Source organism: Phaenicophaeus curvirostris, chromosome 9 (assembly GCF_032191515.1).
Source record: "Phaenicophaeus curvirostris isolate KB17595 chromosome 9, BPBGC_Pcur_1.0, whole genome shotgun sequence".
Classification (NCBI taxonomy): Eukaryota; Metazoa; Chordata; class Aves; order Cuculiformes; family Cuculidae; genus Phaenicophaeus; species Phaenicophaeus curvirostris.
In genome coordinates, this window is record NC_091400.1 from 23523163 (window position 1) to 23811520 (window position 288358).

At 41.5% G+C, this 288358-nt stretch overlaps 7 protein-coding genes and 1 long non-coding RNA gene across 13 annotated transcripts; 5 read left to right on the plus strand and 3 right to left on the minus strand.

Annotated features, from left to right (window-relative positions):
• Window positions 1-8101: 8101 nt before the first annotated feature.
• ZCCHC24 (zinc finger CCHC-type containing 24) lies at window positions 8102-120368 on the minus strand. Its single transcript, XM_069863887.1, has 4 exons — window positions 120091-120368; window positions 102246-102446; window positions 23159-23323; window positions 8102-14601 (listed from the first exon to the last, which is right to left on the minus strand). The coding sequence occupies exons 1-4, from the start codon at window positions 120328-120330 to the stop codon at window positions 14488-14490; spliced, it is 720 nt and encodes a 239-aa protein (XP_069719988.1). The 5' UTR covers window positions 120331-120368; the 3' UTR covers window positions 8102-14487.
• Window positions 120369-144835: 24467 nt separating this feature from the next.
• LOC138724284 (uncharacterized) lies at window positions 144836-147869 on the plus strand. Its single transcript, XR_011338000.1, has 3 exons — window positions 144836-144964; window positions 146345-146439; window positions 147765-147869. It is a non-coding gene; the product is annotated as an uncharacterized lncRNA (long non-coding RNA).
• Window positions 147870-153290: 5421 nt separating this feature from the next.
• ANXA11 (annexin A11) lies at window positions 153291-178356 on the plus strand. The gene is made up of 15 exons (XM_069864249.1): window positions 153291-153424; window positions 165237-165297; window positions 166716-166840; window positions 168025-168402; window positions 168912-168999; window positions 169373-169467; window positions 169896-170009; window positions 170633-170723; window positions 170847-170926; window positions 171035-171091; window positions 171974-172067; window positions 173042-173137; window positions 175699-175757; window positions 176317-176439; window positions 177599-178356. The coding sequence occupies exons 2-15, from the start codon at window positions 165246-165248 to the stop codon at window positions 177656-177658; spliced, it is 1512 nt and encodes a 503-aa protein (XP_069720350.1). The 5' UTR covers window positions 153291-153424; window positions 165237-165245; the 3' UTR covers window positions 177659-178356.
• Window positions 178357-178481: 125 nt separating this feature from the next.
• On the minus strand, window positions 178482-190125 carry PLAC9 (placenta associated 9). 2 transcript variants are annotated; one of them, XR_011338007.1, is made up of 5 exons: window positions 189781-190125; window positions 181927-182027; window positions 180320-180440; window positions 179330-179498; window positions 178482-178883 (listed from the first exon to the last, which is right to left on the minus strand). XR_011338007.1 is itself a non-coding variant. In XM_069864250.1 (4 exons), the coding sequence occupies exons 1-4, from the start codon at window positions 189902-189904 to the stop codon at window positions 179488-179490; spliced, it is 357 nt and encodes a 118-aa protein (XP_069720351.1). In that variant the 5' UTR covers window positions 189905-190125; the 3' UTR covers window positions 179315-179487. The 2 variants fall into 2 exon arrangements, 1 of the variants encoding a protein (XP_069720351.1); XM_069864250.1 differs by lacking the exon at window positions 178482-178883 and having other exon boundaries at window positions 179315-179498.
• Window positions 190126-202286: 12161 nt separating this feature from the next.
• On the plus strand, window positions 202287-229823 carry LOC138723829 (L-threonine ammonia-lyase-like). 5 transcript variants are annotated; one of them, XM_069863199.1, is made up of 12 exons: window positions 202287-202541; window positions 205713-205739; window positions 207451-207793; window positions 210649-210765; window positions 211651-211892; window positions 216349-216514; window positions 217426-217522; window positions 218427-218502; window positions 219177-219302; window positions 220523-220690; window positions 220899-220956; window positions 226440-229821. In XM_069863199.1, the coding sequence occupies exons 1-12, from the start codon at window positions 202441-202443 to the stop codon at window positions 226536-226538; spliced, it is 1620 nt and encodes a 539-aa protein (XP_069719300.1). In that variant the 5' UTR covers window positions 202287-202440; the 3' UTR covers window positions 226539-229821. The 5 variants fall into 5 exon arrangements, with proteins under 5 accessions (XP_069719300.1, XP_069719301.1, XP_069719297.1 ...); XM_069863196.1 differs by having other exon boundaries at window positions 202390-202736; window positions 217426-217519; window positions 226440-229823; XM_069863195.1 differs by having other exon boundaries at window positions 202390-202736.
• Window positions 229824-235085: 5262 nt separating this feature from the next.
• TMEM254 (transmembrane protein 254) lies at window positions 235086-241550 on the minus strand. The gene is made up of 4 exons (XM_069863951.1): window positions 241396-241550; window positions 239585-239688; window positions 238340-238399; window positions 235086-236642 (listed from the first exon to the last, which is right to left on the minus strand). Exons 1-4 carry the CDS (start codon window positions 241498-241500, stop codon window positions 236522-236524), a joined length of 390 nt encoding a protein of 129 aa, XP_069720052.1. The 5' UTR covers window positions 241501-241550; the 3' UTR covers window positions 235086-236521.
• Window positions 241551-255513: 13963 nt separating this feature from the next.
• On the plus strand, window positions 255514-257440 carry LOC138724264 (uncharacterized). Its single transcript, XM_069864147.1, has 3 exons — window positions 255514-255643; window positions 256288-256472; window positions 256556-257440. The coding sequence occupies exons 1-3, from the start codon at window positions 255514-255516 to the stop codon at window positions 257438-257440; spliced, it is 1200 nt and encodes a 399-aa protein (XP_069720248.1).
• A 4543-nt stretch (window positions 257441-261983) lies between these two features.
• On the plus strand, window positions 261984-286440 carry BMS1 (BMS1 ribosome biogenesis factor). The gene is made up of 23 exons (XM_069863878.1): window positions 261984-262042; window positions 263321-263543; window positions 264196-264386; window positions 265667-265746; window positions 267223-267411; window positions 267912-268054; window positions 268864-268985; window positions 269908-270104; window positions 270882-271018; window positions 271575-272428; window positions 273252-273353; window positions 274443-274600; window positions 275111-275192; window positions 276110-276186; window positions 277217-277399; window positions 278291-278479; window positions 279076-279256; window positions 279782-279840; window positions 280822-280944; window positions 281924-282071; window positions 284413-284588; window positions 285059-285220; window positions 285927-286440. The coding sequence occupies exons 2-23, from the start codon at window positions 263368-263370 to the stop codon at window positions 286161-286163; spliced, it is 3966 nt and encodes a 1321-aa protein (XP_069719979.1). The 5' UTR covers window positions 261984-262042; window positions 263321-263367; the 3' UTR covers window positions 286164-286440.
• Window positions 286441-288358: the final 1918 nt, after the last annotated feature.

Consider the following 288358-nt stretch of genomic DNA (forward strand, 5'->3'; position numbering starts at 1 on the left):
AGAGCTATTGAGCTATCTAGGGAGTGACAGAAGGAGGTCTGGGAAGAAGAAAATGTAGTGACTATTTGGTTGCAATGCAGCTGCAGGTGGCCAGGTGTGGGAACTAACAGGGCAACAAAGAACTCAGCTCCTGCCCCAAAGAAAGTAAGTGCTGTCTGTCTTATAAGTGGCATTTGTCAGTTCTCTGCTGCACCAGTGACTGTGTGAGAAAAACCAGAAACCACAATCATGACTTGATTACAGAGTCCTCACTTGGCTTCTCACAAGGGCAGTGAAATAGCTGTGGTCCCACACCTGCTTCCTTCTGATCTGGAGGTGGCCAAGGTTTGGTGCTAGCTGAAGCCTGAGCAGCTGGCCTGGCTGTTTCTCCATGTCCTTCTAACAGACTTAAAGCCTTTTCAGTGCTTCCTAAATAACCACCAAAAAAACCTAAATAACTACTTAAAAAATTAAATAACATAAATTACTCAATACTCACAGAATCATAGAATGGTTTGGGTTGGAAGGGACCTTTACAAATCATCCAGTCCAGCCCTCCTGCAGGAGTAAGAACATCTTCCAACTCAATTAGGTTGCTCAGAGCACCATCCAGCCTGACCCTGAATTATTCCAGGCATGGTATCTGAACTACCCCCTTGGGCAACCTGTGCCAATATTTCACTACTCTCATTGTAAAAAAATTATTTATATCCAGTCTAAATCCACCCTCCCATGGTTTAAAACCATAACTCCTTGCCCTGCTACAACAGGCCTTGCTAAAATGTCTGTCTCCAGCTTTCCTGCAGCCCCTTTCAGTACTGCGAGGCTGCTCTAAGGTCTCCCCAGAGCCCTCTCTCCTCCAGGTTGTTCAGCCAAACTCTCAGCCTGTCCTCATATGGGAGGTGCTCCAGCCCTCAGGTCATCTGGACTTGCTCCAACAGATCCATGTCCTTGCTGTGGTGAGGACTCCAGAACTGGATGCAGGGCTGCAGGGAAGGTCTCACAGGAACAGAGAGGAGGGGCAGAATCCCCTCCCTCACCCTGCTGGCCGTGCTCCCTCTGGTGCAGCCCAGGAGGCAGCCGGCCTTCTAGGCTGTGAGAACAAGTAATTTTCTCACAAGTACCACCAGCAGCACAGAGCACCAAGCGTTCGCCTGCGCCTCAGGCAGTGCCAGGCAGGGGCTGGTTGGGGTGGGTGTGAGAAGGCTGTTGGGGATTTAGGGAGGGGACAGCATGTTATTGTAACACAAAATACTGCTTTGGAAAAACCAGGAGTGGTGCAGAGCACACAGTATAACTTGAGGCTACAAAAGACCAGCAATGGTGAATTACAGGCAATAGAGAGGACTTGAGAGAGGCAAGAGAAACTGAGGAACTAGAAGGCATCTAGGGACTTGATGGTTACAGTTCCAGTTATTTTATGCACAACCATGTACAAACTAAGTCTTTTGGTGATGGAGCCTGTGCTGAAGTTGATTAATTTTACAATCTAAACATACATGTCTCATTGCAGTTCCTGCCAAGATGGTAACCAGATATATATTTTTTAAAGATTTTATTTTATTTTATTTTATTTTATTTTATTTTACACCTGGGTGATGGAGCACAGCTTTCACATGAAAAAATAGCAGGTATACACACACAGACCCTACTCACTCACTCACTCACTCACTATCCTTAGATATTCCTGAAAAGGGTTGGTAACGTGCTAGAGACCAGGCAGTACCTGAGTTAAAAGAAAAGCAGTTTTTGACTCTTAAGAAGAGAAGAATACCTGCCAGTGGTGAAAATTAGGTTTATATGCCCATTACTGTAAAGTTAAACACTGCCAGCTGTATTGTCTACCTTTACAAAAAGAACTCAGGTGACTGATTTTCCCTACTTTTCATATTTAGAAAGCTGTTTGAAATCTGCCAGGTTTGCTGGTGAGGTGTTGAAAAGAAGATCAGGTTTATGAAGTGTATTAAATTCTCATTTTAAAAAATAATCTAAGCTATATTTCACATGTACAGCCCTTGAGGGAGCAAATCACACATACCTTAGGCTGAACTTCACCCTTCCTGGAACTGTAAAGCTTTATTTGAGCCTCTATTTCTTCTCCTGTTGTGTTAAATTCTTGTGGGGAGGTGCATAGGGTTCAATGTAGGAAGGAAATCAGAGGAGAGAAAGTTCACTTTCTTCCCTTGGCTACATTCATTCCACAAAAGCCTCCAGATGTAAGTCCTTTGGTCTGAGATTTTCTGTCTGCTTCAGACTGACATTTCCTCCCTCGTAGAGAGATGGGCAAAAACATTAATTGTAAATTATTTCTCAGTCCAATTCTGCTTGTCTCGTGCTTTCCCCGCAGCTCCTGTGTGGTTTTACACAGACAAGAGCACCTCAGGTCTCCAGACACCTTGAGGGAATGTCTTGGTGTGAAGCTGTACCCCTGCAGTTAAAGATATCATATAAGATCAGCAGATGGGGGAACATGGGTGCAGGCTAACCAACTGCCGCATTAATTTGGGATGTCTTTGGCTGTGGCTCGGTGTTGGGCAGAAAGGCAGAGCGTAGCACGGCTGAAACCCATCACGCAAGCCCACCGTGACTTGGCTGCCTCCCACCACAGCACAGCATGTGGCTCAGCCAGAGCCTCTGACTTCATCCTAGTGAGCCCCATTTACTGGACCTTTAGGATGGTAGGAGTTGTTTAAACATCTCTTAGAAATTTTAGGTGACTCAGTAAATTCCTTTGTGACCTTAGAAAACCATATGGTGAGGCTGAGCGAGGGCTAAACCCTGTCCTGCTACTCAGAGAGCCAGAGCGGGTGGTGCAGCCCAGCAAGCAGGAATACAGTGTGTGGATGTGTTTAAAATAACTTTACACAGCTAATTAGGAGCAGCTTTTCAAACAAAAATATCTGCAATGAATCAAAGAAAAACACCGAACTAGCTACAATAGTGCAAGATTCAGTTGTAGGCTGCAAATTACAGTGGTGTTTCAGTTGTTTCCCTGCCAGTTAGCCCAACTAAGCATAAGTATGGGTAAATTGAAAGGTTTTCTTCCAAAATATGAATGCTGGGGGCTGGTGAGCATTTCCCTGGGCTTGTCTGTCTGAGCCTGCCCTGACAGCCATCAGGTGACTGATGGATGCTGTGTGTTTCCTTACATACAGGGCTAAATGTATGTTTGTGTTCATATATTGTTGCACAAAAGTAATCCTCTCAGACCAGCCCAACACCCGCTATGGTGTCTTCTTTCCTACAAGAGCTTACTGAGGGAAAAGAGATTAAACACAGGTAATCGGCCTTCTGTCAGTGGCGTCTCTTGCCTCTGGCTGCTTCTGTGCTCTGGGAATTCCTGAGCCAGGGTTGCAGCTTCGTGGTTAATAACCTTTACAGGATTTTTAGTGGGTTTTTTTTCATGTGGTTTTGTAGCTGGTTTTGATGACATTTATTCTTTTGACAGCTGGAATATCCCATGACTGTGAATTTCTGTCTGCTGTGTGAAATTTTTGTTTTAATTTTGTTACCTCATATAATTTTATCCCGAGTTCCTTGCTTCTAGGATTGAAAGCATTGTAGAAGCACTGAATGTTTCTTCCTTTCTTCATGTCATTTATTATGTTATAGGCCACTATCACATCCACTCTCACAGATCTCTTTTTGAAGAGAAGGAGGCCCAGAGCATTGAGTCTCTTTTTACAGGGACACTGCTTACTTTCATAATTCCCTGTTTTTTTACTCTATTTTATCCTTTTAGAGTGATAAGGATTGTGTAATGTTTTCTCCTCTATTTCCTGTCCCTAATTTCAAATTCTCTATTTGCCTCTTTTTGCTTTTTTCAAACTGTTATCACTGACTTACATTATCCAGAATAACACCATGAGGTTGTTCCAGACTGCTAATTAAACATTTATTATTGAATGTGCAGCATTTGGGGTGTCTTTCTGAATGTGCAGTATTTGCAGCCGCCAACTTATCAGCCCATCAGAGCACACCAGGGACTCTGTCAGCCACTGCTCCTGTTTGGTTTTTGTTTTAGTGCTCTGAATCAGGGAATTGCTGCTCACTTCCCTGCAGAAGACCACCTTGATCAAGTTGGTTCAGTTCTTTCAAATCCTGAAAGATGTTGGTGCAAGCAAGTACTAGTTGTCTTTATTTAACTCAGGCACTTCTACATCAGCTTAATCATAGAATCAAAGAATTATTAATGTTGGAAAAGACCTCTAAGATTATCCAGTCCAACACCACCGTGCCTACTAACCCATGTCCCAAAGTGCCACATCTACGCATTCTTTGAACACTTCAGGGACAGGGTCTCCGCCGCTTCCCTGCACAGCCTGTTCCAGTGCTTCACCACTCTTACAGCAAAGAAGCGTTTCCCAATATACAGTCTAAACCTCCCCAGCCACAACTTGAAGCCATTTTCTCTCCTCCTATCACATATTACTTGGGAGAAGAGAGCAGCACCCAATTTAAAGCAATACAAACACCTGGGGCAGGCAAACATTAGACCAAATAGCTGAGCAAGGTATTAGTTGACACGTGCAGTCACTCTGCGTTCAAAAATTGTCCAGCACATTCAGAAACAGTAGCAGGGCATGTTGGAAAGCAGTTTGCATTGGTTCATGACAATGTGCATTATTCAAGATTCTATCCACCAACGCTTACTTCTGTGTATTTCCTTGGCAAAATTTCCACAGCTGCCCAAGACTTAACCATGCTTAGATTTCAATTACTGTGTATGTTAAAATGAGAGTTCTTTATCTCTTTTAGATGTGAACTGTCCTTAGCCTCCCTGCTGTCCATGAGGATTCCTGTTGGTGGCACTGATGTCTTTGTGCTGGGCATTCCCAAAGAAGTCTGTTGGGTTTTGTGCTGCAGCCGGCACAGGGGGAAGCACCTGCACCTGGGGAGGAACTGGTGCCCCACAGCTGGTCAGCACAGCTGGAAACCCTCAGCAATCAGGCTCAGCAGTCAATTTAAGGGAGGTGGAGGGGAACAGAACCCTTTCTAGGAGGCTTTGGTGGTAGTTCTTTGAATTTCTACCTGAAGGTACTCAAAATTTGTATTTTTTTCTTAAATGAAGGCTGGGTTTTTTTGTCTTTATTGCTGTATTATATACAAACTGTGAGTTTTGAGGTCTTCATTCCTATCACTTCACTAGTGTTTTTCTGTGTTGTTATCTCTTCTCTAAGTTTTGCTGGCTGAAACCAAATGAAACATAAGTGTGTCCTTGAAAGCCTCTTGAGTTGTACCTTCTTGTTCAGCTGCAAAACTGTTTGGAAACCTTACGAAAAAATGGTTGGAGTTAGATTTCCTGTCCCTGCTGCTTAGATGTGCTCAGTAATTGTATAAGTGAAAGCTTCCTTATGGCATTCTGGTGTTCCTGCTCTCAGATGGTGAGAGTGCAAAATGCAATAATATCTTTGGCTTGTGCTCTGCTCCACTGAAAGCATCCATAGCAATTTTGGATATGATTTGTTTTCCCTGTAGGCATGGGTTTTGGTTGGATTACCTGGGCACGCAAGCTCCATTTATACCTGGGACAAGTCAACGATTACTGTGTTTTCTTTAGCTAAGTTTGTGGCATAGAAACAAAGTTTGCAAGAGTGTCCAGAGCTGCTGCTGCTTCTGTGGTCTCCTCACTGGCCACAGAGCCGTGTGCCTGGGCGGTGTGTTTAAGGAGAGACGGCTTGACGGTGTTCTGCTCTTTTGCAGAGCAGCATTGGCTCTCTCTGCCTGCTTGGGCTGCAAACCAGGGAAGCTTCAACTCCTCGTGAATGCGATTGCCACACTTTCAGCCCTTTGGTAAATGCTGACTGAGGTAGATGCTTCTCAGTGCATTCTGTTACTAAAAATGTCTCTTAAAGCTTTTAAAAGGATTGTGTGAGGTATTTACTAATATCTGAATGAAGTTTTGCAGTTTTGGTAGGCTGTGTTGAGACAGGTTTTCTGTGTTTTGTTATTGTCCGAAGCATTTTTGAGATTGGGATGGTGAGGAAGAGCAATTGCATTACTTTCAGTAAAACAAATGTTTGGGTGAGCAGGTGTGGGCCCAACAGCTGGTGTTAATGAGACAGGAGTTTGCAAATGATCTGTTTCTCTAAGTTCATGAGGTTAATGATAGAGAAAAGCAAAGCTGAACATTGTATTCTACTTTTTCAGGTTCCTTGGCAATGTGCTTCTCCTTTTATATGTTTCTCCAGTCAGGAAGTTTCTTTAGTTCTTGCTTTCTTATGTCTTGCACAAAGGACCTGATTGTCAGCATTTAGCCCTCAGTGTTTTGGGTTCCTCTCTTTCCAATGTCTCTTGTGTCCATCCCTCTTGGAGGGATATGGAGAAGAAGGAGCCTTTTTAACTTATTTGCCTTGTGTTAGGTGGGTGTGTATGGCCTATATGTGGGGGTCCTGAGCAAGACTTACACAAGCGTAACATGCAGGCTGTTTGTCCTCCCTAGATGGGAATTAAAGTCTGGTTTGTGTGTCTGTTAATGTAGTTGGAGGATCTGGGATGGGGGTTTTGATATGATGCGCCTAACTTTAAAAATAGTAATCTTGGTGTGCTGTTTAACTTGTTTTTCCATGAAGAATAATGGAACAGCTTTTAATTTCAAGGTATCAATGTTATACGAAATTCCTGTTATGAAATCATTATTTTTTTCAAGTGGGAATTACTTGACCCTTCTGTTAAGAGCAGGGTGTTGCATTGTCTCTATCTTGTTTATGTTGAGTGGGAAGACAAAGTGCTGGGCAATGAAAAAAGGGAAATGTATTTTGTTCATTATTTTTGATGCCGTATTGTTCTTTCTAATTTATTTTAAACATGAAAAAGTTATTTCTTTGAGGAATCATAGAAAATGTTGTAATAGGCAATTAGGACTTTGCAGTTGATCTACTCAGCGTGCTTTCTGGTCTCAGTGAAGCATTAAACCTGAGGTGTTGGTGTCTGGGGAGTCTCCCGTTCCTCTTGTGGAAAGAGGTATTTCAGCTCTGAGCTTGGCTTTGTGGCTCGCGTTTGTTATGGGAACAGTGCTGTTGGCAAGATTTATATAAAAGAGCAGTGTGTTTTGTTCTTCAAATAATTTATCAACTAGCTCTGAATATGTGCTTTTCCTTTCTATGGGGCTCAGCTGGGAGGATGCCTTTCATCATTTGATGAAGTAGTAGCTTTTTTCAAGCCTGCAAAATTGCACCATGATTCCTTGGCCAGCCTCTCTTCCCCCTCTGCATACTCATGTAAACACTTGTGCATGTGTTCTTGCTCTCTTATGCAGACTCAAAGAGAAGAGCACTCAAATCTTCCCAGAAATCAGACTTTCTATGTGATATAAATAGTGTCACTGTGGTAAAGAATTCAAGGGTCAGATATGCACCATGTTTGTAGGGGTGATCAGGCACAGAACTGTGTGCTTTAAATATGCCTATTAAAATTTATCTATTTGTTTTAAATGAAGGGAATCTTTCATTTTAGAGGCAGGGTACCAGAAGTCCAGAGTTAATTTCACAACACCCTTATTTGAACTTCTAATTGCAATGGAATTGGCAGTCTCAACAGAAAAATTGCTTGCCATTGATCTTTGGGGATGTGAGAAGCACATTTCTAATAAGCAACAAGCACTTAGCAGGTGTCATTCTTGGCAACTTCTAGTGTTCACAAAGAATTAATTAGGTCCAATCCTCTACATTTAACGTGTTATAACTTAATGATACTTAGAAATGATGACAGTTATTTTTTATTATAGCAACTTTCTGGCACCCAAGCTTCCCTATCCAACTATTAAGGACAAAAATGTACGTTCTCCTATTACAGGAGGCTTTTCTTCATACAGGAGTATGCTAGATAATACCAGGCTGTTTAAAACTAACAGCTGGCACTGTTAACCCAAGTTGCTCCACCAGCAGAGGAAACTTCGGATGAAACTCTCTCACCCAGGATGAAACCAGGCTCCCTGCAGCTTAGGGACTCATCTGCAATGGAGAAAATCTTTTTCACGTGGTCTGGGTCATGGTTATGCTGAGGCAGGCTGGCACAGCGAACACCAGGCTGCAGCTGGCCAGTCCGTGACCAGTAACATATCGCAGCTAGTAGGAAAGCTTCAAAGAAAGGGTCGCTCCAGAAAACCATACCACTCTCTTGCTGTTTTTTTGCAGTACTTTAATACAGCATTAAAATGCTAGAATACTAGAGGAAAGCTGTATACTACCCAGCAAATAAGGCACATGTCGGAATGCCATTTTATGGACAATCCACAACAGAGGGTTTACAGTCTTTTTAGCAACACAGTCATCAGATGAGCAAGCTGTCATCTTGATTGCTGAAGTAGAACTGGTACCTCTGAGGCCTTTGTCCATAGGTTTTGTTTGTTTTAGCTGTACAAGTTTATTAACAGTTACAGAAAAAGAAATTATACAAATTGCCAACTGAATCTGACAAGGTCAGTGGGTACAGCTAAACAAATGCAATAATAATTAGGTTAATCTTTCTACAGCTGAAGAAATTCATAAGATACAGTGTTAGTTTTAGCACTAGTATACAAGGCAGTGAGTGCTGTACTAAATAACCTTTTAAAGGAAACAAGAATCCAGTACAGGGTTGGACAGACCTTCCATTTTAGCATGGTAAAATATCAAACTAAAACCCCAATCCTTCATAATATAATCAAGCTACATGAAATGTAAAGTGTAAAAATGCTTCAAATACGTGCACATGCATATCTATATTGCTATGAGTTCTAATTAAAATAAACATAACTCCCTAGAATAATCTATTTCAATCCTTTTCTCTTGCATCTTTTGATTGATATTATTGCTGTAGCCGATACTGCATAGCTGAGCTCACAGTCTGCAAAGAGGTGTGAAAGTCAAGTTGTCAAATAGTGTCCCAACCAGCTCTCTTCCCCTCTGCTTACAGGAAAGGAAAGAACCACCATTTGAAACCTAACGCTTGTGCTTCAGAGTTTCTGAAAGCCGAGTCTCTATGGTGCTTTCAGCATCTTCTGTGTCTCTCACGAGGCTATAAAGTGACACAGTTTACTGTTATTTGCTCCTCACTTGCTGTATGTCTAGTGATAGCTTTTCCTAGCAATCCTTCCCCAAATACACATAAATAAACTGTATAAGCATTTTCATATAAGTCTAAGCACTTGAATAATATATTGGTTACTTAATACTGATATTTTCATCCAAGGATAACAAAAACAATATGGCTTAAAGAATTGCAAGGTTTTTTTGTCAGAATTATGTACCAACTTTCATATAATATTTTATGTAGACAATATTTCCTTCTTAATGTAGTTCTGTTGCATACTTTATACAGACAAAAGCATTGTAAAAAAAAAAGTAAATTACTTCCATAAATATTTTCTTGAGGATACATCCTTAGTTCTGCAAAATACTTAAGAAACCTCTTACCTGTTAGTATCCTAGTTGAGAGGAAGGCCCTTCTGAAAGCTTCCAAATTGTAAAAACTTTTCCCCAAAAAACAAACAATACTTTTTTAAAAAGGCCCTCAAATATATACAAAAAAGTTACTGCAAAGAGTTCCCAGGTAACAATTCAGTATTACAAGAAATATTTGTAACCATTCAAAAATTTTAACATCTAAAAAGGTTTCCAAAATACACACATAGTATTAAAAAAAAAATTGAAAGAAACTCTATGTCAAGTATAACTCAAGATAAATACACATCTGCAAGTAAAACTGTAAAATACTTCATACAGGGGTAAACATTTATATCAATCATCTATAGCTAGTAACTGCACACGATTGTCCCTTTGAAATTCATCCTAGAAACACAAACCATCATCCCTATATCTAAGATCTCAACCAGCCCTCTGAGCACTTCAGCAATGTAGCAAACTGAATGGACAGCAGTGGTTTTGGAGATAGGAAAGGGAGATGTGTGGAAGCCCTATGGGAGTGGAGTGATAGCTTAATGATTTGTGTATGGGGATAGTTCCATCACAGTTTAAAATATGTTGGCAAAGGCAAGTGGAAAATGTATGTCAATTAACTTAACTTGAAAAACAAATGATGATTTATTGCATACTTTGTCCACATTGTTCAGTGGACAAATCTTAAGGTCCATACTAGGGAAAAAAGATAGTCTACGTGACCGCAGGACAAAGAATCCATCTAGGAAGTCTGGCATTTCCAAAAGCTCTCACCTTTTAATGTTTGAAGTAGTTTTGGTTTTGGAATAACTGCTAGTGTCACAGGTATGCAACCCATGTATAATCTAAATCTCGTGGTATACAAAAAGGTATAATGTAGATAATACTTCTTGGTATAAGGCTTCTCTCAGACATACGTAACTTCACATTTTTAGTTTACAAACTAAGTCCCATATAATGGGGAACTTCAAAATACACCTATTTTCAGAAACAATATATACTCTTGTGTATTTATCTGAAATTAAAAAAGCAATTTTGAGACAAAAATGCCTCAAACTTTGCTTGTGTGGCATAATTTTACATCTGTGGTAGCAGCAGTAGAAACTGGCTAAAATGGGGCCATTCTTTGAAGTACAGGGATTTTTCTTCATTACCATTGAATGAAGTATTTGTAACAACTTCATTGGAGCTGCACCAAGTTAAAGCAGCTAAAAGCCTCTGCCACACATTTCAAATCACTGGTACTTCTCTCCAGAGCAGCGCCAATGCCAAGGACAAATCCCATGTGAAATGTTCTGACCAACTCAGGGCACTAATTGTGCTTAGTGTTTTTTTTTAAAAGAAATAACTGAAGGTTTAAAAAAATCTCCAAAGAAGGGTGGGGAAAGGGGAAAATAAGTGTGCTGGCTGGATTGGTAGGCAGGCAACAGCAGGCACCTGAGGTTAAAAGTCCAGTTTGCCAAATAAATGCACAGAGCCAAATTTCTCTCCGTACGCCCCTAAAGAATACTCAGTTGAGGGAGGCCTGTATTGATTTAAAACTCTTTTTACTGACACTTGCCTCACTTCTGCTAAAACTGTCTCAAAATACCTTGAAGGTTACTAGCTGATGTTTTAAATGCAGAGCTGGTTAAAAAGGACATCAGAAAGCATTCAGAAAAATCTAAGAGGGAAATTAACTCATCTTTGTAGTAAAAAAAAATGGAATTTGTAAGGTTTTTCCAATTTGGAGAGAGTTAGGTCTATGGGTGAATCACCTTTGCAGAGCGAAGAGAAGAAATTTACATTTTATAATCAAATTTGAAACAAAATTTAAGAATTTTCCCTTCTGTGCCATTAACCAAAAGCCCGTGGTCATAAGCTGTTGTGCATTACTTCTGAGGGTATGTTTTTCCAGTTAACCCACCAACTATCTGCAGCCCAGCATGAAGCAAGTGCCAAGGGCTGGATGCTACAAACATCACACATGGAGGCACAGAGTCCCTTTACACAAACTTGCCACCTTCCCCAGGTGCCGACTCCTTAGGGAGACAAGGTTTCAGGCCTGTAGAGCAAGGACAGAAAACTTGAGGCTGCTCCCCAGGGACCACTGGGCACTCTCCCTCCCTCCCCAGCTTTTGGCAGGGATGGCAAGGTGAGCAGGCTGCTTCCAGCCATGAGGTACCAAGGGCCTAAGCGCATCTACATACCACCCAGGATGAATCTCTGGCTTACGCAGTACAAACTATGGCAGTGTCACTTCTTGCTTTCCTGTGTATTTTGTTCTTTATCTGCTTTTTCCCTACATAAATGTAGGGGAAAATATATTCTTGTTAATTCAAATATGCTAAATAATATTTAAATACTTAGTTTGCTGCTTAGGAAAGAATCACCGAGATAAATATTGAACTGTCATAAGGATGCTTTCAAGAATTATTATTCTATACCTACAGCCATTAATAGTTTAAGTCATTTGTATATTTTTAGGAACCTTATTTTAAAGGAAATTCATAAGCTAAAGGCATTGCCGTGCAGTGTTGAATATCGGTAAACAATTTTTAACATTAAAATAGCAACAGTTGCATGTAATGGTGTCTTTAAATGGGTCTTTGTTCAGAACCTGGTGGTTGGTAGCTATATCAACAGATGTGCTATTTTACTGATCTAGTGGTTATCATAAGATAGAAATTATTTCAACACAGAAAAAAATGGCTGATAGCAACGTCTTGGTCTCAGGGAGAAAATAAAATAACATTTTCCCTTATCTTAGTCTAAGGGTTTTTCTCTACATGTCCTTTAGCTGGCTGTGAAGCGCAAGGTGACTTTTGTTCATGTACTACTAAGTGCTCAGGAAGACAAAATAGATCTGGTTTAGTATGTATCTCTTGCAATATTATTTGTGCTTAAAACAAAATAGCAATATTAATGTTAGAGGTCAGGCTTTGAAAATCCACCTCTAGATCTGCCTGTGTATTTTCTTATTCTTATTTGTATGGGCAGATTAGCATCTTTGTTTAGAGAACTTGTCTCTAAGGTGATTTATGAGTCTGTGCAAAAGAATGTTTCCATCTGAAAATGCTAAAACTGTGTGTCTTCACTGAGGCAACCAACCTGTTATTAGCCTTAACTTTCAATAATGTTATTTTCAGCTATTTTAGTTGATAGAATTGCCAGCTGGGCAAAAGTTGCTTCAAAGTGATTAACTTCAACGTTACACAGCACTTTTCATCCAGTGATGGCAAAACACTGACAGATATTAAGTAAGCCTCACAAGTCTCCTGTGAGGTAGGTGCGCTAAAGTATTATTATCCCCATTTTGCAGCTGGGGAAACTGAGGTCCAGAAGGATCTTGTGACTTGCCCCAGATAGGGAGCTAATGGAAGAACTGTGGTCGGAAGCCAGGAGTCTCCAGGTTTATCCATTGCTCTGACCAGTAGGCTGGGTCACTTGGGCTACCCATAAATAATGAAGTTGGTGAGATAGGTACATGACACCACCAGAATAAGCAGAAACAATTTTGCCCTGCTGATGGCAAAGAAATGGCAAAAGTTTCACCCTAGAGCAAATTTGTTAGAGTACTTGACATTTTCTATACAAATACTCCCTGTAAGTTCTCAATTTGCTTTAAAGAGCTTCACTGTACATATCAGTAACATCCTGCTATAACTTGGCATACAAAAGCCTCCTCTGTCTTAGCATTATGCAATGAATCCTTAAAACAAAGCTAATTCACATCAAGTTGTGTAGGATTTAAAGTATTTCCACTAAGTCTCACTCACACAAATCAATATCTCTAAAGGCGACTTAATAAAAATAGAAATTGTTAATTTACAAACCCGAACAAACATCCCTGTAATTTTTTTGAGTGAATAATGCATGTAAATTGCTTGTTGTGTCCTTTTGCCAACGTATTCTGATGTAGACATACAAACATGACACTGTCTTGAGGTACTTTCAGTTCATGGTATTTCCCAATCCCTGACGAGATACTTCTTTGCAGCAGGATGACCCTGCACAAAGTTCTACCTGAAATGGGACAACAAAATCGAAATCTTACATTTCTCCTCAAATATGTAGGTGTTTCAAGAAGACATGAAGAGGGAAGGTTACCTAGTGCTCTCCATGCCTCAAAACACCCCCATGGCTAACGAGTTTTATATTGGAACAAATTTGTACAGTAGAAAAGAGGACATAAAAATACTTCCAGAAAGTGGCTTTAAAACTCTCATAAATAGTAAGTTTGGCTAATCTTTCAACTAAGAGTTTTGGGGACAGTTTTAATTATTCCCCTTTATTCACAGTAAATTTAGTGTGCATGTGGCCTAACAGCCCATACACATACAGGGACCATTGATTATATGACAAGAGAAGGATCTGTTAGTCACACAAGCAAGCCAATTTTGTCTCCTCCAAAATCCTCTTGGAATCCTTCCTGATGCTCTGGGTCCCATTATGGCACTCCCTTTCCACCCAACCCACACCCTCAAACAATTATTCACTTTTTTTTTTTGCCACGTCCTGCAAAAATGATTTTGCTGAAGCCCTGCCCAAGCGCTGGTAACAAAGAGAAAAAGTCCAAGAAAGCAGCAACACAAAACTCTCAGACTTTCTAAAACTGGGAAAACAATTTTCCTTCTTTTATGCAGTGGCTTGTTTCATCTTCCTTTGTCTTGTCATATAATAGGAATAATGTTCATGTTGTGGATGAGTGTTTGCAATTAGTGGCCCCACAGTTATTTAACCTCTGCAAAAGCCATACGTGTAACATTCCTTGTGAATATTATACCTTGCCTATTGAATAGTACTTCATTTCACCTGGCCATGATATAGGGTCTGTGTAAACAATCAGCAGAACCTGCAACCACAGTTCTGTCATGAACACTATCGGTAACACTTTATATATGTGTGCACATATATATATAAAAATTACATATATATGTATGTATACAAATCATAGTCCTGTGAATACCTGGTGCATGTGTGCGCATGCACAGGAAAAATGTTACATTCTATTAATTGTAAGGCATATTATTAGATAGGCGATATTGGCAATTATTTTAGCCTTTATCTTGATTTGTTGTGTTGCTGTTGATCGCATGCTGCCAGAGGATCTTTAAGGATGATGGGGACGGGAAGAGGCCACTTTGAAGGTTTATTGCACACGGCGGCAGTAGTAGCCCAAGACTTTGCACTTCTCACACAGATGCTGGGGATGTTCTTTGCTCTGATCTGAAACATCCAGGCCATCCGGCTTTTCCAGGGGTCTCTGAAACGAAGGGGGAGGAAATCAGATTAGAGCCTTTATTCTAGTAATTATAAAGGGTACTGTATTTCTTCCCTGAAGGGATTAAACCCTTTTTCATCTCTGCCTTGGTTTGTGGTGACCTCACAACTTGATGTCACTATTCTTCATAAAGGTGGTGGCAACTTGGTTGTAGACAAATTACTAAAAGACTGAACTGGGGACCATATTTATAAAAACAGCCACACAGAAGAGTTTATTCTTTTGGCTCCAGTGAGTGAGATGTCCCAAAGGCATGAATACACCTGAAGCATGCAAATCCCATTACCCTGCAATGCTGGGAGGAGTCACCAATGTTACGATTATCTGCTATGACAAGAAAAAAGTCTTAACCATGCACAGGTATTATCAAGCTAAATGAGGTTTTCCTAACACTCAGCCCATATTCCTGATGCTGAAATCTTTGCAGTAAAGCAGCTGCAAAGCTATTAAAAAATAAAGAAAAAACACCATCAAAAACATCCCCCCAAAGCCTCCCCCAAACGAAAAACCCAACCTCGCAACACAGTCCTTTACCCTGAACCTGAGTAACAAATTGACTATGTATTTTTAATAATAGTTGTGAAATCACAGGGTTGGAGGCATATTTGGCTAAATGAGGGAATAAAACTGCTCTGGTTTTAGTAGATCTTGGTTCTTTCATTTTTGATGACATGTAAAAGGTTTCACAATCATTCTGAAAATAAAGTACCGTGTTAAATATTGCAGAGAGGTGAAGTGTTTCGCAAGTCTAATAGGTGGAGAGGTGACAGATGTGAAGTAGAACACCATAAAGTGCACCCACCCTTTATTTGAAAAAACCAAACAACATGCTTTAATGCATAATTTCTCTGGCTCTGTGGAATATCTTGAAAGACTGTTTCATTGTATGGTGCTTTCCCATGAAGACAGTTGTGGTTGTATGGGACTGTGGTAGAGACTGTGTGGTGTAACATCGGAAAAAAGTCAGAAGCTGCTTATTGTTCTCACAGAGATACTAGCCTCTTACTTAATCTCTTCAAAATATGGTTCTTGGAGCATGGGGTAAATAGAAACAAAGTTATGGCCATTTATCTTTTCACACCTTTCCTACGAAGTCTTAAAGACTTTCCTGTAAAAATTTAAAGTACACCTGATCATCTGAGTTTTCTTTTATGTTCTTTCCCAGGTCACCCACCATTTGGACAGGAAGAAAGAGATATTCAAAGCTTTTTTTTTTTTTTGCTATGTAATGCTGCAAGAACAACCCTTAATCCAGGGAACATAAGGGTTTATCAGCTCTCTGAATAGCTGAAATGAGACAGAATATGTTCTATTATCCTGAACAAGGGAAGCCTGCAAATTGTTGATTGGTTGTATTGGATTGTGCGTGCTACACTTAATATATTGCACAGCTAGTATAAAAAATGTGTGGGAGTAATTCAGTGGTGATTGCCAACAGTTTGTTAATGATTCAATGCTCTTATCCATGGTATTACCTGAAGTTTTGTCTTTCTTGGGCTACGTATCATATGTCTTTGTGTTTAACTTAATTTACAATTTAATTGCAAATCCTGTACCAGGCAGGGGGTAAGAAAGGTAGATGGACCCCATCTCCTCTAAATCCTTTAACCTCCCATTGCAACCCCATTGAGCTTTGAATGCCTTGTTGGAAATTAGTACGCTAGGATTTGAGATCAGAACCAACAATCATGTTTCTAGGCTTGCAACCCAACTATGGGTGCAGGCGGTGCTTCAGCCACAACACAGACAAATTGAGGAAGTTTATTTGGTCAGAAAATCTGCCTTTGCTACCACTTACTTCACCAACATCTTCCCACAAACTTTCTTCGATAATATGCATTACATGAATGTAGTTAAAGATGATGCTCAGGTTCAGGGGTCCAGGAGTTAATTTATGCTCCTCAATGGAGAAAGTGAGAGTTTTGAAATGCTACACTTAAAACAGGCTCTTTGAGTAGGCTCTGATTGCTTCTACATGCTAGCTGGTCTCTGATTAAAGAGAAAAAATACAGCAGTTATCATGTTTATTGATATAAGCCAGACTTTTTTTTAATATACAAGGCCTTGGGAATAATTTTTCCTGGAAATAGTGCAAAGGACATTGGGAATGCCTTGAAGTGCCAAGAGTTTTTGGATGGTTTTCAGAAACAATAGCTCTCGGTGGTTTGCTTTCCCCCTGTGTTGATTGAGCTCAGCTTTTTGGCCTGCAAAGCATTTTGATTTCAGAAATGTTATTGTTACCAGTGTGTTACGACACAGAGACTGGGGAGAGAGGGGTTACAAATGCAGGGAAGCAGGTTGCCAAGGGCCAGCTGGAAGGAATGGAGCTGAGCAGAGCCTGAGCTGTTTCTAGTGAGGCAGTGGAGGGCTGAGGCTTTGAAACTGGTTGTGAGCTTGTGCGGTTTGTGTTCCAAAACCACTTCAACTTTTGCATAAAATGAAGGCCCAGCTTATCTCTGTTTGCTGTTTTCCCTTTGTGGGTTTCTTGTAAGGCAAAACCCCATTCAAACACCCTGAGGAGCAACTGTTCTGCTATTTGGCTTTTAGTAACTGTTGAGAACTTTAATAACCTTACACCCTTGCGACCTTTCTTACACCATGCTGACAGAGTAGGGTGTTAAAGAGCCAAAGAGCTGTGTCTTCATTAGGGCTGGACTTGCTTGGCACAGGCTGACCTTGGGCAATTCTCACCAGCTTTGGCGTGATGGAAGCAGGGGTTAAGGAGGAGATGCTGGTGCAAGAGGGGTGTGACATGAGGGGGTCGCCTGAATTATGCAGGAGATCTGAATAGCTGAGAAGACTGCAAGAGTTCGGTGGTGCTGCTGCTGAGATGTTGGTAGCATGACAACTCAGCCTTGTACCTGGAGAGGGTATGGAAAAGGGTGCAGGCTATTTTGCTGGAAAAATAAATCCTTTACTTAGGATGAGGTGAAATGGATCTTGTAAGATAACAGCGAAATCCTACTATGTTTCTCTAGTAAAGGTAGACTTTTTTCCATTAATTGAAGAGCTTAAATATAATGCTTCAGTTTTCATTGTCTTTTTAAAATGTAAGTAGCCAAGATTTGGCAGTTCATATTTTCAGTAAAAACTACAAGAATAGGCACTCTCACATTTTTCATTTTTGGCTTCTTTCTTTTTCTCCTAGTAGTTGCTGGGTGGAAATAATCTTGTGCAACTCCACCAGGAAAGCATTTGGTAGCAGTGACTAAAGCTGATGCCTTGGGGGAATGAAGCTGAAATAAATTTATATAGCAATTCCTGTCCTGCAAATTAACTTTTGATTGTGAACTATTACTGTCCCAGTCTACATGTACCGAATGAACTCGCATTCCCCACAAATCAAAGACCCCAAACCTTCAAAATAAAAGCTCACCCCTATGAAGTGTTAGGTGTCAGAGAAAACATCACTAAAGCATCCTTGAGGAAAATGTCTGCTAAGCAGTAGAATGGAATGTGACTGCTTATGTTTGTATTAAAGACTTGAATTTTTTTGCTGTTGAATGGAACAGTTTGATTGCACCACTGATGGATAAAGGATCACATCAAAATTGAAATGTGGAAAAAAACCCACTTAAACACTTATCTGCACTCATTACCTCAGGTCTTAATGGAGCAAATGAAATGATTAAATGACTGATTAGATATGTGAATAGAAATGGATCTACAACTATAGCTGGCAGGATAATTGTTGTTAATAGTCCTAAGGAGCTATAAGCTATGCTTTCATCAATACGTATGTGCTATCATGCATTTGTTAATTTTTAGTCCAAGAATTATGCACCAGGGAAAAACATGATGCAATGTGCGTTCTTCAGCAGTAGACCCTCTGCTATTTGTCTGCCCTGGGGGAATGGGGACGCTGGAAGCCCTCAGTTGTTGCTGCAGATCTGAGACAGTGGTAAGATGGTTACAGATCAGAGGCATGATGCTCAGAGAGCGCAATGGGCCTCTGTCAGCAATGTGTGTCTGGGAGGAGCTAGGAATGAATGGTAACTGCCTCAGTTAAATGGTCAAAACCTCTTCAGGAGTTTAGAGAAGCAGCAGTCCGGAGTGATCTGTATTCCCACTCCTGAAGCACACAAGTATGGGCACAATGAGGAGGGTTTATTAAATCTAAAGAGACAAAAGATGGTACTTGTTGGCCTGAAACTGTTAAAGTTTATTGGACTTTAGTGATCAGACCCATCTCTCTCCGTACTGAGAGAAGAGGTGGCTGTGCATGCATCTGAGTACAGGAATTGTGATGAGCCCACTGCATTGCCCATGGAAGTAATAGTTTGGATGTTCTGAAGAACTTATTTACATACCAAATTATTTCCAGTCCAACAGTAAATTCCTGACAGCTGGAAGAAAATGGTGTCCAAGAGGACAAGTCGGTCACCAGATGGCTGGTTCTGCACCAGTGCAACAGCTGTCATCACAAACAGCACTAGAGTTAGCCACAAAGTCAGAGAAGAAGCCTTGATAAGCAGCCAGCCAGGAAGCAACCACAGGTGCAGATGTTGCTGCTGTAGCAGGAAGGGGAAAAAAATGAGAATTCAAAGCTTGGCATCTGGGCTGTTATAGTGCCAAGAGTGCCGGTCAGTGGCTGTAAGGACTGGCCCTGTTGCTGGAACGGGATAGAAGGAGCATAAACAACTACAAACCCCAAATTCCTTGGAAGAATAAGTGGTGAGTTTAAGTCCCATCTGAGCCTTATGTTTAAAGCAGCTAAAGTGACTGCCCAGGAAATGGCTTTTGGAATAGCCATAGAGCAGCTTTGTCAGGGTAGTTCTTTGGCCTCTGACTCCTCAAAAAGCCTTGAGCTCAACTGGCCTCCAGTTTTTGCCCCGTGTCCTGTGGACTCCTGTTAGCACTCCCACAGGGAGGTTTACTACTTGAGGGATGTGGTGGAAATGCAAAAGAAGAAAGATGGTGGCACAAATTAATCACAAACCCAAAAATGCACACAGAGCTTCCTTGGCACAAGGAGCAGCTTTGCAGTTCAGGTGAGAGCCACCTGATTCCCCATTCTTGATAAGCTGGGGAATGAATGGCAACAGCCCTGCTATCAGGCTCTTGCGCTGTTTCTTGTAATTCATGCTGCGTCATCTCCCTTAAATGCAGGGGTTTAGAGCTGTATTTATAGAGTACTTTGAAATATATACACAGCTGTAAAATTGCTGAGAAGACTTTTCCTGCCCCAGAGAGATTAAAAGCTCGTTCTCGCAGATAGGGTATGTAGAATAAGAGCACAGGGCTGAATTGAGATGTTCCTTGTGGGGAATTGGCAAGTGATCGTTTCCTGGAGTCAAACTAGCCTCCAGGAACAAAGAGCAGGTGGCAGGGAAGTGTGGCTGCTCTCCTCTCCAGGGACCCACTAAAGGAAGGTATGCATAGGAAATTGAGATTTGAGTGTAGCTGCACAAGTTATTCACAGATGTAGCACGTGTGATTAGATGGCTCTCCCAGAACTATTCAGAGTGGAGATCATCTTCAGGATTCTGATATTATTGCCTGAATCAGTTCCATGGGAGTATTCAGGCATGGGCAAGCCCTACAAGACTGAAAAGTCTGAAGACTGAGAAAAGTAACTGGGGAAGATGAGAGACAGAGATAAGGACTGGAGAAAAGGCTATGCCTAGATAATTGAAAATAAACACCTGATTCAATATAATGAATGTCAATCCTGAAAGTAAGGTATGGTTGACTTGGTGATTTCAAAGGTCTTTTCCAACCTAGATATTCTAGTATTTCATTTCTTTCTCTCAAATTGGACAAAAGCATCCTAATATCCAGTATGCACGATGAGGTAGAAATGCATGTGGTTCTAGTTCGGCTATTGAATAGTTCATCTGTTTAGTGAGAAACTGAGGGAATGCAGAGACACTTGGTGATGCCAGAGGGTGGAAAAGTATCCATAACAGTGCTTGCTGTGTCTTGTCCTACATCCTCCCCTTCCTCTAACTGTCCTCTGCTGCCCAGAATCAGATGTGGAATAGGGAAGTTTGATGTGATCTGTTTTTTTTTTTTCATTCTGTATACACTACCATGAATGGAGATGTTTATAACATGCCCTAACCAGGGAAATGCGACATTTGCCTGGTTTTATATATGGTTTGAGTTTTTTCAGTTAAGCAGTTTCTGTAGTTTTGGAAGCTCTTGTAACTTGGCTGCTTAATGTTGAGTAACCAGCAGCAATTTGCATCTGCTCATGAAATGACCCTTCATTTTTTAAATGATCATAGGATTGTTAAGGTTAGAAAAGACCTCTAAGATCATCTGGTCCAACTGTCAATCCAACACCACTGTGCCTACTACACCATGTCCCAAAGTGCCACATCTGCACACTTTTTGAACACTTTCATGGATGGAGACTCTTACCACATCCCTGGGCAGCTTCTTCCAGTGTTTCACCTCTCTTTTGGTAAAGAATTTTTTCATAATATCCAATCTAAACCTCCCCTGGTGCAACTTGAGGCCAATCTCCTCTCATCCTATCACTTTTTGCTTAGGAGAAGAGATGCGTTCAAGATAACACTGGGGGGGGGGCAAATGCTTGCTGAAACTCAGAAGTGCATAGGAACTCAAACATAAATGAGGATTCTCCTATGGTAGATGCCAATAAAGTAACCAAAAACTGAAGAATAAATAGGAAATACATACAGAGAATGTTTAGGTGGTGTAGCAGTGCTAATTAAAAAAAATACTAAAGCAATTTTATGTGCATAATAAGATTTTTTTTTGTTTTGTGCTTTAAATCTCAAACCAGAAATATTTAACTTTTCACTAAATATCTTTCACTGTGCTTTATCAAAATCTAATTATTGGCCTAAGAGTAGTGGTGACTGGGGAGAGCGTATTTTCCAGAATAACATCACACAGATAAATGTTTAGACAGTCTGGTGTGGAGCTGGATGCTTGGACAAAAAACATGTATGGGTTAGTGAACGCTAGGCTCTGTCAAGAAGCAGCGCTGACCTCATGCAGCCTAAGTTAGTGTGTTCTCGCTGCTGGCTCTGCATGAACTGATGCTGTTTGCTTTACTGTCTGGCTATTACTGGTATGTTTAATCAGAAGCAGCACAGGATACCTCTGTAAGAATGAAAAAGAATAGAAAGAAGGATGATAGTAACTCTGAGAAATAAAACCTGATGGAAGTGAGGAAGGGATGACAAATGGGATGTAAAATCTTTCCCCTTGAGGTTTGAAGTTATTTTTAACTGCAAGCCTAGGTGAAATGTACTCGTCTTGAAGATCTCAAATACCTTCAATACCTGCTGGTGGGACATGAACCCATGGATAGATAAGAGCAAAGCTCTTCCACATCCTTAGTTATGGTGTCCTTAGGGAATGACATGGAAATGGTGATGGGTGTCAGATGTGAAAACCTGCACTGCATGCACTGTGTTAATGCCTTGGAAAACACCATGTACATGACTCTAAGGCAAGCACAGATTACAGAAGACCTGTAGTCTACAACTCTTCCGCAGTGTGTCTTTGATTTCAGTACTACTGCACAGATTAGACTTCTCTAGCTTTGGCATGAGGGGCAATGCTTGCCAAGGAATTACTTGCAAGCCTTCTCTACTGCAAAACAGGCATATTCCCAAATCTATAATGCCTCTGGTATAGTGTGGATGGGATACCTTTCAAGCTATTGCTTCTGACGCTTGGAACAGTAACATAAATGATGGAAAGAATTTAGGAGAATGAGGTAAATATTTATAAACTTGTGTTATAAATCAGTGGTCTTGTCATTTCTTTCACCCCGAACACTGTACTTCCATGCATGTGATAAATGACTTCATTGCTCAGCTTGGATTTTGGTGCAGTTGTCTACACAAGCTGTCTAAACAGAGGCAAGGAACCAGAGACCTTGGAAGCTTTGAGACTGTCTCATGTAAGCTGGGAAAAGAAAATTGCTTAGCTTTCCTTCCATATATGTGATTCCACAGAAAATGAAGTCTTTGCTGCTTCTTACTTGCAATACAGTTTCCAGTCACAGTTTTGACAAGGAAATTAGACTGTGGTTTCTAAAGATGGCTTTGTTTTCAGGTTTGGAATCAGTGTGGCATTAGCCCAGAGGAAGGGGAATGGATCAGACCATCTCAACTGGCTGAAAGAAACAAGCATATTCACTGTCTCAGCCAGGGAATTGTAGAAGTTTGTTGCAAAACTTCACTGACAACGGTGGAATGAAACACTAAATTGGTGTAAATATGAAGGGAATCAAAAGAACTAGGAGGCCTGTTGCTATTGCTGAACTTGTTTTACTCCATCTCAGATTATAAGGCCCCACACTCTGTTTCTATGACAAAGGCAAGTGAAGATTTTATTTTGGAGGCCTTTTTACTGAAAGATAGAAAGATAAGAATTTTGCAATTCTGATAACAGTAGTCTAGGTTTCTAGGACTAGAACAGCATCTCATCTGCAGAACAGTTGTGTGGTGTGTTGTGGTCTACGTCAGGTCCTGTTGAAGTCTTACCCATGCTTTACAAAGTCAGGAGTATTCCTAGTTCCAAGCCTGTATGCTAGGAGGTCTGCACCTCTTACCTGTTTGTGAGGATAAACATTAATGTGGCACTTGATACATTCTTGTCCCATATTAGCCCAGGAGTTTCCACTCATCCATTTTCTCTTGCACTTGGGGCATTTATATTCACCGAAGCAACGTTTCTTGCCCTGGTATGGAGTCAGACCTTCTCCTTTTGGACGAGCCTGCAAAACAAAGAAGTAGCAACGAATGACCAAAAAGGGGTGTGAGGGAATAGCAGGTGGTTTTTGTTTCATCTGGAAACTTTGGGCAGAAGATACTGGGGGCAGACATGGAGGAAATACCCACTTAGCAAAGAGAACATATGCTGAAGATTGAGTTGTAAGTTTGTAGAGTTACTTCTGAGAGAAGTATTCAAAAGATCACAAAGACTTGCTACGCTTGTGACACTGAACGGAGTATTTAGAAATATGGAAGTGTGCTTTCTGCAATTAATAGTTTTGATATCAATTTCACTATAAGATCATCTTTTGAGTATGTGTTGCTAGCATTACATTTAGCATCTTGAGAAGAAGCTTGCTGGTGAAGGACTGTTTCTTCACTAGAACCTATCATTAGGAGAGCTCTTTTAAAACATTAGCTTTGGACAGCCTTTAAACAATGAAACATTGGCAATCCATTAGTATGTGGATATATGGTACTATTACATATAAGAGCATAAACTGGGGCTGAGCATGAAGGGAAGGCATGTTTTTGAGTGGAAACTATTAATCTAACAAACTTCAGGTTTTTTTTGTTTTTTTTCTCTTGGTAAACAACATGTCACTGATTTCTGCCTTTTGAAGGAAATGGGAAGGGATTCCCAAATATAATGTGCAGTTGTAATGTTTCAGGAGCTTGTCCTATTTCTCAGTATGTAGGTCCAAATAACTTTCTATGTGAAAACATGGGTTGAAAAAGCAGGTGGTTGGCAGAAGACCTGAGCTTGGCAGGAGCTCTGGGACTTGAGCTCCCATGGCTGATGGAGATGGTATATGCTGTTACCACCAGGGTTATATGTGGGATTAAGTGGGAAAGGAACACTGAGTGCACTCCACTCTGTGCATGCTGGCAGGTGGAAGAGTAGCAGAAGGAACCCAAACCTACTCTATTTTTTTTTCTTCCTGTAGAGTCAATAAACAACATTCTCTTTTTCATGCTTATTCCTCAGCGTAGCACTGCCCTTAAAAGTATCAGATGCAGTAGCAATCTCTGTTGCAAACAGGCAAGCATCTGCTTCATAGAATCATAGAATGGTTTGAGTTGGAAGGGACCTTAAAGAGCATGTAATTCCAGTCCCCCTGCCATGGGCAGGGACACCTCCCACTAGATCAGGTTGCCCAACCCATTCCAGTGCCTCACCACCCTCATTGTGAAGAATTTCCTCCTTATGTCTAGTCTAAATCTTCCCCTCTCCAGTTTATAGGCATTTCCCTTTGTCCTGTCACTACGTGCCTTTATAAAAAGTTTCTCCTGAGCTTTCTTGTACACTCTGTTCAGGTACTGGAAGGTTGCTAAAAGGTCTCCTTGGAGCCTTCTCTGGGCTGAACAAGCCCAACTCTCTTAGCCTGTCCTCGTATGGGAGGTGCTCCAGACCTCTGAGCATCTTTGTAGCCCTCCTCTGGACCCATTCCAGCAGCTCCATATTTTTCTTATGTTGAGGGTTCCAGAACCAGACACAATACTCCAGATGAGGTCTCACAAGAGTGGAACAGATGGGCAGAATCACCTCCCTCAACATGCTGGTCACGCTTCTTTTGATGCAGCCCAGGATATGTTTAGCCTTCTGGGCTGCAAAGAGCGCCTTACTGGCTCATGTCAAGTTTCTCATCAACCAGCATCCCAAGTCCCTCTCAGCAGAGCTGCTCTCAATCATGTCATCCCCCATCCTGTACTGAAACTGTGGATTGCCCTGACCCAGGTGTAGGACCTTGCACTTGGCCTTGTTGAATCTCATGAGGTTCACGCAGGCCCGCTTCTCTAGCTTGTCTGGGTCCCTCTGGATGACATCCTGTCCTTCTGGTGTGACAACTGCACCATGCAGCTTAGTGTCATCTGCAAACTTGATGCTCACGCTGACAAACCACTATAAATATTCTGGTTCATAGCAGAGATGAAGCTGCCACTAGGACACACATTTATAGACGTACTGCATAGAAGATAAAAATGTTCATTTGTGTAGTGAGAAACATTTGGACTTCCATGACTAAATAAATGCTGGCAGACACCCAGAATGTAGTCCTCTGATCCATGGTGTCTCTTGATAAGGATTGGAGATAGTAATTGACTGTTGGGCAGGAAAATGTCAATTTATGGAGACATACTTATTCTGGACACTTAATTTGGCTCTGCCTCTGAGGAATTTCTATCACAACTCAAGTCAGTATGAGGAGGAGCCACCTGGTCTCTTCGTTTAGAAATTCTCATGGAACTGAATAGGAGTCCTGTGTGCTGAGAGCTCCCATGACTGAGAGATGTTTCCCCTCCTCCTGAGGTGTCAGATTGCTCTATTTGTAGCTTCGGTTTGAGCTGTGTTACTGAACAGAAGACAAGTTATTTCTGCTTCTCAGTTTCAGTGAACTTGAACTCCTTGTGCAGTCAGACCTGGAAATGCAGTTTCATTGCTTCTAGTAAGAAGCAATCCTTTCAGAAAACATGCAGGTCACAGAGTGCATTATTTCCAAAAGCAATAGCGCTGACTTTGGAGACAGAGCATGACTGAGAAGTCTTGTAAATGTTTACAAACAGTATTTCAACATAACACTCCCACAGCAATATGTTATACCAACCATAAAGAGCATTTAAACAGTGCCTTGAAGTCTTCTGCCCTCACAAATGCATGGGAGGGGATGGAGGATGCCAGTCAGTCAGTTGTCTCTGTGTACGCCTGGCATCAGAAATGGAGGCTTTCCAAATCATAAGCTACCTTGAAAATTTGGCCCTTCCAGTTTTCTCAGTAAATCGGAAGCAGAACCAGGAAAAGAATGTAGCAGCCCTGACTCCGGCAGCAATTTCCTGTTATTATTGCTAGACTAAACCTCTGATTTATTTTTATTTTAGGTTTTTGGCAGTCACAGTTCCCACCTCAGTAAGTGACTTTAATTAGTTTGATGACAATGCTACAACATTCTCAGTAGGTGTTTTGCTATTCTGCTTTATGGATGTTTATACTTTGCCCTAACAGATTTAATTTTCCTGTCTATATCTTCAGTTTCCCAAACAATGCTCCAGAGGGGGTTCAGATTCTCAAACAAGTTCATTTTCTCTAGTGAGAAAGATCATTAGGAAGCACTGACAGCAGCAAAGGCAAATCTCCAACTCCCTCCACCCTTGAGGTCCAAGCAAAACATAAATCTGACAGTATTTGGTGGAAGGTAAAAGCTCAGTGAGATAAACAAATGGCCTGAGAGGCCTGAGGCTGCATGTTTTTTGGTGGGATTTTTTTGGTGTGTTTTTTGTCTGGAGCTTCAGCAGCAGCACAGTTAAATTGCATAAACATTTCCAAGAAACAGCCTGCTCCTTGGCGCAGATGCAGCCAGCCCTGCCTGGCAGGGTGCTCAGGCGCCCAGTTCCTCTGTGACAGAGGTGTCTCAGTTTTCATTCAGCTGGAGAACTGTTTTCATCAAAGGTTTTTGTTTTTTTTTTTTTGTTTTGTTTTTGTTTTTGTTTTTTTTTTAACTAAGTGCCAAAAAAAGAGCAAGTGGGCACTTTTTGTCTTTTGGGATTAACTAAAAGACTCTCATTTTACAAAATGTGGGATTTACTTTGTTTAAACTGTTAACCTCTCATTCCCTCCTCACCCCAGCTCAATTTGAATGGTGATTAACAGCAAACCTTGGTTGGTGTTTAGGTCCTGCAGTTCCCTCATTGGGCACTATCTTTTCGTACTGTTTCTGCAGAGAGGGTTTTATGTTCCGACTTAAAATGGCAAAGTTACACACCCATTCATAGTCGCAAACCATTTTGTTGTTACATGTTAATGTACATTGTCCTGTTGCTTTCACACGCTGGTAGTCTTTGGCCTGGTTTCTACCTTTGGCTGACAAAACATGGTGGAACATCTCTCTTGCCATATTTGAAATAATAGTCAAATTAGACTACAAACCATAACATGGACAAGATATTTACACTTTCAGCTCTTTTTTTTGTCTGGGAGTTGACAATTTTATGCTTTAAATGATGATTTGACAGCTTTGTTCTGTAAAACTGAATCTCCCAGCATCTTCCTGCTATGTTATTGTTTGGCTCTCCAACAGCTATACAGATGTTCGTTCACACATTGTGAAGGTTATTTAATGCACCCAGGATGGCTAGGCCTTTGGAGAGCATCAAAAGCACACAGATTTTTCCAAAAGGAATAGAAACTAGCCATTTTCATAGAATGGTTTGGGTCAGAGTGGACCTTAAAGATCATCCAGTTCCAAACCCCCTGCCATGCACAGGGACACCTGCCATTCGATCAGGCTGCTGAAAGCTTCATCCAACCTGGCCTTGAGCACCTCCAGGGATGGGGCAGCCACAACTTCTCTGGGCAACCTGTGCCAGTGCCTCACCACCCTTCCAATGCTATGTTACTGTTTGACTTTCCAACAGCTATTTGTATGTTCATTCTAACTTTTCAAAGGTTCTGACACACCTGGACAGGTAGGTGTTTGGGGATGATTGAAGCCGAACAGACTTTTCAGGAAGGACCAGAAGCTAGGCATTACTTGAAATATGTCTCAATGTCCAGATCTGGGCCTACAAAACAGGTTCTTGGTGCTGCTTTGACTTTGGAAATCAGCAGAAGATTTGAAGAATGAAGAGCCTTCCTTTTCCCTAGGTACCCCTGGGCTGAGGGTTGTGGTGGCTCAGAGCCCTTTAATCCTTGTGGTCCTCAGGAACGAGCTGAAGCCAGCCTTGGACTGGTGGGATTAGCGCTGAGGCTGAAGGGGACTCCCTCTGGCCTTGAATTGAGGAATCAGCCCAGACTCTGCAAAAGCCCTCGCTGGCCTCTCTGTCCACTAGCAGGTAGCCAAGTGAAAGGCCCTTGCCCTCTGATTCATAAGGCAGCAGCAATACATCACTTCGGTCTTCTAGAAGAGCACTAAGACACATGAAATCATGTCAGGTTTACCTAACCAGGGCACTTGTTTGCCTCAGCTAGGTTCAACATGCATTCAAAGCCAGTATTTTTTCGTGTGGCACAGCAATGAAAATGACATCAATATTCCATCCTCCACCGACACCCAGCTGCCTCTATTTTTCATCTTCACCCTTTCTACATCCAAAACCACAAACTGGCCATCATAAGATTTTAGAAGTGTTTAAGTTGAGCTTTTCTACTGGTAACCAGCCAGCCAGGCTCTCACAACCTATTGGATTGTGCATCTCATGAAGGAATTTGCCAAATCACTTGGCAGTGACAGGCATAATAAAGGACTCTTTGCTTTCCCCAGACAATTCTCTCAAAGTATCAGTTTGCAGAGTCAGCAAAAACAAGACAATCCCTCCCCCTCCTTGTCCTACTTAAAACGAGATTTGTTATAAACAACAACAGGCAGAGAGTTCCCTTCAAGTGAAATGCAGAGAAACAGATTTAGTGCCCTTCACCTCATCTTCCCCTAAATTTGTGTTACCCAGCTGAAAAATGTAAAACACTGGGATGATGAAGTGAGCATGACACTTGTTGGTAGATTCCCTTCCTAGAAGAACTCTGGAAGGGTCTGCTTCATTAAATAAAGCAGAAAAGCAATAGTGGCAAACATCAACTTGATGTACTGACTGGCTCCTAAGTGGTTTGAGGGAGTGGGAGACCCAGAGTTGAATTTTGAAATGTAAACCTTATGACCCTCTCAACTGTAGAGACAACATAAGTAGGATATGGCATTAAAAACCCCACAATGTGCTACTCCCCCCTCCGTGCTACTCCATATGCATAGTTTTAAGAAAGACTGATATAATGATCACAAAGCATACTGCAAAAGAAAGTTTTAGGAGTGATTTGGCATACTAGGTTTCCTGGCACTTGAGTTCTGACTTTGCAGCAAGTTGTAGCGTGTTGGGAAATTCACTGAAATCCTCTGACCTTTCTCATCTGTGTATGCTGGGTAGAGAATGAGGAAGCATCTGTCATGCCAAAATGACGGATAAAAGAAAATCCTTAGTTTGGTCAACTTTTTCTCTTTATTCTTCCTGACTTTTGTATTCCTTTAAGCACAGGGTGTCCAGAGAAGTGGTGGCTGCCCTGTCCCTGAAGGAGTTCAAGGCCAGGCTGGATGAGACTTGGAGCAGCCTGATCCAGTGGGAGGTGACCCTGCCCATGGCAGGGGGGCTGGAACTGGATGATCTTTAAGGTCCCTTCTGACACAAACCTTTCTATGAAATCTGAGTATCGACACAATACATAAATATAGAAGGTTATCTGTTGAGGAAATAAGTTCTAACATAGCTGGTGTATTTTTCTTTGCCGTATGTGGTCAGTGTTGCTGGTGTGTGGTACTACTGATGTGTGATACTGGAGACTGCTAAGATATTTAAATGAGCTGTTGTTACATCTTTAATTAGTGCATGCAATATAGGAAGAACATCTAGGGGATACAGAAACCAAATTAATGCTCTGTTTCAGCCTTCTTGTCTCCTGTATAATTTGTGTGTTCATGATATGATGAGACCTCTTGATATGGGTAAGTTAAAGGAATGAGGGGGTAACTGTCAGAAAGCAGACTCTCAGTTACAGCATCACTATTAAAATACAACCTTCTGCTTGATATACTGAACAAAAGATATTGAGTTTCTAGATGCATTCTATATTCCAAACTAAGGATTTCTGACAAGCAAATTGTATCTGAGCCAGACATGGTTTGAAAAATGAAGAAAACCTGAAAACTTGTTTGCATAGCTTAACGGAGGAGGCCAGAACGTATTTAATTTGTCTGGGAGTTTAGGAGCTTTGTCTGTGACAAGGCCTAGGGCTACTTCAGCCTCTGACTGGAGAGTCTACTGCATGGCTTTTATTGCCAGGAATTCGAACCACTGCATTCGCAGAGACAGGCTCACTCCTCACTGCAGTTAAAGCCAATCAGTTGTTATTGCTCATCTGAAACCTATCGCACTTATGCCCCTAAAATCTGATTGAGGTGGGAGCTGTCATTATACCAATAATGAAACTATTACAGCCAGACATCTGGTAAGTTGGTAGGACTTCTTAGAACTTCTTCTCTAAAGTTGTGTGTGTTGTAGCCTTCCTGCTCGCTGCCATTGTGTTGGGATGGGGAAAAAGGTGACAACAAATTGCTGAAGCTGATGCCTGACCTTCCAAAGACATGCACAATTATCAGGGAGTGAGTCTTCTCTGTCTCTGTGCTCCACGGGTCACCATACACTGTGCTCTTGGTAGCTGTATATTCTACCACCTTAGGTGGACAATAATTTCACAGCAAAGCGTATACAGAAGCTTGCTTGTACATGCATTTTTCCCTTATTTCATCTTCATACAAGTAGCTCTACTGAGCATAAAGGTAGTTCTCTACTTTCTTGGTCCTGCAGCCAGTGTCTTTCTAGCAGGGTGGTGTTCAGAATGGAACACAGCTCTCCAGGAGCAGAGCATTAAGCACAACACAAGTTTGTGTAGTGCACAATGCAAAATAACAGTAGACTTCTTGTTTTGCTTGAACAGCTACCCTATATCTGCTGTTACAAAAACTTAAATTCCATAAGTCTTACTCTTTGGGAAACATTTAAAAGTATATTGGTTAAGCTGTGTCAATGAAATTTTATAGGCAAATCTTGAAATGGCAGAAGATGACAACTTTATCTTTGTCATTTCAATATATGAGTATGTATCTCTTGGTTACTTTGAAAAATCACAGTTGTCAACATATTGTGCATTAACAATAATGTTGATCTCGTTTCCACATTGGTAAAACAAAAGTAAAATTTGCCAGTATTTGTTACTAATAACCCACAGATGGTTTCTAATGATGATTAGAGCAATAGGCATGGTTGTCACTGACATGCTGATCAAAGTCTAGAAATCCAAGAAGCTGGCTTGGCAAACATTCTAACACTTACATAAAAATCTGTTTTTCCAGGTTTTTCAGAATCCTAGTCATGTTTTTTTGGAATAAAGGCTTTTCTTGTGCTACAAAATGCCTAGTTGACCTGATCATTGGAACCACGTTTGGGCCAAAGATAGATATAATACTCATTTCTGTGCTAAGTCAATTTATAGCATAATATTTGCAGAACTGCCAAATATTAATTACTATCTGTGTCAATTACTGAACACTGAATGCTCTGAGAAGTTGATAGCGTGGATTTCCTTCTTTGTGAATCCCAGTTGTCACTCCACAGCTTGTATCGAGAGAGAAAACATGTAAAAGCTCAGTACCATATGGTTTGAGAAAATAACTGTTGTTTAAATCATAATATGCTCTGTCTTCATAAAAAAAGATTTGGAGGTACTGACACAAGCCACCAGTATAACAAAAATATTTGGGTAGAAGGATAATGTCATGATGGGACTGGAGCTGAGCTTCCAACACCTGGAGTTTAGTATGTAGTCCTAACAGATTTCCCTTCAGACCTTATTCAGGTCACAGAATCAGACTGTACCTCAGCTTTTCATTTGCAGGAGAGGCCATTTTTCTGTTCCCTGACATTTCTTGGCATTCTTGTGGCAGTGTGTAGTCACTGTGGGCTACTTACGGCAATGTAGCTTGTGTAGCATAAAGGAACCTTGAACCTAATCTGAGTCATTTAGTGTTATTATAACAGACCAAGAAAATAACGCTCTCAAAACTTCTAATCAATCTTGTTCATGGAAGAAAATTTGGGTGCATAGTGTATTGCAAAGCAATGCATTCTTTTGGGATGAAGTTAGTTAGAGAAATCTTAACAGAAGGTGAAACGCCTCTTGTATTCACAATTCTTATGAACTTCAGATTTTATTTTTTCATTTTTGCTGAATGTTCATGTGAATTCTGTCTAGCTATATCATGTTATATATGGAGCAACAGGCAATGATCAAGTATTTAAGGTGTTTGGTAGACTTTCAGAACCACATTGCTCAGCTAACCCTATCCCAATCCTCTGTTAAGGAAAGCTGCAAATTTTCTTGGTTAACTGTACCTCAAAGACTGATTTTACTTGTCCGTGGCCTCAAGTTGTGCCGGGGAGGTTCAGACCAGGTATTGGGAATAATTTCTTCACTGGAAGGTTTATCAGGCACTGGCACAGGCTGCCCAGGGAAGTGGTTGAGTCACCATCCCTGGAGGTATTTAAAAGATGGGTAGATGAGGTGCTCAGGGATATAGTTTAGTAGTGGACAGGTACAGCTGGACTCTGTCTCTAAGGTGTTTTCCAACCTACCAATTCTATAATTCTCTATGATTCCATTATTTTTTTGCTTGCTAAATGACTGAAAGAACTCCCCAACTGACTACGTATACTTGTGACAAATCACAGCTTGAATGTTTGTTCCCTCAGGACTTTGAAAACAATAGAGTTACTTGAGCATATAAATAGCTGCCTAATGAATCTTATTTTAAAAATATTGCATAACTTAGCCTATCCCAGAACTGAAAATTTCAGGAACAGAGAGAGAATAGGTCCCTGCTCCTTATGCATGCAAAGATAACTGCTCAAATGTGAACCAAATGTTAACCCTTACAATGAAGGAAATGTACTGAAAAGAATTCTCTTAGGGGATTCTGCAGTGAAAACTGTTTCCAATGTGTTATTTATTGTGATATGAAGTAAAAAGGAGGATGAGGCTGGAAAGTGGGGATAGGTAGTGCATAAATGAACCTGGGTCTTAGCTGTAAAATTTAAGTATTCTATGTCATATAGGAAATAAGGATTTGCATATCAAATTTGGCATGTGGAAGAGTTAAAACTCTTGCCTGCTGGGATACAGTGAGGCACCACTTTACAGTGTTATAAGATCATATTCTTCCAAACAGCTTGAGAAAAAAGGAAGCGGTTGAAATCTTTCTTCCCTCTTCTCTGATACAAAATTGGCCATGCTGAATTAATTATGAAGAAACTAGGAATGTATTCATTTTAATAGTTTCCTGATGTGCGGACTCTTTTGTCCCTCTTAATCTGTTGCTTGAAAACATACAATGGCAATACTCTCCTCCTCTCTTCCTCTCCTTCTCGGGTACCACACTGTATTAAATATGTTGGCATTTTCTTCAGTAGTTAGAATGGGTGTTTTGGAGCAGTGAGGGTCATGCCCTTGCTATAATTGGGCATTACCTCTTCCAAGCTGAGGTCAAGACTCATATTTTTGGACCTGTTTAATTGGTCCACCTCAAATGGCTTCATGTGGGTTTTGTGTTTCTCCAAGGGCTAATGTGGCATAGCTGGGGCACTGCTCTAGTATGAGCTGACAGATCTGAAGATGACAATCTGTCTTTTAAACAGTCATGGGACCCTTCCAGAGGTGAAACAGGTAGGAATGCAGACAGATGTCACTGGAGGTCATTTTATTCCAAATCTAAGTGAGAGGCAGGTGCTGTTGAAGCCCTGTTCAAAATGTGGGATGTCGCCTTCTGCTTTATTGCTTTTCTGAGGTGTGCTTAGTAAAAGTCTCCACCTGAAAAGATGATCTGGACTGAATTATGATCAGCAGCAGATCCCCAATAGGTCCTGTGATGGCACTTCTTCCCTTATTGAGTACCCAGGCAAAGAAACTGCATGTTAAGCCTTTGTCCAGACTAGAATGGATCTGCCATTATTTGGTCAAAGCAAATTTTCAAAAGAGGATTTGGATCAGCGAATTTTCCAGTTTATGCAGTGATCATAGAGGTTGTTGCTTTTTGTTTTTGAGGATCTGAGACTTTTTTTTGCATCAAACTACACACATAATAGTTGTTGTCTCAACTACTTGTTAGTGAAAGCTGCATAGGAACTTCAATTGCAGACGTGGCAACTTGCAAAACATTAGCACTTACTCTTCATGAACTGCTGTAACTTAATCTAATGCTGGATGTAGCTTGATATAACTGTGATTTTATGGAGGGGAGTAGAGAAAGGGCCTGTATTAAATATAAAGAGGACTGTAGGCGCTGATGGGAGATAGCTTCCTCTGCTGCTCTGGAGGCTTTGTAAAATCCTGCTGTGTGACTGTCTGCGTCTTTTGGTCTCTTTATCCTTTTTCGTATCTGGCCCTGTTGTGACTTTCCTCCATGTCACATATCTGCTGGGAGAAACATCAACTTGGGTATCCGTTATTTTGTGTCATTCTTTAGAAACCAAGTCTGTTTATCTCCAGGGTTGTCAGGAGAGACAACTGCCTTATGCGAAGGTATGTTTTCCTCTGAGGCAGACTAGTTTGCAGGACTCAAATGGCATTAATGAGGCAATTAAAATAAATAATTTTATTTCAATTAGAAGCTTTGACATCATTTGTATATCTAAAAATAACAATAATTTCTCTGCCCAGTTTCCAAATGGAAATGACTTCATCTCAAAGCATTATCTGTTTTTCTTCTATCCTAACAATTTGTAGTCCACTGCATTGTTAACCTGATAGAAGAGATATTTTAATATCCTTAATTAAAAAAGACATTTTTATGAAACATACCAAGTTCTGTTGCACTTTCCTGAATGCTCTCTGCCCTGGGCTTTGATAATGGCCAAAGGACAAACGCTCTGCTCTCTGCAGGGTGGGTGAGGGAGGATGCAGAGGAAGGTGTTGCATGGGGAGGCTGAGAATACGTGGAGTGAGGTGGAGCAGGAGGCAAAGCAAAGAGTATATTAATTCAATGCAACTGCACAATGCGGCGTTACCACTCAGGAAACTGCTTGTTTTGCTCTGACTTGACTTTATGCTGCTTGTTGCACTCTCTGGACCGACACACTTTTCTTGCTCCTTTCGTATGTGTATGAATCATAATGATGGGTTTCTCTTTACCTGAAGCAGAAATGCTTTTGCTCTTATAAAGGTTTTATCTTTTCAAAACAACTTTTGGAAAGCAAAGGAAATATTGTTAAAATGATAAGGATGAGCTTCAACAGAAAGGATGTTTCTAGAAGAACTCAGCCTTCTTCCTTCCTTCTGCTCTGAAAGGGACAGGATCTCTTTCAAGTAACCACTAAATCCTTAAGGACTCAAGCCCTGGTTCAAGGCGTGTCCTGCACAATGCATGAGAATAGGTATAACTACAGTAAGAAAAATGTAAAAGGCAAGTGCAATTCCTGAGGAGAAGAATGTGCTATTGTGGTTAAAGCACTGGACTGGGTCTCCGCAAGCTTGGGCTTAGTTTCTGGCTCGTCTATAGCCTGCCTATGGGGGTTTGTGGGCAAGTTATTTGATCTCGGCTTCAGTTTTTCATCTGGAGCACAGGCATGTTTTGAGAGAGTAATGTTTGTAACTACAGAGGTTAGCAGTACGCATGAATCTTGAGTTAGATGAGTCTCAGAAAAGGTCTGGAACAAGGACTGCTCTTGATCTGCCCCAAGTGAACTTGACCTCTACTCTTGAGCCAATTTTTTTAAAGGCTCTGCTTAACAGATGTTTTCTTTTTCATAGATTGTTTTCCCTACAACCTGGTTGGTTGAAGTAGTAAAAAAAAGTCATTTTCCGTTAACTGCTTGTGACATCTCCTGTCCTAGTGTGACATCACTAAAAAAAGTAGACAAAGCCCATGTGGCAGAAGGTAGAAGTAGTACACATACAGTTGTTAAAGGGATTTTTAGCTAGGAAATTCTTCGTGCAAAAGGTACAGCATGGGCCCTTTCTAGAAATTTTTCCACTAACAAAACCAACACAAATACTGCCCGCACCCCCTTTAAGTTCCCCACCCCAAAGCAGCATAGTGGTGGATGCTCTTGGGTTGCCAGCACACGGAGCAGGCTGAGGCCTGTCCTCTTCCAAGATGAAATACCACAGCGAGAATGTCATTGCTTCTAGCTGAAATGGGCCCTTTGCTTGAACTGTTAAGAAACAGGGGAAGGAAATAAAGACCAGATGAGCAACCACCCTCCCTTTCTCCACCTCAGCCTCTGTCCCTCCACCTTCTCCCCCCGCCCCGAACCCCAGTCTCCAAGATGACAAGCAAAAACACCGAGTGAAGCAGCCTGCTTTAAATTACAGCATTCCTTCTGAGTCTGGAAAAAAGACATGCTCTGCATAGCCCAGAAATGAAACATGACTTCAGCTGCTGATATCTAAAGTGCATAAATGTTTATTGTGTTTAATAATGTGAAAGAGACTCTTGTCTCAGTATTCTTTCCTCCAGAAATAATTCTGCCAGGTCACATGAGCATGATGCATAGAAGTAAGTCTTAGAAACCTGCCCTTTCTGTTTGCTATAGCTATGCGTAAGTCCGTGCATCTGAAATCCCAACTACCTAATTTAGTTCATGTGCCTGGCATCACCTGAGAGCTCCTCATCCACTTGCTTTGGACTTCTGTGCAGGTGCCTGGGAGGAACCCCTTGCTAGAATTTTCTTCTACTGTAGGTTTAATCTCTCTGTTAAGATGTTAAAAAACTGGTCTTTCATAACTGAAGTACATCAGAAAAGTATCACTGTTTTCAGCGTAATCACTGGTTTGCAGTGAAAACGTAAGTGCGTACACTTATACTTTACCCAAAGCTGGCCATCCTTCAGTGTGAAGTTTGTGATAATACACTATGAATCTGCATCTCTGCTCTCTTCCATTCTTCCCTCCCTTCGCAGTCCATCCTGTTCTAGCTGTTGTAGTTGCATTTTCCACTGTGCTTCTTCACAGTTTTTTTTTTCCACTATGTGCCAAGCTAGCTTGAATCATCTAAAGAATCATGTGTCATGCAACCAAAGCAGCGTCAGCAGCTGCCAAACTTTGTTAACCATTCTGTGACGTTCATGGCTGATGTTTGTAACGTTACAAACACTGGGAATTTTACTGAAACTCTTACAAAAAGGAACTGAGGCAAACTGGTTCCCTCCATAATATCTTTCTTGATCATATGCAGAAACATGCTTTTCAGTGTTTCATATTCTGCCAAAATGTTAGTTAACTGATTCTATCTCTTCACTACTAATTAATGTGGTGTTCTAATCTCTGACCAAAACAAGACAGGAAAAGGACTGTTACCCAAAACGTTTTGGAAAATGGAAAGGTCATAGGTTGAATCAGACCATGGATGTTCTTGGTCCGCAACCATGGCTTTTGAGAGAAATAGTCTCTTATGTGTTGAAATAGGAAACTCATGCCTGACTCATCAGGCTGCCTGGCTGTACTGTAAGAAATTAAGTCTCTTTGGCACCTATGTTTTAAGCTTCTGCTGTACAGCTGTGTAGCAGGAACTTAAAGATTAAGATAATCGTTGCTGTTAGAAACTTTGAATGGAAACTGTTTTGACTAGAATATAGTCAGAAGCCAAATGGTAACTGTCTACACAAGTGAGTTGTAATCAACATTTCCTTTCACGCAAGTAGATGACATTTCTATTCCATTTTTTTCACTACCTCTTTGCCTATTCCTTCTTTAAAAAACAAAACTATTCAACTGTTTGCAACCTTCACAATGTGTTTGTACAGTGGCCTCAGACAGCATTTCCTATATTTAAGCATTTTATTGTCAAAGACATGCACACACAGCATTTCCTTATCATGGATACATAAAATCTCACTTCCTGAAAGTCACCACTTTCCTGCTGATGTACAGAGACGTTGCTGTCACCACAGGAGACTCATGTTGGACTACTCTGAGCTCATGATACCTGTAGTATCTCAGACCTGTTGCTACCAACTGACTCAAAACGGGGGAGTAGCTTGAGGTCAACTGTTAGTTCCACTTTCTTTGACATATACTGATCCTAAGCAACATCAGGAGATGGACTGGGAGATGAACGGGCCTTACAGAGTGAATAAACTTTCTCTCCAGAGGGAGTCATCTATTCAAGAAAAAAAAACAATCTACCACCAAAACCCACTACCAGGTCAGGGGTCTCTAATACTAATGAAGAACAAGCTGCACCAGAAAGCATGTGGGAAGGACAGCTGTGGTGTTCAGCTATTGCACGCATTCAGGAGCAGTTATTTTCTTAAGGGTACTAGGTCTATTTTAAAGATCATCCACATTGTCCTTTCAGAATATCTGATTCCACTCTTGTCCTAGCAGACAGTTTTAATACCCACAGGCAAGTAAAGTGAGAAGCTTATTATCAAACAAAAGAAAGGATGAATTCATGTTCTAATAAAAACTTCATGAGAACAGAGGATCCACCAAGGGGCCGTAGGGCACAGAAGTCATGACAAGGCTTTGTGCTATGTTCTGCAGCTTTCATGGGGAGATGTTTGTGGCCAAGGCCATCTTCAACTTTTCAAAAGTCTAAGGAACCAGGCCTCTGCAAAGTGTCTGTACTAGATGCTGTCTCTCTCTATTGTTTGCTGAAAGCTAAGAAACTGTTATTTTTTTAATGAATCTGGTATAAAATGCTTGCTGTAGTTGGCTGCAGAAGACTACTGAAGAGGTGGAATCAAGATGCAGGAAAGGGAGGCGTGCAGTTCTTTATTCATTTTGCTGCTGTTGCCCCTTTCCTGTTTTACCCTAATATTCTTTCTGTAGATATTTGAAGGATGGATTCATGCCTATGCATTGCAGAGATGCAGTAGGAGTGAATTTACCTTGAACTTAGAGGGGAGGAATAATGCCAAATAATTGAGAGAACCTTGTTGTTCATCTTAAGATACGCCTCTCTGTTGCATAGGAATATTTCAGCAGATTAACCGATTAATAAATAAAAAGGTAAAATCATTATGGAATGATAAAATGTAAGATGAACAGAAACAACTGCATCCCATCTACAGAATCACAGAATTGTTGAGGCTGGAAAAGACCTCCCAAGATGATAAGAGTCCAGCTGTCAGCCCAACACTGCTGTGCCGACTAAACCATGATTTGAAGTGCCACACCTACATCCTTTCTGACCATCTCTAAGGTTGGTGACTCCACCACTTCCCTGGGCAGCCCGTGCCAATGCTTCATCACTCTTTCAGTAAGGGAATTCTTCCTATTATCCAATCTAAACTTCCCCTGCTGCAACTTGAGGCCATTTCCTCTCATCCTCTCACTTCTTGCTTGGGAGAAGAGACTATAACCTGCCTTGTTGCAATCTCCTTTAGGGAATTGTAATGTGTGACAAGGTGTTCTCTCAGCTTCCTCTTCTCCAGGCTAAACAGCCCCAGGTCCCTCAGCTGCTTCTTATAAGACTTGTTCTCCAGACCCTTCACCAGCTTTGTCACCCTCCTCTGGACACGCTCCAGCTACTTGATATCTTTCTCATACCAGGGGGCCCAAAACTGGACAACTGTCTTACTATGAGGTCTCTGAGTTTAAGGGTGTTATTTTCCCAAATGAAGCATTACTGTCAAGACTGTGCTGTTTTGGTAAGCCACAGATTCAGCCTCCTGTGCAGAGGCTGGCACAGCGGCCAATTTCTTCTAGCTTCTTGATGTATTTTTTTTTTTTTTTTCCCCAGTCTTCCCAAGGAGCAGTTAACTTTATCCGCTCTGTGTTTCAGGGGGATGTGCAGTTCAGTGTGTGCCTGGTGAGAGGCTCATTATCCTCCGCAGGCTCAACACAAACTCTCAGTTTTTAAAAGGCGACAAAAGAGGAGGCTGGTCCCGCTTTCCGGTGTGCCCGGCCAAGCCAGCGCGATGGGCTCCTCGTCCCCGGCGCAGCTGCCTCTTTGTGTGCTCAGGCATAATGAGGGGGTCTTGGGAGGAAGCTGACACAGGTGTGCCACGGGGCCAGGGACTTGGCTGGGGACACCGCCTGGAGTGCGCGCGCGCACGTCTCCCCACACACAGATCTTGTGTTCGGTCCTGGCTGCATCCTTCAAGGGCCTCCTTGTCATGGCACAAACAAGAGCATCGCGCAGCCTCCCTTGTGTGCTGCCTCCCAGCCAGCGCTGGCCAGAATAATCCCCCTTCTCAGCCCTAATACCACAGCAGAAATGTCATCCTTATTCTCTAACGCTGGCATTTGTCAGCTTGGTGGGAACAAAGAGAGCATTCATTTAGCGGGAGACAGGCGGAGGGCCTCAGGAAAAGCCCTTTGAGAGGACAGAAAGTGTTCTTCTGTCAAACTTTCAACTCCACTGGAGCTGCTGATAGTCTACAGGTCTGAGCAGACTGGAGACAGAGGGCTGCCTTGCATTGACTGTGTCTTCAGCTGGGGTCGCAGGGCAAATTCAGGTTTATTTTTTAGGACAGCTGATTAGCAACTGATAGGCTTTCCCTGGGGTGGCCCAGCTCTAATAATTGTAGAGCTCTACTCCTCAGCTGGGTTTGCTCTTTCTTGGCGAAACTAAACTGGTAAGAAATGGATTTGTCTTCATGCTTACTTTACACACAGGTGAAGTTATTAAGACTTATCTCTCATGTCCAGCACTTAGCAATACCTGGCCAGAGTGAGGGACAGCTTGAGCTCTAAGGGCACCGGTGAGAGGCAGCAAGACTCAGCAGGGGAAGCCTGCTCTTCTTTGGACGTCCTGAGTAAGCTCTGCAGGCTGCTGAGGGATAGTAGACATTTCCACTGGAGACAAGCATGTCAACAACCAACTATGCAAGAGACTGAGCCCTTTTGACAGTTTGTTCAATGAGTCAGCAGACAACTCCTCACAAACAGCATTAGCTTCTCTTGCCCTTGCTGTTGAACTAAAGTAGATGGCTCAGGATAACGCCATGTAACCAAGAATGTCCCACTTTGTTGAAAGCAAACCCGGTGATTTTCTAAATATCACATTACCTACTAGCTAAGCACAAGCACTGAGCTCACCTAGAAATCTCTCTGCTTGGAGCAATGCACAGAGCTGGTTAACCCTAGGGTGTTTATGTTGTAAAGACTGCGGCAATTGAAATCTGGGAAGCCTTAGTTGTTTCAGACAATCTTACCTTTCAATTTCAAGTTGTCTTCTAATGAGGCTGTATTAAAATGTATCATTCTTCACTGCAGAGGTTGCTATGTTTTAGTGAAAAGTTAAATTATTTTGGGGGGTTGTTAATTACACACATTGGCCTGTTTCCCACTTGGTCCCATTCCAGAACACTCAAAAATTATTGTATAGGGTATATCTGCTGGTATGGAAATGCAGAGACTTTTGAGGTGGAGAGCAGCACCAAGCTACACTCTGTATTTTGCAAACTCCTCACAGTAATCAATCTTCTAAAAGTAATGCTCAGTTTTGAGAAGTTGAAACAATTCTATTATAATACATAATTACTCTAAATATAAGATTAATAACAGCAGCAATAAGAAAAGGATATAGCAAGATAATAATGTATTCATGGGACATTTAATTTAAATGAATAAATGGAAATGAAAGAAGAATATGACATATAAAATTAGCATGAGGTATACAATTCACTTAGTAAATGTAGGGAATTTTCCTTAAAAGGATATATGTTCCAGTTCAATTTGATATAATGTTATTGCCAGATGGATCATCAGTGGAGCTGTAGCCGAACAGCTCCATACTGAATTTTGAGAGCTGATAGGAAGTGAGAGAGAAGACTCTGGGATGGTGGGATGATGCTTTATGTGACCGCTTCCCAAAGGCTGCCATACCCAAGCCAGGTCCAGAGAAGGAATTGTGTTCTAAGCCATTCCAGTTACTTCTTGAAGATAAATAGAAGAAACGTGTGTCAAACATGTCACTGTTAATCTTGCCTGATTGCTGGGGCGAGTGCTTTGGTTGTACAAGATGCTACAGCTGTCAGACTGGCCTGTGGGCAGCACACTCGGAATTGCCAGGACAGGTTGAGGGAAATGGACAAGAAATCATCTTGGAGACTGCCCATTACTCACTTCTTTTTAACGACATGGTTCTGTACCTGAAATCAGGATATAAATAGAAAAGGATGCCTCCTCCTTCTTATCTGCATATGCAGTAGCAGTGTAATCCAGGGTGCCTTCACGTCTCCAAAGCAATCACAATTAAGTGCCTTATTTGTAAACCATCACTTAGGATGTGGGTTTAAACAGCATGAACTGAAGTCATGTCCTCAACATCAGGCAGAGAAGTCATTAAAAATCCTTTCCTGCCCTGCCTGTATTTGACACTGGATATATAGCAATGGAGTAGATATTTTCTTTTTCTGCTTAGAAATATATGAAGAATGACTAAGTAGAGCTCTTCAGAGTGCACGGACAGCACAGGTAATTTAAGGACTATAAACATAATTTGTAGTGAAGTTAAAAGCAAGAGTGGATTAAAATAGAAACATAACAATGTTATGAAGGAGAGAAACAAGAAAAACATCCCCCTTGCACAACTTGCATGAAGCTCGATTTGCTCATCAGTCAGAAGTGCAGATCCATGTGCTCTCAGCAGCCTCTCCAACAATCGGTAATGTTTCCTCCTTTCACTAATTTGTCAATAGGCTCTGTTCTTGAAAGATTATATGCAACAATAATGCCCTTTTCTAGAAGGGAAAGGGGTTGGGGGGCCATCCAGTGTTTTAAAGTGAAAGACAGTAGTTGCGATGTCTATGCATGCAGTTTTAATTCCTTGCTTTTTCTGTGCATAAGTTTGATTTGTGAAATGGCAAAAATGTCACCGTTCTATATCTTGGGATATCAGCAAACTTAATTGCATTAAAAGTTTTGTAAAGCTTTAACAAGAGACTTCAGACTTTACCACATTTACTATCACTGATAGCGTATAGGCATCAGCTTTTCCTTCCTGTAGATGTTTGAGAACATCCCAGCGCCATTAAATGCAGCAAATCCTTGTTACTCTATTTAGGTTTATGATCTAAAAGCTTATCCTACATATTAGAATGGGACAGAAGTATTTGAACAACACTCTCAGACACATGGTGAGAATTTTGGGGTTGCCCTATGCAGGGACAGGAGCTGGACTTAATGATCCCTGTGGGTCCCTTCCAACTCAGGTCATTCTATGATTCTAGCATGGCAGCATGGGGATTGGATGGAGCTTATTTCCTACCCTGTCTGTCTTTGTGCTGTTTTTCCTCAGGTTCTACCCAGGTTAACACATTGATCTCCCATATAAAACTTGTAAAGCATAAACCATATAAATATTTTCTGTAAATAGGATATGTAGGGAAATGCAAAAGAAGTTACCCAAACCTTTTAATAAAAAATTGAGACTCTAAGTCAGGACTGTCCCCCAATTAGTTTATATCTGACACCCTGCAGTTAGTGCCAGTTGAGTGATCTATTATTGCTAAATTCATCAAACTAGAGATGTTTTAAACAACAAAAAAGGGCTTTTGATGTCAGAAGACTGTAAACACACAAGGACTATCTTTCAGTTCTCTTATGAAACAGATGTTTCATTGCTTTGTTTAGAGGGAGCAGAGAGCAGCTGATTACCTCACAGGTTGGCCTGAATAAAGGGAGCATGTTGCTCGCTGTCAGTGACAGTGAGAGGTGGTTTAGAAATGCACAGTTAGATTCAGGGAAGGGGCAACAATGAATAACTAGACTCAAGTGGTGCTTGGCAAGAAAGCTGTGACAACAGTATATTTTTGAAGGCTACGTGAAACAAAGAAGTGTTCCCAAAAAAAAAAAAGATATGCACAACAAACTCCAGGGCAGGAGAACAGCTGCAAAAATCTTTTCTGCCTTTGTTTGATCTCTGATTTTAAACTGAACTGCTTTGTTCCACAATGCCTGTGAACAGCTGGAACACTCCTAATGCCACTATTTATACCTATTTGTGGAAAAGATGGAGCTATTTGCAGCCATTTTGCTATGTATGTGGATCTACATTTAACAAGATTTTGCTAACCAAGTGGGAGAGGTATTCAAAATTGTTAGTTCAGATTTTGGAGTTGTGAGCACTTCGGAATGCAAAGGGCACTGCGTCTGGGCAGCACCGTTTGGCAGGGAGAGTGTAGAAGGGCTTGTCAAAGCTGGGCGTCATCAAACTCTAAGCTTAACGTAGTGCAGAGGACACAAGATTAGGAGAGCTGATGTTGTTGGACGTCTGCCACTGTAATAGCTTGTATGTATCCATTTGTGTTGACTGCAGATCCTGTTGTGTCACTGGATAAGCCCCTGCCACGCAGGAGGGAGCTGACACCCCTGCTTTGGTGCTGCTGTCCTTAAGCCAGACCAGGCATGCACACGGCAGGAGGCACATGGCTTGTGATGCAGATACGTACAGCTCAGGTGGCCAGTGTGTGTCGTGGCAGACCTCAAGTGCCCTCATAAAAGCTGGGTGGTCTGTATTGGCTAACATGCACACAACTTCGCAGTATTTTGCACAGGACGTGACTTCGGAAAACATTCTTGCTGTATTGAAGGATACAGTCAACATAGTAAAAGGGGAGCTGTGCTGAGAATGTAAGGCAGCCCTGTTACAACAGTCAGTTTTGTAAACTTGCAGAAGAAATTGCTTTTGACCAGGACTTAGCAAGAGTCTGTTCAAGAGTGTGGGGACAACTTAGGGTTCACATTGCCCTCTCTCTTAAACAGCTCAGTTTAAGTGGGTTATATTACAAGTGTTCAACTATGATGAAAAAAGCAACACCTCTTCTATTAACTAGCATTATGGACTAAGCAAGAACAGGAGAATATCCGTACGAAGATCCTGCCTGGCAGCGACAGCTTTTCAAACTACAGTTTAAAACTTCTTCCTAGAAAAGCAGAGATCAAAATTGCCTGGATGGGAGCCTGCAGTGCCTGTGTTGTGCACAATAACAGCTGCTGGTTCCTGGCTCAGAACAGGACTGGCAGGGGCATGGGGACAGTGCAGGGCTTCCAGCAGTTGGGAGTAGGTCACTTTAGTATTTGCACTGATGAAGAGGAAGGACAAAAGGAAAGGAGCTGGGACTTACCGGTAAAAGGGCATATAAATAAAGGATGGAGAATTTTTCTTCTGTCCAGGATATAGAAACCAACTATTCACAAACTTGTTTACAACAATAAATTAAACAAAAGCCGTAGAGCACAGAGTTTTGCACTCATTTGAATATGGCAATTATCTTTAGTCTGTTCAGATAGAGGTTAATAACCCCAGGAACAAGGGATATATTCACTCCCTTAAATGGAGAGAGCTGAACAGCCCTTTACGCTGTAGACAAGACAGAGTTTGCAGAAGGAATTAAGTACCCAAGCATGCTGACTTCCTACAGCTGCTTTGAAATTCCTGGACTAATGGGGTTCTACCACGGCAAGGTAGATAATGGGAGGAAAGGGCCTGTAATCATTTTGGCCAGCATGAAGATGAACTTTCTCTTGTAGCACCTGCACTGTTTGCACATTTGCTGTCCAGAAACCAAGCACTTAGTCATGTAAATGTGTTTCCAAAATCAAACAAGCCCAGATCCTTGCTGAATCAGAGTTAACTGAAGGCTCTTCAGGTGGCACTGTCTAAACCAAGACCTTAAATACCAGTGCATTCTGGTACCTGATGACAGATGCAGCAAACTGAGCACTGTTTTCTCCCATGTGGTAGCTAGTGTGTTATTCCCTCTTTGTTTCTTTGGTCCTTTCTTACTAGAAACTGCAGTGTGGAGTATTGGATTTTGAAGGGAATGTTCTGAAACCTTTTGTTGCAAACCAAATGTCAAAAACCAGATACAAAATGTATGCTTGTTATAGACAATGGGAAACTCGGTCAGTTAACTGGGACTCTAATTTTTTTTGTACTGCAGCTGAAGAGAAAGAGCTGTCCAAAATGCTGCCTAGCATTAAAGGCAGCCACAACTTGGGTGCCCCTATACCCCCTCAGCAGAACCGGCATGAACAATACAATCAGCTTTTTCAGCCTCGCCTACATGCACATCCCTCTTGATGATCAGCTGCCTGAAATCAGTTCTCTTCCCAAAAACAGAAGAGTAAATGAAGTGAAACAACCATCAGATAATCCGTGCTTATTAGTAGTTAATTAATAGTTCTCTACTCTCATGTTTTTCCCTTTTGTGCTATGACTTTCATGCTCTTCCTTATTCTTTTCTTCCTTCCTTCTCTTTTCAGGATCAGTATTCTTAACATTTAAAAACTTCAAAACAGTTGAGGTAAAAAAAATCCTATGTAAAATCTCTAAGTCTTTCTTCTCTGCAGAAAGGCAGCAGTCAGTCATCTGAAAATCAAGCTTTCTTTCCAGTTCCACCTCTTCCCCCACAGCAGCACTGTCCTACACCCTGACTACTTGCTCCTTTCAGTCACATTATGATAAACAGACTTCTCGCTGTGGGGCCCTGGTTAGTAATAACTGTGCCCCATGAGGCACAAATATAACTTTATGGCCTGTGTGATCTATCAGAAGTGGTGATATGTAGGACTGTAAGTCGTTGCAGGAAGTGCAGCTTACAGACCTATTTATTAAAATCTATTGTAGAAACAGACACACAAACTGTACCAGTTAATGAAAAAAGTCACAGAAATCAGACTGCAGACAATTTGTGAATTATTTTTAACCATAAAATTACACCAGCAAACTGTTTTGAATTAGTGATTTACCAGTTCCATTTAAAATTGAGCAGGAGATTCCAGCTGAGTATAGCAACAGTAGTAGATAGGAAAATATTGCATGCTGGTTTTGGGTTTTTCCTGAACTTCAAACCAAAAATAAGCGTAGATGATAGTTTTGTTTATAATACTATCAACTTGCTGGGAACTTTAACATTTGTCTTTTTACCTCTCTTATAACATTAGAATCCCTTTCCCAGACCTGACTGGGGAAAAAAAATGCTCCTGACTGATGGAAAAAAGAGGTTCTATCTGACAGGGAGCAATCACAAACACAAACTCATATTAATTATTTTACTAATACGTGTAAGGTGACCATAGGAGCTGAAGTGTTCTGCATGCTATGTGGATTCAAAACCAGCAAGAAGATATGCATCCTTTAAATGCATAGACATATGGAAGGAAATATCGTAGGTACTGGCCTCAAGGTGCATTAGGGGAGGTTTAGATTGGTTATCAGGAAAAAAATTCTTCACTGAAAGAGTGGTGTGAAGCATTGGAACATGCTTTTGATAGGAATGGTTGGACTCGATGATCCGGTGGGTCTCTTCCAACCTGGTTATTCTATGATTCTATGCTGCCCAGGGAAGCAGTGGAGTCATCACTCCCAGAGGTGTTGAGAAAATGGGTAGATGTGGTGCTTTGGGTCATGGTTTAGTAGGCACGGTTGTATTGTGTTGATGGTTGGACCTGATGATCTTAGAAGTCTTTTTCAACCTTAATCATTCTATGATTCTATGTTATCCCAGGATAATCAGCACTCAGACTAAAGCACCTCTATGCCATATGTTGCATTGTAACATCATTCAGTAATCTCTTTCACTCTTCTTTTGTTCTAGACAAGACTTCTCATTTTATAATACAATGTAAACATACATACTTGCATGAAGGCAAGTTGAAAATATTCACGCCTTGTACTCAGGGAGGCTTGTGGTAGTCCTTAATTTCTAAGCATCCTTACTCTTGAAGTTAAGACTCCCCTCATTAAAAAAGAAATCGCTGCTAGTAAAATTATTAGTGATCCTAATAGGGGAACTGTGTGTACCCTTAGGTAGTTTCACTCAGTTCATCAAACAACTCGAAGATGAGGATTTTATAGACCACATATGATGATTTTATGGACCACATGATCAATGATGTTTAGAATAATCCATGAACAGTGAAGCTGTCTGTAGGATCTTGGCATGTGACCCAGCCTGTAACTTCTGTTTTGTGTGAAGGTGTAGAAGAGAAATTGACTCTTGCATTGCTAGGGAGAGATGTTGTGGTATTCTTGAATACCCTTTGCTTTGTAAGAGGTATAGGCCTCATAGGTACACAGTACTGGACTCAAGAAGAGGGGTGAGGAAGGTGCAAGTAAAGGAGGATTGATCATTTCCTGCAAAGAGGGACTAAACTGCACTATTCGGAAATGGGAAGGAAAACTTTGATTTATAATTATCACATGTTAGTCTTGGGGAGCAGTACTTTAATAGTTCTAAAACACACTAAATTTGACTTATCTTGAGGTCGGACTTGTTCTAAAACACTTCCAAAAGTTCTCTCCTCTGGCTGCAAGCATCTGCTCTTGTTCAGCTGCAAGCAGCTGGTTTTCATCCATGAATTCAATTCACCCCACTGAATGCGGGCTTGCTGTACAGCAGTGATATGGTTGCAGGCAGTAAAAACTAGCTAGTGCTGTGTGCGCCACATATATATGTCTCGTGGCATTTAAATACAAATGTCCTGTCTGGTAAATACACAGATACTGTAAGAGACCAGAGGGAAAACTGAATCTTGTAGGGTGCCACAAAACTGAGCCAGGGAAGGACAACTATTGGAAGGGCAGCTCCTGTTGAAACTACCTTAACATGTCACTCTGTCTGCCACCTCTCCTTGGTACTACAGCTGTATCTCATGGCCAGTAGTGTCAAATGCTGAAGAGGTGCAGGATGAAGAGAATGGATGTGTTCTCTCTTCATTGCCAGAACGAGGTCATCCATCAGTGCCATTATAGTGGTTTCATTTGTGTCCTGGCTTGCATCCAAGCTGTGCTGGGGCCACTTCATTAGCTAAAGCAGACTCCCTTAACTCTTTTAAGACACATATTTCTTGCCACAGGCAGAACATTCCTTCAAAGAACTGTGTTTTATCTATACTTTTGTTAATAGCTGTCAGCCGGACAAGAAGCTGTCCAAGTTGTTCACACAGGGAAGTAGTAGACTGATTTGAACTTATGCCATACAATTGACCGATTCTTTAATAATTATTAAAAGATTGAGTGTGCACTGTGCTGTTTAAGTGGCTACTGCATTGTTTTAACCCTCCCCCTACCTGCACAGGAATCAATTCTGCAGATACTAGGGATCAAAAACTTCTGGCAGAAAAGAGGAAAAAGCTTCCATGGTGTTACTGCTGAGCTATAGGCTGGATCTGCGATCTTTTAAGAGATACATTTATATTACTGGCCACAAAATGGCTTAATGCCTAGATCCTGCAGGAGGGCTTCCTTCAGCAAACCCATTTAATGATTCATCTTAATTTCTCTTAAAAGAAATATAACTAAAAAATTAAATGTAAAATACGCATCACACTTCACTGAGAGGGGAAGGGAAAGATTCTACCAATTCGAGGCAGCCATTTCTTTAGTCCTAGGCTCAGCAGCACATCTTTAACAAGCTTGCAGGTAACGTTTTAAAGCATTCCTGATCATTCAGCCGTACCCAAGTTGTCTCTTGGTTTATTTGCCTTTTTAAGTTTAAACTTGTCAGCTTTGGGTATTATGGCTGGTGTCTGCAGCTCACAGCAGCTACATGGTTTGTTTTGTTGGTTCTATTTGTATTAGTTGTGTTGTATTTTCATGTGGGATCCTTATAGTGAAAAAGTTTTGTGTATAAATCCAAGGAGAGTGAAAGAATAAAAAAGATCTCCACTGCTCGCTGGAAGGCAAATTAAATTGGCAGGACCCTAGCTTTCTACAAATTCCTGTAATCTTAATAGAAATAAAGTGCTGTAGTTCAATACAGCTCCCTGGAAGTGAATGAAGCATGCTTAGTGCTCAATGCTTAGCAAGATGTCAGCGTAAATTGCTAACCCTTAGAAAGAATCTCCTGTAGTCAGAGAGGAGGACACCTTTGTCCATCAGCCTGTGGAGATAGCTTGGGCCGGTTCAATGTGGTAGCCCTTTCACACTGGAGTACAGATTTGATCAAAATAGCTAGCCCTGTGTATCTAGTTGCCCCTAATAAGTCTCCTGACCATGCTAGTGTCAATACCCTAACCTTTACAAACTGATAGAGCTGACTGTCTTTGTTTGGCAGACAAGCAATCACCTGTTTGAGTTCAAACCTGGTGAAGTTCAGTGCCAAAACACAGGTAACACCACATCTCTGGGTGCACTGGAATGTTCAGCAACTTTCAAGGTGATTCAAAGGTGAAACTCTAAATCTTTCTCATGATTCCATTCTGTTCAGCATCCCCACTCCTTGGAGGAAATTAATGCAAGTAAAGCACATAGAATAAGATGATGTATCTAAAGGTAGTATAGAAGTCTTGGCTTGTGTGAGGAGTAACGCTTGACCATTTCACCCAGTTCAAAGATCATGTTTTGAAACAAAAGCCCGGAAAGAATGAGAACCTATCAGCCCCCCGTGACCACAAGCTTCAGTCCTGGAGCTAGTATGGTTAATCCAGACCACGGTTTATTTCACAGCACCAAAAGAGGCAGCCCCCCTGAACAGTGTTCATTTTTGAGATCACTTTAGCCCTTGCAATTGCCAGTCTAGTACCTGCACTAGGAACAAATTGTAAAAAGTAGGTCACAACTGCACATACAATTATTGATTGCACAAACCAGGTGGGCTCTGAAGCATCCTGGTGTCTCTGCTCCACTGCTGGCACACGATTTCAGGAAACCCAGAAAACAAGACCACCTGTGGAGTCCTTACTGTGGTATGATCCGGTTAAGGTAATAATCTTGAGCCTCTCTGCTGACTAATACAGGCAAGCACTGCAGCCAGCCAGGGTTTTAATAAGCGGGACACTTTTACTTAGGGCATATGCCAACCCTAAGCTTGGTATGGAAAGCAAGCATAGAAGTAAGCAAGAGGTTAAAAAAGAAAATGTCTGGGTTTTTCAACAGCTGGGTTCCATTGTGAAAGGGTCATGTGGTGCCAAGGAAAACAGAAAATAGGAAGGCACACAGATTTGTTAGTTTGAAGTAATTGACCACATGGTGTCCAATGGTTTGTGTTCTCATGTTCTCCAGAGCGAGGTCCCATGGGAGCTGAGGCAGGGGTTCCAGTTCCTAGCACTCTATTGTTTACCCTGATGGTTTCCAGATGCTGGAGACAAGGACAGTGAAATCTTTGGGATGCTGCCAAAGAATGAAAAAGACTAAAGAAAACACTGAGGGTATTTTTCAATTTTATTTTTAAAGAGACAGTACTTGTTTTAACTCAGATAATCTTCACTTACAGTTCCCCTGCTCTCTCAAATACATACATGCACACTGCTTCTCTCTTTCTGCCCTTTCCTCCCCTCCCTGTTTCTCATCTTTTTGTATTTAAACAGCTCTGTAATGTAACCAGCCAAGAGAAAGCAATGTAAGGGTTGGGGTTTTTTTCCCTTAGCATTCATAACTCATTAAGCTGTAACACAGTGGATGTGCAAAAATGGTCAGAAAACCCCAGCAAAAATTTCATTGCAGGCAGATCACCCAAGAGAGCATCAGCAGTGATGGGAAAGCCTCAGAAGGATCTGAGTTCAAGTTTGCCTTGGCACAGCTGGAAGAAGTTTGCAGAATTCTACAAAGCACTTCCAAATAGCTGAACCACAGAAATCAAGGAAGGGAAGCAAGAATGTGAGAGCAGTAGGTACATTCACCAGCAAAGCCAGAAAGTAGAGAAGGGCAAGAGACCCCAAAACCCGCCTGGTAATTAATTCTCAACTTCCAGAAGGATGAGGTCTAACAACAAGATTCTGTTTTTGGAGGCCAGTGTTCTCATCAAGTCTGGCTTCCAGTGCTCTGAGTCAGAGCAAGTTTCTACATTGCACCTACGTATGCAATTGGGGTTGGACAGAGACTGGAAATCCACGAAAGAGTTCCTGTTGTTGCCTTCAAAAGGAGGTGGGTGAGATAGCTGTCCTGTTCACACATTAGAAATATCAGGTTATACCTTTCCATCTGTTTTAATAGAAAGATATCTGATATGTGGTATTGCAGTCTTCATGTCTCCTAAAAGGGATGATAGGTGTATGGGATTGGTTGTTTTGCAGAAAAAAAACTCCTCTAAAGCAGCCTTTGTAGAGAGTTTAATTTGCTAAAACTTTAGCAAAACTCATCGTTCAAAAAGAAATAAAGTTTTGAAACAACATACAAAGTTGATTCTAAACTTACTAGTAATAATCCACTTACCACCGCTCAAACCCCATCTAAGAATACTCAAAACCTCAGCCAAACTGCTGGCCAGATTTCAGACCCCTGATACTACTGTCCTCTGCTTTTTCAGCCTCTTCCAAAGAACCTGTACAAAGTCCAAAGATAAACAGAATCATGGAATGGTCTGGGTTGGATGGGACATTAAAGCCCCTTCAGTTCCAATACCCCTGACATGGGCAGGGACACTTCCCACCACACTAGGCTCTTCAAAGCCCCATCCAGCCTGGCCTTGAACACCTCCAAAATCATAGAATCATTAAGGACCTCTAAGATCACCCAGTCTAACCGTTAGTTCAACAACACTATGGCTATTAAACCATATCCTGAAGTACCGCATCTAGATGTTTTCTGAACACCTCCAGGGATGGAGACTCCATCACTTCCCTGGGCAGCCTCTTCCAAACTTCACCACTCTTAGTGAAGAAATTTTTCCTAATATCTGACGTATCCTTGCTGCAACTTGAGGTTGTTTGGTCTTGTCTTATCACTTGTTACTTGGGAGAAGACACCAGCACTCACTTCACCTGCTGTTTTGTCCATTTTCCTACCAAATATGCCATGCTGACATGCCACAAGAGACTTAACTCTTTCTACTTTTTATTTTGGGTGGAGATAATGATCAACGTGACTGTCAAATGCTATGTGAAATTCTCTGTTCCCCATGCTTTGCCTTCTAACTTGAAAGATGCAGACAGAATTAAAACTACGGTCCGTACAGAAAAGATATTTTTGTTTTCAGGCTCGTGCTTTTTGTTGAGGCCTAAATGATATCAAATAGATTAGCAAGAATGTTTTCATAAAAGGCTCTGTTTTCTCTGTTGAAGTGTCTTGGTTTAAACACACTGCTTGTGTTGGTGACTTATCACGACACGCTTTTTAATCTGGTTCCTGAAAGACAAACTCCTGCAGACAAAAACCGCTACCAGAACTCGCTTTCCTCCTGTGGACTGACCTTACAGGGGCAGAGAGGGGACTGAAGGCAAGGCTGGGCTCGTGCTCCTCCAGCCATGTGGTCCTGCCAGAGATTGTGCAGCCTCTGCACACAAGCAACAGCTTTCCCTAGGGGCTGTGAAATGGAAACGTAAAACTTAAGCCTCAACCCATTTTTAATCTTGTTATTATGATGTAAGCCAAATAAAATATAGGCAAAATGCTTTGAAATAGAAAACATAACTCTTAAATTAATGCACTAAATTTGTTTATTCCCTTCTATTTACTTTTCTTTCAAGACTTTTCTGCAAAAGCATAGGAACAGACTTAAAGATCTGCAGAGACTGCATCACTTTCTGAATGCACCCTGCCACCTTAATAACTTTTCTGTCTTATCAGACTTGAAATGTATAGGTGCATATCTGGAATTAATTCTTAGTATATATGGAAAGAATAAAGTGTATTGGATTACAGAGGACAAAGTGGACAGAGCTTAAAAGGGCATTTAATACATGATGATTTTTCCGATGTGTTTTCATAACACTAGATTTGGTGAAGATGGTCGAGGACTGGTCCTTTGCTAGTCTAAACAGATAAAAATGGGTAAATGTGGTTCGATGGCTTTATAGTAGCTGTGGATCTCGTTCTTAGATGGAAGGGCATTTACTGCAGTTGCCTAAATACAGGTACTGCAATTTTGACTGTTTTTTAGGTACTCCCTGAGGAGCATATTACCAATTCCCTTGTACCTTCTGCTTTTTCAGTCACCTGAATAAGAGTTTCAAAAGCTTTATAGGTATTAGTACCCTTGGGGCTGCAGGTCTTTGTCAAAGCAGTATGAATATTTAGCACACTGTGTTAAAGCTTAGCAGCAAGATGGAAACCTTTCAATTCCATTGCACTTTCAACTGCTGCCAACCTGGCACTCCAACATATGAATTTTGAATCAAGCCAGGTGTATTTTTTTCCAGGCAAATTTTTTCCTTACTGTAAAAACTGACTGCTTTATTTAAAAATAGCATTTCCTTTATGGTATGTAAGAGGTGGCTTAAAGGAGCTCTAGGAAAAGCCTTTGGTAGCTTAAAAGAGAGAAATAATTTCTTCCTAAATATGATTTTTCTCTGATTACACATTTTTGTTATTGGAGAGATGAGCATCAATCCTGCACATTTATTTGCCTTTTTCTTACGTGTGCTATTGAAACAACTGCAGTGTTAAAATAATGACTATAAGAAGTGGCACCAAGTGCTTCACGTGCATCCAGTGCTTTGGGGAATCTCTGGGTTTGGATATTCAGTATGCAGCAAAGCCAGTACCTAGCGCCAAAACTGGAGGTAGTGTTTTGGTTTGTAATTTTTTTCCTATAATTACTATAGAATTCAAACATTTAAGGGTTTGAACTGTTAATCTAATGCTCTGCATCCCCATTGGAGATACAGCTCTGACAACGAAAAGATATTTTAACTGGTATATGTGGATACGTGTACTTGTTAGAGTGATGGAAAAAGAGAGATACTGTCAATGCTTATCTCTCACTCCAGTGTGGTAACAATGTTCTTGCTGCAAGCAGCTGATTCTCTTCAAGTATTTTTGACCTAGCAGATGTCTCAGGGAGCTATGACCTCAAGCACTGGCTCATGGAGAGGCTGGCTCCCAAAGAGGAGCTCCCAAAGAGACAGTAAGACAGAGAAAAAAAGAAAGGAAAATGGTTTTATTTATTACATCCAGTTAACCGGTAACAAAACAAACAGAAAAACATACACGATTATATCCTGGATTTCAAGAGCTTCAATTCCAAACTTTGTTTGACCCGGTTACTCTGGGCTGGCTTTCTAAAATGAAATGCTGTCTTTCCTCCTAGGCTCAAAAACAGTTTCCTGCCTGGGATTTATGGCTAGTGGTAGACCTCAAAGGACTGCACAATGTTTGGTATCATAGGAAGTGAAGTAGATTTAGCTGCAAACACAAACCAAAAAGAGGATTATCAGCAGATTTCTGCCGCGCTTGTGTCTCTCATGTGTAGTGGACTCCAAGCAGTTTTCTTCCTTCTTCTTTTGGCTTGTTTATAGTCAGTAAATTGCATGTCTGGGGATTGTATGCTGTGGTCAGAATGTCATCAGTTAAAATGTGAGCAGTTCTAAGCTGGTCACATTGCTCTAAAACATTCTACATTAAGATACTATCTTGTTCCCATACAAAATACAGATGTTGACTATTTCTGCTGCATGAGTTTAATGCCTCATTTTTGAGGTTCAGGCCTAACATAGTGATTTCTGTTATATGCCTTTAAGCTGTGCATTTTCTTGGCAGAATGTGTCAGCAGATTATGGCACAGGGAAATCATATCACTTATAATCCATGAGGAAATCAGATAGCAGATAACTGAATGACCTGTGTGGTTTCACGTCAGGCTTCACTGACAGCAGAAGTTGTGCTGTAGAAGTCAGTAGGAGTATGATATAGCTCCCATTGGGATGAACATAAATACAGAGGCAGTGACATTTTCTCGCTTATGACTGGTATCTTGGTTGAGGAGAACTGAATGCAAAGTGCTAAGAGATGAGGAGATTTAAAGCTTCTGCTGCTGAGAGTCTTGGAACTGGTGCAGAGTTTCTGATTGACAATAACATTTTGCATTTGTTGTTGTGCTTTCCTTGAATTACTGTGCAAATATCACCTTGAATTCCCAATTCTCCAGTGCCCTGGCACACTGTAATAATCCTGCATGGCATCATCTTACCTCACAGGCATCCTCCCCCAGGTCATTTTAGAATCATATAATGGTTTGGGTTGGAAGGGACCTTAAAGATCACCCAGTTCTAACCCTCCTGCCATGGGCAGGGACACCTCCTACTGTATCAGGTTGCTTAAAGTGTTATCCAACCTGGCCTTAAACACCTCCAAAGACAGGGCAGCCATGACAATATTTAAATGCATGTATACCAGGTCACTTCAGAGAGAAGCAATAATCACTGGGAAATCTTGGTCCCTGCACATTTTTAAGAGAGTGTCTGCTGCCAGGAGGGAGAGGATGCAGCTTCTTCATTGTGTGGAGTGCTACTGCAGTTGCTTGGGTGGTACAAACACAGAGAGAGGGTTCAAGCCCTGCAGTCCCTTCAGAAAAATCACACCTGTGGTCTTGGTACATTTTTAGCACTCTGGTGGCCTCTTTCTTTCTTTCTTTTGTATGTATTCTTTATCTTTTCTAGAAAGTCACTATTGTTTCTCAGGTTATATCATAAAAAAAAGCGCCCAAACTTCTACTTAGAAACCATTTATTCAAAATACTGAGTAGACATAATTTTCTGCTTCTCATGGTAGGCCCCTGCCTACCTACACTTTTTAGATATAAAGGACAAAATGTGGCTGAAGGGGAAGCTGTGCTAAGGAAACAAAACATTTCCAGAGCTAGAACAGGACCTGAAGGGATGAGGGTTTAATGCTACTATGGCACTTAGGACATGTCATTGGCTTTCTTATTCCTCACACTTCCCCATGGATTATTAGTTACTCTGGGAATGTGTTAAGGCAAAGCTAATAATTTTAGACTCTTCTTATTATTGTAGTGTGGGTCAAACAGAATAAAAAGTAGTGATAGGACGAGGGAGGGTGGTTTTAAGCTGAAAGAAGTGAGATTTAGATGAGATATTAGGAAGAAATATTTTCCTGGGAGGGTGGTGAGGCACTGGCACAGGTTGCCCAGGGAAGTTGTGGCTGCCTCCTCCCTGGAGGTGTTCAAGGCCAGGCTGGACAAGGCTTTGAGCAACCTGATCCAGTGGGAGGTGTCCCTGCTCATGACAGAGGAGTGAAACTGGATGATCTTTATGGTCCTTTCCAACCAAAACCATTCTAAGATTCTATGAAAATGTGAGCATAAGGGCACAGGTAAGAGGAAACATGGATTAAGTTCTGTTACTGAACAAGTAAACCTCTCTTCAAATTTAAGGATTAAGAACTGCAGGATGTGGCAAAATACCTGAGAATGTAAAGGCTGTGTCTTTGGCACTTGGTACCGAAAGCTGTGGGCATGAGAGCTGAGATTTAACTGTTTGTTTCTGTCACAAGCCTAATCACCTAGACAAGCAATTTCTTAAATACGTATTTAACTTCAAAAGCACAAGAAAAATTGTACTGAAATCAGGTAAATTTTGCTGGATTGTGGTGTTATGACTTCAATAGTTAACTTAATTTGTAGGAACCTGAACTTGAACTGATTTTTTCTTGAAATGAAAAAGAAAATATTCTTATCTCAACCCAGTTTTATTCCTCTGTGTGTTGTATATGTGGGGAAAAAAAAATCAGTGCTTTGCTAGTCTTCCTAACACTCAGACTATTTTAGAGCAGACAAAAGAGAAAAGAGCCACTGCTGAATGAGACTCTGTTCTCACTGCTTAAGATGGCTCTCGTCTTGCTGTAGAAATACGTGTGAAAGCAAAAGACACAGCTGCGCCAAAGAGCCCAGTAACCCAGAAATTTCCTGTCCCATTCTTTCCTATGGAGAATGCAGGGATTTGGGAGCTCTGAAGACAAACATGCATCTATATTCCCATATAAGACAACAGTACAGCTGCCAAGATTGCAAGATGACACAGAGTCCATAATTCTTTCTGAGACAAACTGTGCTAGGAATGGATAATCCTGCCTTTTATTTAGAATAAAAATATCTTTAAAAAAAATCCCTGCTACTTTATCCATTAAAGTCAAGTGGATGCTAGGGCAAATAAACATGAGCATGGCTAATTCCTAGGCTTTACAACTGTTTCACTGGGAATGAGGTTTGGTGACAGTTTGTCCCATAGTGCTTTATAATGCTTTCTCACATGTGCCAGAAATGCCGTGAGAGCGGTGAGGGCGAGTGTCGTCTTCTTCTTCTGGTGATGTGCATGTGGAGTTCATAAAACTGGAAGTAAGCAGTTGTTCATCCCTCAGGTAAAAGATGTTTTTTCTACTGAGCTCACATCATATGCAATTTAATCCAGAGCTGTGACACTGACTGGGATGAACAGTCAGAGGAGACCATATTACTGATGGAACATAGTCTTTCCCTATAGTGGTGGAAGTTAGAGACTTGTATACCTCAGGCTTTGCTCTCACTCAGTTTGAGAACTGACAGGCTTCCCATTATTTTCCTGTGCAGCACCCTGATGCCAACTGTGGGTTATCCCTGCTGCGGCCGCTGATCCTTGGGAGTGTTACTCTCTGGAGACAGTGCCTGCACAAAAATTGCCCAATTGACTTTTCCACTTTATCTCAGCTCTTAAGCTGCAAGAAGATAACAGCAAGTACAGAAAGTTTGTCTCAAAGCGACGTTTCCCCTTTTACTGTGGAACACTTAGGACATTGCTCTCTGGATCCTGACTAGAGATAAAACTTTATACATGGGATTGACCAGAACTCTTTGAATGTGCCTGCACTGGAAAAGTCAAGGAAATCCACTACTCCTTTCCCTTTCTTCCTCTCCCTCTTTCCCCTGCACATTTTTTTCCATTGTAAGGCAATGATGGAAAGAAGGAAAGTGAAAGAAAGGAATAAAAATAAAAGACACTAGGTGTCAATAACTTGACTTGAAGCAATCTGTAGACAGGCAGCAATGAAGTGTGGAGATTAGGAAGACTGTTATGAAGGATGAATAAACACTGGGACAGTTTAGACACTGTAAATGAATGAGTAGGTCACAGAAGTGCAGAGCAGGTAGACTGGAATTTCTCCTACCTCTTTTGCAGAGGAAGGTGACAAACCAAACTAGAAAATAACTCACTGAAAAGATTTAAAGGGAACATGTATTATACAATACATAGTTCCAATCTTTGGCACTCGGTGAGACTGAGAACTGAAGTGGATTCAAAATTAGAACCAGGGATTTACAAAGAGTGAGAACAATGAGTTAGACATGGTAAATATTTCTGCAATTAATAAAAAACCATTATTCTGCAGGACACACAGCAACTACAACTCATGAAGCATACCCTTGTCACATTGTTTTAAGATTTTACATCCACTAGAGGATTTTTTTTTCAGAATTTCATGTTCAGTCATTGTTCTTTACTAAGAATGATCCCTCTTTTGAAGCTGTTCCTGTGTACTGATCTGAGAAAAGGTGCTGGGTATCTCCAGGCTTTTGGTACTGATAGAACTTAAACAGCAGTTGTGAATCTGGTGGTCGAAGATAGTTACTCTGTGGAAAGGGTTGGAAGCATGAATCAAGAACAAGAGTGCAGCGTGACACAGGAGTATAGTTGCAAGCAAATATGGGGTTGTGGAGAACTTGGTGAAAACCAAGGTACTCACAGGAATAGGACACTGACAAAGGTGCTAGTGTTGAAGAAGGGACCAGAAGAGGATGTAATCAGAATAATAGAGATTTGAACTTAACTGAAGTAGCACTGAGCTGCAGGCATGCTGCTATTTTAGTCCATCTCCTGGAACTGCAGGGTTATTTACTGGAGATCTATCCTGAAAATGCTTTCTTTGTGTAATGCCCCAAGTAGGAAGCCACCCCAAGGGATGTGAATTACCAAATACTGTGACGCTATGATGTAGAACATACACCCAAACAAACCAGGACTCTCAAAGGCCTATAGCTTAATAGTTACTTCAGAGTCAATCTAAAAGCAAAATTTTCATCCAGCAAGAGCACACAGTAATCCTGCAGGTCTAACTTGGCTCTGCTATTTGCTCATGCTGCATTCCTGGCCCAGACAGATTTTAATGTTCAAAGACTTGGAGCTGTAGTGGGGTCAGTCCTGCCTGTGTCAGGTAACAGAGAGGGCTCTTTTCACAGTACTCAACAGCCCAACACCTATTCAACACACATTATAGAAACTCATAGTAACAATAACCTAAGTCTATTAGAAAAATGACATGGAAGAGACAGGGCTTACAATTTATACTAGATTTACATAGATGTTTAATAACTGAAATACTATTTAGTTCTTCAACTGGCCTTGAATTAATTCATCCAGTAGTAATGTGGCAAATTTAACTTTCATGAATTTGACACTCTTCCCGTAAATTAATCTGTTGCTGATAAACAGATTTTTTAAAATTTGGATTTCTGCAGGGAAGTTTGTGAACTTTCATTCCTCTCACTGAATGCTTTTTCATTCATGAATAACTGCAAGGATGCAGAAGCAATTATTTTTGGAGTATGGAGTCCTCCTAAATGAATAAATGTCTCATTGCTAATCTTCAGCTGTGGGCACCTATAAAACTGTAGGCCCTCCATTATTTCTTCATACCTTGTAGAAGCTCTGGGTGTTAAATAAAGTGCTATGACAACCTAACAGCTGAATTAAAAGTCCTCAGGTACTGAAGTAAGGAACAGCAGCACAGACTTCTATTTGTGTAATTTGGCATTTGGGCATGCAGAATTTTTGCTATAAAATGCTGATTTTTTTTTGGCATAGTAGTTCAAAATGACCAGATTTTATGAATTTAATTGTGTAAGTCTTATCAATTTTCTACACAAAAAAAAAAGAGGGGGGGAAGGAATAGTAGCACAGTCACTTTCCTAAGACTAGCTGTGAGTACCGTGCTTAATGTGTTTATGGGATGCCAAGACAAGTCAGCTGCAGGTGACGCAGTGGGGCAGATTTCAATAATTTTGATTTTAAGGAAAGCCTTTAAAAATGTATGGCTGATAGGATAGCACATGGAAAAGGTTTTCTTGATTCATCTTTTTATAATGAGCTTACACAGCCCCAGAGGCTGCTTTACAGACCTGAATGTCATGGTCCCCATTCTCCAGAGGAAAACTTGAGGTGTGGTTGGATAGAAAAGCAATGTTTTATATGAATCTGTAAAGCAGAGAGTAGAACCCAGGTGTTCTGGCTCTGAGCTCAGTTCCTGATTTCAGGCATTGCATGTTTCCTTTTAACAAGCAGACATGCAAATGATTGCCCTGACAAATTAGTTCTTACACGTATGTTGTCATTAATGCAACCCTGAGGTAGGACAATATAGTGCAAAAAATGATGTTTCTCTTAAGTCTTTTTGATTTTGGGCCTGATTTTTTTGCTATGAAGCAATTACTTTTGTCTTCCTGTTGGGACTGCTGCCACGCGGCCCCTGACACTGCGGGATCTCCCCCTCATCCTCACACACACCGGTGATATTTCATAAATGAAACACTTATGTCAACAATCAATGCTTGGCAGCCCAGAAAACATGACAGGAAATATCTTTAGTATCAAAAGGGTTGTTACACAGCAGGATACATGCACTGCTTGAAAGTAGGAGTTTATGGCTGTTTAGCTGGGTCTTTACTGATAGGCATACAGAGAAAAGACCTAGATTGTAGATAAGGGGCCAACTGGTGTGTTGACATCCCAATCTATCCTGCTTTTTTAAAGCCCTGCAGATAGTTGTAATACTCACTGGATCTACAAGGCTCAGGTATAAAATCATCAGCAACCGCAGAAACACACGCACTGTTTGGCTTACTAAAGTGGACATGTATTGCTTGAAATAAAGAATAAGAACGCAGGTATGGGGTACCCATAAGCCAAAAAAAGAACTGCAAGACAACAGTTGTGGGAAACAGTGGGACTCAAGTGTCCATTTCTCTAAGGTTGCTTAGGGAAATTTTAGCAAACTATGGGAAGTACATTGCATATAGCATCATTCTGAGACCAGCATGTCTTGAAGGCTTTGTGGGGAATAAGGGGTGCTCAGATTTTCAAAAACTAAGCTGTAGGATTTGGATCAGGATCCAGTTTTCAGTGTTGTTCTCTAGAGTTAAAAAAGAAAGGACCACAAACCGCACTACCAGACTTTAATGTGACTGTAGGTGAATTTTGTTCTGGAAGCTGTGCCCTGTGCCATTAACTAATGTGTCTTCCTGCTTAAAAGTCTTTCTTCCTAAGAAGCCACAAAGCAAAGACCAACAGCAGAGAGACAAAAGCCTATTTTAGCTACTTTAGGACTTGGGTTTCTGCTGGGGAAGTGGACTTCCCCAGAGAAAAGTTTTGTTTGAAGGGTGGAAAAAAAACCCCAACTCATTTGGAATCTCATCCCTCATATGCAAAGCTCTTCTGTTCCTGTTCCATTATGCTAAGCTTCAGTTTGTGTTTTGTAGTCCTTGAGTCATGAAGCGACCAGGCTGCAAACTCTTCCACACGTACTCACATTCTCTTCTGCTCTGTTTGCCTCCCACTTTGTTCCACTGGGATAAAGAATTATTATTTTGCTGGGAGGGAAGAATGTCAATGATAATGTGCAACACGAATTCAGAACCTGCTTACTGGAGGTGCACACCTTAAAGATAAACATCCTGTAATTGTAAATCCCAGAACAGCCTTTTTTTTTGTTGAGCCTGTGCTTGGAATCTGTGGAAGAAACCTCAAGATGCTCTGATCCAGGCTCACTACTCAGGGCTTTGCTTAGTAAGCATTAAAATATTTAATATCATCCCAAAGTTATAAGTGAACGCACATGAGGAAGAACCCAAACCAAAAGATTCAGAGATGTCTTGTTTTTAGGATTGGGCTCAGGATAAAAAAAAATTATTCCAGAAATATTAAATGCCCAGAAACTTAGGGCATCCAGGTCCATGGTTTGGATTCCATCTTTTTTATAACTACAAATTCAGAGTTGGGCTGGGTTCAGACATTGAACAGTTTGCTCAGGCGGGCTCAAAGATCCTCTGCTCTGGAACTGGCAATCCAAATTATTTCTAAGAGTAACTCTCATTTACATTTTTAACTCTTGTCCTCCAAGGGTCAAACTATATTGTTTTTGGCTTGTGTAATTATGACCTAAATTTTACAGTGAATCTTCTGGATATCACAAGCTGGCGCTCCTTGCTGCTCCATGCTGCATGAGAAGTTAAAAGAATATTGGGTTATGTTATCCATGTCTTTCTTTACCATAGTATCATAGAACGGTTTGGGTTGGCAGGGACCTTAAAGATCATCCAGTTCCATGCTCCCTGCCGTGGGCAGAGACACCTCCCACTGGATCAGGCTGCTCCAAGCCTCCTCCAGCCTGGCCCTGAACACCTCCAGGGATGGGGCAGCCATGCCTTCTCTGGGCAACCTGTGCCAGTGTCTCCCTGCCTTCACAGGAAAGTATTTTATTCTTAATATCTCATCTATATCTTTCCTCTTTCAGCATAAAAACTTTCCCTCTCATCCTATTGCTGCATTCCCTGACAAAGAGCCCCTCCCCAGCTTTCCTCTAGGCTCCCTTTCAGGACTGTGAGGCTGCTCTAGGGTCTCCCTGGAGCCTTCTCTACTCCAGGTTGAACAATTCTCTCAGCATGTTCTCACATGGGAGGTGCTCCAGCCCTCTGATCACCTTTGTGGCCTCCTCTGCACTCGGTCTAACAGATCCATGTTGTTCCTGTGCTAAGGACTCCAGAACTGGACATAGTAGTGCAGGTGAGGTCTCACATGAGTGAAGTAGGGGGGAGAATCACCTCACCTGACCTGCTGGTCAAACTCTGTCTGATGCAGCCTAGGATACAGAAATGATGATCTAACTTCTAGAGTGAATTCTCTGGATGTCAGAGGCTGGTGCTGCTTGCTGCTCCAAGCTGCATGAGAACTGAACGAACATCAGGTTATGTTATACCTATTTTTATTTACTACATTTCATGGGTTTCAAACACTATTTCCTGGAGCTAGAAATCTCACATAAAAGATGGGATTTTCTCTCAACATTCCTACACTCCTTTGTTCTTTACTCTAGTTTTTACCTCAGCTGAGGTGAGGTGATAGTGGTGTAGTGTAGCAAGACTGCAAAACTGTTTTCCTTAGCTACAACGATATGGTGGATACGCACTAAGCAGTATCTATATTCTTCTAGGCATGTCTCAAAGGACCTATATATAGAAGGGTTTAACGTGGAAACAACGACTCCCTGAGGAAAACAAAATTAGGGAGGAAAATTTCTGTCCATTTGCTAGAATTTGCTATAACCTCTGCACCAGCTTGTGTTCCAAAAGCAGATGATCTTTTTTTTTTTCTAAAATAAGACATTAGAAGCTGGGGAAAGCCACGCATTGGAAGTATACACTCCTGTGCTAACTAGGTTTTCAGCTCAACTGCAGCATGAGAACGTTCTTCTGTTAGCCTCTATCCAGTACGTCTCTACTAATCTGGAGTATCTCTCACTGAAAGAAGATATATAATGGAAGCATAAAAAAATACTGCTGTGAACATGCATTTTAGCAAATGATGCCAGCTACCTCACTGACTAAGTCAGGGCTACGCAGCTGCTTAGGGTGGTTTGCTTAGGTATACTTGCACAAGGGAGACCTCCAGGGAGTAGCATTTGGCTGCTCGTAGCCTGGACGGGTGTATTCTTTGATGAGTAAATACTGTCTGGATGACTAGGCCCAAGGAGTTCCACTGAATAGGGTTAAATCCATTTAGTGTGATGTTCCCAGGGCTCAGTGCTGGGGTCTAGTCTTGTTTAGCATCTTCATCAGTTATCTGGATGAGGGGATCACACGCACCCTCAGTAAGTTTGCAGATGACACCGAGTTGGGTGTTGATCTGTTTTGAAAGGACACTGTAGTGAGGTGGGTGTTGGTCTCTTCTCCCAAGTAATAAGTGATAGGGGAAGAGGAAATGGCCTTAAGTTGCACCGGGGGAGCTTTAGACTGTATATTAGGAACTATTACTTCACTGAAAGTGTTGTCAAGCACTGGAACAGGCTGCCCAAGGAAGTGTTGGAGTATCTATCCCTGGAGGTATTTAAAAGACATGTGGATGTTGTGCTTAGAGACATGGTTTAGTGGTGGACTTGGCAGTGTTAGCTCTACAGCTGGACTCGATGATCTTAAAGGTCTTTTCCAACCTAAATTATTCTCTGATTCTGAAAACTTATGATCCTAGTGTTGTATTTTATGCTGTGGAGAGAAAGGGGAAAAAAAGAGGGAATACCTTTTCCTTTTTTTCTTCTTTCTCTAGATGATGTGTGTAGGATGAAATAGTTCTTTCTGGAAACAGCAGGAAAGCACAGCCAGGAGCAGACTTTCCTGGGATGTTCCTGGATTTTAGGGAAATGGAAAGGCAATGGGGCATCTAATACCTCCCTATCCATATTAGTGAAATAGCCAGTAGAAGAGGAAATAAGAGATTGAGCAAAGACACATACTGGCAGAACAACACTGGCATGATAGCAGTGATAGTAATTTCAAATAGTGAGCAGCTCGATTGCAGCTCAGGAGGGTTAGATGCATTACAACAGCTGGCAGTTTAGAACATGACCTACAAAATACACTAAAATAGTGAGCCACTTCAAATTCCACTCAGACATTTTATGTGTCTATGCATACCTACGGCAGGTTGTTTGCCATGTCTTATTTCTTCCTCTGCTACAAAAAGAGCCCAGTTCAATTTAGTTGAGTAATAAATTTACATACTTTCACAACCAAAATGATGAACAAGGCTAAAAGTCTACTATAAAACAAGAATTAAACTGAGATTTCTTTCCCAAGGGCCCAATGACCATGCTGTGAACAGTGCATCTCACCGCTTTTTAGCCTGCTAATCTTCCAGTCTCTGAAACCTGAGACTTGGTAAACTACAGCGAGATTTAGAGCCTGTACTGAACACGGCTTAGCTCCAGTAGAATAAGTCACTCTCCTGAAACTGTTTTTTTCTCTTCTGGTTTTAATGCATTTTCAGATTTAATCAAGATTAGAGCTCTTTTTTCCTTCCTGTGAGGTTTTCCCCTTGACACCTTCAGTTTGGTTTTACTTCTTAAAGCCTGGGAATACACAAGCATATCTGTATCTCTAGACAGATGGAACAGAAGAGGCCTGAGTAATAAAGCCCAAATCCAACTTGAAAGCTTTACTTCAACCAAAACAGGGGTTTAGCCTTTCATGATGAGACCCTTAAGTTAGAAAATTTCAATCAAGACAAGAGCTGTTGTTCCTATTTTGTAAGAACTCACAAATAACTTGAGTGGAGGTTTCACACTTGTAGAAAGCGTTAAAAAATTTCAGGACAGTATCTTTCCTTCAAGTCCTGGTACAAAAGATAAGTGAGCCTAACCAAAACACTGGCAGGAAAGCAGTCTTTAGAGGAGAGGGATAAACTTGCTCTCAGCACAAAGAGCTGGGTACTGATTTTTTTATCTAGCTGCTAGAATCATTATAGTGAAAAAGAGAACTCAAAAACGACCTCATGATATGGAAGAAACATCGCAGAATGCTGTTTCCTGGAGCTGGCTTTAAACCAGATTCTGATGTGTGGGTGAGACTTTAAGAATTCCTTTAAGTATGAGTTGGATCGTGAGACATCTGCAGAACATTACTGCTCAGATCCCTCGACCACCAATTCGGCCTATGGATAGCTTCAATGAATATGTTGGCTTTTTGAGGGTTTTCTCTTCCCCTGATTTAATATTGTACCATCCTCTCGTCACCAAGGGAGTGGTTTCCTCATTTGTGATGTGGTAGCTTTTGCCAGTTTTGAAAATTCCAGCTTGAAAAAAAAAATGCATCAGTATCCACAACATGACATTATAATTATATCTTGAACCAAGAATCATTTGCATTATCTAATCAGAGGGAAGTTCCTACTCTGATCTGTGACTGAACTTGGCAACTTGATCTGCCTGCTTTTTTTTTGCATTGCTTTTTTATGTAAAGAGATTCTAGGGGAAAATAAAAGGGACAAGTGTTGATGGTTTTAAGCTGAAAGAGAGGAGATGTAGATTAGATATTAAGAAGAAATTTTTTGCTATGAGGGTAGTGAGAGACTGGCACAGGTTGCCCAGTGAAGTTATGACTGTTCCATCCCTGGAGATGTTCAAGGCCAGGTTGGATGGGACTTTGAGCAACCTGGTTCAGTGGGAGGTGATAGAGGGGTTGGAACTGGATGGGCTTTAATGTCTCTTCCAACCCAAACCATTCTAGGACTCTGTGGAGTTAACCGCATGTTAATGCATTTTAGCAATTTATTTAAATCCATTTTTAGACCTGACCGAGTCCCAGAAAAAAGGAGGCATTAAGCTGCCCACACCACCACGTTCATCTGCATGTTTGCAAGCAAGCTGCCTTTCCCCGGGTGGCTGCAGGAGCTATGGAAAGAATTCCCTGCCTGGCAGCAGCCTGGAAGGCAGCAGGAAAACACAGACCAGAGCCACTCTTGGCCGCGTGGCCCCTGCGAGGCCCATTCGGCACAGAGATAAAGTTCAGTGCCGCGCTGTTTCGCAACCGGGTTCACAGTGGGGACTGCTGTTGTTTACTTTAGGGAAAGATGGAGGTGTGCGAGGCAGAAGGGCGTCGCTCCACCGTGTATTGCCAACTGCTCGACACCCCGCGGCAGCCCTGCTCGTAACGATTTATGCAGCTGCTGGCCGGGCTCTGGTTTCAGGGGCCGTGAGCTGCAGGCGCAGGTGGGACTCCCAGGCAAGCACTCCAGACCCAGGACAAAACAGAAAGAGCAATCTCTCCTCTTCCCAGGATAGTGAGGGGTCTGACAAGTAAGGACTTTGTGAGCTTAACTTTCCCCCATGCCGCCAGCCCCAAGGATCCCTGCAAGGCCACCTGCTGCTTCCAGGGTAATAGGATCCAGTGCAAAATGCAGGAAAACTAGTCCAAAGTATAAGAGCAAATGTTGCTGTGCTGCTCAACACCTAAGGCAATTACTGCAGTGATTTTTCTGTGTGCTAGAAGTTCTTTGTTTGGGTCTGTGTACAGGCACATCCTTTCAACTCATCAACTCTGACACGTAGCACTTGCCAAGCCAGGATTTTATATTACCTCCCACATTAACCATGGCATAAAGAAGGACAGGATACTCTTTATTTACTGCCATCCTGGGTATTCTTCTCCAGGGCTTGCTATCAATGTTTTTACAATTTAAAGTAATTTGTAATTTAAAGCCACAATGCCCAGGCCAATGATAACGACAGTTCTGCTGTTGAGCTCTGTGGAAGTTCACATCCTCCGCTTTGTGTTCTCCCTCTCCCCTGCCTGCCCTTGATATGTTTTGCCAGGGGGCTGATATCAGATGTAATTTTCAAAGAACAGATGCTTCTATGATATTCATTCCAAATGCTGTTTTGACACTGAAGCATGTGCACAGAGGAGAGCATGCCAGGGTAAAAGCTCTGTGGTTGATGGGGCAAGGAAGGGCTGCCTTCCTGGGAGATGCCTGGGACTGAACCCAGCATCTCAGCCCGCGCTTTCCTCCCGTATGTCATTTAACATTCTGTGTCAGGGATGATGCACTGCCCACCTCAGGGAGGGGCTGCACTGGAAGTTAATGCAGATGGAAAGCCCTGTGCCTCAGTTCAGTTGGAGTTACTGGAACCTTCACACACTTTTCAGGCTTTTTGACCCTTGGCTCATAATTAAAGATTTGTTGGTATCAAGTTGATCTCTTTAAAAAAATATATATATCATTAATTTTCCAGTAAGGCTATGGACCTTTATGTATGATACATTCCTTTAAAACCTTGAGGTTTTGACTGTTTCTTTTGGAAGATGCAATGTTATTGGAAGGAAGTCTGGGCTCAGAAGGAGAAAGAGGGGAAAAAACTTTTGGACCACAATTTTTAAGTGACCTGATTAGCCCCTGTAAGTGAGCAGCTCTCCAAGTCATGGCAGTGATAGACCAGAGGACACTACTACATGTCAGGACTTTCTGGCCTCCTCTGTTCTGTATATATTTTTCCCATAGCCTGCTTTGCACTCTGGCCGAGCCAAGATTTGTGTTTGGGAAAAGTTCTCAGGACAAGTGGAGTCTCCTTTAATCCAGCTCTGAGCTCCTATTTGGTCTGTTAGATTTGCTGATGCATACACTGGAGAAAAGCTAGCGTGAAGGTTACTGAATGGAACTTCTAAAAGTAGTGAGGGACACTGAGCCTAGCTCCTTGTGTGAACAGCAGTGGTAGCTCTTGCCTGCATTCTGCGTGTCCTTCCCTACAAGGATACAGAGAAAATGGCCAGCTTTTTTTAATTCATTTTTCTCACCTATATGCATAGATAGAGGTTGATTGTACTCTTAACCGCTTCAAAGAACTGAAACTCTTTTTTTCTTAGTGGTGATGCATACCTGGTGGCCTGTCCCTTTTGCTGTTCAGGAACTGTAACGGTGTGTTGGAAAGAATTTACCATGTGTGTCTGTGTGTTATTCCGTTCCATCACTCCACGTTGGCATCCTGCCCTCTTAGCTGCTCTCTAGCAAAAGGGATGCAATGTTTCTAGTAGAGCCTATGCACAGCCCTGTTGTCTGCAGGCATCTACGTATCCCCGTCTACATCTTCTCCTGACACTTTTTCATGCTAACTATGTGTATTTTTCCTTTTCTCAAAGGAAAAGCAAATAGTAGGGGTTACCTCCTGCTTCCTCTATGTGTTTCAGTTCTGCAATTAAACTCATTCCCACCATCACTTGTTTATACCAAGATGAACAGGACAGTTTGCTACAGCTGAAGTCAAAGTACAAGAGGAATGAGTATTTCCAAGCTTCCTAAGGCTATGGTGTAAGCAATATGACAAATCAGTTCATTTCCAAAGGGGCTATTTCCCATTTTTATTGTTTTCAGTATCTTTCTTTCCTAACACAGCAGAGATCTTGTTTGCTAGGACAAGCTTCAAACAAATGCAGAGAAATAAAAATTAACCGAAGTGGTTTTATCTCAGAACTCCCATCTTGTTATTGTCAGTAGAAAGTCCAGCCGTGATGAAAAGTATGTATGCTGGTGTGAGCAGGGAGACCACAGCAGTAGTCTACAGAGGCACACACTTAAGTTCCCTTTGAATTCAAGGAGTGTTGGGACACAAACAATATGAACATGAAGAATACACACAGCAGTAAAGAACGTAGAGCACTTTAGCCAAGTTCCAAACTCAAGTCTCAACGTGTAGCAGTGCCAAACTTTGCCTCAGAAGCACAAGCCAAGGTTCAGTCACAATGTCTTAGCCTGAAAAACATGTCCTTACTCAGCTGAGGCTTCAGATCAAATTTTGAATTGAAAACATTTAGCTCTGCGTTTATACACTAGCAATTTGGCTGACACACATTAAGTGAAAGAGCTGGTACAGTTGTTCTACACTATGATGGCAAAAGAATATCTCATTCTGGATCACGAAGACTCAAAGCGTTCCGTAAGTGTTTTTTTCAAAATGTGGATTGGGGCTCTTTCAGCTCATCAGAAATGCAGTTTTGTGTACATTTAGTGGGAGAAACCAGGAGCAAGAGGGACCTGGAGAGTCACTGTTACAAAGCCAGCTTCTGCTTTATCTGCAGTATTTATGCTTTATGCTAATTGATTTCATTTGAATAAAAATTAGTGTTAAACTCAGGGATCATATCAAGGTCACATCATTCAAAGAAAAGGAAAGTATTTTTAACCTACATCAAGCTCCATAATTCCTCTTGACAATGGCAGCATAACCTTGTATTCATTTATCATCATCCATCCAGTATAGTTGTAAATATTATTGTGTAACATAACATTAAGAGGTAAACGCTCTCTAAATTTTAAAGTGTTGAAGATGATGCAATATTATTTGTATGAAGGGCATCTCTTCCATGTTTTAGTAAGTTTTGTGGATTCTCTGTGATATCTGATCTGAACATTTATGGCATTCAAGCCTTAAGGATTTTGATTCTTTTTAACATGCAAGCACAAACATGATTAATGGAAGGCATTTATGTACATAGTTCGGAGTATTTACAAATAATATTTTTATTCTTGAAACACTGTCGATTAAAGTCTGATTACATTATGAAGAGCAACTATCTAAAAATTCTATCTATTGTGTAGATTTCGTCCATCTGGGCTCATTTCAAAGCTTGCTTGAAGCCAATGGACTTCCCATTGCTTTTAGTCAAGCTTGAGATTATTCCTTACCGGCCTTTCTTAGGAGTGGTAAGAAATAACCTCCATGGGTCAGTGGGCAGCCAACCCCAACTGAGGAAACATAGCTTAGATCTATTGTCCAGAGACAGATCTCGTACACTACTAGCATGTCCTTCAGTGGAATTATAGCTAAGATAGTCAGGAGTGGAAACAGAGATGCTCTAGAGAACAGTGTCACTGCCTAATCATCAAAAATTGAAACTGTAAGTTCCTTGTGGTTTTCATCTTTGGTTCATTCTGTATATAAAGAAAAGTAGAAATATCCATACGTGATACTGAAGTTTGCAGTGTTTGAGTTCCTGATTTAAGGAGTTGCTTTGCCTGATCGCACCAGGAGAGGAAGCTTTCTCTTACTCCTTAGCTTTTTGTTATCACAAGCCACAACAATAATTTGGAAGGTAATTTGTTGAGCTATATGCGGGAAAGGACTATGATACAACAACTATGAGTGGCTGCTTTGGGCTTCATGGTTTTGGGAACTCTACAACTTGGTGTGACGATGCAAGAGCCCATCTAGCCTGCTGGCAACAGTGCTCTCAGCAGAAGTAGCCGCTTGCTAGACCTCTGGCAAACTGAAAGGCCAGACTTAGCTATGCTGTTCCTTAAAAGTGACATAGCCACAGGAATGAATTTGTGACAAGACGGCAAAGGAACAAATCCCACCATAAAAGAACAACAATGAAAGGCCGTAAGGGGGGAAAAAATTAATTCGAGAGTGGGCTGATGTGCTTACGCAAGACAATTCACACAATCACGGCATTGTACAAAGAAACAAAGATATGGCCTTGGGGAAGCCACTGCCGTTTTGTAAGTAATAGTTAAAAAATGCTTGTACCAAGAAATGCCTGTAGAGGCAGGGGCCGTAATAAGGAGCAGCAGGCAGCACCCCAGTGGGTAAACAATGAAACATGGCTCCCTGAGCAAAAGACTGGCCCCTTGTAAACACAAAAGGCTTTATGCGGAGCTGCATGCTCTGGCTGTATCTGAGCTGTGCAGCCTTGTGCTGGCCTTTGCGTAAATACTTTTGGGCTGGATATATTCTTAGAGATGCATGGGGACAAGAGGTTTCACAGCAAGAGCTTCCATCCTCACTTTATATTATTGTCTGCGTCTCCGGTGTGTTGGGAACTCTGCATGCGCAGCTGTGTTTTTAGAACAAGTTCCTCCAGCATGACTTCTTTGTTCCTGTTCTGCTCCAATCTGCTTGTATTTAGGCTTCCCCAGTAGGGTGGGAAAGCTTCACAAGTGTCAGTAAAATATTAGGGTTTGTTTCTTTTCCTTCCAACTAAGAACCTAGCAGATGATAAAAAGCTCTTTAGCAATCAAGTGTTGTGGGGAAAAGGTGTTTTTGCAGCTAGGAATATAAATTATTGGTGATTGATTTGGGAATTTGGTAGCCAATGTTTAACACAAACAGAAGCTTTCCAAGGTCACCAAAGTAGAATGCCCTGCTGGATGAGGTGGCTTTGGAGTGCTGCACTGAGTTTTCAATGGGAATCCCAGTTTGATGAGGATGGCAAGATCTGCTGTAGCACAGAATTTATTTTCTTCCTGTGTTAGCATAGATTAAGATATAAGAAAAAAAGATTTTTATAAAGTAACAAAACTTGGGAAAATGTTCCATAATATAAAAAGAAAAACAGTTACCAGGTTTTCTAAGGGGGCTTTAATGTATCAAGTACTCATCTTCATGGAACTGCAGTAGGAATTGGTGACAAAATCCCAGTCAAGATGATGTTTTGCTAGAAAACAAGTAAATATTCTGTAGATTTCAGAAGTAGAATGATACTTCTGTAGATATACCAAACACAGTTCCAGAGGAGCAAAGAATTATTGTGGGCAGGTGTAAGAGAAGAGTGTTGTTGTTGGTTGGTTATTGTTGTTATTAAGTAAGACTTCTATTTAAATGTCTAATAAGAAGATTCCTAACAGTAAGGTATAACTGTTAGGGTAGGAAATGGCAGAAATATCACTCTTTCAGATATTTGAAGTCAGGCTGCGTAGAGCACTTCAGAATATACTGCCTGAAATGTAGCAGCACCAGTTGAGGCAATGGTAAGGCTAACTCAACAGCTGTTCCATCTTGGGTTGTGCTTGTCAGTTCCTTCCAACCTGCACCAGTACTCTTCCTCCCCATTCTGCTCAGACTTCCACCTGAACACAGAACTGCAGAAGCATCTACTAGGATGAAATAGTGCGGAACTTCACGTGTGTGTCTATTGTAACCTATTCTCTGATTTCCTCACTTTCTAGTCAGAAGAGAGACAAAGACTTGCTTGAGTTGAGATGACCATCTTTCTTATGCCCTTAGTTGGACAAGATATGCAAACAGTTACACTTCAGTTTCTCAGTCAGTAGTTTCAGTATCAGAAAGCAGCAAATCATCTTGTCATGGGTGTACATGTGCAGGTTAGGTGAGGTTTATGTCTATGTGACGACATAAAAGGAATTGTTATTTTAAGTAACATTTAAGATATCTGTACTTGTGTAGTTTTAGGTGACTATGCAGTTCTCCAACAGCTCTCGGGTTAGCAGATGTCTAACTTTAAGACACCTTGTCACTGTGTCATCTTAAGAGAAGAGCTTGCTGGCATGGCACACTATGCAAGAAGAGTGCTGCTCTCCTGGTGTTCTAATCATCATCATCTTCAGCTTCTTCTGCTCTAAGAGGATAACACACTCTCTTAAATTCACAACTCAGCCAAAACCTTGGATACATTTCTTCTCCTCCACTGTGTTTTTCTAAATAATTTGGTAGACAGATATTCCTATATGTGTGTCTGTGAGATCATGCTGATTCATTACTAGCCTGACTGGTAAGATACTCCAAGTTACATTAGTGACCAATGATCATACATGGTGCTTTGTATGGTTTTTTTGGTTTTCACTTGAATGTAAATCTTCTAGGATCAAAGGGCTCTATAATCAGAAAGAGGTTATGAAAAAATGTTTCCATCTCTTCCTGCCATGTGCCTTAAGGCTACAAAAGCAGTTCTCTTTCAACCCTAAAAAGAAACAATAATAAAAAAGCAAACCATTAATTAGAATGTGGAATTGACTTTAGTGTGAAGCATGGAAGCTTCATGAAAGAGTCATTTAAAACGGGACAGCAAGAGGGGGAAAAATCCCGTGTTACTGGAAGACTGCACTAACCCAGAAGACCAAGCGGGTGTTCTAAGGGTCTGCTGCACAGCAAATTATCAATAAACCCAGGAGGCTGTTGTATCAGCTGAAACGTTAATGTGGAGCAGGAATATGTTGAAATAGATAATGTCCCTTAAAAAGAGCCTTTTTAAGCATTGTAATCGTTTGTTTGTAGTTCTGTAATAGGAGTTCCAGGTTTGGCTATAACCAATGTGAAAAGTGAACAAAGCAACACAAACTAGTATTTTATTTACTTTTGAGAAAAATCTTTTATAAAACTTGGTGTTTACATGACAGCTAGCACTGTCTTCCTGCCAGAAGATATTGAAAAGAAAGAAAATTAACTGTACTGTCACTTAACACCCCATGAAAAGACATTTGATAGCTTGGAAAGATTTCTTGGTTTTTCTAGCGACTTCTTTCTAATGTAAGCTCGCTGTCTTTATATTCTGGTCACGTACGAAGCCAAGCACAACAGCAGCACTGAAAAGAGAAAAGATAAACTGTAGGGCCAAGTCCATTCCAATGTAGCTTCATTGCATTTGGTGGCATTAAGCCAAAAGAGAATTTGTCCCAAAGACTCTGGAACAACAACAAAGTATTAAAATGAAGCTTAATAGAGCATTAGAGATGACAGGACTAACGGGAATTTATTTGCAATTAACTTTCACTCAGAATATAAAGAAAAATGGCAACAGGAAAACTTTCCGAAGCTGTAATGAGCATGCACAACCCTTGTCTTCTCTGGCAAGGAAGCTGGCCTTTCCCATATGTTTCCATAAACGTATCTCCCTATAAATATATACTGCTATCTCCAGGTTTTGATCAGCTCACTTGTTCTGTTAGGTCCAGGCAACTGCTAACTTTTAAAGCTGAGTTCTTGCCAAAGCTGGCTGTGCTCTCAGAGTAAAACAAAACATTGCACGTGATCAAGACAATGATAGAAATGACCTGCTAGGACAGATGCACACCACATCATGTAATAAATATATCCTTACTGTATATGATATGACATCACAGATGGGTCTGAACACACTTGATGATTTAGCACCTTTTGCTGTGAGATAAAGCTGAGCCAGATTAAGACAGAAAGCAATCCAAGCAGCTGAACTATGAAATGCTTTCATGAAGACCATTGGCAAATAATTTAATAAAGGGTTCCATTCTTTTCAATATTGCACATTCAGTACTAAAGGACAACAGGTGCTTCGTGATCAAAGATCTCCAATTACAACGATGTGTAGGATAGAGAAGCAACACTGGGGGTGTAGGGGTCGTGAGGTATTTTACCCTGTTTTTCTTTTTCCTTGTGTATCCTATTAAGAGGCTCTGGACATTTAGTATAATGCCTTTCCACACAATATTCCACTTTTCTGTAGTGAGGATTCAATAACTTTTTGTTTAAGCCCGTCCAGGACTAGTAGTTAACCTTCATTTTGATCTGGGCTACATTTGCAGAGGTTCAGATAAACAATCCCAGATTTAGATTCCTACCAAAAACTTTCTAGGCCTGCCAAAGTGATTGCATATATCTAGATGAAAGACTTTCAGTATCAGCTGTACCCTAGTTGTATGAAATAAATAGATAATAACTTTTCCTGTAGTACTCGGCATGCTTGTTTCCTGTCCAGCTGCAATTCAGCTTAGCAAAGGGCTACAAATATGCAGTAGGATCAGGCAAAGCCAAATATCCATAATCTTTTAGAGCTCTGTAAAAGGTTAGCTGGGATCTGGATCAACACATGCTTTTACAAATAGTAATATTTCAGCTGATTCAATTAAATTAAGTGTTCTTAATTCTTCATGAGTATTCTCACTCCTGTGACTGAAAACAGAAACCCCTTGTGCCACAGTCAGCACATGCATCAACAGGCTGTTGCTTTGGGCACTAGTCAAGTTTGAGGCGTGTAACTGCAAGATTACTTGAGCATCCCTATCTGGCCACATGATCTTTCCAAAATTCTGACTGCTGCTGTTGTCCTGCACCACTCCAATGACCCCTAAAGAGAGTAACACCAATAGTAGCTAGAGATATTTGAGGCCAAGTACAGTATTGCTACTGAAACTAAAAGTCATCTGAAATCTTAGTTTCAACATCATCTTTTGAAGGTATCACTGTGGGGTTTCTGAAACAGTACAAGAAATTCTTCAGTAGAAAGGAAAATCATCAGTACTGGAACTAACACAGTGCTGTGCAGAATATTTGCCTCTGTCTGCTCCAAGGGTAGATGACGTATTTATTCTTCAGGCTGGGTTCATTACCCTCTGCCACGTTTACCACTCTCATTACAGTATGAAATTTGCCTGTACCAAACTATGGAACTTCACCCAACTCCTTTGCAGTTCTGGTCATTATGAACCTAGCTCTGAATGCATGGAAGTTCTTTTGCTCTCACTTGGTACAATAACTGGAAAGAAGCATAGACCTTGAGAACACCACCACTTGGAACAGCACAGTGCAAGAAAAGCGACTGCTTTGGTGCGTCCATCTGAAGCCTGACACAGCGATCACTGCTTTGTGGTAACTGCTGCCTAGGCTGATGCCAGACCAGATTCCAGTCCTAGATTCCTTTGGCATATTGACAGTGACGCAGAAGCATGCACTGCTATTTTGTGCTTGTCACAGGATCAACTGTTGACTTCCCCTTGGGCTAATGCTTTTGTCATAGCGTGTATCTTCCTTCTATCAATATGTACTTAACAAATTGAGGCGCTGAGACAACAGCAGTGTAGTGTTCTACCCTTGGCAATTTGGAAACTCTAGGAAAGGCTCTAAAAAGGCTTGAAGGTTTGGGAAGTAATCATCTGTTCCTTGCTTGTTCATTTTGCTGTTCGCTTCCCCATAATTTTGCTAGAAAGAAAACTTTGTTTCACCTTTCCCTCATTCTGGGTCATATGGATCAGAACAGGATCTAGGCATGCATCTTGTTTTAATCAAAATAGGGAGAGACCAGCACAGAAGCATATTTCTATCATCTGAGAAACAGCTGTAGTTAAAGAAAGGAATAAATTGCAAACTAAATGAAATTTCGGTGGTCCAGAATATGGTTATCACCTGTCTCCAGAAAGCAGTCTGAGAACATATGTGATAGGTCCTATTATGCATACATGTGTTCTGGGGTGAGAACGATTGGGTGAGGATAACGCTCTGTGTTAGTCTGAAAAATGACTGAAAGGCTCAGCCCATTCATCTCCTATTCCCTTCTACTCCCCACTCTGGAAAAACCCACAAGGTTTCTTACTATAAATCCCCCAAACTTCAACTTTTGGTTTTGGCAAATGATTGCACTGAACAAGTGTTTGCAGATAAACAGGGTGTGAGAGAAATGAGGCAGGCCTGCTGGCACAAATACCACTGCATTTAGAGTAATGCTGCAAATAGCCATAAGCAGGTTAGATAATTTCATGGGAATGGTGCCATCAGAAAAAATGATGGGAGGGGAAATGTGATCTTAACTTTTTTTTCAGATTGCTGGCCATAGCTAAGATCGCCTCCTCTGTCAAAGGGAAACTGCAGAGGCTTTCTCTTCATCTGGGTGGAAGAAAGCTTCCTGGTAAAAGGACCAAAGACTCTTTCCTATTAACCCTTGTGTGTTCCATGAATTGCTTCGTTACATGGAGGGTAAAAGCTCCAAAGTCAAAAGGTCTGGTATTAACATTATTGTTTACTATTTGTGAGAAGCTTCCTGTCATGCTAGACTTGGTAGAAACTCACGGATAAAGACAATCCCTGCCTCAATGAGTTTATCCTCTAGATAATTACGTAGACTGAGCATCAGCAAACCATGTAGGATTACTTTTGTTTTGAGGGTCAGTGCAGTACATAGTAACAGCTCTTGTAGACACCTTACTGACTACTACGGCTACATCAAGTCCACACTAAAGTCGGACACACAGTTCTAGCATCAAGTTGGGAAGCTCTGGGGTAAAGCAGGCAGTGGTGTTAAAGGTTGGCTTTATGGACAGCACGCTTTCCTCCTTAATTTAAATTCATCTCTTTTAAGATTGAGACTTCACTTTATGCTTTTAGTTTCTTCCTGCCAAGAAGGATTAAGCTGTAAGTGAGGCTGCAAGTTTACAGCAGCAAAGGAAGGAGGCATGAGTTGAAAAACATTTAGACCTGCAAATAACAGCTGGGCACAGATGAAGTATGAGAAACAACATTGAATCTTTCAGGCTGAAGATCAAACAGATTGAAAGAAGTTGCTTTTTCTATTCGTGTTTTCACATGGCTCTGCCTCCAGGCTTCAGGCAAGACCAGAAGCAGAAGTGCCAAAATATCATGAGAAAGGCTGCTCTTGCAAAATTTCTGGCCTGACCAGTAGTAGGAAAATCTCATGAAAGCCTGTTCTCGTCTGCTTTCCAGCCCCGCTTGGCATGTCCAGGAGGCTAAACCAGGTTCTACTTGGGAGTTTTGAATCATATTCGAATTCTTCTTCGGTTTCCCATGCCTTTTGTAAATAGTACTCTGTAAACCTGTGATATGTCAGCTGTGCTAATTTGATACGCTTATCCTCAGGCCTGTGCAGAGCAGAAGTGATGAAGTTGTTTTCAACCCTGGCCTAAAACCTATTTATCATTTACTACTGAGCAGAGATCCTGAGTCTGTTGCAGTAGGAGCTGTACAAAATGACAGAAAAATACTTTGACTTTAAGAGCTTAGAATCTAATAGGCAAGATGGGATTTTACCACAGTTGTTCCCCACTTATGAAATACGGATAGACAGCCACTAACTCAAGTGCATACAACTAGTCAGCATTCAACCGAGATTTTTTTGAATCCCAGTCCAGAGCTTAAACCACAAGACCATTCTCTCACATCCCAGTGAATGTGCTACACATAACAAGAAGTCTAAATGCAAACAGAAATATCTGAAAAGCCTGTTGTGCAGGAAACTGGCTGGGATTCAGTCTGTCGCCTCAGTGAGTTCACAGTTAGCCTAACTCACTCCGACCACATAAGTTTGCATGTTCTATTGTTGTGACTGTGGTAGGCAGTAAGCAGGACTGATTTTAAAGTCAATACACACAATGTCTGTTCTTATTAAGAGACAAAACTCATTCAACTCCCACGTTCTGCAAGCAGTAAAATTAATGATGACCTGCAGAAGAAAAAGAGATATTTTTGAGAATGCGAAGTTGAGTGCTGGAACAACCAAAGAAAGGGAAGAAAGAAGATTTTGCTGACTCAGTGAGCCTCTCTGGAAGTCAAGTTCTCCAGGCATTTCTCCACAGCTTCAGTGTCAGTTACTGAGAGCAATATTATTCTGCGTACTTCAGAACTCACTATTTCAGTTGGTATAATGTAATTCAAGTAGTAATGTGATTCCCATTATGGAAGTCCCTTCCTCAATGCAGTAAGCAATAATGACTGACTTGGATGAACTAAAAACATGTAGTCCAGTTGCTCTTTGTATTAGAAATAACAAAAAAAAACACCCCAAGATGTTTCCAACCTATATTTTACAGTTATGACATATAGCCAGTAGCAACATGCTAGACTGAAGGTCTAGAGACACATGCATTTACCAAGGAGGACCTGGCTATGGTTTTGAAAATCTTAATTCCTTGGGGAGAGTGTGTGGGGTACTGCAGTGCCTCAGGGCACACTGGTAGAGCCAAGGAATATATTTCTGACTGCTAGAAAGATGCCCCATGCAAAGTCCATTAGGCAGAACAAACACAGCTCTGTTTTACGTGATGTGAATGGATTCTAAAGGCACATTACTGCCTTCTTGTAAAAAAAAGGATCTTCTTTGTGACCGAAATTCCTGAGCATACTGCACGCTGCAGCTAAACTGAGGAGGTCTGCACACAATCTCTCTGTTGTATTTCTGTGGTGAATATGTAGTACTGCAAAAGACAATAGCAGATGGGACAGTCCTCACCAAACAGTGAATGGGCTTGTCTTTCTTTAGGCTTATGATATTTTTGTAACTTACTGAGCAGAATTGAACTATCTAGACTCTAATATGTGAGGCACTCCACAATTTGGCCTAAAGATGCTGTGGCGCAGTGCTCCACACTAATGCAACACAAAGGCAAAGCATTATTTCTGGATCTTGTGTACAGGACACCCTGAGAAAGACCAGAGTCTGTCATAGAAAATCTGAGATAGTTTAGGAAAGTTTCTAACTTTTATTTTCTTTATTTCTTTTGTACAGTTTCACTGTTGACAGTCCCCATCCCTGTGGGTCTAGGGACCTTTGTGACTATGTAGAACAACGCCTAGCAGAGTGAATCCAAGACAAGTGACCATACAATAAATCAGAAATAGTCTTGCTCTTGCCCTACTTGTTGGTAAAAGAGGACAGAGGCTGCAACTCATTAAAAAAAAACCAAACCAACATGTATTAGCTTTTAGCTGACCATTGTGTTTCTCAGGGTACCACTATGTTCTTCACTTCATCTAGTTCCCGAGCATTATAGCTTTCCTCCAAAGAAGCACCAAATTAAGATCTAACTTTGATGGCAAAATAGCAAACATTGCCTTCCAGACTTTCTTTTTCTCTGTTGGTTAACCAACCCCAGGTGCTTTACGCACATATTCTCTGAACTAACAGTGCTTTGATTGAACAATATTTTCCATAGACCCATTATACTTACCTCCCAACTGTGCTGGTTTTCTTTCCAGAAATACACCATTAACTAAAGCTATATGACCGGTACCAAACCAAATGACTATGCAAACACTTACTACTATCCCAAAGAATGTAATCAATTCCTTAACGGGCAGGACTGTCACTAGTTTGAATGTCTCTGCATTTCAACATGAGATGGGGAGCTTCAGACCAATCTCTTAGAGGGACGGGACAGCATTCCTCTCACGTTTCAGCCTATGTTGTGCCATGTAAAAGCCAATCATGCTACTAAAGGGACAGGCGCACATGGAAATGATATAAAACTACTTAACTGGATTTAGTTGACTGAGATTTATTAAATTGCAAAAAATCATCAGGTATCTTATAAAACCTCTGTTTGGATACATATTGAAACATATACGGTGCACTGTATCTTGCAGATAGCTTTTGCAACACATAGCTTTTAGGTTTCAAAACCCTGCTTTTTAGGACACGAATGGTACAGTCTGTTACAGGCAAGGCTTTCTGCATCGCTCTTGCCACAACACAAAGAAAGGCATCAAGTCTGAAAGCCACATCTTGGTTGAGTATCTTGGTTGGACTAGATGATCTCCAGAGGTCCCTTCCAACCCCTACCATTCTGAGAGCTATTTTAGGAGACTGTACCAGCAGGCATGCCACAACCTATTTTGTGGACAGGGCATCGTTAGAAGAGCTGATGGGGGCCACTGTTGTTTCCATTCTTGGCCCTTCTGATGAAAGTGTGAATAATAGTGCCACAGCCACTACAACAGCATTTATTTTTTGGATGCCTGTCCACAAATAAATGGACTAATAGCATCCATATATATACTAAAGGCCATCAGTACTTGAATGCTAGTGACTCTCTTTCAAACCTAAACAATAACTTCATATATCTTCCATGTCCGCTAAGATTTTCACTGTTGAGTTTTAGCATTTTCTGGTGAGATAGGCATTCAGAAAAGTTCATTTTTTCGGCTGGCAAGTGACAGCAAAGGGAAGTTCCTTGTTAGATCAGCAAAGAAGAAGGAAGACTGCATCCCTCTGCAAAGCTTCGTGCAGCTGGCAGGAAGCTCTTCTTCATCTCGTTACTTCTGATTTCCTTTTTGGGGAAGCTGAGTGAGTGTGTTCTCTCTCCGAGCTTGCTTTTTCTTAGCGCTCCCTGTCCCCTCACAGCCAGCCACACACACATGTGTGTACACGTATGTATGTGGTCTTTCTTTGGGTGTTGTCTGCATTCCTAATTTAGATTTCACCACTTTGGCTTGTCAATGGAAGTATGAACAGAGCTGGGCTGTAGGGTAGTGCATTTGGAGGTTAAAGTTGGATGTTATGCAGCTGCTAAGTTTGTGTTTACTTGAACCATGACAGATCCTGATCCTACCAGTCTGAATCATGCAAGATTTATGTCAATTTGTGCAAAAGAGACAATCACATTTTCCTGGCAGTTACGTACTATAAGAGAAGAGTACACTTTTTGCTGTTTTCAAGTAACAAAATATGTAACAAGTAATTTAAGGCAGGTAATCAGGGCAATGATCTTCCTTTTTATTCTGTTTTCTTATGACAATATAAGCATAATAGTAACTACATAGAAATTATAGTTGGATTTGAGCTCCAGGTTTGCCAAATGCCGTGAACTGCTATGTTATGCAGAGCACCAAAGATTAAAAGGAGAAAAACATTCAGCTGGTGAAACTAATACTGAAATTCTTGCCTTCAGAGCCACGTTCCTTGATTTACATATCAGAATTATGTGAGAATTCATGAGAACAAAGTCTGAGAACCAAGCAAGCAGGAATCTCCTCAGTGATGTAAGAGGACAAGTGGCTATTTTTAAACCCCACCAATTCATTGATAACTTTAACAGACTTATAGCTCTATTTCTACTGACACAAATCAAAATAAGAAGTGAGATGTATCATACACAGAGGATTGTCCACCAGGAAGAATGCAGAGAGATGATGCATTAGAAAGATGGCTGATAAAGCCATCAAGCACCAAAAGTGATAGTGGTCAGTGCAGCTTTTCAAAGCTTCCCTAGCAAGAGTGTACAACAGAACCTGCTTCTACCTCTCTAAAAAGCTATTGAGCTATTTGAGACCATATTTCAATAGAGATATATAGTTAGTTTCTTCATGCAGGCAAGGTACCTACTTCTGATTTTTCTTGCTGTTACCTTCCCTTCTCCACCTTCTTGTTCATTGAGAAGAAGCGTTACCTTGGCTCCTCCTTCCAGGAAGAACAACTGTCAGTTGCTCGTGTTTACATGAGGTCACACTGCAGTCAGTGCTCCACATGAACAGAACACACATGCTCTGATCAATTTGGTCTCAGGAAAAGATCTGAGGAAAAAAATACTACTTTCACGATATCTCCTTTTGTGACAGGAGGAATTGAGTAGGAATTGAGTAGGAACAGCAAATTTATACAGGAGGAAGATGTGTACTGTAGCATCTTCTCAAGAGGTATGTGACAAATGTTATCACAGCATGGTAAAATGCAGGAGGTTGAGATTTAGAGGAGAAACAGAATGAGAATACTGCTGCTTCATAACAAATATCCTCTTTGTTCATTCTTCAGTCAGCACTCTGTTGTGTTGCTAAGGTCATTCTGTGTAACTAAGATGCAGTACAGAAACATAGATTATCATGTGCTTTGTCAAATGTTAACATACCCTACTCACTTTCCAGAAAAACAGAAGAAACTCACTTAGACCTCTGGGCAGATTGATGCCTGTTCTTTTGTTGACACACAGAAGGGATGTTATCTTGCAATATGTTATCCAAAATGGGAATGAGCATCTGCAAGAAGTGAATGAGGGAAACATACTTTGACACTGACTAGCATCTCTAGGCTGGAATTTTTCATAAGTGGACTTTCATCTTGAGACTGGTATCCTTAGTAACACTCCAGAGAATAATAATCCACTGAACTTTTCTGTTGAAGGTCTTCCTTGATTACGGCGGTAGTGATTGTCTTCTGAGAAGGGAAGATTGTGAGAACTGAACTTATGGTAAAATAGATGAAAACTCCAAGACAATGTTATTCCCATGGAGTAAAACAGATGGTGTGGCTGACTTTAATGAGAAGTAACTAAAAGTTCCAGGAGCAAAAGGGCACAAGAAAACTGCATTTATTCAGACTGCTGTTCAAATACACCAGCATATGCAATCTCTAATAGGTTTGTGGCAATCTTGCAGTCTATCAAGTTATTTGCTTTCCCTCAGACGTTGGGAGAACATTAGTTTAACATTCAACTTCTCTTTCTGAGGTGGCCTTCTCCAGAGTGAAACAGTGTTAGTTGAAGGTGAACATACCATAAAGACAAAAATACTCTCATAAATGCCTCTAGAAGGAATCACCACAATGATACAACTCTCACCAAAATGATAAGTGCCAAAATTAAGGATATTTAGTGTAACTGCTTCTTATTCCTCCCTGGCCTCCTGTATGTATTGACTAGCTTAAGTCACAGCTCTCGAAATACAGAGTTGAAAGGGAAATCATAGCTGGGTTGATTTAATAGTGGGAGAGAAATTACAACACTGACAACAACTTTTTTTGGCATTTAGGAACCATTAGTTTGAGTGATGATATGTACTTACGGGTGTCAAAGGTGTTAAGGATTGATTTGTAGGAGTTAAAAATGAGATCTTGGCCTTAGAATAAGCCCACAAAGTCTGATTGAAAATATAATAAGCAAATGGAGAGGGAGAAAAAAGATGTAAAAGAAACTTCTATACCAGAAGAGCATTGCAAATTCAGACATCTTTCGAGTGATCATAAAAAACAGTGAAATAGCCTTTCTCAAAAATGATTCGAATAAAAAAAAATGCTCAGAAACTAATATTTGAGTTTATTTCTAAATGTTGCATTAGTTTGATAAAACAGAAACGATTTTGTTTCAACTGCATATTTTTTTATTATTTTTGCTATTTTCATCAAAGCATCAAAATCCCATGATTTTTCATCAAATGCTACTTCAAAGTGTAAAACCTTTTTTGCAGAGGTTTACTTGGATTTTTATTTATTAGTCTTCACAGTTAAATCTTTAGTTCTTTATATTACCTGCTTGTGATTATACAATATTCCTCTAGGACAAGGGACCATAAGTGGAACTACCCTACTACAAACAATTATATAGATATGGGTCAAAGCCAAATATTCAGAATTATAAAGGCTTTTATATTTTGGAAAATACTAGAACAGCTTTGGCTCTTACTCATAGTGATGATGGGTAATTCAGTCTCACAAATTCACCATTCCCTAGATCATCTCCATAGTTGAACTGGTTGGAATGAGGTGCTTTCCGCACTGTCAAAAAGCAATTTAGGGGCAAGGTGAATCAGAAAATAAAATTAGTCACTTTTAACACTTGGGTGCAGAAGCAACATCCTTCTTTTGTTTCAGTTTGCTAATACTACATGGAGTTGTAGACAAAAAGGAGAACTAAAGTAAAACAAAGACTACTGAAGTCTGCAGAGGACAGAGTGTTTGGAGTGTAGTAAATAAAGAAGAGATCAGGTAGATAATACAGTGAACTCAGGCACTGCGTAAGTTGCATGTGACCAGGTTTTAGCATGGCCAAATGTAAAACTAGAGGGGTACAATTTGTTACAATAAGTACAGGTTTGTTCTCACAAGAGTGATTCTGAAGATGACCTGAGACCATTGCTGTTAATCAGCTAAACTTGAGTTTCCAGAGTGACACTATGAAAAAAACTAAACTTCTTTGTCACTAATGATCTTGTGTGCTACAACAGTATGGTTTGGTCTGGTACTCCTTATGGTGTCCAAATTCAGTTATTCATCCTGGCTAGAACCGCCTTAAATGCAAAGGAATCAGGAATTGGGCTTTTTTAAGATGCAGCATGGAATATGTCAATTTTACAAAGAGGCAGTGAATATTTAGTGCTGAATATTCAGCTGCTGGCTAAAAGTCTGACTCGTGGAGTCCTCCTAAAACATGGCATGGGCTTTTTCAAGAATTTCAAGTTGCTTTTCCTTAAATCTGAATGTATAGATTTAACTTCTGGGGATCATTGCACTTTGGCTACGTTTGTTGCTGTGACATAACCACTGGAAGTATGCTAAAAATATCCAGAGATGAAATCGCAGTGTCTTAACTTGTAAGATGGGCTAAGCAGATAAACATGATGTTTTATAACGTGATTAATAAAATTACAGTGATAAATGAAAAAAACAGCCACTGGAGACTAAAAGAGGAAAATACAGGAAAAAAGCATTGAGTGTGGAAAGGCTAGATAAGACATGTCTCTGAGAACTGTACACAAGGAACACAAGAGCTGTGTTTTCTGTTCCTCATTACATCTGTTTTAGTATGCCAAATATCTATTCTTCAGCCTCAATTCTCCTGCATCAATGGAAGGCAACTTGGAAAGGAGACAAAGGTCAAAATATTGATCTTAGATACTCTGGAAAAGGAATGGAGGATTTAACTGTAGCAGCTGGATAAAGAAGGGAATTGATTGGGAAAGAATCTCAAGTATGGAGATGAGATAAAGAAAAGGTATGATAGGATGCAGAACATGGGGTCAGCAGAGTCAGACCCTCTGTACGTGCTCCAATAATTCCGCTGAAGCAAAACAAGAGTCTGTTTCTAAAGCCTGACCATCCAATCTCTGTCCCCAGCTCCTACTGAAACAAGAAAGTCTTTTCCGTAGACATAGAAGGGACTTAGACTAAGTCTAACTAACCTTAGTGTGATGCTGTACACTGCCCAACATCTGGCAGTCTTCAGGCAACAGCTGTCTTCTCACTTCTCACACTTCCCTGGCTCTTATCTCTACTAGCTTCTGCTTTTGGCCCTTATCAGCCATCAAATGTATTAGGGGCTTGTAAGAGAGAAGACTATGGGATAGAGAGAAAAGACATAAGAAACGTTTATGAAGAGTGATGCTTTAATAGGATACTGTTCTTCCTTCTGAGAAAGATGGGCAAGGTCCAAGGAAGTGCAATGAGAAGGTTTGTATCCTTCATGGAAAGGATCACACAGCCTGCCCTCCTCCAGAGCTGTGGCTCTGCCACTCATCCCTGCTGTGGTTTCTGTGCATGTTGTTCCTGTTGAATCTCTGTGTACAAACTCCAGATGAATTGGTTAAAACAACACAGGCTCTAATGCAAAGTCTGCAGACTACCCTGGCTCTAACCATCCATCATCACAAGTAATCACCAACGTAAACCAGGGTTCAGATAAGCCCAGGTCATGAATAATGAACAGCTCGATAACCTGGGCCAAATACATAGTAGTGAACAAGCACTTTGAAGTGCCTGTACTACAGAGCAGTTCCCTTCATAGGAGGCAAAAATGTTCAATAGCTGTCTTCAATCTGACAGCAGATAGCTCCTGGAGCCCATGTGGATGTTCAGCTACCACTAAGCAAGCACCCACAAGTAATTCTGCCATTTCCTGATGGCTGGAAGATTTATTTCCATCACAATAGGTATAACCACAGTTCTCCACGGAAAACAGTACAATGTTCACAGATGTGAAGCTGTGGCATTTGAGAACCCCAAATCTACAGAATGCTGTATTACATCTCAACAAGTATAGTTACAGGACTTTTTTGATTAAGAGCACCCTGGGCCAGATGGCCTGGAGCAGAGGCAGAACTTGTCCAGGTCTGCAACCACCACAGTCAGATGTGTCTGTGAGAAGTGAAGTCCACTTCTACTGACTGCTCTGCTTTCTGGCACAAAGGAAAGTTCTTCCAGCATAGCAGGACTCGTTACTAGGCAAAGGGGAGCTTTCCTGGGCTATGAGCTGAGCTGAGACATTACATGTTCTCGCAGGAACTAAAGCTCAGCAGGAACCTTTTCCCATTCCAAGTGCAAGGTACATATACCTGATCTGTTTTTCTGACATTTCAGGAAAACAGTTCCTAAACAGAAAAATGACATCCCTGCCCATGGTGAGGTGTCTGTGTGGAACTGGATGATCTTTAAGGTCCCTTCCAACCCAATTTGTTCTATGATTCTATGATTACATGCATAAGACTGACCCTCAGAACAGACTAGGCAAACAAACCACAAGTGTGCATCTTGAGAAGGCTCAGATGCTAAATTATATGAAAGGGGAACAGAAGTGAACCAAGCAGACCAGAGTGACTGAGAGGGAGCTTCCCGTCACACTAAGGCCATCAACCACCACCCACAGATCAGAGAAGTGCCTGTGCAGAAGAGAAGTCTGCTGTTGTAACAAAGTTGGCAAAGCAACCTATAAAACTTTTCTCTCTTGGCAATCTAGAGGAGTGTGGCTGTGGAAACGTAGATGCAAAAGTAGCATAAAAGTAACATTGTGGCTTGGTTTAAGTCAATTATGGTTGAAATGAGGGAAGCTTGCAATGCCTCACAATCTATGCCTATGGAAACAGCCCTCGGAGTCAAAGCAAACCCTGATGTGTCCTGATGTTGTTGGAAGCACAGAAGATACCACTTTTGTTTCAATAATTCACTTGTCTGAAAATTACTGGGAACATTCCTTTGAATTAGTCACATAAAAAGCTTGAGTAAAATTGATTTTGGTTAAGTATTTCCTCTGAAAATGAAGCAAATTTCTTTTTCCAGTTGGCTACTTGGCCCAAGTCTTTTGGTACAGAAATCTCTGACTGCTTCTTCTCAGGCCTAAAGTGTAATAAATGTCAAGGATTATGATACATTCCAACAATGAAAAACAGTAGAGACAAAGAAGAAAATGTAAAGCTTCAGTTGTAGGAAGGACTGGATTGCTCTGCCTAAAGCTTAGGTTTATGGTCAGGGTTAAGGTCGAGAAAAGGGAAAAGCCTAAAGCTACAGTTGGATTTGGGCTGGAAAGAGGTTGCCAAAGAAGCTGAGGTCTGTGAAAATCTTGTTCCCTGAGGACAAGTCTTAATCTTGGAAAAGGCTTGGGCACCTTGTGTAGAGCTCAGGCTAGGACTAGGGTTAGGCTTAAAGTGAGGGTTGAAAGAGAGAAAGCCCAGGGTCACAGCTGTAAAATTCTGTGAATAATTCTCCAAAGCAAGCTGGGGACTGGTTTCTCCTCCCAGGCTTATTGAGGCTCTGGAGGGATTGTGACCCTAAAACAGCAAAGCCAAGGAATAAAATAATTAAATAATTTATGTTGCATTCCTTTCTTTTAATTTCTGACCCAGAACTATTATTTATGATGCTCAGTGTAATTTTTCAGTAGCAGCATATACTAGATCTGTTTGGCATATACTAGGTCTAAAGTTTGGTACATACTAGGTCTGTTTAGGGCTCAGAGTAACTGATAACATAACCACTCAATTTCTTCTCACTTTTCCACTAAGAATTTTGACTTGCCCTCAGTTTTACCACCCCCCTGCTGCCCTCCACTCTCTGAAAACACACTGAAATCTAAAGTTTCAGACATTCTAGGAATCTCTCCTGATTCTTTTTTTTCCCCCCAGTCTCTGAGAAATCTGATCCACCAGATGGGTGGGAGAGCTTATTGTTTTTTCGTCTGACATCTGGATTTCATTAGCAGACTCATGCATGCTGAATCAGGAATGGGAGCTCAGAAGAAAGCAGACGAGAGTTAAAGTCATGTTAATGCTAAAAAAAATTGCCCTGTTCTCCTCTCCAACTTTGTAAACAAACACAAAATGTGAGTCATATTGTGAGCTCAGCATAAACATTTCAGCCCTTATTAGCTGTACCCACTTGCACTCATTGGATATACTGTGCCTCAAGCAGCTATAAAGAACAACATTGAATTGTTTACTTATATATGTCAACATTATCTTTTTAAAAAAGCCTTTCCAATAGTTTCATATTATTTCCACCACTTTTCAAGTTTATAGTATCTCCTGTCTTCTGTTTAAATAGATTCAATACAGTATGCAAGGAAATAATTTATAACAAACCGACCATAAAATTATAGTTAAGACTCGCTGCTCAGGAGGCTGCTGTAAATGGTACTTGCAAGACAGACCATTTTTTTTAAGTTTAACAGCAGTGTTAGCAGCGGCCTGAAAGTCAGACTGTTATTAATAACCATAGCTCTCATTACGGAACAACAGAAATAGTAATACAGGCAGTAACTGCCTGTCAGCCGTGTGCATGGTTCTACACTAACAACCTCTGGGTGACTGTTGGATCTCATCTTATTTGCCACGGCTGATGACTGCAGGCATTCAACATCCATCTTTAGAGCCCACCTTATCCTTTTTCTCTCCCCCCAGCACACAAGGAGTTCTGGCTCTCAGATCACAAATGCCGTGCTAGCCAGACAAAGATCACTGTCTTCTAAGGGCACTCAGCAGGGATGAAGAGACTCAAAGTATCACAGAATATCCTAAATTGGAAAGGACCCACAGGATCATCAAGTTCAACTTCTGTCCCTGCACAGGACAACCTCAACATTCATACTGAGTGTGTCATTTATTACTGGGTCACACAAAGGAAGAGGAATTAACAAGAAGTTTTTCATAGTGTTTTTTAGAGGCCCAAAAGGGTCTAGGATAAGGAATTAAACAAAATAATGAAATGGTGAGAAGCTGAGAGGGCAGAGGGATAACAGATCCAAGAAAAAAGCTGAACATGGAAGTCAGGCCTTCACACTACCCTGCAAGGCACCTAAAGAAAACCTCATACACCACTGCAAAAGGCCTCACTCCCCTCTTCTGAGTGTCAGCCTACATATTCTATGTCCACATGACATCGTGTAACTTACTGAGATTAGCAGAAAACTGATAGAAACTTATGGTCCCCAATGAAAAATTACTAGCATGCTCCAAAATCAGAATATGGTTAGTTTAATGTGTGTAACAGCACTCACCCTCTCAGGAGATATGGGTATTGCCTAACCTGAGAGAGTCATATGCCTATGGCAGATGAAATACAGGTGAATATTTATTCCTGGCTTGATTCTCTGCTTCCCGTGTTTTGTGTAAACACTGTGACAAGTGGCAAGCACAGCACAAAAGCTTGCACGGCTATTTTGGTGCTGGTTTCTCCCCGTGTAAAGGGTAGTGAAAAATCAGGCTTGGGGACACTTGACATTACAGGAGGAATTTTTCATGAAGACAATGAAGACAGCAGTGCAGGGTCATTTAGGGTCTAATATATTAAACTTCTTAACCAGGAGTTACAGAAACCTGTTTTAAATAGGAGAGCTCTAACTTGCGTTGAGAAATACAAAATGCAGGATTGGAATGACTACTATTAAGTTTTGGGTTTTAAAACTATTTAAACCAAAGTTGCTTTCTCCTTTAACGATGAATCTCCTTCAATCTTCTTGGAAAGCCTTGTTGTTTGCCATTTTTTTGAACAGTGACTTTCTCTCTTGGACTTTTTGCTCTTCTAATTTCCTCAGCTGAGTAATCAGGCATTTAAAAGGGGTATGGTTTAGTGGTTGATAGGAATGGTTGGACTCGATGATCCTGGAGGTTTTTTCCAACCTAGTGATTCTGTAAAATTATGAGTAATGTGACTGCTACTTAAACCATCTCAGAGGTTATTTCTGCCCTCAAGTAGTCCCTAAGGGTCTCCCCTCCTCACCCACAGGGCTGTATTTGGGAGGGCTGAGTGCCCACCAGGGCTGGGTGTTCTGGGCTCCAGGTGGTGGGGTTATGCTGGCTCAGGTGGGAGTATTGATTTGCCTGTGCTGTTGCAGAGTTTTATCTATAGCTGCACACCTGCAATGTGGGTTAGAACTAGAAATGGACTTGAAACCAGTATTTCGTGTATGAAACCCCTGAACCTGGGAAACATTCAGTGTTACTTTGAGCTCATGTCCAAAATTACAGCTTGAGACCACATCTTAGTGTAGTTGAGATGTGCTTTCTTTGCAGAATGAAAAAGAAGTTGTTTGCAGGGCTCAATAACCCTGAAGATCTCAAAAGGTGCTGCTCTACTCCTATGCACACTTCTGCACAGTCAGAGAACCGGTTAGAAACAGAGTGGCACTTATCTAGTGGAAAATCAGATGCAAGTCTGAGGATGAGCTGGTCATCAAGATTATATAATTTCCAAAATGTCCGCTGTTGCTGCTAAAATCCCCAAATATTCCAGCCTAGGTGTCTGTCTATGGGCTTTATTGCCTTAGCTAACAATTTGGAACTGACTGGGATCTGAAATGAAAGGCTTATTCTTTGTTTTCTCTAATTATTATACAAGCCTTTTAGCTTTTCTGCACTATGAAGGAAGTTTGGAAGAAAAACCTTGGTTTGTTTAGGAAAAAGCCAAGTTTCTACAAACCTGGTAAATGTGTCCTTAAACAAGTCTTCTATCAGTAACATGACAGATAATGTCTAGTGTAAAATATAAAATATTGTGGCATTAAATTCACATTAAGCTTATTAGCAAATCTATTACTTTTTTTTGCAAGGTATATTTTGTTTTGAAAAATAAATTAGAAAATTTGAGGTATTTAGTATTGGTTTTGGTGAGCTGATGCAGAGAAATAGTCTAAGAGAAAAATAGGACTTGCGTCTGTGAAATGAAATTCCGTTCTCAGCTCATTCTAATAGTGGGTGAAGTTAATAGGTTTCTGAGAGTCACATTATGCATTTGTGTAACCAAAATATATTGCATTTCTGGATGTAGAGTGGAGCCAGAGCTAACGCTCCTAGAACATAAAACATGGAAAACCAAAATTATGGAAGTGACTGCTTAATGGTATTGAGTACGAAATTAACAGTTTATATAATATTGAAAGCATTAGAGATGGCCCTATGTCAAAAACTCAATTTCAAAATAAATAGAATTTGCAAGAAAATTAGCGTAGAAAGGCTCACAGGTCTTCAAAGTCTCCAGGTTTGGTGTTCCAGCAAACTTACAGATGCTGTCCTTTTACAGGACTGGGGCTGCTGCAACCAGGAACCTGCTGTCAGTTTTTATGCCATCTGCTCTAACATACCATTAATGCAAGGCTAAAAGACAAGGCTTTTACTGAACAGCAAATGGCAGCTGTATCAAAATATGCTTCTGGGAAGAGGCAGTGACTGGAGAGCTACTCCAAACATACAGGGAGAGCCTCTCTGAGATTACAAACTGAATGCTGAACAAGTGCCTGAATCTTAGCATTACCACTGAAACCAAACGGTTTATTCTCCAATGGGTGCAATAACTTCTAAACCCATTTTGATCCTCTGGTATTCCTTTGTAGCCATGGCATTGCTGAGTATAACTGAACTCAACTCAGGCAGTATATCCTGTAGGTAATAGTGCTCTGAAAAGCATCACCTGGACATCCATGCATTAATATAGCACAAAGACTTGTGTTCCCGATCCATGCAGTGCTGCCTTCTTGGTTGCTTCTGATCTAGTTGTTCAGCCAGTCTGAAGGATATACAAAATCCCACAAGGCATAGGTGGGGATTAGTTACCTGAGGAACTCTGTTCACCTCTCACAATAGACCTTTCTATAGCTCAAAAAGTGGCCATATCAAAATATATAAGGCTTATTTTACATTTATTGACCTAAGCCAGATAAAAGAGTATAGCACCCGTACTTGTGTGTGCTATACTAGGGAAATGAAAGAGGGATTAATTTTCATTTAGCATCTTAATTTCTTGAGGGAAGTGACATAACTGGAGGGGAAGGTGGAACTGACTGCTAAATCTTGACAGTAAGAAAATAAGAGAGGGGCCTGTTGGGTTGGAACTGTGTTTTTGCAATCTCTAAACTGTTCTGGGGCAATCAGAAAAGCAAGGAGAAGCTAAGCTGCAGCTGCTAGCTCTTGCCAGGAGAAACAGACTTCAGTGATTTACTCTCCTTCACCCCTGCTTTTGCTCTCTGTTTTCCAGCTTCCTCCTCAGTACAGTAAGTTAAAAGAAAAAGGGAGGGAGAGACAAGGCAGTTCACTCTCCTAACAGTCAGTTTCTCCTCAACAGCCAGAGCACGGCTCATTTATCTGACACCATCCCAACCTCTGCTCACACCTCGTAGGACTTTAATTGGGCACAGGGATCATCCAAAAATGCATTTTCATGTTTGAGAAACGAAGAAACAATATAAATGCTCATTTGAGTAAACAAAACATGAAACATTGCAAAGCAAAGAATGTTTCTTCCACCTCAGATGTCTGCTTCCATCTTTTGCTTTTTCAGCTGAACACCTTGGTGACAGACATTTTCCCAGAGAAAATTCCTTTGGAAAAAGAAGTTATTTGATTGACTTTCTAAATATAGATTAAATTAAGCTACATTTTTACAGGAAGTGTTTGTTACTGGACATTTTGACAGGTGTTATTTCCAAGGTTTAAAATTGTTTGTTGTAATAAATGCCTGTTTAGTTGAACTTTTGTGTTTTACCGATATTGTATTTTGCGAGAGTGTTCTATTTAAAAACCCAGAGAGGAAAGATTGTGGTAGATATTATTGCCGGGAGATGCACAAATCTTGAAGAACGATCTGTAACCATTTATTGCAGTGCATGAAAATTTAGTTTCTCATATAAAAGAGTCACGGTATCACTAAGTCTGGAAGACACCTCAGGAGATCACCAAATCTGATCTCTGGCTCAAAGCACGACCAACATTGAGTTCAAGTCAGGATTCCTAGGGCTTTGTCCAGTCAGATCTTGATGCTTCTAAGCATGGACAAAAATTCCACAACCTATATTCCACACTAAACCAAAACACTCTTACAAAGTTAGGAAACATGATTCACTTAAACTTCCATTACTCCTTTCTTATCAGTGCCAATGAGGAATTGATAAACCCGTGAGGTTTTGACCTGGTAGTTTTGACCTCTCCACTTTATCTATAAATCAGCTTGTGGTAGGCTGGAAACCAGACATGGTCTCTCAAGAGAGAATGCTCACAGTTTTCATTTCTAAGCTGAGCACTTAATTATGGTTTATCAGGCGTTTTACTGCAAACTAAGCAAATACCAAATTGTTGGTAAACAGAGTTCAGATTTAGGCCAATGCGACGTGCAGTCTAGTTCAAAGGAGTTTATAAATACTCCCAGTGACTTGCCAGGATTTGAATCTGTTGTGCATGGTTTTTAAATAGAAATTATGCGCTTATTTAAAATAATGAGTTGTATTATGAGTTTGCAGATATACAATAGTAGAAACATAAGGCTAGGAAGTTCTTCGGGATGTTCTGACTTGTCCCTAGACAGGATCACCAGTGAAAGTCCTGATCTACATTTATCTATAATGTTCTGAATCTTCCAATGATTGTGAGCCTTCCCATGAGCTCTATTTCAACACCTCACAGTTCAAAAGAGCAGTCTAGTTCAAGTCCAGTACTGTGGACTCAGCTGTGGATCTGGAAAATTGTGCCCTTCGTGCAAGGTTTTCTACATATTTACAACTTACTAATATGTGGTTTTGTGGGACCAAACAACAAAGGTTCTCCAGTTTTTCAACAGAAGTCATGTTTCAGAGATCCCAAATTGATTTCTTTTCTCACTGGTCTTCCCTGTACAGCACTCAACGTGGACCCAGTTAAGGCTTCACCAATGTCAAAACCTTATTCAGTTGAAATGCCAGGTATCCATAAGGATTTACATTGAAACAGCTTTCTTTTCCTGATCCCCCTCTTGTTGTCAGTGGGCAAATGACTTGAATTTATCTAGATAGTGAACAAGCAAATGAGATACAAAAATAAACAAAAAGATGCTGGAAAACCTCAATGAAACCTCTTATCCTGTGGTGAATGATCCTCCAAAATTTGTATCAGAGTTCTTCGTAACCATTGCACAGGACCTGAGATTCTACTCCAAGGTTGCCGCAAAGTCCAAGCAAGCGTGCCCTCTTAGAGATTTGCCTTTATCGTATCTTGTTTACATTGCATTTCCCACAGCCGAAAAAGCTGGAACCCGTGTCAGTAATAAAGACAGAACCACAGCAACCACGGCTCAGTGACGGTGCTGAAGGAGGCATTTGGTTTTGGCTGGTCTTCCAGACTTTGGGGAATGTAATATCAAGTCGTGCACTAGGCAAGAAAGGCACACAGACACAGGTCACAGGATATTTCTGTTTTCTTTTTCACTAACTGCTCTTATTCAGGTTTGTTAGGGTTCAGTCTCTTCTTTCCCAGCAGACAGTTTATCAAACAACTGGACGTAAATATCACATATTAGAGCCAGAGTTTTAGAACCAGTACTGGGGATGCATGCTGTTAAAGCAGGGCTGTTTGGATCCCCTCTACTCACATAAAGCTCTCCAAGTTATCTGACTTTCTGATAAATGCTTTAAAGCCATAACACGCACCGTTTACTCAGAATTTCTGAAACAGTATTTTTTATGTTTAAGACTCTTAAACAGCTTACATTTCCAAAGGTAAAATGGATGTGACAAAATTACAGTCCATGGTAGTTTTGTTATAAGATTTCTTCAAGTCTTCTTAATAAAAGTAGAAATGAGCTGAGAAAATATATCCAGCTCAACTCAGAAATTCTGAAAAAAACTTGGTAGGGCTAAGCTCAAGCATATGAGAAAAAAATAAACCAACCCTGCAATAAATTTTGTAGTGTATTTGGTATCATGAGGCTGTCAAATTGGCTGCACGTGGTAAAAAAGTAATTTAAAAAACCTTAGCCAAGTCCAAATAATCTAAAATAATTTTATGCAGGTTCAGAGTGGAAAAATATGAATAAATGAAAGTAGTATGTTGGGCATAAATGAGACTTTTTAGAGCCTCAAATTGTTCCAGTATGTCATAAGGGTAAAGTTTAGTATGCGGGTAGGTATTTACAGAATCAGCACCTAACAACTACAATTTCTTATACAGTTTTATTTAAGTGAAGAAATATGCACTATACAAAATGGGCTAATGTATCTAAATGTATTTCAGAGATAGAGAACTGAGGAGCTGGATATATAGAGATTCTTTTTTTTTTCTGGAGTGCCACTTGCAGTTTGAAGCCAGTTCCATAGAGCAGAGATAAACAGCTTTTTCCTCCCTGTAATATATAGGTTCTCTTTCAGTACTGGTCTTATGAAACTTGGTGCTACTGCACCAGAAAGGAATTTACTTTTATTATATGTCCCGTATTTTCATCTTTATCTCTGTAGGAGGAATACTAATTTTAGTGATTCAAATGCTGCTTCATTCCTATCAGGGAGTGCACAGCCAGGCCTCTAATCTAAGCCAACAGAACTGGTACATTAACAAGAGACACCTGTACAGCACCAGATCAAACACCGGCAAATACACCCAGATCAAAAACTATGGTGGAGCCTGCAAAGTTGAGCCATTCGGGGTTTCAGATTACTGAGGGACTGGAGAGCTTGTCTCCTCATCCTATAACGTAGTAATACCGATATTTCACTCAGATCAATAGAGAAAAATGCCTTTGTTTGGAAACCACCACCCGATATCTGAAAAACTACTGTAAAATTTAGCAACCATCAAAAACTACTGTTTTCAGCATGAATTTTAATATTTTTCAAAGTCTATCATCCCCTTTCACGCCAGAGGTCTCCGAGACATCATCTTCTACTTAAAAAGAAAAATAAATTTCAAGAGGTTTGTGTTTGTTCTGGGTTTTAAGTTTAAGATTTCTAAGCCCAAACCCAGAAAGGTAAAATTTTTCTGTTTCCGTAAAGATGGCAGCTTGTCCATCACTGCCATCTTAGCCAGCCTTGGGTAGCTGGAGGAAGCACAGCTGTGGACTCCTTGCATTTTACAGTCATTTGAGATCCTTGCACAACCTTAAGGCACAAGACAGATTAATTCTTAAGGCATGAGAGTCACTGCAGTCTTGCAGCCAAATAGCTGCCTGCTGAGCCAGCTCTGCCGCCAAAGATCCACTCTATCTGACCACAGGGAGGGACAGCTTCAGGGCAGCATGATCTGGCAGACCACGCCATGGACTAAGAAGAAAGGACTAAACTCAGCTTGACACTGATTTCTTCCATATCCTGCATGAAACCACAAAAGCAAATCTATGCAAACTCAAGCAGCCACAGTGATTACCTGCTACTCCCATTGACTTGAATTATGCATTCTCAAGGTACTTCAGTTTTAGAGAATCTGCTTCAAAGATCACTTGCCAGTGGAAAGACTCCCACTGTTGGCCTCATTAATTTGGATCGTGCCATACATTTCATTTACAGATTTTGAAATGCAGTGCACAGTGAGGCTAATATTGTTTCCCATTCTGTACATGCCTGTGGTAGCATGTCTGTCCTTCCCTGAGCACGTATGTCCCTCCATGACTATATTGTAAAACTGGGAAACACACTGTGTAACAGTTCAGTATTTCCCAGGGATTGGACTGAAATGTTGTGGTGCACCAGGGGTTTGACTACAAAATGGTGATATTAGCCTGTATTTTTTTCCCCACCAAGTCTCCATGATGTAAGTGTTCCTTGCCCGTGTAGAAATTTACAGGAATTACCAAAAAGGTTTTTCAGCGAGCTTGGCACTTGCACAGGGATTGGAGCAGTCTGCTTGTTCAGCGTTCAGAACAATCTGGCTGGAACCATCTATTTTTTGAGTGACTAGGCCCGCTCATATATTCACAAAATTATTTGACAGCACTTGAATAAAGTGAGGACAGAGAAACCAGAAGCTGGAACTGGTGTTTGGCAGAAACACAAGGTAGAGCAGTTTGGAAACTTTGAATACAGAGATGCTTTGCTGGCGCTCTGAGCCTGTACCTACACAAGCGCAGACTTTGTTGTGGCCTTTGCTGTTAATCCATTACTGACCAAAACAAGAGGAACAAGACTTCTAGGATCTGTGTCCACGTATTTTCTTCACAAAGAAGATTTTGAACAGTGGCAAACATACAGTCACTCAGTGACTTCTTAGAACCCAAACTAGGTGTTAATTCCCAAATGTCCATATATACTGGATCTAATATCCCATTATCCTATACTTTCTGTCTATTAAACTTATATGATAGATCTGAGTTTAGGATGACGACATCACAGTAGGGTGGTAACGTCAGTAACCTCCCTATACCATAACAGAGGAAAACTCATTTTGTGTACACTGTGTGTAGTGCAAACAATCCTACTGCAGGATTTGAAAATACAGACTACAGCAATAATGGGTAAGAAAAGACAATGTATCATTTTAAGAAAGGTCTCTATGAGTTTCTACATCTGTTAGATAAAGAAAAGTCACAAAGGATCAAATATATTAACTGTTACTGGCCCAGAGCTCTTCATTATTTGCCCTGGCGAGGTGTAGAAAACCCACAGTATTCATGCACATGCAAGATGTACACTGGCACAGTACCTTCCAGTACGAAAATAAGTAAACAAAGGTTTGACTAATCTAAACACATATATATCTATATATCATGCGAATAACCACCAGTAAATGGGACAGGAGAAGTACTCTCATTCCTAATCTTCCTTGCTATTTAAAGAGAAATATTTTGTATATTTGATGGCAATGCTAATCATAATTTAAGAGCCCTACTACATTAAGAGCATTGCTTTTAATCTTTATTCTCTTGACATTTATCAGATCATTCAAGTCAGTAAGAGTTCTGTATGTGAAAGAATACGAGAGAGCTACAAGTAAGATGCTATCATCTAAGCCACTGAAACTCAAAAATTAATTCAGAGAAATGTAGGTATGCTGTAAAGATGACACTAAAGATAAAAAGTGCTGTGTCTTTTGTAGAGAGAATAACTGTAACAAACAGCTTTTTTAAACAAAGTCAAATTGGAAATGAAGAACCGCAGTCATCATTGCTCTCATTTCTAAAACTGCAACCACACTTTCTACACTTTCTATCACTACAGATCTCACAAATTAAAATAACAGAAGTTTGCTAAATCCCATTTCTATTTCCAAACAGACAATTTTGGACAGGTTATTGGACAAACTGCAGATACCTGAAATATTAAAGTTTTTTTGTTGATAATTGTTTAACCTCCTACAATATGATCATTACTTAAGATATAAATCTGAACTAATACATTTATTTTCATCAGGATGGTATACCCTCAACTTTTACAGCAATGGAAAAAGAACACACATCTTTACATTGTTAATAATAAGCAGAATTAAGGGAGGGTATAAAGTCTGAAAGTTGTTACACAATTTCTTTGTTATGCAGGAAAAACTCCATAATACACTCCATTTCAAAATCTGTTTCATATTAGGCAGTCATATTTAAAGAAAATAAAAATAACGTATGATTTACTGATACGCATTTTGTTCAAATCAGATTAGCTTATCTCTTTTCTCTATCCAAATTTAAGAACCTTAAAAATGCAGAGCTACAGCCCTTTTTTTTGGTAGAAGTTACAGAACAAATTTCATTTTAGACAGCACTAGAAAAACTAAGCATCAAATCCTAAGCTATTAAGTAGTATATACAATGTTCCAATTAAGAAATCAGTTATTGTCGAAAACACTTTCTGACATAGGCCTTATCCTGCTTGTTGGTCCTCCCTTCTTGTGCACAAGGTTTCAAACATTTTGCACATAACTCATGCACACAGGGTCATCCCCTAGAGATTTGTCTTCAAATTTAGATAAAATAAGAGAAGTGCTTAAGTTTCTTTGAACGCTCACATCTGCCTTATTTCAAGAAGGCACTTACGTGGTGACTAGACTATAAAACACTTGCTTCTGTTAGCAATCTCCAATAAAGGAGAACTAATTTCACATCACCAGCTCCTCAAACAACATCAGCTTTGATCTCTAATATGTGCACACCTAGCAAAAGGCACCAACCAGATCTATTCTGGGATGCCACACGTACACGTAGACATGCACGCATAAGGGGACGAAAAGCACAAGAGGACAACCTGGAGAAGGACTGGGGACTCGAGACTCCATTTACTTTTTGTAAGGAGACTAAGAAAACCTGACTCAGTGAGTCCTACAGAATGAATGCTGAGAGAGGATATGATTGCAGTCTATTAATACATCCTGAGATAAACACCAGGGCGGGAGAAGAGCTATTTCAGTGGAGGACAATGTTGGCAAGAGAACAAATGTCTACAGAGTCGCCATGAGTTACACTCATCCTGGAAACTAGAAGACTTCTGACTAGGAGAGGACTGAAGTTCTTACATCAGCAGCAGTGAGAGCAAAATACTGAAATGCTTCCCAGCTAAAAACTTGATCAGTTTACTACAGGGACTGTATGATATGGCTGTCGGTAACTGAAGACCGTGTGCAGTGAGCAAGCAAACGCCTCCTGGTCCTGTGTTCCTTCACTCTTTACTTAGTAGCTCATTGGCCAGCCACACAGTACACTCTGCAGGAAGTCTCTTTCCTGTTTCACAGAGAAATTGAAGGCATTACTAGTGAAATCTTAAGGAAATTACATAGGATGTGAGATTGAAGTAAAGGAATCTAGATTTGTTTGCATCTCCTGGATTTTCTGATTTTCTGACGCACTCACTTGGGACCATCCATGTGAGCTGCACATACGGATCATCAAGGGACCTGTTGCATTCATGGGATTTCCTAAGCAGCCCAGCACAGCCATCTCCCACAGCTTAGCGCTCTATTTCTCACTGCCACATATTTAGTACTAGTGGTTCTAATACTCTTATTAAGTAATGTATGCTATTACGTGGTCCTGTCTCTGTATTCTGCTATAACATACTAAACTAAGCACATTAAATGCAGAAGTATACAAACTAGAGCATTTCTGATCTCCTAGCCAGGAAAATGTGTTTTTCTCTAAAGAAAACTGCCTTACTCAACATATATTCAAATAATATGGAGTAAAAATATTTTCAAGTGCCAAACCTATGACTGCAAATGTACTTTAATTTCACAGTTTTCATTAGAATTAATGAAAGCTCAAGTTCATGAAAAAGAACCAAACAGTTTAGTCTGTCCATAACAGCAGGAGGAATACAGTCAGCTAAAGCTTATCTGACATTAGACTCATCTGACATTAGACTTGATTTCGTGCTGACCCTGCTCAGCTGGCAGATGCTTTTCCTCCTGTGCTTTGGTTGATATGTCTGACAACCTCAACGGTGAATTAACTACAGTTAATTCTATGCAGATTAATTCTGCTGAAAGTCACACATTAAGAGGGTAGGAGGTTAAAGTCATAGCGAAGTGGATGCCAACAATGTCCACATCTGTATTTCTAGAGTATTGGCAGCACTTTAATTTCCTTGTGACTCTGCATAGAACATTGTTGGAGTTGTGAAATTTTAGGCCAGTAAGATGCCTGCATCCAGCTGAAACTTGAGAGGATGGAGAAACCTTGCATGCTGTGGCTTGGAGCCTCAGAAAAAAAATCACAGGTTGGCAAGAGGTTTTAGTGCACACTGGTTTACACCTCCTTTCTACGGAAATAAATATTGCCAGTTTTGTCACTCCAAAAACATTCTGGGAGTCCAGGACTGTCACATGTGCCAAGTATAGCAAACCTCTTCTGTGAGACAGAAGACATTTTGCACCAGATACCCTTGGAGCTTGTGTTACCGCAGCACTGATTCAAAGTCCTCATCCAGTGCAGCAATTCCTTCTCCTTGTTAACTTGTTATGTTTTAAGTGCCATTGCCAAACAGACTATACAATGTGCTGCTTGAATCTCCATGATAGAAAATTTTAAAGTAGCCATTTTTAAAGTTTCCAAAATGTACTTATCACATGCCTAGATGAATATCTTTTGTAATTCTTATTAGGCAACTGATATAGCATATTTTTTCCATCAGCAAAGTGATAAAGAATAGATTAAAAGAACACATGGCTAGCTTGGAACTTTGTCAAGATATTTCTTCAGCGCTACTCACTCTAAAGAACTATTTCAGTCAAATTCTGTGTTACTAAATCAAGGAACGGTGAAAATGTTGATTAAGATTTTTCCAGAATATTGTCTGTTCCTTACCTGTGGGCAGTCTTTGATGTAGTGTCCCTTGTTAAAGCAGAGGTGGCACAGGTAGTTAGGAGGTGGCCTCTTGCTGGGTTTTCTGGCTTCTGATGAAAGGGATAGGTCAGAGAAGTGCTCGGTGAGGGAGCTTAACCCATCCACAATGTTATTAAGAGAGCCATAAGGTGATGCGCTCTTGTACAGACTGCTGCTCAGAGCCTGCAAAAGACAAGAAAACAGTCACATGCAACACAGTACTGTATTAATGATTATTCTGAGACTGACCTCAGCAGGGGGAGGATGAAAAAAACCATGCTTTTTTTTCATTAAGTACATTTCATTAAGAACATACTTGTGGAGAACAATATACAGGTCATTAATAAAAAGACTTCCTGAAGGCGGTGTGATGGAGCTGGTCACCCCATTGCTGAGGAAACTATTGAGCTTCACATGGTCCACTTAGTCCAACCTTTCCACTAAGTAATGACTGCTTTCTTGTCTTTGATCAGACCACAGTCATGGTATAGTCAAAATATGCAGGCAAAAAGCTGGAAGAACAGCCCACAGAGGGGAATGTTTTTGTGTCCAAACTACTTACACAAACAATTCTAAAGTCAGGGAAAGGAAAAGAACACCAAGAAAAACGTAAAGTAATTTTTAATTTCCAGTCTGGTTCATGAGACAGTCAGCATGGAGACCTGTATTCAAACAATACCAAGAAACATTCAGATCTCTATCTGTCTTGGATTTTCTACAGGGAAAACTGCTGTAACTTAAACATTTCACGATAAACAGTAAATATGTAGGGTTTGAACCTCACTTCAATAGGACCTTCACTCTCTCAATCTGCAAATCAAAATCAGGAGCTCCTAATTTGCCACTCTGTAGTTTTAGCAGGAAAACCATAATTACCTAACTAAATACTCTGCCTAACAGAGATAACAAGAACTAGTTCACTTTAATCTGTTAAGGCTCAAAAGAAATGATGTAGGAGTTTAAAAAGTAAATAAAAACTTCTTAAAAAGAAATTAACATGGTAATGGGTTTTTTTGGTAATGTTAATTACCATGTTAATTACCACCTTAGAAACAGGACTGACTACTGACTGCCCTTTCCATCTGAAATGAGGGGACACACCTGACAGCAGGTCATTCTCCTGGCATCAGGAAATTACTGCTGGCTTATGGGAAAGTGAAGCAAGAAGAGGTCTGATCCATGCCTCTGTGGAGACCTTTTTTAGTGCTATTAAATCCAAATATTTCAGTGGAGTCTTTATTATGTGTCATGTATGTTTTCATATGTTTATATAATGTTATATACATATCAAAGATGCTCTGAAATTGATTTAGAGAATTTGTGAAATCAGTCTGAAATGGAATTACATTTATCTCTGAGATCTCAGACATTCGGGATGTCTACACAGTAAGGACATTTTCTGGGTAACAATCACATAACAAAAGAGTCATATTCTAGCTCTGGGCACAATGACCTGGATGAGTCCCAACTACCACTGAATCCCATCCCACTGCAGATGGTGTATACTGTAAATAAGAAATGAGCCTCAGTGGCAGGGCCATCATCATACAGTCAATTCACTTCACCCACCCTCATGATAGTCAAACACAATATGCTGAGCTCCACTGACCCCTCTTACAAAGCTGAAGCTGGTGCACAGCAGCAGGATCAATTCAAAGGGCCAGAGAGCAGTCTGATCTCCTGGGGGGCGTCACAATTGTCCTAGCTCTGAAACACCTAGATGATCTTTGAGGTCCCTTCCAACCCAAAGCATTCTATGATTTTGCCTCCAGCACATAATATTTCTGTGCTGGTGCAAGATGTTACGTCTGCTGAGAGGAGTCAGCCACTTTGATTCAGGGGTTAAACCCATACATTTTAAAAGGAAAAGCTATTTCAGAAACTAATGAAAATACTTTAGCTGCTTTAGCCATCAAGCAAACAAAAATACTTCTAATGGTCACTCGGATTTATTTTCTGGGATTTATTGGACACTATTGGAATGAGAAATTCTTGGCATCGAATTATTTAAAGGAAGGGGAAATGCTATGGATGCCAAAACAGTATTAATTAAGGGTCTTCAAGAAGTTCTTGTCTCCCTAGGAGCCACTTTCTCTTACATACTCTTGGAATAACACAAACCCTTTCTTTTCAAGAGCCTCTCTTGCCAAGAGATTGATAAAGTACTTCACATGCGCTATATCTATCAGCAACTTTGCAAATTTCATATTATCTGACTTTTATAGGAAGGTGTATGGACACACAGAATGTGTGAAATCACAAATTCTTTACCCATTGCAGAAATCTGCAACATCCCCTGGGGCTGTAGAATATAAACTCCTGCCCAGCAGGAGGCTGCTATTTCTGCCCCCAGTGACAAATGAAAACAAACCTATCTGCTGCTTTCAGTGGGTTTTAAATTGGACATATGGCTCACAGTGGTGACTATTTTCTTTTCTACATATTCTTTACACTGAGCTATTACCCCCTGTAGAAGGGAGCAGTTTGGCACCATGACTGGATGTTATGTAACGCACTCCTCCACCAAGATTTCTTGGCACCCTTCAGGTCAATGCAGAAACAGAAGGGTTGCAATACCACAGTTTTGCCCACTTCAGTAGCAAACCTTCCTTACAAACTTTTGTCTGTTTGAACCATGGCAGCCAGAAGCCTTGTCAAAGGAACCCATCAGACTCCAGGCTGTTCCGACACGACGTCGTGACCCTAGTGGGCACCAACAGTTCTGTGGCCCAAGCACGTGGCTTTGAATGTGACCGGCTAGTTCAGCTGGCAGGGCATTTGGGTGATACGTGCCAAAGCTGGACACATGAAAACATCCATTCTACATACTCCACCATAAAACACTTCCCTATAATCATCTTAAACCCTGTGTTAAAAAAGGAAAAGACACAAATATAAAATCCCAGAAGATGACAGTAGAGGAGAAGACGGACATTGCTGACATCAGTGGAGCTTTAAAGAACAATGAATTCATTAAGAAAAATTCCTAGATGATCCCAAGATGCAGCCCATCCATCCTGGTATAGAGTCAGGCAAGGCGCTTCATCAATTCCTGCTAATTTGACTGGGAATATGGTCTTAAATCACTATAACTGAGTCAATGTGAAAAACACATCAATCTGGCACTTGAAAGACGCTATAAAGAACACCAGTGCAAACTGTGCTACATCCTGTCACTAGCTGTGGAAACCTCTGCTTCCTCAGAAGGAGATGAGGAAAAAAGCCGTTCCAAAAAGCCAAGTTATATAATAAGGGTGGCGGTGGGAAAGTTCATCCCGGCCCCTGGGATCAAATAGCGAAAGTGCAGGAACATGTAATGGGATGGAAGCAAATCATGATTTAGTCCATTTTGTCTTTGTAGAAGACAAAGGGTGAATGAATATTGCTGACATACACAACCCAGTATTTTTTGTCTGGTGGCCTTAATGGTGCTAATCAGCAATTCAGCCCTTACTGTTTGCACTGCTGCAAAGGGGAGTTTTAAGGAGGGTTTTGAACAAAATCTCCAAACTAGCTTCACACTCAAAAGGGGATGAACAGAGTGACAGGAAGAATGCTGATGGTCTCATACAGATGACAGTAGAAAGGAAAATAGCAAGGAAGGGGGAAATGTGTTTTGACTCATTCTGGTCTTGAGCATGGTGGTGCACATCTGAGAGGTGGCAGGGAGACGGCTCCTCTAAGCGGTTTCACCATAAGCAATTACTGCTTTGTGTTCACAGTGTGCCACAATCAAAGGCAACCTATTTCTTTACTAATTAGACATCACTGTGAAACCAGAAATGATGCCTCTCACTTGGGAGTCTTATTTTGAACTATGACAGGATAGAAAAGATTTGGCAGAGAAAGGGTTAGTGCTCTCTCTGAGCCAAAAGACCACACTGCACATCCTAATTACAAGGCTCATCAGGCCAGCTGCAATGAATTCACAATTTCCTTATCTTGCTGTACTGGGAGGAGGGGAGAGCTGGGGGCAAAACTTTGAAACTGGCTTCGTGGGAAGTTTGAGCTGATCATGTAAGGATTGTTTGCCTTTTTTTTTTTGTCTTTTTCTTTTCCCTTTTTGTTTTCTTTCTATGAAACTTGACTTAGTTGAATGTGAACCAAACCAATAATCTGGTGTTGTGCTTTCCGAAGGTAATCTCTTTGCTCAGTAGATTTTTAAATTCTTATCTGTTCATGGTGTTGGGAAGTAAGGCTTTCTTTGTTATCTGTTTGATAAGTGTTTCTAGTTAAAGGGTACCTAATCTGTAAGGTTATAGTGTGGTCCTTTGTGAAAAAAGCAGCTATTGTCTTCTATAGCTGTTGTTACTTTGATTTCTAGTTAGGTAGCATATGTGAGTGACTCAAGAGTTCCAGCACCTAACTCCCTTCTAAGATATTCCTAGTTATGTGAATTAGTTGGAAAAGGCTTTTGATTCCCTTGGCTGGTCCCTGCCTTTCATAGGCAGCTTTGGGGACTAATGTGCCAACAGGTTGATAAGGAAACACTGAAATGCTATTTCTTTCTTCAGCTTCTTTTTTAATGGTGGTATCATGTTGAAAATAAAGACAGCGGTGCTGCAGGAGTATGCAAAGAAACATTTGAACAAATAGGTGCTAAGTTTTTCCAAATTTCCCACTGGTATGGGTGTTGCTTTAGCTGTAAAGGTATTTTTTAACAGGGTGCAGAAAGTACAGATAGCATGATAGGATCTTAACTGTGGCAACACTTAATTCTGCCCAGAGGTGATGGGTTTACCTATTTTCTAGAAGAGCTGACATTAATAAGTGATAGCAACCTGTCTCTGTGGGCATGGCACCTTGTTATTAGGCCTTAGAGGAGCTAAGACGCAAAACTTTTAGGTATGGGACTGGAAACATAGAGGCATACCTGGAAAAATCAGTTTCTGCCTTAAGTTCTGTGTGTGGCTGCTGGACCCGTCAGGCAGTGATAAAGGGTCACAAATGCATTTATTACCTGAAGCTACAATGACCTGTGCAGGTTGAAATGGTTGATGGGTTATACCTGGCCAGTACATTTGTTTGGTGCTCTTGGGGTTGTTGATTTTATTCTCATGTTAGACTCACACTTTTAAAACAACTTCACCTGCACCTTTGAATGCCTCCTTCCCCCACACCCATCCAAAATAAGGAGTGGCACTGGTACCCATACACAATACATCACCAGTTGAAATGGAGAGAAAGAAATATTTAAACCGACTGAATAAGTATGAAAAAACTTCTTGCCCTCTTTGAAATCATCTGCACTTTAGGTGCAATAGGTGAAACTGGACAGGAGGAGCCATACAATGCTTCCAAACTGCTGGATTCTGTGCATATTATACCTCATCACAGATGTCCTTCTTTGTTCCTGCTAGCTAAAGGACTTAATATTGAAGCTGGAAGAGGTGACTAATCCACCTTAGCAGGGTAATTTCCCTCGGATGTGGCATCACTGTTGTGACTGTTCCACCTGAGATGTAGTGGGTTGAGGTTAAAAAACCAAAACCATCCAGAAGTCCCATACAGAAGAATTCTTCCCTGTTTACAAGCATCTCTAAAGGACTTGTGAAAGAACCTGCTTGAGATATGTTTCTAACATTTGTGCTAGTGCTTCTCTCTCTGTTTTAATTGCACATACTGAAGAGAGGTCCTGTAGCATTTCAGTATTCCAAAACCACAGTCCAGTCATTGATTCTTTCACTCTATGAAATAACCTGAAAAGTGATGCGCAAAGAGTTTTTGATTACTTATTTTGGCTTTAGTATGCTGCCAATCTCATAAAGCAAAGAGAAATAAAGCAGTCTTAGCTCTCAGAGTTAATTTTAAGTCAGCAGGCGCCATGGCTGTTTGAAGTTCATTGGAAAAAGGAGCCGGGTTGCCCTGTCATAAGTGTGGAAAAAGAAAGGTTTTAATATACTGTAAATCATAAACATTCTCCAGTCTGTGAAGTGGGTATGATGGTAACCAGACTAGCCAGGCTAATTATTAGCCCTGAAATGTCAAAAGGTGCTGAGGTTGTTTATCAGCTTGGATTTCCATGAAGATAAGAACTGATCCTCATGCTGTGTCATGAGTGAAACAGTAGGATAGATAAGTCATTGCTCTTGCTCAGTTGCTATTTTCATGTCAGAGAAGGGGGAAGCCTGAAGCTACTCAAACAGTAATTTGGTGGCTAGTATGTGCTGATACATAAAACCTAAGGACCTATATTGGTCTTCCCTGCTAGTGCCCCAAGGCTTCAGATATGGGATTTAACTGTGGGGCTGAGACATGTGTGAAAGCAGAACAGTTGCACCTGAAGACGATTGTGTGTCAAATCTGACATCTTTCTGTGCTTCAGCTCTTTATAAGTGGTCAAAACAGTTCCCTGTTTTTGTCGTTAAAGAAAATGCCTAACGCAGAATCTATGTTTATGTCCAACTCCAAAGCCTTCTGAAAATAGATTAAATGAAAGTACTGCTATAAATTTAGTTGTATTAATTTGAGCCAGAAGAAATACAGAAGTTTAATTACAAAGGCTGAACTGAAAAACTTCAAAACCTGCTCCCTTATGGCTTATGTCTGCTTTAGCTTCTCTGATAAATTATAGATACTTCTACAGAAAACAGCTTACTCAGTAACATTTTGTCATTGGACAACTGCAAGCAGAGACTCAGGCTTCTGTTTCCTTCTTAAGTCAGTGTTGAAGTCAGCTGACAATAAACCTGGTCATTGGGCTGAATTTAGTAAAATATCAATTACTCCGGTTCCTCATCTAAAAACACAGGTAAATGTAGCTCAGCCACGTAAACCTTAATTGATGAATTCCTGGCCAGTTAGATTAGCCAGAGCTTGCTTAATACTTCCTCTGTAAAGTTTTTTAGATAAATACACTCTTATATTAAACTGCTAACACCTACTTCTAAATATCTTCATATAGATGCCACCAGGACTTTCCTTTTGCAGAAACAGTATCTTAAGGAGACAACTATGAAAGCAGCATGACTTGTCCAATGGATAGATCTACCTAATCTAGTTATTCCAGACTGGACCATTTGTCTGGCTGCAGTCTCTCAGGTCATAATTGTTCACCACTGCTGAGGCTCTGCAGAACAGCAAGTGGGTGCAACATGCTCCTCTGTGTGTGACTGGTGAACTGCAAGGTCAAAGAGCAACATATGTCACTATCTCTCCTTACTTTAAATCTGCATCTTTTGGATGCAAAGCTTTCGATGACTTTCACAGATCTTTAGGTTTTAAAAAGTGCTGCTCTCCTCTCTACAAGAAAGATGATCCAAGGGCTGGAGCACCTCTCCGATAAGGACAGGGTGAGAGAGTTGGGATTGTTCAGTCTCAAGAAGAGAAGGCTCCAGGGAGACCTTATAGCAGCCCTCCAGTACTTAAAGAGGCTACGGGAAAGCTGGGAAGGGCTCTTTATCAGGGAGGGCAGGATAGGATGAGGAGGAACTGTTTTAAGCTGAAGGAACGGAGAAGTAGATTAGATAATAGAAAGAAATGTGTTCCTGTGAGGGTGGTGAGGCACTGGCACAGGTTGCCCAGAGAAGTTATAAATGCCCCATCCTTGGAGGTGTTCAGGGCCAGGTTGGGTGGGGCTTTGAGCAACCTGATCCAGTGGATCTTGATCCCCATGGCAGGGGCTTGCAACTGTATTATCTTTAAGGTCCCTTCCAGCCTAAACCATTGTATGATTCATTCCAGGATACAATGGTATAAGAGTAACAAAACACCGATAGATAACAAGTTTCTCAGTCACTGTCATCAGGAGTGCTGAAGCTCAGGTAGGCCTGATAGCTCTCTCCTCGTAGTGTGATCATCCATATTTCAGCCTTGGGGAAAGTTTTACTGTGGACATTATTGGGAGGCACTTGTTTTACACAATATACAGAGACCTCATAGAAAGATTTTAACGGCAGGTGTGGAAAGATAGGAAAGGAGAGGATAGAGATTTCCTCTGGTCAGAGGTGTGCAGTCTTGGAGGAACTTTCTAAATCTTGCACCCAGCTCTGCAGGGACTCTTTTCATCCACTGAACGCTGAACAACTGCCCACTTATGTTAAAGAGAAGTTCTAACACATGAGCACTATATTAGGGACAAGGGAGACCATTCATGTTGTAAATTACTTTAACACATCCCCACAGGAGCTTTCATTCCTCAGCCTGTCCCTCCACTGCCTGCAGCCGAGTCTCTCCCAGGCTGCAGACTGCCAACCTCCCTGACCTTTCTGAAAAAGGGCTGTGGGGAGGGCCACTGCCAGATCCCTCGATCCCGCTGCCTCCTCCCATTGATAAAAAACAAACCTATTTTGCCAAGATGGGGTTCCCGGACAAGGAGGAGATTATGAAGGTTTTATGGCATAAAGTGAGGGGAGAAACGGATGGACACATTTTGAACCCTGCACTTTCTGTTAACATCTCTGTTTCCTGCAGGAAATCTTGTCTCAATCTGACCTGCAGCTTGAAAAACAAGAGTCAGGTTTCCTCTCATTTGGTGGGTCTTTTGACACTCCAAGCACAAGAAAAATAACACCCGGAAATAGATACGCGCCTGTTCAAGGCGCACTTAGGAAAGCGTTTACCTCCTGCGCAGCTCTTGCACGATGAAAGGTTTTTCTAAGAAATGCCCATTCTGGGTTAAATGGAACTTTAAGTTTGAGACAGTGTTGTTTATATCATTTACATTCAGTAATGCCTTCTTGGCACAGAAACCCCTGCGATGGCTGCCAAAGTTTAAAAGAGGCAAAGCTAAGGTCACTGTCAGAGGTAGAAACAATACATCATCTGCCCAGAATGGGCCCCTTACAGTGTGCTCAGGGCCTCAGTTCCTGCACTCACGGGAAGACAAAACCTTTTATTAAATTGACTATAGTGAGGAAAATAAATCATTTCCATGTACTAAATGACAGGCTGGAATGTCATTTTCTGACTCCAGCTTTTAGATAGTATTTATCTACATTTAAAACACCTTCTTTATCAGCTGTGATACAGCATTAGCTTTGAGTGTGATCTGGGCAAACAAACCTGAAACTTCCCAATTGGCTTTAGATAAATTACAAAATAACAAGTAATCTATTTTCCAAGTAGAATTCAGAATTTTTTTTCCAGGTTAGGTCTCTTAGAGGAATTAATCTGTTATCCTATCAATTTCACTTGCGATTTATGTTGGACATAGATGGTTGTAAGAACACCTCTGCATTTCAAGGACCAGCAATCCTCAGATCCTCTTACTAAATAGCTCTTGCTAATCCCCCATATTCAGGATGCAGTGACTGTACAATAGTTCCTCTGCCTTCCCTTCAGCCACAGGTATCCACAGTCTTTATGATTACACACAAAGAGTTGCCTAGCAGGCTGGCTTAGTGTTAAGAAATACAAGCGCAGGCTCCCCTGCTACAATCACAATCAGTTTTAGAAACCTGGAACCCCTAGGTTGGCAAGAGAAACCTATAGGATCAAGATGATCCTTCTGAAATGATTGCTTGGTTAGCAGTTAGCTGGATGAGATGTAAATACAGGTTTCAAGATTTGTGCTATCCTTCTAGGGTATTGCACTTGTGTTCATTCAAGAATCATAGAATCACCAGGTTGGAAAAGACCCGTCGGATCATCGAGTCCAACCATAAAGACACCAAATCCTGCCCCATGCAGGGAGTAGGTGTGGGTGGTTGTTTAATACAGCAGGAATGTATTTCTGCTTTGGATTAAGAGTCCCGAGTCATAAGGGCATTTGCCCATCTTCAAACTAAATATGTAGAAACACAACACGAGTTTCCTAAGACACGGGTCTAGAAGACCACGGAGCAGCTCTCCTGTCAGCAGCAGTTGAAAGAGCTAAGAAAAAGGGCCTACAAGAAGCTCCTTAAATTTCCTTTTTGTCAAAGTATTTGATTTGTTTAGTATTTGTTTACACATGACAGAAAGTAAGGGGCTAGTTTTGTAATATGTTAGAACTTAAAAACCATCAAAACTCCCAACAGCAGCACTGGCCTGGGTGGGCAATGAGGGATGTGGACAATGCCCAGGCTTCCTAACCCTGCATTTATTCTGCTCTCCTCAAGTGAATCTGTCTAATTTTTAGGTTCTACTTTTAGTAGATAACAGATTGTTACATTTCAAAGAATAAACACTGACCTGTAGGAAAAAAAGGTGATCTAAGTTGTGACATTTACAGAGTACTGTCTGTCTGATTCCTGTCAACATTACTGTGAGGTCTGAATAGCTTTGTAAAACTTAACTGGTTCCTTTGATCCATTAAATTCTCTGGAACATAGACAGAACCTAAGTAAACTGCCATGAAGCAAAGACTTACAATCTTCCCATTAAATTTAACCATTTCCTTGTGGCTTTCTAAAAGAGGAAGAAAGGCAATTCAGGAGAGTGGCAAAATGGGCATCAGGCTGCTGGCAATCTTTCCAGGAAAAAGCAGCTGAGTAGAGGTACAAGTGTTAAATGTTATATTTCACAAAAGCATTCGAAGCTTTCAGGTGATTCCTGGTACCACTTTTTAGGCAGCATTTATATGTATGCACCTGGTTTAGAGAACAGAACATACTTGCATTTTTTTTCCTATGCATGTTTCTATCAGTACTGTACAATTTAGCTATGTAGTATCTCTGCCTGGGCATTTCTGCAGGTGCACAGTGTCATTGTTTTTCATGCTTCTCAAAGCAGCATGGAGAACATCCTCTGGTCTCACATTTAAATATTGCTTAAATCGTGTGTCATGGGTCCTTTTACGGCCCCCTTAAACCCTGTACTAGAATTTTTTTCATTGCATAAATCCCTACCTGGTGAGTGTCATTAATGCAATCTTTATTTCTAATTATTTCTTAATAAAGTGGCAGGACCATTGATACAAGTTGTTTGCCATCTATCTGGTACAACTCTACTAAAACCTCCCAAACAAACAACAACAAAAGTGTGGGGGAGGGAGAAAAGGGGAACCAGCTTTTGGATAAAAGCAGTTTAGGACACCTTTTGGTTATCCATTCATGCCATACACTTCACAAATGAACGTATTGGTTCAAGTCAGACTTGATTTTCTGATCATTTGTGCAGTTCATTGGAGAAGTATCTGCCTTTTCTGTTCTGAATAACTGAGTCTCTGTCTGCAGAGCAAAAGAGGAAGGGATGAAAAATCATTACCCAACACAGAGTTACATCACCCCTTTGTTTGGGTGCCTTGGGATGGAAGACACTGTAAACGTGTAAAATAACTGTAACTGAAAGCTGTGTGTAAAACAGAATTATAACAAGAATTCTACTTGCTTTTGCCTCCAATTATGGGGCAGTGGGGTTTTTTTTCCTGCACGTTGCCTGGCAAGTTTTTCAAGACATGGATGTATTTGAGAGAGAGAAAACAAATGCCAGTGCTCCTCTTAGCGAGGATTTTGCATAAATACAAACTCCCAAGTGACTTAAAAGAGTTGGCAATAATTTTCAGCTAAACAGTAAGGATACATACAATTGGTCTATCTTCTATTGCTGGGGTGGGGAGGGGGTTTATCTATTAAAAAAATCGATAGTAAAGCAGAAAGTCCATATGTCTCTTCTGGGAGACTTGACTTAGGTCTACCAATTAATATTTGAGCTGTTGCTGGCTTTCCAGATATGGTTTAGGCTTTGATGTGATACTAAGTAGCTGCAGAAGACCATGATGGATAATACTTTAGTTGCCATGTGCTAAAGCCCAGCTGTAAATCACATTTGAATGAGTTAAAGCTAGAGGTAGTGCAGGTGCACTGCAGAGCTACAGCAGCATTTGCTTCAGGTGTTGGGAGGGCAAGGAAGCAACAAAAGAAGCTCTGGCTGTTGGAGTAACTTCAACACATCTTCGATTCTGTGAGCTTTCTGCTGTTCTTACTTGGGTAAGGGAGCCTGAGTGAATGCAACAGAGCTGTATTTAGCATACGTGCTCAAGGAAACCTGATTTGGCTCTTGCGCATTCCCTTCTGCAATCAAATTGCTGTTAGGTATTCAGCCTCAATGTGAAGAACAAGAAGGGTATCTACCACATGCAGTATGGTCCAGTTAAAGGAGTATCCTCTAGAGTAGAGAAATCTAAAGCCATACCTGGGGGATACAAGTAGGAGAGCGTAACTGGTATGAAAAGCTGAGTTTTCCACTTTTTATACAAAATGTAGATCTTATTTTCAGACTCAACTTCATATAGTACATTCACCTACAGTTTTGGTGGTTTTTTTCTTCCCTGCAGCCACAGGTGCAGAAATAAGAACAGGGAGCAAAAACAAAAGAATGCTGCTAGACTTAAACTAAATTATTGTGTTTTAAAGTACACATCCAACTGGAACTGGAAATGGAGTAGCTGCTAGCTCAAATACCTGTAATAGGATCTGAGGCTTTGAGTCCAGAATAGAGAGTGGGCTGTTAAAGCTGCATTTCATGTGCTGAAGTGATATCATCCAAAGGGCTCTGGAGCTGGCTGTGTGGGAGGACAGAGGAGGCTGACACTGGCAAGATCCCCGACTGCATATTGTCTCCTGACTAACAGAGATTCAGCTCCTTGGAATCTCTTACCAGAACTAATGAGAGAATTGACATTTAACTTCTTGAAAAGCATTTTGAAAGGATTTGACTAGCACTTTAAGTAGCCACAAAATATCCGTAATGCACAACCATCCTGAGTCAGGGAGTGCAAGTTCCTCCAACTCGGGTGCTGCTGAGCTATTGCCTTGTCAATGCAATTTGTAGAAGGATGAAGGCAGTAACACGTTAGTGCTCATGCGAAGAACAGTGAGAAAAATGAAGATGAGGAAATCAGTCAAACAATAAACAGTATTATTAAAGCATGCCTTTGTGTACCACAGGCAGACCTTTACGCTGTGCTACTCTGACTGTCAATAACCACACTTAAATAAAATGAGATAAAACTGTAGTTGTTTTGTCTGCAAGTGAGAAGCAAGAGTCCTGACTGCAGTGCTGAGCACACTAAGCACTCTATGGATCAAAAATATGCTCTATATTAAAATAATTAATGTTATTACACAAAAAAAGGGAGAATTACATGAAATTAGAAATGTTTTGGAGCATACAGCAATTTCTGCCAATCTACATCTCTGCTGTAATTGCCTTAGGATGGTAGTGGTTGTGAGCAGCCTCTTACAAGGTGTTCTGTACCCTCTTTTTAAATCTTTTATTCATGGCCGTTCTCAAAGAAAGGACACCTAATTTAGTGGGTCAAATGCCTTGTGTGGCAACCTCTGTTCTTACTACAAGAATGGTGAGACCTTTTTTTCAGTCTTATCATCCTACAACCTAACTCATACACTCATAAAGAACAGATCGTTCTTCAAGTATCAGGATAGTTTCTATTCCTCTAATTCTATGAAGAACAGATGGAAAACAAGTTTGATAGAAAATGTACTTTATGTAGAAGTGCCAGCTTCCTTCCATATATTTTTCTGTTCCTGCCAGCATTTCACAGAATTTTTTTTTGATGTTGTTCTTATAATATATCAATGTCACTGTCATTGATTTTATTTCTTTGGGAAACTGCCTGATAAGCAATCCCTGTCCTAGTGCTGCAGACTTGCTTCTGTTCTCTGGAGGTTGTGTGTTATATGCCACAGTACAGAAACATTAACTACTTTTTGAGAATAGTGATTATTTTCTAATCTAGCATATGCAGTTATTTGTGCTTAAATAAGATCTGCTTTGGATCTGGAAAGAGGCTGCCATAGAGGTTTCTAGAAGGAATTCCCCTTTTGAAAGGCTCCTTCTCTTGTAAACATTGGCTGGTGCTGGAATTAGCTCTCTAGGTTCAAAGAGACAAGTTTGATTATTATAATTTGGTAATTTCTAGTTACTGGTTGCTGTCTCTTTATGACCAAAGTCAGCATTGATCTGGTAGGATACCTACTGTGAGTATAGAAAAATACCATGAGTTTCACAATTACACCACTCTGACACAAAGCCACAGCTACCTGGCTGTGTCTCAAACACATTAAATCCCATGTAACCAGCCCCACAAAACAAAGCCTCAAATATTTGGCTGTGATGGATGGTATTATAATGAGGGCGGAGCTTGGTTCAATAGCCAATTTAATGCATCTTAATATACTAACATGCTTTCGTTTCATATCCAGAACAACAAACGCTGCCGTAAAGTTTTATTTAAAGCAGGTCTGTTTTGCAAAACGAGTCTTGCATATGGAACAAAATACTCATTGTCGATTTACTGTTTAAACCTTTATTATTGCTTTTTTATTCCTGGTACAATGGGCTTTTATGCACCAAACAGCTGTGTTCATCACGTTTATTTAGAAGGCGTCCATTGTAGTGGAAAAAGTCTGGAGGACAAAAATCTTGGTGAAGTGCAAGACTACCCTGTGGGTGCTGGCACTTTTATCTCTTTCTGTCCAGTTCCTTTGGTCAGCATGCAAGTCACATACACAGGCCCTGCCATGCGGACTTGCAAACGCTGTATAATAGCGACTTTTCACAAGTGCTGTCTCTTATTCCAAGCGTTCTCCTCCAAAAACTTTCAATTGCAAGGCAATGTACAGGATGGGTGACTGTTTTACACCCTATGATCCTATTGCATCTCAGCCTGTTGCTATTTTGGCCCCTCATTAGGTCACTTTCCAAATATTGTGTACAGCTATGTGTCAATCATGGTCACAGCTCGGCTCCAAGCTAAGCCAAACCAGGACAAAACTGGGAGGAAAAAAAATGCCAAACAAAGCAACCGCTGTGTAGAAAACAGTCAACAGGTTAACTGTGATAATCTATGTGTTGTTCTGAAGATAGCATAAGCCCACTTGATGCAAAAGCAGCATACGGTACTAATGTTTCCCAAAATAATTTTGCACAGTTGAAATACTCGGTGCATGCCCAAAGGCATCTGCAAATAAACAGATGTTAGAATCTCAAGAATTAAGAGCACGACATTGTAGGAAACTCTTGCGTGACTCCTGCCAAAAAAGCAGTCTAGTTTCCAGTTTCTGGAAAGAACAGAGCTTCTAACATACTGACAGGACTTTTTTTGAGCAACAGTATCTCTAACACCTTCTAAACCTTTGAATGAGAGCTGCTCTATTAGCAAGCAGCACTAGCCTGGGGAACTAAAGGGCTGCATGCTTTCTTTGGGGTATATAAAGCAGGGTAGATGATACACTCCCACACCATGAGAGGGCTGTGTCCCCTTCCTTCTTGACAGGTTACTCTATTAACATGTACTTCAGGTAAACACTGGAAAAGGAGAATTGAACTGAAATAAATGAATGTACTTAATTTTTTAAAAATACTTAAGTATCTGTATAAAAATAAGTTGTTCCTTATTTCCTGAACTGTGAATGCTCTAGGCGTTCTACAGCACTGGTGTTATCAGTTGTCATTCATGTGTTTCAGGGAACTGTAACGAAGTTAAAAAGAGCAGAATAAAGTTGCATCCACACAGCTCCTGGGTGACAGGCATCCGTGCGGGTGGCTGGGATCTGAAAGCAGCGCAGGCAGGGGGAGGCTGCGGAGAGCGGCTGACAGCTCCGAGCTGGGGCTGGAGCAGGCGTCTGGGGAAGGGCTGGCACACTGGGAAAACTCTTTTCCAGAAGAAAGGAGAAAACAGCTTGGGGGGGGGGTGGGGGGGTGGGGTGGAAACTGGGAAGAAATGTGAGCCAAGTGGAAAGGGAGAGAGTTTGACACAAGTATTAACGTCTACTTGCAAACAATATAGTAGAAACAGAAAATGAACTTTGGGAGAACTTTAAGGAAAACCGTTTCTCTAAGACTTTCAAAGGCTTCCTGGATGCAGCCTCCATGTATTTGTTTCCTCTTTTTTTCTCCCAATAAGAAAAAGGACCTGCTGTGAACAGAATGTATCCCAGTTTGGACAAACATGGACCTAAACGGAGTCTCTGCCTGGGAAGAGTCCATACGGGCCAGATCCCTGGAGTCTTGTTGTTACCTGGGCACCACAAATATCTTGAGTCCCACAGAAAGGGGTGAAATCTATAATTCAACAGGTAGGTGCCTGGAAGTTTAACTGTGCTGCCTGTTGGTCTTTGCACAAAATCAATGTGAAATTTTTAAGGAAGAAAGAATTTCTAATTAAGGAAAAACAAACGTGTATATATAATTCAGTCTCTTAACAGTTATAACACCATACTCATTAGGGAATTTAATTTGTTTTTAACTAACAACCCCATACCTTTGGTGACATAACAGAACCATGTCAGCCTAGGGAAGAGGAGCTTCCAGGAGTCCTTAGAGCAGTTTACACTACTGAAAGGGGTTCCAGGAAAGCTGGGGAGGGGCTCTTGATCAGGGACTGCAGGGATGGCATGAGGGGAAAAAGTTTTAAGCTGAAAGAGGGGAGATTGAGATGAGATCTTGGGAAGAAATGTTTTCCTAAGAGAGTGGGAAGCACCAGCACAGGTTGCCCAGAGATGTGGTGGCTGTTCCTTCCCTGGAGGTGTTCAGGGCCAGGCTGGATGGGGCTTTGAGCAACCTGATCCAGTGGGAGGTGTCCCTTTCCACAGCAGGGCGTTTGGAACTGGATGGACTCTGAGGTCCCTTCCAATCCAAACCATTCTATGATTCTGACAGAAAATACTATTCAAACCTGTGCTTTAACTTGAATGATGTTGGGAGGACTCTGAAATGTCACCCCGTGGGAACCGGTAGAGTGGGTCAGATGCATCGTTCACCTAACCCTCTTTAAATGAAGCCACCATTGAATGTCAGCTGTAAGAGCCCCATGGCAGGGAGTAATGCTTCTCTGGATCCCTTCTGGACAGGTTGTGGTGTGCTGGGTTCCACCTCCCTGCACGTCAAGACCCTCCAGTGTAGAAGTGCTTGACCTCAACAACTTCCTGTGACAGGGAGTTCCAGTGAATTGTCTTTGCATACCCTCAGTTTTTAGCTTCCTTCCCTTTGGTTTCATTTAGTCTCGCTCCCGTGTTATGAAATGTGCGTAAAACATTCTTCCCCTCTGTTTTTGTCACATTCCTGTTTGTGTCTCTTCCTCGTAAACACAGCCAGCATCTGATCTCTCTTAAGCTATATATATTATTTAGATCGAGCTCTTTAAGTACTTTTAAAGGCGGAAAAGTGGAATTTTGGCATGTGGTTGCGGTTGGAGCGCTCTTGGCGTGTCATCCCCCCCGGCAATCGTGTAACCATTGACCAGACTGTCAACATTGAGGGGGGGGACAGGACACAAGGGACAGGACACAGCGGCTTCGCCAGCCCCTCTCCAGTAGGATCGGGGGAAGAAGGGGACAGGGAAGGAGTCGTCGGGCTTGGAAAGGGGAAAGGAGGCTGCTGAAACATCATGGCGGTTGGGGACTGCGGGTGCTGCGCGGCGGGCGTGCGTTACGGAGCAATATGGTTTTTTTGAGAATAACTTTACTGAGCTGGACGTTAGAGAATGAACTTCATTCCTTTATACCACAAGACAGTGGAAACGTGCAGCAGGGTGTGCTATTGGAAGGAAGAAAGTGATGAGTGGTGGAACAAACTCTGCAACTGGAGGAAAGGATGAAAAAGGAGAAGACCAGAGGATTAAAAACGCGAGCTAGCCAGGAAAAGGAGCAAAACTTGACCTAGCGTGTGTAGTAACCAGTGGGAGGAATGAAGCTTTGAGCAACCTGATCCAGTGGGAGGTGTCCCTGCCCTTGGCAGGGGGGTTGGAACTGGATGGGCTTTACGATTCCTTCCAACCCTAATCATTCTAGGGGTCCTAGGGTTCTACGATTCTAGGATTGTAGGGTTGACTCTGGGGTTGATTCTGGGACTCTGAGGCTGACTCCAGAGACGATTCTACCGTTCTAAGGCGGATTCTAGGATCCCAGGGTCGATTCTAGGGTCCCAGGGTTCCGTGACTCACCTCGCCGCGCTGGAGCTGGAAGAAGCTGTTGAGATAGCTGGAGCTGAGCGAGGAGCCCAGCTCCGGGGTGCTCTTGGTGTAGCCGAGCTCGGGGTGCTGGGACGGGGAGGGCTCGGGTCGGAAGGCATCGAAGGCGCTGGGCTGGTGCGTGTCTTGCAGCGAGAGATAGACCCAGTTGAGGAGCTGGGCGGGCTGGTACACGCTGGCGGCGCTGGTGTCGATGGCCGACAACAGGCTCATCTTGCCGCGGGGCTCCCGCCGCTCGCCCGTCCCGCCGCCCCTACGGCCGCCGCCGCCCGCCCAGCGCCCCGCGCCCCTCGCGCATCGCGCCCCGCGCGCCCCCGGCCCCGCCGCGCGCCCGCCGCCCCGCCGCCCGCCTTTATGGGGAGGGACCGGGGGAGGGACGGGCCCGGGGACGGGCGGGCGGGCGGACGGAGGGAGGGAGGGAGGGAGCGGCTGCCGGCCCGCGGGGGGCGGTGCGGGGCGCTCCGCCCCGGGGAGGGAGCGCGTGGTGGGGGGGGAGAGGGGGGCTGTGTGTGACTCTGTGTCCGTGCGAGTGAGCGTGGGCACATCCGGGTGGGTGTGTGCACATCTGGGGGTGCCTGTGCACATCTGGGTGGGTGTGTGCACAGCGTGTGTGCCCGCATCTGGGGGTGCGCGGGCACGTCTAGGAGCGTACAGTGTGTGCGCGCATCTGGGGGTGCATGTGCGCATCTGGTTGTGTACGGTGGGTGTGCACATCTGGGCGTGCATGTACACATCTGGGTGTGTGCAGTGCATGCGTACATCTGGGGGTGCATGTGCACATCTGGATGGGTGTGTGCGCATCTGAGTGTGTACAGTGCGTGCGTCTAGGAGTGTACAGTGTGTGTGCGCATCTGGTTAGGTGTGTGCGCATCTGGTTGTGTACGGTGGGTGTGCACATCTGGGTGTGTGCAGTGCATGCGCACATCTGGTTGGGTGTGTGCACATTGGGGTGTGTACAGTGCGTGTGTGCATCTGGATGGGTGTGTGCACATCTGGGGGTGGGTGTGTACAGTGTGTGCATGCATCTAGGAGTGTACGGTGCGTGTGCACATCTGGGGGTGCATGTACACATCTGGGTGTGTGCAGTGCCCATCTGGGGGTGTGCAGTGCATGCGTACATCTGGGGGTGCATGTGCACATCTGGTTGGGTGTGTGCACATTGGGGTGTGTACAGTGCATGTGCACATCTGAATGGGTGTGTGCACATCTGGGGGTGGGTGTGCACATCTGGGTGTGTACAGTGTGTGCTTCTAGGAGTGTACAGTGTGTGTGTCCATCCGGGGGTGCATGTGCCCATCTGGTCATGTACGGTGCATGTGCACATCTAGGGGTGGGTGTGCCCATCTGGGTGTGTGCATTTCATGTGCACATCTGGTTGGGTGTGTGCACATCTGGGTGTGTACAGTGTGTGTGCACATCTGGATGGGTGGGTGTGCACATCTGGGTGTGTACAGTGCGTGTGCGCGTCTGGGTGGCTGTGTGCGCATCCGGGTGTGTGCAGTGCCTGTGCGCATCTGGGTGTGGGTGTGCACATCTGGGTGTGTACAGTGCATGTGCACACCTGGGGGAGCATGTGCTCATTTGGGTATGTGCACACATCTGCACATCTGTGTGCATCCGAGTGTGTGCACATCTATTTGTGTACATCTGGGTGTGTGCACACATTGCACGTTTGCGTGCATCCGAGTGTGTGCACACATCCGCACATGTTTGTATACATCTGTGTGTGTGCGCACATTTGTCCACATCTGTACGTGTTTGTGCATGTCTGTGCATATTTGTGTATATCTGTTCATGTTTATATACATCTGTGTGTGCACACACGTTTGCGTACATCTGAGCGTACACACATATCTGAGTATATTTATGTACATCTGAGTGTACGCACACATCTGTTTGTGTACATCTGATTGTGTACACGTGTTTGTGTGTGTGCACATCTCTGTGTGTTTGTGTGCACACACATGTGTACGTCTTTGTGCGGGGGGTGTACATGTGTTTGTGCACTGGCAGCGGTCCCGGGCTGCTGGCAGCTTGCCCCCTTTGGATTGCGCCGGCTTGCTCGCGGCCTTCCTTTTTCCTCCTTCCTGAAGATTTTTTTTCAACGCCAGACACACGCAAAGCCCTTCCCGAGGGCGGCTGGCAGGGCTGCTCTGTGGTGGTTGTTTTTAACTCTGCAAGTTTCTCTGGGAATCTCGTCGTCCCGCCTTCCCTTTTCGCTCTCGTTTCTGCTTCTTGCTCATCCTCATCGGAGGTTCCTTCTTGTTAAATCTCTGTCAGAGGTCCAGGTTTAGGAAGGCTCGCTCGGACACTGAGGTTGTGCCAAGCCTCGCAGAGTTAGGGTTTCCCAAATAAGGCAGGCGAGCAGCACGACGTTCCCTTTGAAATCCATCTAGGTAGCCCTGGCACGGGCTCTTGGGGAGCCTGGCTGTGGTGGGATACACTGAAGTTAAAGCTGAGTAGGCCTTTTAAGGAGTCAGTAGCACAAAAGAGGATGATGAATGATTCTCCTTTTAGGAAAGAGCTCTGACTGGGTAAGCTGGTAATTACAGTTCATAAACTCTTCCCCGCTGCCTTCCCTGGGATGAGCAGAGTGGAACTGGGCAGCTGTTTCTGGCTTAGGTACAAACCTTATAGCAATCAAACTAGGAGTTTTCTTTAAAAAACTAAAGGAACTCATAGGAGGTAACTTTCAAAAACTTGAGCAAAACTCGTTCTGTTCTTTCCTGAGTGACAGGAGGCTAAAAATTATTGTCTTCCCAGTATGGTCTTGGGGGAAAAAAAAATACCTTCCTTACTTAGATAACAGGAAAAAATCTGACCTTTGAAACATGAAGAGTGGCATCCAATTTGCTGTAATGAGCCATACACCTCAGCTGAGAGTAGAGAAAAAAGTCATTGTTCTGAAAAGGCATGGTTACAGGCAAGAGAAGATACATGTCAGTGTATGTGCACTAGAAAACACTGTTAAATTGTCAGCTGCAAGCACTGAAGATGGATGTGTTTTACCTTTGGGAGCAGGTAGTTAAGGCAGCACAGAGATCTGCTTGCAGGAATTGAAGCACAGGTGAGGATTTAAACTTTCCAGAACTGCAAGGAAGGAGAGGTAAAGTTTGGAACAGCTGTATCTCACTGAACTCCTTTAGTGGTGCTAATACTTTTTTAAAATTACAGAGTCCTTGCAGTATGAAGCAGTTTCCTCATTTGTAAGCTGTCTTGGTTTATAAGCCCCTTGAAGCACGTGTAAACATGTGTGTTTATGCACAAGAAGGAACAAACTACGCCAGTGTAAAGGGTTCACAGCATAGATCATAACAACAGAAGAATTAAATAAAATTGTGGCCCATACTCCAACAGTTAGATAGTGCTTTAAAGAAGCACAAGGTGAAGGAGGTTTACTGACTTAATAAATTGTGCAGGAGGATTTTCCAGGATTTGCTGGTAAGTGGAAAAGGAACAAGAAATAGAGATCACATCTGAGAAACATGCCTCCCTGGCAGATGGTGATAGTAAGGTCAGGAGATAGTAGAAAGTCTAAGAGGGAGAACTAGGCTGAAGCTGCTTGTTTTGCTGTTGTGAAGTTTATTTTTTGTAAGCATTCTCATTGCTTTCTTAAAGGCAACTTATATTTGTATCACTTCACTCTTCCACTTGATAAATTATAACAAAATACATGTATTTTTATTTGATGGCGCCACACTTCATTCTGTTTAATAAGAGGCTGAGAAGCAACTGGGAGTTTTGAACAAGCGGAAGAGATAAGAGGTTTCTTGTAGTACTGGAGGACAAAATATGGAGTGGCTGGGGTGATACAATGTTTTGGACCAAGTGGTTTTGGAATGTTTTGATACTTTTTTTCCAAACTGAAAATAATTCTCATTGTAGTGGTCTGGTAGTTGACTCTGTAGTTAGACAACAGGTTGCAGATTGCAGCAGGGCAAGGGAAGGTGGAGTTAGAGCACCTTTATTTCAGCAGTGGCATTCAGAGGTGCAGCAAGCGATGTTACGGACACCAAGCATTCCACAAGAACATTGACAGGTTTTAAATGTAATCTCCCCTTGCTAGTAGCCCTGGTGGCTTCTAGTAATCACACAGAGGAATGAGTGAATGGAATAGATGCTTTATTTAGCATATCAAGAAAGGGAAAGGTTGCAAATGTCTCAGCTATGAATAGCTTAGCTAAAGAGCACCCACACTTTGAGACTGAGCTGTCATCCTGGTCTTCTGCTTCAATTTTTTCTAGAAAACAGTGGCTAGGCAGTTCCCCTCATTTTCTGGGCTTAACACTTCTTATTTTAGCAACATGCTACTACCACATTTGCTATAGTTCAGTTATGTTTAAGATAGTGATATTTTTTCATTCTAAGTCCCCTCTTTCTTCACCTCTAGAAGTCAGGTTAGTGAGGAGGAGATTGGTACAAATGGTCCATTTAGCAGATATGTAGCAGCAGAGAAAAAAAAAAGTTGCCAAGGTCAATTGCAACTGCCGTCCTCTGAAATACTTGAGACAAAACTGTCCAATGAAACAGTGCAAGATGTTTTCAGAACATATGCATGATTCCTATTGATTATGTTGGTGTGGAATGTAAGTGACATTATATGGATTATGCCTTATGGTGCTGAAACAGTGCTCTGGCTATTTATTTATCATCCTGATTTTACCCATGAGTAGTGCTAATGAAGTGAAAAAACAACTGGAACTGTAACATGAAACTTGAAATAATCTGAATGGCTTAAGTGGCTTGGAAAATGGAAGCTTTGAGACAGGTCAAATGCATACACAGCAACAGGATCCAGCATCTTCAGCCCTATTCCCTAAGCAGTGAGTGACTATGTAATTTATTTAAAATGACCTTATAACTGCTTGCTTGGCCTGCAGTATCCCCTTAGTGAGCTGGACCTCTTGTGGCTGCTCTCTTCCCAAGGCATCTTTTTGCAAGAGTGAGGAGTGTAATTTTCCACTTCTGGCCAGGACTTGTTGTTTTGTAATCTAATGTAGTTATGTCCCTGCCTTTCAGTGTTCATTCCTTTAGCTGATGACAGCCTTTAAAACACAGATGTGTTTTTTAATTTTTTTTAATGATACCCTATATTTTAAAGATAAATGTGCAAATAGCCTTGATTATCCTTCTTTTAAGGTTATCTTGGTCTGAATTGCTGTCATCTTAGTCTAAATCTAGATTAGATTGAGCTCCAAAAGGAAGACAGAATGAATATCCAAAACTGTCAACAAGCCTAGAGAATATGCAGGGATATTGCTATGCCCACTTCACTACTGAACTATCACTGATTTCTTTTTAATGCTTTCTTTATGTACCAAAGATTAGCTGAGTGTTTGCTTTTTCTGCTTTATCCCTGCTTTCCGTTAGGCTGGATAACAGAAAGTATTTCACTTGTTTGCTAATATATCCATCTTATCCATTCTGAGTTGCAAAGCCATGTTGATTCTAGAGCAAGCATTTCCTATTTAGCACTAACTAACTAACCCTGTTGCAGGAAGGTTTGTTTCCTGGTTTCTTTGAGTTGACACATTATTTATATCAGATCTGGAGACTCTCCAATGAGGTTTTAAGCACTCGTTTACATGAAAGGAACAAACTCCAGGTTCCTGAAAACACGATCTGTTTGTTTCTTTTTTCATGTCCACAAATTCAGACGTTTTGTCTTGCATGAAGGCTCAATTTTTTTTGTTGAAGTCAGCTCACCTCACATGGCTATGAGGCTCCCTAGGTTCATCTAGAATTCATCTTGATACATCATCTTGGCTTGAGTTGTCTGATGCAGGCAATGAGGTGACAGTAAGTACTGATAAAAACCTCTACTTAAAAATGCCATCTTCCTTTTTTCACCTCAAGTAATACGACTGATGAACATAACTCTTTTTCTCACATATATATCTTGTAGTAAAACCGCTACAGTCCCGTCTCTATGTACTACAGCCCAGTCACTCACCAGGATAAAGAAAAAGTTCACGGAGAAAAGAAGTTCTATTCCAAAGCCTGTGTGAAAACAGAGTTCTCGATATATAGTTGCTTGTCCCTGATCAAAATCCAAGTTCATGTTAGCCCTGTTTGATTTGACCAAAGGCAAAACGTGAACTGGCAAGTCATGTTTTTTTTTGTTGTTGTTCTCTCTTAATACAATCCTTAATAAGAAAGATGATGTTATGGGGAGGGGACACAATATAAATGAACCAGAATTGTGCAGGTACTTACACTTTAGGGAAAAGTATATGCCGCTCTCTTAGTGTATAACTGGCATGTTTTGAACAATACCATTCTTCTGGAAATTCTTCTTGCCTGCTAGTCCAATATTTTATTTTTATTCTCTGTATTGGTTTAGAACCAGGTAGTGTTTAGGGTAGAGTCTAAGCAGACCTTACAATGCAGCTCTTAAATTAAGACTGGTACCAGCCCCCAAGTACTGACCTGACCCTTTCCCATTCGGTGAGGCAAGTCACTGCTCCTTATAGAAAGGGCTGAACAAGCCTCCTAGTGTCTCTATCTTAACCATAGCTGTTAATTTGAAGGTGTTAACATGTGCCACCTGGTCCTGGGAGGGTGGGATTATCCAAGGGTATCATTAACACTAATAACTTGTTGAATGAATAGTAAAAATGAAAGCTGAGGAAGTCTGCAACACTGTAATTGATCCAAAATTAACTTTCCAGGGTTCCTGCCTTATGGAATGTCCTATTTGCTAGGAAATGTGAAGAGCCAATGAAGAGATGATCTATTTTTTGACAAGCTAGCAAAAAAAGCGCAGAGTTCATTTCCCCACTTTTAATATTGGCTGTACCTTGTTTTCTTTCACTTGTCTTGGACCAAGCTGTAGCACTTGCAAGTGACTTTCTAGCTGAAGAAACACATTTTCCCCATGAAATGCATCCCCCCCACTGTTTCTGCCATGATATCCCTGTTACTGTAAATCTCTGAGAGAAAACCACTCATCCCCATCAATGCTGTCAGAGACACTTCTTAAAGTACACAAAAACTAAATTTCTAGGTAAATTAGGACATCATTAAATGGGTAAATATTTCAGTATAATCCTAATGCTCCCTTTACAAACCACAGCAAAACATCTTCCATGTTATTATGCTGGGAAAATACAAAGGCTAAGCATAGAAATATCACATTTAAGATCTTTTCCTGATGGCTTCCCTCTACACACTGGTTGCCTTTTATACCTCCAGGTGGAACATCTTTCAGCAAAGCAGATTCAGCTCACCAGTACTAATGCCATATTTGTGATGTCAAAGGTATTGTGTGTTCCTGACATTGCCAAATTCCAGCTTTGCTAATGGCACAGTTGTGCGGCATACACCAAAAATATTTTGCCCAACCCTGAGAAAGATTTTGAGACATAAATACTACAACAAAATTATATTTAAAAAAATTTATCCTGTTCTGAAAAGAAATACAGCAGCACTTGAGCAAGCTGAGGGTTTTTTTTTTCTGAATTCTTCTTGAATGGGTGAATGCTCTCATACAAAATACTTTCTTCATTGACAACATTGCTCAGAAACACCTAAATTAAAATCAAACATATTGAGTCTCTGGGCCCTGATAACCAGCTAGGTTTTCAAAAAAAAGTAAAGAAGTTTAAGTTTTAGTATTTGTTTAACATGTATGGAAGATGCAATTTGTTTACTACTACTTCTAATGTACATGGTGTTACTGAATCATCTCTGCAGTTTGTTCTTACTTAGTCTCTAATGTCTTTTGAACAAAGGACATGGTGATGAGTGGGAATTCAGCCACTATTAAGGGGTCTGTGTTCATCTCCCCTTTCTTGGGTTCAGAGAAAAAGAGAATTAATTTTTAAAAAGCTTAAAATGCTAGGAATGGGTTATCTATGTACTGTTTGGAGAATTAGGACATTGTCAAGCAGAGGTTACTTCCAAAGAAACAGGTGCAGATTTTGTTTGTTCTGTTCAGAAAGCTGGGGTGCAGGATGTTGTCCCCAGTTACTAAGAACCAGAGGGGTCCAGAGAAATTTTTTCCTGGACACTCTCTAGCAGCTTTATATCCTTTTTATACTGTGGTGCCCCAAACTGCACACAGTACTCAAGGTGGAGCCACACCAGTGCAGAGTAGAGGGGTATAATGTTAAACGCACCAGTCATTTTGCCTCCAGGGTAAGTGTGTGTATTTTGACTATATTTATATTGAAATGTAGCAAAGTGCGGCTGACAAATGGTAACGTCCACACTGAGGCACAGCATGGGAAGGGCTCGTGCTTTTCAGCCAGATTCCTTCTAGGTCATGAGTGACTTGAATGAAGATGTCGGTATCCTGCATCTGTTTTCCAATCTTGCCAGATGTCTTGAGGTGAGATAAGAGGATTCATGCAGCTCAAAAAACCCCCCACTTCTCCATATTGTTTGGTTTTGTGTTGGCAGAAGAATATCAGGTATCCCTTAGCAAACTGAGTGCTACCAAAAAGTTTCCCTTGGCTTAAACTTATCTATATTTAGTAATGAATATAACAATATATTAGAAATAATATCCTTTGTTTAACTTCTTTTAAACTTTTCCCCTTGATGAACTGAAAATATGATTGTGCTGCAAATGTTGCCAAAATTGTGATTCTCTTAAGAAATCTTTTGAGAAGAACTGACAGTGGCAACTAATATCCCCAGGAAAACATTGTGGTTTGGCTTTGATTTGTGGTTAGCTGTGGCTGGGGTGTTAGCTGGAGGTGCAGTTTGCAGAATTAATTCCAAAATAATAATTCATTTTCAGTTGTAGCTGCACAGTTCAATCTGGGTTCAGATTTGGTCGGAGTCTCCGTTCTAAAATACCTTTGTCTTGTACTGTTGCTGCACTTCAAAGATTGTCTTGTTCTTTCCAACACTGCAGTTATGTAATAGTAATTCTTTCATAAAGACTGGCTCTAGAAGGCAAATAAATACATAATTCATGCTATAAACCCTAAAGGTCTGTTTTCTGGATAACTTGAAGACTCTGTTAACAGGAGGCTTGGGTTATGTTGGGACACTTTTGGACTGACAGTCACACTTTAAACATGAATAATTGCTTTTGGTCATAATAGCAGTCAGTCTGCAAGGACTAATAAACTCCATGGAGTTACCCAGAGATATACCTTAGTCTTCTTGGAATCTGTAATGCATTTTTAATCAGACTATAATGGCTCCACGATACCTGCATATTACACTGGAAACTTGAAAACCATTCAGTTATAACTCAATAGAAATTGGAAAATGCTGTATGTGCTGCCTGGGTTTCTTAGTCTTTATTCTTAGTTTTAAAGGGCTTTGTTCTTTTCAATCTGCTTCTGTAATCAATCACTTTTACTTACTGAATTCTTCCTTATCCATAAATTCCTTGTTCCTTTTCTCAGCCTGTAACAATTTGGTTCCTCATTGTTTTGAAAGGCTTTCTGGGGAAGCAACAATCCATCCCATGTAGTGGGTGACGTGTAAGGTTATATCTCTATGAGTGGGTTCTGTGTCCTGATAGGAGTGAACTTTAAAGAATGATCAATGGGCCTGGTATACACACTATACTCGTTTCAGGGTTTTTCTCCTTAGGACAAGATCTTGTCTTGCTATCTCTGAATGCCCTTCAGCAGTCAGTTCCTCTAGCTTTGCTCCTTGCTCTTGAGAGATGATGTCTGTGCTGATCCAGGGACTGACGGCAAATTCCTGCCTTTTCCTCTTCCATCCATTTAGGATTATAGCATTTCTTCTTGTGTGGTTTTGTTTTTTGGTTTTGTGGGTTTGGTTGGTTTTTTTTTTGTCCATGGCTTTTTATGAGCTCTCCTCTGTGGAGCTATGAAAGAGGGCTCTCAACTGAGCACGAGGTTTAAAATGTTAAGATGTCCCTCCTGTGTCTTGAAGGGCACAGAATATTATATGAATGCATGTCACTGGCAGTTCAGTAACAGCAAAATATTTTCATGCAGTGATACCTTGAATAGTTTGTCTTCACTCATATTTTCATCTTTCTACCATTATTTAGCCTATTTATCCTTTCTGGGTGGCTTCCAGAAGGATCCATGCCATGAATAGCTTGTAGCCTAGTGTCGTTCTGATGATCACTTATTTTATTGAAATGGAATCATAGAATGGTTCGGATTGGTAGAGACTTAAAAGATCATCCAGTTCCAACCCACCTGCCATGGGCAGGGATACCTGGAGGTATAAAGTCACCCTGGAGCTTTCACTTCTCTAGGCTGAACAACCCCAACTGTCTCAGCCTGTTGAAACTGCAGATTATTTGACACAGGGCACTAAACAACCATCAAGTCAAAGTTTTGTCAGTGGTGTGGGACCATTCTCAGCCAGCCAGGGAAGAAGAAAATGTCCCTATATAATTCTCTTCAATTTCTTGAATGACTCTCAGCTGAATGGTGCTCTAGAATTATTCAGTATTTTATCAGTATTAAATAATGTTGAGCACACACAGTTGTCATGTGTTCTTAAAACCACCGGTGTATAAACTTGGACCGACTACATGGACTTAACTGTGGATAAATGTGAGTTCCCAGTGGGCAGAGCGAGCCTAAGTTGTGACCTCATATTTCTTACTCCAATCACTGACCCTCACAGCAGTGAGTCGATGTGCATGCTTTAACGGTGGGTACTCTGGAGATACATCCCTTCTGTTGAAAAAAAATCCTTCCATGTTTTGGAATGTAAAGTCCTATCCTGCCTTTACTTCTGAAACAAGGATAATTTTCAGTAAAAAGAAAAATCCTGCTCAGCTTGCCCACTTCTGAAATGTATTTGTTCCACTGAATTTTGTCATCTTTAAAGCAAGAAATCTGGACACAAGAAGAGTATTTCTCCTTTTTTTTTTTTCATCATCCTGTTTGCCTCTGAGCTAGTTTGTGCCTTCTTCTAATGAGCTGACTTGGCTGCTACAGCTGCTGGTGTCCCCTGGGGCCAAGGAGCAAGACAGTCAGCTGAACCCTTCCCTTTACCCTGCTTTGCAACACGGGTTTTAGTGGAATGGCTTCCACTGTTTATTGGAACTGAGATTGAGTGGCTGTGTTTTGAGTGACAGACACTACTGGGGAACTGTAAAAGCCTTCATTCCACTTATTTCTTTCTTTTCACACAGCCCAGACAGTGTTGTAAAGTTGCACCACTGTTAAAAGTGAGAAACCACACCATTGCCAAACAGCGACTTTAAAGAACTCGGCTGCCTTTTGGCACCAGGGGGTTCAGGCTGGGATAAACTGAGAACTTTAACCAAACTCTCTGCCTGTGGAATACTTATGGAAAACAAAAATAGTGTTTTTCCTGTTCTTCCCAGGACTGCTATGTCTGTTCTGGTCAGCTTGTTACACAATTTCATCTAACGCTGATATCCTTCCAGGCCAAATTGGTCATGGAGTGCTTGCAATGAAAACCCAAACTTTCAGCGGTGGCTTTGGATCTCTGCAGTGATTTGGGTTTGTTTGGCCACGTGTCTGTGTGTGGCTTTTAATGTCTGCCCAGACCCCGCAGTTTCAAGTATAAGCTAGTCATTTATTACAAGCATTGCACTTAAGACATTTGTTTCACTTAAAGTTCTACTGTTACTGTCCCACTTCAGCTCTTGCAGCAATATAGGTACCAGCTAAACCAGGATACTGATATTCCTGGGAGAATATTGTAAAACAAAAACCATAAAGAATCCCTAGCTTGTGACAAGTGATTTGTTTGCAAGCCATTTTGCTACATTTTAATGGGAATATGTCCAGCTCCCTTTTTTCCGCTGGCTGGTTGTGAAAGATTCCCAGAACTAATAAGCCGCCCTTTCTTCTAACAAAAGGAGGGCTCTGGGTCTGCCATAATTGCTCCTCGCATCCTGACTCTACCTGGAGTGCTTCCATCTCCTGGAGGGAGTCCAATGTGTGCTCTGCAAACCACAGTGCATAGCTTTGGTTGTTAAAAATGCCAAAGATTTACTTTCTCAAATATACCCATATAAGAGTTTGAGACTTACTGCTGTGTAAAGCAGATTTCTTTGATTTCTTTGACTTTACACTTGATATCCATTAACATTTTGATTAAGAAATAATTTCTTTCACAGTTTCTTTAATAACCTTAAGCTCTGTCTTTTTGCATAACAGCATTTTAAGTACATACGGTGTATTTCAATACAAGACAACACAGGATGTCCTTTTGCTCTTGATCCACCTTGTTCTTCTACTTCTCTTTAGTTCTAGACAGTTGATTTGTGTCTTTAGTTACCCTGACAGCTTTAAGTTCTCCTACACCTTATAGGAAGATGCTATCAAACATGCTTTCACTTTTCAAGACGCCTTTTCACCCTACCTGCTCCAGCCCTCTCTTCACATTTGGTGCACGTTGCGTTTCATGATAATTTTGTTTATTATTAACTCTGTTTCTTGCTCATCTTTTGAGGTGGCTTCAGTTTCCATGCCTCTCCGATAAGATAGTTCTCAAAAACTGATGTTTAAAGGAAGGAAATGGGCTAGACTTTTCCAAGCTTTACTGTGTTGTTCCACATGTTCCCACTTGGAAAGTTCATCTCTGCAATAATTACCCTGCTAAAAAACATAAATGGAAAGAAAGCAAGGTTGGAGATATCAAATAATGAATCTGGATATAGTGTCCTAGAATATTCAGGATATAGAATGGTGATAGAATAATGAAGAAGGATTTTTTTTTTTTGGATGATAAACTAGGAAGTACTGGCTCATATTGCAGTGAAGCAAGGTGATGTATTCAGAATAGCAAGCTAGATACTATCAGCTTCCTTTAAGGAGAGATTAAGATAAGTTATTAAGCTACACTTAATCTTTTTCAAGCATTTTTATTCTTTGTTATATAATCTTTGACACTGCTTACACATAGAATGCAACCACTTGCTGTATATGAAGAAAAATATAAAGCAAAGCCTGCCTGAAAACATTCCTGCTGCAACAGCATTCACTGCCACTAACTGCCGTAGGGTGACCATAGAAGTGTTTCCTGAGGTATGAGGGTGTGAGTTCCTCCTGTACATCCCAGCAGCCCTACTAGTGAGGTGGGTTTCAAGGAGAACCCTTGAGAGAGACTAGTTCAGATTTTGATAAGTTGTCTGAATGGATACTCATAGAAGCAGAACTTTGGCTCGTCTAACTATTGGCTTTTAGTAAATTATCTAAGGTAATATGTTGATTTTTGTTCAGCTGGTTGGGACAATACTTGAAAATGTAATGCAAGGGGGGAAAATGACACCACAACTGTGCAAACAATGCTAAGATGTTCTTCATAGCCTCTCCTCATTGATTTGCATCCCCCTCCTCCCTTGTGTGGTCAGAGAACACTAAGTTGTGTGTACTTGATGTGCAGAAAAGAAATATACTTCTAATGTGGATTATTATGGGTATAACTTATTAATGACTGTTTAAAAAGCACACTAAGTCTCATTCTGTTACAGTCCCTAGGGCATCAACAGTAGTTTGAAAGTCCAAGAGGATTCTAAGCTATGATCAGCATGACACATACCAGTAGGTGTATCTTCAACAGAGGAACTGCCAGAGGGCTATTTTTAGTGTAGCTATCAGATGTCTTAGGGTGGAAAATTGCAGAGCTCTGTTCCAAAAGGTCCTGCAAAGCCAGACAGGATGACCTCAAATGTGTAAGATTTTTAAGACTGTGTGTACTAAGCATGAATACGATATCAGAATGATGAAGGACAATTTTTGCTGGTCATGCAGGAGAAAGGGGGAGATGCCTTCCCTAAATTGAAGTAAATCATAAATTCTTTACATTTGCTTCAAGGTTTGTTTCTGTTCCTCAAAGCTTACAGGGCTCAGTCCTAACGCTTTCCTAATTTACACCTGCATCATGTAATCTCCTACCTATTTTAAGCCTTGTCTGTACAGAAAAAGCTGGTGCATCACTGTCGTGTAGAGTTCAGTCCCAGTTCCTCTGGTTTTTTTAAATAATTTATACAGTCAGTGGTAATCAAGAAATCCTTACACAGGACTCCTTTCACTAATTGTGCAAATTAATGGATGCTGGTTTTATTCTCTTATAAACACATTTCGATCTATAAAACAGCATACTATTACCCATGTGCAACTAAGGCTAAAATAAATAACTCCAGTAATAGGTATGTACAATAACTGCCATGTTTATTTGCAATGTAGAACGCATGTGTATATATAAATGAATAGACACATACTACACCAAATTGCATACTACTGAAGAAGTGTATGCTGAAGATTGTAATGAGAGAAGTAACTATGCTGCAGAGCATGGCATGTGGCTCCACGTTCTTAATTTTAGTAGTATCTAATCTCCCTGTGGCAGTAGTGCAGCAGCTCAGTTTCCACAGTCAGGTGTCGCTTCTTGTTAAAGTCAGGCCCGATTACATGAGAGGAGAAAAAACCCTAAAGATATTTCTTTGAAATTCCTTTCCAAACTCATAGAAAAGCATGTGTGAGAGTGCTTGCTTGGAATAAAGAAAAACGACAGTTGATTTGAGGACAGAATTTAAATTTTCTCTTGTCTCACCAGGACCGTGTCTTTGGTTGTATTTTCTGGAATCTTCCTGGAATACGCAGCTGTGGGTTAAAAATAAGCTTTATTTTTGAAGTCATAGTTGTAACATTTGAGTGGCTGCAGTTGCAGATCTGCACAGGAATTTTAAGAGTTTAATCTTGTTGTTTTCATGCAATGATTGACACAAATTTTATTTTAACACAGAAAGTAACGAATAAAGCCCGGATATTGGCAGCAAAATGTTACCTGAAAGTCTCTGTAGTCTGATAAGTGTGCATCACGCTTTACTGAGAAGAAGACTAAGAATTTATTTCCTGGAGTTTACAGGCGATAATCCATAAGGATGATTGCAGTTTAGCCTGGGGAGGAGGACTTGAGGGTACTGATGGATGAAAAGCTGGATGTGAGGGAACAATGTGTGCTCACCAGCCCAGAAGGCCTAAGTGTATCCTGGGCTGCATCAAAAGAAGCAATGCCAGCAGGATGAGGGAGGGGATTCTGCCTCTCTGCTCTGATGGGACCCCACCTGGAGCCCTGTGTCCAGTTCTGGGGTCCTCAGCACAGGAAGGGCTTGGACCTGTTGGAGCGAGTCCGCAGGAGGCCATGAAGACGATACAAGAGCTGCAGCACCTCCCATCTGAGGACAGGCTGAGAGAAGAGTTGAGGTTGTTCATCCTGGAGAAGAGAAGGCTCTTGGGAGACCTTACAGCAGCTTCTCGTACTGAAACAGGCTACAGGAAAGATGAGGAGGGGCTCTTGATCAGGGAGTTCAGGGACAGGAGGGAGGAGTAATGATGTTAAACTAAGGGAAGAAGGAAGACTGGATGTAAGGAAGAAAATTTTTTACAGTGAGGGTGGTGCCAACATTGGCACAAATTGCCCAAGGAGGTAGGGGAGGGCTCATCCCTGGAAACATTCAAGGTCAGGTTGGATGCGGCTCTGAGCAATCTGATCTGGTTAAAGATGCCCCAGCTCCTGCAGCATTGTTGGACTAGATGACCTGTCCAACTGAAACCATTCTATGGTTCTGCGAGTCTATGATTGCATTATTAACTCCAGTCCATAAATTGCATTTTTCACTGCTCATAGTATTAAAGGGGTTATAGAATTGGAACTGTTTTTTGGGTTTTTTTTTATTGTCTGGGCCCTCTCTGAAAATTATACATTTTGAGCAGCGGTAATGTGATCTTTCCGTTTCCTGTTCAAAGTCTTTTACCATGCTCTCCAGCTGGAATTTCTGGCTCTCTCCTGTTTCAGAATGTTCTCTGCACGGTGACTGTCAGTATTTTTAAGTTTGCTGTTCCCTACCCTAAACTGTTGTTGATAAAATATTAGCACTTTGCTGTTGCTTAATTTTCTTCCCTTTCCCTTGGCAGCTTTCCTTAGCTCTTGGCAGTTCCACTTCTCTGTCCAAGCTGTCCAGCAGGAGATATTCTCATTCGGAGTACATTTCTCAGAAAGGACAACTTTTGTTGCCTCTCACAGAAGTCTCATAGAAATCCACACAATGTTTCCTTTTAACCAATAGCCCATGGAAATCTATAAGCCCCAAAGGAGTCTTTATGCTATCAAACTGTAGCAGAAGTAGAAGTCCTCTCTCTCACCTTACCCTCAAATTTTCATTACACACCATATTAAGCAGTTAATTATCAATTTATTGCAATTACATTTATTTATTTATTTATCTATCAGTTCCTGCCAAAATTGCTGTGCCCCAGTCTGGAACTGCAGATGTGAGATGCCCTCTTGAATGGAAATCCCAATGCTTGTGGAATTAATACACTCATCAAAAGGTTTTTGTATCTGGCAGTAGATGTGTCAATATAAATTATAATTTGTTAAGGATAAGATTAGTAAGAGCTCACTTGACTTTGGGAGTCGAGTTAGAACCACCCCTCAAAATCCCACTTAAGTCCCTTATGACTTCTCTTTAGCCTGTCCTTGTTTCATTGTGCTCAGCTGGTCATTTGGCAGGGGTTAAAACTATACACTGAGTTAGAGGTTTTATTATTAAATATTTATTTAAGTATTTATTGTTATTATTAAGATAGTGCTTCCTACTCCTTTGCAGCACTGAAGTTGTCTTACAAGCAGAATTGCATCATAGTTATAATAGCAGCTGCTTTTATGTCTTGTTTTAAGCATGATTTTTCTACCATTTTATTCCTGCTCCTCTGCATATCCAGTTTTCAAGAGAGAGCTGTTAAAGGGTTATCTTGAGGGGAGATCTCCCCGTCTTCACTGGGCCTTTCCCGACTAGAAATCCAAGCGGATTCCAACTGTGAACTTCCTTTGAAACATCAGGAATTGTTTTGGGGAAATTCTGAAGCAAGTCCTCTAATTACATAACCCAGCTTGGCGTTTAAGCAGTTTGTTCACGTTCATCTATTATTACTTATTAGACATTAATATCTAATATGAATGCTAGATTGCTTGGAAAAAAAAAAAGTGAAGTGTTTTACTCCTTATATACCAATGAAGAAGGTAATTAATTCCTGTAAATAACTCACAACTAGTAACCTGGCTGGACTCTTGCTCAACTCTTCTATTTCTGATCATATAGGTAGAAGCAAGAGCCTAATTTGACACAGATGGTAAATAAATGGTTTCATAGGCTTCCACAACTAGGACTGTAGAGTTTCACTTGATAAGCTTCAAACAAATTTTAAAAGCCTGGAGTATAATGAATGTAGCGTTGAACTTGGGGTTAGAAGCAATAGATCGCAAATTCAAGGTTTAGTCGGAGATTGCACTGAACAAATGTTTATTCTGTTTTTTTAATCTTGTGTACATAGGTAAGCTACTGATATTTTTAGAAACATGAATTGGAAGTACATTGTGAACCTACTGTAAAGGAAAACAGGAACAGAATATTAGTAAAGTATTTGGATAATACCAGTTTGAAAGGAAATTCTAAATGTTAGAATGAGATGACAAATAACTATGGAAATTAGGTGCTTAAGTAAGAAATGAACAAGTTTGATTTGCCGTGGATTAGTGTTGCTGCCAGTCTTTTACAGAAGTATAGTTAGAAACTAAAAAATACAGGAAAGTGGCACTAATGTCATAGCTTGAATATGTTTGTCCAGTGTTCCAGCAATGAAATACATATGATGCAGGCTGCGGGTTGCAGATGTAGAAAGTAGTGATCAGAACTGGTTACTGAATTACTATTCAGTACCCAGTTATTGTATTTGCATAATATAGACTATAAAAATAATAGACTATAAAAATATAAGCAGAGGAAAGATTAAGTAGCCAATTAGCACTTCATGTAGTACATTAGTAGAGCCATGGATAGGGAATTTAGTTTTTTCAGACCCTCAAAGAGTTGAAGTCTCTCTGCAGAAAATTTGACGTAAATGCTGGCATACACTTGATGTCCACAAATGTTGATAAGTGAAGTAGTGATGAGAGCGATTATAAAAAAAGAGTATAAACGAGACTAAGAGGTTATAGCTAGGAAAGGGAAACTTTTCTACTTTGTTGCTGGTGAACACCTCTTAGGTTGCAGAGAGGGAGGCAGTGGAATCATTTTTTCAGCTACAACAGTAGTTTGGCTTAAGCCAAATGTACAGTTGGGATCAGTCTTGGTTTGGCATGGAATACAACCAGATGAATCCATGATATTTCTTCCCCATTTATAGCATCTATGATGTCACTCCTGTAAAAATGTTTCATTACAGAAAAATAGATAGAAATCTCTCCTTAGACATATTTCTTCAGCATACTGCAGGGGTGGAAAGACACCATGCTGAGCTGTCAGAGTCCTGGAGAGTAAAACCTTGATTTGCTATGCGTCATAGGCAATGGCTGGCCATGATATGGGCTGTGATGGTAATTAGATTTTAAAGCCTATATATCTGTGGTCTTTTTACAATCTATTGCTGGAATGTACTATTTCAAGAGGTGACCATGTGTCTGTTGAGGACTGACCTGAGCTCGCCAGCTAAAGTCTTGCACGCTATCGAACAGCTGTCAGAACACAGAATTCTGCTCCAGTCCTGTACTAAATTTCATGCAAGCAGCCCCTGCACCTTGTTTCTGAATCTGCCTGCACAGAGCTCACCGAGGGATTCAAGTCGGCATCAGGTTATTCCCTGTAGCTCTTTTTCATTGTGTGTGAAGTGAGATGTTCTGTCTTTGAAGCTGTATACAGACTTACTGATCGAATACTCTGTTGCCAGGATCTTTGGAAATGCCAGGAAGAAATCATGATGTTTCTATATATTTTCCTTATTTCCCACATGTTAAGTTCAGAGAGCAATGTTCTGCAGGTCAGCTTTGTTATGTCCTCCTTTCCCCATCACAGGAGTAGCCAGCAAGCCTGATTCCTCTAGCGCAGATCATCCTCTGGGGTGATGATAATACAGAAAAGCATGAAGAGGGAGGAGAGAGCAGCCTTTGCCCCAGTCCTTGTAGGGCTGGGGCTCCCTGCTGGCTGCCAGGGCTGCAGCTCCCACAAATGAAGGCTGCCTTGATCCCATCCTGCTGTTCTGCCCTACGTGCTGCAGATGTTTTCTCGTAGGAGAGAGCTTTGTAAATGATGAATAACCATCCCAATTTAGAGGACAATAAGATTCTATCAGCTAGTCAAAAGTCTTGCTTTATACCTCAGTTTCACATCCAGAGAGCAGTTATATTTCAAGATCGTGTCCCACACTGGGATAAACCTGACAATTTCAGACAATTTCTTTGTTTTCTTTAAGCTGCTCTAAAGATGCTCTTTGGCCAGACAATGATAGAAATGTGTACAAGCATCATCCTGGTTTGAACTGTTATTCCAGCAGTCCCTGAAAAAGTGAGACCTATGCCAAGTCTTAGGTGTAATTCCAGTGATACGTGGCTGATGTAAACCATTATAGAATTACAGCCCTCTCCTCTGCATCAGTTTCACAGATCTCAATCAGGCCTTTCAGATGGATGCATTTCTGCTTGAACTGATTAAAAAAAACCCAAAATTGTTTCTCACCAGCTGTTTCCTTTACACTTCCCTTTGTAATTTCCACGCTTTTCGTGTTGCCCTCTCTTTAAAAAGTTCCTTTTGACACACGACATATTAACGGATGATTCTTGAAGATGTTATTTCCCTTGAAAACATGACTTTATCTGCAATATAGCAGAGAAACAGACTTATAGTAAATCATTGGATACGTTTGACCTCTAAATGACTCAGAACTTTGAGAAAATTGTGTGGGGTGAGGAGCAGCCTGCTGCTTTGAGCACAGGTGAAAGATTTTGTGGAAAAGGAATAGTAATGCCAATTTTTAACAGCTGATTCAGGGACTTCTGCCTGAGTAATTCTGGGTTCATTAGAAAGGATGTATCTGAGTCTCTGGTAACTTCCTGTTAGCAGGCTTGATGAGTGCTATCAGAGCTACTCTGCCACAGTGCAAGTCTCCTTGACTAAGCAAAGGACAAGAGAGAAAACTAAAATGCTATATCTGATATTTTACATTTAGGGATTTGAAAAGCCTTTTTAAATCCTGAGGTGGTCACTCTTTGAATTTAGCTGGTTTCAGCTGTGAGTCTGAGTTCAGGTTCTGAAGGACTTGACAGAAAGATAACAGAGGTTTCAGTCAAGAGTGCTTCCCTTTGGCTCCGTGCTGTCTGACTCAGTGGCAGTAGTACAGCAGTAAAACAGCTCAGAAGGCTTGTACATACAGCTTGCATCTTTGAGAAAGCTTACTGTGTCGTCATGTGCAAAACGGGAAATGTGTATGAACCCAGAGGAGCTGATCCAGGGCAAACTTTCCTGCCGTGGTGGAAAACACATCCATCTGAACGTTGCAGTGAAATGGAAACATGCATGTTAACCACAGAAGTTAAGAAATATTCTTGTCTGCATTGTACTGCTTGAACGTGGGAAGTTGTTTACATGAGAAGCTGAGCAATGAATGATGCAGCCTGCAAGTTGATGCTGCCATACAACTCTTCATGTTGTTTTTCTTCTTCTTAGAAGAAGTATCATACCCCAGTTTGTTTTCATCTTGCAAGCAAAGTGGTGTTTTGGAGTGAATGGCATACTTGCAACTTATACACTATTCAATACTGTAGCTGTCCTCAAAGTGTAAGAAAATGTAAATACCATTCAGAAAGACATGATCCAAACCAATCTGAGTAGGCAAAAGCTAGATCATTAGTTAAAACTGAGTAGAGGTTTGATTGAGAACAAACAATTTGCTCCAGAAATTCTCTCTTCTATACCAGGCCAGTTCTCCACTCTGTGTAATTCTGTACCTGTCAGGCATTCTTAACACCAAGTAATGTTTCACTCTTGTCCTGCACAGCTGTAACAATAGGATCCAAATCCCATTCCCACTGATATCTCAGGCCACGTTCCTTAAAATACATATTAAACCAGAATTATGGGAGGAATACCCTACTTGAAACCTAAAGGCTACCTTCTATTTTTTGTAGAAGCTAATAGTTGTAATTAATTCCTTTCAAAAGGCCTGGGAATTGCGTTAAAGTTAGAAAGCATGTACGCTTTGGAGGTCTTATGTAATCCTACTATGCAGAGATGTGCTAAATATGTACTGACTAGTATTAATTTCTTCCTTTAAAAGTTTGGTTGTTTCGGTAGTGTATGTCTTCACCTACTGATTGAAACAATATTACTTTAGCAGCCTTTCTGTTAAATATAACGCTGAAGTTATTCAGTGCAACGTAAACTTAGAGTTCTGCAGTTTAGTCTGTAAACATTTAAAAGGTTGGAATGTTTATCTAAAATGGCCAGACGTCCAAAACTCGCAAAGCTGATCTGTTTGCAGTGTTAACAACGAGTATAAAATGAAGAGTTTTACTCATTTGAAAGCAAAGAAATAAAAAAACCCAACATATTTGGCTCCCAGCAACAATCAGGTTCAGTTTTGTTTCAGTTCTGAGTTTCCTTGGCACTGGTTTGAGTGTCATGAACTGATTCCATAAGATAATTGGTTGGGATGAGGCCTGTTGGTGGAATCCCAGTGTAAACCCAGGTCTCAGTGAAAAGAGGGGAGATAGATGCAGGCAATAATGCTTTTCTATTTATACATATATTAAAAGGTTCACTGTGATACATCAAGGTGAAGAAAAAGCAGAAGTTTAGAGGTTGCCTCATGAGCTCTTAACTGCCATGAAAACAGCAATTTCTGAGAGATGGGAGGAGCTGCTGTCATACAGATGTGATCATCACCTCATCTTTTTGTCCTTATGATACTGCTAGTAAGTCACCACACTTCTAGGCAAGTCAACGTTATTGCTCCTCAGTGCCTGATTACTTAATGTAACTGGCCACTTCCTATGGAGGGTAAGAAGCAGAAACAGTAATGACCAAACCATGGCTCCAAAACATCAGATGAACATCTTCACAGGTCAAAAGAAAGTTTGGTTCATGTTGTTATGAAAGAGCAGGTGAAATTGGGAAGATCTTATTGTGCACAAGGTAGTTCAGCTGTGATTAAAATTGCACAATGTTATAATTAAATGATAATGTACAAGAAAGGTGATTATTTTTCCCAAAACACAGGGATTAACTGAACAACAACTGTTTGACAAGTTCTGGCTATAGAATCAGGAACTAACTCAAACAACTTGTACATTTAAACATTGATTTGCCAACAGAGGGAAACTATATCATTATCTGACATAATTCTTCTCAATGCATGTAAAAGTAATTGCTCTCATAGACGTTTCATAGCTGTGACCATAGATACAACTGCTGTAATGACACAAAAGGCCACTCGAATTCTCTAGTGCACTTCTAATGATTAGATGGCTTATACTGCCCCATGTTTTGATCTGCTAAATACCCGGAGGTGACTTTATTTTGCAGACCTTTTTTATTCTTGCTGTTACTGCAACGATAGTTGCACAGCAGGGACACAGTCGTTATTTGAAACCTCTGAATAGTCACGTCAATAAAGTTTTAGTAGACAGTAAAAGGGCTCCCTCTATTGGCAAATCTATGTGTAACGACGAGGTAAAATGAGAACTGTATGCAATCTACCTGGAATACTGGAATTTTGTGAAATCTCAGCAATCTGATTAATATAGTTGAAATTAAACAAACAAAATGAACTAGACACAATCTACAACTCAACTGTAAACTTTGGCACCTCTGTAATTCTGGTCTGTTTACATCTGAGCTTCCATACACTATGCATAATAAATTTTGCATTCCCTGCTGTTGCGTTACATCAAAACTGAAGGACACAGGAGTGTCAGTGGCTCGTACTCGTGTGTGTTAAATATTTGTGGAGATGAAATAGCACAACTCTTTCAAGAAAAGACAAAATGTCCTTCCCTGTTTCCAGGAGGGGGCTCTGACTCGCCATGTAATGTATTTCAATAGACTGAAGTATATACTTTAAGAGACTGAATCTTACTGTTACACTGAGCTGTCGTTCCTTTGTGCTTTGAACCAGCTCAGATTATAGGTTTTGCTGATGGCAGCTGCTTTGTAAAAATCAACAAAACATTTTTTTTCCGTATTACTACTAAAAATGCAAATGCAACAAGGTTCTCTCCCTTACAGCTTCAATCAAAGGAGACACTTGAGCCTGTGTTTTGCAAACGTTTCCCTGGACCTGTGCACAGAGCTGTGGTGGAAGAACACTCTCAGAATTATGGGTGAAGCTGTGGAAAAGACCTGTGTGATGCGACATGGCCATCCAATGCTGCACGGCTGTGCTGCTCGCTTGCCACCAGGAGACTCTCGCTCACTGCGATTTAGAGGCAAGGAAAGAAGTATGTACTGATGCCAAGTATCATCTGAGCAAGCGACGTCTATTGGAAAAACACTCTAAATTTAGATCTGAATGTACCTTCTTCTTTTATAGAAATATTGCCTTCCTGCTGTCAATACTGAGAACATAAAACGGATTTTATTTGGTCTCAGTTAAATATTTTGTGCTCCAGCAACCTCCTAGTCTGTGGTTAGGGTGCTGGCTTGGGACACCTATGAAAGGCAGTCTTTCAGCACTTGCTTTTCTTAATGGTTACAGAATATTTTGAGCAGTCTTGGGTAAAAGATCATCTGTGCTAAAGATGGCTTGAATGACATGGTTTTCTCTGGATGTGGGCAAGGCTTCTGGGTGAGTCAGGGTTGAGTCATGTGAAGATTATGATCCTTTGACGTAGGAGACCTAGTTTTTTATGCTTCTAGAGTTGTGCCCCAAAGAAGTGTTATGCCGCAGTAGGACTCTGCTGCAGCTGGAGGCACGGTTTGAGGAACTGCTGACCCATACTGTTGTTGAGGAGAAGGAGACCCTCAGAGTTTGCTGTGCAGAGATGGATCCGCATAAGCTTTAGATTCAGATCAGAAGGTGTGAAAAGTTGCACTTGTAATTACAGTTTGAGCTTTGTGTTTTGGTAGCCTTGGGAATCTTTGTATTAAGCCATTCAATTTTGAATAGTAATTACAAAGAATTGCATATGTAGAATATTTATCTTTACACGGTCATCTTGGTTTTTATCCTCACATTGAAAATAGAGTGATATTTATCTCTAGTTTTAGAGAAGGAAATCTGACAGACAGGCTAAAGTCATGTACTAGACCTATAATGAGCCAAAATTACCCACAAATAAGGTAAAGGGTCATGTAGAAGGTGCAGGAATAGAAGAACAGTTCAATACAGTGTATCCTAACATAGGATTTAAAGGAAAGGAGAGAAAAGCAAAGGATATGGGAGATGGTTCTGGTCTAATAAATAGCAGAGCAAATGTGAAAAGTGATGGATGTATGTTGGCCTGACAGGAGGAGCTGTAAGGTGTCAAAGCCAGAATCAATGCCAGACATTGCTTTGTGAGTGACTCCAACTCTCATCTTCTTTTTCTATTAGAAGTGCAAAGTGCTGAGAAAGCAAGGAGGTAATCATAGAGACATTGCTAGATGACAGAAGTATGGCATAGGAGGCAAGGGAATGCAAGAATATAGATACATGTTTTACAGAAGTGCTTCCCAAACTGTATGATCTGACGGGTTCACCCACTCTGAGTTAATGTATTTTGGTTTGGGCATCACTGACAAAGAGGTCAGACTGAAGCCAGCCCTGATGTGCAAGCCTTGCAATCATGCTGAGCCGTATCTTATCTCCTCAGGAACCTAAGGAATTTAGGTTGTGTCTTACCAGGAGCTAACAGCACCAGCCCAAGCTGGGACCAGAGGAAACTAAAACTCCTATGGCTGCACAGTTGCACGTATACCAAGGGGAGTTTGACAATAAGTCTGTCGCCTTATGCTACAAATGTCTGTAGATCATGGAATTTGTTTGAGCTCTCCTGCACGGCAATGGTCTGTGGGGCGATGATCTCCCCTTGAGCAGGGATGCCTTTTAGGGCTATTCCTTGAGGTTGAGAGATCCCTTGCCTGCCATCTGATGCCTACAGTGAGGTGAGTGACATTTAATATTAGATCTAAAGCAGACTGTATGCAATCTAGCTTAATTATTAGAGGTGTAATTAGTAGTAGAGTGTTTGAACGCTGTTTAATTATTGCTTAGTCATCATTCAATCACCATTTAATCATGATTTAATAAAGCCTTCTGGTTAACGCCACAACGATGACTTCTCTTAATAATTCACCTGCGACATACAGAAATTGGGGTCAGTTGAGAGGACAAGATGTCACTTACATGAATTCACAAAACATTGGCACTTTTCCTTTTGTTAATAATTTGTTAATATTTGTGGGATAATAACCTTTTTCTTCTATGCCTCCAGAAACAAGGATCATAGTGTCTCTGCAGGTGTAGGCAGGGTAGGTGTGGGCCATCTCAGTTTGTTTCTGTGAGCTCCTTTTCTTGTTATCTAACTCTGTTATACTTGGAATTAGATGCCAATTGGAGTTCAGAATTCAGTTTTGCACAAGAAACAACCCAAAACAAAAGATGTAAACTAACTGTAGAATATCTGAGCTGCAAAGGGCTGAACTAGTGATTCCTACGGGCGTGTGTTGTGAGATGTCAGTTTGCCACTGTAAAGCCGGGTTATCTCCACTGGGCAGTAAAACACAGCATTCCAACAGTCACACTTCAAGAGTTTAATGACAAGATTGTCTTAATGAGAAATGGAACCTAAAGCACTTCCATCTGTTGCTCCTTGATGAAACTGTTTATTTCAAAACTATATTCTGCTGCATACGAGGGGTAATGTTATACATACACATGCACACTCAATACTCCATAACTTGTATAGCCTGGAGCATAGAATTAGCTCTTACCTTAATTTGAACGAATGTAGTAACAGCAGAAGGTGTTCAGATAGACAGCCCTACAGATCAAAGCTCATGGCATGCATGAGAAAAATGCAAGTTATGCACGAGAAAATTGTTTCAACAAAAATCCTGTGTACTAAAGAACTACCCAAGTCTAAGGTGCCCTTCGATAACACAATCTGTGCAGTCCATCACAAAATTTGATCCAGTTTATGAAATTCCTGTATGGTTGCATTCCTTAGCACACATCAGTGAAGCCACTGGCTGTTATCACCTGTGTTCCGGACCAAGGGGAATGCAGAGTCATTAAACATTGCTGTTTCATATTGCAACACGAATGCACTGGGAAAATGAAGTTGGACTGCGGACATCAGTTCAACTAAGCCTACCTCCAAGCAATGGATTTTAAGCAGGAAAATTTTCTCAGGAGTGCGACACAGATTGAGGGTAATACTACCTCTTAAATATCATCAAGCCCAATAGGCCTAGGGGGATACAAATAACCTGCAGAGGAACAACCAGGGGAGAATAATACAAGTCCATGATCTTGTCTTGCAGGAGTCTGATTTAACTGAAGGCCCAGTTATGAAGAAGGAAAACAGGTGCATAGAAGAGTTGCAAAAAGCATGATTTGGAAGCCACATGGGAAAAAAGTAAGTATAAACCCCAGGAAATGTTCAGGAGTAGTAACTAAACAGAAGAAGGAAAATGAATGCCTTTTGTTAGCTAAAACAGGGTGAAAGCATTTGGGATACTGTCTTTCCAAAATCAACATTAACTAACAGGACTTCCTTAACTAACAGGGTTCCAGCACAGCCCTACCAAGAATGTACCACAGGCTGGCTGGTTCCTTGACTGCCTGAAAAACAAGATTATAATATGTGCAGAATGTTTTTTGGTGTTTCTGTTTGCTTTTATTGTGCAAACTCTCAGGTATTTTATCTTTGAGGTTTTGTCAATGGAATATTTTAGTGATCGAAATGAAATACTGAAAAATTGAAACAGAAAAAGGAAGACGACAGGACCTATGAAATCGGGGTGGGGGAGATGTTGTATTGAATGGACACAGTAGTTTCCATCATTTGGTTCTGCTTTGTGTACCATTAGGGCACAAATCTGCTCGGAAAAGTATAAAGCTGGAACTGCAGTCTGGAAGAGGCACTAGGAAAATGCAGTGCTTGCAGGAAATCCTGCTGTGATTTTGAGAGTTCTCCCACAAAGGCCTCTCCATTTGAACTGGTCAATACTGGTACAATTGTCAGAGAGCAGTGTGACTGTGCTTGAGGTGACAGGCAAACTTTCACCTGTCCTGACACCAAGGATCCCAGGCCTTGTTTCCTACCGTTTTCCCCTGGCTGTGGCATCGCTGTCCATACACACTTGGTTTGAAGTCATAATCCAGAATGACAGTTGTCAATGTGAGTAAAAGCAAGCCTTGCTTCAAAATAATACAGTCTGGGGGTTCCATTCTGGCTAAATACTGGTTTGGATATAAAAAAATTAATGGCTAATAAAGAAATTAGATATTAAAACTTGCTGGTAGGCTTCCTGTTATTTTAACTGGAGAAAATATCTTTGTTTTCTTCTCTGTATTAGCTGCACACTGTGGCTTCTGTGGTTACCTTAGGAACTGGGTGCTGGAAGGGTTCTTATTCCAGGCTGAGCTCAGGTTTCCTAAATTGAGCTGATTGAAAATCAGTCTTAAAAGGTATGTACGTAAGATAACGCACATACAATAAATCTGTTTAATACAGTATGCTATCCTGCATGTTTCTGCATACTTTTCCTCTTGTAAACTCTTAAGGCAAACAGCTGCAGTTACATTTTGCTCTACAGAAGTAGCCAGTCAAAGTGTGGCATAATATTTACTTTACTTGTAAACTATTTTAATGTCCTTTTGAGATTAAATGTGTAACAAAGGTATAGAGGAGAGTCCCAGATAGAAGTCTTAAGTCTCTTCAATCTACCTTACTTGTAGAAATCCATGCTAGAGCTAAGCTGACATAACAAGGATCAAAGAAAGCCTGGCTGGAAGAGGAGGGTGGAAAGGAGAGAGTGGTCTTGTCCCTTTTTGGCAACAACTACCCTCTGAATATCACTGTGCGAGTTATCAGGTGTGATGCTGCTGACGGTGAGCAGAAGTGGGCTCTGTGTGGAGTTCTTGTTAACATCTCTTTATTTTAAGAAACTCTAAGGGTAATAACTTAACGTGTATACTTATGGAAATTAAGGCTATTGTTTTGAGCTGCCTGCATTTCCAAGCAGGCAATACTATATTGCTTACACTTGGCTCATTTTTCACAGATTTACATTTGTCTTTTTACCTAACGAGAAAAAATACTTATAAACAGGGATTTTGATGTAACAGCATAAATCCTTTAGTAAGAGGCACATGCACAGGCAAATCCAGGGAGCTGATTTCTTCCTGACTCAGTTTCACCATGATCTCTTTTGCTGTTGTAACATCTTCAGTCTTCAAAATTCTATCCTTCTCTAACAAAATTACAAGTATTCTCATAGATGTTCATGCAAATTTACAGTCTGAATCAAAATCAGCTTCTCTAATGAGAGAATTCATTTGTCTCAGGCTTTAATCTATCAGCTGCACGCGGCTCTCCTAACAGTTCCTCTTATTCCACTGAAAATGAAAGAAACTCAACCTAAGCAACCCGACCTAGGAGGTGTCCCTGCCCGTGGCAGGGGATTTGGAACTGGATGGGCTTTAAGGTCCCTTCCAACTCAAGCTATTTTATGATTCTAACAATCCACAGTGTTTCCAACATATTAAAAAGTTATATATGTATGTGTATATATACACGTGCCCCACCCCACCCCCAATAAAATACGCTGCTAAAGCTACAGCACTATTTCTTTTTCTTTTGCTGACAAGAATATTTGCTGCCCGTAACAGCTTTTTCAGGAAGAGGGATTTGCTCCAGCCTAAGCTCCTAGGGAGCGTGGGCTGGAGGTTATCATTCCTGTGGAAATATTTCCAGAAATGAAATATGTTAAGCAAATGCCTTGCTCCCTGACTGTCTGAAAATAGCAGCTAGTGAGGTTTCCATACAATGGTTTCCTTGTAAGAAAAGTATTCCATATGCCAACATAGTTAGCGCAGTTTTCTGTTTATGAATGCCGTGTCAATGGTGGGGGACTTCTATGAATCCCTCTATTTATTCAGCCTTGATGGCTAGAAGTGAGGAAAACCTGGACCTTAGTTAAACCCATAGAATGTTGCAATTGACTTCAAAGTGAGCACAACTGGGTCTGGAATAAATGCTGGGCTGGTTGCAGCAGCACAAGCTTCCTCATACATCTGCTCCAGCCTAAACGTGACACTCAAAAGGCTTTTTGACATCAGAAAGTAACAGTATTTAAGTTGCAAAATATGGGATTTTTTTCCAAATCCTGCTTGAATAGGTAACCTTTAGTAGAGGTCACAGCATCCTCATCAGACGGGTGTAGCAGCTCCTCTGACTGGCTCCTAACCAGTTTCAGCCAAAATTACTCTGGTTAACAAAACTGTCCTGTTAAAGCTCTTGTTGTCCCTGGCACAAGTGAGAGTAGTTAACTCGCAAGAGGAGCTCTACCAGCATATGGAGAGTGTGATGATCCCTGGCCACCTCTGCACGTGAGCTACTCTGTGGGCACATCTTAATTTTTCAATCTGCCTGGATAGTGAAAATACAACTAACTCTGCATCCCAACCTGTGCTGATGTGTAGCCTTGCTTACTAAATAGAAATGTCTTTATCAGTAAGGCTTAATATCAGCTGGGAATTAACTCTTAATTTATGCTAAAATCACAACAAGCCATTCTTAATTTGAAATATGTATTCACCAGCTTTGGACTACTTTCAGTTTAGCTTTTTCCCATGGGTGCCGCCTTGGCCTCTATGTTAAAAGGCCAGTTAAGATTTTGATAAGTGGAGGGAAGGGGCATTTCTTCAGTTCCATCACAGCTGTTGTATTTCAGTGATTGGCCATACTAATGTGTTGAAGCTCTTGTGGAGGAGAAAAGAACAGCTCCTGCAAGGAAAGAAGTTGGTGGGCAAACAGAACATACACTTTAAAAACTGTGAACTTATCAATCAAAATTATTTGTTCTAAATGAAATTGCCTGTTACAAAGCATGAGGGAAGCAAAGCATTGGAAGGGAAGTTCCGAGACTGTCATGAATGAGTGTCATGTCTTCAATATTTAGATAATAGTGTGACTTCACAGGGTTCAATGACAAGGTCACACTATGACTTGCCACTTGGATGAAATTGAGAGAAAATCTGGTTAGAATCAATAGGAGTGATTTACATAGGGGCTGGGGATGCAAAAAGGTAAGGGAGATCCTCCTGTCGAGTCATGACATTTAGAATGGATGCTTTCTAAACTCCTGTTCAGAGAGGAGTCTTGGTGCAGGTGGATCCAATCCTAGTCCCAGACTTGGTTGATGACTTACGGCTAAGAGATACAGAAGGTAAGGGTTATATGTGTTTATAGCTAAAGGATTATATGGGCATATCCCATCTGCTATATCACTTTGCTAGGCTTTTCACTGTGCTTCTCTGCTTCACCCACCTTCCTTCTGGGCATCCTGCTGATTTCTATCAGGCGTCAGTTTGCTCCAAATTCCAAATTCAAGGTTTCACAATACAAGCTCCGAGGCATCAGATTTCATAAAATACATAATTTAATAGAGCGGTACAGCAGCACAGTTAGCTCCAGAGAGAAAGCCAATGTGAACAAAGAAATCCCTTACAGACTATGTACCTGCCCCTCATGTGACGGTCCAGTCCAGTAGTTATATTTGGGCCTGGAGTCTTCTTGTTGCTCACTAGATCCCTTCGCTGTCTTTCAGACAGGTTGTTATCTTGCCTCGATGTAGCTCATGTTGATGATCTGTATCCTTGAAGACTGCATATCTTTTGGATTTTGTTGACTTTGTTTTGACTAAGCAGGCTGTAAGCAGGCTGGGCATTTCTAGGTTGTGGCCCAGTGCTTCAGAGCAAGTCTAAACTAAGCTAAACCAAGCAAAAAGCATGCTAAAGCACACAATATTATAACTCTAAATAGTTTATTTAAAATTTTACTTATTTAAGCTAAGCAACTAATCCCTACTAAAGAGGAGGATTGCCTGGTATGCAGTCCAGCTGCCATTGAGGGAGGATTCAGATGGGGCTTACCAGCGATCTGTTGTTGGTAAAAGATCTCATTGCTTTGAGGAGCACCTTTGAGAGGTGTCCCATTGCAAGGGGGGATAATCACCACGCAGCCACACTGCCTTGTAGGGAGAGCTCAGATAAGGTTTGCTTAGGCTGTCATATTTATGGGATAAAAGTGGTTGGCTCATTGTCAAATTGCATATGATATAGAATCATGGAATGTTTTGGGCTGGAAGGGACCTTAAAGACCATCCAGTTGCAACCCTCCCACTGGATCAGGTTGATCTAAGCGCCATCCAACCTGGCCTTGAACACCTCCAGGGATGGGGCAGCCACAACTTCTCTGGGCAACCCGTGCCAGTGCCTCCCCACCCTCACAGGAAAACATTTCTTACTAAGATCTCATCCTGATTTCCCCTCATTTAGTATAAAGCAGAGGTATGCACAAGGCTCCTTTTACCCACATCTTATTGGTGTTCAATGTGTCGTTCTGCTCTTTATGGTTTTCCTGGAGGAGTTCTTGGCCCAGCTGCAGCCTTTGCCTCCTGCAGCCTGAACCAAACTGCTGCTAGTTTGGTTAAGGGGGGAGGGAATAGAGTGCATCCGTCACAGAGACCCTGTTCACGAAAATCCCAGCTGCAAAGAAGAGTTCAAGCCCGCCCAAGTTGTATAATGCTGTGATTCAGTCAGCAATGTTATTTTGAGGAGTGCCTTGGCAAAAGAAATTTAATAGGAAAATGCTAGGCTTTTTTTTCCTCTCCATTTTTATTTTGTTTTGTCTCTCTAAATGCTTCCATGTGAGCAAACTTCACTCATCTTTAAAGAACGCACGTAGGAAAAAAAAAGACATTTATTGCAGCGTTTAACTTATACTTCTTTTACTGGGAAAGGTCAGTATGAAAAACCTTCCTCTAAAATCTCTGCAGAATTTTACTGAAGGAAATGTTTGTTATACAACAAAGCAGGGCTGTGTGTCCCACCTTGCCAGGAACACATGTTTTCTGGATGTTTTATGAATTTCTCGGGGTCAAATCTGCTGTGATGCTGAACGCTTACAGCCTTCCTTGGCTTGGTTTCACCATATCCATGTCACCCAGTCCCTCGGGAGATGACAGATGGCAGGGCAAAGTCCAGGCTGCCTTGTGACTGGTGGTGTTACTGTTTATTTTGTTGGTTATGACATGGACCTCTTGCTAGAAATTGCCTTTTGGTCCAACCCGTTCTGTGGCACAGATTTCCAGCCGGGAAAGCCAGCCATATCCTAGACTGCATAAGAAGGAATGTAGCCAGCAGGTCGAGGGAGGGGATTCTGCCCTTCAGCTTTGCTCTGGTGAGACTTCACCTGAGTCCTGTGTTCAGTTCTGGAGTCCTCAGCACACCAAGGACGTGGAACTGTTACAGTGAGTCTAGAGGAGGCTATGGAGATGATCCGAGGGCTGGAGCACCTCCCGTCTGAGGACAGGCTGAGATAGTTGGGCTTGTTCAGCCTGGAGAAGAGAAGGCTCCGGGGAGACCTCATAGCAGCTTCCAGTACTGAAAGGGGCAATAGGAATGTTGGGGTGGGTCTCTTGAGCAGGGAGTGCAGGGACAGGATGGGGGGAATGGCTTTAAGATGAAAGAGGGGAGACTGAGATGAGATCTTAGTATTGAAAGGGGCTAGTGATTCAGAGGAATCAACTCACAGAAGGACTGCCAGCCGAAGCACCTTTATTTAGCCAGCTGGGAGGCCAGGATCTGCATCCCGTAAAATGTACCCTCCCCGGGCGGGGGTTGGCCCAGTTTATATATTTTTCTACCAGACACTCCGTACATCTTGAGGCTAGTCGTGATAAGCAAGCAGTTAGGTTGTGTAACTCCTAAGCCTGGCTTCAGCCCCCTTCTTTGGGAATTGTTTCCTTCAGAAATTCCTAAACCGTAATTGACGAGTTGCAATTTCTGAGCTGTAGTCTCACCCCCTGAGGAGGAGGGTCCATGTTTGGCACAAGCCAGTCACAAAACTGATTAATTAATTAAATTGATTAATTTTATTAAGTAAGCTTATTCCCGACCTTAGTCCTTAATCCACTATGGGAAAACCGGGGAGAGGCTCTTGATCAGGGAGTGGAGGATAGAAGGAACGGTTTTAGGCTGAACGAGGGGAGGTTTAGATGAGCTTTTAGGAAGAAATCGTTTCCTGTGGGTGAGGAGGCCCTGGCATAGGTTGTCCCCGGGCTGCCCCATCCCTGGAAGAGCTCAGGGCCGGGTCGGATGGGGCTCGGAGCAACCCGATCCCGTGGGAGGTGTCCCTGCCCGTGGCGGGGGTGGAACGGGATGGAATTCAAGGTTCCTTTCGACCAATCCTCCGCGTGACTCTTCGCCGCAGCCCTGCCCGCTCCCCCCCATCGCCCTGGGGAGGGCGGAAGGAACCGCGGCCACGGCTCCTCCTCCTCCTCCTCTCGCAGCGACCGGGACTCCGGAGGGGCGGCGGCTGCCGGGGACCCGCGGTAGGACCGGGCGACGGCGGGACCTGGGCTCGGGGGGCACGGGGAGCAGCCTGGGGTGACACCGGCCCAGAGGGCTGCGGTGACATGGATTCATGGGGTGATATGGATTCATGGGGTGACAGGCAGCAGCCTGGGGTGACATGGGCTCGTGGGGGGACAGGCAGCAGCCCAGGGTGACACCAACCCAGATGGCTGGGGTGACGCTGACCTGGGGACTCAGGGTGACCGGCAGCAGCCTGGGGTGACACAGCCCGGGGTGGCGCTGGAACGGGGTCCCCAGTACAGGCAGCGACCTGGGGTGACAGCAGCCCGGGGTGACAGCAACCCAGAGGTCTGGAGTGACACTCACCTGGGGACTCAGGGTAACAGGCAGCAGCCTGAGGTGACACTGGCTTGGGGTGCCACCGCCTGGGGTGACATGGACTCACGGGGTGACAGGCAGCAGCCCAGGGTGACACCCTCCCGGAAGTCCAGAGTGACACTGACCTGAGGGTTCGGGGTGACAGGCAGCAGCCTGGGGTGACATGAGCCTGGGGGTGTGGGGTTATGGGTAGCAGCCTGAGGTGGCACAGCCTGGGATCTGGATTGACACTGGCCCAGGGTGACACAGCCTTGGGGTGACAAGCAGCAGCCTGGGGTGACACTGGCTTGGGGTGACAAGCAGCAGCCTGGGGTGACACTGGCTTGGGGTGGCAAGCAATGGCCTGGCGTGACGCTAGTCTGGGGCGACAGGCGGTGTCCCAGGGGCTGGTGCTGATGGAGGTGGTGGCTCACAGCAGCTCTGTGGTTTTAGAAAGCTGCTCTTGTTTCTCAGGCAGGTGAGGTTGTTTCAGAAGAGAATTCGTGTTTTGCACTTGCAGTCATGGCTTGGTACTTTGCCTGCATCTTCTGTTGACCTCGAACTGTTAATTTTGATGTGTATGGTTAACGAGAGAAAGAAGCCTGGGACTGTAGTCTTGTCAGGGCAGTTACACAATGCTTTTTGTTACCAAACCTCCTTTTCTACAAACTGCTCATAACATACTTTACTTATTCTTATGCGATGTGTACTTAAGTGTCCTAAGGCAGAACCTCTTCAGCTCTTGCTGTACCTCATGTAAGACAGACAACAGCATAATCATCTCAACATTCAGAAAAGCAGAGTTTCTCCCTGTCCCCAGAGGAGAGAGGTTAGGCAGTGGGGAGTTCCCTCTTGGGATGGTTTCTCCTTGTTTATCAGACCAGTGGTGGTTCCTGGAAGACTCTTCCTGATAAGGAGGAGCAGTTGAGGGAAGGGAGTGGCACAAGCAGGGAAAAGAGCCTAGCAAAAAGAGGACAGGTGCACTGAGGCAGAACTGAGGTGAAGGTGTGGAGAGAAAACAGGCTGCCGGGAAGGAAAAGCCCTGGTGCAATGTGTTTGGATGAAGGAGCTAGTTAATACGGTTTTGTGCATCTCAAAGCCTGACTGTTGTAGGAGGGGATTCATTCCCTGACACCTCATGACACACGGTAGTTTGCATTGCATGAGTCAGTGCTGTGCTGGAGTGTGTAATGTCAGAAACTGCACAGGGCCAGTCCTCGTATGTGGCTGCTGTAAGGCTTGAGTGCGCAGACGCTTTCCCTGTAGCTCAGCTGTTTCTATCATTTCCTGTTTTTAGAGGTGCTGTAAGAGTCACGTGGACTGCTCTCCTCCCACTGATGCAGCTGATAACTTGGGCTGGACACTGCATCCAGTTTTGTCTGTGGGCCAGTCCCCGCTGATTTTTTGTTTCCTGAAAGTGCCTCTGTAACTACTCTTGTGACTTCTTGCCTTCTGACTCCAAAGCGCCGCATATAATATGCTGTAACATCTATCAAACAGACTCAGCAAGATTTTGAAGGGCCTAATGATTTTTGTCTACAACAATGATATTTATGAACCTTTCTCTTGCCTGACCTTGTGGTGAGGTTCAGAACCAAAGCGTGTCTTTCATAGAATAGTTTGGATTGGAAGGGACCTTGAAGATCATCTAGTTCCAAAGTCCCTGCCATGGGCAGGGACATCCCACTAGATAAGGCTGCCCAAGGCCCCATCCAGCCTGGTCTTGAATGCCTCCAGGGATGGGGCAACACCTCCAGGGATCTGGCATACCTCCAAGGCTGGGTCTTTGAATGTGGACTTTAAAAGTTCTGGAGTAGAATAGGTCATGGAATCACAGGATGGTTTGGATTGGAAGGTACCTTAGAAGTTATCCAGTTCCAACCCCTCTGCCATGTACAGAGACACCTTCCACTGTATCAAGTTGATCAAAGCCTCATACAGCCTGGCCCTGAACACCTCCAGGGATGGGGCATCCACAGTTTCTCTGGGCAAGTTCTGCCGGTGCCTCCCCACCCTCACAGGAAAACATTTCTTCCTAATATCTCATCTAAATTTCCACTCTTTCAACTTAAAACCATTCCACCTCGTCCTGTCCCTGTACTCTCTGGTAAAGAGCCCCTCTGCAGCTTTCCTGCAGGCCACCTTTCAGTACTGGAAGCTGCTCTAAGTTCTCCATGGAGCCTTCTCCAGGCTGAACAAGCCGAACTCTCTCAGCCTGTTCTCGTCTGGGAGGTGCTCATCTCTCCGATCATCTTCGTAGCCTCCTCTTGACTCGCTCTAACAGATCCATGTCCTTCCTGTGCTGAGGACTCCAGAAGTGAACACAGGTCTCCAGGCAATTGCTGCACTCATTTGTGTGCTACATCGCTTCTTTAGTTTGTTCTCTGTAGTCCCGAGAAATTTTGAATAGAATGGAAATTCTGTGAAAGGTGAAAAGTCATGAAAAGATGTGATGAAGCCACGGTGGGATGGATACATTTACATAGTCAATACAGTATATTAAAGAAAAAGCATGGTAAAGACTGTAGTATTAGAAAACAACTTAAAATATGTCATCTGATCTACTAGAAAAAAAGTCAAGGCAAGAGAAGTCTGTCTAGTTTGAAGGCTGCAGGAGATGCTGTTTCCTAGAGCTGTAGCTAAAGTTTTGGAAGATTGAACATCTGGAAGGTTTGTTCTATAGTATTGCATTGATCGGAGTGAAGATAGACCTTGTCTTGGTCCTGTGATAGCGATATACGGATAAAACCAGGAAGCTATAGTTAAAGCAGAGATGTAATCAAAAAGAGCAGATGGTTTAGTGTTGGCTATGGAAATAGTAGGGCTTTTGAACAAATGGGAAGTTTTATTTATTTTTAGTCTGTGTAGTCATCCATAGAAACTTCTCTGTCAGCTTCAAGTTGCAGTTAGAGGCTTACCTTGAATTATGTGTACAACTGACTAACAGCAGTCCTTTTGCTATTGCTGTTGCCAGGACAGCAGGTGTATGTAGTGTAAATGCTGAATTTCCTCCAGGCAGTTCCCCAAGCTGGGAAGAATGTAATGCAGTACCGCAAGTAGTAGATAAGTAAGAATCCAAAGGGCAGCAGTGAGTATTTACAGTGTGTTACTTCTGTTGTTGCTATATGTTTGTTCCAGATTTTATCAGAGTGCACTACAAAATCTTGATAGGAGGTCAGATCGTGGCTAGTGTGAGCGTGGAGTCAGTTATGGGTCAGAGTGGGGACTTGCTGTTGGCCTTCAAAGAGAATTCTATTACATACTTATGATGACCAGGCAGCCGATCCTGCCTATGCTTAGCAGCTGGTGGGCATGTGTGTGTGTGTATGAAATTGTATCCGTACAACTCAGCTGTCACAGATGCCCAGTGTGGGTTGGTGCTTATCATTAGATTGTAGGAACTTCAACTGAACAGGTTTCACATATTTCTTGTAAAAGTAAACACAACCCCATGCAGGCCTATTCCTGTTCCCTGTACTGTTAGAATTAGAATCATTTGGTTGGAAAAGACCTTTGAGATCATTGAGTCCAACCATACCTGTCCACTACCAAACTGTATCCCTGAGCACCTTGTCTGCCTGTCTTTCAAATACATCCAGGGATGATGACTCCACCACTTCCCTAGGTAGCCTATGTGAGTGCTAGATAACTCTTTTGGAGAAGACATTTTTCCTAATATCCAATCTAAACCTCCGCTGATGTAACCTGAGGCCATTTCCTCTCATCCTATCACTTTTTACTTGGAGAAGAGACCAGCACCCACCTTGCTGCAACATCCTTTCAGGCAGTTGTAGACAGTGATAAGGTCTCCTCTCAGCCTCTTTTTCCCGAGGCTAAACAATCTGGTGTAGAGCATCACTGTCCTGTCCCATTGGTAGCAATAATCTTGTGTAAGACATTCAAAGAAATGGGAAGAAGTCCTTCTGAGTCATTGTTTTCTTTTTTTTCCTTAAGCATTGTCTGTTTGAGAGAGAAGATACTGTCTGATTTGGTAACAGGGAAGGTTAAAAGCTTTTTACTACAAAGTATGGGCAGTTTTTTTTGAGGGTATTGGGAAAGTGTCACCAATGGGTCACTCTGTTCCAGATTTAACTCAGTTGTTGTGTTCAGGAAGCACTGGTCTTCACAGTTTTCCTCCTTCTTTGGAGTCATTAATTAGTATTCATTTCATCATTAGGAGAGGTAGCCCCCCATTAAGGCTTTTGGATCCCAGCTTGTTGTAGGCTTAAGAACTGTCAACCAAATTAATCCTGTATTAAAGATCCAAATGAGTCTTAAATCACTATAGCCATTCAGTCAATATGCACATGAAGTGAACTCAGGGGCGATTCAATTACGCGTCAAATCTGTATTCCCAAAGACCTTGTTAGATTTCTAACTTTAGCTTAGCAAATTGCTCTAAATCAGTTGCTTAAGCTGCCTAAAGCAGACAGTGAGAACATCCCTTGTATTGTTGTGAGGGAGAACAACTTTAAATTTCAGAAGTTGTGCTCATTCTGTGAACGGCGCAGCTATCTGTACTCCAAATAACTGGTTATCAGCTGCACTCAACAGAGTTTTGAAAAGAATTGGCTTTCCATTAGCTAGGAGAAGAAATGTGTTTTACAAATGTTAGGATTTCGGGGTGGGGAGGTAAGGAAATACTTCATTCTCAGTACTAAGCTTTAAAGACTAAAGCTGATCTCCCACACAGACTGGATTTGAAGGCCATAGTCTTGCTTTCTTTTAATTTTGCTTGTCTCTGGTTGTTGTGAAACACCTGCCTCTATAGTTTACTCTACTAAATTGGTTCTTCCATAAATAAGTAAATTACTGTAAAGAAGTCATTGATCAACTAAAAATCAGTATTTATGTATAGTCAAGAATGAGCAAAAGGTGTCCATTTGCTCTCTGGTGAGTAGTGATTCCTGGTGTTCCTGGACAGCTGTGTGTTTAAGCTCTTTGGTGCCTAGAAAGAATGAAAGCTGTCACCTTTAAGACAAAGATAACATGCTTGTAAGCTCATATTTACCTGGTTTTCAGCTAGGGAGTCCCAAGGCTGTCAGCCTGGTACCAAGCACAAATGTTTTGTGTGCAGTATAGGGTATGTCCATACAGCTTTTTCCTAAGGTCCCACGCAAGTCCTGTAAGTGCCTTTCTTTGGGGAGTTGTCACTTGAACAACTCTGTGTTATCTGCCTGCTTCTGCAGCCCCAAACAATGTAAACGTAAGAAGTACTGGCAGAGGACCGAATGGAAACCTTCTGTCATAGTTTTGATCCTGTTGCCTCACAGGGCTGGGAAGCACTGGAGCCTTAGCTTTCACAGCAAGGACACTCCCTGGCTCTGTGCTCCAGCTAATTAGAAATTGGTGGTGTGAAACAAACAATTGGGAATTTCTCTAGTAACTCTTTTAAAAGAGTACAAATATCACACTGTTGCTTTAATTCTGTGGGATTTCCACACGGAGTGTACTTAGTGAAGTGGAGTAATTAATATTTATCTATTCTGACTTGCAGTGATGATATAAAGAAGTATTCTTGCATGGTAAAACTTAAAATAGATGAGTATAAATCCCTGAGGCATTAGTCACTTGAGAACATAATTCAGACTATTTATAGCTTGACAGTTTTTTGCAACAATTTCTTTTCTATGACAGATTCTGAGTTTGAAATAGAACAACCTTGCTCTATTATTTCTTCAAACATCTCATAAATGTATTTTGGTATTATTTCTTGCTTGTTGTGTATTTAGGAAAGCATCTTTATCTGTGTTGTCGTATATGTTTTGGCTGTCTGTATTATAAATATTACAAGAGAACATTGCAAGAGTGTGCTCAAAAGAAAACTTGATCAGGGCTGGAATTCACTCATGTTTTTGCTGCATGTGGGTCTCAACGGTCAGTGCAGCTCCGTTAATTTCTTTGGGTTTTGTTGTCTTTAGTATATATGTAAGGGCTGATACGTAAACCCAAAGAGGTCAGTGATCTTCCCAGAAGTCACAGATGTTGAATGAAACCATATGCTGGGGGAATAAATCGCTTTCTACAACTATCTGGAAGGAGGTCATAGCAAGGTGGGCGTCGGTCTCTTCTTCCGAGTAACAAGTGATAAAACAAGGGGAAATGACCTCAAGTTGCGCCAAGGAAGGTTTAGATTGGGTATTAGGAAACTTTTCTTTACCAGAAGAGTGGTGAAGCATTGGAACAGGCTCCCCAGAGAAGTGGTGGTCACCATCCCTGGAGGTGTTCAAAAAGCATGTAGATGTGGCACTTAATGATATGGTTTAGTAGGCGTGGTGGGGTTGGGCTGGCAGTTGGACTGGGTGATCTTACAAGTCTTTTCCAACCTCAATGATTTCATGATTCTGTGCTGACTGTGGCTCATCCTTGTCTTGCAAAAGCACAGTAGTGGATGCCTCAGTTCACCTCTGATAAAAATCCACACCATATTGTAAGGTGATAAATTCTGTTCTGCTGGTTTCGCAATGAGAGGTGAGTCTCAGAAGAGGTTCTGTCATTTATAGCTTTAGGCAGCCTTTTTTACTACATCCTCGTAATTAACCTGGAGGAGGAGTAAAGGTCAAAGGTTTAACTTGAGTTGGTTGGTACATTATTTTTAACAAATACAGGTTATGGTCTTCTCATCTGGTTTTGCCTTCAAAATGTTGCATCTTGATATAACTGAAGCCTGAACAGCCACCACTAAATACCAGGACTGGGCATGAATAAAGTTGTTGAGCTTATTTCTACAACACTTTGAACCAGAAATTTTCTGGCAGCCTTCAGATTCTGCTAACATTCTGTGATTTGTATTTTTTGTTATAAATATTTCCAGTTGTGGTGCTTTTCTGCTGTGCTGTGGCTTAAAGGAGGTCAGTTCCCTGTTAGCTTTGCCAAAGCAGTAGGAAAATGCTAAAGAGCCTGAGCAGTTCATGGCTTGCAGCATGAAGCAAGATGATGTCCACTGTGCGAGTAAAACCTCAGATCTTTATTTACAGTTTTGAGGTAGACCTGCAGGGTGAACAATGGGAGCCTTAACAGCATTTGTTCTGTACTTGTTTCCAGACACTCTCTCTTTCCATGTGCTGGTTAGTCATTTGGATTTTTTCTCCTCCTCATATGTACTACTTGTTTTATGGCTGAGCAAACACAGACCTTGCTGTTCCCACAGTATTTGCATAGCAGAGTGGACTTGGACATCTTCCATTCACCACTTCATTGTCAGTGCCACTCATCACTTAAAATTTTATTAAGATGTTGTGGATGCAGCAGAAGAAATTTGGGAAGATGGTCTTAGAAGGTGAAATGGCAACAAGGTTGTGGGAACAGCTGGGAAAGTTAATTTAGGGGTGTGTTTATTAAGTTAGAGAAGTGGCCAACAGAGGCTTCATGAAGTACAGAAAAACTGATGATCAGCAAAGGAGGTTGAATGTGAGAAGTCAGTGTGTTTGTGGATCTTTTTTGCCTGTGCAAAAAATTCTGCTTGGAAAAGTCCTGGATTAATGCACCAATCCAAAGAAGTGAGTGGAATGTTTCTATATAGTAACATTTATTTCAGGTTGCTGGTAAAGTTAGGCAGTATTTCTCAACTTAAGCTTTAATTGCCAAAAGATTCTTTTAATTTTTTTTTAATCTGAAAGGAACATTCTACATGGGATTAAATGAGGGGGAATGGCTGTAAATTGGAAGGGGGGAGATTTAGATTAGACATTAGGAAGAAATTATTCACTATGAGGGTGGGGAGGCCCTGGCACAGGTTGCCCGGGGAAGTTGTGGCTGCCCCCTCCCTGGAGGTGTTCAAGGCCAGGCTGGATGGGGCTTTGAGCAACCTGATCCAGTGGGAGGTGTCCCTGCCCGTGGCAGGGGGTGGAACTGTATGGGCTTTAAGGTCTCTTCCAATCCAAACCATTCTGTGATTCTAAGAAAAACAATACTGATCCATACTAAGAATCTGGATTGTGGTAGTTTTTTGGCTTTTTTTTGAGTGATGGGTAATAACCACCTACGCCATCCCAACGCCTGGTAGGGCCTGACAGCTCCTACCAGCAGCCAAACCTGCCCACGTGGGCTTTGAGAAGCATGGCGAAGTGCAGGAGAGAGGAAGCTGCCTGCTGGTTTTTTGTTTTTTTTTCCTAGCTCCGCTCAGAAATGTTGAGGTTTTTCTGTTTTGGCTTCATAAGCTTGAGGTTTTAGCAGTCCTTGTATGAGTAGCAGCAGGCATTGCCTCTAGCAGTTATGATTCCCTTGGGACAGCAATATTTTGCTATTGCTGTTTGTATGGATTTTATTACCTGAAGTTGCATCAGCTTTATTAATATGTTTGGCTTTATCATGTTCTGTAAATTTGCAGTGAAATGTGATGGCATTTGTCTGGGCTGGGACATTGTCTCTCTGGAGCATTGAAAAAAGCCCCGTGCGGTCACTGCTGTTCCTTTATGCTCTTTATGTTGGTATTTAGCATCAGTGGATATTCAAAAGTCAAAACTCATGATTCTATGATCCCTGCAGTTCAGCAATATAATAGAGTGGTTTAAGATGAAAGGGTCCTTAAAGCCTGTCCAGTTCCAAGGACCCTGCCATGGGCAGGGACACCTCCCACCAGTCCAGGCTACTCAAAGCCTTATCCAACCTGGCCTTGAACACCTTCAGGGAGGGGACACCCACAACTTCTCTGGTCTGATGGGATGACCACCAGAGCCTGTTTCTCAAGGTTTAGCTTTAGTATCAGAAAAGGACACCAACAGGAACCATATCTTAAGGTAGGATATGCATTGGGCATGCTCAGAAAAATAAACTTCCCCTCCCTGCTGGCTGCTGTGTATGGAGTTTGCACTCCCTTGTGTGTATTGCATGGTAATTGTCTTGTTTGCCAGATTTAGTGCTGTAGCAGTTGCCCACTCTGTTTGCCTATGTCATGAAAACTTGCATAAAGCTTAGTTATATAGAGGAGTGCTTGTATAATGAAAAGCTTATTGTCTTTCATGCTGTAGCAGCTGGGCTGATAAAAACACCTCTCCTCTCTGTGAGGCAGGGGAGTGGCTGTTTTGTAGGTAGTGGTGTTATTCTGAACTTTCAAGAATCCTCTTTGGGATCTGTTTGAACATGTAGATTTTTCTTAATGTGGCATGGTAGAATGTCATTTGCTCTGTGTGGATGTGGTCAAATAAATGCTAGCCACAGCCTTGATATTTAAGTTATTTCAATATGCCTAGATTGCACTTTAGTGAAAGATCTCATTGGTATCGAAGGCCAAAGGGAACGCGGAAAGAACAGTTACCATGCTATGGAGAGCATCTTGTAGGCATCTAATAGGTTGTAAAGATTCCTGTGGGCTTTTGCCCTTCAGATATAATCTGGTTATGAACAGTGCACGTTAGCTAATCCGTCGCCTGTTCTTACAGTTGAGTATGTACGATTGGGCTCTGATGGATGCGGGTGGCTTTGACTTCCCTGGATCATTATTGAGGTTTAATCATTGCTGTTTGTGATGGACAGTTTTCTAACTTAAAGCCTGATTCTGTAAGTATCAGCAAGTTTCCCATTTGTGTCTCCTGCTTGGTTTCCTTGTGTGTGAACTGGGTGAACTGTTCACTTTCTTCCACCCATCAGAAGAGAAGGGGGTGATGGTTCTACCCCACTTTGCTCTTCTTTTTGTAGGCAGGATGGAGAATGAACAAGTGGCACAATTGGGAAGGCAGGACTTAAATTTGCATGCACAGAAAAAGTTTTTTGCAAGTTAAAGGCATCTCTTATAGATTTATGGGTAAAGAGGCTTTTTCTTATGCTGAGAAACTCTCTTCACCTATTTGAGTCTGTTGGATGCTTTACATACTGGAGTAGAAGTAAGATAAGGCTATAACTTTTAATCTGCTCTGTTTATTGCAATTTCTGTTAGTTCATTTCTCTCTCTTTTAAACTTTAATGAGACAATACAATGTGTAGTCTGGTTTTTAAATAAATGGAGGCTCTCCTAATTGTATTTTCCTTTAAAAAAAATAAAAGTAGTATTTTTCCATTCCACTGTTGCTATGCAAAAAAGCCATGGAAACCAGAAAGGGAAATGAACATGATTATGCAAAAGGAAAGCAATCCCACGAAAACAGCCCCCCCCAACCCAACCCAACCCAAACTCAAAAGAAAACTCCACAACTGAAATCCAAAACACAGTACAAGAAGCCAGGTGCAAAAGGCAGTGCTTTAGGTGAAAGAAAGGAATAGTGTTTGCACAGCGGATTAAAAATAGGCTTGCAATTGACTCTAAAAATAACCTCGAAAATGTTAAGACTGATAGTGAAAGTTTTCTTTGTCTGGAACAAACTGCTTGAGTTACTTTTACCCTTCTTCCTGGTAGTTGTTGTGTTTAAAATAAGGCTTTCTGTATTCTGGAAAGTAATTTTTGTTTTGCCTGTCATTAAGCTGTCCTTCCTTTGTGACCCTCTCTTCTGCTTCGGACAGCAAAGGATTTTGTGCAGTTCTGTGCTGACAAAGGCACTGTCAGCTTTGAGACATCCACTTTGTTCCACTGATCTTATCCTTTTTAGTAAACCCTTCATGTTTTATGGAAATTGTAGAATCATAGAATTGTTTGGTTGGTACAGACCTTTGAAATCGTAGAGTCTGACCATACCTGTCCACCATATCCCTGAGCGCCTTGTCTACCCATCTTTTAAACTCCTCCAGGGATGGTGACTCCACCACCTCCCTGGGCAGCCTGTTCCAGTGCTTGGTAACCCTTTCAGTAAAGAAATGTTTGCTGGTGTCTAATCTGAACCCTCTCCTGGCACAACTTGAGGCCTTTTCTTGTCACCCTATTGCCTGTCACTTGGCAGAAGAGACCAACACCCCCCTTGCTACAACCTCCGTTCAGGTAGTTGTAGATAGTAATAAGGTCTCCCCTCAGCCTCCTTTTCTCCATTTCCCTCAGCCATCTCTCATAAGGCTTGTTCTCCAGCCCCTTCACCAGCTTCATTGCCCTTTCTCTGGACATGCTCCAGCACCTATAAATTCTGTTACAAATGAACCATATCCCTTCTGCCTCTTACTCTGACCTTGCACTTCTGCAGACATTTGCATTTAAATACCTTCTAACACTTCTCATGTAATTTTTCATTTGAAGACATGAATTGTCAGCTGATTTTCTACTTGTGGTTAATAAGACTGTTCTGTATAGGTTGCAAACTTCTTGAGACTTAAATAGCGCAATAAAGCATTCAAGTAATATGTAATAGACAAAGTGTGCAGTAAGTAGTAACAGAAATAAGTAAGAATAATAGTCTGGGGAGTAACTCTACAACTGCTCAGCTGTCTGAATGTGGTTATTGGTCCTGCAAACAGAAACGGGAAAAGGTTTCCCAGGGAAAAGCTAGTGCAGCTTGTGCAGTCTACGTCTTGAGTTTTGGTAACTGGCTACTGCAAACATCTTGCCTGTAAATTGAATGTGGTGTGGCCAGTGAAGCATTGTGGAAAATAACTCTTGTCACACATGCTTTTCAGGTCTTTGTGATGAGTTACCCTGGCTATCCCCCAGCGGGTGGATACCCACCAGCAGCCCCAGGTAAGCTGTTTGCATGAAGTAAACATTAAATGGTGGACCTCTCTGGACTGGAAAGGTGGCATGGACAAAGAACAAGACTGTGGAGGATTTTCTTGATACACCAAAACTTTCTGTGCTCTCTTGTTAAGCCCTATTAAATATTGGCTGGCGATTCTGATTTATATGAGTGCTCTACTCTGTGTTAATTTAAGGTCCATTTTAATTTATTCTAAATGAAGCACACAGCACTAAAAGATGGTGATAATTTGACCAAAATCAACAAATGCCAAGGAACAGTGTCCTGTCAGTACTGAGTCTTGAAGGCAGCTGGTGAGAAAAATGAGTATGGGGAGAAATCAGTTACATGATTTAAAACCATATCCCACAAAAAACTAGGGCTTTAATTATGACATTAGCCCTGTTCTTAGGCAGATGACTACATTAAGTTAGATTTAAACTTAGGTTAGATACTAGGAAGAAACTTTTTGCTATGAGGGTGGAGAGGCACTGGCACAGGTTGCCCAGAGAAGTCATGGCTGCCCCATCCCTGGAGATGTTCAAGGCCAGGTTGGATGGGGCTTTGAGCAACCTGATCCAGTGGGAGGTGTCCTGGCCCATGGGCAGGGGAGTGGAAGTGGATGGGCTTTAAGGCCCCTTCCAGCCCAAACCATTCTATGATTGTAGAATTCTGTGGTTGTATGTAGAAGTGAGAGGGCTGATATAAAGGGTGTTGATGATGATAATATGAAGCTTATGAAATCTGTAACTACTGCTTATTATCAGGGTGAGCTTTATAGTTGTTGGTAATGAGCTTTGTTGTCTTTAGTATTTTTGGTAGAAAGAAAGGACTGGAGTCATATGGGTATGATGAATTGTGGAGTTAGGCAGGCTGACTCAGGAAGGGGAAATAGTGAGAAGCCAGACCAGCCTGGGAGGATAAATCCTATGTCTCAGCAGAATTTTCTGGCTTAGTCAAGCTGCTGTGCAGAGGAGACTGTACTGCTGTGTGCAGCCAAGTTTTGTGACTTGGGTGTCTGTGAACGTACTGCATCGTGTGCTGTAGATATCTCTCAAATTAGCAGCCTAAAATGAATTAATATCTTTCTACTGTAATACCCAGATAAGTTTGTAGTTTAAGGGAAATTACTCTATTAGCCAAAATATATTGTTTACAGTATTGGGCCTTGAGTGTCTACCTTCAAGTATGTTTAGATTTGTTTTAAATGGGACCTTACAGATTCAATAATAACATGATTAGAAATATACAGTGAGGCTTCTCTTTATATCATAATTGCACTGCCACCCTGTACCTCTCCAGCTGATTTTTCCCTCTCCTAAACTGCTAGTGGTCAATAGACCTTACATTACAATTGTAAGTAGTAAGGAGTAAGTTTAAAATGTGTAGTTTCTTGTTTCAGCATGGCTCTGTTTGATTTCAGGTAGCAGCCCTTGGGGTGGTGCTGCCTATCCACCTTCAAATCCGCCTTCAAATCCACCTCCAATTGGTCTAGACAACGTGGCCGGCTATGCCAGTCAGTTCAATCCCAACTACATGGCTGGAATGGTGAGTTTGCTTTCACTTTATGTGTTTTACTGTGACTTCCTTAAGTGTAAAGATGTGTTTCTGGCATTGCCATTGAGAAGTTTCTCAGTTGAGTTCTGTGTCTTTGTGTCTAATCTGTTGAGGTGTTGAGCGTTCAATATCATCTGTTGAAGAAAACAGTTACTGCAAGCTGTTCCTTATTTTAGGAAAGCAGAGCACTAGTTAAATATTGATTTAGAAACCTCATTTAAAAAGTTATGGATATAAAAGTAATATAACTTGGCTTTTTCTGTGCAGAGGAATAGGGGAACAGACTATTAACAGTGAGCATCCACTGTTAGTACGTTCACATTGACAAACACAGTCCAGGTTTTGTCTTTTACTGGGTTTTGGCTGGTCTGAACAAGGCTGTGTAACTGGAGGTCCCTGAAAAGGGTATGGGACCAGCTGTCTCATATAAGCACTGATGTTTAACAGAGGGCAGTAAAAACCTTATACATCGATTGAAGAAAGTGCAGACTTTTCCAATGTGACTTTTCTTTTTTGCATAGAGTAGAAGTGAGTGACACTTCTGACAACTCGATGTTCAGAAATCTGTTATGCTGCATAACAAATGCACAGTTTGTAGGAGGGTATTTGCATTATAGATGCCTTTCTGAGGCAGCGATTAAATTAAGTGATTTGGCAAGCAGCAGTCAAAATGAACCACAAACTATCTAGGGTACACTTACCAATATCTACAGCAACTGAGTTCTGAGAACCCCAGTCAAAAAATGTCAGTTCTTCCAATTCCTTTGCAGAAGAGGGACTGATTGGTCATGGAAGGTAGCCATGGACAGAGAAGGAATAAACATAGCTTTCTGTTGCTGGGATTAATTGGAGCAAGTTTTAGATTTAAGAGTTGTGTGGCTCTTGGTGTTCTTCCATATGAGCGGTGCATAATGCTGAGTGCAGTGGCAGGTATGTGTCTGTTGATTCTGCTTCTTGATGTACAACAGCTGATGGTTATCATAAAGCAAGAGTCAACTGAATACAGGTTTTCATCCGTCTTGCTTGTAAGGCATGACTACTGCAAATTTCTCTTGCAGATGCAGAACTACCAATCTGTGCTGATGGGGAGGGAGGTTATATGATGCTAAGCACGTTGTTGAAACTCAGCTGTTGGTACACCTTCCCATTTCTTGCTTTATTGGCTGTCGTTGCAGGCATCCAACCTGGCAGGGACCTTTGGAGGGACAACTGCACCACAAGGCGTATTTCCTTCAACACCTGGGGGTTATCCTCCAGTCCCTCCAGGTGGCTTTGGGCAACCTCCAGCAGGTCAACAGCCCTCTTATGGGGGGTATCCTCCACCTGGAGGAAATCCACCATCAGGAATGCCAGCTTACCCAGGATACCCAGGTGGCCCTGTGCCAGGCCAGCCCACACCACCACCTGGCCAGCAGCCCATAGGCTATCCAGGACAACCACCAGCAGCTTACCCGGGGCAGCAACCCGTGCCAAATTATCCACCAGGCCCAGCTGTGAATCCCTCTATGCCCTCTTACCCAGGAACTGCAGGGCCTACGGTCTCTCCTATAACAGTAAGAACATTCAGTGCTTTTGTTTTGAGATGTGACTGTGTATATGTTTCTCTATATTTTTTGTGTCTACAAAGTGTAAAAGGAGTCTGAAACTGAAAAAAGTCATCAAATGAAGTTTGACTAAAGAGATGGAACCTTTCCAAATGCAAGCAGTGTAGGCTCAAACGATTTGAAACAAATGCTATTTTACCACGGTATCCAAGAAGAAAGGTTTGATATAAATTGAAATTTAATGAAATTTACCTTTCCTATGTTAAAGTGTTGCCAGGTGTATATACAGTGTATATAATATATTGGACAGCAGATTTAATACTGGCGAACCTTATTGACCTTGCATTTTCTCATAATTTGGGTTTAGATATGAACAAATTGTTTAAGGTGAGGTTCTTTTGAATTTTGTCTGTTACTTTTCTAATGAAAAGAAAAATGTTAAGCAGTCATCTTCCCTAAGCAGTAAAACACAGTCTTTTATTAACACTAATATGCAACTCAACTTGGTCTGATTTTAGCATGGAAACCGAGGCACAATCACTGATGCATCAGGATTTGACCCTCTGAAGGATGCTGAAGTCTTAAGGAAGGCCATGAAGGGATTTGGTGAGCAGTCTGTGGATTTACATTTCAGTTAAAAGCAGAATTGCAGCTTTCATTCCTCGCTGCCTTTTTCCAGTGTTATATGTGTACTAAGTGGGGTAGTTCAAATGTGGTTGTTCTTGGTTATCAGTAGAATTATCAGAGGTTCATGCAGGCATAAACAACTTCATGAGTTTGGTATTTGTTTTTTCTGTGTTTATAATTTGGAGTTGAACTTGAAGTACTGTGGTTATACACAAGAGGAGATGCTGTGGATGAATTAAAGGTGTACATGTCCTTCAGCTGGGTTTGGATGAGATGTGAACAAATGGAAAAGGAAAGCTGAGTCCTCACATTATGTGCATGCTCATTCTGTGGTGTCTGTGTGCCTGTACAGGAACTGATGAGCAGGCAATTATCGATTGTCTTGGAAGTCGTTCAAACAAGCAACGGCAGCAGATCATCCTGTCCTTCAAAACAGCTTATGGAAAGGTAAATACATCATGAGAACAGAGTAAGGACCTGCATTGCCTCACTGGAAGTCAAAAGATTTAGCGTTTGGAAGACAATATTGGAAGTTACTTCAGGGGAAGAAGGTTCACAAGCCTGTTTGAGGTTCTGTTTTTACCCGCTCTTGATTTCTTCATGTATTGTTTCAGATAAAACCTATAAAGCAGTTTCTCTGCGAAGTGGTTACTTTGACTGTTTGGTCCATGCAGTCTATTGAACTGGACCTTAATTATCTAGATATACATGTTGCGTTTTGCTGGTTTTAGTGTTGTTAAGTGGAATAGCTTTACTTTGAAGATGCATTATTGATGCTTATGCATAAAAAATTCTAATTAAACTCCTCAATTTTGGTGCTTATATTTGTCAGTTTTGGTCTTCATGCATTTTAACTTGTTTTTAATTCTCATTAGGATTTGATCAAGGATCTCAAGTCTGAGCTATCAGGTAACTTTGAGAGGACAATCTTAGCAATGATGAAGACACCTATCATGTTTGATGCTTATGAAATCAAGGAAGCTATAAAGGTTTGTGTAGGAGATAAAAAAATTATAAGATAGAGGAAATATTTGAGTTGATAAAATTTTTGGTTGGCATTTAAAAGCTTGAACTTGCATTCCCTCCTCTTTGCCCAGACATTCATCCTGCTCTTTGATTAATCTTGGAGCTATATGATAGTAAAATTGAGAAATGTTATTCACATAGGTTAAAGGTAAAGACTGTTTAATAGGTTTGTGTTCTAACAAAAAAATATTAATAGAAAAATAACCCCCAAAAAGCAGAAACTGAGTTCTAACAGTCTCTGCCATTCATCTATTACGTAGTCTTGAGTAAACCACTGAGATAACTGTCCTTTAAGCCAGCCACTGCATGAGGCACCTTTGTTTCTGGGCTTTTGCTTTGAGTTGTGGTGGAACTGATTGTCAAACTGCGCAGTGTAGAGTTCCCAGTGACTTAACTGCTCAAAAATAGTTCAGAAGACAAGGCTCGTAAAGATTTTGGGTAGTGTTCTACTTGCTTTGACATTTATAACACAATGATATTCTGATTTGTATTTTGTGGTGTAATTTTATTACCTTTCTTTTATACTAGGTTGTAGAAGTAAGATGAGAAACTGAAGAGTGTGTTTTCTCCTTATACTTTCTTTTAGGGTGTTGGCACAGATGAGAATTGTCTCATTGAAATCTTAGCTTCTCGCAGTAATGAGCATATTCGAGAACTCAACCGTGTCTATAAAACAGGTTAGATTTGCTACAGTTCCATTGAGAATGTTTGTCCTTTTCTCCCTTGCTCACTGACTGACAATGTGAATTTATGAAATGAACAGGCTTATATGGTGATTCATGACTGTTTCTCTCTTACAGAATTTAAGAAAACTCTGGAGGAAGCAATAAAAAGTGACACATCTGGACACTTTCAGAGGCTTTTAATTTCACTTGCTCAGGTACTTGCATGCTGAGATTTTGGAATTTGGTTTTTTTTTTTGTGTGTATGTTTTTAAGAAGAAAATAAGGCCCACCATTAACAATTCTGTATCTTCAAATTCCTTCAGGGAAACAGAGATGAAAGTACAAATGTTGACATGTCTCTTGTCCAAAAAGATGTGCAGGTCAGTAGAAGCTTTTCATCATGTCTAAGTATGGTCTGTACACTGAAATTTGACTGTGCGGCTTCTGCTTACTCTTAGTCTTAGTCACCTTGTGACTTCTCCTGATGAAGTGCTTATGTTTCAGGGAATGGAAGTGATATGAAAAGCTCTGACAAAGCTATGTAGCTCCGAGACAGAGAGGAAGCTCTTGGGAATAGAGCCCGTTAGCTTTTCAGTCTCTCATTCTGTCAGCGGTCTACCTTTTCCAGCTGTTGGGTGACTCTGTTGTGCTGCTTATTAAGGGAAATGGTCCAAAAAGATTTGAGGTGATATGTTTGTGGATTCCATTTTAATCTATTCAACACCTGCATTAGCTTTTGCCTGTTATTTAAGGAGCTCTGGATTTTTGCAGCAACTAGGACTCTCTAACTCTTGTCGTGTTACTTTTTGTGTTTTCCATTTCACCACATAGCAAAGAGAAAACCCTGGATCATTTCAACATACTATTATCATATAAATAGCAATGTAATTAGCTTTGTATGTAGTATACCGTAGCCAAAAGACAAGAGCATATGTAGAGGCATAAAAGAAAAGCTAGACATATGCCCTGTTAGGAAGAACCACTTTCAGGTTCTTTTTAAACAGTTTTCTCCTGTTCGATAATCTGGAACTCTTGAGTTTGCGCATTTATGCATGAGTAAGCTAGGAAGACAGCAAGCATAGGGAATTGTAGGAAAGTTAGAACTGGTTGCTATTTGTTGCTTGCTCCTGTTTTCCAGCAGTGCATAGACTAGGAAATAAGTATAAAAGGTGGAGAGGCTGTAAGGATGCAGATCTGTAACTCAGCTTTTCAGCCTGCGTGCTTTTCTGAGTAATGAACTGTGAATTCCCTCCTGTGTTTAGGACCTCTATGCAGCTGGAGAGAACCGTCTAGGAACTGATGAATCCAAGTTCAATGCCATTCTCTGTGCAAGAAGCAGGTCCCACCTCAGAGCAGGTAATGGTGTCCTTTACATAAGTGGTAACTTGGATCTGTTGCATGTAATGATAAATCTGCAGAACACCCCTCTGTGTCTGAATTTCCCCCTCTCTTAAACGGGTGTAATGGTACCTCAATAAAAAGTAGGGCGAATTCTGCTGAGGGAAAGGGTACACAAGAGCTGCACATGACCATCACCTTCTTTTGATATCAGAGCAGGTAGAGATCATGCTTGTTCAAATATTTCTCTGATAAAAGAATTGAAAAAAACTAGAACACGAATGCTTTCTTCTCAATTTTATTGACACCCAAATCTTCCCTAGAAGAATTTTCCCTATTCATTTACAGTGGTTTCTTGGCCTAGCCCTTTAAAAATAAGGGCGGAACTAGACAAGCTAAAAAGAGTATGATGGTATGTAAACAGAACAACATGATACGTGGTTGAATCATAGAATTGCAGTTGGAACCTTTGTGATTGTTGAGTCCAACCATACCTGCCCACTACTAAACCGTATCCCTGAGCACCTCATCGACCTGTCTTTTAAAGACCTCCAGGGGTGGGGAATCCACCGCTTCCCTGAGCAGTCATTCCCGTGCCTGATAAAATTTCTTCACGGAAGGGGTTTCCTAATATCGAAACTAAACCTCCCCTGGCACAACTTCAGGCCATTTACTCTTGTCCTGTCACTTGTTACTTGGGAAAAGACACTAGCACCCACCTCACCACAACCTCCCTTCAGGCAGTTGTAGGCAGTGATCAGGTCTCCTCTCAGCCTCCTTTTCTCAAGGCTAAACAACCCCAGCTCTGTCAGGCGCCTGTCATAAGGCTTGTTCTCCAGACCCTTTACCAGCATCTTTGAGATGTTAAAACTTGACTGAGAGTACTGTAGCGTCAAATTGAGAAATGCAATTGAAATGAAGCTATCTAGCATGCACCAGCGCCACCTCTCTTTGTGAGGCTGACTCCTGAAATCTTTCTCTTCTCTTAACAGTCTTCACCGAATACCAGAGGATGTGTAACCGGGACATTGAACAAAGCATATGCCGTGAAATGTCTGGAGACCTGGAAAAGGGCATGCTGGCAGTAGGTATGTGTTGTCTTAGCGAGTTCACTCCTGGTATTCCGCTACAGCTGGCTGAGATGGTGGCATCTGAGTCCACCGGAGGATATTCTTCATAGTAGTAATTCCAGTTGTCTGCTTTTTATGTTAAGCTTTTTTTGAAGTCACTTGTGGTTGGTAAGCAGGGCACTTGATTCACCTCAAATGACAGATAAAACTTCTGCTTCAGGCAGCAGGAGGATTTAAATGCCACGTGTTTAGGTGGGGAGAGGATTCTTAACTGCTACTTGGCATTGTTTTAGGAAATGATGAGAACTTGTGCCAACCGCTGAGTCAGTGAGAACAGAATATTTGGGACAGCTTTGGAAATCAAGCAAAATACAGTCATTGACACTCAATTAGTTACCTCTATCTCTACCTGTTTTTAGTAGAAAGAAAACTTAAATTTGGTTGCCAAGGTGTTACTTTTTCCATATTTCCTATGATTACAGCTTTGTTAAATATCTGTTTTTAAGTGCTTGCAGGACTTCAAATAGAAAAGACTCTTACTTGAAGTCTGCTATTGCCCCTTGGGAGGCAGTCATTAGTTTCCATGAGGTTGGGACAAGGGCTCAGGTTGTTGTGCAGGAGTTTTATTTGGAATTTTTTATTCTGGATGGAATTGTGGTCCTCTTTCTCTGTCTCTCTCTCTCGTCTTTTGTCTCTTAGACAAAACTGTTTCTTTACATCTCCATTTCTTTTTCTGTTTATTGCTGTGAATTTACTGTGGCATCTAAAGCCTTAGAAGTGGTTTTCTTTAGTTTTGAATGTGGTAATGACTAAAAAGTGATGTCACAAGAAAGAAAAAAAACCCCAAAATTTCCTAATGAAATAAATATGACAAATATACTTTACGTCATTTGAAAACAAGATGGGAGAGGTCATTTGGCAGAACTGCAACAGATATTTTCCATGGAAGTTTCTAACAAAATTGGAATCAATTTTCAAAGCCTCATATTTTCGTTCCTTTCTTCTGCATATGCAAACCATGGAACTATTGTTCTAACTCTATTTGGCCAAGCTGTCGTTGCAGCGGCCTCTTAATGATCCAGACTGGGTCCAGCTCTGTTGGTGTGAAACATTTGCAGCTCTTTTCCAGGATTCAAAATTTGTTACCTCAAAAAGTATCATTAGAAAACCAAACACAGGGAAAGAAAAGTATTTCCCAGTGTCTGTACCAGAAGATTGCCACAGTAAAGAAACTGTCCTGTCAGAATTTGGGAGTCCTTTGACTCCATGTAGGTACAGATTCAACACTAAGACTATAGCTTGCAAATAATTCAACAGCCTTTTGAACAAGAATTGTTTTTTAATATTCAGTGAATAACTCCTCTGTTGAATAGATTTTGGGTTGGTTTATTAATATGTATATGTATGCATATTCACACACACATATATATATATCTCATTCAATGATGTTAGTATAATTTGTTCTGTGAACCTTATTTTCAGAAAAAAAAGGTTTTCTAATTGAAAATATTTAATTTTGCTTTCTTTAAAGCTTTCTGGATTGTACAACTGGTAACTTACAATAACATCTTCAAACATCTTAAAGTGCATTGTTTTAAGTGAATACAGTGGCAAAGAAACATGCATTTCATTTGTCATTTGTTTTATGAATTGTATTATACGTATCATTGACAGCTGTGTGTGATGAACTGCTCTCTCTCATTTACATTTTCCTATTCAGGAAAGTATTTTTTCCTCTATAAAGTGTGTGTTGCTGTGAAACATGTATTTAGATTTACCCCTCTTGTTCTATATTGATTCTGCGTGATTGCTTTTGATACCTTTTTGTGCTATAAAAGATAAGTCAGGTGTGGTTTGTTTTGCTGGAGATTGCATGATTGTGTACTTGTAACCATCATAGGATCAATGTATAGATTTTAATTCTGATGAGTGATGGATTATCCTGATTAACATGACAATAATTTGATTTAGATTTGGCTCTTGAAGATTTCTAATGAACTGTGCTAATTAAATATCAAATCCAGTCATTACTGAATAAGCACGTCAAGAATTTTTCAGGAGTCTTGGTGAACCCTGTGGTTAAAAAAAGAAAGTGTAACTCACTTCAGTAGGGGTGAGATTTCTGTCATAGGTGGTTTGTGTTAGAGCAGGATGTGAATTTGTTGTACTTGTAGATGCATGACCTAAAAATTGTTAAATAGGGAAAACACAGGAACACCACTGTGTGTTCCTTCAAGCCTTCTTCCCCCTCCCCATCCTCTTTTTTCCCTTCTTTTCCCTTCGTAAGCAAGCATCTGGTCATTAGACTGTAAAGATTCATGATGGCTACTTCACGCTACATGGTTTCTAATGACTGAAAACTTTGCTCTGAGCTGTGAAGTGTAGAGGGTTCTTTAACTTTATGGCAGCTACTGTTTGGATTAAAAATCATTTCAGTGGCTGGCTAGAGGAGTGGGAGCTGCATTGTATCAAGCATATGTTTATGTAAAATTAAAGCATGTGAGTATCTAGGGTAAGCTCAAAAAATGACTTAGAGTTCTGATTGAGGCCAAAGACCTGATTTCTGTTTCTTTTTGCAGTGAAGTGCCTCAAGAACACACCAGCTTTTTTTGCAGAGAGATTGCAGAAGGCTATGAAGGTAGGTGCTTGTGACAAGATACATAAACTTGGAGTGTTTTATTTTTAAATGCTTGTACAGCTTGTTGGGATGAATTGTTCAGCTGAAGGTACCACTTTTTCAGTGAGCAGATGACTAACACGATGCAGTCATTATTATGAAAGGCTGGAAGAATTTAGCTAATTTAATCCACTGAACAAAGAGCTGAATACAACCACACTTTAAACAAACAAAGTCAAATATGCTTAAGACTCATTGAAAATTGTCTTTGAAGTAGGGACATCTAGCTGAAATAAATAAATAGGCCATTAAATTCGCCAAACTTTCATGACCTCCTGTCCTTCTGACAACCCCTCTCTTTTTTTTCCTAACTGTTTTTGTGCAGAAAAATAACTTAGTGTCCTGTCAGTAAATTTAATTCATTGAAGTGTGATAGACTGAAATCTGTTCAAGCTTATTGAAGTCAATGGGGTTGTGCTTGTAAATGGCTGGCTATTTGTGGGGTGATGATTTATTTTAATGCTGCATCGTTCAGGATTTCCACACACTATGTGACATATTGTTGTTTTGTTTGTTTCAGGGAGCAGGAACAAAAGATAGAACTCTGATTCGAATCATGGTATCACGCAGTGAGGTTGACCTGCTGGACATACGTACAGAATACAAGCGGATGTATGGCAAATCCCTCTACAGTGATATCACTGTAAGTCTTGGAGCTTTTATCTTCCCTGCCATGATGTCCTTTCTGCTAGTAGAACATGGATCCTTACACTCGATATCTGTGCTGACTGTAGCTGGTAGAGCAGAGCCTGAAGTGCCAGAGAACAGACAGCACTTGCTTTTGCATCAGCACTAGATGAGTGAGAGTTGGGAAAGAAACAGAAATTGGGCCAGAGGGATTTCAGAGACCTGGTTTAAGTCTGGTCTCTGTCCCAATGTCTGGATATCATCTTGTCGAAACCAAAGGATAGTGTGCACCAAGATGTCTCTATGTGAGTCCGCCACCATATTTTGCACATCGTGCTTTACACTTGCACAGGGTTTATCCTGATCTTTGAGGTATCTCTTTGTCACTACTGTAATAAGTGTGATCTAGATGAAACAGTTGTCAGTCAAGCCTGAAGATGAAGGATAAGATAAATGCAGTAGCTGAAAGTGCTCTGTGAAAAGGATTGGCAAGCCCCATCAGCTGAAAGTAGTTCATGAGCAGCTCCCAGGGAATGCTTTCTACTTATAAGAGCACCAGGCAAAATTTGGCTAGCAGGGCCTTTTGTGATTAGTTGCTGCTGTTTGTGGAATCTTTCAGTCTTTTAGGTGCGTGTTTGTGTGCGCGTCCATGTTTCACTACCTATGACACGAAAGAGATGTTCTCCAGCTGTGGAAAAATACTGCTTAGATCTCTTGATATCAGGGCTTTGTTTTTAATGTTTGAACATAATAAACTTTCACTTGCTGCCGCTGGAAAAACATCCACATTTACTGCAAGGTAAAGAACTTCTGTATTAATTTTTCTGTATTTTCATACCCTTTTCTGGAAGCCAGCTTTTCAGTAGGGAGTTTTATTGAACTGTTGCTAGGTAAGTAGTTGAACTGATACCAAATTCAGTTTGCTGAAGAAATATATTCTCTACGGACACTTTCTGGTCCAGTTGAGGGAGGAGCAGATTTCACCGTGTACTTGTATTACAGGCATTTCTAATCAGCAGACTTTTAAATTATTTTTTTAAAAGGTTAACATCTGTTTTCTTTCAGCCCTGGCTTCATCTGTTTTGGTTGTTAACGTCAGGTTTAGGGACAGACTACTTTTTCCTGTATTTCAAAGCATAAGTCTTCAACTTTTCTTTATCTGGGTTTTTTTCCAGGGTGATACGTCAGGAGACTACCGGAAAATCCTACTCAAGTTGTGTGGTGGAAATGACTAAATGGAGCATTAAGCTTTTCTTTAAAAAGCTGCTATTTTCATGTTTTTGCTTTAAAGCATCTTTTTTTTTTCTCCAAAAGTAAATATGTAACGATCTGTTTCTCCTAAAGCAGTTAAATTTTTAAAGATAATATTGCTTATATCTTTCCTTCAGTTAAAAACTAGTGGGTAATAAATGCCAAAAAAAGATAAATATCATACTTTTGTGCCACCTGCTCTAGATTCTGTGTAGTACTCTCAGCAATCCATGAATGACATGTCATTATTTCTTTTCTGCTTATATTATGCTGAAACAACATTTGTTTTATGGAACCAAAAAATCACAGTTGTATGATTTAAAGTTTTATTTTATATAAGCATTGCATGACACTGTAATGCAGGTTTTATGTATGTTGTATGCAGAGCTGATTTCATGCCAGCCTATCCCCCGGTAGGTGGAGAGAACAGCCATGAGTTTTTTGTGTCTGGTTAAGACTGTTTTAAAGAAGTTTTGTCAAGTTCTTTGTTCTTCCTTGACTGTTCTGAAGAAGGAGGTGTTTCACATTTCATTTTCGATAGGGTGACTGTCACAAGGCAGTAGTAACATTTCACAGTAGTAAAGATTATATTGTTAATGTTTTAATGTTTTGCATTGTGCCTTAAATATATGTATGTAAAAAGAGATTATGAAATTAAAGCTGTCTATCTTCTAATTCTTCACAGGACTGTGCTTTCTGAATGATTTACATGTGAGCAATGACTCTGTTTATGTAACTTAGTTTTCCCATACAAGTTCTCTGCTTGAATCCCCAGAATTATTCAGAAATGGTTGTGTTGGCAGGAGTTTGGGACTTGTGTGAGGTTGATTAGCAACTGCCTGTGCATGATAGACAAAATCTGTAGTTATTGCTCAGTATTTTCATTTTGCTCATTGCAATTTCTCTGACTCTTGGAACCTGAATTTTTATTCTCTGCTAACATGGACGATGTCTCCTCAGCCTGTCACTCTCAAAATAGAAACATGTAAAGAAAAAGTAAGTACAAGGAGCAAGAGCTTTGGAGCTAGATCAGTGAAAATAGACTGCCTGTCAAGAATGTGCAAACTCCTCTTATTTCACATACACACACACTCTCCCTCTCCCTCCATTCAGTAAAGGTCAGGCAAGGTCCTTCTTCCTTGAAGAAGTTGTGTTGCTGTGGGGATGTTACGGGGTGGATGTTGGAATCAGTTCTGGGTTGCATTGTCCCTGTGGCAAGGGAGAAGAGGGGAAAGATATCAGAGAAAGGTGGCTGTGTGTCAAAATGACGAATTCTGACTAGTCCTAGTTCTGACTGGGACATGCAGATAGGGCTCCTGTCTTACTCAGCGGCAGCAATGAGATGGTGTCCAAATCCGAACTGCTCCACAAGCTTATTTTTTTCTGGCTAATCTAAGGATATCTTGAGAGGAAATTACAGCTGGAAGTGAGTCTTCATTGATTTACACCAACAGCAAGGGTTTACTTCTTTGCTAGAGAAGACGTAAGCTTTTGAATTAAAGGCCGTTTGTTAGCTCTGCTTTAGACCCAAGATCAGAATGCCACCCGATCTTGTTTTCTTACAGAGTGCTGCACTTGGAATGCAGTTTTGATTAAGTAGGTCTGCTGAAAGGTTGAAGATATAAAGCTTTGAAACAGTTTCTAAAAGGAAATACCTTTTTATTGTAAAGCGGAGGAACACAGAGGCAAACTGCAGCTGAGGATTGTTCATCCTTGCTCCAGTTCTGGAAGGACAAGCTTATTAAATGAACAAAAGTGCAACTATTACGACAACCATCCTGTTACATTCAGCTGTTTTCTATCGTCGCAGCCCTCAGCTGATATCTATGTAGAGAAGAATTGATGTAATTATTATTGGTTATAAGATCAGGATCAATCTTTGTAGATAAACATCACTTAAAACATGAATCCTTCTACTTTAAAATGGGGAATTGTCACTTTGATTCACCAAAGTCTTGGAGCTCTGCAATTCTTGAGCCATTTGGCAGTTGTTGCAAGCTCCATGTGAGTAGTACTTATGACACCTGTGCTGCAAATGTGCAGAAGTTGACTTAGGGCTTGCATTTTAAATTCACTATAACTCTTATTAGACTACTTTTCTTTTAATTAAATTGTCATTGCAGGAAGGTAACTAAATTGTTGCCTATTAGCTGCCCTGCACAGAAAACTGGCAATTTTAATGAACAGCAAATTTGGTGAGGGTGTATCAGTCATGGTGACCAGATACATAGAGCCAACTGCAAGAATAAAAAGCCAATATAAACTACTGCTGTCTACTTCGAGCCCACCTTCTATGCTCTAAGTGCGCTTGTGGTGGTGCAGAGCCCTGCTGGGGCATCTGCTGATGCTGACAAAGGATATGGATGAAGTTGGGCTTCTGGAGACTCAGCAATTGCCCTCTGCTGAATGACAATGCATTAAAAGTAAATGATTCACTAAGCTTGAGAAAGGGAACTTTTGGCCATAGGCTAACCTCTGCATGTCTAGATTTCTGTGTATCTTTGCATTTGTGTGTGCAGTTTGATTTGTTAAACCCTGGGGTTAGTCTCATGTGAATCCTGCTATTCTCAAATCTTCAACTGATATTTGGTAATAACATATGCAAGGGTGTTCTTAACTTGGGTTATATCCCACTAGATACTTACCATCAAAGATGTCTGTAAGTGGGGTTCCTGGAGCGATGGGGATATTTGATGTTGTCTCGCTGATGATGTTGAGGAGTGATTTGACTTCTGATTCAAGGTGCTCCACAGTTTTTATTACCTTCTAATGGAAACAAGGGAGAGAAATGGTAAAAGGGAGTAGTCAAAGGGTCAAGTAGAAGTTGTATCAAGTATGTTAGAAGAAGTGTAAATTTAATGTCCTATCGTTATAGAATCATAGAATAGTTTGGTTTGGAAGGGGACTTAAAGATCATCCAGTTCCAACCCCCTGTCATGGGCAGGAACACCTCCCATTGGATAAGGTTGCTCAAAGCCTCATCCAACCTTGCCTTGAACACCTCCAGTGATGGGACATCTGTGATTTCTCTGGGAAACCTTTGCCAGTGACTCCCCCACCCTGACAGGAAAAAGAATCATCCTAATATCTAGTCTAAATCTCCCCTTTTTCAGCTCAAAACCATTCCCCTTCATCCTATCCCTGCACTCCCTGATAAAGAGCCCCTCCCCAGCTTTCCTGTAGTCCTTTTCCGTACTGGAAGGTTGCTCTAAGGTCTCCCTGGAGCCTTCTCATATCTAAGCTGAACAACCCAAACTGTGTCAGCCTGTCCTCGTATGGGAAGTCCTCCTCTGGACTTGCGGATTCATGTTCTTCCTGCGTTCAGGACTCCAGAACCGAATGTGGGGCTCCAGGTGAGGTCTCACCAGAGCAGAGGAGCAGAATTCCCACCCTTAACCAGTTCTTTGGATGCAGCTCAGTATGAGGTTGGCTTTCTGGGCTGCTAACAGCTAATTTAGTTTATGTTTGGCATTGCAGATTTAAATATTTCTTGTGTTATGCTGGTCTCTAGTGGCATGAAGTGTTAAAACATTGTTTTGCAAGAGTTAAATTACACTGCCTCTGTATAAAGAATCAACTATAATTTGACTTCTTGTAGGGAACTTTGCATTAGTTTGGTTTTAATTCTTTCTCATTTCTAAGCCAATCACACACCCAAGAAAAGAATGTGTATAGAAGATGAGAGGAATTGGTGGGGGTGGGAAGAAGAGGGCTGCGACTAGAGCAAGAGAGAGGTAGTGTTGCCATTTGAGGACCAACAGTGTGCAGTTTGACAGTTACCCAGCTGGAAGCAGTTAGCACTGGACATGGATCTTGTGAGTTCTTAAGACATCAAGGGAAAAAAAAGATTAAAACTTTGCAGCTTTCCTAGAATCCCAGTCATAGAGTTCATTTAGCTCACAAGTGTCTGCAGAAGCGAGCAGAATCAACTCTGTCAGTCTTGGAGTCATCTGCAGGATTCACATCTAGCCGTGAGCAGAGAGGAAATTTTACAAGTATCAGTTCTAATGCTTTTATGTTAAGTTATAAACATTTTAGAAAAGGCTGATATTCAATGACTGGTTAGTCGGTTGTTTGGAATTCATCATGATTATATGTTTCTGGTAATAATGACTTTAAGAATGACATCTGAAAAAAAATAGACTTTGAACAGAATAAAATTGAGAAAGGACAGTGTCTAGAAATGTCATTCTCCTTCCCCTTCTTTGGTCAAAAGGATGAAGTCTGGTAAGTTCCAGAAGCCATCTCTTACCTCTTCAATAATATCTAAGCGTTTGTGGATTGTATCCTGTTCATTACACCAGCTCCCTCTTGCCAAACTTCCAGGTAACACACTGACAGGGTCTGCAGCAACTGGAGAAACAGACACAGTTAGTTAGCAGGAGCTTTTTAATAGCAGTCCTTCCTAACTTCTGAAGTGGTATCTTGCATGCTAAAGAGCATTGTTTATGAAACCTAACACAGGAGCCCCAGGTAGAATTTGAACCCCTCTCACTGTAACTGCAGCTAACCCCACTGCTGCCAACGTCTCCTTGTCAGTACGTGCTGTCAAAGGTGGTGGGAACAAGGCATTTTCTCTTGCCAGGAGTATTTGTTTTGGTTTGGTTTTATGTGTGTTTGTTTTACACAATCTGTCTTTTTCTACCTGTGTAGAGTAAGTTTGTTGACTGTAACTCTCTCTCTACAAATAAAAACCTCAGCACCGGGAAGATCTGCCTTATCAGTTCCCCTCGAGCTTTCTTCGGAACCAGCTGGTACGGTAACGCTTTGAAAAACAGCTAAGTTTGTCCATTTATACCCTGAATGGATACAAGCTGGTGATTCCACTGTACCAGAAGCTCATCTGTGAGGTCTGAATTTGCAGTAAGAAGAGAAACAATGGAAGTGTGTGCAGTTGACAGCATTTTGCTGATCAAGCGGCTCGAATATGGTGCGATGTTCAAAGTCACTTATCTCTGTCAGTTATCTGTGTTTGCCTCTTGGTGCTCATGACCTCTTGCTGTTTGAACATTTCATTCCGCTGGCTCTGCTCCATGAAAAGGCAGTACCTGCTGGTGTCCCTACTTTAAAAGAGCCAATTTCCTTTTCATAACTTCTGTGCAACATTGAGTAGCATTTCATTTTTGACATGGGTGCATAAAACTGTAGCGGAGTATTTTAAACCCACTGAAATGATAACGTATCTTACTCCGTGTTGGAAAGTTGCTCTTGTTTGAGGCCTGCAGAAGCCAAGCTAATGAGAAACCAACCTTAACTCACTCTGTTGTCATTTGATTGAAACAGAATCAAAGAGCAAACTGTCGATTTGTGTTAAAAGAACAGCAAGAAACATAAGAAGCAACCTGTTCTCCCTTCAGATCTGTTGTGTAAGAGCAGTGATTTGCAGGCACTGCAGTGCTTCACTGTGTGTGCCAAGATTTCTGGAGCGTAGGCATCAGGTGATGGCAAACACATGTCCGTAAGGATTGTAGCCATTGGAGTTTGATGGGATGGAGGATGTACTCTGACCTGGAATGATATCCTTGAAATTGGAGGGTGGGGAGGACGAAAAGATAAAAATATAATCTGATGTACTAGGTGTGGCAATATTTAGCAATTAGTTTGGCGGAGCTTAAGAGGGACTTTTTGGTTGTTTATTCATAGCAGGGATTTGATTTGGTTGGGTTATTTTTTTTCTTTGTTGCATTGTTGCTCTCTACAACTACCTGAAAGGACGTTGTAGAGAGGAGGGTGCTGGCCTCTTCTCCCAAGTGACAGGGGACAGGACAAGAGGGAATGGCCTCAAGCTCCGCCAGGGGAGGTTTAGGCTGGACATTAGGAAAAAATTCTTTACAGAAAGGGTCATTGGGCACTGGAACAGGCTGCCCAGGGAGGTGGTTGAGTCACCTTCCCTGGAGGTGTTTAGGGCACGGGTGGATGAGGTGCTGAGGGATATGGTTTAGTGTTTGATGGGAACGGTTGGACTCGGTGATCCGGTGGGTCTCTTCCAACCTGGTTATTCTGTGATTCTGTGATTGACCAGGAGGTGGTGCTGTTAGGACAGAAACCCAACTAATAAATCTGCCTATCACAGAATATTGCTGGAATATGGCAGGTTCTTCAGCACCAGGTGCTTTGGTGTTGCCTTTTCCCCACTTTGTTGCTGCTGTTGGTATTTCAGGAATATGGTTGCCTTTTACCTTGATGCTCAAGTGAAAAATGCTACTTCTCAGAATTTTTGCTTATTTATATGGCTGAAACAATATAGAATCACAGAATTGTTAAGGTTGGGAAAGACCTCTAAGATCATCAAGTCCTACCATCAGCCCAACACCACTGTGCCTGCCAAACCATTTTGTATGAAAAAGGATCCTGTCCTGCACAAACCTCAGCATCATGCTGACTGCTGCTTTAGGTGAGTGTCCATAGATAGGGAGGTTAGATACGATAAATGGCTACAAAGCAGGGTGTGCTGGGATAGGTGTCTGTAGCCAATGTAAGGTGGTTACATCTCACTGTGAGTTCAGCAAAACACTGCACGGCTTTGTGCACACGTACGCCTCTAGAGGACTAGGTAAAGTGGTCGCTGTGAAGTGCAGGGCGTGGTAGTGTTTGGTTCTTTGGGGTGGTGGGTTCCTCTCTTCTGACACGGAGAGCGACAGCTTTCTGGCATTCGGAGCACGGCCCTAATTTACAGCCTTTATCTCTGGGATGGGCTGCTCACAGGACACATCTGGTCCCTTGTAAATAAAGCACGTAACTGGTTCACTAATGCCAGACAATTCAGCTGAAGCAATGCTTTCCACAGGCTCAAAGAGAATCACGTGTTGCTTATGAACACTGCGCTTCTCTGTATTGCAGTTGGTGAAAGACAATGATACACTCTGCCTTTGGCTCTCCAGCAGCATCTCTGCCTCACATAACAATAGGGAGTGAAGAATGGAAGGCTACATGACATGGAAGCACAGAAATAATGGCCTTTTAGAATGCTTCCAGATACTTGCTCTCCTGTTGTTGAAGAAACATTTGTAAAATGTAAATCAGAATTTTTACTTGCCTGTGTGTCAAAGCAAACGCATAAACACAGAAAACGATGATGGTAAATTGTAAAGCTAACAGCTTTCTAAAGTAAACTCTCCGTATGCTGTAGACATACTTAAAATGTGCAGGTATTTGCAACTTCTGGAGGCTTAAACAAGCGTATGGGAGATGTGTTTGAATATCTTGGCCATTTCATTTGAAAGTTAACTGAGAGTTCACATTGTGCTCAGCAGAGAGGGATTGGTAAAACAAAGCAGACCACAAGCCAAATGAAAGGCAAGTGAGGTTGAAACAGGAACCAAGTGCCAAATAAGAAAGCCTGACAGCAGGTGACACAACAAGGGAATAAAGGAGAACGTGCATAACTCTTCAAGAAAACATACTATGCTGTGTGTGCTTGTTTGTGCTGCCTTATGTTTATTTCTGGAGTGTATAGCATAAGGTGGCTGGAGAGTTTTTAATGGGAAAATGAAGGGGGTAGTAATAGATTTATGTTCAATAGGAAAAAGGTTCAAATGGTGAACCCTTTAATGAGTTTGGAAATAATGCAACAGACCTCTGAAGGCATTTGTTGATCCTTGCTTATGTTATTCATTGTCTAGATATGAGTGTTGGAATCCATTTTACGATGTGTATATAACTTTGAAATGTTAGCTCAAGAAATTACATGGTTTACAAAACTGGTTAACTTGCAGACTAATGCAGGAAAGGTTCAATTCTTTGAACCTGAACTGATACTAAAATATCGGTATTGGTGCTTTGAGATATAAGACCTTGTTAAGCCAAGACTATGTGTCAAATTTTATTTGGGGGGGGGGGGCGTTCTTCTAACTGAACTCAACAGTTGTCCTTGTGAAAAATGCAGATTCAGAAATAGGACTTGATAGAAATTGTTCCTGACTAGGAGATGGCTGCTTTGTATTTCTGTACCTCACTTTGGTATCAAAATCTATGTTGTTGTCACTTCATAAGAGAACATCAGCTCTCACTTACCCAGCAGTGGAGCCTGAGAGAGAGTGCATGAGGCCAGGGATAATTCGTGATGCCACTGGACACTCTTTTTCAGGCACAGCACAATCTGGGGCCTCTGCCACGGCTGTCTGCCAGAAGCTAAATTACTACTCGAAAAACCACTTTTCTTCTGCTGTGTTACCATATTTATGATTGTAAGAAGGACTTTAGTTTTGTGTATTTTCATTCAAAGGAAGGAAAATAACAATAAAATGCTCCTGTGAGGGAACTGTTGGCTTGAACCGTGTTTCCAGCATGCTGGTCTTCTGAATAAGCAGCCAGGGAGTATCCTCTTGTGTGTGTGGCTGTCATGGGAAATGACTACAGGGAACTGGACTGATAAGAGACACCATCTACGTCATTTGCAGGTAGGTTACTCTACGTCATGTTGTAACTCATGATGGCATACCCTGATGCTCTGGGCTGTAAACAAAAGTTTCCCTTTAGTGTATATTTATTTCTATATAAATATATATTTGTTTTGGAAGCTAAACCAAAGTATTAGGAAGATCATAACTGGTAGCTGTACAGGACATACCTGTGTGTGGAGAAGGCGATGAGCCTTTTAGGAAGAGGAGGAGCTGTGTTGTAGCATACGTAAAGAATGTAAATTGTGTAGAATGAGTGAGCTTAAGTCTGGTTTGAGAATGGAGGAGGTGAGATACTTAGCTGATGCCACCATCAGTTTAAGGATGACCACTGTCATGTGGGAATAAAGAGTTTTTCAACTTTATGAGGATGTGGCTTTTAGTTCGGGTGTGGTAATAGGAGCTACAGTCATGGGGAAAGGGTGAGGTGAGTCTGTGACTTCTTAATCAGCTTTGTGGTTGTGTAGTTTGTGGATGAGTAAGTTATGGTAGTAGAAAGAAATACGAAAGTGCAATGAAAGACTATCCTTGAGGGTTTTTCCTAGGATTTAAGCAAATCTAAATACTTTCTTGAAGATGTATTTTCCTCTGGCAGACAGTTCACGTGTTCTACAACAACTCAGGAGTCAGAATAGTGGTGCGCATATATACACACACATTTACACACATACATACATAGTAGATCCCAGCATTCATGACCAAGACTCACAACCACTTCAAACAGAGCAGCTCAGCTGTGTTTAGAAATACAGCTGCATCCTGCAGATGAATGACAGGAATCCTATATTTCTAAAAACCAGACATTTTGGAGTTTAATATTAACCTTTGCTTTAGAGATGGAGGTTGTGAAGTCTGCAGAACTTAATAAGTTTCTTCTAATTAAATGTAACAAAACTAGGGGTTTTATAGAGATACAAAAACTGTTAAAAGGCTTTCTTCTGTGCAAAGTCCCTATCTTCAGATGCCTCATGGTCTTAAGAAACACATCTCCATCTGGGTACATGTTGTGACAAACTTTCTTTCTCCTCCCATGCTGGAGCTGAGAGATAAATATTTGCAAAGACTGTAATCCTTGCACTGGACACAACAATGCCAGTAGGCTTCTAGAAGGACATAGAATACCTATGACGGGGGCATAGGTTAAAGCACTATCAGCTTATTAATAGAGAAGTACGAGTCGAGGTTAAGACGGGACATCTCTTATAGATTTTTATTGTGCATTTAATTTTACAGTGTATTAGTTTAATCTGCTGGTGGCCAAATGCTGTTCTATGAGAATGCAAGTGGTCAATTTTGGGCAAAATGAGACTATTCTGAAAGGATTTCTGGTTTTCTCTCCAGTTTCTGGGCAACGGTCTAGCTTATAGATCTTCTCAGCTTTGATATTGCATGTGGACATCAGAGGATCCAAAATCTTCTGAGAAGTCCTAATATGTTGGCTGAACGAACAAAAATGTTCTTACCCTTGGTTGACTTTAACTTGTAGTTAAAACCAAAGAAAACTTCTGCTGATTAAAACCAAATAACTCCACAGTGTGGAGTATTGAGCAGCAGTGCATCCACTGGAGCTCTCCTGTTGCTGCCTCCCTAGTACAATGCTCAGTATTTGGTTTGCTCAGCTAAATGGAGCATGTCAGTGGGGGCAGACTGCTTGCTGGGTACTTGTTTACCTGAGGGCTCCAGGTCACTTCTCTGCCATAAACACGCAGCAAAGCCTCTGCTGTTGGGGTGCTGCACTCCTCAGAACAATTTTCCCAGAGGTTTTTGTAAGAATGGAAACATGATTAAGTGGGGCAGATGCTCCAGAAGCCCAGGCTACGTCATGTGCTACATTTGAGCAGCACCTCACAAACTAACCCAGCAACGGGAGTAAAACCCAGAAACTGCAGCCACTAGGGTGGTTGCATCCAGCCTCTCTTTCTGAGCTGTGTGAAGGCTGAGCTCGATGAATATGAGATTGTTCATATTAATGGCTGAATTCAAGCATAAATTCTACCTTTGCCAACCCCGAACCATTTTTAAGAGGAACCCGTGGAGGTTGGAAGGGAGGATGTATAAGATCAAAGTTTAGACTCTCCTCCTCAAAGGCAGCAAAAGGAAAGTGGGGATGACTTTTTAAAGCCTGTCAGCCAGCCAGGGCACTCCCCTGGCCATGACAGAGCCATAATATCTCACCTTAGATAAAGTACACCATAGACACAGTGAAGACAATTCCCTGACTGAGTAGCTACCACCAGGCATGATACTGGGTGCTAGTCTCCACTGCAGTTATTATTCAAATACCGTTCCGTTTAGTTGAATTTTATCTGAGTTCACTAACAGTTTCAGCTTAAAACCCTACTTTTGGGGGCATAAATAAAAATGTTCATAGAATAATTAATGTTGGAGAAGACCTCTAAGATCATGCAGTCCAACCATCAGCCCACCACCACCAGCCTACTAAACCACAGGCAGCCTGCTCCAGTGCTTCACCACTCTTGCAGTAAAGAAATTTTCTCTAATATCCAATCTAAACCTCCCCTGGTGCAACTTGAGGCCATCTCCTCTTGTCCTATCACTTGTTGCCTGGGAGAAGAGACCAGCCGCCACCTCACTACAACCTCCTTTCAGAGAGCTGTAGAGAGTGATGAGGTCTCCCAGCATTCTTGTAGCGTTTTCCTTTTCTTCTTTAATTTCACACTTTTTTTGTGATGCTCGTAAAACTTGCAAGAGGATAACGAGTGTCTGTGGAGTGAAAACAATGCAGAGTGCCCTTGCTGAGGTATTTCTATCTCAGTTCATCACTGATAAACAAAACAAAGCCAGATATGTGGGAGAGAGGGCAAGGAAGAGTGACTGGGACTTGGGAGCAGAAGGGAGCAACATTTTTTCGGGAAATGTTTTGACTGTAATGGAAACTCACTACTCTGTCATGAAATACAAACATTGTGTGTTGTCAAGAAGTAAGAGCAGAGGGAAAATAAAGCTGGATCTCAGCTAGCAGAAATCACGTAATGCAAACAGGCTGGGAAGCCAGGCTTGTGGTTACACGGGGACTATAAACCCTTGAATTAGCCAAACTGAATAGCTTTCAGTCACTCCCAGCTACAAGGTGGTGCAGGTTATTCCAGCACTAATCTGTTGTTAATGAAACTAAAATTCAGGTGCAAGCTTATCAGATGTTACATATTTTCACTTTGTACACCCAAGGCATTTGGAGAAGGCACTATGTGCCCCAAAATCTCAGGAATAAGTAATTCAGAACAGCAGAGAAAAAAAGTGCAGTACTTTTAGCATAAAATCTAAAAAGAAGAGTTTGAATAAAGGAAAAATTTTCTCTATTCACCTTGAACTTCTATCTAATTTCTGAGTGGATTAGTCTGATGTTATTAAAGCTGCCAGAACAGTAGTTATAGAAATGCAGGGCACTCGCTGCAGCGCCTGAATGCGGTTCTAAATTTCTGAAAATACAGTGATAGAATCTCCCGTGAGAAATGAAAAATCTCTACCAAAGCGATATGCCTTCAGGATGGACTTTAATAACATAAAAAATATTTTTTCCTGTTAAAAGCAATATTCCCACAGAATTTTGACACATGCCTGTGTCACCTTCATATAAATTCCATAGAGTAAACAATTATTTACCTCCCTCTCCTGCCCCATGCAAAGGCTTCAACCATGCTTCAGTTAAGCCACAGTTTCTGCTTTGCAAGTTCAGAATCACTCACCTAAAAGGTCTTTCTCCTGCAGGACTAGAATAAACCCCAGCGCCCAAAGGAAAAGCATGGCTGCAGCTTCTCCAAGCTCTGCCGTAGTCCTAGTGCTCCACAGCCTCCCTCCCCAGATTCGCATCAACTCCTCTAGCCAGCCGTTTGTGCTGAGGTTTAGCCAGAGTTAGGAGGAAATATGCCCAGGCTGAGCCAAGATTCTTGAGCTGTTCTCTTCTGCTTCCCTCCTTTTAAAATGCACCCTTCCAGTTCCATGCGAAGTCCAGTTACTCAGGCAAGCTGGCAGTGGTCCAAGCTCCCCAAAAGGATTTTTTTTTTTTACCCTTGTATTTATTTACACAGTCTACAGCTGGAATGTGCAGAACAGCTCTAAAACCTGTAAATACAGCAAGTAGGGCAAGAAAAGGAAGGGAGAGAAGAGAAGGAAGGGGTGCTGGATGGTTGTTTCCCTGTAGGGTTTCATCTAGGGTGGGGAAAGTAGGAACACTGGAAAACACAGTTTCTTTAGATGTTGTCATCTTACGGGGCACTTTGCATTGTTTGTTTATTTTTAAGACTGCAGAAAAATATTTTTTGGGAGGCAGGTCAAAATCCCGCTGGATGAAACGTGGCAGCATTGTGGGAAGTGGCAAATGTCCGTGGTGACTTGTCAGGGCAAATACAGGCTCAGAGGAGAATGGATTGAGAGTAGCCCTCAAGAGAAGGGCTTGGGTTTGTTGTTGGATAAGAAGCTCAACATGAATCAGCAATGTGCGCTTGCAGCCCAGAAAGCCAAACATGTTGGATTTCTACTCTGCTCTTGTGAGACCCCACCTGTTTGTTCAGCTCTGGAATCCCCAGCACAGGAAGGACATGGATCTGTCAGAGTGAGTCCAGGGGAGGCCACGGAGATGATCAGAGGGCTGGAGCACCTACAATACAAGGAGAGACTGAGAGAGTTAGGGTTGTTCAGCTTGGAGAAGAGAAGGCTCCAGGGAGATCTTAGAGAGGCTTCCAGTACCGAAGGGGGCAACAGGAAAGCTGAAGAGGGGCCTCCTTATCAGGGAGTGCAGGGATAGGATGTATTCCTGTGAGGGTGGGGAGGCACTTGCACAGGTTGCCTGGAGAAGTTATGGATGCAACTTCCCTGGAGGTGTTCAAGGCCAGGTTGGATGGGGCTTTGGACAACCTGATCCAGTGGAAGGTGTCCCTGCCCATGGCAGGGGGTTGGAGCTGAATGATCTTTAAGGTCCTTTCCAACCCAAACCATTCTATGATACTGTGATTCTATGACTGTAGGAGGTGGCACCTTTCTGTGGTGCCTTGTCTTTGCTCAGTACTGCAGGAGCTGTCTGAGCTTTTGTGAGTTCGAACAGCATTTGGAATAAGTTGTTAGACTGGGTGACATGTGAAAAATAGCATTTATTCTTGCAACGTGTGATTTTAGCAGGATCTTAATTAAATGTTAACTATTTGTCTTGAGGGGATATGGGTGCTGACTGAGGGTCAGTTTTTAACCTCACTAGGCTGGTGTTCAAAGACTTAAGGTTTCTCCTTCCTGGTATTGTTCCTCATATTCATTTGTGATGAGTTACCGTTTTTCAAACTATTACAAGTATAAGGTGCAAGGCCTCTAAGGAGCCCTAATTGATCCTAAAGGCCATTATCCAGGATAAAAACTGGTCTAACTATTGATGATAAAAACCTGCATACTAGAACCGATTTCCTGAGTCTTTACCACCTCTCTAGCAGTCAGAAAATCAAGTTCTTTGAATAGGATATCCAGAAGTGAGCCTGTAGAGATGCTATCATGGAGTTTAAAGTATAATCATCCTCAATGACTTCCAAATCAAGTAGATTGTAAACTCAATACAAGGCAAAATAGCCTCAGTAATAAAGATTCTGTGATTGGAAATTATCTGGTAACTTCACTGAAACACTAAGCAAAAGATACCACAGAACCTAAATGTGTATTGGCCCATCAGGGCTGGTGCTAGTAAGCTCACGTTATGAAATAAAAAAGGAATTGGCTATGAGAACTAGAGTGGCGGTGTTTTTCTGGGTGCTTTGGCTTAAATCATTATATAGCACTACTTCACATTTTATGAATTCTTGTTTTGAGAATAGATGTGATCATTACTGCTGGAAAAGTACATGCATTTTAATTTTGTTATGAACCAGTCTTTAGAGAGGAACTGTGACAGATAACAGTGAGTCCGCTCTCTGTTTTATTCTGTTTGAATGTGAGATGCTGACATGATAGTCTATGACTTATGAAGTGAAAGATGTTCTGCATGTTGCCTGCACTCTAGAGAGAGGATGCTGAGGGGTAGAAGAAGGATATCTATGAACAGTTGGCTGCTGTTTCCCGGATGTGTTTGTCCTTTAGTTTTGTCCTTTCTTAAGCAGAATCACTTGATGCATTCTCTGTATTGCAAACAGAGCCTGTTCATGGATGCCTTTCTGCATGCTCCCTGCCGTCTTCTACACCATTCTACTAAAAAGCAATGAACATTCATTGAATCACTTTCCCCTTCAACAGATTGTAAAGTGTTAATGAAGTTTCCATTCCAGACCACCAATGCTGAGGTCACATACCCCCTTTGCAGCACATTTCCTCATGGATCGTCCTGAAATGGTCTTAGACTCTTAGAACAGTTCAGTCCCTCCAAGGAACTTGTTTCTCATTCTTGACTTTTATGTTACGTTTGACCATAGTGAGGTGCTGGTCTGACAGCTGGGAGAACTGAAAAAAAAAAAATAGTGTTTTGCCTAGTATCATACTCCCGGGGTTGTTTCTGAAGTGAGAGAGAAGGTCTTTCGGCTTCAGAGAAATGCAGGCAGAAGGAATCATAGGATCATTGAATGGTTTGGGTTGGAAGACCCGAAGGTCATCCAGTTCCACCCCCTGCCATGGGCAGGAACACCTCCCACTGGATCAGGTTGCTCAAAGCCCCATCCAGCCTGGCCTTGAACACCTCAAGGGATGGAGCAGCCACAACTTCTCTGGGCAACCTGGGCCAGGGCCTCCCCATCCTCGCAAGAACACGTATGTCTTCTGAAAAGTCACTCAGTAACTGATTACCAGCAGAGAAAGCGTTCTTCAGCCCATTCATCTTGGAATTGTCCATACATGAGAATATAGTGAGATCACATAAATATACATTTGCACAAAATCCAGCTGTTAAGATGTTCCCAAGATACCAGCAGCCAAAGAAAGCATACCAGTGAGCAGGGATGTGAATTCTCGCCAGCAGGCAGTCTGGGGAAAGGGAGAGCAAACACAAGGATTAAGTCTATTTTGGGAGTGGGATTTTTTGTACAATCCTTCTGTGTCTTTTTCTTGAGCTAGGCCAAATGCTTGGCCAAAGCAATAAATAAGTGCACAGTGATCCTTCTGAGTGCATAGGGTGAAGGTACAAAATAAACAAAGGACATGTATCTGCAGAGGACACATGTGCCATGAAAAAGATCAGATTGTTACTGGGCATGAAAGCTTGCAGCACTTACTGGCAGAGGAAATAGCTGAGCACGACCTTGGCAAAAACTGGAGCGCACTGTACCGCAGTCCCCTGGGACTTTAAGTAAGACAGAGAGCAATTAAGTGGGGATTGATTCAGGGAACAAAAATATGGTACAAAATTCATCCTTGTTGGGAGAGGAAAGCGCCTTATGCTGAAAAGGAGGGAATGAAAGAGAATAATTTCTGTTCTGGATATAACACTGGTGGATGGTGAAATCAGTGCAAGGTTCATGTGTCCTGCCTACCTGCCCCTGAGAGAAGATTTGTGTTCATTAGAGGCTGTGGGGATTCCTTGGGCTCTCGTCATAAGCTTAATACCCACTAGTTGCTCACTACCAGAAGTTCATGTTACTTGAAGGCTGTTGAACACCTTAAAAAAAGTGAGGCTTGATCCACAATCCTTTTAGAAGAGGTCAATTATTTTCATGCTTAATTTGCTCAGTTTCAGGCTGCTGGCTCAAAACAGTAGTTGGATAGATGTGGAAGCAGAGTTTTGTTACCTGGAGAGGCTGATTTCCACAGAGCAGGTATGCAGCCTTTTAAGGTCTCTTCCAACCCAAACTGTTCTATGATTCTCTGCTGCTTCCAAGGGAAGCAGAAGCTTGCTCTGCAGCAAGCACATCTGTTTGGTGAACAGATGCAAAGCCTCTTGCAGCGGGTGTCACTAGAATGAAGTAGGAACTGCTGTTTAAAGCTCTTGATAGCAGTAACTCACGGCACCACATCCCTGACAGTCTTCACTGAGACCCCATGTCTCTGTTGTTCATGGAGCAGCTTCTGTTGGGGTCTGTCACAGGTCTTGTGGGCTGCAGCCTTCAATGTGTGAATAACTCCAGGTTCTGTGCCAGTCCAAACCCCTCTCCAGTCTCTTATAGATCAACTTGTACTAGTGTTTCTTATCTTGATTTGCAAGGCACGTTGAAAAGCATGAAGTTCTTCTGCTATTGTCATAAAGCCATAATCTTTGACGCTGTTAAAAAACATCCCTACATCACATGGTTGACAGTATGAGGTGCTGTCAAGATCAGCTCTGTCTCTAATTGTAACCTCCCAGGAGGAGTTAACAAATGTATGTGTCATCCAGCAGACAACCCTGATACAGCCTTCTGCAAAACAATACATTTTGTGCTACGCCTAAAGCCAGCAGTGAGTCAGCTACAGGAATTGGCTGTCTTGTGTCATGTTGGTGTCAACACACCAGGCTGGATTCTGTTTGCCAGCATTAGGTAAGCATCCAAGGCTTCAGGCTGTTTTGCATCTGTGGCTTCAGCTTCCTGAGCAATCATCTGCAAGGGAACTAAATCAGAGCTGGCTGAAGGGAAAGGTGGATCACATGGAATTTTAGAGAATGATGTTGGCGTTTTTTGTATTTTTAACCAGTTGTTAGATCCTTTCATTTGGCAGATTTCATGCTTTTTTATGAAGCCTGGCTGTGCCTCAGAAACTCCTATGAAAAAATGATGTGCAGTGTCTTAGAGAAAGGAAAACTGTGTCCTAAAAAAGCTAGATTAACTATGTCCCCAGCTAAAGTAGTGACTCAGGAACAGACTCTTGACTCTCAATCTTGTATTAAATACGTGGTGATCTGATAATGTGCTATATTTTCTATTACAGAAGGATGTAACCCTTTGCTGGTGTAACTTTACATCTACACATTTTGGTCACATAAAAATATGAACTAGATCTGTGAGCCCATGGCAGATAATATTCCAGAGAATAATTCTCATGGGGGAAGTACTTGATTATTCCCAAACTGGAATTACTCATCCAGTGTCTTTAGCAAATCAGTGTTGTAAACCACACCAATTAAATGAGATAATTACTTGAAACTGGACCAACATTTTCATTCTGTGAAGTAGCAGCTAATATGTGAGAAGCTATTCAGCTGTTGAATAGCACTCTGCTGAGCACGAGTCACAACAGTCCGCAGTAAAGCAGAGGTCTGTGTTACTTAACATGTGCGTACCTCTCTCCATTCAGCAGTACATTACCTAAATTCAAAGGCTTCATATACATGGCTGATATTTACCATATGAGGGACTCGTGAGGTGGAGATCTCTAATGAAACAGAGAAACAGCTGGAAGTAAATCCCATTTTGGATTGCTAGCCAGCCTGTTCTCCTTTCCTTTTAATTAGCTCAAGGTCACAGACAGATGCAAGGGAAGGAATGACTTGCCAGAGAGAGGAGACAAGCTAATCACTCCACTGCCATTCCTATGAAAATTTACAGTTCGTGTATTATTTTAGAGCCAATGTAGTAAAACCCCACAGGTTAAGACTCCTTTTCAAACATGTGTAGGAGGAAATATAATACCATACCAGGATGGTAGTAGTTCCTTTGTTATTGCAGATCCCTCACATCTTTAGCTGCAATTTTTCTTCAAGCATACTTCCACCACATGCTTCTAGGCAGAGAATAAACAAGAATGTACATGCATTTTTTCATTCTGCTTCCTGCATATTTAATCACACGGTGGATCCTGTCCAACAAGATTCACCAGCAGCACAGCTACCTATTACTGTGTGGTACTGCCTTCTCATCTCTTTCATTCCAGCTGTAACTTAAAATTCCATGCAATTTAAATATTTTCATAATGCCACTATTTAAATAGAGAATTTGTGGTAGTTGCCATTCATTGTGTAATCGTGAATGGGAAGAGAAGTGCCCATGAAACAATTTCCATTAAAAGTCAATCCAAGGCATGAAAAACCTTGTGAAAGTATGAACAAATTAATAGGTTAACAAGATTCACATGCACCACAAGGTCTGGAGGGAAAACATTAATTCAGATTGTTAGAAAACAGATGGGGATTCTTGTTCTCCACCCCTTATTTTGCATTTTTTTCTAATGAGATCCTTAAAATGTGATCAGTTCCATATGTGTTTAGGAGGGAGGCTGATAATGCTAACACCTGCTGTTTTGCTGCATCTGCATGGATATTCTAGTTAGTGTTAAGGATGAAACAAATGGGAGCAAGAATTATCACCTGAAACAAAGTCCTTGCAGAGTTTGGAATGACATGTTTCTAATGCCAGGCTTTAGGGCATCCTACCATATTTTAAGGTAAAAGCCTGTAAGTATATTAAAATATCTCCTACAGTACTCTGTCCAGATGTAGTAAAATGCTTTAAATTATCTGTCCCAAGTGTTATTTAATTCAGTTCCACCACTGGAACTCATTTTAAAGATAACAGAAATATTATTTCTTAATTCAGACTGTCATCCCTGTAATTTAGTATTTTTATTTAATTAAGTGCCTTCTGTTTTTTTTCTTCTTGGATACTGCTTTTCACCACCTATGCAATAATGAAGGGATAATTTTTTATTTCACAGCAGTGGCTATCTAAGGCCTCTTTTAATTAACACTGAGAAAAGAAGAAATAGATTAGAGGATAAAAATGCACAGAAAGGAAACGGAAGGTTCATTGTGTGTGTTTAAGGAGCATCAGAAGTGAGGACAGAGAAGTCATGTGAATCATGAGGTAATCTCTTTTCTTTAAAGTATCATTATGAAAATGATCTAGGAGAAGCTTATAGGACACGAGCCTGTGCTTGGTATTTAGAAGGAGAAATTACCCCAGTCCAGGATGCAGAAAGTGTCCTGCTGGTGTTGATTACTAAGATCAGGAAAGATCTGCTGAGAGGGCTGTGATTGTGCAGCCTTGATGGAATCGACGGAAAGAGAACATAGGACCAAGCACAGACGAAGCAAAGTGATCAAAAATAGCCCGGCAGAAGAGCAGGGGAAGGAGCACAGGGAGCAGGCCGGCTAACGCGTAAACATCACCTGGCAGCTGCCTCATGCGTGGCCGCTGAGGTGATCTATTTCTGTCTGTGTGGCCGCCAGGTTACCCCAGGAGAGGCTCCGTCTCCCACCTCGTCTTCAGCTCCTTCGTTTTGCGCTTCCCACAGTGGCATTTGACAGAGCTCGGGGCTGGGCTGGGTACAGCCTGGGTGAGCTGATCTCCAGCCCAGCGTGAACTGCAGCTGAGAGTTCAGTGTTTTAATTAGACACAGCGGGAGCGGAGGCAAGAGGATTTAGATCATTGAGAGTCTAGGCCAAAGTAACAGAGCCTGAACTGTTATGTACTTGACCTTGAGTGTGCTTAGGCTGGTGGGGAAGCAGAGGAGTTCACATAAATGCCTATGATGAGAGTAGCTGGTGTACGGCACAAGGGCAAAGCACCTATTTGTGTTCAGCATAAATCATTAGCTGTTCTTCACAGCTGTTGGATAGCTGAGAAGTGACATGGAAGGCTCTTGAGCCTCTGGAAGCATTATGTGGCAGTTATCTACAGGCTGCACCAAATTAAAGTCCCTTTGAGAGTAGGTCTGTTAAAAGAGAACAACAAAAAAAGGGTAATTGGAGTTCAGATCGTGTTCCCATGCTATATGACTGCTTGATGATGTTGTTAGTGAAAATAAAGTTAATGATTTTAGTAGTACTTTGAAATTACCTGGTGCTGCTGTGATGGTTTAATGTTGTCTGAAACAGCGGAAGGTGAAGCTGTTGATCACAGTTGCTGTACTCTGCACAGACAAACTAATAGGTATTTTCAGGGGTTCATTGTATGGTCTTCAGCTGGTTCATGTTTCTTCTAACATTAACACAACCACATGACCAGCGGTTTAGACCTGGGAGGACAAAACACCTGGAGTCAGTGATAACAGAAAGTATCTCATGTTACCCCAAGATATCTAGATGCAGTCCTAGTTAATTAATATAATTTTGTGAGGTGAATTTGAATAGGTTATTGGATAATTTAATGCATTTGCAATGCTAATTTACTGCCCCTGTGTGTTTTAAAATTGTTTTCTTACAACTTGAAATTGAGACAAGCGGGATATGACAGAGCTAAATATTCCAAATAACAATGCAAATTGTTTTGCTTGTTCTTATCAGTTATTTAGTCTAAGTAGTGGGGAGCACGCATTTTTCATAACAGCAAAGCTCAAGCTCTGTGCTGGAGTTGTCAGTATTTGCACAGCTGTTGAAATGAACCTCTTATGGACAGAATCACTATTTTGGGGAGATAATTTTTGGACCTCTAATGTAAATTGTTGCTCTTTGTCTTAAGAAATATCTCATCCTCTCTCCAAAACATTTCCTCTAATAAGCAGATACTGTCTGTCCCACAGAATAACTTTACACAGAGCACAGCCAGACTTCTCTCCAGCCTCTCATCCCAGCAAATATGTTCTTTGAATTGATGCCTGTCCTTTCTCTTACCCATTGCTACAGCCTGAGTAATCTAGATCTGTTTCCACTGATATCAGTATCTTATCAGCCTCCTCTCAGCTCCCTGAAGATAACAGATGAGAACATTTCACTCCTGTGGGTCAGCTGCTATCTGACAAATAGAAACACTGTGGGCTGAAACTCTGGTTTGCTCTATAAATATTGATTTATGCAGAAACTGAGATGTAAGTTAACCTGCTAAACTAGAAGGAAATGTGAAGCTTTTTGGCATCTATTCCTTCTTTTTATTTTTTTTTAATTGTCTATATTTATTTATCCGGACTGATTATTACAGAGGTTTAGCACCACATATGTGTTGATAATCCTAAATCATAATTATGGTTTTCTGTGTTGGTGTTGCTGCTCTCTGAAAAAATCTTATTGTTTTTCTTGGCATAACTGCAGACCATGTCCACCCTCTTTCCTTCTGCAACCGATGAGATTCTGCAAAGAATTCTCCGCTTTGGATAGACTATTGCTTCCCACCCATACTGCTCTCACTGAGGTTGGACATGTTATTAGTTGAATTTACTCTGGGGAAAAACTTGGCTAACCCTTCAAAACCCTCTCTCAAGACCTGTAATTCAATGGAGTCTTTATTTACAATAGTAATAGCTGTTTTCCTGGTGCTATCCAAATGGAGTTCTCTCTGGCTCCAAGAGAATGAAGCACTGTTTTCCATTTTCATGGCAAAATGGTCCTATTTTATTTTTCAATTTGGGGGAAAACCAGCATAACCTTATATAGAAAGGTTTCTAGGGAAAGAAGTAGCTGTTACTTTCCACATTATGCTATTTTCTAACGGCTTTTGTGCCAGGAACTGAAGGAGGAAGGTAGGCAGTCATATACACATCCTGATGAGTGTATATCTGTTATTCTGAGATTTGGATTTTCCACTTCTTTCTGGTCTTAATCCTTTATTTTGCACACTAGGATATGAACACTGAATTTCAATCTGTCTCTTAATTAAAGTGGTGGGTTGTTTTTTTTCCTCTGGACTCAAAATTATCTAAGTACAAGATAATAACATAATATGATGGTGATCTGGATAAAAGTGCTTCTCAAGAACTGTCATTTCAAATGTGTATGGTGCCCCTGATAGAGGCTGCTTTTTCTGAGATCTCAGTCAGGGGTGCCTAAAGCTATGCAGATATGAATGATGATCTCCTTGCACAAACAGAAAAAGTGTGAGCGGTGGCAGTGTGGAAGATGTAAATGAGACCTTTGGAAAACCATGCAGCACTGAGGTGCTGACTTTCATCCCTTGGGACCCACAAAAGTGAATCTGGAAGGAGGCAATAAGCTCTAGATTTGAAAAGAAATGTTATCTGGGGAAGACCTGTAACTCAGCATCATCCTTGACATTTTCATGGCAGCTGTGGGTTTCACTTGGCCATATCCACCTGCTTCTTGAATGGCACCAGCAGATACATCAACTCCTTGCTGATCAGTGCGTTAGTAAAGACAAAGGAACTAAATAGGATTTTCCTGGAAAAAAAAGGAAGAAGGAGCAGGATCAGATTAACTTCCTAGAGGAAGGTGACAGAGCTATTCAAATGATTCAGCTAACAAGTGGAAATGTTCAAGGCCAGGTTGGATGGGGCCTTGGGCAGCCTGATCTGGTGGGAGGTGTCCCTGCCCATTGCAGGAGCGTTGGAACTGGATGATCTTTGACGTCCATTCTAACCCAAAGTATTCTATGATTCAATGGACAACAGAGGGATGTCTTAGAGCGGCAGACAAAGGTAAGGAGCTTCTAAGGACAATGAAGTTTGACAGACAATAATGGAAGCAGCAGACGTCTAATAATAGTGTGTGTTTAACCGTTTATCTCTCATTAAGGAAATAAGCAGCTCAGAAAATGGTCATAGCTAACTTAAAGCAATTACCAGTGATGCAGTGCCTTCTAAGACACTGCACAGTCAGCATTTCCAGCACACACTTAGATAAGGTCTTTCGATGAATGTTTGGTTTGACCTAAAACTACAGCAGAAATTTCCAAATATCCTTATTCCCTAGTGGACTGCTTCTCTGCCAGTGTACAGCAATTCAGTGCTTCATGTACTTCTGTCATGAAAGAGCTTGGTGAGCTAGTTTCCAACTGCTTGGCCAAATGGTCCCCAAAATCCTTTTACCAGTTTTGTGTGGTCTACAAGTGCTGATCACAGATAAGGGTCTTGTTTTGTGGGGAACTGAATTCATGTCAAGACTTGGATATATTGATCTGGACTCCCAGACACTCAAAAGCTCAACATTATGATTTTCATTACTTCTATGTTCCCTTTCCTGCCCACCATCGTACTTCAGATGTGTTATGAGCTTCAAGGCACCAGCGAAGTTGGTTTGAACTCCACTTTGGCTCAGAGCTGCAGGAGCTGGAAGCAGCCAACTGCCTTTTTCATAAGGCCAGAGAATCATACAATGGTTTGGGCTGGAAGTGACCTCAAAGATCATCCAGTTCCACCTCCTGCCATGGGCAGAGACACCTCCCACTGGATTAGGTTGCTCCAAGCCTCATTCAACCTGGCCTTGAACACCTCCACGGATGGGGCAGCCACCACTTCTCTGGGCAACATGGGCCAGTGCCTCACCATCCTCACAATAAAAATTTCCTTCCTGATATCTCTTCTAAATCTCTCCTCTTTCAGCTTAAAAACATCTCCCTTTTCCTATCCTTGCATTTCCTCATAGAGAGCCCCTCCTCAGCTTTTTGTCTCTTCACTTCTAGCAGCAGCATGCTGCTGGGTTTTGGCCACAGTAGGAGGTAGCATGTGTCACCTCCACAGCTTGCACACCCACTGCCTGGAAAGGGAAGGGTTAAAGTGGATTTGGGTGGGAGAGTCAGGAAAAAATAGTGAATCTGAAGCTTAATCTGTACTGATGAAGGTGGGGGAGCATGGACCTGTCTACCATGCCAGTGTAGGGAAGGCTCCACCAGCATAGCTCAGAGTTTCCTAGAGATTCAAGACTATTTGAACATGTATTTTGACTTTCCCATGTGAAGCAGTTCACAATATTTCTCACTGTATGATACTCTGTGGGGAGGCTTAGGTCACAGCTTGGATTAAATTTTACAATGTGCCTGTTCTCTGTGTTGGAGGTTAAGATTTTGCACGTTCGCAGCAGAAAACAGAGTATGGAAGGACCACTGATGGGACACCGGGTCAGACCCCAAGCAGCCTGGAGCCTGCACTCTATCAGGGCTGTGTTCCAGAGGACGGGAACAACAGAAGGACCCCATGCTCATTGCACAGCCATCCTGTATCTGGAAATCTGCACTGCCTTTTCTAAGGCTTCCTGTGGGTAGCGAAGAACAGATGTAGTTCGGGGCTGGGGGTTATATCTGTTGCTGCAGTTTCTTCCCTAGATGATAATTTCTTTTCTATCTGTATGCTCTGGTGATCTGTTTTACTGCTACAAGGACTTGTGCCAACAGAAGACTCGAATGAAATAATTAATGTTCTCTGAACCTGTCACAAAGACCCATGTCCCTTGGTTCTGCCTCAAAGGATCCCTGCAAGCCACTCAACCACCACAAACCACGCTTCCCTTTCCTGCTGTATCTGCCTACCCAATGCATGCCGCTAAGTCACTGCCCCTGCAGCAGGTCTAGATCATGCTTCACAGCTAAGCAGTAAGTAACTAAAGCTTCAAGTGTCCTGCTAAGAGAGCGTCACCCAAGCATAATCCAGGCCTTGACTCAAATTGACAAGGACAGGTTGGCCTCTGAAATAATCTCTTTAAATAGCAGCAGCCATCCCTCAAAGGCACTTCCCTCCCCCAGCCAGCACCAGAGAGCTGCTTACGGCACATCGCCCGCTATTTCCCACCCAGGCATTGCAGGGCTGGCACTCCTGACAGGCAAGTGTGTCCCCTGCCCGCAGTCTCCCAGCTTTGCCTTGCACCAGGAATTACAATGAATTTTGCAGCACAGTTTCTCTACTCCAGGGTGTTAAAAAACAGAAGTCCCAAGGAGCGCTCCAGGGAAGATGAAGACTACGATCCTTTTTGGCAAAGGTTGGAGAACGTTGTTGTCTGACTTAGAGCTAGAGTGCTCCTTTTACCCCCCCCAGGGGTCATGGTCAGCCCTTGGGGTCCACCCAAGGCCAGACCCACGGACATGACGACCCCTGGACCCCTCCTGCCTCCTTATGGTGTCGTAGTTGGAGTTTTGCTTCACCTCGTTGTTTATTTAGTCGCTGTGCTGTATAGGTAATGCTTTCTTTTTCCTTTCTTTGCCTTATAACAAAAAAAAAGGAAACTGCTTGTAATTTTCCAGTAACTCCCAGGATTCTGTGCATATGAGTTGGTTTTAGAGTTGTCCACTGGAAGCAGTGGAGATGTGGGTACTTAAAGCCTGTGGAATTCAGCTTTTTTCTTTCTTCAAGAGTAAAGTATTAGAAATACCTAGACAGGTGCTAGAACCCCAGACGGGCTAGTGGATTGCTGAAAATTTGTCTTGGGATCAGATTTTTGTCTGTATCAGATCCTGTCATTGCAGATGTTCTGCAGTTGTCTTTGTCGTGGTGGTTATGGACATCTTGAATTCCTGTTTTCAGTCTTGGATGGTGCAGAGGGAATTTGCCCTTGTGTAGCACCCGCTATGGGGTGTGCACCCATGTGACATGGTTGAGTTTGCACAGCCTCACTCTTGAACTTTTCTTATAGCTGTTTTCTTCCCTAATTTTATAACCTGGACAATGCTAGCAAGATCACAACCTTGTGCTACCAGATGTGGTATAAACAAAGGACAATCCTCATTTCCTGCATCCTGCCAACAGTTGTAAATGCTATTTAGGACATAAATTATCTCAGTGGGCTCAATGTTGCTAATAAACCCCCATGGAACACCAAAGGTGAAGACAAGATCCCAGTTCTGCATTGTAAAAATGGCTTGCCCCAGGTCATACATGATGTGATGTGTTCTGCAGCAAGCAAACTGAGAATCTCGAACCTGTCCTTTCATCACAGGACTGCTCTTTACTCTAGTTTGGGTTATACTATTCGGGTTTTATTACATGTGAATTAGGGAGTTTTGTTAATCTCCAAGAGCCTCTAAGCTCAGAATACGTTTAATATAAAGAGGAAAAAGGTTTAATTATTTGAAGAGTTTTAACTGCCAAACTGTCTGCAATGTCTAAGAGTCATCATTTGACTTTTACTACTGTGAATGTTCTGTAAGAGCTGCTTGGAGGGGTGGGTTTGTTTGAGACACGCTTGGAAGCTGTTGAAGTGGAGGTAAGCAAGAAGGGTGACCTTTCTGAGTTCTTCTGGCTTTCAGATTGCTTTTTCTCAAGTTATCTATTCAGCAGCTGACACCCAGTTGCCATTGCTTGCAGTAAGCAATGACATTTCAGTAGTGCGTACAGAAGACTGACAAGAGATTACGACCACAGATGAGGGCAGATTGGGTACTAGGCTGAGGCTCTGGTAAATCTGACTTACTGAAAGTGATTAGATACTTTATCAGAAGTGATGATATAGCTTGGTTGTTCCTTGCATGAGCCTGAGCTTTCTTTGCATTTGTTGCTGGTGTAACATCACACGATTTGTTAGACCTATATAAGGTGAGTAGAACAATAAATGTCTGTTCAGTCTCAAGGTTTGGTAATTACGTACCTATCTCTGCTGGGAGGCCAGAGGGCATACATCCCCTAATATTTGTGTAATACAGGCTAGTAACTAAGCCCTGATCTCTTCATCTTTAAGACACTCTGATAAGTAGCCCTGCTACGAACTTCCTGCCAGAGTCTTAGGCAAGTCACTCCATCTGTCTGTGCCCCAGTTTCTGTCAATAAAGTTGAGTTAACACCAAATTTGTCTTTCTGTTTAGGGGAAGAAGTTGGTGATTCCTGTGTGATTTAGGAACAACCATGCTGTGTAGGGTTTCAGTATCTAAAAGTTTTGTATTTCCATCCTGTAATTGCCACTAGCTGGAGTGATGCAGTCTCAAATGGGTGTTTCTGAGTACTAGTGTTAGACAAAGCAATGGCAATTGGAGAAGGTGATGTTTGAGTGCAATATTGTCTTTGATCTGTTTTAACTGTGTCGTCAAAGAGTGATCTACTATGTTCCTTGCCTGGGGGAGTTTACTTGCCACCCTGTAGCCCTGCAGAGGACCTTCAGACACTGTGCAGTGCGTTAGCCTAGTGTTGCTGCCAATGAAGGTGACAACTGTTATAATGCTTCTTGCCATTTGTATCTCAGTGAGACTGTTTTTCCATCATTTCTCTTTCATAAAGACTCACTTGCACAAGCTGCAGAGATGCTTTTAAGAATTGCTGCTATCACAGCATTTGGATGTGTTTGGGGAGGGGAAAAAACAAAGTGGAAGAGGACTGAGTGGGGTCAGCGGGGATTTTGTAAAAGTAGGAGAGCTCACGGGGATTTACATTGCCAAAAGGAGTGGGGATGGAGCAGGAGTGTTTAGGAGATATTGGGAAAGGGGGCTGCAACAAATTGGGAAGGTATCAGAGGGGTATGGAAGGTTCAGGCATCTGGAAGGGTTAGAGGAGTCAGGGCAAGAGAGGTGGAATAAGAAGGATAATACAGCTGGTGAGGTTGTGGGTAAAAGAGGGATTTGGACAAGGGAAAGGGCCCTCTTTGTTCTATCCTGGGACTACTTTTTTTCCCCACTCCTTTCAGAGGAGATCCCAGGCCTAGGCACATCTTTTTCGTGGGCACTGAGTAACCTGATGAGTTGAAGATGTACCTGCTCCTGCAGGAGGGTTGGACTGGATGACCTGTAGAGGTCCTTTCTAACACAAATCGTTCTATGGTAACTGCATGGGCATTTCTTTTGCACTGTAATGAAGGCAACAATCATCATCTTCAGGTATAGTATGTGCTACTACTGCATTTTATCTTCCCAAATTTATTTTTGCTGGTTTTATTAATTTCTTGGTGTATTAATATTACTGTTTTTCCAAACTTGCTTTTCCCAGTGTTATTCAACTTGATGGAAATTGTCAGTATATTCAAAAAACCAAACTGGAAGCACAAGAACTATTCATTCTGGGCTGTTGCTTTTTATCAGTCTAAGAGTACAGTTCAGCACATGCTGTCTTTGCATTGACTTTAAGATTTCAAACTATGTAAAGCTACCTGCTTTAACAAATTCTATTTCTACCAGTTCCTTAATTATTCATGTAATATCTGCATATGGATCTTCTCTTTTATTTTTTGCAGTTATGCTGAGCAGCTGTTCTTGGAAAAGTAGGTTTATAAGCTGTATTTTCATGTTTGCTTTTACTAATCACTTTAAAGGTGAAATGTCATGATATATAACCACGTAACACAGCTTGCTAGGTGGATATTTGTTTTATGGCTGGAAATAGACTTCTTCACAAAAACTTTCTGAGACAAGCCCCAAAAAAGGAAAAACAATTCATTCGAAAGGAGTAATGTTTTATAAATCTTGGGTTTGTGTTTATGTTGGCTGAGATTTTCAGTTGGGCATGATTGCTCGAACAGGGGCTGTATTTGTTACTGTGCATGAGAAGTCACGTGCTGTCTTTTTGTGAGCACTTGCATGCTTTGCTGCCTACTTTGACTGTTTCTGCAAAATAATTTAATACTGAAGTGACCTATGCCAAATGTACGAAGTGTGTTTGAGAACAGAAATGCATCTGACCCAACAAGTTATTAGTTGTGATGGATTGTCAAACCTAAATCCGCTGCTTACCTTGGGAGTTTGCGAGCTCTCGGTGGGTCAGTGGCACAACTGGATTGGTTCGATAGAGAAAGATGTCATTCACCAGTGTAAAGTAAAAGTTTGTGCACAGAAAGAGAGTAAAAATTTATTTGAAATGAACATACACAATGTATGCATATATGACAGCATGATGATAATCCTTTGGATATGAAGTTGCTGACCTTGTAGATAAAAATAGATTATAATTTTTATATTAAATTAATATTAATGAGATGGTCACATTTCAGATGTGCCTTAAATCTACCTCAACATTGAAAAGCCTACACATATTTCATATCTGTTTGGTTTTAGTTCTTTTTATACCATGAACGTGTTAAATGTCTTTTGTTGGAGATGATGCTGATATCTCTGGTGTGACATAACAGGTATATTTTTTTGCAAACCCTTTCTTCCAAACAGATTAAATTGAGTCCTTCACAGAGGCAGACTTATACCATCTGTGTAATCATAGCCACAGGCTGCGGGTAGTATCAACTGTTTTCTAAATTGCCAATCTTCTGCTTAATGTATCTTTTCCCCTACATTACTCTCCAAATTCCAAAAATTCCCAGAAGTTTGTTATTTATTTGTCAGTGGGGTTGAAACATCCTACGGTGTAGAATGTTATCCCTTGTGAGCTCCAGAACAGTGTGGACCACAGAGCTAGAGTCTAAGGTAGGAACACCAGCAAATTTCTGTAGCAAAGCCTTGTCTCTCCAAGTTCCTTGGGGAAGGAGGTTTGTGTGGTGTGTTATCTACAGGTGGTTTTATCTATGAAGTGTTAACTTGCAGATCAGAAGACCTAGTTCATTAGGTCTGTAGTAGAATATAATTATTATCCTTTATGAAAAGAATTTCCTTCCCGTCGTGAGGCAGTTGGCGACTGTCAAGCGTATGCTCTATAAGTGAGACCTCTTGTGAACAATGTAATGACATTTGAATACTGAGGAAGGTCTGCCAGCCCAGACAGCACAGATTAGATCTTTCTTTTTTTCTTCGGTATGAAATTTTCCTAGTTTGTCCACATGCCGTGTTATCTGTGGCTTTTCTAAAAACTGGCTGGTTTGAGTGCCTTTCAATCCACCTACAAGATAGGTAATATGACAGTAATAAATCAGTCTGCCTTTTTGAGGCTTGCAAAGAGCAACTGAGATGTATGTCCTTCTTAACTGCTAAAGGTCAAGCCTTTAATCACCCAAACTTTCCTAACAAGTTTCTTTTATTTGTTTTTAGGGATGGCAATAAAATAAAGAAGCAAGATGCTCCATCACTTTGTGATCTTCACTGTTGTAAGGATGGGCCCATAAGAAATGGCCTTATTGGACAGAAGCCACCCCCTATCAACCCTGAGAGACTGAAAGACTTTGGTGAGGAGGATTACCTGAACGGGGATGTGAAGACCTGGGAAATGAAGATAGTGAGCCGTAATGAGGAGTTACTTAGAGATGCCCTTTCCTGCATCCCTCAGTCAAGCAGTAGGACCAGCCTGTCAAGCTGTAACAAGCTGATTCGATTTGAAGACATTAGTGCAGCAGCTTTCAAAATCCAGTGCGGTATTCAGAAAACCCCTTGCATGGTAGGGAGTCTCTATGGCTTTGCATTCTCTCAATGTTTCTTTTCTGTTCCTTATAAAAGCTGATCAGAACTGAAGGAAGAGTGTGTGTGAGTTGCAGCAGATACATCTGTATAAGATGACTCATGTTTATATTAGTCATTGTTAACTGTCAATAATAATTTTCTTCTTACCTGTTTACATAAGCCTAAATCCTCAAAGATTTCAGTGACCTGTAAACAAAGGATAAATCACATTAAGGATAGACTTGATGCACAGTGATATTATGGTCCTGGTGAAAATCTCTTGCTACAAGGAACCTGAGTTGGAGATGGCAGACTATCGTTATTGGGATAAGCAGTCTTGTGGGAGAGTCTGGTTTGGAACTCATCCCTATATTTGAGGGTTTGAAGGTGCAGATTCTCCCTCCTAACCTGGCCAGCTTGGCAAGACTGGATGTGTTCTGTAACCAGATCAATCTGCCACATGCACCTTCGGCAAAATGAAGCCACTGAGACATACACACACCAACATATGTACCTATCGATCAGTCTAGGTATGAAAATGTCTGAGACACTTAAATGATATTCAAAGTATTGTTTCTGCAGAAGTCACTAACACGTATTTCATACACTGACTGTAAAGGAAGCATTGAAAGCACAGAGTAGTGTCAACGCAGATTACTTTTCTTTTAGCTCATCGGTGAGAGCTAAAAGCTCCTTTCAGGGACATTTGTTTGGATTAAAAAAGCAAGCATGACTATAACTCATTCGATTAAGTGAATGGAGAAATTGCAGGGTGACTCTTAATCTGCAAGTAAGACCATGGATGAAGCATCCTGGATCCTTATGCAGGAGTCTGCCTGGAGTTGAGATATGGTATTATGAATGATTGTAATGGGTGTTATAGAAGTAGCGAGTAGAGGAAAACAAAGAATTAGCATTGAATCACGCACTTGGTTTGGTTAGAGAGGTAGCAACTTTAGGAGATCTTTTGTGTGAGGTTTGTGGGCGCAAAACGAAGCCTGTGCTGTGTTGTACATTGCACTCAATGTCTGTATATCTGTAGTCCTTAAATAAGATTGCAGGGACAAAAGGGAAAACTTACCAGCTGGTTCAATGAGGCTTAAAAGGTCACATATGAGGTCAGTACAGCTGATAATAGCACTGCCACCACCTTTGTTAGAAGGAATTGCTATATTTAGACTCAGTTAAAGGAAGAAGAAAAGGATAACCTAAAATCAAAATTAAAGAAGAAGAATAAGAATCTGAAGTACACCACTTCTGTGTAAAGAGTGACTTAATGACACGTTTTCAAATGTAGGAGAATTAGCAACTTTATGAAGTCACAGGATTTGTCTTCTTAAATGCTTTATTCTCATCGTTCATTTTAGGATTAAGGATTATCTATGAAAACAAAAGTAAAGAAACTAGTATGGTGTGTTAGGAACCAGTAATGCAGTGTTTCTTGTCTATTGTTCTTCTGGTTTGGGTAGACCTTCGCGGATCAGGCTGTTTAGGATAGAAACTATTATCCTATTAGTGCACTAAGCACTTTCCATTGTTTCAATTCTGCAGTCAGATTTGCAAAGGAGCAGCAAGTGGCAGCTCCTATTGCAGGATCTCAGAAGCAAAATAGGGAATCTGGCCCCACCTATGGGTGAAGGACAAGACATGCTTGTAAATCCACTAAAAAGCCTCCAAATGTTCTTATTAAACGAAATATTTAATTTCATACCCTTAAATATCTGTTTCAGACATATTTAGTTTATATAACTTCACTTTGAAAATCCCACAGTCTGAAAAACTTCTCAGTATGTATTACTATGCACACTATGTATTGCATGTATGACACTACTAGATACTTTTAGAGATAAATACTTCAAAGATATTGTCATGCTGTCTTTTAACCTATCGCTCATTTTGACTTATCAGAAATGAGGGCTTGACCCCTTAAATTTTCAGGTCCCCATTTGCTTTGGCAGCCAATGAAGGAGATTGAGCCAGTTACAAAATACAGACACAGTAAGCCTAGGGACCTGGAACCTATGGGCTTACTGCAGCTCTGTTTCATAAGTGATCTTTTTTAAAAACTCACATTTTTGATAATACAGTAACAAGAATTAATATGGTGATACGTGCTGTGAGTGTCTTGCTAAAAAAATGGTAAAATTTTCTATTAAATAAATAAATATTGCCCTCGGACTCTGCATTGCATGTACTATATGCATGTTAATTCCTTTTAGTTCAGGGATCCTTTCTGTTCCAGACACTGAGCATTTTCAAATAGCTTCTGCATACACTCACAATACTGGGAGATATGTTTTATTATCTCCATCATTCATCAAATAAGAAATGTCTTTACTAATGTCATGCTGGTCTTAGGATACAAAAAGGAAAACACTCAATTGTGCATCAGTGGCAGAAACCACAGCAGAGTCATAATGGGACTCAAGGAGAAATTTTCTAACTGCTTCTCTATGTATTAGAAGATGGCATTTGGGTTTGGGTATTAAATATCCAGTTCTGGTAAGTGCTAAAATACCAGACGACAGGGTGGTTTTGGAAAAAAAATGTGAGAATACTTACTTTAATATCTGCATTGGGACAGTAAGACTCAAATAAGTACTATTTTCAGAATTCATAATGGCATGGTGTATGTATTTCACTGGTTTGAGTTTGAAAATGACTTCTATAAACCAGAGGAATCAGGTAGGTAAAAACACACTGTCATGTAATTCTAAAGAAAAAGGTTATGAAATTTGCCTTTTGGAGCTCTCACATAGCATCTGAATGCCTGCCTCACCAGGGGGATGGTGGGGTGTGGGCAATTTTTCTTGACTTTAGATACAACCCTATAATAGTATTTCTGTACTCCAGTATTCTAGGCTATCCAAGCAGTATGGAATGGACATCTACCTAAAGAAAGAGTTCCTCCAGTACACAGGATCCGTGAAGGAGCGAGGTGTACTTTACCTTCTGACATCATTGCCTCAGGTATAGCAAAATGCCACATTCAAAGACAAATAGATTAGTTCTGCTTCATAAAAATGGAGCAGCATTGAAGACCATTTTAGCTATAATGTCTTTGGAATCACAATGTTTCCTGCCTTTTGAACCATTGCATTGAACAACATCTACAAGCATCTGAATGTAAAATGCTTCTTTATTGATTCTTGGCTGATCTGATGATGAAAGGTTTAAAAATATTTGAGAGGAAAGCTTGAAAAATACAATCATCAGCATTTTCTATTGGCATCTAGGTGAAAGTGTATGTGTATTATGGCTGTAACAAGCTGGAACCACCAAACTTGAAGTGATGATGAAATTGAGTTACAATGGGTGATGAGAAGAATCTTAATCACTAATTGATTATGTAATGGGTTTCAGTATCATTGCATGAATAGCTTGTTTCTCATTTGTCATAGGAGGTCATTGAGTCTCTGCAGCAATGATAATTATGCTTGGCATGATACAGCAACCCAGAAACAGTGGTTATCCCTGCACTTTTGTAATCAAACGAATAAATCCTTCTAGTAAAGAGAAACTTGAAATAACTTTACACAGGCAGGGAAGAGGGACCAGATATCGGTTCTGATGGGCCAGATATTGGCTGTTCTGGGATCAACTGGAGTTTTGCAGCTAATTCCAAAAAGAATAGAACCCAGATGAGTGCAGGAACAGCGACTGATCTTGTGCTGTCTTAGCTCTGTGTATAAGCCCTGAGATCACACCAGACATACATATACAAAATCGTAATATCATAATATGATCAGCTAGTAGAGGAAAAGAAAGGGGGGTCAGTCCGTCAGAATGATCCAGGATAATATGGGACAACTTTGTGAAACTATATAATGTGCAGTAAGCAACCCTCCTTTTTAGGATCAGCAAAGAAAAGGGGTGATTGTGGCTTCGGACAGCAACTTCTCCATGGCTGTTGCTTACCACGCCTCAGAGCTCCGTATTCCAGTATTTGTCATCATGTCAACCAGCACGTCCCCAGCCAGAGTGAAAATGTGCCGTGAGTATGGTGCCATGGTTATATCCTATGGCACTACAGCTAAGGATTCCCAGATGCATGCAAGAAGGCTGGCACAGGAGAATGGTTACCTCTACCTCGAAGAGTAAGTGGAAAGTTAGGCTGATTCGAAAAATTAGATTAGATACTTATGCAGCTCTGCAAAAACAATTAGTTTCATTAAAACTTGATCACAGGTCATCAAAAGTTCCCATTACCTGGGATATTACCTGGACGGTCTGCATATTCCCAGGCATAAATCCCTGATGTTTCTATAACAATTTGTGATGGAAACCAAAATGAAAAACTCTTCTTTTCCCTCAGATTAGGCAAACTTCGTGGTTAAGGAATTATATGGGCTAGTATATAATAGATATATTTTAGCTCTCTATGAACCCAGGCAGAAAGCATTAAGGTTAGTATTCATTTTCAGTCTCTCTTTTTGGAGTGAGGTGGAGTAAAAATGAACTTTAATGCAAAGATTTCAGTGACACAGTAGAACAAGAGAAGGTTGATTCTGTAAAACTTCCACATATCTGGTGTGTCTGACAAAACTGTGATTCTGCCTTGAAAAAAGACTATTAAGAAGCTACTTTACACATATATTTAAAGTAGCTGAGGCTGAGTATGAATTAAAGTTTGAACAATTTGAGATCATTGAAGAAGCAAGATCTAATAAAAACATAATTTTAATAAGATAAGACAGGCAAAAATATTTAGAACTGATATGTTTTCCCTTGTTTTCCTTTTCTCTTTGCAGTCTCTTCTGTCTTTCCCTTCCCTTTTCTTTTTTTTTCCCCTTGCCCTTTTTTGAATAAGATTTCCAAAGTGCAGAAATGAATCATTAGCATGAGGTAGCCAGCAGTCCCTCTGATGCACTGAGCTGGAATGCCATTCTCCCTCGCCATCACCACCTCTGTGCAGATTTTATCCACCATGTCGTGTTTGTACAGCCCTTCTTTCAATGAGTTTGCCTTCAGCTCCTAGGCTCTACTGCATTAAACACAGCAATAATTAGTGATGTGTCACAGGGAAGGGATCCCAGAATGAAAAGTATGGAGAAAGATGTCACTTCTTTCGCAGTTGCTTTATTAGGAAGGCGGTATTAAAAACTGTATTTTTTCAACTGCATTTTTATCTCTGCCAACAGCAAGTGACCCCCAGGGTTGGCTAATGTGCTTCCTCTGTCGCCTTCAGCACAGCATTGTCCCAGACTGAGGCTTTCAAAGAAACCCTAGGGAATGAGATGCCCACTGAATTTTTAACCACATTTAAGGTCTCTTTGAAATCCATGGCTTTCTGTAGCCTTGTGATTTCCAAATGTCTGCCAGCCATTTTTCAGCTGATGTGTTAAGTCCCATCTGGCTTGCATCAGCTATCACATTTGCACATAAAACCTAAAATAATTTATTTTAATTTCATGTTTAATCTTCTTCTACTCCCTGAAGAATTATTTATGTTACATAAGGTAGATATTCTTCAGGTTCATGAAGCTCCAATGACAATGCATGTGAAGGTCTTTAGCACTCAGCATTGAGAAACTCTAGATGTACACGTTACCACTAATAATATCATAGAATCATAAAATCTTTAAAGTTGGGAAAGACCTCTAAGATCATACAGTCAAACAGTCCAGACATGTCATGCCTACCTGTTTTTTAAACACCTCCAGGGGCGGTGACTCCACCACTTCCCTGGGCACCCTGTGCCAATGCCTGACCACTCTTTTGGTAAAGAATTTTTTTATTTTAATATCCAATCTAAACCTCTTCTGGTGCAACTTGAGGCCATAAAGTGCTCTGGTTTATTTCAGGATTAAGTTTACAAGAAACAGATATTTCAGGTTAGGAGAAACAGGGTTATTCAATCTGTTACTATGTTTAATTGAAACCTCAGGGATGCAGTTTTTCACGCTCTGGAGAAATAAAAACAGACACCCTCCCCTCTCCTCCACCCCAGATAGTAAGCCTTTTTATAACAGCATGACTGAAACTTATTTTATTAGGTGTAGAGTGGGAGAGCTTTCCCAGAGAGCAGTATGAATATACGGATAACCAGTCTTCTTCAATATGTCGAACACGCGCTCATTGTCACTTGCCAAAGCTCTCTGTAAAACATCAGCTAATCATTAGAATGGAACTCCTGAAATGTCATCTCCTTTCAGTTTAATTCTAACTTGCACAAAATCCCTAGCAATTTGGTCTCTGGATCTCCTTAACCAACAATTCATTCTTTCCTTCCTGAAGTAGATATTAAGTGACGCACTTTGGTTTTACCTGCACAGGTGATGCCCTGTAATCGGGTGTGTCAATGTCCATTCTTCCCATTTCTGGAGTGCAATTAAAATACTGTGTTATGAAAATGACCATGCAAGAGTTCAATTAGAGGAAGGAAACTTTTTATCCAAATGCAGCTTCTGTGAAATTCCAGGAAGGAAATGTGATATTTCAAATTGGAATTGAGTCATTAAGTCTACCTAATTGCTACCTAGGTAACATGGTATTTTTAATAACTACAGATGATCAGGACCTCACTTTAAATGCAATGTGAAGATTGCCAATAGGTAACACTGTGCCTCTGGGATGGTATGAGAAAGACTGATTTGTGACTCAGAGAGATGAGTGCTATGGGTTGATCTGCACACCTTCCTTCCTGGAGAGTCCAGTTTTTTTCTTGCCCAACTCCATTTGCAAATACTGATCAGACCTGACCCTCATTCATTTGTGATCTGGTTACTCTCTTTCTCTAGGAAGGACAACTGTCAAGCCCTTTATGTGGAGAATAGGGCAACAGAGCCTGCTAGCTGAGGCATCAGCATTTCTTTGGGAAACTCAAGCCTGACAGCCCATCTTCAGTTGCTGATGTGTTGTGCATTTCAGAAGGCCAGATTTCTTGCTCTGACTCAAATGCACTTGTTTAAATCTGCAGTCTTTAAATTTATCTGCCCTTTTCCTTGATTTTATTTCAATGGCATATGATGCTGAAAGACGTAGGTTTGCTTTGACAAAGCAAAAGTAATCAGTCGCAGTTCAAATATAAAACCCATTTTATTATATAAAGCCGAAGGCTGACCATTGAACCAGTGTTCTAACTAGATGTTGTCAAGGAGAACGTGATTATCTGAAATATTCATTCACACTGGTAATAAATCTCCATGGCCAGAGCACTCTCCTTCTGGCAGAATTTTCAGTTGTTAGAGTTTTACTTGTAAATTAAGTATCCCAGGTCCTTATTTGTTTCTTCAGATCCCCATAGTTTCCCATGTAACCACAGCACGGTTAGCTCTGCAAATTCAGTTCTAAGTCTTATTTGCAAATCAGGCTTCAGAGGAATTGTTCAGGAAACCAGCAATATGTTTTGTCATGTGTAAGCAGGAGAAGAGGGCTCCTTTGGTATATTCCTAAGGAAAATAAAGTCAAGGATTCGGTTAATGCTTCCACTCTGATTTCTCGCCTTCATCGTTAGCTGTGCTACAGGAGTGAAAGATCATTTCTCCCATCTCTTCTTGTGTAGTTACATAAACTCTTCCCATGAGTAATTTGCTGTGTTTTGCTGTATACGTGAGGTTACCTCTCAAGGGGGCCTTGGTAACCTTGCAGGCATTTTGCTCTCCTGTGCTGAGCCGCTTTGTGTGTGCCTAGAAGTAATAAAAGTACAGCTTCCTTCTGCCTGAATGTCCTGGGTAAACTAAATCAAGTGAAGTCATTGGATCTATAATTCTGTTTGCAGATCTGTTTGCCAGAAAAAGCAGAATCTACAGGCACACAGAGGTTTCATATTTTTTGTTCATATATCATTCTACATTTGCATCATTGCTAAGTTTTAAATAAGGCCCAAACCAGCTTTTATAAATAGATTCAGGTTATTCATGTGATAGTAGCCTTTTCTTCAGTTTTTTTGACTCTCTCTCTCCCTATTCTACTCATTAAATTAGCTTTGCCTGAAAGCGTTTTACCAGTGAGTATTTTGGCATGACTAAATGCTTCTCTTATCCTCTCAGAGTCTTCCAGAGCAATATGAAGGTATCAGATATTGGCTCTGGATTGTGGAAAGGCTTAGCTCTGTAGCAATCTGTTTGGTATTTGTGAGGCCAAACCCTGTACTTATATTTCATGAAACTTCCCATTTGTCACAAACACTAAATTCCATTTGTAAATACAGAGGAGAAGATCTCTTTTCAAGGCTTGGCTCTTAGTTTGAGCTGCACCTTTCAAATTTATGAAGCTTAGGGAAGTGATGGCAATGGAAGCATGACATCTATCCTTATCAGCTCTGTAAACACCTGATATTGGTAACAGAGAGACATGCTCTTCAGCCTGCAGGCTATCTGGGGTGTTTGTCAATGGCACAAGCTTTCCTCCAGTAGGCAACATCCCACTTTACACAGCACACAATAGTTTATCTGATGGCAGTATCCTGTTGTATCACCTCCTGCCTTCAGTGTGCTGCTGATTTACTCTTGCGTGTATCATTTTCTGCTGAACAATGTCTATAAAGCAGTAGATTGAACTATTATTGCATTGACAACAGTGTATGCTGAGCTGTGCCCTTCCTTCCTGCAGGGAGGATAGTGCTGTCTACCTGTCAGGCCTGGGAACTGTGGGGCTGGAGGTGTACGAGCAGGTGCCAAAGCTGGACGCGGTGATTTTCCCAGCAGGAGGCCACTGTGGCTTGCTGGCGGGGTCAGCTGCTGCACTCAAACACCTCAACCCACACATTGCTGTAATTGTAAGTTTCCTCTCACTTGTAAATTGCTGCATTTTGACATCTTTCACCACGGATGTTTTCAAAAGGCACTGATATCCAGTGATAACACTAGCAGAAACTGAATGTTCTTGGGACAGGGACTCTCTGTGCCCCTGGGCTTCACCTATGAGAAGACCCTCTGAGAGCCTGGGAAGCCTCTTGTCCCTTGGCTGCTTGGCTTTGTCTGGGAAAAAAGTACAGAATCATAAAATGTCCTGAGTTGGAAGGAACACACAAGGATCGAGTCCAGATCCTGTCCCTGCATAGACAACCCCAACGTTCACACCATATATCTAAGGATGTTGTCCAAATGCTTCTTGAATATTGTCAGGCCTGGCGCTGTGACCGCTCCCCTGGGGAGCTGTCCCAGTGTTCCACCACCCTATGGATGAAGAACCTTTTCCTAATATCCAACCTAACCTTCCCCTGGCACATCTTCCTGCCATTCCCTCAGGTCCTGTCATTGGTCACCAGAGAGAAGAGATCATCTCCTGCTCCTCCTCCCCTTGTGAGGAAGCTGCAGACTGCGATGAGGTCTCCCTTCGTTCTCCTCTTCTCCAGGCTGAACAGACCAAGTGTCTTCAGCCTCTCCTCAAATAGCTTCCCTTCTAAACTCTTCACGAGCAATATGTGGGAAAACTCTTCCAAAGCAAATGAAATCCAGTTCTGTGTTTTGAAATAATTTCTTACAGGAAAAGCTTGCCCCTAAATCAGCCACAGTGACAGATAAGATAGATATCACAAAGATTCAATGATAGCATAGTTATTATGCAATTGAAAATGAATTGTTCCTTCTAAGAGTAAGCCCTGTGTAGCTTTATTGGTGTCCACTTTGGTAGTGACTTCTGTTATAGCTTGATAAACAAAAAAGTGATAACACTTGTCTTCTCCAGGGGGTTGAATCAGAAAGTTTTCCTGTATTGCAACAATCCTTAAAAGCTGGCCATCCAACTGAAGACCAGGCTTGCAGCAGTCATCACTTTTATGGTGGTAAGAAAACAGTTATTCTTTTGGAGGTAACCATGGTTGTAATTGATTTCTCCAACTGTATTTTTTTCTCATTAATTCAGTTCAAGCATATTTTAAAGGAAACCTCTGAAGAGTTAGAGTTTAATTCATGCTCTAAGAGCAACTTATGACACGTTTCTCTCCCCAAACATCTGGGTACAAAACTGTTTCCAGTGCACGTGCAACGTTCAGGTGAATACTAAGTACAACAGTATTTATCTGACCATGGTGCTCAAAAGGAGCTTCTAAACAAGTGAAGTCAATGGGAAAGCTCTTGTGTAAAAGACTAATCCATGAAAAGGCAGAAAAATGTGATGCTTTAGTATTTTGGTTCACAAAACTATTCTCAGAGCAACAGTGTTTATAAAGAATATGGTTCTTCGAGGTCATTTGCTCAAAATACCTCAATTGTTAAGCAATTTCAGAATATCCTGTTTACCTGATGTTCAAATCTCTGGAAGCTTTGACTTAAATGGGATTGTATAAACAAACAATTTCTTAACGCTCTTGGTAAGCTCTGCCTGTCTCTGCACTCCTTTTGTAACAGTCCTATTGCAGCTAACAAACCCACTGCCATGCTTGGTTCTTCTCTCCTTCAAGCCTCCTTGAACAGTGAGAAGCACTGGGCTGCAGGTTCACTCTCACAGTGCAACTATGCCAGTGAAGAATCATAATTTTCTTTAAAAGGTCCAAAACAGCAAAATTGTCCTGGGAGATTCGGTCTTTTGTTACCCAACATGTTTTTGTCATATAAAAAACTCAACCAATTTAAGATCTTATAATGGCAGCATGCTGCATGCATTAAGGGCACAAAACAGAGAGAACTGAAAATATTGACCTTGCCCAGAACAGGCAACCTCATATTTTTGTCTTTTGAAATCTGCAGATGTGAGTGGACTTTGCTTTGGCAGCAATTCTTTGCAGCTGACTGGGAAACTTGTGGATAAAGTTGTTGCTGTGAGGTAGGTGAAGAAAAGCAGCAAAAAGAATAATGCTTCTGACTGTGTGTTGTATATGAAAAATGTCCTGTACTGCCAGGATATGGTGGTTCTTCACATACAGTGGAGAGCAGGTTGGCAGGAGTTACCATCATACACACGCTGTGAGAGCATTGTGGTGGTGGGATGCCTTTCCTTCCAAGAGAGGCACTGAAGACACTGAACTCAATCCCACATATCACAGAATAACTCCACGTGGGAGACAACCATAGAGGATTGCTGAGTCCCACTACCTGCTCCTCACATTACTACCTAAAATGAAATCATATGATTAAGAGTGTCCAGGCTGACCCCTTTGGCCAGAACTTCACCTGGTGCTAGTACCTAGTCATGCCCCAGATGCAAAATTGTCCTTGTTTGTTCTACCACATGTGAAGTCATCCTTTGTCAAAACTCTTCTAAGTCTTCACAGAAGGGCCAAGTTGTTAGAATATACTTACCACTGGGACTTAGCTAGCCCAGTGCTGCAGTAAACAGTGCCGTCCTGTCTTTCAGTAAATAACAAGCTTTCTGCAACACAACCTTGGAATTGTATGGGCCTGGGAGGATGGAAAAAATCCAGTCATGAATAGATGTATTTTATTCTGCTTTTGGTAGCTCTTTTTTATTTTATTTTGACACAACTCTTTTGCCTTCAGGGAGGAGAACATTCTCATTTCGATGCTGAGATTGCTGGAGTATGAACGAGCCACAGTTGATGCAGAAGGGGCCATTGGACTTGCAGCGGTGGTTGCAGGGAAGCTGCCCGAGTTGAAGGGTAAAAGGTAGAGCAGCTATTGTAAACAGGGAACCACGTCATAAACATGGGGTTGAGTGCCTTGGTCCCAGAAAATGAAGAGAAGCTATTTGCCTTAGGAGTGATGAGGCAGTTCCGGCTCCTGAAATGGCAATGGGCTTATCTATGGCTTCTACTTTAGGCTGAAGAGGTCACTCACAGGCCAGAAGACCATGTTGAACAAGACAAATATTGGCCTGGAGGCCTGACAGTCCTTGTAATTTTCATGTATTCTCAGCTGGTAGGGGGAAAGGCACACACCTCTCCAAGGCATAGTCACATCTGCCAGGAGATCATCCTATCATCAGCCCGTTGCCTTCTCTTACTCCACTTGTGGAAATCAGCCCTGTCTGTGGTGGGGCAGGAGGGAGGCTGTCTTGTGCAGTTGCTCGGTGACACCTCCCTCCTGGGCCCAAGAACTCCTGCCCAGATAGGAAATGGGATTACCCTTTTGCCTAGCGCTCAGCCTGGGGGTAAGTGCCTTTTTGCATCTGGGCTTGAGTACTCAGGACTTAAGCGGATTGAGTCTTGGCTCAGGACATAGCCCAGAGTGTATTTAAACATACATACACTCAAGACAAAGTATTTCTCATGCAACAACACTGCTGAGGCAGCTCTTCAGAAGGTGCTGACAGAATTCATACAGGGCAGCAACAAATTTTAGTTCAATACAGCTGAAATAAAAGGGAAAATGCACGTGTTTGGGTTTAAATGGTTGACAAGGTTGACTCTGCAGAGACTGAATCGCTGTGGACTAACCATGTGGCTCTTCACTTGCCCTTCAAACATTTCTGTATTCAATTTGCAGGGCTGAAATGGATTTAAATAATGGTTGCAGAAAGCCTTGAACATATGTGTTATCTAACCACTGTCTGAGACTCAGAATTTCCAGGGAAATCTGATGTCACATTGTTAAAATTTGAGAGACTTAGAAATCTCCAGCTGTTTATCTCTAACAAGACTAAAATCTCCAACAAATGCAAAATGAAAACAAAGTTTCAGACCAGGTAATGCAGCCAGCTTCCAGGGTCCTGCTGCCTGCCCACAACTGATGCTGAGGGCCAGGAACCCCTCTGACACATAATGTGTATTTATCATAGGGCAGTCCTAGCTATCTTATTGCTGATATTGAACACAGTATTTATGATTTAAAGTTCCTTTGCCCACACAAGTGTTGACGAAAAATCCTCTTTTTCTCTGTTCTTTCAGAGTGGCAATTGTTCTATGCAGTGGGAACTTGGAGCTACATTTGCTGCAAGAGTGCATGGCTCGTGCCCTGGCCCTCGATAACAGAGTGTGCAGATTTTCTTTTGTGCTTTCTGACTGCCCAGGAGACATTTCAAAGCTACTGGAGATTCTGGCTCGGGAAGAAGCAAGGTAAATCAGGTAGTAGCAAGGAAATATAATCACAGAATAGCACAAAGTATATTTATAATTTGGACATGTTACCAAATGTACCTTTGCAGCACAGAATGTGTCTAACAGAGAAAACAGCAAAGATATCTGCTGTCCAAACACTTACAGAAACTATTTTACAACGAGAAAGGATTGTCGTGATCTCTAATTTATCCCTTGTTTGATCTAGAGTTTTGGATATCAAACAAGAACGTGTGTTTGTGACATCTGAGCTCTTCACTGTTGAGGTAAGATGAGATGCAATTTCAGTTCCTCTAGAAGTATAGACCTCCTCTAGTTATTTTATTTTCCTGTATCTCTATAAGACTATGTTAAAGTCCAACACAGGGTGAGCAGTGATTTTGAAAGCAGTGTGATAGATAATTTCCTCTTCGTTACATAGCATCTTGCCTTACCAAACACTTGCCAGGCATATAATACAGGACCTGTTTTACCTGCTGTTGTGACACAATCAGTGAAACACTCCAGCTGTTGCTATTGCAAATCTTCCTAATGTGCCTGGTGGTGTGCAGGAAGTGATGAGCAACCTGCAGCATCCGTCCAGAACTTGAAAAGCCAGCTGTGTAGGCTGGCTGTTAATTATACAAGATCAATTTGCCTTAAAGCAACGTGGAGAACACCCTTGCTTGTGAAGGAATCCTTGGTTTTAAATTAGTTTTATACCTTCTCCGTAAAGAGCACAGAGCAAAACGATTATTCTTTTGTTGAGTATTTGACACAGCAACAGTGAGGAGGTCTTATCAGTTAATGGCATCTCTGAAACTGATTGTTTGTCTCATGGCATATCTCTTATTTCAGCTGTTTTGGCAGAGGTGTGGTCCTTCCACGCTAGTACTGGCCAGCCTAACCTGACTTAGTTTGTGCAGTCAAAGATGGAAGTCAAATCAGGGATCTCTGCTAAACAGGCTCATAACTGGAATTCAATAATGCTATTGATTAAGGGAGTTCTTCCATTTTCGGATTTAAGTCTGATTTGCTACCTGGATGTGGGAAAAGAAGTGTGACCATCAGGTCAGGGAACATGATTCTGCCCCTCGACTCTGCTATGGTGAGACTTCACCTGGAGTCCTGCATTCAGCTCTGGAGTCCTTAGCACAGGAAGGACATGGATCTGTTAAAGTGAGGCCAGAAGAGGCCATGAAGATAATCCAAGGGCTGGAGCACATCCCTTATGAAGGCAGGCTGAAATAGTTGTGGTTGTTCAGCCTGGAGAAGAGAAGGCTGCGGGGAGACCTTAGAGCAGCCTCCCAGTACTGAAAGGGGCTACAGGACACCTGGAGAGGGGCTCTTTATCAGGGTGTGTAGCGATAGGACAAGTGGTAATGGTTTAAGCTGAGGGAGAGGAGATGTAGATGAAATATTAGGACAAAATATTTCCTTGTGAGGCTGGCAAGTCACTGATGCAGGTTGCCCAGAGAAGTTGTGGATGCTTCATCCTTGGAGGTGTTCAAGGCCAGGCTGGATGGAGCTTGGAGCTGCCTGATCCAGTGGGAGGTGTCCCCGCCCATGGCAGGTGGAGTGGAAGTGGATGATCTTTAAGTTCCTTGCAAGACAAACGATTCTATGTTTCTATGATGCAAAGCCCTGCTCAGTATTTTCTGTTATGGATATAAAGAATAAGTTAGATTAAAGATGATTATGGCAAAGGACCACAATGAAGTTAATGAATGCCTTTCAAAACATGATCTTATCAGATTTCTCAGGTGTCTAGAGATAATCGTTCCACAGTTTGTCATAATGAGCTTTGCTCACTGTTTTGTCTGACTTGAAGATAATGTAGCACTGTACAGGGTAGACAAATATCTCTGATCCAGTAACAAACTTACCTCTGAAAATCCTTTTTACCAAGAAGATTCAGCAAGTCCTGTAACTCTTCCAAAGTGTTGAATGTGACTTTAATAAAATAGGGCTTGTGATTTTTATTAATGCTACTAAGTAAATTAAACAAAATTCACTCCCTTAGTTCTTGGTTGAGGATGCTATAACAACTTTCCATCATTCTTGCAAGCCTTCCCAATGTGGCAATTATATCTGAATATGTAGTAAATACAGTACTTGAATGAAAAAGTCCCATTGTCTGCATTTTAAACACAATATATTTTCGCTGGCTGTCCAGTTATGCATCTAACAGTGTTGGAGCACAAGAGGGCTGAAGGGAGGAATTTGCATCCCTGAATAATTGAATTGGATGCTGGATTTGCATTATGACTTTTAATCATTCTGGGAGAGGCTATCAGATAAGCAGATGTGAAGTACCAAGCAGTGATCTAGCTTCATAGACCTCAGTGACTTTGGAGGCAGCTCTGTCTTGTGACACCAAGTGAATCTTGAAGCTTTTCTTTGAAAAATAAAACAAGGGCAATCAAAAAGGAGAGAATATTGAATTTATCTTTAAGCATAGAAATGAGTTTGCTCTAACCAGATATAGAAAAAAAGTACATAATTTCATAGCAAAATTTATACACATGGGGAGGGTTTGCTTTTTTCTTTATTGCTTGTAAAGTCCAGAGCCCTGTGTCAGTAAAGATGTTCAGCACTTGCAACTAAATCAGACCTGTAAAGAACTTTGTATAATTTTCATCAGTGTAAATCACAGCACATTAGATTAAACGTGCATTTAAAGCTGGATCAAGAATGAAAATTATTGTGTGTTGAGTTGATGGTAACAATAAGAAAGGCATTACAGCTTTACCCACCCCACTCTAACTTCAATACAGGTTTTCAACTGTGGATATAGATGAAGCGTTTGACAGAACAGAGCAAGAGGTGTAGTGGCTTATTTGAAACACTAAATCAGTCCCGTCAAGATTGTCTTCTCAGTATTTAATCATCCTTTTAGATTTTCCCCTTCCTTTCCAAAGGAGAAAAGTTTGGCTTCTAGTTACTGCTTATCATCAGAGCATTTTCGTGGTTAGTGTTTATTTATCTGGTGCACGCTTGGAATGCTCCGTGTGAAGATCCTTGCTGATAGTCTGATTGCATGGAGTAGTAAGGACTTTGTAAAAGGAAGGTTAATGTTCAAACTACAGTTCTGAAAAAATAATTTTTGGAACAATATACTGGCAAAAATAAGAGTTTCTTTTAATTTTTTAAAAAATATCATGGCTACATTAGATTCAGCTGATTCTTAATGAAGTACCTTGTACAGTGGAATCAGCTGGTTGCATTCTTTGGAACAATATGGAGTTTTCTTTTGGATGACACTTGGTCTTACCTACAGCTTAGGTTTTCTTTCCTTGTGGCTCAGACTAGATTTCTGTCTTGCAGAGGACTTCACCTTAATTCACTCTTACCTGAGCAGTTAGGAAACAGCTTCCAAAATCCTAGCAGTGAAATAGATAACTCTTAACAAATCATATGAATAACCAGTCTGGTAGGCTTCACGTTTTACAGCTATTGAAGCAGGTTAGATGACCAGGAATATCTATACAGAAATAAAAATCAGATCTAAGGCAAAAATCATCTAGTATTACTACCTAACTGGATATAGAGATCTAAAGGACTGCTCGGTTCATGGGAGGAAGATACAACATGTTTCTGTGAACTTTCCCTGTTCTTTATCAGTAATATTTTTCAGATTCAATGTGGGACAATTTAACGCTTAAACTGCTTCCATCTGTAAACCTCATTATAACTATTATAAATCCCTTTCATTTCATATTATTACTGGGTCAGGGAGAAGTCAGTGAGTAAAATCAATAAGTGACTTAATAAGGTAAAAACATTTGCTATAAGTCCATGCAAGGCTCAGCTATAGAACGGCATCTTGCCTGCTTATTGAGCGTCTTGTATTGCGACTCAAGGAACTCAGCCAAAAAAAACCCCAATATCTGTGAGTTCATCAAGTTTCTAGAAAAGTCTTCTCACTACTGAAATGGCAGCATAATCAAAATGGCAGGTACAGGAGGTTCCTGGAACTGAGCAGCAAGGGCCTGTGAGGTCTTGAGGTGCTCCAGAGCTTTAAAGGGCAGCAGCTGCAGTGGCAATTTTCCCTCTGACCTCAGTGCTGTTTGACATTACGGGGTTATCTGGTGCATTCCCTTTGAACCTCTCAGGAGCTTAATTCTGCTGTGAGTCTAAATAACTCAGAGAAGACCAGTTAAAAAAAAAAAGGAACACCTAATGCTTCTCCTTCTGACTGTACAACAAAATACTAATTCATAAATCAAATGTTGCTTTTTCTTTACAATAACATTGCACATTGTCCCAGTTGTGATGGGTTTCCTGGCTCACATTGTGTGGTGTAATAGCTGCTTTTTTCCATACAGCTTATTCACATCACGCCAGAACTCATTAAATTATTTGAGTCTGCTCTTGTCAATTTGAGTAAATCCCTCTGGGCCAATTTGCATTTTGTAACAGGGCAGAGAAGAATGTTTTGGATTAGAGTCCCCAGTTGCCAACATATTCCTTATTATTGCCCTGTGAAGAGTTTATAGAGGAGCACGCAGCCGTCCAGCTACAAGGAGGATGCCTCCTATCATTCCTGAAGCATTTCCTGCATGAGCTGGCCAAGGCACTGTTTCCGTGCAGAACAGAGGTGTTTGGAGAGGGAGGTTGGACAATAAACTTCTTCTGATGCTCTCCAAAAGAATTTGGTCATTTCCTTCGATGGCATTCCACAGCAGACTAATGTGGTACCAAGTAGCCTGCCCTAGTTGTAGAAATGATAACCTGAGTTTGGGGATATTGAGTAGACCTGTTGGATTGTTATCTGACTTAGGTAACTTGATGGTAACTTGTTTGTGCTTGTGCTCACCGACCTGAATACAAGAATATGTCAAAAGATAAGGGCTCGGGTTGCACAACCAAGTGACATCTATGGCAGCTGTTGTGCTCTTTCTCAAGCATTGTGTTGACTGACCTTGGGGACTACCTGGCAGCTGATCCCCAGACCATAAGTTGAAGTGCTGTTGCCAAATAGTTGATAATCTGTAGTAGCCTACTCTGGGTGTTTACTGAATAATTCAGAAAATTGCCCAGTTGTTGATTTTTTTTAATAGAAATGAAAAGCCTTGCTTTATCTATAGAGCTGAAAACTGTGTATATAAATAAAGTTTTCATTTAGATTAGGATTGCCTGGGTTTAGTTTGATTTAGCAACACAATCACCACATCAGGAACCTAGAAGTGTTGCAATAAGCCAGCAAAAAAAATGACAATCAAATAAGGAGATGTGTGAAGAGGTGAGACCAGCAGAATAGTGAAGAGAGGATACAGGACTGGGGACTAACTCCAGGCAAAAGAGGAGGAGGAGAATATAAAAAAAGCTTGAAGGATGGAACAAACACTGCCCAGAAACATAGCAAATGGGGTGAGGTAAGAATCAAAAAAGGGTGAGGTGGCAGCAGCACCATGTGCATAACCCAGGGAGTGGAAAAAAGAAGCTGCTAACAGATGGATGACTTCAAGGAGGCCAAGTGCTCTGAATACTTGCCCAGGAATCAGCAGAGGATCATACTATCTTTCTCAGACTTTGAAGATGATAAGGTAGGGCTGTTGGCAGATTTTAAGATCATGCAGAAGGGCTGGAAGAGTCCCAGATGTCTGCAATGTCAGTTTTACCTGCATATATAGAGGATGTAAGGTCCAGAGTTTTTAGGCTGAACTGATCATTTTGCTTTTATGAGCATACTTTAGGATGGAGTTGGAAATGCCTTTGTCCAAGATCCCTGCCATGCCTTCAGGAATGTTCCTAATTCTTTTCCCAGGTCACCTGCACTGTGGAGACCAGAGACAAGATCCACACAGCCCAGCTGAGGAACGCGCTCCTGGAACGCTACCCCACAGCCACCCTGACAGAGCGGTGATTGGCACCCCACAAGGGAAGGGGCTGAGGTCCTCTGACAAGTGTTTTACAGAGCCCTAAACTTGAGGCATTCAGAATGAATATTATCTTTCAAAGCAGAACAATTAGCTAATAGTTTCAGGATATTTATTTCCTGCTCAAAATGTAGTGAATGTCCTTGGGAATAAAGTTAAACACAAAACTTTAGCTTAGTTAAGGGAAACTCCATAGTCTCTGCTGGTGTTGGAGTTCAATAATTCATTATCAGCTGGCTGTCTGCATTTTGGCTAGTGGGTAGGATCCAATGGCGTTCAATAAATAAACAGGGAGAAGGCATTTTTCTTTACACCTGAATATAGGCCTCTCAAAGGTTTTTGGTTTTGATGCCCCAAGTTACAGTAATGCAGCTCCTTCTGCTGGATTTTGCCATATTACTAGGGTAGTAATTTTCCATTTCCAAGCCAGAAGCAGCTGTCCGTTTGCTGCACCTGCTTCAGGAGATGTATACATGTGGGGGGGTGTGGGGTTGAACATGCCGCTGTTTGTGTAAGATTTTAGGTGTCCTGTGAGGAAAAATTATGTTAATAAAATGCAATTTTAAAAACCAAAACAATAAATAAAAGCAAAACAAAAAGCCAAACCCCAAAGCCACCCTTGGAAGGTAAAAGCCAATACTATAAGAAAACAGAACAAAACAAAACATTTTTTTCATGAGGGAAAATGATCCTGTTATAAAGTGGAGTTTAAAAGAATGTTGCAGCAATATACCCCACCATATTCTGACTATAACTATACCTCATATGCAGAACATGAATGTAATTCTTCCCGCTTTCAGAGACTCAGTATAAAAAGTAGCACATAAAATGAATTATGTTCCTTTAAAAAAAGGGGTCTCTCCACCATGTGAATTTTTTAATTAGCATTGCACTGATCATCTTAGTCTGCCTAAAACAGACTCTATCCATCTCACCTGACAGATTAAGTACACTGTTAAGAGTGAAATATATTTAAAGATCACGTGTTAATAGCCAAAGGCAGCGCCAGGAGAAGAGGAAGCCTAAGTCTTAGGCACACGGCTAATGCAATTAACAAAGAACACTTTGACCTAAATACTATTTCCATCACTAAAGGCAGAGACGAGCTGATAAGGTAACACAGTGGGATGGCGAGAAATGTAAGAGAAATTCAGGCCCACTTGTAAGTGTTCATACAGCAGTTGGCCCTCCACTTGGGCAAAATTCAATTTAAGGTCAGCTGCAACAGGGCTGATATTAACCATTTCACTTGGTTAAATTTAACCAGGATTGACCCAAATTTGGGATGTAGGTATTTTAATGAGAGGTCTTAATCCTGCCTTCAGCATATCAAGTTGATAATTAAGTATAAAAAAATAGATATTATGTACTTAGCAGAGCCGAGGAAAACATCCAACAGGGTCAGAGTAAACATCTCAATGGGCTGCATGGGATCAAATCATTCCACTTCCCACATGCAGAGCTGGGTGAACTGTTGCTAGGTACCCATGAAAACCAACTTTTTGCATAGCTTTTTGTGGAGAAAGATGCTGCAAGCCCATAGTGACATTCTCTTGTTGTCATATTATGATCTATAAATTGAGCTTCCAGTTTTAGTCCTCCTTGGCAGCTAGGAATGGGCTCGCTAGTGCTTTTCCTTTCCCGGTTCTGCAGTGGGAAACTTCTGTCTCTAAAGCACAATCAAGAAGTCAGATGTGGAAGAGGAGATGTCCTAGGGTAGGCGAAAGCTTTTTCTGCCCTCTCTTAACTCTAGTCCATCAGTAAGCTAGGAGGAACATCATCCAGACAGACAGAACAAACTAAACCCTGAGTCCCTATAGTCTAAAAAGAATGAACTGCATATCCAATCTTACGCAGTTCTCATCATTGTATCTACTACTTCTGGGCATACAGCTGTATCTACAACTGAATTTGTGCCTGCAAGGTAGGATGAAAAGGGCAACATTTTGGCTGTTTCTGCAGTATTAGTTTTCTGGGAAATAGTCTGTTCCTTATTATTGCAGTTCATGAAGGAGCAGTAATAGAGCAGAGACTCTCACAAATGGTGGGCAAATAACAGGAGTTCACTGACTTGGTCTGGTTTTAGAAGGACCATGTTGATTCGCACGTGGAACTAGAAATTATTGATGCCCCAGTGGTTCCTTCCTTTCCCTTCTTGCAACCCAGAACACGGAGCATAGGGCTTGGTCTCCTGTTAATCACAGCCTGTCAGGCACAACTTCTTTCTTCATGATCCGACAAGTTTAAGCAATCTGTACAGAAATATGTGATGGCAGACTCCATACTGAGTACCTGCCACTTCCATTGAAACAAACCACGAACCACATCATCACAGTGCAGACCTGGGGATGTAAAACCACTGTAAATAGAGGTTTAATTATCCTATCATCTCCTTTGCAAAACTCTCAGGAAACTTTGAGGATGTCTCAGGTATCTATGTGAGAAGAAAATGGAACTTTACAACTGAAGTTCTCCGTAGTGGCCAACAGATTCTGCTGTCTGAGTCCTTGGTTTGTTGTCCTGCATCTTCCTAGACTTTATTTTTTGAGAAGCTCAGAGGATTAACAACTTCTTTTCTAATTAGTGGGAACTTCATTTAGCAAGCCTTCACAAAACTGCAGCAAAAGATGTACTGGATGGATTAACCAACCATCAATGCACTCAAAATCATTGTATGATATTGCAAATGTGTTTGGGGGGGGAAGAGAACAAAGAAGCGATGTCTAAGATACTTAAAATGTCAAATATGATATATGCAGTTTGGGTTTATTTTTTTGTGTTATAAATATAAAATGTAAATCACTCTTCAGTGGTAAACACTTTACATGTGAATATAATGATACCAGAGTTCATTTTCCATTTTATGTCCATTTGCTTTAAAGTTAAGATGAAAAACTTCCAAAGGGAGCTAGGGGGAACAAAAATCAAACTTTTAAATGAATGTACATGATTGAAAAGAATACTGAAATATCTGTGCTGCTAACTTTTTAACGTTATGAAATATGATAGGACTATGGCATTTTGAAGACCTACTAATGTGGTTTTAAATGTTTGATTTAAAGAAGTATTTTTATACAAAGTGTTCTTACATACCTTGAAAAAAAACTTTAACGATTATGTAAAAATGCCACAAACTGTTAAATCTGCAAAATGTAAATCTAAACATTGTGTTTATTTGAAAAATAATTAAAATTATGCTATGCCACCTCAACTATGAAAGACTGGTCATTCTGTCATAGAGTACTGATAGCAGCATCGCGTTAAAAATTCAAAGTTCATTTTTTTCTGTTCTTTGTCATTGACACAAAACCTGCGTTTTTCATGCCCGGCGAGCTCTGGGCTGACGGCGAGGGGAGCAGAGCCACGCAGGCTGCTCCTGCCTGTAGAGTTGGGTGGGAGACTGCTAGACTGCTCACTGGCACAGCTGGGTAAGTATCTCTCCTTACTGGCTTGGAAAGAGATCTTGTTTCATGTACTGGGCCAAATGCAAGTGCTGGCTAGCTTGTAGCTGGCAGTGTTCCTAGGCAATGCGTAGAGCCCCAGCGCAGAGGTGTCACAGGCTGGGCTTGTGGGGGTGAATGAACATCATGTTATCTGGTGAAATGGGTCTCAGAGTAACTCATCACAAATGTCATGAAATTTGGTAAACCAGTCATTCAATTTCAGGCTACAGCAGAACAACCCATGTTCTCAACTCCACTGGAAGAGGATACTTTGAGCCAGGTGATTCTGCTAAAGTTAAGCCACTCAGCTTTGGGAGCAGTCTTATGAATACAAAGTTTGCCAGGGACACAACACCACCTCTTCCAAGGACTGATGCAAACAAGAGTATCTCTAATTGAAACAAGTATCTTCCCACATTGGTTCCTTAATTTCTTCACTCAGGTCCTGTTAGCTCTGGATTAATATCTAAAGCTCTGCCAAATCTGTGTTTACACAGTCAGGGGAAGTTCATCTCCACATGCAGGTGTTACGTCCTCACAAGCAGCACCTTGCCCTTTAGCCTTCTACTTCTGGAAGATTTAGAAATGTGTGTTCCTCCTTCCCATCCCAAAAGGCAGTAAGGGTGTTTGACATGCTGTGCCAAATTTCTGCAGATCCAGACCTAGGCATGTGGTTTAATGATTGGAAAAGGAAAGTACAAGACTCTGGCACTGGGCTGTAATTCCTGCCAGTCATTTATTTGATGGCCTTGTTCTTCTGCTACCTTCTCTGCTGTTTAAGCAATTTGCCATATAGAGGATATTGAAGTTTGCAGAGGTTTTTCTAGTACAACTCTTCGCTTTTGTGCACCCCAAGCTTTTTGGTACATCCCTGTGGAGGGGGAATTTTTCTGAACATTGTACCCTCTTGAGGTGATGCATTTCCCATCATTGAAAAACATTTTATATATTTGTTTTAAATAAAGCTGCAGCAAAAATCGGTGGCTGTGGTTGGAAAACGTTCTAATAAAATGTGAATGTTTTGAAGTAATTCAAGAGGGATTATACATAACAACAGGATCTCTGAGCCCATACAGCTGATCTCCCTGAAGAAAAACAGAGTCCTTAAGGGGCAGAGCCAGATCAACCACACCTGAATGCATCCACAGAAAGGATATGAGGGGCTTGCCTTGGCCCAGGTGGGGAAGAGTCTGCTGGTGAGTGGGTTCAGTTCTGATGTGGATGTTGTCTGAAAGCTCTTCTAAATAGAGGTACTCTTATTTGCCTTTTTTTTTTTTTCTTTTTCCCAGCGGTGACTTTATAAATCTTTTACACTTCTGAAATCTGTGGAGAAGGGTGTTGTTTGTGTGTGGTTTTTCTTTTGAGAAGAAGTCTGGAGTGTTTTTAGAAGGGCATTTTTACTTGTGTGGTTTCTCAACTCTGTAAATTGGTCTCCTTGGCTGTTCCCTGAAGGGGCGTCCAAGACGTTTTTCTTTGAAAGAACAGTCCTGCAGAATGCTGATAAATGATCCAATGGTGTTATTTAGATTTCTTTTCTCGTCTCCACTCCTCCTTCCAGTCATGTGTGTGCTGTAGTCATGTTTGGGATTGCAGAAGCCTTATCAGGTCTAGTACAGTTCATGGATTGTGCCATATTATTACTTCTGCTCTGAAAAGCAAGGAAATGCTTAGAGCTTTGTGGTTTCTTTTGCTTTCAGCAAACCATGACAACTTCTTGAGCTGTTCATGCAGACCTTGCATACAGGCACTGCTCTCAATAAATGGGTTGCAGTCAAGGTAAACTGAGCGTATGGGCTGCTGGCTGTATTCAAAAAATGTTCATTATTTCCTCAAATACACGGAGCCATTAAAAAGACCTCTAGAAATATCTCTTTATTTAATATACGGTGATCACCTGCAGGGAGACAGAGGAATGAAAATGTACAAATTTTTCATTTACAAGCAAAAAGCCAAAGGACTTTTCAAACTCCATGATTTTGTAAATAGTGACTCTGACAGCCTTATTAACGGGGGCTCACGTGTAACAGGACTGTAACTAGAAAATGTGAATTGATGTTCCCCTCTCCTTATTCAGCCACAAGCTATAAATGCAGAGGGAATATATAATTCCAAATCTCTTTTTCAAAGAAATGTTACTGCATTAGTTCTGTTTTTCTTTGCAAATGTCATTTATCTGGAAGCCGTAAAATTAGTGAGCTAATAGTTGCTTCCTATAACATCTTCCTCTAAGATCTACTGTATTTCTGTGGAAGTTCTGCAATTTCTGCCCCTTCACCCTCAAGACCATGCCAGAATGCACCCCAAGCAGCAGACTGCAAAACTTCGAAGACCTTGCCTACGAGGGGGAACAGTTTTAAGCTGAGGGAGGTGTAGATGAGATATTGGGAAAAAATGCTTTGTGGGGAGGCACTGGCATAGGCTGCCCAGAGAAGTCGTGGCTGCCCCATCCCTGGAGGTGTTTAAGGCCAGTTTGGATGGAGCTTTGAGCAACCTAATCCAGTGAGAGGTGTCCCTGCCCATGGCAGGGGGGTTGGAACTGGGTAATCTTTAAAGTCCCTTCCAACCCAGACTATCAATGATTGCAGACTCTACAGAAATGGTAAGCAAGGCTGTGCCCCCAGCTTTAACAGGGCTCTGTTGTCGCTCAGGAGCCCGTCTTCCCAGACTCAGGGCAAATTAAATGCCCTCAATGAACCAATACTTGGGTATTTCCAAAGGCTGGCCCAGTTGACCTCTGCCATGTTTAGAAATACCTAGGCCAGCAGGAAGGAGAAGCAAAGTGAGACAACATGCTGTGATTCTGAAAGAGGCTCCCTTCCAAAACTGAGCTACAGCCCTTAAAGCTTTAGACATAGCTCTTGGGAACAGACTAGAGACATCTCACAGCCTCTGTTCAGACTCAAATAAATTTCTGAGTTGATGGTCCCTTTCCTGACCCAGCTTCTCATCAACGGAGCTGGATTTGAGCAGTGCTTTACCAAACATGCTGATCGGGATTACTATCCTTCCTTTAAGAAGTACATTGCATTCATTTCCATCTGTTCCCATATATTATGATTTAAAGGTGAAAATAGATCTGGCTGTTTTCTTTTGCTTTTTCTCCTGCAACAAAGTTACCAACTGCAGTGTAAAAGCACTCTCGTAGGCAATGTGGTTATTTGTGACTTGTATGATTTTTTTTTTTTTTTGATCACTGGTGTAGGTCAAATAAACCATGTCTTATTTTTGTATATGCCTAGAAAAGACAGGCAGTGACGTTTTCTCGCATGTACTTTACATTATTAGCATGAGAGATACACAGCTTTGCCTATAGGCTTTCATAGCAAGAGCTTTTTTCTTGTGTTTTCAATTTGAAATGGATGACTAGCTGGTATTTATTCCTCCTCAGTATTGTCAATGGCCTAGTTGGCAGAAATACCCATACTGAAAAACCTTTCTCAATGTCAGCTTAGATTTTTGGTGGTTTATCTGCTTGTTTAGCTGTGGTCTTCAAGTTTAACTTGGTTTTCCTTTTGGCGCGAAGTAATATTTTGAAACATTTCTTTATGGTGAAGTATTAACTTTTGCAAGTGTTTCCTTTTGGCAAGGGGTGGGTTGGGTGTGGATGTGGGAGAGGGTTTGACACCGTGTAAGAATGTAAGGGGTCACTTTTGTTGTTCTCCCTTTTTGTTATGGAAAGGGTATTATGATTGTAGTGGAAAGGATCGCTTTATGGGATTAAGAGTAATCCTTTATCATCACTATTAGGATAGCCTGGAGAAATGCTTATACCTGGTGTAACCAGCGCTGTTTCCAAAGAGCCTACTGGCTGTGAATGTACGTGTCTTTATGGGCTTATTGAATTGCTGACCTGGATTCATGCTTTTGCGGAAGTTTTTTTAACTTACTACTTTTGTAAAGTGAGTGTTAGGATGTTTATCTTGCTGTGATATTACGGACACTCTAAACACATTCTGAAATGGTACCTCAATATTAATATGAATCTGGTCATTCTGGGGGTTTCTTTCTTTTCCTCAAAGTTCTTTTACATTCAAAGCTGGTCAGCATTACTTATCTCATGCTTCTCAGGTTTTGAGTTGGGTATCACACAGGCTTCCAAAACAGGAAAGAAATGGACACCTGTGATGCTCACAGCTCTGGGACAGAGGCTGGAAGTAAATTACTTCTGGTTTTTTTTTTTGGTTTGCTGGTTTTTTTGGTTTTTTTTTTTTATGTAAGTGGAAAAACTGAACTGCTGCTCAGTAAGGGTAGGGAAGAAGAGCAAATGTTTGAAGGTAGATGAAGTCAGCAGTCATGTTTCCAAAGTCTGGTAAGCAATGCCCAACAACCTCCAGACAGCTGAAATCTGCCAAGCTAAATTAAAAAAAAAAAAAAAATGCAGAAAAACAACCCAAAGGAAAAAACTCAGAGTCTGGGGTTGCACTTAGGAAGATTTTACTATTGCCTTTCTGAGAAGCTGCCCTCCTAATTAAGTGGAGTCTAACAGTAGGTGGTTAGTTTCTCCAAGCTGTGATTTATCCATGGTTCTCATGGAGGAGCTGTGAAAGCTGTGGAGATGAGCAGCAGCAGTGCTGGTGTGCAGGCTGGCAAGGGAAGCTAGTGTAGTGCTTCTGACCCTATTTACAGCTTCACTGATGGAAAGCAAATAGTGGGAAAGGAGGACAAAAATGCCTACTAAGAGGAAAGTCTTTTCCCACCTTTCTGAAATGCTTAACTAGCCTTGGCATTATTGTTATTTCTTTTCCTCTGTACTGACATACTATCACAGAAACATTATACTGAATTTATTATTTTCATCCTTTCACATTCTTAAGTTAATGCTCATTAAAGCATATAATTAGAATTCATCTTGAAACACAAAATATTATACCTATACCTATTCTAGCACCATAAAGAATTTTTTGTAGAGACAGGTTGCATCAATACCTTGCCCAGTTAGAAATACTAGACTTCTGTGGGACTTACTCTGGAATGCACACAGCCAGCTGATCCTGTATGTTTCAAGTATGAGCACGAATATTAGCATAAAGATGATGCCTGTGTACTTTCTATAGAACATTTATTTCCAGGATAAATTAAAAGAGAAGCAACTTCTTCACTTTTTAAAAATCTTTATTCAAGACCACAGACTAAGATAAACGGTTACAAAGGAAAACATAGTTCAGGCTCTTGACATCCCTGTTGGATTTCTACCCACTAAACATGAGTTTCTACTTCTCTACAAGACATTGTTACCAGTTCACCATTTAAAAACCAAACCACCACTTCAAACCCTTCAGTTCTCTGTGCTTTTAGTACCCACTGAAAACCAGAAACTTTAAGTAGCCGTGCTTGAATAAGACTTCTCCATCATAAGTGTTACAGCCTGTAGGTACTGCACTGAGCTTAAGTTTATTTGTTACTGCCTCCTGGAGCTCCTTGCTATAGGAAGCACAACCTTTTCTTCAAGAACAATAGCTCCACAGGTGGCACGGCAAAACTTCTCCCCACACCATAGTTAATATTTTAAATAGTTAGTACTTTTTAAAGTGCTAAAATAAGACAGACTAAATTCTCTTTCCAAAGTAAAAGACAGTATGATCAAAAGCTCACTACACACACAGGAAGCACTCTGAGGAGTGCTGTAGATGGTCTCTCAACCGTAGAGTTCGGTGCATCAGCTTCTGGGAAACAGTGATGTATATTTACTCACTATATCTAATTTCGTTCACAAATATAAAACTTTCGGTTTAGTTTTGGAATGCTAGTTGATTTTTTTTTTCTTTGATAATAAACTACTCTTCAAAAAGCTGCCCTCAAAGCTACAGGATTACTACTTTACGCTATAGTAATTCAAAGTTAAAATCTTCATTCAAAAGCTAAGGTACTGCTGCATGAAATTTAAGGCACATGTACTAAATTAAGCTCGAGTGCTTTATGTAGCCAAGCTCATAACTGTACCTCAACCTGAACTGAGATGTGGTCTTCTGAATGTGCCCCCAGCAATGAAGTGGTCTGTCCTTTGTTGAAGAAAATAAGTTGACAAAACAAGTACAAAGACCAGGATCTAGCAACAACAATAGTAGCAGCCAGTAAAAGGTCCAGCAGAGAAAACATAGGTCAACTTAAATTTCATCACAAAACAGGTCCAAGTTGCCTTGTAGCTGTAAATAACTCTCTCTGTTGTAGAAGAAAATTCACCTGCATGAAAAGATCATTTATCAACCACTACTACAAGCTGACAGGGACTCTTCAAGGACAACCAGTGTATGTAAAAAAACTGCAGAGGAGCAACTTTTGGCTTCTTGCAAAATAAATGGGATTAAACTTCAGCAGTGCCAAGACTGAAGGGCTGAATTTCTATCCACAGGGCCCTCTGGATTTTAATTGTCTTGTTTAGTAGGAGGAGAGTTACTTGGGTAGAAGGGCACTGCAGCATGTAGCAGGAATGTAATTCAGGTAATTACAGCACCTAGACATGTAAGTGAGGATATTTTTTCTGAAAAGTGAAGATGAAGAATGTGTGAAGTGACTTCTTTTGCTGTCTTCTACTGATGCTTCTTGGCTGAAGGTTTGTAAGACACCAGGAGACCGAAGGAAGCATACCCAAACAAAAGCGTCTGGATGAACCAGTGGAACTGAATTGCTGGGTCAGTGATTCCTTTAGACCTGTAGCATTAACAAAAGCATGAAGTGTGTCAAAACCACTTCTGGTCTTGCAGACTGTACTGTGACACTTAGAAAGTAAGATTGTTTCTACCCACCCTTGATATATCAGACTTGATTAGAACATTTAATCTTAGCATAATTAACTTCAATCTACTGAGATTTATTTCTTGTACCAACCAAACATACCAGTTCTTGAGATTTTAGAGGATTTTACCATAGAATCACAGAATGGTTTGAGTTGGAACTGACCTTAAAGAACATCCAGTTCCAACCCCCTGCCATGGGCAGAGACACCTTCTACTGGACCATGCTGCTCAAAGCCACATCAAACCTGGCCCTGAGGACTTCTAAGCCAGGAAGATATTTTAAATTATCTATGGAACAAAGGTTCTGCCAGAAATTTCATGCATATAATTTCCTCAATAATATATAAATTGCAATCTCTGTCTATGCTATTTTAAATGAATTATACTAGTAAAAAGAATCAAGGAATTGGAATAGCTTAATATGCAAGCCTGTGTATAACTTCCTGTAGGCTACAGTCATTGAAGGGCAAAGAGCCCTGACAAGTACTGTGTGATGCAGGATGGAGCAGCACTGTTCCTTGAATTTGTGGCTAGAAAAATATAGGTACAGGGGGCTGAAGACACCTGACTTGATTTATGAAGCAGAGACCTTCCTATGTCAGTTAGTTTTAACTTGGCATACATGTTTTTTTTCTGTATATTACAGAAAATGACCCTTTTTCCTCCACTTTATTGTTGTTGGGAAGTAGTATTGAATTTTCAGAGAAAAGAACAAGTATAAGTATGATAGAAAACCCAACTGATTTCATATTTCCAGTAAACAATTATGTTAAGCGCAGCTGTGCTCCAGCTCATTAATCTACAAGGTAGCTCCCTCTATTGACCTTAGCTAGAACAGTTTCAGTTCCTAATCACTCTGTGCCCTCCAAATATACAAACCAGTTGTGTAGCAAATGATCAGTAACAACATTTTTCAATGTTTATCCACTGGCCACCTACTCTGTAGAGCACGGAAACAAATTTCTACATTCTTCTGAATTATTACAAACAAAGTTCAAATGAACAGAAGCACAATGTGCTTGGACAGCATTTCTTTCCCAATAATTTGTTATCCTAACAAAAGACTTAGTTGGCCTTACTTTTATAATCTGTTTAGTGCAAGTATTTAATGCCACAAATGTGCAGATACAAGTAGTCTTCCCAAATGGAAGTGTCCAATTTTGTTCTTACAATATATATGTATTCATTTAAGCTGGTAATTAGCAGCCTCAAAATTCCAAAGAGCTTAAGATCTGATGAAGTTACAATGCCTGGAGTTATCAAACCATTTCTATGCTGTCTGTTGTTCCCTCTGCTTTCTAAAAAGCAATGTGACCCTGCGAGCAGCAAGTTGAGAGGTGGACAGGCAAGCTTTGGCAAACCTTGGTGCTGCCAGTTCTGCAAGCTGCCATCTCTTGTTTTTGCCACCCTGTACAACAGAAAAAACCAGCAGAATTTGCAGTAACCTCTCATGGAGGACAGCAAACCATCACAACAGCAAGAATTTTATCAGTACCCTCTGAACTAATATTGCTACTGAGAGCCACCAAACTCAGTTTGTAGATCATCTCACTTGTGTAGGAAATCCTTTTCAGAGAACCTGTATTGGGGTGAAGGGAGGGAACAACTTACTGGCATAACTTAACACCGTACAAGGCTTCTACTACGTGAATCAACCAGGACACCCAGAACCTAATAAAAAGAAAACAGGTTTTATCATGTTGAAAATTAGGGAGGAGACTTGCATGCAAGACAGATTATGAAGAGAATGTAAAATTGGAAGCACAGAAATGACATCTCACTGTAACATAGAAAGTGAGTTCTGCTTCTTACCTTAGGGAAAAAAACAGGCATCATCTTAAAAGAACACGAAGTCCATAGAGAAAATTAGAGGAACTGTAACTCATGCAATATGCCTGGACCTGCCATTTCAAGTATCCACTGAGTGCTTCCAAAACTTTCAACTATATGCTTAGTGAACCCAGTACAAGTTAATCTTAGTTAAGCATGCAAAATCTATCATTTTACTTAAACAATTATTTTTTTAATGGTCCTGATGAGTTACTTAAGTCTTCATAGGTTTAGTTTTATGAAAACTGGGTGTAAAGATTTAGAATATTTGGGTTTATTAGTCAAATTTGGTCTACAAATTTTCATACAAAAGCTTTTTCATGAAAAGAAGTTACACAGGATATTCAGTTAAGATCGATTCAATACCTTGCTAAAGTAAAAGATGATTTGAGCAAAGATGAAGACCTATCTTCTACATGACACACAGTAAAAGAAAGAAGAAAGTCTTGCTGTCTTCCTGTCCTTACAAGAAGTCAGCAAGTGAGAGGTCTGATTACAGGTAAGTGTTTTTCCAGCTTTTTTGTTAATTAAAAGAACAAAACCTCTATAACCAAGTAATACAGCAAAACTTAGCACTATGCAATTTCTTCAGCAGGTGACCACTATCAGGATAAGTTGCAAGGTAAAAATGGTTGTTTAATTGAAGCTGGAAAGAGAGGCTCATAAAGAGAGAATGTGACTACTTGAATAACAATTTGATAACAGAACCACTTTTAGGTAGTGTTGACATATGGATTAATAGCTGTCTCTAGAAGTAGTATCTTAATTTTTTTTCCTTTTTCACTACAACAACAAAGACGTTAAATATGAAGTTGAATTTTTAAACTTTCATACTGGTCTTAACCCGTCTCGCCGTCTACATACTTATTACCCCACCCTCTTAGTTGTAATGAGCTTGAAGGAGAGCTCTTTAAATGTAATTAACAACTGGGTTACAGGAAAGCTTGTTAACACAGACTAAGCAGAAGAGTTGGAGACCGGCAAAAGGAGAGACGCAAAATGATTGCATAGTCAAATTTAACTTACCCGTAGCATACCCATTTGTGGTGGTTTTTCACTAAATAATTAAGGAAGGTACCAAATATTCCCAAATAATTATAGGGTATAGTTGAAGGAAAAAGTGTTACCCACTAAACAAAAGATATAAAAAGAAATCAGTTAGCTTAGAATTATTATCAATTAGCTTTCTTTTTGCTCCCCTCATGTCTGTTGAACATGGTTTAGGGCTCATCTGTTCATAGTATTTCAACTCTTTCGCCCCATTAACATTGTCAACCCCCCATATTTGTCAAAGAAGACCACGAGCCCTCTAAAGCATGCTTACTTAAGATGATGCACACCTACGCAATTTCGCTTCCTTGACATAGGAGATACCGAGGTGGCCAGTTTAAGCTTGCTATTTGTGTACCAAGAGTATGTCTGCACATTAAGTGGCATTTAAGGTGTAAGCTCATTACCTATTACAAAGGGTAGCAGCAAAAATACATTGTCTGTGCCCCGAAGAAGTTAACCTGATGCAACTGACTGAAAGAATTCAAACAATGACTAAACAGAGAAGGAGGAATAACTACCTATCTATAACTAGGGGACTTGTCTTCCTTCTTTTGTCTCCTAAAATTTAAGTCAGATTTTGTGCTTTTTTGAACAGGGCACCAAAGAAAACTGAGCCTGAAGCCCAAGACCAAAGGTGCACATCGTGCTCAGGTATCCTCCTTGTCACTGAGTTGTCCACCTCGCGTATCACTGTCTACGTTTGTTTTAACATGCTGGAGAGGAAAAGCAGTGAGTTCTTGAGCTTTGTAGTTCAGAATCCATTGGGGATGTACGGTAAACACTAAGCTGGGCCAAAGCCCGTGCTAGCTTATCTTTCCTCTGGTATCAACACTGTGGTTTCCAACCCAAGTAAATTCGGGTATGCCAAGGATGTGGCCAGATCATGGATCTAAACTGGGAATCTGCTTAAAGCTCCTTCTGTTTCTTGAAATTATCCAAAAGCTGTTTAGTGAGCGCCTTGGCCTGCCTTGACCATCTTTTTTTTTTTTTCTTCAGTCACGGTTCTTACATTTAGAAAATCCATACAAACAGAAGAAAAACCCTAGCACATGGAAGCCAATGGGTGACCTTCACAAACTCACCTTATGTATCAGAGCTGTCACTGGTTTCCCTGCTCCAGTTACCCGTCCTGCCTTAGCTAAGGCTCATTACAACAACAAGGTGACTGAACTACTCTCTCCTCCAACAATGCTGCCAGTAACGTAGTCTGTAACTAAACCCATCGCTTATAAACCTGCCTTACTTATCGATACAGCTGTGGCTATCGTAGAGTGCTTTATATTCGAATGTAGTGTCTGGTCTGAGGGGCTGTCACAGGCTCCAAGCAGCCGTGGCACCTGGGCTGCAGTAACCGCACCCAGGGATGTCCCGCTTCCTCAGTGCCACCACCTCGCTTCGCTCTAGAATCCACTTCGAGCAGGTTGTTTTTTGTCCTGAACTCCCTTCGGGGATGTGTTCAGCATCCTCATCAAGGTGACCTGGCCGGAGCAGTAGGTTGAGTTCCCATCTTTATAGGAATGTACAGTAGTTGGTGTTGGAAGGGATCTTAAAGGTCATCCATTCCCAACGTCCCTGCAGGGATGACCTTTAAGATTCCTTCCATGGGCAGGGACACTTCCCACCTCGGGTTGCTCAAAATCCCATCCCGCTTGGCCTTGGACACCTCCAGGGATGGAGCAGCCACCACTTCTCTGGGCAACCTGGGCCAGGGCTCTGCTCCCCCCCAACTCCCAGCGCTGCATCCTCCCCCTCCTCGCATCCTGCACCCCCCCCGCGCTCCTTACGCCGAGCAGCACCATCCCGAAGGTGATGGCGATCATCCAGATGAGCCGGGAACGCTGGAAGTGGCAGCTGCCATCGCGGAGACGCTCGCCGCCCACCGCTGCCATCTCGGAGCCGCCGCCGCCCCGCGCCCCGCGCGGCCCTAAGGGCGCACAGCAAGGGGGGCGGGGCCCGGGCGAGTCCATTGAGCGCAGCGGGTGGGGGGTGTGTGTGGGGGGGTGCGTGTGTGGACTAGTCCATATCTGGACCCTGGGGTCCGGACCCTGGCTGCGCCCGCCCTGCACTGGGGTTGAGCGGAGAGCGCCCTCCGGTGGCTCCAGCGGGAAACGGCCACCTCCCACTGGATCAGGGCGCTCCAAGCCCCTTCCAGCCTGGCCCTGAACACCTCCAGGGATGGGGCAGCCACCAGTGCTCTGGGCAACCTCATAGGAAGACGTTTCTTTTCAATATCTCATCTAAATCCTCCTCCTTCCAATTTAAAGCCATTCCCCTTGGTTTACCCTGGAGAAGAGGAGGCTGAGGGGAGACCTCATTGCTCTCTATAACTACCTGAAAGGAGGTTGTAGAGAGGAGGGAGCTGGCCTCTTCTCCCAAGTGACAGGGGACAGGACAAGAGGGAATGGCCTCAAGCTCCACCAGGGGAGATTTGGGCTGGACATAAGGAAAAAATTCTTCACAGAAAGGGTCATTGGGCACTGGAACAGGCTGCCCAGGGAGGTGGTTGTTTCACCTTCCCTGGAGGTGTTTAGGGCACGGGTGGACGAGGTGCTAAGGGGCATGGTTTAGTGTTTGATAGGAAGGGTTGGACTTGATGATCCGGTGGGTCTCTTCCAACGTGGTTATTCTATTATTCTGTGATTCTATGATTCTATCACTTCATACCCTTGTAAAAAGTCCCTCTCCAGCTTTCTTGTAGGCCCCCTTCGTGTAATTGATTAAGAAACCAAGATTTTTCTTGGTTTAACTGTTACAGTGCTCTTGTAAACTGTTTAAGTAGCTCCTTATCATAGGCTCCCTTGTTCAAATTAATTTTATTTCACAAGTTAAAATTCCTACTTTAGGTCAGTCGCAGCTAAGGACGTGAAACCTCTAGTGGAAAAGAAGATATTTGAGTTAGGAACTTCTAATGTGCTGCAATCAAGATTGAATAAGACATTTGAGGACATGTGCAAGAGTTGCAATCTAAGCATCTTTTTCAACCTTTTCAATCTTTTTTTTTTTTTTTTAAGAACATGGTGTTAAACCTGGCAATGTTCAAGAAGCATTTGGACAATGCCCTCAGACATGGTGTGAATGTTGGGGTTATCCTGTGCAGGGACAGGAGCAGGACTTGATGATACTTGTGAGTCCCTTCCAACTCGGGACATTCTATGATATTATGATTTCTATCACTGAGCAGTCCAGGATTTGGGAGTTCTACCTGGGGGTCCTGAAAGTCTCGGCTGAGCTGGGGAAGCCCAAGCCTGGACAGGTCATGCCCTTAGGTGACCCTCAATGAAAGGAAAAATGAAAGTGGCACTACAAGGGTCTAAGTGAACTCCTTCTGTGTTTATGAGATTGAACTGGTTATAAAACACATTGATATCATAGAATCACAGAATGGTTTGGGTTGGATGGGATCTTAAAGATCATCCAGTTCCACCCTCCCTGCCACGGGCAAGGTCACCTTTCACTGGATGAGGTTGCTCAAAGCCTCATCCAGCCTCGCCTCGAACACCTCCAGGCATCCACGCTTTATGTTAAATAAGTTACTTGAACTGCTTCTGCTAAAAAAGGTTGCATAAAATTCTGTGTTATGTATACGTACAACAGCATTTGGGTGTTGATGGGAGTCCAACCACTGCAGTGAATTCATTGTGAGTGGCCTCTCTGACTTTTCTTCAGTGAAAAAGGTGAAATGTAATCCAATTATGTCTTCTTCCGTCTGCAGCAGAGGAAGTTAAGCCTTTATTCAAAATATAATGGAGTTGGATGAAATGTTTTCCTGTGAGGCTGGGGAGGCCCTGGCACAGGTTGCCCAGAGAAGTCACACCTGTCCCATCCCTGGAGGTGCTCAAGGCCAGGTTGGATGGGGCTGGGAGCAACCTGATCCAGTGGGAGGTGTCCCTGCCCATTTTGGGACTTTGGAGTTGGTGATGAACTTGGCCAAAGATATCACTAGGGTCTTGGGAAAGGTGTCCACAGATAGAAATGTTGGGTAGTGGGGGGCATCCCATGCTTTCCTGTGTGCTCTGCCAGCTGTTTGCTCAGCACTGGCTTTGACAGGGTAGAGGATAAACAACAGAGTGAGCAATCTCGATCTTGACTGTTGTTCTCTCTCTTTGCCTGAAGGCTAAGTACAGCTGCTCTTTTAACTATGTGTTAATGATGTGTCTGTAGAGCTGTTTTCTTTAAAAACTAATATATCAAGCCCTGCTGTTTTCCCAGCAAGCACTATGGTGCAGGAAGGGATGGCTATGGACGGGATTGACTTTGCATGTGTTTGAGTTAGTTCTGTTCTGTCTTGAGACTGTTCTGTTTCCCTGTGTCTATGTTTTATTCCCAGCTATTCCTGCTCAAAAGCACTGTGGTTTGGTTTGGTATTTTATTTCTGAGGTATTCTGTGGAGATGAAAGGTAAAATTTGCTGGGATGACATTGGTAAAAACCATCAAGGTTGCCTACCTGAAATACCATCTGCATGGTCCATTTCTTAATTTCTTTTTCTTTCAAACATTTGGTGCGAATTGTTTCTGCCTCTCTGTAAATCCCTGTCTAGAGGTTGTGCAGGTATCTTGAGAAGGCCCAAGGTTTGTAGCTGAAGTGTCTAGGATTGCCTCACACAGGGAGCTCTGCCCACACACCAAGAACTTCTTTGGGAACCATTAAACCAGTTCTACTAGAATGTAAACAGAAAGCACTGCACTTTTTGTAAGGATGTGCCGAGTTCACTGGTGAGGGCAGTCAAGTGTGTGGGAGAAAGTGGCTGTTGGGCACCAGGCACAGCTGGAGCAGGGAGGTGTCTGGCAGAGAGAGGGATTGGTGCCTCAACCACAAGCGTGTGACCGAGAGATAATGATGGGGAGTAAAATCCTTCCCCTTCCTACAGTTCCTTGGACACAACTGGCTGCTGCTCGTGCATCCCTGTGGACATTGTTAGACTGGCTGGTGGCCAAAAGCAGCCAGGTGAGGTCAAGGACAAATTCATCTTATCCTTCCTGCCTCACTCCATTGAAGACTGCCCACACTGGGTCACCTTGGGCAGAAGAGTGGTAGCTGATTTACTCTTCTTTCTCCTTCAACAATAGTTGATTTACCACTTTATGGACATTAAGTGAAATTCTTCCTGGCCCAGACAGACTGTGATCACAAAACCAGCTAGCCCAGCATGTGTCCAGCAGAAGAGGCCAGTCTCCACGTGTGACAGCAGCTCCACCCATGTCCAGCCTGATTGACAGGATAGGTCTACCAGCCCCAGACATCTCCACAGCCTCCGACCTGAAAGTGAAGTAGTTAATGATTACAACTCCCTGCTTAGATCTTTTGTGGAGGTGGACTCCCAGCAGTTCTGTTTCTAAACCACTGTCTTTGACCTGACTTTTTAGAAGGTTGTTTCTCTTGACAGAGAGACGAGTCTTTGATGTATTTAAACAAGGTGAATATAGTTCCAGTTTTCATAATTTAAAGATGGAAGTCCCATAGCATCTTCTAGTCTGGCCAGCACAAGCTATTAAATATTCCTTTGCTTCTCTGAATTCAATAACATGCATTTAATTAAAGCAGGCTTTTCAATTTTATATTTATTTGAAGACATCAAAAGACAGAGAATCCACTGCTTTCAATGCTTAGTCTTTCTTATGTTTCTTAGGTGTTGTTGGTATGTACCTAACAACGATTTTGAAGGAGTTGTTTTCCAGAGTCTGTCTGAAAAGCTTGTTCTATCATATAATGTAAAATATTTGAATTTTTGCCTTCATATTTTGGGCCAATTGGTGTAACATAGTTTTACGGCCATGGCACTGAAAATGTGATTTGTTAGTGTACTGCATTTATTGGCAGGTATAATCTGTATTAGAAACTACAAATGCCAAACAGTAATGTGAGTTATTAAAAAAAAATGCAGAATGAATTTACTTCACTGAGTTTACAGGAAAATAAAACTCTTTCAACACCTTTTACCTCACCAACTGTAACTTCTGAGATGCATTTTCCTTTCCTTAATTGATTTTTTTTCCCCCTTTTCTCCTAAGCAGTGCTACGAAGTAGCTGAATGAAGACCTGACATGCTGTTATGAGCTGGCAGCTCTCAATAGCGTACTATGCACTAAAATATCGCTGAGGCTGAGTTCAGACTGCCAGATCGGACAGTTCTGGCCATGCCTACTAGAAAGCAGATTTAGGTTTATAGCTTGGAGCTCTTATCTCTGTTGTGACGGGATGAACACAACTCCACATTCTTTCTCAGACCTTCCCTATGCTGGAGAACATGTGGATACTGGTGGCTAGCAATAGGCAAATGCCATCATGATGACAGGGCTCTGTAAGCATGTGAAGATGAGCTCATCTATCCTGCTTCAGGCTGCATGGGTGGCTAAATGAAGTCTACTTTCACAGTAGTCAAGGACATAGAAAAAAGAGAAAGCATAATCTTAAAGAGAAATTGGAAAGAAAAAAAGCATGCTCCCTCATAATCGCATACAAACATTTTTTTCTTTCACTTACATCCCTTGGTTTAGATTTCCAGTTAGGTTGGTGAGTAAAGCCACAAATACTTTTTAAGAAACTAAGACTGAAACAGTTCGGTGTGAGACCAACAGGTAGGGTTTCTAGCCAGCAACATGAAAATGGGACATACGATCCTCTCTGAAATGTCAGAGAGCTATGTTAGTTTTAAAAGAAGTTTTTTCACTGAAGTTGTGTCGGTGGGGTCCCAAGGTTTCCATAGTTACTGGGTTTGTAACTGAGATGGGTTAGTTCTGCAGAAAACAATAGAATGGACCTGTATGTTCTTCCTGTCTAATCCCAGAGACATAGCTGGCCCATTTTGCACGCTATTTGATATTACTGTATAACTGAGATTTTCAAACACTGAAGTTGTTGTTGTAGGCAGGAGTAGAGAAAACTGGTTGTTTTTTCAGTTTAGAAACATTTGCTATCTCTAACTTAGAGATATTGACTATCTCACTTTCATGGGGAAGTACAAAGGGTATTTGACGGGTAGTCTACCTCTTTTGTTTGGTGTTCTTGGTAGATGGGAGAGACTAGATAGAGACATGTTAGCTCTTCTCTGTCTTTTAAAATTCTTTAAAAAAAAAAAAAAAAGGAGGGAGGAGGATCAGTCTAATTCAGACCAACCTTTATGGCCTGAGTCATCTTGCTAGAGTCAGTGATGTGCCTTGTGTAAACAGCATCTTTCTGTATAAGTAAGGATTAAGGGATTTGGCTTCCTTTAGGAAGTTACTTGGAAATGAACTGCAGCCAACTTTAAGCTGGATTCAGAGCTGGTATAAGAGTGAAAGTTATCTAAGGAGATGGAATTATTGATAAAACATTTTTTTAACCAGGGTTAAATGTGACAATGCTGTAATGGAACTACTGCAAGCAATGTCTGATTCCTAATGTAACTAGAAAATGTATGACTGTTATCTCATTTTTCATTTTTAATTGGGAGTTAAAAAATGTTTCACTTTAATCTTTTGGTTCTAAGACTAGAGAAGATAAGGAAAATTATGGTCTTCAAAAATATTTCAGGTGACTGTTTAAATGTTACAGGTTTGAGGTTAATGCCTGAGGTTTTTAGCAGATTCCCATATTTGAGGAGCAGTGAGACATGCATAAGAGGAAACAATAGGGTATGGTATCGCTGCTTGTTGTAGTGACTATCCTTTGTGACTTGGAAGCAAATAAACCTTTGCACATATCTCTGCTGTGTCAGGTGAATAGATTCCCTGAATGTTTGATAAAACTAATTCTCTTCTGTTACATTTTTAACAGAATTCGGAGAATTAATTCAAATTTTGGACATTGTCAGTTATAAAGGTCCCAGCCAAATACTTTATTCTTTGCAAATATTAAGAACTAAGTAATACCTATAAGCTATAAAGGTACTTGCTGCTTTTACTACATATTCAGTTTGTGCATTTTAGAGTTTAATTTATGTCTGTTCGGCATGCTCATTCTAACACTAACAGAGGGGTGGGTTTTTGCTATTAAAAAGGAGCAGAAAGCAGTAACAGACTTTTTTTATCATGATGCACCTCAGCCAATGTTGCATCGGTAAGCCCTTCTAAATAAGCAAAGCTCAGCAGTCTGAATTACAGGTTGCACAGAGAGTTTTAGTTTTGATCACAGTTGTGTGTTTTACAGTTCTGTATTTTTTTTTAACTGATGTCTGTTGAAAGTCAATAACTTTAGTTCTACTAAATTTGTTTTATTAAAATCTGTAGTGGCTTTCTTTTATTGTGTGAGGTAGCTTTAAAAAATTAAAGAGCAACAAGTAACATCCATTTGAAATCTCAATTGATAAAGGTTGTATTTATGCTACAGGCATTTGGTGGAAATTTTTAAATTTAATATATTCTACGGGCAATTTACAGGGGTTTCTTTTAAGGTATGTGAGCAAAAGATATTTTATATCATTTGGGGAGTCTACGTAATACCAAATGTACTTTGCAAGGATAAATTACATGTGACTGGAAAGCCTTGTTCATATTGGTTGTATTGGAAAAACACAGGTAGTTTAGACTATTCAAAACTGAAATAACTACAGACCCATGACTCTGCATACCAGCATGATGGACTGAGTGGCTAAAACAGGCCAAGGGAGGAGGTCTCCAGCAAACCATCAGGCCTCATTCTGTCCCTTTACCACTTGATGATGGTGCATCTATACTTTAATACATAGTATTGGGTATTTGACATCAGTTCTTGTTTCTCTCCAAAGGAATTCCTAACTCTGTTTCTGCTTCCTGATTGGAAATACACTGCCTTAGATTTCCAGGTTCTTCACGTGAACAGTAGTAAACACACGAGTGCAGTGTTGGGAAAAAGGAAAGGTTTCCAATTAGTTCACCGTTCTCCATGGTCTGTCGGGACCAGCTAATGCATCTTTATTGTCTTTCTCAGTTAATGAACAAGTCATGTCAGTTGATCCAACTATTTTTCTTCTCCTTCATGTCTGGAATAGGAATGTTGTGATGAAAAGCTAACTGTGGTACAAAAAAGCCAGCTCAAATCTAGCACAGTAATGGGGTCACTAGCAGATGGTGAGATGGGTGGGGATGTTATTTGAGAGATGAGAAGGAGTAGGACTGACAAGGGAGGGTTAGAGTGATAGTTCCTTGAACAGGGAGGAGAAGACTCCAGACAACTTGTCTCCAGTCCCAGCAGACTAGCCTTAAGGCCAAATTCACTCATCTTTAGGTGACTAGTTATAGTAATCAAGTTGGGCAGACCACGATGTTGCGATTCGTAGTATTTCTATAGTATCACATGGGTGTGTTTGCATTCTGCCAGCACAAGAAAAAGATACAGTCCTTGTCCTAAACTGCCTGCAGTTCAGAAGTCTGATCCTCTCAGGTGCTGGGAGCCCACAAATGTTTCTGGAGCTGATCAGTCACAGGGCATCTGCCAGCTACACAAACAGCTTGAGTGTGGATGAGGACAGTCAGTCTCTTGGAAGGAGACAAGGAAGGAGTTACCACAAAGCAATGCAGACCCATACTGGGCATGAAGTACAGGCATACCTTGGAAATAGGGTGGGTTCAGTTCCAGCCCACCTCAGCAAAGCAAATATTGCAATAAAGCAAGTCACACTAATTTTTTTGTTCCCTAGTGCATAGAAGAGTTATGTTTACCCTATGCTCTATTCTATTAAGTGCACAACAGCATTACGTCTAAAAAAACAATGTACATATGTTAACTAAAATATACTTTATTGCTAAAAAAATGGTGCAATAAAACCTAGAATGTCTGCAAAGTGCAATAAAGCAAAGTGCAATACAACAAGGTATGCCTGTACTGCTGCATTTAAATGAAAAGGTATTTATCGCAATGGTGCTGGAGCAAGCAAGAGCTTGCCACATTGAACCAATCTCCGTAATCCTTTGGGGGTCCAGGCTACATTTCAGGAGGGTATTTTATATATAGCTTTTTGATGTTTCTTAAAGCAGGATTTTAGTGAACACAGGTTTGCCACCACGTGGGTTCTCATGCAGCTTTTCTACTTAGCATTCAAAAAGGTATACGAATACTGATAGTGTGTGCATTAGACTTATCAAAAGTGGAAATCCTACTCTGGTCCATTCCTGCACTGGTGCAGACTCTACCCTGCTGATTTGCCCTTCCCTGTGGTCATCCTAACTCTTCAGGGGTTTAGGCTCAGCCTGTCCAAAAGCTAGATCAGTGTTCTGTGTGGCTGTGTGAAGCAGAACTCTCCCACAGAAGAGAGATTGCCCTCTCCAGAGCAGGAGATATTTTATTACGTGAGAGTGGGAGCACTAATTGCTACTTCTCAGCAAATCTGTGCTTTTCTACATCCATCTACCAGTACGTTTTTCTACTGCCTACGAGAAAAATGAATGGTGTTTGGCACCACCGGGCTACCTTTTAATAAAAGACATCAAGTTTGTAAATGTTTTGGCTTCAGTTTTACCTGGGGTCTTATTTTCTTTAAAAGTTAAGGCAGTCTTCTCTTTGAAAGAGATGATAATTTCTTTCAAGATTGTCATGGGACTCAGAAACTTACCAGCAGGCAGCATAATGCCAGTACAAGTAAGGAAACATTTTCAGGTTCAGAAAAGACATGACCATTACAACTTGGAGATGATGTCCTGGAGTTTGATAGATATTTCTATGAGAAGGCCAGCTCAGTAACAGTAAAAAAAAGCCATTAGGAAACATTAGGAAAGCAATGGAGAAAAAATCATGATCACCATAGTAATTCTTAAAACATCATGATTCATCTACATCTTAAATACTGAGAGTCATTCTAGTCTTTTTATTTCAGGAAGAATAGAGCAGAATTGGAAAGAGTTCTGAAAAGGGCAATGTGAATGACCAAAGGGGTGGAGCAGTTGCCACAGAGCAAGTAATCATGGACCGGCTACAGTGAGTGAGGTAGGATGCTTCAGTCTGGAAAAGAGGTGGCTGAGAGAGGAAAGTGATGGGATTTGATGAAAGACTGGGCAGAGTGAACTACTGGAATCAGTGGAGGTCATTTCACATTCTTTTGTGGGAGGCTGTAAGCATCAAGTCATTCTAGTGGGCAACGTGTTAAGAGGAAATAAAAGTAAGTGTTATTTCATATAACACATAGTTAAGCTGTGGAAGTCCTAGTCAAAGGATGCTTTGTAAGATAAAACTTCAGACAGGTTTGAAAAAAAGACTGGATAAATTCACAAAATACAAGCATACTGTGTTTTCTGCATACCTAAGAAACTCTAATCCACCTTAGGAAGGCTCTGGGCTGAAAATATACTGGATAAAGGTAGCAGTGTGTCGCTGACTGACTGAGCTGGCTGTAGATACATGCCTTCCCTAGACAGGTATCCACTTCTGGCCATTGCTGAAGTGTTAAATATCAGGCTAGATAGACATTTGGTCTTAGTGAGTATGGCCCTTTCTTTACAGTGACCCCAGACTTACCACCAGTGCCATGAATTATTTTAAGGGTTAAATATAAGAAAAGCTTAAGTGTGAGGTCATTAAAAAGTTATGTGAAACAGGCTTAATGCCTTTTCATCTTGAAATCTATTGTTTTAATGGGAACTTAGTCAGAGCTTAACAGTTGGTGTTGTTTTCAGCAATATTGTTTTTCTCTACCTCCAGGTGTTAGAAACAACATTCATTTCAGGTAAGACAAAAAGACTAGAGCAATGCTTTGCCATAGTAAAGGTGTTTACTGTGAAGAAAAGCACAGTGGTGCAGGTGATGGCTCTCAGGAGCCCATTCTGGACTGGGGAATGAATGCTCTTATAAAGCAAGGATTATCATAAATTCTGCCCTCTTCTTGCTCAAGGGGAAAATATGCCTCTGTCCTGCTTGTCCTGATACATCGTGTGCACGTCTGGCCATTGAATTCTTTTCAAAACAAGACAGGCTCCTGTAAATGCTTCTTTCCCTGAAGAGTGAGTGAAAGCGCAACCAATACTCTGCCGCTCATGTTCTTTAGAAGGTCCCTGGGTGCATCTGGTTATGGCAGGACTGCTTGTAGGCAGAAGTCTTTGTGGAAGAGTACCCACGTTGTTTTCCACATCCGTTGAATTCCACAGTTTTCCATATGAACATGAAATGTCTGCAGTTCTCCAGAGCTGCTTTGTAGCATTTTTATGTCAGTGATGTAAGAGCTGCCTTTTACTGCTAAGCCCATAGTTAAAGCAGCGTTGACTGGTAAGTAATAGGCTGCAAAATGTGTACCAAAAGATAATTGAAGATGCACTCCAGATAAGCGGGGCATAAGCATCCTTTTTATGAGGTGTTAATTGTCTGAAGGCCAACTAGTGAAATTGATCTTGCCTCCTTCAGGATGAAAGTTGTGCTTAAACATCAATAGCATTGTACTGCCCTAGAAAATGTTTGATGTAGGGATTTCTACAGGGCTGAACTTGTCCTTAAGGCTCCCCAGGCAGGCGCCGGGTGACAGAGCCCATGTTGCACTGAGTGATTCGGCATCTCATTCATGCTAGCGAGATTGTGGAGCTGCCTTTGCATCTCCTAACACTAGGGCTGCTCTAGAGGGAGAGAGGAGAGGAGCTCCTCATGCCCTGGTCTGGACTAGGACAGATGCAAACCTCCTTTCAGAGCCATTTTAAGTAGCACTGTGGCTAGTCACTGTTGAGCAACTGTATTATCTCTCCTAAACATTATTTGCATGAATATACTCCCCCTTCTGCCTCTGTATTTTCAGCTTATTCCACATGTGATTTGGATTCCTGTATAGATGCACTTACACCATGAATACAGCACTGGAAAAGGACACAGTGGGTTTCCACATTTGGACCCAGCTGAGATCTATAGTTAAATTCCATGGATTTTGGTGGGAGCCTGAAGACGATCTATGAACCAAAGAGGTGCTGATTTTGTTAAGCATGGAGGTTTTGGTATTCCAATTTCTTTCCCCACACTCTTCCCATCTACCCTTGTCAATTCAGTTAACGTCTGTTTTTACAGTGCTTTGTGGAATTAAGAAAAAATACTGGGGGGGGGGGGGGGGGGGGGAATGCTCTTTCCATGATACAGTTTAGAGAAGATGGGGGAGCTCACAAACAGTTGTTTTTATTATAAGTGTCATGCAGCAGCATGATGATGCCAAAGGAACATGAACAAGCAAGGGCTGGTCAGTATTGCTGCCTGGATTAGGATATGGTCAAACTGTAACTGCAGCAGAAATTAACTCTTATGCTGAGCCAAGTCCATAGGTCCCTGCAGAAGAACGGGAAGAGGAGGGGGAAGCAAAGATTGCCATCTTCTTTCCTGGAATCTCACTTAAAAACAAACCTTGCAATCTAAGTCTCTATCAATTAGCATTGCAAAGAAAAACTCTGAAAATGAAGGGTGTAAAGAGGCTGCCTGGCAGAGTGCCTGAAACAATAACTCCGGGAAGTGTGAACTGCTCTCTCCATAGCCAGAGGATGTTAACAAAAGCCTGGTCTATTTGACCTAGGTAGTAGTGATGGACAGTCGCTATTAGCAAGGAGTGCAAGTCGGTGCAAGCCTCTGCTGACTCCTCTTTATCTCTTCTGTACTGGCTGTAGCTGTGAGGTGTATATGTGTGTGTTGGGGGGGCTGTCTGCCCTCTCCTTTTGAAATCAATATTGCAGGCTGCCTCCGGGGTTAGCTTTGTGTTGTAGTTATTCTTATGAGATGATGTTTTCTGCCAATAAAAGTTTGCAGTCCAGAAAGAAAAATGACAGCATTTGTTCTAGTCTTCCCTGTGACCAGATAGAATGCGTAAACTCTCTTTGTACCCTACAAGCATCCTTGGTACCCTTGATCCAGTTTATTATGCACCTCATGGACAGTTGTAAGGGAATTGCAGAGGGATGGAAAGATCATATTGCAATTCTATACTTTCTTGTGTCAGTTTAAATCAGGGCTTCTATGCAATTCCATGCTTTCTTGTGCCAGTTTCAACTGGGGCTCACCAACTCTCATTTACCTTCTGCTCCTGTGCGTGCCCATCCTGTGCTGGTCCTTGAACTAAACTTGCCAAAATCTAACCTGGCCAAATAAAGAAGTGTTCAGTTTTTGGATGAAGTAGCTCTGTGAGCTGGCTCATTTTCTAGTCGAGTGTGCGCTGGCCATGGCATGTGCAGGAGTATGTGAAGGCATACAGGAGCATAAAGGCAGGTTGAATTGCACTTAGAACAAGAAGGAATAGCTGAAGCCGTGTTTGCTGTCAATAAAATCATGCCACCGAGCTTTATATGTCTGCATATTGTGTCTGAGCCTTCCTCCACGGCTCCCTACATATGTACTTGGATATTAAAAGAGAGCTAAAACCCAAGGAGCACACCCCTACTGACCTTGAACTGTTGAACCACTTGTCACCTGGCTGCTTTCTTCCCTTCTCCCACATGCAAATTCTTGCTTAAATACAAATTCTGTTGCTAGAAAGGCAGGAAAAAATTCCTCAGGGAGCTCCAGGGGAGAAAAGAAATCTAATGGGAAGTATCTGTGTTATGACAGACCAGGCTTATGGGAATGGAACAGTAGAAGAAAGGGGAGTACTGAGAAATTGCTTCAAGCTGTGTTTTCCAGGTGTTTTGAAATACATGCTGCTGTCATCCCTATGAAATTCTTGCTGCCTTCATATGTGCTTCTGTTTTGAAAATCTTGTTTAGGTAAAGTGGCTTCTGAGGGCACTCACTTTGCCTTCTGAATAGAGCTGCTGAAGGAATCCAGTGTCTGGAGTTCTTGACTCATGGACGGTCTCCCCTGCCTGGGAGGGTATTTGGTTTTTGTTGTGATCCACTCTGTCTGTGTGTGTAATGTTAAAACCCTTGCCTACCGTTGCACAGCACCCAAAGGTGCCGTGTGGATGGCAGACACGATATTCCTTTGCAGGATACAATGATATGTGACAGCTCACAGGCTTTATCCCTGTACCCTTTAGCTTCAAAGCAAGCTGGAGCAGGTCCCAAGCCTGAAAATGAATGGGGACACCTTGAGAAGAAAAACACATGAAGTAATGATGCCGTTGTTCTTGAACACCTTCAGTGGTAGCCATAATGGCCTCATTTGACAAATTATTGCATTGACTAAGTGTTTTGCTGCTGTTGCAATGCTTTTCAGCAATTGCTCCCTCTAAGTCCTTATGTCACTTTTGGCTCTATCAAATAATATTTCTAGCCGCACTTTTGGATTAATATGTTGGTCATTATTTCACCTTGGGCTGAAAGCACAGCCCTTGGTTGTTCTGTACACGACTTGGCTGCCTAGAGCTGTCTGGAGGAAAAGAAATGAGCCCTTGGAAAGGGAAAGGTTGTGCTGAGCTCTCCAGCACGGGCTCCTTCTCCTCAGGTGACCGTGGAGTGTGCTGGGGCAGCCCCGCTCCTTGCTGCTCTGATGTAACGTCTAGTAAAGCCACCGGTGTTTTATTTACTGCGGTGAAGTTGATGACAAGTGGTCCATGGACGGGAACGGGAGCGGGGGAACTAAGTGAGAAGGACAAGGACTTGTCACCCGGGTGCAATGAGAAGTGTGGGAGAGTTTCCCTTTGGGAGAAGAGGCTGCCCCGGGAGCCCCAGGTTCCCAGCAGAGCCCCGGGCTTCCATCAGCGCCCGAGGCCTTCTGCGTGAAGAGAAGGGGAGCCTTCTCCCCGCTGAAAGATAACTTCATTAAATTATCCACTTTCCATTTGAATTAAAGGGAGGCGGATGGGTTTGTGGCGGCAGCGGGGGCTTCGCTGGGAGACGCTTTGGCTCCGTGGATGGGGCGAGCCCTCCTTGTGTGTATTTTGGTGATGGGATGACAATGGGGGTGTGGGAGACGGCTCTGAGTCACCCTGGCAGGGCTGGAGCCCCATTGGCAGGGCTGGAGCCCCATTGGCGGGGCGGCCGGCGGGGTGGGGGTCGCCGGCGGCGGGGCAGAGGGGGCTCATAAGGCGGGGAGCGGCCAGAGCCGCCCGCACAGCGAGGCACCATGGAGCTGCCCAGCCGCAACGGTGAGGGGCTGCGGGGGCTGGAGACCCCGACCGCCGAGGCTGGCTGGGAGGGTGGTGGTGGTGATGGTACTGGAGCCTCTGACTGCCGGAGTCAGGGCAAGCAGGGAGGTTGGTGGTGGTGATGATGATGATGGTGTTGGTGCTGGAGCCCCTGACCGTCGGGGTTGGGGCTGGCAGGGAAGGTGGTGGTGGTACTGGAAACCCCGACCGCCGGGATTGGGACTGGCAAGGAGGTTGGTGATGGTTCTGAAGCTCCTGACCGCCGGGGTTGGGGCAAGCAGGGAGGTTGGTGTTGGTGATGATGATAGTAGTGGAGACACCGACCGCTGGGGTTAGGGCTGGCAGGGAGGCTGGTGATGGTGCTGGAGCCCCCGTCCACAGGGGTTCTGGCAAGCAGGGAGGTTGTTGGTGGTGCTGGTACTGGAAAACCCGACCACCGAGGCTGGGGCTGGCAGGGAGGATGGTGATGGTGCTGGAGACCCTGACCGTCGGGGCTGGGGCTGGCAGGGAGGCTGGTGGTGATGGTGACGATGATGGTGACAGTACTGGAGCCCCTGACTGCCGGAGTCAGGGCAGCCAGGGTGGTTGGTGATGGTACTGAAGCCACGGACTGCCGGGGCTGAGGCAAGCGGGGCGGGTTGGTGATGATGATGGTGACAGTACTGGAGCCCCTGACCGCCGGGGTGGGCAGGGGGGGTGCTGATGGCTGTGGTCGAGCCGGAGCCCCTGACCGCCGGTCCCTCTCCCCGCAGACGAGCCCCGGTCGCGTCCCGCCGGTCCCGGCCCGGGGCGGGAGGGCGGCCGCAGGAAGAGAACCACCTTCAGCAAGGCCCAGCTGGAGCTGCTGGTCCGCGCCTTCGAGAAGGAGCCCTACCCCGGCATCGCCCTGCGGGAGCAGCTCTCCGGCCTGACCGACATCCCTGAGTCCAGGATCCAGGTGAGAGGAGCGGGAGGGGCTGCGGGCAGCTGCCCCCTGTCCCGGGCACCGGGGACGGGCGCTCAGCCTCGGTGTCCCCGCAGGTCTGGTTCCAGAACAGGAGAGCCCGGCAGCTCAACCACAAGAGGAGCGAGGCCTGTGGGAAGCAGAAGTTGTCCCGCTGCGGCGGCGGCTGCGCGGCCGGGGGGCCTCTGAGGCAGGAGCCGAACCTCCTGCGGCCCCAGCCCGGCCTCCCGGGGGGACACCAGAGCTTCTCCGCTCACCCCTCGTCCTACTCGGGGCTCGACACCCACTTCAGGAGCTTGGATAACACCTTTGGAGCCCCAGGTCAGACTCCAGCTCACTTCGGTTTGGACTGTATGGGAAAGGGGGTCCCGCCGAGTGCGGGAAGCGTGGGGAGCACCCCCCAGCTCTCCCTCCCCGCGCAGCAGGCACAGGAATACCCGTGCCTGAAGAAATCTTTCCCTGAAAGCTGCTACTCGGATGCAGATGTTTTCCAGTCACGTACAGAGGATCACCAGTACCTGGCAGCGAAGGAGACCGCGTATAGGAGACCGGTTTTAAACTACCTAAACGCTAACCAGGGTGACTTTTGTGCCAAGTCAAATGTTTCTTCCTTTTGGAAAGGCTCCGCTTTCGATTATGGAGAAGGGGAATTGAAGCTTGAATTGGAGCAGATGAAGTACACCCCACCTCTGGTTGGGGCTGGTCACGCCAGTCCTCCTCTGGGGCTTCCGAAACATGAAGCGGGAGGGTATCCAGGGATGCTTGCCGCTCCGGCCCCATCCTTTGGGCAGCAGCTGCTGGAGTCAGTGAGTGACTATGACCCTCATTGGCTGGGGGTGAGGAATGAAATTTGGGGAGGTGGGTTAGATTCGCTGTTTGAGAATGAGCAAAATGGGGAGCCAGGTGGGCTGAAAAGTTACCTTTTTGGTTTTGATGGCCAGAGGTCAACTTGTCACACGTGAAACTGTGATGGTGGCTCTGTTTGCCTCATAAAAAAAAAAGTATTTTTTTGTTTTGATTGGCAGTGTTGTCCAAAGTGGCTGAAGGTTTTGCAGGTCCAAGTATGGAGGGCTTGCTTTGAGTTTTGTGCCTGCCTGGAAGGAAAAGCAAAATTAGCAAGGGGTACAGGAGAACAGCCTGGGGAAGAGGTGCTGCCTCTTGGCCCCATCCTAAGGGAAATGTCACCAAGCTGCTTGCAGTATTCCTGCCTGGCTTTGGTTATTGGGAGCTGAATGTTAGTGTGCAGGTACAGACCACTCTTCACAAATGTGTCAGTATGGGAGATATAACCTTTTTATGTTCAATATGTGCTGGATTAATTCTGCCAGCAGGCTTGGGACCACAACGCTGTTTTTGTCTTCATCCTGGTCAGAATTCACCTGCTTTAACTTAAGAAATTTGTAGAAAACGGGCTTATTTATAGCTTTTAGTGGAAAAAGTGCTATCATGACAGGGGTACCAGCACAGGAAAAGCAGCTTTGGTGGCGGCAGGGGACAGTTCACTGGGTGTTTGCAGTTTAGGTGTATTCCTGATAAACAACACTGCTGGTCTTTTCCTATATACTTAATGTATAGTGTTTTCATTTAAAAATGACTACCTGTGTAGCTTCTTAAAAGGCAATATTTTTGTAATATCCTTTTGTATAATTTTTTTCAAGCTGTAGTTTTCTATTTGCCAAATGACCTGGGTGATAATGAACTTGTAGAACTGCACTGATAGGAAAAAAAAGATTTAATTCTGTGCCATCTCTGCACGTTGAGCCTATGTTTAGACCTCTCAGGGCCCACGGCCATCTGAGACACCAATGTAAACATGGAAGTGTTCTTTGTGTGTCTCTGGAGAGCTGCTGTGGTTGTGTATTAAAGCAATATTTGACCTAGGATGCTGCAAACTATATGTGCAAATATTTTTATGTTTTAAATATGTGATTCTGGAATATTTTGAGTATGTCTAGATTTTAATACATTTTATTAATGTACTGACCTTGTTTATAGAACATGAGAAACATTTTAAAAATAAAATGTAAATGCAAATCATTATTTTATTAATAAAAAGTTGATGTCTCCATGAAAAGTTGTCTATTATGACATGTACACAAGAAGTCCAGAAAATTAGTCCCGATTCTTGGCAGTAATTTTTAGCTGTTTTTGTGAAGAATTCACTTAACTTTCCTGCCTTGACCCAAAGCATTGAACACACACTGTGTTATGGAAGAACTACAGCTTTAGACAACAGTTGCAAGGCATTTTGAATGCAAAAGGGAGCATCTGAGAACTATGCACAAGGTCATGATTATATTTATGATTGTATATATGACTGCTTTAGTAAACTTCTTTAAAAGTGTGCATCAAGTCTTATTTCTCTATTTGCATATAGCCTCTCCCTCATAAGACCTAGTTAATGAGAAGTGAGAGTTGTCCCCAGGAACAGACAGAACGAGAGGAATTATTTTACCCATGAAAAGACAAAAGACTGGTGTTCACAAGTGTGTAGCAAAACAAGCTTGTTTTGTGAAGGGTAAGTTTAAGAGGAGAAAGGACATAAAATCATAGAATGGTTTGGGCTGGAAGGGACCATAAAGATCATCCAGGCCCAACTCCCGTGCTGTCAACAGGGACACCTCCCACTGGATCAGGTTGCTCAAAACCCCATCTACCCCAGTTTGAACACCTCCAGGGATGGGGCAGCCATGACTTCTCTGGGCAACCTGTGCCAGTGCCTCATCACCTTCACAGGAGAACATTTCTTTCCACTATCTCGTCTAAATCTCCATTCAGCTTAAAAATCCCTCCTCCCTATTCTGTCCTTGCACTCCAACAGATCCATGTCCTTCCTGTGCTGAAGACTCCTGAGCTGAATGCAGGACTCTAGGTGAGCAGAGCGAGGGGCAGAATCCCCTGCCTCGCTCTGTTGATCACTTCTGATGCAGCCCAGGTTACGGCAGCGGAACACCAGAACACAAATTATGGGCTTATTCAACTTGTAGGAGGCATTACACTTTCACAGCGACGGTGTCAGTAGGTGCCCCTGGACGTGCACGGCAAAAGCAACACTGCTGTGATTCAAGTCAGTAACTCTGTGGAAGAGGTGAGGCAGGAATGTAGGGTGTTCAATATTGGACTACTCCTCTGCTGTCAAATGCTCCCGTCAGTAGCAGAAAGAAGGATTTTGTATGTTGAATATTGTAAACTGTTTTTTCTTCCATGTAACTTGTCAAAGAGGCAGAGTGAGGACCCAATTTTCTAATGTTGTTTACAGTCAGCCTGGGCCCAGACCCCCAGCTAGGCATCCTCAGTTTGTGGGAGCCTCCAAATGTGTTCCTTTCTTCTCAGCCACTTCCTCCAGCAGCAGGACCAGGGTGACAGCCCTGAAGCTGCCACCCTCCTGGGAGCCAGCATCACAGAGACAACAGTTCATGACCTGGACGCCTCTTTAGCAGCTCTGCTCCTCACTGTTCCTTGGTACAAGGCAAATTACCCTGGAGAAGAGGGCTCTTCACTTAATTAAGCAGGGCCCGTAAATAACTTCAGGAGGACTTGCCTTAAGGCGTGGGCACAGACTTGAGATAAACAACCACTTCTCATTTCTCACCTCAGTGTACCTTGACTTCTGCTTGCCCAGTCCTGTCCTTGAGGGGTGTGGGCTTGGTGAGACCCTCATCTAAGTACTGACTTCAGAGTACTGGAAAGTTGCCTCCCCACCCTGTCCCAGGTCCTTGGTAAGTTTTTTTTTTGTTTTTTTTTTTTTTAAAGAATCATAACATGCCAGTTTGGAAGGGACCTCAAGGATCACCTGGCCTGACCTTCTTAGGTGATATATAGTTTAAATGAGATGGCTTAGCACCTTGTCAAGCTGAGCCTTAAAAATGTCTAGCGTAGAGGAATCTGCCACTGCCCTGGGGAGATTATTCTGAAATTTAACTGTTCTTATGGTGAAAAATTTTCTTCCATAATCCAATCAGAATCTCCCCAGGAGCAACTTATACCTGTTACCCCTTGTTTTTTCCATATGACTCCTTGTAAACAGGGAGTCTCCATCCTCTTGGTAGGCACCCTTTATGTACTGGTGCATGGTAATGAGGTCTCCTCTAAGCCTTCTCTCAAGGCTGAATAAACCCAGTTCTCAGCTTTACTTCATATGGGAAGTTTCCTTGCCTTTTGATCATCTTAGTGGCCCTTCCTGGGACCCTCTCCAGCCTGTCCGCATATTTTTTGTATAGCAGGGACCAAAACTGGATGCAGGACTCCAGGTGCAGCCCAACAAGTGCTAAGTAAAGTGAGATAATGACTTCTTTATCTCTGCTGCCAATGCCGTTCTTGGAGCACCCCAGAATCCTGTTGGCCTTCTTTGCTGCTGCAGCATACTGTTCACTCATGTTGAGCTTGTTGTCCACCAAGACCCCTGGTCCTTCTCCATAGAGCTGCTCTCCAGTCAACTGGAATCCAGTCTGAGCTGCACTCCAGGGTTATGTATTCCCAGGTGCTAGACCCGACACCTCATTGAACTTCATAAGGTTCTTGCTAGCCCACTCTTCCAGCCTGTCCAGGTCTTCCTGGAGGGTAGCTCTTCCCGCTGGAGCGACAACCTCCACGCTCAATTTTCTGTCATCTGCAAACTTCAGGGAGGTCTTGATCCCAACATCCAGGTCACTGGATATTTTAAAGAAAACCTCTGAAGAGTTAGAGTTTAATTCATGCTGTAAGAGCAACTTGTGACATGTTTCTCTCCCCACACACTGGGGTGCAAAACTGTTTCCAATGAATGTACAGTATTCAGGTGAATGCTAAGAAATTTATCTGACCACTGTGCTCTAATCAGCATCTAAACAAGTGAAGTCAGTGGGAAAGCTCTTGTGTAAAAGACTAACTCAAGAAAAGGCAGGAAAATGTGGTGCTTATACTACAAGGAGTAGTTACTATTGCAAAAAGTGGAATATTTTGATTTAAGCTAGAGTTAAGTTTCATCTAAGTAATTGTGTTCTTTGAAAGCCAGACAGAATGTTCCTCTGATAGCATGTTTTCTTTAAAATGGTGTTTCCCAGACACTGTTCATTTTTTGGAGATGATAACATGCTGTGTTCAGTATGATCTGTGCTGAGCAGGTGATTCTTCCTCTGTAATCACCTGTGTTTGGGGTTTTCTTCTTAACCCAAAGGCAAGGTCAGACGGAGCTGACGCCAACTCCAAGTTAGCAAGAGTTTTGACTGTTGAGAAGCTTCATAATAACATTAAAACTAGACCTTGGAAAGTAATAGAACACGCATAAGATTTCTGAGAACATGCATGCACGTGCACGTAAGAGGGACATACTCTGTTCGCAGCCCCTGTCTCGCTGCTCGCGGTGGGTGGGGATCCCTCCCTCCCGGCACCCACGCCTCAAACAAGATGCTCTCTCGCCTCTGGGCTCCCTGCAGGGCAGGGCTCCCCCCCAGCGCGTGCGCCCGCAATAGCGTTCCGCCGCATACCGCCCCCCGGAACCAAAAGCGCGGCCGCCGTTTCCGGTGGGGCCGCCATTGCGACGGAGCGGTGCGGGCGCACGCGGAGCGGCAGGAGTGTAGACGCCGGTGAGACGGCGGGGCGGCCTCTGCCCTCCCTTTCTCGTCTCTCCGTCTCCCTTCCCTCCTTATCCCCCTTCTTCTCTCCCCTACTCCTCTGCCCCCACCCCCGCCCCCTTCTCCTTTCCCCTCTTTTCCTCTCCTTCCCCTCCCCTCTCTCCTCCTCCATTCCTCTCCTCCTCCATTCCTCTCCTCCCTCTCTCTCCCCTCTTTCTTCCATCTCCTCCCTCCCCTCTCCTCCCCTCCCCTCTCCTCCCTCCTCCCCTCTCCTCTCTCCATCTCTCCCTTCCCTTTTCTCCCTCCATCTCTCCCTTCCCTCTTCTCCCTCCGTCTCTCTCCCTTGCCTCTCCTCCCTTGCCTCTCCTCCCTCTCTAGCTTCCCTCCCTCTTCTCCCTCTCTCTATTCTGGTAGCTTCCTGCTGCAGTGGCTTTGGCAATGGGCTTTCCCTGGACTAAAGGGGCACCCCCTCCTGCCACACACAGAGCCCAGCCTGAGCTGAGCCCTGTTGGGGAGAGTGGGGAGGCACTGGGGGCTGCTAGGAGTGCTGCTCTGCCCCAGGGCTGGCAGCAGTGCAGAATTATAGAATGCTTTGGATTGGAAGGGACCTTAAAACCCATCCAGTTACAAACCCTTGCCATGGGCAAGGGCACCTCCCACTGGATCAGGTTCCTCTCGAAGCCTCATCCAGCCTGGCCTTGAACAGCTCCAGGGATGGGACAGCCACAAGTTCTTTGGGCAACCTATGTCAGTACCTCCCCTTTTTCATCTTAAAAATATTCCGTCTCATACTGTCCCTACCCTGCCTGAATAAGAGTCTCTCCCCAGCTTTCTTGTAGCCCCCTTTTAAGTACTGGCAGCCTGCTGTATGGTTTCTCTAGAGCCTTCTTTGCTCCGGGCTGAACAGCCCCAACTCTCTCAGCCCATCCTTGTATGGGAAGTGCTCCAGCCCTCTGATCATCTCCGTGGCCTCCTAACAGTTCCGTGTTGTTCCTGTGCTGAGGACTGCAGAACTGAACACAGGGCTCTAGGTGGGGTGTCACAAGAGCAGAGCAGAGGGGCAGAATTCCCTCCCTCGCCCTGCTGGTCACAATTGTTTGGATGCAGCCCAGGACACCGTTGGCTTTCTGGGCTGCAATGCCACATTGCCTGTTCATGTTGAGCTTTTCATCTACTAGAAGGGCAGAAATATGTGTTCTTTGAGAGATGGTTGAGTAAGGATTATATAGTGCTTTTGTTCTCTCATGGGTGTGCTGTATGTGCTAACTGTATTTTCTTTCTGTCACACAGAAGCCATCTGTGTCATATTGATTATAAACAATTGTTGAAAGACTAAGATGGAGGAGAAAGAGAAGAAGAAGCATCGTGCAAAGCACAGTGGGCCAAAGGCTGAGAAAAAAAGGAAACGTTATCTTAATGACCTAGGAATAGGAGATGAGGAGGATGCACGGAAGAGAAACCCCAAAGCCTTTACGGTCCAGTCCGCTGTGCGGATGGCCAGAACTTTCCATAGGTAAGAAATGGGAGTTGTATGAAGAGTGTGCAGAATCAACCGTAATGTAATGTACATGTAGTGTAATGTTCAGTGGTGTGCTCGCATAGCTGTCGTCATAGAGTTGTGGAATGATTTGGCTTGGAATGGACTTTAAAGCCCATCCAGTTCTAATGCCCCTGCCATAGGCAGGGACACCTCTAGGGATGGGGCATCTACATCTTCTCTGGGCAAGCTGTGCCAGTGCCTCTCCACCCTCACAGAGAAACATTTCTTCCTAAAATCTCATCTAAATCTCCCCTTTCAGCTTAAAACTGTTCCCCTTTGTCCTGTCCCTGCACCCCCTGAGAAAGAGCCCTTCCTCAGCTCTCCTATAGCCCCTTTCAGTACTGGAAGGCTGCAATCAGGCCTCCAGGTCATGTTGTAGTTTGTGTGTGTCAGCAGTGTGATGCTTTCTGCATCCGTGTTACATGGTACAGCTGTGTTAGTCTTACCAGAAAAGATGTTCATAGTGCCTTAGGCTTGGTGGGAGTTCCATGTACATGTGAGTATCTGGGCTCTTGGTGAACCTTTGCTTAAATGCTCTTGCAAATACTTTTTTGAAGTATTTTCAAAAAAGAAACATTATTGCTTTTTAAGTTCTTGTATTTACTTGTTACAAATTTCTTCTCAGAACTCAGGACCTGAAGACTAAAAAACATCACATTCCTGTGGTTGACCGTACTCCTTTGGAGCCTCCTCCTGTGGTGGTGGTGGTGATGGGCCCTCCCAAGGTTGGAAAGAGCACCTTGATAAAATGTCTCATTAAAAACTTCACAAGGCAAAAACTGGTTGAAATCCGGGGTCCTGTTACTATTGTTTCAGGTGAGAACAAAGTTGTCAGGAATGGAAATGCTTCTTTTGCTCTCCTTGTTTGTCTTGCTGTTAGAGCTAGGACACATTCATGTTCTCGTAATTTTTGGTAATTTTTAAGTAATCATTTGGAGGTGGTATCAGTTATTAAGTAAAAGAATAGTGAGATTTAACCTTTTGGGGGACTTGTTTCTCTAAACTTGTTTTCCAATCGTTTTCTTTTTTTTTTTTTGCTTTCTGGCTTTTTTTCCAGGGTCTTCCACCTCCCTAGCTTTCCCCAGGTTTTCCTTTTCCACTATGTTCTGATTTTCCTTTTCAACTGTTTTTCTCTGGCTTCATCCTGATCTCTTACTTATACTTCCTATTCTTTCAGGTTCTTTGTCCTGTAATCCCATCTTTGCGTCCCTTTCTTTCTTAAGCCAAGAATTAATTTTCCTAATCTTTTCCAGTGATGTTTCTCCACCTCACCCATGGTCAGTTCCTTCTCCTCTTTAAGCTTTCCGTTCCTGTTTCCAAGTATCTTGGTCTGTTCCATTCATAATTTTCCATGTATAATACCGAGGGGATCATTGAGGTTCTGGGGGGAGCACAGCCTGCAGCATCTCAAGGAACCAATTTGTAGGAGAGATCTTGCTTTTTCGCAAGGAGTAATTTACAAATGTGAAAGAAAACATAAAAAGGAGAAGTGTGTTAAATTGCACTTCCTAATTGGTCTACTGGGACTCAGGGCTGAGTTTTGCAGTTGATAACCTGAAGAAAACCCCATGATACCTGTTGTCTGTAGTTGTTCTAAGTTCTTATTCTCTCAAGTTCAGTCAGCTCACTCAAGTTAGTCAGGCCAAGTTAACAATGGGTATGCTTTTCTCATATGGTTACATGTTAAGATTTTTTTTAATATGTTAATCTTTTTAAAGGCTAGAACAGGGTGTATTTTTCCTAATATTATCAAAAGAACAAAAATAGATAAAATCCATGGTACAGACTCTGGGGCACTAAAGATAAGAGACTTTTTTTTTTAGTGTTATTCTGTTAGCATTGTTTTTTGAAAATATAGAACAACTCCTTTGAGAACATTCTCAACCTGATAATTTTGATCAAAAGGTTAAAATTTAGCAGAATTGTATACAGACACTTCTACAATGTTGCCTGTTGAACGATCTGTATGATAGACAAAAATCTGAGTCCCACGTAGTCTTTAGGAACTTCAGGAATGTGTCCTGAAAAGAGAACAATGAACTAATTAGTTTCTTCTCTCTGTTTCAGTTTTTGATTGTTTGTAATTTTGTTTTCAGGTAAAAAGCGCAGGCTAACTATTATTGAGTGTGGATGTGACATTAACACAATGATTGACCTGGCTAAAGTTGCTGACTTGGTAAGTAAAACAATAGCACGTGATTTATATTGAAAATACTGCTTTTGACCACACTGCACCACTATCTGATTTCTTTACCCATTCCTGTTGAAGGCAAACCTGCCTTTGGTTTCAGAGAGAGTAGGACTAAGATTGACAGTAAACCTAATGTTGTGGAACAACCTTTAGGACTTCCCTTATCCTTGGGGTGGGGGGAAATAAAATGCACGTGTGGTGGTGGGTGGGATGTGGAAGAAAGGAAATGCGACTGAACTTCATTGCTAATGCAACTGGTAAACTTCTAGTGGAAGGTCTTCTAACAAACCAAGCTGACAAAGTGACATTTCATTAAGGTGTTGAGTCAAACTGACTGTGACTTATAGTCAAGCAGTTTTCAACTAATGTATAAAGTAGAAATATGTATTACTTTATTAGAAGGTTTTGTTTGATGTGCTCTGATGACTCCCATCTTTGAAGATCACTGTGTAGTAACACAGTTGATTTCAGTGGAATGTAGTCACTGTTTTAAGCTTTTGATTCAGTGAATTAATGCCAATAGATCTTGAGGACCCAATGCATAATCCATTTGTCTATTTAGAATTTTACATGTGGATTCTGAGTATTTTATTCATAGCTCATTAGGGCTTGGGATCCTTATGTAGATGTGAACTATCTAAATATATGTGTGTACAAATCCAGATATTCTTCTACTGGCATGTTTTCTGCTTGAGGAACTGAGATGTATTAAAAAATTTTAACACTTTATATTAGTAGATGTGATGGATGTTTGAGATTCAGTGTGCGTTTGGTGATGCTGAGAATGCATTTGGTTTTATTGTTGAGAGGCTGAGATTATGAGGGCCATGAAGATTATCAGAGGGCTGGAACATCTCTGGTAAGAGAGGTGAGAGAGTTGGGGTTGTTAAGCCTAGAGAAGAGAAGGCTCTGGGGAGAGCTTACAGCAACCAGTACTGAAAGGGGCTACAGGAAAGCTGTGGAGGAGCTCTTTAACAGGGGGTGCAGGAACAGGGCAAGGGGGTGGTTTTAAGCTGAAAGAGGGGAGATTTAGATGAGAGCTTAGGAAGAAATATTTTCCTGCAAATAGTGGAAGATGCTCAATTTTGCATATTTTAAATTCACCGAGTAAACACCTCTTCAGGCATTATTATGATACTGGGTATTATTGTATTCATAGAGCAGCCTTATATATAGGAGATTTGATATTTATATAAAGGACGTATTTATATATTAATATTTATATAAAGGAGATTTGGTGGACTGGAATAAGAGATTTAATTTCCTAAGCCCCTCTTCTAAAGCAGCTAAGATCCATAATGTAACTAAAAATCCACAGTTGGCTTTCAGTTTACACGAAAATGAAGAACAAAACTTTATCCAAGATGTTGGTTCTCAAGAAACGTTAAGTGCATGGTCTTAAATTAACTCATGTGAGCATCCTGGTATTGTTACAGTGAAATGCTCATGTTGTGCTTTCAGGTTCTGATGCTTATTGATGCCAGCTTTGGGTTTGAGATGGAAACGTTTGAGTTCCTGAATATTTGTCAGGTACATGGCTTTCCCAAAATTATGGGAGTTCTTACCCACCTGGATACATTCAAGAACAACAAACAATTAAAGAAGACTAAAAAGAAACTGAAGCACAGATTCTGGACTGAAGTCTATCCGGTATGACATTCAGCATTAATTTTTCCATATATTGTGCATTATGGAAGCTAAATTAAATATGGGGCAATACTTCACTTTATTTATTACATTCTTATCTTTTAAATAATACTATAAATGGACAATGCTGACATATCAGCTTATGTAATTTTCTTTCATTTGCTAAGATATTGGTTATTCTCTTTCTCAGTGTGACTGATGACTAAATATGCGATAGCAGTAATAAGATCTGGTATGCAGATACTCTGCAAGGGGGATCTGCCTGCAGGTCTGAAAGACAAATTAGCTTTTGAATGAAGTTTTCTGGATGTGAATTTTTTTCCCCATAGTATTTAAGGGGCAATCTTCATTTAGAAGTAAACTCATTAGTTTGATCTTTTGCAACCAAATGTAACCTGCGATTACCAACTACAGTCCACAAATTAGAACTGTATTTCCTTTTCTTTAGTTTTCTGGATATTAAATTGATATTTAATGTTTTTATGTCTTTTTAATGTGCTCAGGGTGCTAAGCTGTTTTATCTGTCTGGGATGGTTCACGGAGAATATCAAAAGCAGGAAATTCACAATTTGGGGCGTTTTATCTCCGTTATGAAATTCCGACCTCTCACTTGGCAAACAACTCACCCGTATGTTCTCGCAGACAGGTGTGTGCTTTACAATCTGTTCTTTGATCTCAGCGTTAGACAGAACTTCGCTGTTTAAAAAAACCTGCAATATTGGAGCCTGTCAGCTCTATGTGTGAAAGGGTATTTAGTGTTGTCTACATGGCTTTGGGGAAATGAAAGCTCATTCTTCAGGTTCATCCCAATATCTTCAGTCATTCAGTTTTCACTTGCAGTGGATCATGCATTTGGGCCTTTGGTATATTTTAGATACTTTTGAAACACAGGAAAAATTTAAATAATCCTGCTTGTTGATGATTATATTGAATTTCTGTGGAAAAGAAATAGCATTTCAGCAGTTTAACAACAGCTGGTGAATCAGTCCTCTGGGTTAGAATCCTAGAATTGTTTGAGTTGGAAGGGACTTTAAAGATCATCCAGTTCCAAACCCCATGTGATGGGCAGGGACACCTCCCAGTGGATCAGGTTGCCCAGAGCCTCATCCAGCTGGGCCTTGAACACCTCCAGGGAAGGGGCAGCCACGACAAGTATGTAAACAGGAATTAAAATGTCCTAAGAAAGGTGTATGTTCAGTGAATTGTCAATAAATCTTCTGAAAATGTATTGTTGACACAATTATACAAGTTTTAAAATGCAATTTTAAAGTGTTTTTGAAAGATCTTCTTTTCCAGGTTTTTTTTTTAATGATCATTCTACTTTGGTTACTGGAGTCTGCAGAACATGTGGTGGCAGCAGTGATGCCATAATTGCCTTTTCTTAAATTACCTGTTTTTCCAAAGATTCCATTATGGCTGCGGGATATTCTAACTTTTCTTTTGGATGTTGAATAGAATGGAGGAACTGACAAGCCCGGAAGAAGTTCGAATCAATCCCAAATGTGACAGGAAGATATCACTTTATGGATACTTGAGAGGAGCACACCTGAAAAACAAAAGTCAGATTCACATGCCAGGTAATTTATCAGATTCTTAGAACTGTTTTTGTACTGTTCTATGAATAACAACATAGCTGTTGCCATTTTCACTGTGGAATGATTGATATCTTTAAACTGTATATTGTAAAATAGATTTTTCACTTTTATGAATACTTAGAATCATAGAATCGCTTGGTTGGAAAAGACCTTTGACGTCATCAAGTCCAACCATACCTGTCCACTAGTAAACCATATCGCTGAGCGTTTCATCTACCAATCTTTTAAATACCTCCAAGGATGGTGACTTAATCACTCCCTTGCGCAGCCTCTGCCAGTGCCTGATAATACTTTTTGTGAAAAGACTTTTCCTGATGTCTAATTTGAATCTTCCCTGATTTTGGAAATTATTTTGTATAGTAAGTGTTTTCGTAAAACTAAATTCTTGTAAATAGTTTTGACTTTGTGCAGTTTTGTTGCAATGTTTAACACAAAATTGGCAGTGTCGGAAGTTTTTCAAAGGTATTTTGCTTTAGAAGGTGCTTGAAGTGTGAAACATACCACCCCTAATAATGAAAAGCAGATTTGTCTTATGTAGAGTTTCTTGTATTCATTGAATGAATTTAATATTTTAAGTGAATAATTTAAAATAAGTTTAAATTCATAAATATTTTAAGAATAAATTCACAGACCTAATCAGAAAAGCAAGTTGCTGTTTTTCTTGTTTAAAACCACGCAAACAAAAGCAAAGCTTTACCATATTCTGGTGAACTTGGATATGCTTGTGTAAGTTCAGTAGTAAGGCAGAAAAATTGCATGTTTGGTACAGAGCTTGCTGTTGATGAATGAATCACTGAATGCTAAAATGTTTTGGACTTTTTTTTCTCTCTTAATGGTGAATTGTACGAATTTCAGAATCAAAACTTCATGAAAACCTGATTGCTTCACTTGTCCATCACCCCAGGTGTAGGAGACTTCACTGTGAGTGATGTGAGTTTCCTACCAGACCCTTGTGCTCTACCTGAACAGCAGAAGAAACGTTCTTTAAATGAGAAGGAGAAGCTAGTCTATGCCCCTCTTTCAGGAGTTGGGGGCATTGTGTACGATAAAGATGCTGTTTATATTGACCTTGGTGGAAGCCATGCGCATGAAAAAGAAGAGGTAAGGGAATGCTATTGGCGATTTGAGTTCTCTTGCAAAATGTAGATTTTATCCTTAGAGTCAAAATAAGTGTTTGAAAATGAGCTTCTTCAAAATAATCAATCCTTACATATCCATAGCTGGTAATTTCTTTATCTCCTCCAGTAATTTCAGCAAAGGGATATTTTTATTACCTCTGTGAAAAATATTGTGCAAAGCATTTGAAGGATCAGTTAATGTAAGTACTCAAAGTTAGCTTTGTAAACTTTCCAAACATTAACTTAAAACTTCCTGAGTTTATCACTCTTCCTTTAAAGGGCAGGGTGATTGTAGGAAAACACTTGCAATATTTGACTGATCAGAGGGACAGGTGGAAGACGTTTGCATACAAACACATTGAATTCATCTGTTTTCCTCTGTATGGTATCAAATGTTAAATGCGTTTGGGTCTATGATAATGTGTACTTGCTGATTTTGAATGTAGTGGGTGCGTACTGTAGTGAAGGCTCTCTTTGAATTTCCTTGGATTAGTATTGCATGCGAGAAATATGTTTATATCATGCAATCATAGAATGGTTTGGGTTGGAAGAGACCTTAAAGATCATCCAGTTCTACCCTCCCTGACACCTTCCACTGTATCAAGTTGGTCAAAGCCTCATTTTATTTGAAGTGCTTTGGAACTTTTTGTTTTGTATGCATATTTCTGCTGTGTTAGGCAGATTAACGGCTCTCTTAGCTGTTCATTAGACATTTGTTTACTTATTTTAATTGCAAATTAAAAAACCCTTTGCTTTCCAGGAGGAAGTGAGACCAAATCACGAGCTAGTTCAGAGCCTCATCTCCACGCATTCAGCTATTGATGTTAAAATGGCATCGAGCAAGGTCTCTCTCTTCATGGACTCCAGACCCCTAGGTTCAGAAGATATAGGACAAGAGTAAGTTTTGAATGCTGAACAGTGTTTGAGCATGAATGAATCTTTAATTTCAGGCTCTAGCTTAGGAAACATTCTCACTAGAGCACACTTAGAATGGCTTATTGCCTAATGGTTCCTCCTCTGAGACTATTCATATGCCTCCTATTTGAGATAGGAATAATTGATATTAGAAAAGTTTTGCAAGCAGTAGGAATTTCCTTCTAGGAATTCCTTGCTGATATAGCCCTATTAACTTATTTCTGTTTTTCTTCAGAATTTTGGAGAGTGGTAGTCATAATTTCCTGTAAGATTCTTTGTATAACCTATATTAATTCCACAGAAAATTAATAAATTTCTTGAAACTGTTTATGGTTATAACATAGTGTGTATTCTTGAATTAGGAAGCATTCTGTACTTAAAGAACTGCATTGCATTTTTAATGGTCTCCATAACCTTGCTCTGTTTTTAAAAAAAGAATTAAAAAATATTTTAAAATGTTAACATGAAGCTTCACTATTTCATTAAAATTTCCTTGTGCTTGACCATCTTACCCCGAATGTCATCTTTGGGAAAACAGGTTGGTGATGCCAAAAGAAGAGAAAGGGATTGATTTGAAGACTGGCAGAGTACGTCGGAAAGCAGTATTTGAAGAAGAGGAGAAGGAAAATGATGGTGCACTGAGCAATGAGGAAGACGACGAAGAAGAAGAAGCAGCAGCAGTGTCTGAGGGTGGAAGCGATGGGGATGATGAAGATGGTGCTGAGGAAGAAAGTGACAGAGAGGAAGAGATGGCTGTTCGTAGGGCCAAACGTCTGAAAACAGAGGTGTCTAAAGAACAAGCTGTGAATGAACTGCCAGCATTTGCAGACAGTGATGACGATCTTGAGATGAGTTCTGAAGGAGAAGAAGGAACAATTGACCCTGAAGAAGATGAAGTGGAGGAATATAATGAGGAGGAGGAGGATGAGGAGGAGGAGGAGGGGGAAGAGGAGGAGGAGGAGGGTCAAAGGACTTATGAAAATGAAAGCTCTGATAGTGAATTTGAGTCTATGAGCAAAAGAGTAGCTGAATCTAAGCAGTGTGAAATAAAGAGTGAGTATAGAGAAATTGGATCACAAATCTCTGATCAGAGTCTGAAGAGAAAAGCAAGACTCACTACAGATTCGGGAAACTGCACAGCGGAAGAGGCATCAGAATCTGAGGCTGAAAACTCTTCACTTGATGAGGGCGGTGATGAAGAAGGATCATGTGATGAATCAGAAGTTGAAGAGTCAAATGGGAATGGATCTCAATATGCTCAAGCAAAGAAAGCTGACAGTGTTAGACAGACTAAACTTAAAGCTGTAGAAGCTGAGGATGATGATGTGGAGAACCTGCTGAGAGAGGAAGAGGAGTATGAAGAAAAAGTAGATCTTTCTGCTGACACAACAGGTAGGCTACAGATGTTACAGTTTTTATTCTCCGTTTTTAATTGGGTTCTTTGTTAAAGTATATGATAATTAGTAAATACTAAATAATGTCATCCCTCCAATATATAAGTACTTGTCAAATGGCAAACTTCCAGTTAGGGAACCTGGGATTCTCTGCTATTAAGCCTTTGATTTGCGATGTGGTATGCAAGTCCCAAGTTTCCTTCCTCTAAAATGGATGTGAATCATTTTATAAACTTCATTGATTCTGCATACGTTTATCTTTAAGTCTTATGGCTGTGTGTGTAGAACAAATTATGATGCTCTGTTACTTTTAGAAAGAATAAAACTTTCTTGTGGGGATATTACTGAAATACATTAGCTACTTGCTAAGCACTGGAACAAGTTGCCCAGAGAAGTTGTGGGATCTCCGTCCTTGTACATATTCAAAAGTTACTTGCACTTGGTGGTGGGCAACCTGTTCTTGGTTACTCTGCTTTGGCAGTGGAGCTGGACAGGTTGACCTCCACAAGTCCCTTTGAACCTCAACCATTGCACAAGTCTGAAGATGACTTGTATCGCCATGAAAATAATAAAATCTGTTTGTTATGGTTGCTAATAATTTCTTTACATCCTAAAATTAGGACTCAACAGAGAAAAAAAGTCAGTGGTATAATTTGTTAGCCACAATTCATGTTTCTTTGTAAATATGGAGTGCAAAAAACCCCAAACAGCTGTGGGTGATATCGACAATTCTTAAGCCTGTTGTGGTCTTGTGCTTATTTAAATTATTTCTGTAGCTCCTTGTTTTTTGGAGGTAGAATTCCATTTTTTTCCCTTTTCAGGTGCACTTAAGTGGAAAGAGGACCTTACACAGAAAGCAGCTGAGGCCTTTCTAAGACAGCAACGTTCAACCCCTAATCTTCGTAAACTCGTATACGGAACAGGTACAAGTCTGTCTGTACTGTCTTAATATCTGGTAGCTTTTTAGCTGTTGCCAAGTTTGCAAGTCTAAGTCTTTGAGCATGATCTTTTGGTGGAAGTTTGAGGAGAGTTAATTGACCTTTTTAATTGCTGATACTCATTTTCACTAATACGTATAATAAAGTTTTTACTTTTCCAGTAAAAAGCTTTTTGAGAGCGTTTTTGAGACTAGTCAATTGTTACTCATGTTTTCTGGTACAAGTATTTCCAGACATTTAAAGTTTGGTCATTCATATAATTATAAGGTAGATGTGCAAATCCATTGTGATAGTTGCTGTATTTCATAAAGGAGTGTCGGTTTTTGGCTGTTTTCAGGCATTTCTGTCTCATGGTGACCGAGTGTAATATTCTCTTAGAGGTGACTTAATTTGTCAAATCTTTAATAAGGATGTGTGTCGAGGGGAAAAAAACCTACCTGGCTTAAAACAAAGAGAAAGTTGCTGTTTATGTAATTTTTCCTGTTTAAGTCATAACTTTTCCAGAAGTTGTCTGAGTGTTCAAGCCTCATCGTTCAGAGCCTCTGTAGAACACAATAAAAATTCAGCTTTTGTAAACCTTCCACGGTGCAGGAGTGGAAGCTGACAGATTCTCAAGTCTTGTGTTCTTGATTTACCGACTAGCTTCATGTTGTTTCTATTCGCAGATTGTTTTGGTTTTGTTTCTACTTACGAATATTCTGTGTTTACTTATCAGGCGATATTTTTTTTCAGATGATTCCAGTTACACAAATATAAACAGATCTCAGGTTTTACAAAGAAATTTGAACTGCGTGAAATTTGTGACATGAATGACATGTTTCCATATGCAATAACTATACAGCTGAAGCTGGCTATGATCACATTATGTACTATCTCCCTGGCTGCTACTCACCTTATTTGATCCTTGTGAGAGTATTAAACTCTTATATTGGATAAATGTACCTTTTTCTTCAGACTTTTATTTTAAAACTATTTTCAGTTTGCATCTTTTTTCCTCTGGCTGCTGCAGGTATTTTGGAACATAAGGCAGAAGACAGGTTGTTAATAAATATAATCTGTGTGTTTTTTGTTTAGCTGTTGAGGATGAGGACCATGAAAGTGAAGATGGGAATGATGAACTTGGAGGTTTGTTTCGTGTCAGCCGTCCAGACAAAGCATCCAAACAGAAGGTCAATGATCTTGACTGCTCCAAATTCCCAGTAGAAAAGCCACAAGACTGGGATTTAGAAGAGGTAATACCACTGGATAATTGCTTCTGCATGTCCTATGCATGTTAAGTTCTATCTGTGTCTCATAAAATACTGCTGAGTGTACTGCTGTGGAAGCTATGGCCAGAATGTCACATCTCCTGCTAATTCCTTTCATTAGAAATATTGACTAGCTAACAGATTCCGAGGTTTGTACTTAGAAGAACAGAAAGTTAGAATAAGTCAATTTAATGCTTGGCTTTCTTGACTATTTGGTGGATCATAGTTTGCTATTTATTTACCGTGAAGTAAAAAGCAGGGCAATCATGAGTGAAAATATGATGCGGGGTCAAGACCTTGTTAACATAAAGAACTCTGGGCAAGAGTTAGGTTGTTTTCACATTCCTGGTTTTGCTGAGGCTTTGTGTAGTTTCGGTTGAGAATGTCAGGTTATCTCTGAGGTAGTAAGGTAATGGAGGGGTAGGGAGTGTATTGGAGAACGTTGCTGTTGGTGATGAGCTGTAACTGTACAAGGCAATGACACTTGTTTTGCAGGTTATGAGCAGTATTAGAGACTGTTTTGTGACTGGAAAGTGGGAAGATGATAAAGATGCAGCCAAATTGTTGGAGGAAGATGGTATGTGTAAGATTTCTAAAAATGATTAATATGTACAGGATTTTTAAAGTATGACTTTGTAGTTCGGTGTGTAGAATGTTTTGTATTGGTGATATACTAGCAATTTTTTCAAACTGTTACATGAAATGTTATCCAGGTACAGACACAATTAAATGTTGCTGTAAATCTGCAAACAGTAGGCAAGTAGCATATTCTGAAAATATACTCTCTGAAAAATAGGGTATGTATTTTAAGTTAGGAAATGGATTCCTTATACAACACTTGGCCGTGCCAGCTTTGAGTTACATATCCAAGTTCAGCTGCTCATCCTCTGTGTATGGTTTATTCTTTCGGATAATCTCAGTAGAAATAAGCAGAATTTTTTTTTTAGTGGGAAGACAAACTGGCCATCTGCGTTTGGCTGAAAAACTAGATCTATCTTCAGACATTTTTGGGTTTTTTATTAGGAAAAATTTAATAATATAGCTGTGTCTAATATGCAAAATTATTGTGGATTGGCAGGCATTTGCTATTAACTTAGAAGTTGTCTACTATGTTTAAAATTTCCATTAATTTTGCATTTTAAAGTTAAAGATAGGAGTTCGATTGCTGTGCTGTTGCCTTTTGTCATTAGAGTGCTCACTAATATGCTCTGTGGTCCTTTGGGATGATCTAAATTTATTTACTTCTTTGAAATCATAAAAGTGTTGAAAGGAAAAAGGAGGAGCCACTGGAGTCCAGCTGAGAGTTTTCAGCTGAAACTGTGTAGAGGGCAGAATAGGCTTACTAAACTGTTGATGGGAATAAAAAATATTTGGGCTGAAACTGATCTACAAAGCAGTACTGAGAAATACACACTCCTGAAAATATGAGACATTGTATAGAACGCTACAACAGAATGGTTAACTGTCAGATATCTTGGGTATTTATTGTTGCAGAAGAGCTGTATGGTGACTTTGAAGATCTTGAAACGGGCGTTGTGCACAAAGGAAAGCCTGCTGCTGAAGGAGATGAGGTCTGACCTGTGTTTTTATGTTCTTTAGCAACATGCATTTATATGAGTTTCTGATGAAATGATAGGCATTCTGTGTAATCAATTCAGTTTTCATTAATCAGTAGGAAAGAAATGAATGGAAACAAGGAAGAGAAGGTGTGTGTATTATGGACTTTGGAGCCTATAGTTATCTAGAATAGCATGTTTTTAGTGTTAAAGTGAATTGTTGTTTAAAGTTAATTATGTAGCAGTCACCTCGCTTATTTAACAGTAGGTGTCAGCCTTAATCAAGCAGTGGAGAATCTGGAGGTACGAGAGTAGTCTTTTAAAACCAAATGTGATCATAACTCTTTGTACTAGATCATTTCATCTGGTGCAGAATATTGGTGCTCTGTTTAAACAAAACAAATCGTGGCAGCTGACACGATTGCCTGGTCATTCCTCATATCTGCCTAAAAGAGGCCGGTGGAAGCAATTTTATGCTGCAACTTGGATATCTTCCAAAAGCAGAGCTGTAATTGTCTGTGACACAGACTTTAAAAAATCAACATTTTTTTAGACTTAGCAACTTCTTGCCTTTGCATTTTGTAATGAAATTGAGGGTAACAGCATAATTATGGCCGTTTTCAAATGGTCTGCAAACAAACTTTCTCCTCTCTGGCCTCTAAGAGCGCTGCCTTCTAGCACAGTATTACTTAATGCTATCAACCATTACTTTTTTTTTCTCTTTTATTATGTGTGCTTATTTTTAGCTGTAGAATAACGGCTAGGTTGATTCTAGGGTCTGTTCCGTGATGTTAAAATATATCCTAAGTCAAGAAGTTTTCTCAGCGAAGAGGGTTATGATTAGATCGTGAAATGTTGTGGTCATTGCTAAACTTACAACTTTTATGAATAACTTATTTCAATTTTTGACAGACATTACTATTCTTAAGGTGTTTGCATTTGCATTATGACAAAATACTAGTTAGTAATATATATTAAACTGTTAATCAGAATGAGTTGTTTTCAGTGAACCGTTCTACATGTTTGGTAACTTACTGTTGGTTAGTCTGGAAGTGAAGAAGAGAAAGAAGATGGAAAAATGTCCAAGCCAGAACCTGAGGAGGAGGAAAAGAAAAAGGAGCGCATGGACAAGAAACGGAAACTGAAAGAAATGTTTGATGCAGAGTATGATGAAGGGGATGCCACGTACTTTGATGATCTTAAAGAAGAAATGCATAAACAAGCGCAGGTACGAGCTGTTCACTTGGCAGTTTTTCTGACTATACGTCTCCAGAGAAAAACCCAGTTTTCCCAAAGGCTTTTTCCTGGAGACACACATGTTGTTCAGGAGCTGCTTCAGAAAGTACACACAAAGAAATGCATGCTTGCAGTTTTTCTATGGTTTAACATTTTGATTGCATTAGCTGGAAAGAAAAACAAGCAAACACACAACTGAAAGCTTTATTTAAATTGACTTGAGGAGTTAACTGTATTGTAAATGACTGAATAAGTCAGGATGTGTCATGTAAACTTTACCTATTTAGAAGTTTTTAACAGGTATCCATTTTCCCCTTAGTGGTGGAACTAGCATGACAGGTCTCAAAAACCCAGAACGCTAAGGAAAAGGTTCGACTCCAGGAAGGGAGAAGAAGAAAAAAAAGGCATCCTTTTTTGTATAGGAAAGTGAAAATCTTTGTCATACTTATTTGTGTCAAATATTTTCCCAGTATTCCTTTTAGTAGTGTTTTTAAGCTGCTGAGTAAGGTAGGAGTGCAGCCTCCTGGTAAAGTTATGCTTTAAAGATCAGGACATAAACTTTAAAAGGTACTTAGTCTCCTAAATCAAAACCATGCTTTTGTCAGTTTTCACCATTATGAAAGGTATATCAGAAGTCACTCAATTATTTGCATCTCCGGGGCGCTGTCTTTAAAGCAGACTAACAGGCCCACTTGGGATTTCAGAATGAAAGGAATTTATGGTGACAGAGATCTTCCACTGAATAAAAAGTCAAAAAATCATCAGATCTTTCCCGAAGGATTTACAAATGTTCGCATGTTTTAAATAGAACTGGTGCCTCTTGAACAAGTTGTTAATACTTGAATTTTGTAAAACACATGGTAGCTTTCTTTTTGTCACACAGCTTAATAGAATGGAATTTGAAGATCAAGATGATGAGACCAGAGTGCAGTACGAGGGCTTCCGGCCTGGCATGTATGTTCGAATAGAGATTGAGAATGTCCCGTGTGAATTTGTCCTGAATTTTGACCCTCATTATCCTATTATCCTGGGTGGTTTAGGCAACAGTGAAGGAAATGTCGGCTATGTACAGGTATGTGATCAAAGCTGTGTAGACTTTGTGTCCATACAGGTGTGTTTCAGAATGTCTGGGGTTATTATTTTCTGTTTCTAAAAGATAGAGTGAACACAGAGAGAAACATTTGTTTTTGCCTCTTAAGTTATATGGTTTTGACGCAATTAACTCTACAATAGCAGACAGTGGATATTTTACAGACTTAATTGGACAACTAGAAGAAATTTCTGTTGTTTAATGTTAATCTGCAAAGGTGTTTCAGGACCAGAGTCTGATATTGTGATTGCTAAATTACAAATATAAGTTGTACTCCGAGGTTCATGGTCTGTAGACAACCTTAGAAAGTTACTAGCATGTACACATGTATTTTTTAATACAATACTTGCTTATATGCATAGAAACATGTCTTCAGCAGTATGAGTGAAATATTGATTAGCTTTATCTTTCTAGTCAACCTAGTGTTAATGAGAATGTTTGAAGATATACAGCTTACTGAATGCAAAATTCTAGTGTAGATGGAAATTGCTTTCAATCATTCCTGAAAATTAAGGCTTGAATTTCAGAATTAATGTTATTATCCTTTAATAGCATTGTTCATCTTTTCTTCTACTTAGTTGCGCCTGAAGAAGCACCGATGGTATAAAAAGATACTGAAGACACGTGATCCTTTAATCCTTTCATTAGGATGGAGGCGATTTCAGACTATCCCCATGTTCTACATTGAAGATCATAATGGGCGTCACCGGCTTCTGAAGTACACACCACAGCATATGCACTGTGGAGCAGCTTTTTGGGGTGAGGGCATTCTGGAGTTACTATCCTGTATCACTTAATCATCATAAAATGCTTAAGCTTTACAGGATATATCAACAAATACAGACAGTAGCTGTGAGAACAGGAAGTCTTCAAATGGTCGTGTTTCCTGTGGGATTCAGAATAATACCAACTGTACGGGAAAATTGGCAGTTTTCTATTATTTGCGAATTATCTGAATGACTTTTGAATTATTTGGCTTATAATCAAACTCTGAGCATTCTGCTAGGTTTTGTTGTATCAAAGAGAATCCTGATTTGTTCACTGTGTGCAGAAAGACTTTTGCACACCTTATGGGCCCAGTCCTGTGAATGCTACTGTACATGAATAACTTGTTAATGATTCCTTTAACTTCCGTGATGTGATGGGTTGAATACTTTAAACTTTTCTTTGGTTTTATTCACTGAGAATATTTGGCATATATTTCTAAGCTTTCTGATTTTAAATAGAGACTAAATGTCATATAGTAGAGCTTTTCACAAATTTTTAAATTTAATTTTCTTGTAGGGCCTATCACTCCTCAGGGGACAGGATTTTTGGCAGTTCAGTCTGTCAGTGGCACAATGGTAGGTTTATTATCACAAAATGTTGATTGATTACTGCTTTCCGTGGGTCTTTGAGTAAAATATATAGATTTGAAGCAGAAAGTTTCTGTGTGGTAAAGCAGTGATGTTGAAGGAACTGAGAAAGTAGATGGGCTTAAGCTTTTGAAAGGTGGTTTGTGATGAGATAGTGTGCTAGATACAGGCTTTTTAAAAATAATTTTTTTCCGCTACACTGAAAATGACAAATATTACTTTGTTATTTTCTATAGAAGGATTTATACCTGTTTGATTCTCAGGTACTAAGTATTTAAATACCTCTCCTAACTTTTTTTCAGCACAGGATACTAATGTTCCTGTTGGAAATGTTTGCCCTCAACATGATTTTTCTGTATCTTGTTGGAATGTTTATGGGTATCTGAATTAATTTAAATTGTGTTAAAGCATTATTTATCAAATATGATCTTTGTTGCATATATATTACCCAAAGGTAGATTTATGTTTACGTGCAATGTGTAACAAAAGCTTTGCATGGCGTTGTAATGAGCATGAGAGTAATCAGAGTGGTGATTATTATCTCCTCCTTAAAATACACCTTAAGTACTATTGCACAGTCATCTTGTTTTAAGGCTATTTTCATAATGTATCCCTAGCAGTAGACCTACAGCAGTGCACAAAGCACTTCTCCTTTGAGACATTCTGTCTGAGTAAGATTCTCTTTCATAAAGGCAACACAGTGAGCTAGATAACAAGGGCTCTTAGATTGCTTCCAAGGTAATTAGAATGGCAGTTCTGAAAATCTCATTAGTGAATGACAGGAATGTTATGTCAGCAGCACCTCAACTGGTCTGTACGAAGTCAGTTTGCATTTGTCATGCTTTACTTCTGTAAAGGCTATAAATTCTGAGGTCAAACTCTGAGAAGCGCAGTTGTATCAGAGGAATGGTTTCTTCACTGTTTGGTAAATATACATTTAGCAGTGTCTTTCGTCTCTATGTGTTTCAGCCTGATTTCCGGATTGCTGCGACAGGAGTTGTGCTCGATTTAGATAAATCCATAACTATTGTAAAGAAATTGAAGCTAACTGGTTTTCCATTTAAAATTTATAAGAACACTTGTTTTATTAAGGTAGGTACATATACTGTAAACCCACATGTACCAGTGGTAGGAAGGACTGCAACCAGGTGTCCGCTGTAATTGTTACGTAGTGTTCTGGATCTCAGTAGCTGCTCGGCGTTTTTTGAGGTCTCTTCAGTGCAGCCTCTAAAGATACTGATCATAAGCCAATGAATATGAATTATTGTTACCAGGCAGAATTTCTGGAACCATTTCCCAGCTCACATCCCCTTCTCCCCTTCCTCAAAGCCACTAATTTGCTTCCCACAGCAGCAGACACCTCTGGAGAAGGTGAACCATTCCCTGGTGTCATTCAGGGAGTTTGATCACATTAAATTTGAGCTCTGGGATCAAAGATGACTTCTAGCAGTGCTTAGGACCGTACAATTACAGCCACAAAAGTGTTTGGGCCAGGAAGTGTTGCGGGAGTCATTTTTCTTTCACCTTCTAGCTGTCCTTAGTTGGGCTTTCTGGCTCAGGAAGAGGTTAGGTTATTCTTCATTTGGGGCAGTAAGCAACTCAGCACTGATCCTGACAATGAAACATGCAAACATTCACACCAAGCACAGAATTTTTCCTTCTTTCAAGCAGAAACCTTGAAGAGCAATATTGCATTAGAGTCTCACAGCTACCAACTTAAGGCAGCTTACTTGCTTTTAAGGTGTGCTGTGTTCCAGCAAATGACTTTTTAAAGAGAACTGGACAGATTCTCCTAAATATTTTCTGGTTTAGCATTTTAAATATATATATTTAATGCTAAGAAGCCTTGCCTTTAGTATATGAGACCCATTAGATGACTTTTCATAGCTTACCCTAAAGTCAGCTCAGTAGGTTTTTGGTATGATCAACACTCTTGGTATAAAGACAATGTTATGGTTTTCCTATTTCTTTATAAGAAATAATTGTGGGAATTACTATGTTTTTGTGGCCTGCATATGTCACAGAGAGACACATAGCATCTGGAGTGATGGTGGGCAATTTTCAATTTCAGGGAATGTTTAACTCCGCATTGGAAGTGGCTAAATTTGAAGGTGCAGCAATCCGTACTGTAAGTGGCATCCGAGGACAGATCAAAAAGGCTCTCCGAACTCCAGTGGGTGCTTTCAGAGCGACATTTGAAGACAAGTTGCTGATGAGTGGTAAGTTGCACTTTCCATGTGAAAAGTTGCATCTCAGAACCTCTGGAATCTGATAATAGAGATGTGAATTCAAAAGCATGAAATATCTGGTGAGATGCAGAATCATAGAATCACCAGGTTGGAAGAGACCCATCGGATCATCGAGTCCAACCATTCCTATTAAACGCTAAACCATGCCCCTTAGCACCTCATCCACCCGTGCCTTAAACACCTCCAGGGAAGGTGACTCAACCACCTCCCTGGGCAGCCTGTTCCAGTGCCCAACGACCCTTTCTGTGAAAAATTTTTTCCTAATGTCCAGCCTAAACCTCCCCTGGTGGAGCTTGAGGCCATTCCCTCTTGTCCTGTGCCCTGTCACTTGGGAGAAGAGCCCAACTCCTTCCTCTCCACAACCTCCTTTCAGGCAGTTATAGAGAGCAATGAGGTCTCCCCTCAGCCTCCTCTTCTCCAGGCTAAACAACCCCAGCTCTCTCAGCCACTCCTCGTAAGACCTGCTCTCCAGCCCCCTCACCAGCTTTGTTGCTCTTCTCTGGCCTCGTTCCAGAGCCTCAACATGCTTCTTGTGGTGAGGGGCCCAGAACTGAACACAGTATTTGAGGAGCGGTCTCACCACGGCCAAGTACAGAGGGAGAGTGAATGAAACTAAAAAAGTAGTATATTTTATGTTGGATTTCTTTCAGTCACACTCAGAAGCCATAGAGTATGCTTATGAAAAGGTTTGTCTTGGAGACCTGTTTCTGTAAGTGTTTTAAAGTGTTTTTCACAGCATTGTATGCTCTTCTTGAAGATGAATTGTATTTAATGGTAATGTATTTAAGTGCTAGAAATAACTTTTTCCAAGAAATCCAAAGAGTGGCATTGTAACTTTAGCTAACAAGGGAGCAGAACAGAGCTGGCTAATATTTAGGGATGCTTTCCATAAAGCGCAAAAGCACTCAGTCCCCACATGTAGGAAATTGGGCAGGGAATGGAAGAGGCCAGCATGGCTGAGTCGAGATCTGCCGGTCGAACTGAAGAGCAAGAGGGAACTGCACAGACAGTGCAAGCAGGGACAGGGAACCTGGGAAGAGTATAGGGATGCTGCCCGGTTGTGTAGGGATGAAGTCAGGAAGGCCAAGGCCTTCTCTCTAAATTGGAGAGAGATGAATTTGATGAGTGGACTGTTTGGTGGACAAGAAATTGCTTGGATGGTTGTATTCAGAGAGTAGTGGTCCAGATGGAGATCTGTGACAAGTGGTGTCCCTCAGGGGTCTGTACTGGGACTGATGCTGTTTAATATCTTCATCGATGATATAGACAATGAGATAGAACGCACCCTCAGCAAATTTGCAGATGACATCAAGCTGAGTGGTGCGTTTGCCACCCCAGAAGGATGGGGTATTGTCTAGAGGGACCTGGACAGGCTGGAGAAATGGGCCTGTGTGAACCTCATGAGGTTCAACAAGGACAAGTGCAAGGTCCTACACTTGGGTCAGGGCAATCCATGGTTTCAGCACAAGATAGGGGATGATGTGATTGAGAAGCAGCCCTGCAGAGAAGGACTTGGGGGTGCTGATTGATGAGAAGCTTGACATGAGCCAGCAATGCGCAATTTGTGGCCCAGAAGGCCAATTGTATCCTGGGCTGCATCAAAAGAAGCGTGGCCAGTATGTTGAGGGGGGTGATTCTGCCCCTTTATTTTGCTCTTGTGAGACCCCACCTGGAGTATTGTGTCCCGTTCTGGAATCCTGAACATAAGAAGGATATGGAACTGTTGGAACGAGTCCAGGGGAGAGCTACAAAGATGATCCTAAAGATGGAACACTTCCCATACGAGGACAGGCTGAGACATTTGAGGTTGTTCAGCTTGGAGAAGAGAAGGCTCTGAGGAGACCTTATAGTGACCTTCCAGTACCTGAAAGGGGCATGCAAGAAAGCTGGGGAGGGACTTCTTACAAGGGCATGTGGTGACAGGACAAGGGGGAATGGCTGTAAACTGGAGGGGGGAAGATTTAGACCAGACATTAGGAGGCAAATCTTTGCGATGGGAGTGGTGAGGCACTGGCACAGGTTGCCCAGGGAAGTTGTGGATGCCCCCTTCCTGCGCATGTTCGAGGCCAGGTTGGATGGGAACTTTAGCAGCCTAATCCAGTGGGAGGTGTTGCTGCACACGGCAGGGGGGTTGGAGTTGGATGATCTTTCAGGTCCCTTCCAACTCAAATCATTCTATGATTCTATGAATATATACAAAATACAACACTAGCATGTGGTCTAGACATTGCCTATTCTATTTAGGTAGTCTTTGCTTAGAGTCTGGATGTGATGAACTGTATGAGCCAAGTGACATTTCCTTTTCTTTCAGATATTGTCTTTGTGAGGACTTGGTATCCTGTTTCTATCCCAACATTTTATAACCCTGTAACATCCTTGCTGAAGCCAGTGGGTGAGAAGGATAGTTGGAGTGGAATGAAGACTACAGGCCAGCTGAGGCATGAGCGAGGCATCAAACTGAAACAAAACAAGGATTCTCTCTATAAGGTATGCTTATATGTCTTTTAAAAACAAAAAGCAGTGATCACAGTCAAATTTGCACTCTGCCTCTGACCTGCACAGAGTGCTGTGTAAATATATGTTCATACATTTGTATGTGTGACTTCACATTTTTATCCACAAGGCACAGTCTTTCGTGGGATGAGATGGGAGTAAGGCAGGGGAAAGCAGATTGTTGTGGGCCAGTGAAAGTTTATAAAGTCTGGAGGGTGAATGTCTCCTCCAAAACCTTATTGAGATGTCTGTAATAGTGAAATTGGGGTGATCATACTGTTCACAGTTTGGTGTGAGCGCGTCAGAAAATGGGTTTTGGGGGAGAAGTGGAGGAGGTTTGTGGTTTTCTGGCAGAGTTTGTGGGTTGTGGAGTTTTTTTGTGTTGTTTTTTTTTTCTTTTACTGAAAGATGGAATATAAAATAAAATCATGAATGTTATGTTTGATCTATATCCATTATTTTAGCCTATTGTGAGGGAGAAGAGGCATTTCAATAAGCTTCACATTCCTAAAGCACTGCAGAAGGCACTGCCTTTTAAGAACAAGCCTAAGAACCTTGAGAAGAAAGGCAAGACTCCAAAAGACCAGTGGAGACCAGCTGTTATCAGGGAGCCTCATGAAAAGAAGGTAATTATCACTTACTATGAAACAGGAACTCCTGAAGTGCGAATGTGTTGCTTAGACCATTTCTGACTACTGTTTTACCACTTGAATCTACTGCTAGTGCTAAAAGCATACGTACTCCCAGTGAAAAAATACCACCTGCAATTTGTTTTGTTCCTCTTTGACGCGCGGTGTGCCTGTGGAACTGTTGCTGAGTGGACAGTGTCTATTTTTCAAACTAGTAGAAACCTAGATAAGACTTTTGTCCTTGTCACAGCACCTGCGAGGTATTTCAGTTGCATGTAGTCCTCTTGCTTTATGGATGACTTAAATTGGTGGCTGCGGTCTTTTATGTGACTTGTCGTTGCTATGCATTATTAACAAAGACAAGACTTGAAGCAAATACTTGGCTTGAAAAATTGAGATTTGTAAAGTGCATGCAATGGCAAGAAGATTCAAGCTGCAATTTAAGTGTTCTGTAGTAGCAATTAGATGTAGCCTTTTAAATAATATCTAACCAGAAATCAGAGTTCACAAAAATTAAACCTCTGATTAACTTCCTAACAAGACAAATAATTAAACCATTTTAGAACTTGTGTAACAGATGCAGAAATAATTAGGAACTTGCCTTGAATCTGATTCATTATATGGCACTCTGCTGAGGTTAAACTTGTTTCTTGCTCACTAAAACTGAACTGTTTGTATATTGATTCTCTTTTTTCTCTTTTAGATATCAGCCCTACTCAGTGCTTTGAGTACAGTGAATAATTACAAGATAAGGAAAGCCAAAGTAAAACATCGGGAACAACTTAAAGAGTATCTCAAAGTTAAGCAGAAGGAGGATGAACAGAAATTCAAGAGGCAAAAGGAGGCTAAGAAAAAGATTTATCGCATACTGGGACAGAGGGAGAAAAAGAAGCAGAAGTCAAGCTTGAAAGGATCTAGCAAGGCAGAGAAGAGTATGTAAAATTTCATCAGCTTTCAGGCCAAATGAGGAAATGGGGTGGCTGTGCAATTTTCTGTTAAAGAAACGTAAAGGCCTTGGACTAGATGTGCATTCAAGAGAAGAAAAAAATGCAAATATAGCCTTATTCATGCTCTTGAATACATTTGGCAGTGTATATAAATAAGATGTAGAAGTATGGATTTGGTGTTTTCTACATGATGTTCTGGAGAACTTTGTATTTCTATCCATACTGCACATTCTATCTATCCAATAAAGTATTTTCATGTCATTTACAGAATATTGTTTGTTTCAGAGTTTTGTTTTAGTGCTGATGGACTTCTGTGGGAGAAGAAACTCCCCCAGATGTTTCCGAATGTGTTCCTGAGTTGGCGGTACTTTGAGCCATTGCCTGAATTTTGCCCTGGGCAAATCTTCCGTTAAAAGGAGTGAAGATCAGCTGTTACTGGGCAGGAATTTTGGATTCTCTAGCTCTGATGTGCTAACAGATGCCACCACAGTACCTCGCTCCTATGCTTAGATCATCTCATACTGCATAATAGCATCTCTGGTTTTCACGCTTCTCACTAGATATTAAACAGGTCTTCGGAATAATGTTCCATCCAGATCTTCTGTTACTTCACCAGTTTTGACACACTAAATTTGTGTAACTGCTTGGTGATTTTCTGTGAGATAAGCACAGACAGGGTATCTTGCTTCCTTTGGGAACATCTTCCTACATCCTGGAAGCTTGGCTTGATTATGTTATGCTTTCTTAAGACGAGTAGAAGGGAGAGGTAGTAGGTGGTTTCAATCCTGTTAAATGAACCAAGAGTGGGAATATTTCTCTGCATGATGAGGGGTAACTGTTTTAAGCCAAAAGAGGGAAGGTTTAGTTGAGATCTTAAGAAGAAATATTTTACGGTGAGGGTGGTGAAGTACCAGACAAGGTTGCCCAGAGAAGTTGTGGCTGCCCCATCCCTGGAGGTGTTCAAGGCCAGGTTGAATGGAGCTTTGAGCAACCTGATCTAGAGGAAGGTGTCCCTGCCCATGGCAGGGGATTGGAACTGGTTGGTGTGTAAGGTCCCTACCAACCCAAACCATTCTATGATTCTAGGAGAAGAGGCTTTGAATAATCATTCTGTTGGAAGACTAGAAAAATTTGTTTTGGTTGTGCCATATATGACATCAAATAGTTACTGTGATAAACATATTTTTAATAATTCATCCTTGAACAGGCAGTGGGGCAGATAGCATCAGTAATTTCTTGGTCTCCTTCCTGAATGAGTTCACTCTTTATTATCAAGCTAAAATTCATTATTATTATTATTGCACTGTAGCAATATTTCCTATCTCGGATGGGAGATCCCATGTGGGGTCAGGCTGCCTCATACAAAAGCTTTCTGCTGAGAGGGTTTGTAGACTTTAGTGAACATTTAGCATTTCAGGATTTTCTTAATTAATCTTATAATGTTCTGTGTTCTGATGTTGAAATTCTGATGCATCCATCTTTGCCTATGTATTAGGTTGAAGCCTGACTTAAATTAATTTGTCAGTAATTTTCCCCTCTCTCCCCATGAGATTCATCTGAGGTCACGTGAATATGAAAACATCATTTATGGTTAAATAATTGAAGATTTTCTGCTGAATAGATAACTGTTACCTTCAGAGATTTACAACAAAGCTGGGTTTTTTTTTTGCCCCACAGAGTGGCACAGGATGGTTCACTGTGACTTCATTCTGCGAGGTTGCTTTCTTGATGTCATACTGTGCCTGGCTAGGTCTGATCTAAACCGTCAAAGAAGCATTTTCTCTTGATACCAGTTTTATGCTGTTTTGAGTTACTCCCGTAGAATCATAAAGTGGTTTGTCTTGGAAAGGATTTTAAAGCCCATCCAGTTCCAACCTCTGCCATGGGCAGGGACACCTCCCACTGGATCAGGTTGCTCAAAGCCTCATCCAACCTGGCCTTGAACACCTCCTGGGATGGGTGAAATGACGGCCGGATTGACAGGCCTGAAATGGTATGGATGGCCCATGGATGATTTGTGTTGCATTGCTGTGTGTACTGTTGGGTCTGTAACTTTTCACATTGCTGTTGTCAGTAGAATGGTGCTGTGCTGTTCTTAATACATAAGAGCACGAGAAAGCATTTAATTATCAGTGTGATTTTGCTGTGCTGTTCTTGGTGCAAGAAAGTGTGAGAGAGAGGCAGTAAG

Excerpts from the sequence above, each read along its gene's own strand:
- ZCCHC24 (XM_069863887.1), bottom strand. The coding sequence starts at position 120,330 with ATGAGCCTGTTGTCGGCCATCGACACCAGCGCCGCCAGCGTGTACCAG. Across the intron at positions 102,447-120,090 it reads TCCAGCTCCAGCGCGGCGAG|GCTCTGAGCAGCAGTCTGTA; the intron begins GTGAGTCACGGA and ends TGTCTTTTGCAG. Across the intron at positions 14,602-23,158 it reads ATGTTTATCCTCACAAACAG|AGACCCCTGGAAAAGCCGGA; the intron begins GTAAGAGGTGCA and ends CCTTCGTTTCAG.
- ANXA11 (XM_069864249.1), top strand. The coding sequence starts at position 165,246 with ATGAGTTACCCTGGCTATCCCCCAGCGGGTGGATACCCACCAGCAGCC. Across the intron at positions 165,298-166,715 it reads ATACCCACCAGCAGCCCCAG|GTAGCAGCCCTTGGGGTGGT; the intron begins GTAAGCTGTTTG and ends GTTTGATTTCAG. Across the intron at positions 166,841-168,024 it reads CCAACTACATGGCTGGAATG|GCATCCAACCTGGCAGGGAC; the intron begins GTGAGTTTGCTT and ends CTGTCGTTGCAG.
- PLAC9 (XM_069864250.1), bottom strand. The coding sequence starts at position 189,904 with ATGCGAATCTGGGGAGGGAGGCTGTGGAGCACTAGGACTACGGCAGAG. Across the intron at positions 182,028-189,780 it reads GCAGGAGAAAGACCTTTTAG|TTGCTGCAGACCCTGTCAGT; the intron begins GTGAGTGATTCT and ends CTGTTTCTCCAG. Across the intron at positions 180,441-181,926 it reads GCTTAGATATTATTGAAGAG|AAGGTAATAAAAACTGTGGA; the intron begins GTAAGAGATGGC and ends TGTTTCCATTAG.
- LOC138723829 (XM_069863195.1), top strand. The coding sequence starts at position 202,603 with ATGGTCAGCCCTTGGGGTCCACCCAAGGCCAGACCCACGGACATGACG. Across the intron at positions 217,523-218,426 it reads CAGTCATCACTTTTATGGTG|ATGTGAGTGGACTTTGCTTT; the intron begins GTAAGAAAACAG and ends TGAAATCTGCAG. Across the intron at positions 220,957-226,439 it reads CTGAGCTCTTCACTGTTGAG|GTCACCTGCACTGTGGAGAC; the intron begins GTAAGATGAGAT and ends TTCTTTTCCCAG.
- TMEM254 (XM_069863951.1), bottom strand. The coding sequence starts at position 241,500 with ATGGCAGCGGTGGGCGGCGAGCGTCTCCGCGATGGCAGCTGCCACTTC. Across the intron at positions 239,689-241,395 it reads TCGGGATGGTGCTGCTCGGC|TGGGTAACACTTTTTCCTTC; the intron begins GTAAGGAGCGCG and ends TCTTTTGTTTAG. Across the intron at positions 236,643-238,339 it reads TACGGTGTTAAGTTATGCCA|GTCTAAAGGAATCACTGACC; the intron begins GTAAGTTGTTCC and ends TTAATGCTACAG.
- LOC138724264 (XM_069864147.1), top strand. The coding sequence starts at position 255,514 with ATGGAGCTGCCCAGCCGCAACGGTGAGGGGCTGCGGGGGCTGGAGACC. Across the intron at positions 255,644-256,287 it reads GAGTCAGGGCAAGCAGGGAG|ACGAGCCCCGGTCGCGTCCC; the intron begins GTTGGTGGTGGT and ends CTCTCCCCGCAG. Across the intron at positions 256,473-256,555 it reads TCCCTGAGTCCAGGATCCAG|GTCTGGTTCCAGAACAGGAG; the intron begins GTGAGAGGAGCG and ends GTGTCCCCGCAG.
- BMS1 (XM_069863878.1), top strand. The coding sequence starts at position 263,368 with ATGGAGGAGAAAGAGAAGAAGAAGCATCGTGCAAAGCACAGTGGGCCA. Across the intron at positions 277,400-278,290 it reads AAATGCATAAACAAGCGCAG|CTTAATAGAATGGAATTTGA; the intron begins GTACGAGCTGTT and ends TTTGTCACACAG. Across the intron at positions 284,589-285,058 it reads ACAAGGATTCTCTCTATAAG|CCTATTGTGAGGGAGAAGAG; the intron begins GTATGCTTATAT and ends CCATTATTTTAG.